Source organism: Anolis carolinensis, chromosome 5 (assembly GCF_035594765.1).
Source record: "Anolis carolinensis isolate JA03-04 chromosome 5, rAnoCar3.1.pri, whole genome shotgun sequence".
Lineage (NCBI taxonomy): Eukaryota > Metazoa > Chordata > Lepidosauria > Squamata > Dactyloidae > Anolis > Anolis carolinensis.
The window spans coordinates 52244075-52532432 of record NC_085845.1 but is presented as its reverse complement, the minus strand read 5'-3'; the positions used below and the strand labels follow the sequence as shown (position 1 = coordinate 52532432).

The 288358-nt window shown below is 39.1% G+C and overlaps 3 protein-coding genes and 1 long non-coding RNA gene across 9 annotated transcripts in view; 1 reads left to right on the top strand and 3 right to left on the bottom strand.

Moving 5' to 3' along the window:
• gria2 (glutamate ionotropic receptor AMPA type subunit 2) overlaps window positions 1–2198 on the bottom strand; it is a 106448-nt gene extending 104250 nt beyond the window's left edge. Inside the window, exon 1 of one of the 6 annotated variants that reach the window (XR_010006340.1) lies at window positions 1369–2190. Coding sequence is in view for 5 of the 6 variants with exons in the window: in XM_008111928.2 (XP_008110135.1) it covers window positions 1369–1462 (94 nt within the window). In the remaining variant the exon portion in view is untranslated. Of the gene's footprint in view, window positions 1–1368 lie in introns of all 6 variants that reach the window. The other 5 variants (XM_008111928.2, XM_008111925.2, XM_062981208.1 and 2 more) reach the window with 5 other exon arrangements.
• Window positions 2199–25514: 23316 nt separating this feature from the next.
• glrb (glycine receptor beta) lies at window positions 25515–70023 on the bottom strand. The gene is made up of 10 exons (XM_003221731.4): window positions 69847–70023; window positions 65387–65541; window positions 54516–54622; window positions 50871–50938; window positions 47118–47347; window positions 42279–42361; window positions 41235–41375; window positions 34889–35041; window positions 31885–32177; window positions 25515–26391 (listed from the first exon to the last, which is right to left on the bottom strand). The coding sequence occupies exons 2-10, from the start codon at window positions 65506–65508 to the stop codon at window positions 26095–26097; spliced, it is 1494 nt and encodes a 497-aa protein (XP_003221779.1). The 5' UTR covers window positions 65509–65541; window positions 69847–70023; the 3' UTR covers window positions 25515–26094.
• Window positions 70024–109492: 39469 nt separating this feature from the next.
• pdgfc (platelet derived growth factor C) lies at window positions 109493–238084 on the top strand. The gene is made up of 6 exons (XM_003221732.4): window positions 109493–110598; window positions 176802–176997; window positions 199844–200024; window positions 228734–228941; window positions 233549–233766; window positions 236169–238084. Exons 1-6 carry the CDS (start codon window positions 110496–110498, stop codon window positions 236283–236285), a joined length of 1023 nt encoding a protein of 340 aa, XP_003221780.1. The 5' UTR covers window positions 109493–110495; the 3' UTR covers window positions 236286–238084.
• LOC134299181 (uncharacterized) lies at window positions 214105–215937 on the bottom strand. Its single transcript, XR_010006339.1, has 2 exons — window positions 215306–215937; window positions 214105–215154 (listed from the first exon to the last, which is right to left on the bottom strand). It is a non-coding gene; the product is annotated as an uncharacterized LOC134299181 (long non-coding RNA).
• Window positions 238085–288358: the final 50274 nt, after the last annotated feature.

The following is a 288358-nucleotide window of genomic DNA, read 5'->3' as shown; positions in this document are numbered from 1 at the left end:
AGTCAGCCATAGCAGGGCACTTGATGAACCAACCTGGACACCGCATCTTATTTGAGAACATAGAAATGCTGGACCACTCCAACAACCACCATGTCAAACCACACAGAGAAGCCACTGAAATCCACAAACATGTGGACAATTTCAACAGAAAGGAGGAAACCATGAAAATGAACAAAATCTGGCTATCAGTATTTTAAAAAAAACCCTCTAAAATTAAGACAGTCAATAAAGAACAATATTTTGAAAATAGGGGAATTTCAAACAGGAAACCATTAGCCAGCTAACACCTCCCAAAAAAAGGATTCCCCAGGCAGGAATCAGCCAGGCCTTGAAGCTGCAAGGCTTTTCAATGCTAATCACAATATTTACACCTGCCTCCAACAGACAAGAGTTATTTCTCCCACCCTGGACCTTCCACAGATATATAAACCTCCCTTGCCTGGTTTCCAATATACCTCACAACCTCTGAGGATGTCTACCATAGTTGTGGGTGAAACATCAGGAGAGAATGTTTCTGGAACGTGGCCATACAGCCTGGAAAACTCACAGCAACCCAGAAACTCTTCATCCATCTACTTGCCTTCAGGCTGATTGATCTTAAAAGTGTTCTTACCATTTCAAATATTACAGGCTAGTTCTACACTGTCATATAATCCAGATTATCAAAGCAGGTTATCCGCATTGTCTACTTTGAACTGGATTATATGAGTCTACACTGCCGTATAACCCAGTTCAAAGCAAATAAAATGGACTTTATAGAGCAGTGTAGATCCAGCCTATCTGCTTTGAACTGGATTATACGGGTCTACACTGCCATATGATCCAGTTCAAAGCAGATAGGCTGGATTGTATAAGGCAGTGTAGACCCAGCCTAACTCAGATTAGATTCTGTGGAGGGAGGGGGAAAGGCAGGAAGCAGGAATGGCTGGATCCCACACATGAATGGCATACATGAAGAGTGCCAACCTCTCTCCTTCCGTATCCCAAATTCCTTGGCAAAGGATGGGTCAATTATCCCTACAGGGTTGATGCTGAAGCCATGGAGATGTTGGTTGGCAAGGAGGAAAGGGAAGAGAGGAGATGTGTGGTGGTGGTGGTGGTGGGAGGGGGGGGCAGATCAGTCACTGGGAGGAAGCCAAGGAGTCGATCTCCAGCCAAGGTACTTTCACATCCTCTCATTCCAGCTCCCAAGGCTTGATCCAAGGCAGCGTGCCATGAATCCGCCTGTAAGAGTGGAATGAGAGAAACCCAGAACTGAACCAAAGGGGGGAAAGCAGTAAGAAATGAATTCATGCGGCGGCAGAGATACGGGAAGAAGAGGAAGGAGATAGAGCCATCTCTCTCGAAAAAAGGGGGGACATGTCTTACCTATTTGCACGCCGTTGGCGTAGACCCCCCAGATGAGTCCCCAAACCAAAGGAGCCAGGGAGAGAGCAATCTGCCGGATCTTTTGCATTGCCATGAAAAGGCGAGCATCCACCAACGCCACGAAATCGCCGCCCGCCGCCGCTTCCCCCTCGCCTGGCTCTTCTTCGTCGTCTTCCTCCGCTTCTTCCTTGCCCGTTGTCTCGCTCAGCACGTTAGATCCTCCGCATCTTGGGCAGGCGGCTGAAGGAGCCGCGATGGAGGAATGGAGCCCTCAGGAGCAAAGGGAGGGGAGGAGGAGGAGGAGGAGGAGGAGGAGGAGGCGGAGGAAGGAGAGGCGCGCTTTGGCCCGCGGTTGCTGCAGTGCCGTCCTGGGGCTGGGGACAGAGGCGCCTTGGCTTGTGTGTTGGGGTCTCCTTCCCTCGGCTTCGCCTCCGCGCTGTTCTCGGCTTCCCGGGCGTCGCTTGGGGACATCCAGCTCCTTCGCCGCCGAGCGCACGCATCCACCAGCCCTCTCTCGGTCTCCCTCCACACACACACACACACACAATGAGAGAGAGAGAGAGAGAGAGAGAGAGAGAGAGAAAGGATGGAGATGGAGGAGGAGGAGGAGAAGGAGCCGACGTGCGCGTTCCCGCTAAAAGCGCGCCCCCGCTCCCTGCTTTCCCTGCCTGCCTCCTTGGCGCGCCTTCCACAAGGCCTCGAGTTGGAGGAGGAGGAGGAAGAAGAGGAAGAAGAGGAGGTGGAGGAAGGCCGTGCGGGTCCTCTGCGGCTCGTCCTTTTCAGCACCGCGGACAGCGCCTGTTGGAGGAAAGGGCGAAGGCAGAAGAGGAGGCCTTGGTGCCAAGCCAACGCAGCCCGCCGCCCCCTCCTGCTGCAGAGAAGCCTCCTTTCTCTCTCTCTCTCTCTCTCTCTCTCTCTCTCTCTCTCTCTCTCTCTCTCTCTCTCTCTCTCTCTCTCTCCCTCACACACCTTTTGGCTCCTACTACCCCCTCCCCATTTATTCTACTAAGTATACACTTCTGACAGGAGGAAGAATGGTGGGGGTTGCACCAAACGCAACTCAGAAATTGCCTGTGTGTTTTCCAGAATCTCTCTCTCTCTCTCTCTCTTTCTCTCTCTCTCCCCCCTTTCCCCCACCATCTTTCTTCCCTCCCCCGCCTTACATGCTAATCGCTTTCAGAAGCAATCCTCTGCGTTGGCGGGATGGAGGAAGCGGGTTTTTCAACAGGGCTGGCAACCAAGGTTCTGCCTTCCTCACCAACTCAACCATTGAGGCTTTCAAGTTCTTGCTTTTGAGGAGGAAGACGCACAGCCCCCACTGCAAGCATTGCAAGGGGCCAAAAACAAAAAGCCAGGAACAAGTGGAACCCCAAGAGATACTGCCAAGTCATAGACTCATAGAAGCACAGAGTTGGAAGAGACCTCATGGGCCATCCAGTCCAACCAGTCCAGGAAATCATAGAATCATAGAACCATAGAGTTGGAAGACACTTCATGGGCCATCCAGTCCAACCCCCTGCCAGGAAGCAGGAAATCATAGAACCATAGAGTTGGAAGACACTTCATGGGCCATCCAGTCCAACCCCCTGCCAGGAAACCAGAAATCATAAACCATAGAATCATAGAGTTGGAAGTGACCTCATGGGCCATCCAGTCCAACACCCTGCCAGGAAGCAGGAAATCATAGAATCATAGAGTTGGAAGAGACTTCATAGGCAATCCATTCCAACCCCCTGCCAGGAAGCCGGAAATCATAGAATCATAGAACCATAGAGTTGGAAGAGATCTCATGGGGCATCCAGTCTAACCCCCTGCCAGGAAGCAGGAAATCATAGAATCATATAGTTGGAATAGACTTCATGGGCCATCCTGTCTAACCCCATGCCAGGAAGCCGGAAATCGCATTCAAAGCACACCTGACAGATAGCCATTCAGCTTCTGTTTAAAAAGCCTCCAAAGAAGGAGCCTCCATCACACTCCGTAGCAGAGAGTTCTAGTGCCAAACCACTCTCACAGTGAGGAAGTTCTTTCTAATGTTCAGGTGGAATCTCCTTTCCTGTCGTTTAAAGCCATTGTTCCATGTCCTAGGGCAGCAGAAAACAAGCTTGCTCCCTCCTCCCTATGACTTGCCCCCACATATTTATACATGGCTATAAAGATGCACAGTCCGGCACTGCAAGCATCGCCAGGAGCCCAAAACAAAAACCCACTAGCAAGGTGGAGCCCCAGGAGATCCTGCCAAATTCAGTCCCTAGAACAGTGGTTCTCAATCTTTCTAATGCCGTGACCCCTTAATACAGTTCCTCATGTTGTGGTGACCCACCTAACCATAAAATTATTTTTGTTGCTACTTCATAACTGTAATTTTATGAATCGTAATGTAAATATCTGATATGCAGGACATATTTTCATTTACTGGACCAAATTTGGCACACATACCTGATATGCTCAAATTTGAATGCTGGTGGGGTTGTAGGGGGAATTGTCATTTGGGAGTTGTAGTTGCTGGGATTTATAGTTAATCTACAATCAAAAAGCATTCGGAACTCCAGCAATGATGAAATTGAACCAAACTTGGCACACCGAACTCCCATGACCAACAGATGGACTGAAAGGGTTTGGTGGGCATTGACCTTGAATTTTGGAGTTGTAGTTCATTGGCATCCAGAGAGCACTGTGGACTCAAACAATGACAGATCTGGACCAAACTTGGCTTGAGTGCTCAATATGCCCAAATGTGAACACCAAGAGGCTGGCCAATCGCAGCAGGAGGAGGGCTTTTGATGGGAGGATTTGCTGTCTGTTTCCAAAAGGGAAGAGAAGGACGGGTATAGAAATCTTCAGCCTTCTCTGCCGAAGGGGTTTCTAAGACCAATAGAAATATGTGGTTTCTGATGCTCTTTGGTGAGCCCTCTGACACTCCTCTTGCAACTCCCCCATGGGCCCCGACCCCCAGAAGATCAAATAGCTGGAGTTTAATTCTCTTCCTAGGAATGCTGAAGAAAATATTGGCCAGCTTTATCATATATACCCTGTATACTCGTGGAGAAGTCTAGAAATTTGAATAAAAAAATCAACACATACAATCTGGGTTGACTTATCCATGGGTGAATGTGAGTGCTGTATTTTGACTCTTATCCAAAAAGAAAAGACCCATCCCCTTTTCTGAGTAGTGTCGCAAAAGTCCATCATGGAAGAAGCTTACTGTCTCCCATGTGGCACCACTTTTTATGTATCTGAATGCCCATGTGGAGAAATGACAGTGGTGAGCAGGAGTGGCTGTGCCCCTGAGGGGACACTGGTACACTTCTCTCTTTACAGAATGACCTCAACATATCAAAAGCCATAATTTTGGCCCCCAAAACTTGCCCTCAACTTAAACATTAGGTCAACTTATATCTGAGTATGTGTAGAGTTATATATTCCCATTACTTACATGCATTCCTGTACACTCATTGACAAGTCTAGAAATTTGAGTTAAAAAATCAACCCATGCAATCTGGGTCAATGTGAGTGCTGTACCTTATCCAGAAAAAGGACCCACTGTTCTGAATAGAGTGATGAAAGTCCATCATGGAAGAACCCTAATCCTCTATTGTCTCTCCATGTGGCAACACTTCTTACATGTTTGAATGGCTAGGTGGAGAATTGACAGAGGTGTCCAGGAGTGAGGCGCTGTGCCCCTGAGGGAGCACTGGTGCCCTCCCCTCTCTATAGAATGACCTCAACATACAAAAATCCATAATTTTGGCCTCCAAAATCTGCCCTAAACTTAAACATGAGGTAAACGTATATCTGAGTATGTATAGGGTTCCATATTTCCATTACTTACATGCATTCCTCTAGGTCAGTGGTTCTCAATCTGTGGGTCCCCAGATGTTTTGGCTTACAACTCCCAGAAACCCCAGCCAGTTTACCAGCTGTTAGGATTTCTGGGAGTCGAAGGCCAACACATCTGGGGACCCACAGGTTGAGAACCACTGTTCTAGATGTATACAAGGGTATTAGCATAAGGTCCATACCAAGGCTGCATTACAGATCAACAGATACAGTCAACAATTTGGGAGGCACAAGAGGATCTGATAGCTCAAGTACTCTAAAGGCACCCAATCCCACCCATCTTGGAAGCTAAGCAGGGTCAATCCTGGGAGATCAACATGTGCAAAGTGTTGTAGGCTACATTATCAGAGGAAAGAACTGGCAGAATCACCTCTTGAGTATTCCTTGCCTAAGAAAATCCTATGAAATTCATGGGGTCACCATAAGTCAGCATGAAGCTTGAAGGAACATACATGCATGCAATCCCTGAATTGCATGCATGTAGGTCCGAAACTTTAAACAGAAGGCCACGATCCCTCAGTCTGTTGAGGGGCTGGACTAAAGTTGAAAAACAATGAACACATTCCTATGCACACTGCAAATATCTTATTTGTAGTGCAAAAACATGAAAGAACAATATAATATTCAAAATGAAGAACAATTTTAACCAACAGAAACTTACCAGCATTTTAATAGGAAGTGTGGGCCTGCTTTTGGCGGATGAGATAGTCAAGTCCATTAGGATTCCTGCTGTTGTGTGACTTCAAGTTGTTTTAGACTTAGGGCAATCCTAAGTCTAAAGTTTGTCAAATGCTTCCTCATTTGACAAAACAATATTCTGGTTGCTGTTTTCATATATCAAGGAAGTAATCCATATTACTGTTCTTTATGCATAAAACAGAGCCCCGGTGGCGAAGTGTGTTAAAGCGCTGAGCTGCTGAACTTGCAGACCGAAAGGTCCCAGGTTCAAATCCCGGGAGCGGCTTGAGCACCCGCTGTTAGCTCCAGCTCCTGCCAACCTAGCAGTTCGAAAACATGCAAATGTGAGTAGTTCAATAGGTACCGCTCCGGCAGGAAGGTAACGGCGCTTCATGCAGTCATGCCGGCTACATGACCTTAGAGGTGTCTACGGACAATGCCGGCTCTTCGGCTTAGAAATGGAGATGAGCACCAACCCCCAGAGTCAGACATGACTGGACTTAACATCAGGGGAAACCTTTACCTTTACTTATGCATGAAACACAACAAAAACCTTTCTGGTAACAATATAAAATCTACCTTAAAATAGTTTTGATTCACCTACAAATCCTATGCTAGAAGCTTTTCACCTTATTCCAATTCACCTTATGCTAGAAGCTTTTCACCATATATGAACAAAGGGATGTTCTTTGTCTTAACATTAGAAGTATTGGTTTGGAGTAATCTGGGACACTTTTGACAGTTTATTTGAGGTTTGATGCCGTCTACATTTTCTTACACAGATTTTCTTTTAAATTGCTGCACTTTTCACCCCCAGAGAGCCTTTATTGAATCCTTCATTAGGTTTTGTGTCACTGAGGATTTTTAAAGTTGCTGAGCTAGTCCATGAAATCTGCATGTATTCTAAAGGATAAGCCAATTATAATTTTTTGGAAAGTTTGAAACTTGTTTATGGAATTTTTTTGCTGTAAGAAGTGTGAAAGTGTCATAATATGTGATTATGGTTATTAATCATTTTAGTAAGATTGTTCTTTGGATATGTAATGGTATTTTTACTATTGTTTCTATAACACAATTCTTCCCTTCTGTTTCTATTACCTGATTCTTGTTGATACTAAAACCCATGCCTTTGCACTACATTCAGTTGTGGAACTGACTGTCTTTTCAAATCAAACATAGGAGGAAAGCAAATGAGAAGAGGACCATCAATAGGCTGCTATATGCTTCCATAGAAAGCTCTGTCTTCCTTCAGCCATTGGGCAACTATGGTTCCCCAATTATGTTTTCCCTACAAGTCACATCAACCCTATCCAACATAATTGCTGGTCAAATATTATGAGAGTATTACGGAAAACACCTTGAAGTTCATGGTTGCTCACGCCTACCTTCCTATGATCCTTGAAGTGAGCTCTCTTTTTTCTCAATGCTGCTCTTAGAAAACTGTGAGGAAACAGCTCTGAAGTAATCTTGATCTACTTGCACATGCCTCATAGGAGATAAATGAAGTTAAATCTTAAAGGGTGGGGGCATGGAGTTGAGCTTCAGATTATCAGTGTTTCTGGATTTCTCTTTCTCTCTGCCATCTCTGAGACAGACATTTCTGAACATCTGAGGTTTGGAAGCCCCACATTGTAAATGCTTATACTTAACTATAATTTCAGTGGGGTTTCCTCTCTCTTAAGTGATAGAGGGGGTAATATTGCCTTGAGCAGAGTAATGTGCACTTTTTTCTAAGGGAGAGATTAATGTCCTTCTTTGCATTGTCTTGCTTTCTGTTGGCCTTTTTTTCTCATCACCACTATTTCCATATTCTCGAAATATATTACATTTACTGGTAATGAAATATAAGCATTCTGCTTTTCTATAGACACTATATTTCAATGACTGAGCCATGCAATATACATGTATTTTGCTTCTTAAATCTTGTAAAGTCCTGACTTACAGTAAAACTTAAACACAGTATGTCTATAAGCAGAATTGAGTAGAAGTTAGTTTTTGGTCTTTCCAAAATAGAGTTCTCAGAGCATACTTATTTAGGACTAAATCATTATTAAAATTTGTAAAATTCTTAGAATAGGATCATAGTAATTCAGAGTCATACTTATCGTATATGATTAATAGCTGTTACAAGCTATTAATAACAAAAAGTCATAAGTAAATTTGCATACCACCTGCACAGTTGACTTTGACAGCCTCCAGAGTGACAGAATATGTCCTGCTGACTTAGCAAACAAAAGTGTTCAAAAGGTAATGAAAGGATCACACTTTGACAATGACTATTAAATCACCTTTTACCCTTCACATATGCCCAGATCTATCCCAGGAAAAAAAAATTTCATGGAGTTCTAGTATTGAAGGCAATGCAATAAATAACAAAAGATAACATCTCTCTCCTCAAGTAAAGCATGAAAATGAAGTCTAACAGAGACAAATGCAAGATACTCCACTTAGGCAGAAAAAAATGAAATGCAAAGATACAGAATGGGGAATGCCTGGCTTGACAGCAGTACGTGTGACAAAGATCTTGGAGTCCTTGTGGACAACAAGTTAAACATGAGCCAACAATGTAATGTGGCAGCTTAAAAAGCCAATGAGATTTTGGCCTGCATAAATAAGAGTCTAGTGTCTAGATCCAGGGAAGTCATGCTCCCCCTCTATTCTGCCTTAGTACGACCACACCTGGAATATTGTGTCCAATTCTGGGCACCGCAATTGAAAGAAGATGTTGACAAGCTGGAAGGAGTCCAGAGGAGGGTGACTAAAATGATCAAGGGTCTGGAGAACAAGCCCTATGAGGAGTGGCTTAAAGAGCTGTACATGTTTAATGTGCAGAAGAGAAGGCTGAGAGAAGACATAATGAGGGCCATGTATAAATATGTGAAAGGGCATCATAAGGAAGAAGCTTGTTTTCTGCTGCCCTGGAGACTAGGACGTGGAATAATGGCTTCAAACTACAGGAAAGGAGATTCTACCCGAACATTAGGAAGAACTTCCTCACTGTGAGAGCTGTTCAGCAGTGGAACTCTTTCCCCCGGACTGTGGTGGAGGCTCCTTCTTTGGAGGCTTTTAAACAGAGGCTGAATGACCATCTATCGGGAGTGCTTTGAATGCAATTTTCCTGCTGCTTGGTTGGACTGGATGGCCCATGAGATCTCTTTGAACTCTATGATTCTATGATTCTTGAAGCTTGCCTATATTCTCTGTCTAAAAAGACTATAGGCAAACGGGGTAATTTTCTAAATTCAATTTTCAATGAGACAAAGAAAGAATTTGGTCTTTCCCACAGTATGTTTTGAAACAGATAGTACCTGGAAAGAAGGATGAAAATCTGATAAACTGTAAGTCTGATCTATTATTCAGCTCATACATCCAATTATTCCCTTTCATTTTTTTCCAGGAAAGATGTTAGAAAGTAATTTTCGAAGCTAGTAGCTCTTGACAAATTTGGCCCAATCACCTCTTTTCATTAGTTCTCTTGGGTGAAGATCAGGGAAGGCAATCCCAAGGTATATCTAATATAATAAAAGAGGGCAGTTTTTCTGAGAGCTGGTTCTATTGCTAAGCTTGTTCCTGGAGCTTGTTCCTGGAGCCTGTGGAAACTGCCAATGTAGACCCTAAAAAAATGCTCACGTATTGTCATGCCTTAACGTTTAAAGTTTAAATCATAATTGTATTTTGGATATGAACAGGAGGTTTCCCAAGAAAATTTTTCAGCCAGACCTGAAAGTATTTGGAGTTAAAGTCCAAAAACTAACTGTCCCAAACCCCATTTTTATCACTAGAATGACCAAGTTCTCTCCCTTGGACAAAAGTAATGTAATGTATTGCTATATTGTCTTCAGTATGGTTTTCATGATTTGAAGTTGTGTCTTCTAAGAAACTGTCTCATATAGGAACATATGTGGAAATCCGAAAGAAAAAGCTGATCTCCCTTACAAGCTTGATATGTCCAAACCATAATCTTTGCTTTGGCATAGCTCATTCTAAGCTGTTCCACATCACAAAAATCATGCTACTTATTTAAATCTCTCCCTGGCTTAGTCTTGCTAAGGAAGAACATTATTTGCTACACTCATATAAGAATTTCACTATTCCTATTGCAGGAAGAAAATGTTCAGATTCATTAATATTATGAATAATGAGAGCACTGAACAAGGGAAAGCTTACAAACATTCTTGTTTAATGTCTTTGGTCATACAAATTTTCCATCTTTATTAACACTTATTCTAAGAGACGAAAGCATGTGTACAATTCCTGAATTGGTAACAATGATCTCTTAGAATTATTTTAATAGTTTTCTTCTTGAGCCCGACATGTCTTAATGTAGTAGTAACATTAGAAGTTCTAACAAGTTAATACTGAATTGCTTTATTATTTTAGTATGATTTTATTTATTTATATCTTATGCAACCAGCTTTGAAATCCTTCCTTGATTAAATAATAATAATAATATAACCCCATAAGCTGCACAGAAATTATATTTTAAACATAAGACACAAATCATGCATAGCCTCCAGTAATATTTTCAACTGTCACTTAAGACCATGTAGCAGACCTTATTCTAATAGCCTCCATTTCTGTCCATATTCCAGCCTGAGGAAAGGGTTTGTTGTCTCAAATCTTCCATCCAGACTATGAATTTTCACACTTTTAAAGGTATCACTTCAGTAGTTGTGTATTTACAAAATAACAGATATAATACAAAAGGGAAGAGAATGAAGAAGAATGGTGAAAAGTATTGGAGCAACTCTACAGATAGGTGAGTGGGTTACTTAACATGTAAAAGACTCTTAATGCCAACCCACTAGAAAATAAAAAGAACAGAGAACCAGGTTCAGTTTCCAAGGAACCACTTTATTAACTACTTGTATGTAATTCTCAGCTTTAATTTCACTGATATTCAGAGTAGAGGAATCTAAAATGAATTCCAGCTGAGACATGGGGTCCCAGCCTTCTTTTCCCCACAACCCCTGCCCACTGAACCTCAATTTCATGAAATAATGGGGAAAAGTTAGGCCCCGTGGAATTCTAACTTGCTTGCAGGTCTTATGGGTGCCTCACTCTACCAAGAGTGGGGTTCATGTAAGCCTTCAGATATTTGTTGGATTTATTTGTTGTTGTTGTTGTTGTTGTTGTTGTTGTTGTTGTTGTTGTTGTTGTTGTATTGCAGCTCCCAGCAATCTTCATTTCTGGCTGAGCTGGCTATGGCTGCTGCTCTGTGCAGTCTAACAAGATCCAGAGGGCCATGTAATTTTTATCTCCAGACTAAATACTTGCTAGGTCCTGTAGCTCCAACACAACAATTGTAATGGGCAACAATTAAGAAACTAGTCTTTGCACAAGGAAAATAAGGATAGCTTTTTTCTGTTTGCTGTTTCCTTTCAAAGGTTGATTTTAAAAATGTTTTCCTATTTTTCAACAATTTAATAATAATAATAATAATAATAATAATAATAATAATAATAATAATAATAATAATTTTATTTCTAACCCGCCCTTTCTCCATGAGGGGTCTCACGGCAGCTTCCAAAATAAGGCAGACATTCAATGTCCCGCACAATATAAAATGACATCTAAATTAATATTTAAATAAAATTAAAAAACAGATAAAAACAATCCTCTACACGCAAATGGACTAAGGCATCATCAAATGCATTGAGCAGTTAAGTTCCATTTAAAAATAAGAGCATGAAATCTAAGAATATAAAATGACTAGTGGCACTACAAATAGATGGATGCTAGCAGGGTGATCAGTCAGATCGGGGCCATGAAATATCACTCAGCTTCCTCTCCATAAGCTAATGTACACAGGTATGTTTTCAATAGCTTTTTAAAGGAGAGGAGTGAAGGGGCAGTTCTAACCTCCTTAGGAAGGGCATTCCAGAGAGAAGGAGCAACCATGGAGAAGGCCCTCACTCTCGTTCCCACTAGCCACACTTGGGGCAGGGGTGGGACCAAGAGGACAGCCCTCTCCAAAGATCGCAATGGCCGTGTAGGTTTATAAGCAGAGATGCGGTTCCTCAAATAATCTGGGCGTGAACCATTTAGGACTTTGTAGGTAATGACAAGCACTTTGTATTTAGCCCGGATGCAGACCGGCAGCCAGTGGAGCTGCCGCAACAATGGAGTAGTACGCTCCCTGTGTGGTGCTCCGGTTAGTAACTTGGCTGCCGATCTTTGAACCAGTTGAAGCTTCCAAACTATCTTCAAAGGCAACCTCACCTTAACTTTTATTTGCTGTGATTTTTTAGCTATGTTTTGTTTTACCTGTTCTAAGCTGCCTTGAGTTTTAAACTTAGGAAAACATTTGATATGCTAAACATAACTATACAAATTTCACTAATATCTGTGCTCTCGGATTTTGTTTCACATTTATATTCATAATAGTAAGCAGACTATAATTATTTGGAATGTTTATTCTAAAATATGAATAAAATACTCAACGTCCAACTTCTTGGATGTGAGAGGAACTATTTCTAGACCCACTAAGTAGAGCTCATTAAAAAGGGAGATGATTGCTGTAGCACTAACCCACAAAAATAATTGCTTAGGGAATCAAGAGCCCAGCTAACATTTAGGACAGTAATTGGTGAATGTGTCTCATTTCTAAGGCAGGAGGAGAACTGGGTTTCAAGATTAGGAATGACTTTTAGTATCCTATTTTTAAAAATAAGTTGAAAAGTAGAAACATTATGGTCATTCAGGGTTGGCCTAGACAAGATACTTGAGGCAGAAGATTTCACTCAACCATCTTCCAGTTTGTGTACTGTGGAATAGTAGACAGACCAGTGAATCTTATTTCAAGCTTTCTTTACTGTTCCTGGCCATGAGACAGTTCCTCCATCATCCTAAGAACACTAGGCTAATGTGTTGTCGAAGGCTTTCACTGACAGAATCACTGGGTTGCTATGAATTTTCTGGGCTGTATGGCCATGTTCCAGAAGCATTCTCTCCTGATGTTTCATCCACATCTATGGCAGGCATCCTCAGAGGTTGTGAGGTCTGTTGGAAACTAGGCAAGTGGGGGTTTATATATCTGTGGAACGTCCTGGGTGGGAGAAAGAACTCTTGTCTGTTTGAGGCAAATGTGAATGTGGCAATTGGCCACCTTGATTAGCATTGAATAGCCTTGCAGCTTCAAAGCCTGGCTACTTTAAGCAGCAGGCTACTTGAAGCAATGCAGGATAAACTATGAGGCATACAGTGGCAAATGGCCAAGAGACTCAGGAGAAATAGCTGAGAGGTCACTTTGCCTAACAATAGGTCCACTCCTGTATATTTACATATATGGCCCTCTTCCATAAACCACAGTCCTTTGCAAGATAGAATTTTATCTGTTTGATGTAGATAAATAAAACTGCCATTATCTGCTAAAATATGAGAGGAAATATCTATGCACCCCAGCCCCCAACAAAACAGGGATGTGACTAGGAGAAGCTTAATTCTTTCAATAAATTTCTTTTATATATATGATTAACAGGGGGGTCTGCTTTTTGAAGATATTCTTTAATGCAAATGAGAGCAAAATAGCTTAGTGTTCTATATAGATTTAGTATCAGAGAAATTATGGCATCTTATTGCACTAGTCAATTTAAAAAAGCAATAGAGGAAAATATCATGCCCATGTGCCTTCGGACTGTGATGAGTATTTTGTGTTCCAGTTCATAATCTCATAAGATTTCTTTGTGGAATTCTGTGGAATAATACAGGATTAGATGGTTTATTGGGATTAGATCATCATAATGGTGCTGAACACTGTGCCTGCCTTACTATAAACTGCAATGTTTGAGGGCACTGGTTCAGAACACCACCATTTGTTTATAATAAAGTTTTTCGCAGAGCTCTTGCCATGGGCAGAACCATTACATTGCAAGTGCAATGGAGCTGCTCCTTCAAAGGCGTGTAGGTTTCTAGATTGTCTGCATTCAGACTAATAGACAAAGGAATGTGCATGGGTATAAAATGGGAATGGTATGCTGAAGGGTACAGTGCAATGGTGAGTGTCAAAACCGGAGCTATCGGTGAGACTGATGTCAAAAGGCAGAATGTCTGTAGGTTGATTTAAAAGAAAGCTGAGGAAATGTTAAAACTTGGATCCTGCAGAGACAGAAGTGAAACACTCTACCCTGACCTGACATGGCTGAAAATATATATTCCTTTTTTGGCCTTTCTTTTGCTTTTCCTGGATGTTATATTACTAGGAATAGCCTTCTGATTTACAGGAGGCAATACATATATATCTCAACCCATAATGTACTATATATATTGTATATGTGCTGTTTAAGGGGTGTGAGGGATTGTGGCAATGAAAGGTCTTTAAAATGTTACGTGTGTGAATGCATTTTTATTATCCCACATGGTTGTTTATATGTCATTGCCCAAAGAAATATCCGTAGGTATTGACATAAATAGAAAGGATGGCAGTGTTTGTTCCTAGAATTCATTATAACTGAATGTATCTTAAAGCACAAGCAGCTGAAGTGTAACACAGAACACAACTGTTTGACATTCTCATGTTTTATTGAAATTGTGTATAACTGTTTAGTTATTGTTTTTATTTTATCTATGATTTTACTTTGAAGGATCATTTGTATTTGTGTCTATGGGCATTGTCCTATATGTAAACGCCCCAAGTCCCATTTGGGAGATGGTGGTGGGGTATAAGAATAAAGCTACAAAGTTATTATAACCAAAGCTAGGTGGCATATTGGGCCAGTTCTACAATACTGGTAAATCTAAAGGCAGTTGGTTGCAAGCAAGGCAGGGCTAGTTCTACAAATGAGCAATCACTCTGGGTGTCAGAAGAAAGTAGCAGTAGAAATTCTCAGCTGTACCTTCTGGTATCCCTGAGGTCCTTTCAAAGTTGAATGGTTATAACACTATTATTCCACTTAAACACCTATGAAAACATCTTGTGGGATCCTGTGATGGACATTTAAGGGAAGAATATTTAGAGTTCTCAGTCAGAGGACTCTAAGGCCCCAACAGGATTCCTCAGGACCCAGCCATGGCAAGTAAAGTGGAATCATGATACCATGACAGTTTGAAATGATCCTTGGCCATTTATCTGTCTTGGAGGATCCTACGTCCTCCAAAACTAGCTTGTTGTCCTCAGATGTGGTAGAGCCCATCAGATGATGCAGGGCTACTTCCAGTGAGACTGCAGAGATACGGAGCCCTGGGGAGTTGGGTGTACATATGATTCTTCATAGAAGAAGCTGGGACAGATAGGGGATGAAGCCGGGGGCAGCAGAGAAATGTTGTGGGAAGGGATCTCATGACCAACCATGGTAAGGAGATGACTCTATATGCTGCCCCACAGTTTCCCCCGCTGCCCCCTTCTCAGCCTCCATGTGACAAGGTCCTAAGCACTGCTTTTACTTAAGTATTGTGGCTCCATCTTGTAGTAACTGGAGATTTGTAGTAGTGTAGTTGATGGTTCCATAGACAGGATATTCTTGATAGCAAACCTCTCTCAAGGTTTACACATTGCCCCTACACCACAAGTATTTTAACTGTTTTTAAGACTTTTGTAAAGTGTGTATGTGTATATCTCGTAAATTTTCCAAGACCTTGGTCACAGGTCATTGTTGCTGTTCTTCTTTATGGCATTTTTCGTCTGGTGGTAGTTTTCTGTTTGGAGAACTTGGCTGCCTCTGTTTGATGCTATTCTGTTTTATTGTTGTATAAATGGTATCATGCCAAAAGCCTGTGGACAAAAACCTTAGAAAGACTAAGACACAAAGCAGATTAAAGGATGATTTTTATCCTACTGCTGTTGAAGATAAGTACCAGCTTATTTCCATTCTGAAGATATCTGTAAAATATGAGAAAGTTGAAACTGAGGAAAAGTGTTAAATATTGCAGCCGGTAGATTTAAAAATATCGCACACCATTTATTTTGGTCTAGATTCGAAGATGGAGCAATGTAGAGAATCTGGTGACTTCAAGATGTTTTCAACTGCAGTTTCCATGAGCCACAGTCAGCATAGCCAAAGGTAATGGAAATTGTAGCTCAAAACAATTGGAGGGAAATAGGATACCTATCTCACTGTTAGGATAAGAAGCAATCTGAAAATGTGTACTGCTAGTTTTAAATTTTGGCATGCATATATTCTATAGCATTTTCCATTGGAATGAATGTGCAAGTCAATGTCTGTGGCTTACATATCTATATAGTGGCAACTTGCAAATTCTGGACTGGGGTATGAGACTGTTGCAATGCTTGCAGCCCTGAAAAAATTAAGCACAATTGTCATGTACTGCAGTCTACTTTAGGCCCATCGTTATTCCATACAAGTCACAATACAATACACAGTTTTCATGATTTCCTCTTGTGTGACTTTGGTAGAAAATAGTAATTATTATATTATTGATTCAATACTTTGTGGTCATCAAGAGGGCACAAGAAGAAAGAATAGGAAGTTATTTTTGAAAAAAAATTATACTCAATACTGAAAAACTGTAATGATGAAATGTAGATGTTAATTACAGGAAATCCATTTTGTAACATTACTAACAAGGAAAATGAACTTCAAAGTAGTTTCCCAGACAAGCTAATTATTTTCCTTCTAAAATCTGCAAGGTGCTAAAGATAAAGGGGAGGAATAAATACAAATGTATATGCCTTTGATGATGAATATACTATATATCATACTATATATATATATAGTATGATACTATATTGTTTGTCTTACTTTTCCTGACCTTGATCCAGATATAGTCTCACATAAGGAAGTGTTGTGCATGTTTCAAAGTGTAGAAAAGCATTTGCATTGGAAGAGAGCCATCCAATGTATTCCTCATTCACCTGGAAATACAGAGAGGAATTGGATCCATCTTTTCCAAAATTCTTGGGACCAGAAACATGAATTATTTTGGATTCTTTCCCCAGATTTTGGAATATTTATATGCATAATGAGCGATGTTGGAAATGGGACCCAAGTCTAAACACAAAATTAATGTATGCTTCATGTACACCGTAGGCACAAAGACTGAAGGCAATTTTAAAAGCAATATTTTTAATAATTTGCACATGAAACGAAGTGTGTGTACACTGGAGCATCAAAAACCAATGTGTCACTATCTCAGCCAGCCATGTGGACAATTTTGGAGTATTTTGGATTTCTGAGCGCGCTTCCAAACAGGTCCTATATCCCAGGATCTGATCCCAGATTTTTTGTTTATCCCAGATTATTTGGTAATGTGGACTCATATAATCCATTTTTAAATCAGAAAACCTGGGATCAGATCCAGGGATATAGGGCCTGTCTGGAAGGCTCTGAATTCCAGATAAGGGATACACAACCTATATTACTTAATACCTTACTTTAGGCTATGCAGCTGTATTGTCCTTCAAGCTGGGACAGATGAGGGAGGAAGCTGGGGGCAGCGGAGAAACATTGTGAAAAGGGATCTCATGACCAATCATGGTAAGGGGATGAAGCGATATGCTGCCCCACAGTTTCCCCCGCTGCCCCCTTCTCAGCCTCCATGTGACAAGGTCCTAAGCACTGCTTTTACTTAAGTATTGTGGCTCCATCTTGTAGTAACTGGAGATTTGTAGTAGTGTAGTTGATGGTTCCATACAGAGGTTATTCTTGATAGCAAATCTCTCTCAAGATTTACATATTGCCCCTACACCACAAGTATTTTCACTGTTTTTAAGATTTTGTAAAGTGCGTGTGTATGTGTTTTGTTGTTGTTGTTTTCCTTCAAGTCATTTCCAACTTATGGAGACCCAAAGGAAAACCTATCACAAAATTTTCTTAATTTTAAATTCCTGTAAGGCAATTATTCCCTCTAATTCTCTAGGTGTTTTAGATTCCAACTCCCAGAAGTTCCAACTCCAGGATTCCTAGAAGATCAAAGTTTGGAAAACACTTCTGTTCCACCAGTATCTTCATAGTCTAATTTTGAATATGGAGAAACAAGGTAGTGTCCTGTTTATGTATGAAATATGAGCTGACAATGATGTGTAATTCAGTTTACATGATGGTGGCTCTATCCTTGTGGCATGCTATTCTAACAGTTCATCATGCAATTTATCATTTCATCCCTACCCTTGATAATGGATGACAATGGCTTTAAATGCATCAGGAGCTTTCTCACCTTAAAAATCAGCTGTACCATTGTACCATAGCCCTTATGTTGATGTCAGAATGTTTTAAATTGGCAATGTGGAATGTGTCCAGAGGAGGGCAAATAAAATGATCAAGGGTCTGGTGAACAAGCCCTATGAGGAGTGGATCAAAGAGTTGGGCATGTTTAGCCTGCAGAAGAGAAGGTTGAGAGGAGACATGATGAGGGCCATGCATAAATATGTGAGGGGAAGTTATAGGGAGGAGGGAGCAAACTTGTTTTCTGTTGCCCTGGAGACTAGGACACGGAGCAATGGCTTCAAACTACAGGAAAGGAGATTCCACCTGAACATTAGGAAGAACTTCCTCACTGTAGGGCTGTTCAGCAGTGGAACTCTCTGCTCCAGAGTGTGGTGGAGTCTCCTTCTTTGGAGATCTTTAAACAGAGACTGCATGGACATCTGTCAGGGGCGTTTTGAATGCGATTTTTCTGCTTCTTGGCAGGGGGTTGGACTGGGTGGCCCACGAGGTCTCTTCCAACTTTCTAATTCTATGATTCTATGACTAGAACAGTGAGTCCAGTCAGTGTTTAGTAACAAGCCTTGGTTCTTTTCCACAAATCTTAATTATCATGGTGTTCCCTCAGAAATATATTGCTGTGAATATGGGGCATAAGGGAGATATTGTGTTTCAGATGATAGAATTTCAGATTATACAGGGGATGCAGAGAAAAGACCATCAATTTACTTTAACAGACATTTAAAAATTAATATATTTTACATGCATCCTGATGCAGGATATATGTACACAAAATTGATATTGCAAACTAATTAATATTGTAACTTCCCTCCTGTTATAGTCTCTGTTGTGTATGTATCCTTTCTTTCTTTTATCTTTTAAAACCCCAGAAGAAGGTCATTAAATATTACTAGGGTTAATTATTTTTTTCAACACCTTAAGACTCCCTTCTGTTGGGAGTTACGGATCCTCTTTGCTTTTTATCACCATATAGAGACATTAAAATTGCACATAATACACTGATATTTTTTTTTCATGTCAGCAGCAACATGAGAAACTGCAACTCAGTTTTGGAGTGAGAGAATTGGCCGTCTGCAGGATGTTGCCCAGCAGACACCCAGATGTTTTGATGTTTTTTTTACCATCCTTGTGGGAGGCTTCTCTCATGTCCATGCATGGAGTTGAAGCTGATAGAGGGAGCTCATCCATGCTCTCCCTGAGTTGGGTTTGAATCAGCAACTTTCAAGTCAGCAGTCCTGCTGGCACAAGGGTTTAACCCACTGCACCATCAGGGCTGTTCGACAGTGGAACTCTCTCCCCGGGGCTGTGGTGGAGGCTCCTTCCTTGGAGGCTTTTAAGCAGAGGCTGGATGGCCATCTGTCGGGGGTGCTTTGAATGCGATTTCCTGCTTCTTAGCAGGGGGTTGGACTAGATGGCCCATGTGGTCTCTTCCAACTCTACTATTCTATGATTCTATGATTCTATGAATAGTGATCAGTACTTCATGGAGACATATGCTGTTGTGACCCCCGGTTACACTATTGCACCTACTTTTCATGTGCACCCAATGCTTCTTGCCCTGGGTGCAGAAGAGCAGCCAGGGGTTCCTCATTGCATTTATGCTCTTTGACCACTGATTCAATGTGGGGTGCATTAGAGCTGTCCTCGTTCATCTATGAAAGAAGCTTTATGCTGTGTCACAGGCTGTTCCATGTTCTTTGGGTGAGCAAGAGCAGTGGAGCGGGGGCCACAGACCAGGAGATGCAGCTACAAACAGAAAGCACCAGCAACAATTGTACAATTAGGGAAAGGCTGAGAATGAAGTTACAGCATCTTATCCCTCCACCATCACAATAGTTATGTATGTTCACTTCTTCTCCAAAAGTGTATTTTTTTAGATTGAAACCAATCAGAATTGATCCAAACTTTTTGAGTTGAGACACAAGATGGCATCTGATCTCCATGCTATGTACAGAAACTGGTTAGAGTGGCACCTCAAAATACCAAAGGGCTTACCATAGTTTGTGGATGTGGCAGAGAGGGAAAACATGGATTGCCGAAGGAAGCAATTGGGAGGCTGCTACGGCTCCATCCAAATCTGGTATCTGAATGATTGCCACCTATCTAATTGTAGAACCAGCCTTGGATGTTATAAAGGCACAATCCTATGATGTACCTTACAGATCACTGCAACATTTTCTAGTTAAGACATACTTTGCATTGAGACTCCATATCCAACATTAAACTCCAGGAGAGTAGCCACTTTGAGTCCAATTTTGTGGGGGTAAGGTCAGGTATAAATAAAGATGTGGATGCTGATGACAGTGGTAGTGATGATGCTGATGATCTAAGAAACAAATGCAAGAACAGAAGGGAGAATACTTGCTGCAAAGTACAATTGCTGTGATTGCTGTGATTGCAATCTTCTTTGCCTTTCAGTATGTGAATACTGTATCAGTTGGTGTTTGGTTCCAGGACACTTCCTGCCCCGATAGCAAAATGGATGAATACTCAAGTCTCATTATATACAATGGTATCGTAATATGTGGTTCCTTTATTTAAAAAGGAAAAATAAAAGTTTTCTTCCATGGAATCCATGGATGCAGAATCTGTGGATGCAGAGGGCCAACTGTACACTGCTTTTCTGAACTGCATTGCCGTAGTTCATTTCCTTCAAATAGCAGCAGGGGGCAATGTTTCCTACCCAGAATAACGCTCATACTCATATGAAGACGAAGCATTGTCAAACAAGGCACTCCACTTGGACCATTGCTATTGCTGGTCAAACATTTAAGAACACTTTTTGCCTTTCAGAATCATGGCTCAGATGCATGGAGGAGACGGTGTCATGTACCCCTAAAAGGTTACACTGGAACCCACCAAATGGAAAAACAGAAATACTTAAGTCAGTGTACTTTCCTTTTTGGAGTGGAGTGCATGCGTGGGTAAGCTGAAGTATTGGCTAAGCATTCAGGTGCCTGTATCTCCTCTGGTTTCCCACGGCCTCCTGTGTACTCAAGCAGATGCCTGTTGCTCCTTAGACACTTTGGGTCTCAATTATGAGAGAAAGGCAAAGTACCAATAAATATAAAAGTATAATTTTCTTTCTGCATGGCCGTGCATATCCCTTTCTTCCAAAAGTAGAGAATCCACCCCATATTGTGACATTTGTAGACCAGGAGAAGAAACACTCTATGTCCAGAAACTAAATGGCAGATGCTCTTAGCTGTCCTCATCTGCATGGAGTAATGTATTGAGGTTAGAACACAGATGATTAATGTGGAAGGAGTGAATTTACAGAACAAAACATGTGGCATAGACCATACCATTCATGAGATATGGATGTTTATGGTCAACCCTTGGGAACTGAAGCTGTGCCTCTGACTCCCAAGAAGTTATCATTCTCCTGGCTTATACATTCTTCAACAGGCTGGCTCCTCCCAGCTTTGTTTATTTTTTTGGAAGGAAGAGGTTCAAAGTCTCTGAAGTCTTATTGTACTGTGGGAGCTGGTGCATCACCAGCTGAGATGTGAGTGTAAGCACTGTGTGTAAAATTTCACACAAATGTTCTTTCCTTCTTGGTAATGCTAGAATCTGCTTTTGACTACATCAGGTTCAAAGATTAATGCAAGCCATTACTCTACTTATGGCAAGCAGGCTCCTATAGCTTTCTAAACTCCATGACAAAGTTACGTAATAACTGTAAATATTCCTAACAGGTCTATAAAGGACACTATGCCTGCTACCTAGCAATCTCTGAAACTACTATCCAGGTGCCACTAGGAAAATTAGTGAGATATTCCACACATACACCTTTCTTCATTCAGGATCAGGGTTTACCTCTCCTAAATAGAATTCTCCTGACTTATTTCCTTGTTGTCCCGAATGGAATGAGTGGGCTCCCTTTCCTCCTATTCTAGTATAATCTAACCCCAGTTTGCTTTAGAATGGAACTTACAGAAGTGGAAACATTTCTGTAATGTAACCTGCATGGTAAAATGCGGGACTGAAACTGATGCCTTTGTAACTAGGTTAAAAAAAGAGTGAGGGGACAACATTTAGCCAAAGTGCAGCAGAAGCAAGTTAACAGCTAAAAAGTACATGCTAAAAAGGTGTACTTAAATCCTGATTCTGCCTGGAAAATGTGCATCTTCGCATGACTGTATATCCCTGCTGTCATGCCAAACACATGCTTTCCTTCCCTTCCTCCTGTGAGGACTGCTCCACCACACGTACTCTTTTTAAAAACCCGAAACAGCTAATCAGCTGATTGGGCTGTCAAAACATGGACCACAGATACATAGGTGGCTCAAGGAAAGCACAAATGGAAAGCAATTAGAACTCCCTGAAACTGTTTCTTTCAAACTTTATAATATTAAACAGAGCTTAAATTAACAATTGGGTGAAGAGAAATAAGAAATCTTCTTGAGTTTACATTAAGATATTCACATGTGCGTATATGAGGTCCAGTACATAACTGTGATTAAAAAAAAACCCCAAAATACAAAAACTTCCACCTGTGATGCCTCATGGGCCTTGTAGTCCTGTTCCTAGTACTATTGTGACAGATGAAGACGAAAACATGGGGTTTTCGCCGGTTCAACAAGAGCTGGAGTCTTTTCACCTGCCGGATGTTGATGTTTGCCCTCAAGAATTCAGTAAAACAGGCCTTGGGCAGAACTCCCCTCCGTTTCCCAGGAAGGAATCTTATTCTAGGGACAGGGGAGTTAGAGAGGCCCAACGGAGGAGTTTACGGATAGCTGCCAAACAACAGACTGATTAGGTCTGCTTCCCTTGGGAAATTCTAAGGAGTCTTGCATCTGGACAGAGTTGGGTTTCGCTTCTTGTTCTCTAGGGAAAGAGACTTGTTGGCGGGAAAACGAGACCCAATATAGGTGTTTGGCGCGGGAGATTCTTTGCGGAGTCAATTGATCACCTTCAGGAGAGAGATCGTGTGTGGACTTCGTAACCCCAGTTCCTTGCTTCCTGGATCAAGCTTCAAGCCTTGCCTTGCCTTGCGGTTTAACCACGGACCCTGCTCCATGCTTCATGTTTTGCCTTGTTTCCAGTCACGGACCTAGCCAAGAATCAAGTTTATTTCCAGCCTTGTTGTCAAGCTTCATTGGACTCTAAGACTCTGGCGTTTCCCCACACTATTGCTTGGCAAAAGTGTGTGTTTCGGTCAAGTGGATTAAAACTTTGAACTCTAATATCATTTATTGGACAATACATTTTTGGACTATATTCGACCTCATTTGAAAGGTCTGCTTCTGAACTATATTCTTCACTTGTTTTTATTGCTTTTATATATTCCCTTAATAAAGATATTAGATAGAGATTGGCCTCTGTGTACGGTTATTGGTGCCAAGCAGCCAGGGACCTGACACCACCGGATGTCCTCTGTCCACTCTCCACCTTTATTTGCTTCAAAGGAAGATGTGAGGATGGCGGGGGAGCATATCCAGGGACTAACAAGTCTGTGTGTGGACTTGCTGTCAGGTCCTGGGATTTTTAGCATTTTGGCATGGCCTGGAAGCACTTATAGTAAGAGAGATAGATGAGGAAGTAATATTTAGGCTGAAAAAACTATTCTAGTATGTTGAAATGCTAACTATCAGGATAAATCAGTTACCTGCATTGCCAGACTGACCACGTACATCAATAGTTTGCTGCCCCATGTCATTTTATTGTTACAAGCAGCAATGCCCATGGATTGATTTAGATGGAGCTTAGTTTGTGAGGTCTACTCCAGCTTTCCTAATATGGAGCTACACCGTGGATTTGGATGTGGTGTGTCTGTATGAGCCTCCAAGTCAGCAGTCGGCTTATGGTGATCTCCTAGATTACATGTAGTTTGCTTAGACAAGGAATAAGCAGAGATGGTCTTGCCATTTCCTTCCTTTGATATATAGCTTACAGCACCTGGTATTCATTGGTGATCTCCCATCCAAATACTAACCAGAGATGACCCCACACAGCTTTCTAGATCAGATGGAATCTGGCATCTTTGGGGTATTTTGGATGATTCTAAGACTACTATTGCATTATGGGTACAAATCTACAGAGCTCTGTTTCACTCCCTTTGCCATTGAATAGCATTATTTGACAATGGAACGTGAAGGGGATATTTTCCATTCCAGGCTGGGCTTGCTGTCTTTAGCTTGGAGCATCTGCCCTATGCAGTTGAAATACAATTTCTGGCTCTCCTTGTTGTGTACTCTGGTCCCTCACCCAGCTTCTTGGCTAAAGACTCTTCCTCTGCTGGCAAGTGTAGAACGGAGCTTGGAATCTAGCACTGATATAAATTAATTAGCACTGAATTGTTAAAAAATAAATTGGTGAACATTAAAAAATGTTATGATAAATTATACAATTAAGTTCTTATAGGCATTGTTATTACAGTAATGTAATTATTGCATTATTTTAAAAGAATTAACATTACTAGAAATCTTCTCAAATGGCTAAACTTCAGAATTACCCCCAAAAGTAACCAAATAAAACAGGAGCCTCTGGTGGCCTAGGGGATAAAAGCCTTGTGACTTGAAGGTTGGGTTGCTGACCTGAAGGCTGCCAGGTTCAAATCCCACCCGGGGAGAGTGCGGATGAGCTCCCTCTATCACCTCCAGCTCCATGCGGGGACATAAGAGAAGCCTCCCACAAGGATGGTAAAACATCAAAACATCCGGGCGTCCCCTGGGCAACGTCCTTGCAGACGGCCAATTCTCTCACTCCAGAAGCAACTTCGGTTGCTCTTGACACGAAAAAAAAAACCAGAATAAAATTAACATAAAATGTTAACCATAATTCAAAAATGTTTCGTTGATGGGGTTGATTGTTTAAAATAATGCTTCAATTAAAATAATTGTTGATGATTTTAATAAATTAAGTGCAACAAATAACATTTTAACAAATTATTTCTAAGCTTTGATTGAATCCATATTTGACCAGGTTTCCCCATGCTCTCTGGAAATATCCTGCCCAGAGATCATTGCATCGGCCTTATTGTTTCTTTTCATATTTCTCTCTGTCTGTTTTGATACTGTGTTTATAAAATTTTAGTTCCAAGGACCAGAAAGTGAGTTCATTGCTTGCCTTGAGGGATATCTGGGGAGTGGAAGCAGTGGGAGTACTGCCCTCTGTCCCTCTGTAGCTGATAGTATGAGGACACGCCTGTTATATATGTGATGACGCAAGCATGTCACTGCTGTTCAGAATACATTGGGTTTTTCTAGATATGGTTCCATCTATGATTGCCTGACTGGATATAGCAGTGTTTCCTGGGATACCATCTGTCTTTTTGACACCCTTGTTTTGTACTTTCTTATTGCATGTTTTTATTCTCTGCTTCCAAACTGAGCATACAAAAGAGTATGGTGGCAGCTTATCTCTAGTCTTAAAATTGTGCAATAAATGACTTTGCAGATTGCCTAAAAATCTTCAGTCTCAGTCCAATGCATATGACAAGCACCTTTGATCACATCTTTTCCCACAGCAATTCAAATGTTAATAAATGACATGCTTTTGCAAAACTACTAATTCTCTGATCTTTATTTTTCACATAAACAAGATCAGCTTAATATAGACTTTGCCCACTTACAAACTCTACATAATTTGAATTACAACATCAGCTTGTTCTTCCACAGTGCCATTTAACTTTATACAAGAACAAGATGGGTTTTGGCTTAGAAAGTCATAAGGAGAACTTTTAAATACTACATACACTAGAATATTGATCTTACTGATACTCGGCGTGCACATCAGTTTCGTTATCAGAAACACTTTGACTCTTGGTTATGTTCATAGGGAGTGTTGTCCAGCTTCAGTAATGTAGTATGCGTTATCCTTCATATATTCCTAAAGCAGGATGTACGCTGTACACTTATATACAACAGTTGGTTCAAGCACAGACATTGCAGTGTCATGCTTTCATTCAAAATCATGATGCCATTTCCCCCCCACCCCCGATTACAATCGCTTATGGCATCTAAAATGCAGTATATTGCTTTGCAAATGCAAGTAATTGTTGCAGACTGGTCTTCATGATGGAATGGTATGGCATATATTGCACACTTTTTCTTCTTTTTTTCTCTTTTTTTAAAAAAAAGATTTATCATAAATATACAGACCAGTATATGACATTGAAGAACAGGAAGCAAAATGGAAACAGTGCCCTTGCATAAAGATCAATCCGCTTTGCTGCTGATGGGATAACAGGTTTTGGTGGAGGAGGCTTCTTATTGTTCTTTGCCTGAGATTTCCCAAGCCCATTGTTGACTTCAATGGGCTTTCCATAACAGTCATAGTTTGACAGTTCAAAATCTCTTGGCAAGCTTCCAACAATGCTGAAATCATTGGATCTCAAGTCAGATTTCGACGTACACACTTTTTTACATCGAGTCTCTCCAACCTAGGGGGGTTTTTTTACAAAAAGAAGAAGATATTTTAGAAGTCACAAGTAAATGAAGTTTTAATATAATGCACTGGTCTTTTTTTGAGTAACAAGAAAACATAACATACAGTAATTTGAGTGGCTAGGACTGTATTATAGACTGATGACATAGGCCAGCAGAATCCTGGTTATCCCAACTTTTGTTTTGCTCTATTCTTTGAGTAGAAAGCAAACTATACCAATCTGTCAATATTTTGTCAATATTATAATCCAGATTTAAATGTGTTATTGATTTATTGGTGTTAAATAATTTTACATCTTATTTTATTTTAAATTAGCATTATAAATCACTATGGGATGGACATGATGAAAGGCAATATATAAGTACTTTAACTAAAGAAATAAATCCACCCAACTCGATAGAGATTTCATTCATCATGGCCTTCATGCTGAATACAGCAAGCTCCTTTGTCCTAACTCATTATTATTGGACAGCCAGAGTTCTAAAAGTGTGAAGGTAATTAAAAGGATATGCTAATGAAGTCACAAGCTCTCTGCTCAGCTGCCAATTACAGTTAACTATATCAACGGATGTAGGGCAGAAGTCAAATATATGAATTGCAGACTATAGCAAAAACAGTAAAGAAACAATCATATGTATGCATAGCAATGACAAACCATGTAAATATTTAACCCCTTTCTAATCAATATTAGAAACAAAAACCATTTTTTGAAAATATGAATATTTTTCTTTAAAGACTGGTTGTATACAAAGGAGTAATCGTTTTCAGATGGCAATTTATCATCTGCCAAAGCCATTATTATTTCAGCAAACACAGTTCAGTCATCAACAAATAATCAGATGAGATGGATGGGACAGTGACCTTAAATGCTGTGTGTTTTGCTAAAGTTAGCAGTATAATCTGCCCATAATTATCTGTTGGTTAGCAGCATATTTCCTCCTTTTAATTTATTGTGCAACATTACTCTTAGCGGGGGTTTTGCACAGAAATATTACTAAAATATTTTAATATGCCATAATTGTTATTTAGACACTTTAATAGACACCAGAAAACCACAAAATCCCAGCCTGGTAAATTACAGAATTGGTTCTCTAGGACTGAGTAGATAGTTGTGGGGACTTCATTTGTTTTTTGAAAAAAAATGTGACCTTTTTCTTCAAAAGCGTCCAAAGAACCATCCTTGTATTCAAATAAACAAACAAAAAGCCTTAAAACTATTACAACACCCAGAACCCAAAGAACCAAATGGAAGTGACAGCCGAGACTGTTTTCTTGCAATTATGAACCCTGAAAGACCATCAGTGACCACTTGGAGAGAAGGAAGCATACCGTGGTTATTTATGTTTTGGTAAACTCACAGCAATGTTCTGCATAATGTGGGCATGGGACTGTATCTGAAAATTGTTTACCAACTTCTACTGATGAAATATATAACTGTTGCCTTGGCTGAGTAACCTACCACCAGTTATTAATATGTAACCGTGACACGACCGATAAGGGGAGAGAACTCTCACAAACTCTGTGACTTACAGTTCATGCCTGAATACGCTATCACTGACTCTGTGTCACCTTTAATTTTATATGTTTGTTACAGGATTCAATTTTTAAATGTTTGTATATATCTCTTTGCTGTGTAACTTAAATCCTGGAATCAATATGTAACTTCCAACTTCTCCTCATCAATATAATCTCCGGCCGACTTTCAGAAATGCAACTTCAGTCCTGTAACTTGACATGAGACTTTAATATATAAGTTGAAAATAAAGAAATGTTTATTTATGAAATCTTTTGCACATAAGCGTATCTGTTACAAAGTACTTCATTTCAGTTCCTCTTGGTATTATTGCTATTGTCTTTCACTATACATAAAACTGTTATTATATAACTTCCAAAACAGTTTAACTTATTTCAATTTGCAACTTTCTTCTCTTTCTAATGTATATTTCTCCTCAGCCATCCAGCTGGATAACTTATATCTTATAATCACTCTTTTCCATTGATAGTTTAAATGAAAACCTAGTCCCATAGGACACTCTTTCTCTCAGCTTCACCTGGCTGAAGACTTAGACTCAAATTAGTCTCTTTTTCCTTCAGTACTACAACTGAAGCCTCAATCTTAAAAAAAGATCCTCTTCACTCTAGCTCCCTGGCTAGAGACTGAATAACTTTCAAATTCCCTTTTTCCTCCCAGCTAGCTCTGCCCTTTTTCTTGCTAGCCACTCTAAAATGGATACATTTCTACTGCAAGGCTGCGTAACCATGGCGATGCATTGACCAATCAGATGTAGCCAACTCCTGCCCGCTCTTGCCATAATATCAACATAATAAACCTAGACAGAATCCACATTATAATTAGTTTTTCCATTACACCTACCTACCTATTCCCAGAATTTTTTAAAGGTTTTGATTAACAGACTGACAAACAGAAAGACAGGCTTAGGACTTTATCCCACATTTTTTTACTCATATTTGCATGTTTTCAAACTGCTAGGTTGGCAGAAGCTGGGGCTAACAGTGGGAGCTTACCCAGCTCCCCAGATTCTAACCGGCAACCTTTTGGTCAGCAAGTTCAGCAGCTCAGCAGTTTAACCCGCTGTGCCACCAGGGGGGTTATTTCTGATCATATAAGGAGAGAGAAGAGGGAGAATTTGCATATGGCATATATATAGTGTGGAGAATGTACCTCATGTTGTTGAACTACATAGTCAATAGTGATGAATGATAAAAATTGCAGTTCAGAACATTCTGCAAAGCCACACATTCTCCATCCTCTGAAAAGATTTATTAGCAACACATGCTAAAGAAATGAGAAATTGTCAACACTGAGATATTATCCTCACGTTGACAAGTAAAAGTAATTATAGGAAGAAATACTAATACAGAATTCATATAATAGTAAAAGCATTTTGGGTACACCTGCAGTATTCATCAGGCCATTGCAACTGATTTGTGGAAGGTATAGAATTCACTGCGAAAAAGATGATGATGGGCACCAGCCTTGATATTTTTTATCAATAACAAAAGGAGACCTTCAGATATAGTGCAGTTGTGTGTGCATGTGTTCTTGCTGTGTTAGAACAGAATACAACATGGCCATAGGCTCTAGGCATCCCAGAAGGAATCCATAATTTACTCTGAAGTTGTGGGATCAAAGGAAGGGCATGGCTATCTTTGTTAGAAGTTATGACATCCCTAGTCCCTGTCATTTCTTGAGTGGAAGAAAGGTCTATAAGTCATTACAGCAAGGGATTTGTGGCCAATCACATTTGAAAATGAGTAAGAAGATTTATTTCATTATTATGGAGATCTACAACTGAAATCATCTTCTTTTGTAGCTCCAGCTTGTATGGAATCTACTATTTCCATATTTGCAAAGACCTCTTCTTTACACAGGTTGTCACTGAACAAATGAGCATCTAGGGAAGCCATATACAATATGTGTAAAATTAGGGGGAGATTTATTATTTGGCCTCAACCCTCAGTTGTATGTTAAGGTAAAATTTGTTCTCCCAGAAGTCCCTTATTTTGCATCAAAAAATCTATAAAATAGATCAATATGTGTGTATAGTAATTCTCACATTAATGTATCTTCAAAAAGAGTTGAAATTCCAAATTCCAAATATTTAAGAGAAATGGAAAAAAAGTCTTCATTGAAAGCAATGTTATGACTGCTTTCACATGTGCTAGACATACAAACTAGAAAAGAACGTTTTCACCAGTGGGAATAAAATCATGTACTTGTTAGAGAGAGCTGTAGGGATGAACTGGAGAAGAGCAAGCGTTTACTACATTTTTAACAACAGAGTAGTTTTCAGCAGTTGTCACAGTTATGAGACATATTTAATTTTTAATTCAAGTTGAACAGTTAAACATATAGTGCTTTGCTCCATTTAGAAACATATCCTGTGCCCATGCTTTTCGAGATCACAAATATTTGTAGGAGATGCTGATGATGCCACAAAGAATCACTAGAGCGTGCAAGACTGTAATTTGTTTCTCGGTAGGATTCTAGAATATAGCAAGCTAAAGTGGCACTGAGAAGACAACCAGATAATATGAAAGGTCAGAAGTGTAGATACTTGGAGATGCCTAAGAAGCTGTATGGATAAGATCATAATCTGGCTACTGAACTGTCTAGACTTAGAAATATTGATAGTCAAATGAGGCAATGGACTGTTTGGTGGGTTGAGCTCTGCTCATAGCATGAGAGATTTGATTTATATTTCACCTTATCCAATGTGAATAATATATAGCTGGTTCAGCCATCTCATTGCAAGTTGAAGTAGTAAGTGAAAATGAAACCAGAACATGAAATAGTTTCATTCCAAGCCTCCACAAGACCATCTTTCCAGCTACCACACTTCAGCTACTAGTAGTTTCCACAGAAGTTTGCAGCATACCACTGGATTGCAGGTGTATGGCAATACAAAAAGATATATATTTGCACTGAAAGCAATTCAGAAGCAGCTACCTCCGTTGAGAAAATTGAAGGATTCTGAGAGTGTCATTCTTTTCTAAATAAGGAACACTCTAAGAATCTTATTTTAGAAAGTAAAACCACTTCGGGGAATCTGGAAGTCAATTTGCCAGTGCGTCACAGAATTTTAATGAATGTGTGGCGGAAGCATCACCGGTATATATGGGTGTGACAGGATCCAAGGGCAAAGAATTATCCCCTGCACCCATCTGCATTGTCCACCCTTGCCTAACCCTACATTATATGTAGTATTGATACTGCTGTTGATTTTGGGATAAGAAGACTATTTTAAATGGTGGTACTTTAAGAGCTTTTGCAAAGGCACATTTTCCTTTCCACTCTGGCATTTGCATGTGTTTTGGAGGGGCTTTCAGCAAATGGCTTCAACTTGCAGCTGTTTGTTTGGAAATAATTCACTGCAGGATCACAACAAAATATTTATGTATTTTGTACCATCTGTGTCCAAGTACTATGCCTATGTATACTCTGTGTCAGACTTCCTCAAGTTCCAGATATTTGGGATTTTTATCACCATTACCACCAGACAGTATGGCCATTGGCAACTGAAATGTAGTACATCTGAAGAGTCTGGATAAGGATGGTTTCTGGAAAACTCTTCATGTAACATATATTTAACAATACCTCCATACCAGGCCCGTAGCCAGGTTTCGGGAGGGGCTGGGAATTTGGTTCGGGGGGGGGGGGGGTGAGTCTGAGCAGGAGAGGGTCAACCCTAGCAAACCTTTCGTATTGTTATCTCAATACCGCCATGCATATGGGATATATTGAGCATGGTGATCAGATCATGATAGGAATAAACATAACAGTTTAAATAATAAATTTAAGGCTTTTTCGCGGACCACCCTGAGAATTTCGGGGGGGGGGGGGCTGAAGCCCCTCAAGCCCCCCCCCCCCAGCTACATGCCTGCTCCATACTTTACATGAAATGATTGAAAACAGAGTAACTCAGCATCATCATCATAACAACAACAACACAAGAAAGGTGCATACCTGTAAAGTACTGATGTGCACTGGGGTACCTGTGCCATTCACTGTATTCTTTTTAGTCGCATTTCCACCTTTCCCCTCTGCTTGCTCTGCCTTAGCAATCTTTGCCTTTTCTAATTCAATTTGCTTTGGATTGTTCAGCATGACTTGAACCACGGCATACTCAACCAGCGAAGCAAACCCAAAGAGAAGGCACGCAATCAGCCATACGTCTAAGGCCTTCACATAAGACACTTTGGGGAGTTCAGCTGCAAGGGTAGTACATTCTGATGCCAAGCTGAGCACAGAAAAGATACCTACAAGAAAAGGGAAGAGGAGAAATCAAGGGGAAGGGGGATCTTTCGGCACTGCTAATTTTTTTGTACCTTGCTACCCCCAAAGCATTTCTGCAGCCAAACTCTAAATGGCAGTATTTCTTCAAAGGGAACAGGATATGATGGTATACCATATATATGTTCCAGGATATGAATATGGATGTACAAGATGAAATATGGACCTGGTTACTTCCACTGATAATAATATTTCTGAGCATACACACAGCAATGATAGCTACAAATGGTTGTATTGTTGCTGATTCAGTATTATTATCCTTTTGCTGATTACTCTTAGTTTTTACCATGATTTTAAAATCTTCAGTGGAGTTTTATGTATCACAGAAAGAGCCTAAGGCAATGGAGTGCCAGATGGGTGGATCACTCTGTGATAGTGAGTATAGAGATCAAAGCATTCTGAATGTGCTCTACTAATTCTATACATCACAAAAGAGTTTGAAGGGTCTAGCAGTGTAAGTTAAACCATAATTCTATTTTTTCCATTTTTAAAAAAATAAGAATATATGTGATTCTAATATTTATCCCTTTTGTCTGCATTTCATGATCATTGCCTTTATATATGTTCAACTTTGTAGTTATTCAAGCTTGAAAGCTAACTCTGAAGATCTAAAATCCTCTGACTGAAAAGAGTGCTGCTTGGCTTTCAGAGCTTTGTTTGATAGGGCAATGAAGGTCACTCAACCTATTGCTAGCTTCTATTTATCTTGAGCATAGGCCAAAAGGTTCAGCTTCAGAGTGATAGAAAATAACCAATATTTCAAAGGAAATGCATAATCAGACTGAAGGTTATGGGAAACAAGTTTCATAAAGAAGCTCAAGAATGAATAGCATGATGGCATCAGAAAAAGCTTATATGCTACTGAGCATATGCTACTGGAATTAAAGACATGGTGGAAGGGTGATATGTAATTGATTACCCTAAAATTACCAAATCCTTTCTGATCCTGAAAGATAATTAAGGTCAGGTCTGATTAGCACTTGAATGTCAGACTGCCAAAAAATAACAGGCATTGTAGACTATATTTCCCAGGAAGGTACTGACATATTATTTTTCTAAGAAAATCTTATGAAATTCATGGAATTGTCAATGGTCAATAGGTGATACACACCTGGCTCCTTTGGTTGCAGCCATGTAAAAGATCAGGACCTGCCTTGCTGCTCACTGCAGATAGAAGTGGTCTTCCCATTAGGCAAAGAAATCAGTCACCTCAGGCAGCAGACATTTGAAAACAATGTAATGGAAAGGAGAATTGTGGCTGCTTCCACACAGGACAAAATGTGGCACAACCCGTCATTAAAAATGCAAGCTTGTGCCACACAAGAGCAAAACCCCACCTCATTCGACAGAGTTTGGAGAGTGAAGCCCTTTTCTCCTCTCCAAGTTCCATTACATCATCACTTCTCATTAAGAGGATGAAACAGGAGGCAGGGAGGGAAGGGTAGCACTACCATCCCACCTCCCTGGGCTTCCTAAGCCGGGGGAATGTGGGAGGGCTATGGAGATGCCACCTGGGATTGTGGACCACATACCTGAAAGATTCAAAAAAATATCCGGATCTCTGCAGGTATTGCACTGATTCTTCATCATAGGACAGATTTTAAATATTTCATAATGCAAAATACAGTAGAATCTCACTTATCCAACATTTGCTTATCCAACGTTCTGGATTATCCAACACAGTCTGCCTCCTGCCCGGAACCATAGCTGTTTCTTTATGCAGCAAGGACTGAACTTTTTATGCATTTAATTTCCAACAATGTTGTTATTATAATTTCATTTTATGCAATTCTATATTTATTTGTAGTATATTTGTTAGTAGTCAATGTTTTTGTAGTCAGTGTTTTTAATACATTGCGATGTTTTGGTGCTAAATTCGTAAATACAGTAATTACTACATAACGTTACCAGTATTGAACTACTTTTTCTGTTGATTTATTGTAAAACATAATGTTTTGGTGCTTAATTTGTAAAATCATAATGTAATTTGATGTTTAATAGGCTTTTCTTTCATCCCTCCTTATTATCCAACATTTTCACTTATCCAACGTTCTGCCGGTCCGTTTATGTTGGATAAGTGAGACTCTATTGTAATAGGCAAGTAGGTTACTGTTAGCTTCTGACAGATACTGTGCAAATACAGAGATTAAATGTGAAGGCTTCCTAGCTGCTCCACCATATTTCATAACCAGACTTTGTATCACTACATGATACTTTTGGCGAGCTGCCATTGTCTTGGTAGAGTCTAGGAAGTGTCTTACTTGTAGTCCCAAAATGGACTGCATAACACAGCATTTCATTACTCCAGCATTCCATACCATCAAGTGTTGGAGACTTATTTTTTTTTCTTTCCATGGTTAATGCTTTAAATATCAAAGTTCTGTAATCTACTCACCACCCCAGATTTTATATCTCTTCTAGATTTCTACTTACAGTTTTACTCACACAAGTCAGTGATGATTTGGGAAACAGATACAGGAACAAGGCTACAGCTCTTGTCTTTTAAAAGGTAGAGACATGTATGGGACTGAAAAAGAGAAGACTGGGATGAGAATGGAGAGCATGCCATGAGAGTGTAGTTGCCTTCAGTAACCAATGAAATGTCTTGCTACTGAAGTAATTCCAAAAGGACAAGTGGCATTCAGTGGTTCTGACAGCATGTGGAAATATAGGTTACCAAGTGGCACTCTTGCAGCACTTGCATCAGGATTGATCCAAAATGACAACCATGAAAGCACGACAATTAGCAGTGTGGGAGCATAGACCCCCATCATGTAAAAGCCAACTTGTCTTCTTAAAGTGAAGATCACTTCTACACACGTGTAATAACCTTTGGAGAAATAAACATGTTTAAGTACTTAAGTTTTAACAAGTTGCCACATCTCAGATATAAAAGATTAGGCCTAATTTTATACAAACTTTCCCAGAAATAAGTCCAACTGAAGAGAGTGGGTTTATTTCTGAACACATTCCTTTGAATTGGAATTGTAAGAACCCCATGAAACCTGCTCTGCTTTAAGAGGTTTTTCCAGTTGATATCAGAAGGAGCCTGTCCTAACCAAAGGTCAAATTAAGTTTGTGAAGAGAAAAAACAAGGAGAATCCACTAAAACTATTACCACCAGACAAAGGCTTATAGTCCACTATTAACTAGACTTGTGCATTTGTATAAAATTACTTACTATTTCTATTTGTTCCATTCATATGGCCCCGTTTCCGTTTCCGTCCACTGCTTATTGAAACAGGCACTTATACAAATGTACTTTTCTGTCCAAGGTCCAAAAAACCCAAAGATTTTTAAAGCCTTGGGCTGTAAAGCACCAGGCCCTGTGAGCTGGGCTTACAATTGAGTGCTCAATGCTTGTAGGCCCTGCCTGCTGGGCCTACAGTTGAGTACTCAATTGTAGGCCTGGCAGGCAGGGCCTATGAGCATTGAGTGCTCAATAGCTCGAAGGTCAGGCTCGCAAGGCCTACAATCAAGCATTGAGCACAAAATGCTTGTAGGCCCTTGAGTGCTTGACACTCGACTGTAGGTAGGCCCTGCAAGCCAGACCCACGAGCCATCGAGCACCTGGCGCTTGGCTGTAGGCCCTGCTAGCAGATGAAACAGATGAAACAGGATTCAGGCCCTACTCTACTATTAACCTGAAGGGCACCTAAAAATTACCAAAACCAGCAGTGAAAAGCTACTGGGTTTTAGCAAGAGAAACTCTGTACTACAATAACGCTTGAGAATAGATCTATTTCCATATATGGATACCTCTCATTAGATCTTGAATAGTATGCATGTAAGACAAATATTGATACTTGGAACTTGAAAAAGTTACTTCTGCATAGATTGGAGATTCTGAGAGTTGTAGTCCAAAAAGTAAATTTTCTCAGCTGTGATGTACTATAGCCAACATAACATACTGGCTCTTTTGCAATTTTGTGTAATTGAAATCTATGAAATGATTTCTAAATTGTGTTTTGAGAGAAAGATTAGGGATGTATACATCTCAATTTTTTAAAATAAAAATGGTTCATATGAAACTATAACTACTGTGTTTTCCACAATACACCTGCAAGATTTTGACTCACATAACAGTGCAATTGCTTAAGATGTAAAATTTATTATGTCACTGCTTATGAGCATATGAGTAATCTTTAACGAGCCTCCCCACACAACACAGTATGTAAGTCATAAAAGTAGAATAAAATATGAATAAATTTGATGGCTTATGATTTTAAATGAAAGAATTACTTTAAAGACCCAGTGTAAAATGCAACCCAATAAAAGGCAAGGAATTATGCAATTAATTTACTAAAGACATTCACATTCTGGTTATTTGATTCTCCTCTTTTTATGATCTTTAGCAAGTGGAACACTTTCTATGCCATTTATAAATGGATTCCACAGATTGTAAAATTCTTATTTCATTTTCCATTCTATATATGACTTTTATGTGTTCAGCTGTTTGTGTTAGGTCAGAAATTCACTCCTGCTCTTGCTAAAGGTCTTCAGATTATCTTCCAAATAGAAAGCATAGCATTCCTAGTCACCAAGATAAAGAATGTAAATTTTACATTAAGGGAGGCCAGCTGGCTGTTTCATTATAACTATGTCCCTCCCTCCACCCTCATTTTCATTTTCCCCTCTTTCCCTGTTAAACACAAAACTAGCAGAAAAAAACACAATACAACATGTCCCTATCATGCACACTACACTCTATCCAGGTTTGCTCTCATACAGAGGAACGCTTTCAGTGGTATTAAATGCTATCTGGGTAATAATGCTGTTAAATTTAATAATAATAATAATAATAATAATAATAATAATAATAATAACAACAACAACAACAACAACAACAACTTTATTTTTGTACCCTGCCTCCATTTCCCTGAAGGTACTTAGAGTGGCTTACATGGGGCCATGCCCGGGTAATTACAATGAACAGAATAAAACACATCAAAATAAAAGTACAAAATTATACACATGAACATAGTTAAAATTAAAATGGCAACCATAGTATAGTTAAACATAGTTTAGACACCAGAGTAACAATCATAAAAACGAGCTGGGCCAAAGATCAGAAGTAGGGAAAAGATGAATACTTATATTTACAACTGCCAATGTATTCATTATATTCCAGATTTTCATGTTTGCTATCTGATTCATAATCCAACCAAGATGAAAGGTGTCACTGTCAAAAGCAGCATCATGCAACAGAGAACACTAGCTCAATTGAATTAACATTGCAATTGGAATAGTGTATATATATAAAACTGAATTTTGTACTAAGTATACACCCCAAATTTAAGTAATTTTGTAAAATGACATTAACTAAACTGAGGGATCACAGTTAAATCAGAAGAGAAATTGGGCTCCAATATTTGAAGAATGGAAAGCTTGGCTTCCAATTAAATTAATATATATACTTTCCAAAAAAATCAGTAAAATGAGAATGCAAGAGTTGTAGATGGAACATGTTGTTACTATTAGTGTTGTATTTATATGTTTGTGCTTAGTACCCACCCAAAATTCAAAAAATTTTGTGAAACAACATTAACTAATAATTAAGATGGGCTATAAAAATGGATTGGTTATATGAAATTATGTGGATTTGATGTAATATAAAAGGAGAGAAAGCATGTCAATGATAAAATAACATAAATACTAACCTACTAACAATTTAAATGAAAAGTATAGAATTTTCTTAGTATAAGAAGAGATTTAATGTGAAACAATCTGTTATGAAAAAAAATAAGATCAACCTTCACTTAAGAAGAACTGGAAAAGAATATATGAAGACCAGGAGACAACGTAAGACACAAGAAGACACAATCAATGGACTTAAAATTAAAATTGTTAGAATCCTCAATATTATACAAAATGTTTGTTAAAGAAATAGATATGAATACTCAGTTATAACAATGATAATTTCATAAAAGAATTTCCCATATAGCAACAATCCTCACCTTTTTTGTCTTCTCCTTGTGATATATTAGATTTTTGGTAAAGATGTAACTAATCAATAACAAAACTACTATCCCCATTTTAATCTTTTTTCTCCTTCCCTTTCCCCCCTGCTCCCCACTCTCCTAGTTCAATAAAATTATGTATTTTTAAAAACAGAACATTGCAATTCGGATAATTAAATGAATTAAATCATACCTTTGATCCCTGAGTGCACAGAACCAGAGATAGCTAAATAAAATAACTTAATTCCATTTATCATTTTACATATATTCAAATAAATAAATAATCATTCTATTTATTACTCCATGTATATTCAGGATACTCCTGTGATATTCTGGATTCTGTTAGCTGAGCAAGTCAGTTGTACAGAGACCATTAACTGATGATGAATCTTTGCAATTAACTAATGTGTAAACTAATGACGTGTTCCAGTGAGCATGAGTCATAAACTGTATCTTCCAGATGCTGTGACGAGACTCTCATTATTTCGCCCCTCTCTCATATCTGGTCATGATCCCTCCATGACGACTGTGACGTCCACCTATATGGTTCATTAAACTAATGCTGTAATAATGGTGAACGTCAGAAATATCTATAGCTCTCTAGTAATTGTCTAGATACAAGAAATCAGTTATGATGAAAGCTTTTTTGCAGGAATTTCAATGGAGAAAATGAATCTATTCATTTTGTTTTCTTCATAGGTTTTGCCTGTTATCATTAATAAGCCGAATACATAATGAAATATCAAGCAATATAAATCATTTGTCTGTGGACCCGTTCAGGTTCACTCAGCTGATATGGATCACAGAACTCACAGCTGATATGGATCACAGAAACCAGTCTGTATAAATCTATGACTGGGAAGTGAACCGTGGGATGAGCTGTGCCATGTTTATTTGAATGTGGTATTTGGTATTTTCTTGGCATGTAATTTTAAGTACAGCACACTATCGGGTACAGGATGGATGGTGAAAGAAAGTGTGATCAAATAAATGTGGTACAACCCACGTTTATTTGCAATTTTCTCTCTAAGAAGCGCATTCAGTGTTGGCACATATATCAGGTTCTTTTCTTTCAATAATAATAATATGTGTGTGTGCGTGAGTGTGTGTGTGTGTTTCTAGTGGACAGAAATATGGTATGTGTGTGTATGGTATGTGTGTGTGTATGGACCATTTTTGTCCATGCCAAATACAATTCCTTACATGTACAAATAACAATACATAAAAGGCTAAATTCAGTACTAAAACTAAGGAATAATCAGGACTTACACAGGTTTTGACTTAACATATTCTGTTCATTCAGTGAGTCTACTCCAGTTGGGTCAAACAGAGTATCTACAAACCAATTAGGGTAAAGGTAAAGGTTTTCCCCTGACGTTAAGTCCAGTCATGTCTGACTCTGGGGGTTGGTGCTCATCTCCATTTCTAAGCCGAAGAGCCAGCGTTGTCCGTAGACACCTCCAAGGTCATGTGGCCAGCATGACTGCATGGAGCGCCGTTACCTTCCTGCCGGAGTGGTACCTATTGATCTACTCACATTGGCATGTTTTCGAACTGCTAGGTTGGCAGAAGCTGGAGCTAACAGCAGCTGCTCACGCCGCTCTCGGGGTTTGAACCTGGGACCTTTCGGTCTGCAAGTTCAGCAGCTCAGTGCTTTTTAACACACTTCGCCACCGGGGCTCTAATTAGAACTACACAAAATATATAATTGAGAGAAAAAAAATCACAGCCGTACTAAAATTAGCCTGCAGTATCATTATTAGCACAATCCCTTTAACTAGAGACTGATCTTGAGTGTTGGCAAAGCTATATGAAGGATGCAACACAAAGCTGGTCTCACTATCCCAACTGTCCCTTTTCTTTCAGATCTTTGCTTCATTTCACTTGGTATATGCTGGTTTTTAATTGCCCTTTACGTGAACAGCCATTTAACTTTATTTGGATACAGTCAGTACACACCACTTTTGTTGACTTTATGATGCCAAGAAAAATGGAAAAAATGCAAATAGAAAATATGGATTCTTTTAACTTGAGATAACACCTCTCTAGGGACCTCATCACATGGAGGTCCCTGATGCAGGTGACAGCGGGGGGGGGGGGGGATTCAGCAGGCAGCATGGTGAATCTGTGGATCAGAAGGTAAAAAGGTTGCACCATGCCCTGCATCGCCCACATTGCTGCTTTCCCCATCACACAGGGGAAAGCATTGGCACCCGACTCTCCCCCCATGCTGGCCCTATTCTAACTAATGAGAACATGAGAAGCCTCCCGTGCTCTTTGCACTCAGTTCTAGGATGCTTCCAGGATCAACCCTGCTGTGTAATGGGCTCTGTCGGGCTCTGACCTGGAAGTGTCCTAGGATGGATCCCAAGGGTAATGTCATCCTAAGAATGTTTAAGTCCTCCCATGCATATTTGTGGTCAACATCCACTGGATCACATCCATAAACAATCAAATCCACAAAATTTAAACTCACAACTATAGTTGCAGTATTTTATGAAAGGTGGCCTAAGTCCTTCTTTATTCCTATAAGATGTTAGAATAAATTCTCAAAATCAAACTCAATGGTATACTATACACAATAGCAAAGATAATCCCAATTCCAGTCAAAACATAAAATAACCTAGTCACAAACAATCTGAGACATAAATAAGCATTACAATATAAGTATAAGGATTGCCTATAGAAATACCATGTTTTAAATCCAGTTGATAGTTTTAACTAGGTTACGACCACTGTATTGTGTATTCATCATTTAAGTAAGTCTCATTGATTCACTGGATCTACTCTAGTAGAGACCAAAAACTGGTGTAGCCTCAAAAATATTTCAAATATGAAACATGATTTCAAAAACATAAAAACCAAACTTTTTTCCCTCCAAAGTGATCTCATTATGGTGTGTTCATCTTTTCCACCACTCTGCCATTACCCTAAAAATTATGATTGAAAAATCAGTGTGAAGCAGAATCTTTTTAAAGTCTAAAAAACTAGAACGCGAATAATGATGATCACACAGTTTGACCATGTAACCAAATTCATGAAAAAATGAATGAAACTACATACCAGTTCCTTGGTAGTATTTTGTACAGTTGCCATATTCAATATCTTCTTTCTTGATGTCAAACTGGGGCAAAGCAATTTTCTCTAGCTGAACAGGATCACCAGATTGCCAGATAAATCGTAAATCATCAGTAGTGTAACCAACTATGTGTGGGAGGTAGAAGGGTGAGAGACAGAAACAAAAATGCAGTAACCAAACATAGTGTTTCCCTTTTTACTGTTTATCTGAGAACTTGGTGTCTCACTTCTTGGGTGCTTACTAGTGTCCCTGTCATATCTCACTGATGTAGAAATGTCTTCACAGACCTACAATTTGTTTCAGGGCACAGGATCTGAATGGCAGCTCAAGTGCCACCTTTTTTCATATCCCTGTTCCTTAAGGCTACCCCCTGAAGTGTTGCTCCACAGAGCTCCTCGAGAGCAAAGGCAACCCACTACACCTGGGTAAGCATAAGAGGATCACACTCTGAGGATCAAAACACTTCTTATAATAGATATGTAGTGTACAACTGCCCTTCTTTTCATTATGGGTAAATAAGTTATGACTGAAATGAATTGTGACTCTTCCATACAGGGAAATGTTGTTCACTCCCCCCCCCCCCCCACTTCCTCCGCCTACCCCAATTTCTTCTCCTCCAAAACCCATCCCCTTTGCTGCATTGGGATTAACAGAGTTTTCATTGTTTCTTTTTAAAAACCTCAAATTGTGTTCTGGTGACAATTTTTGAAGAAGAATAATTGTGCGTACAACAGAGAGGGGATTGAAGTTTTCCCCATTAAGTGTAGTGGTTTCATTCTCGACTGACACACTGGAAATTTACTTGCAAGTTAATAAAAAGATGGAAGTTGCACACTACAAATGGGAAACCATGGCATGAGAATGTTGGAGGGGGAGGTATTAACACGGAAAAATATAAAAGAGAGACCAATGAAAGTGATTTTATGAAGAAGTGTTAGAATTCCATAGCAGGGTGTACTGCATTCTCTTGATCTATTTCTAGCCACAACAAATAGTAACTATTTTTATGCACGTTCTGATTTACATACAACTCTCCAACTGCATCTTGCAGCGTTGTGTATCCATAGGAAACAAGGTCAGGTCCAATGGGCATGACAGAGTAATGGACAATCTGGAAATATAAACCAAAAGCATGTAAAGCCATTAATTTAGTATAATCCATATCTGTATAAAGTTCTGATTCACAATAAGGGTCAAGTAGATTTTGATTTCAGCATTGTAAGATATAGAAATCTAGATGATTATAATGGTGATGATAATTCTTTACCTGCTTCTTCCTATGGATCGAGGCAGTGAACAACAACAGATTAAAGAACAAGACACTGAGCACATAACAGCAGTTAAAATAAATAATATGAAATGCAGAAACAGGTCTATTTCTCCTCATTCCTCATTTTAAAGTTTATACTCCCTTCATCTGGTTTTTTGTTAGTCTGGGAATTTTAATGTTAAAAACCAGTATAAAAGTACATATACAGTTCTTTTCCCCCCTTTTTATTATAGTAGGTAAACCGATAGCAAATTTTAACAGAGTATATTATGTGTTGTCGAAGCATTTCATGGCCAGAATCACTGGGTTGCTGTGAGTTTTCTGAGCTGTATGCTTCTGGAACATGGCCATACAGCCCAGAAAAGGCACAGCAACTCAGGGTATATTATTTTCAAAATCATATATGAACTGATTTTATAATGATCCATTACTGTTCCAATTATGTATAAATAGGACAATGTTAAATGATGGGTTTGTTTACTTTCTTCGGCTCTAATGAAATTAATTTTTACCATATAAGCCATGTTCCATAACTTGTACATGGAGAATAATATTTACCAGTTATTGAAAATACACATTTGAAGAAATGTTATTTTTTACATTTTCTGGTCCCACTATCCATTGTCCAAAGCAAAATTATATTATTAAGGAACTAATAGCAAAAAATAACATCGTATTTTCAATTTTTTCCAAGTTCTTCCAACTTTCAGGACAAAGCCCATATTTTCTTGTCAACAAACATGACCAAAATGCATGACAAATATCTGTATGCTGCCACACCTTTTTAGCAATTATCAATAACTTATGAATATTTTATTCAACTTTGCGTGAAATAGATATCTTTTGCACTGTTATTTATAAAAATGTTATCTTAAATTTTGGCACAATGTTACGAAGGTACAGTACATGTTTCCAAATCCATTTCCAGCTAACTAAAAATTGATCTTTCTGAAACTCCATTTTGCACTGTCTCATAATTATTGAAAGTTAGTCCCAATTCTCCTGATAATATGTGCAAGTTTTTCAGTATTCACATTTGAACACTGAACTAAAATTATTTTTTCTAATTTGTACAAAGACTCAAAGAACCACATTTTCTAAACAAATGACTAATAAAATGATGAACAAGAGATATTTATCCATCCATCATCAATTAGATACTGAATATATTTCCATCCCTCCATTTTTCCCAGGGCATAATATTGTCTAATTGTCCCTAATATTTGTTTACATTGTAATCTATTGCTTTGAAGGAGGGAAACTTAGACTGAGTTTATTATATATTTTTACATTAAAAATATTTTATTATTACTGCAAGGGCTTTTCATAATCAGCTGCAATTTTTTTCATTACTATACCAAGGAGTATTTTTTATTTTTGTGGTGAGATCTTCTTCCTCCGAGTAAGCCCAAGTCTCTTCTTTGGAACAGGGTCACATCTACACATGTCACTTGATCTGTGTTTGAAATGGAGCAACAATGCTCCTGGTTGCCCCATGGCAACTACACACCAATCTCCATCCCATAATACAGCAAGGAAAGTCCAGAAGATCAAATGGGGGCAAAACTGGTTTAGCCCTGCTGGACTTTTCACTTTACATTGAATGTTTCCACTGATGTTTCCACGCCATTATTGAAATCTGCTGATCCCTCCTTTTCCCTGGTGACACAGGAACCTTTGCTGACGTCAGCAGAGGCATCTGGTGACAATCAGAAGTTCTCTGGAACTCTGTGGCCATCTACCACATTGGGGGGAGGGTGACATGAGCCTGATCTATCCCCTTCCCCCTGCACTACTGAGGAAAGGTGAAATGTAGATCCAACAGCTAAATTATGGTACCTGTCTGAATTCAAGACACTACGGAAGATCTATGTCTCTTCTGGTAGAAACCTACCCAAACAATTTTAAACTAAAAGTGCCAGCCTTTTAATAGTATTATATTTTATCTGTCTGTTTTAACCATGTTGTACTCCACATTAAGCTGTGAGGAGATGCTGGTATCAAAGAAATGTGTTGTTGTTGTTGTTGTTAGCACCAGACCATGTGTACAATGGACCAGTTTGGTCATTTGGACATCCAGGAGCAACCTCTGGTCCAATTAGTAGTTTGGAGTCAATGTGGTTAAACTCCCGGTCTGTATATCAGGGGCAGGAATAATGCTCAAGAAGTTGTTGATGTTCACCTTACATCTTTTCTAGCTCATCCTCAATGGTGAGGACGGTAGGGGCTGCCCCAGGGGAGGCAATGTGCTTTCTAATGCTGCTTTGAGTGATGATACTGTTTCCCCAAAAATAAGACATCCCCTGAAAATAAGACCTAGTAGAGGTTTTACTGAATTGCGAAATATAAGGTCTCCCCCAAAAGTAAGACCTAATGAAGTTTTTGTTTGGAAGCATGCCCACTGAACAGAACACCAGAGCATGCAGGATTGGTAAATGTACGTGTCATAGATTGTTGTACATAGAAATATTGGTAGTAACAAGAAATTCTTGATAGGATTCACAGTTTGTCTGGTTATGCTGCACAGTTTATAATAAATGTTCATTTTTTGTTCAACATTAACTGTAAATTCTTCTTCATGGAAAAATAAGATATCCCTGAAAATAAGACCTAGCGCATCTTTGGAGCAAAATAAGACACTGTCTTATTTTCAGGGAAACATGGTAGATTGACACTTATACTATTTTTGTATATATGGACATACCTGTAATGTTCGTGGTCAGAACACTGAATCACAATTTATTTATTTCCCACAGAAAAGCCGTATTAGCTGCCTTTTCAGAATTACTTCGTAATTAATAATTTCTGTTTTGATTTTACAACATTGGTTTTATAATCAAAATTGTAATGAATTCTGAAATCATCTAAATTATCTTTTCAGATTTTTCAGAATAAAAAAGTATTAGGTGCATAAACATTTTAAGAGAATTTTTAAAAAATGTATTGTACCTTTAGATCCTTAAAGAGAACTTCTTCAAAAGATTCCATTGCAAAAGTATGGCAAGCCAGAATGTTTCTATTGTACTATAATTAACATGCAATTTATGCACATGTCTCCTATTTTAATGCAATGCCATTTAATATTATGCAAAAAACTGTTCCTGGTATAATGTATTTTTTACAAATATATGATTGTTTTGTATGTACTTTCCCCATTTTAATACATTTGATTGGAAAAGCTGTGTTGCCAGTGTGGTATGCTGGCTTGAGTGTTGGACTAGGACTGAGATAATAGAGTTCAAATCCCCACTTTGCCATAGAAACCCACATGAAGTGAAATTCTGAGGGTCACAACTCATGTTCTATCAATTAACACATGGGCCTAAATCCAATGTAAGTAGAGTGAAAATCTACACTAATGCAGATGCACTAGCCTATATCTGTTCAACTGCATATGCAAAGCAATTGGCTAAGTTATTGAACAACCAGTTTTTTGCAATGAGTTTTGTACAATTGCAATCCTTGTACAAACTCTGAAATTGTGCAGCCATTCGCATAATAATATTATTGGATACAAGCCATAGAATGTGTCCAAAGATCACTTTAAAATAAACTAAGAATATACAGACCTAATCCAGACTGTGATCAATGAATGCATATGCGAAAAATTCAAAGCTTGTTGCCTATTTCTAGTTAAAAATTGGGATAGGGAAAATTGTGTAGAGATTTTAAAAACAGGACTGAACAAAATCATCTGGTGCAACTGAGTTTTCTTTTTATTTTTTTTTAAAAATTCAATCTATTACACTTACATATCGTGGTCACAGTCTGGATTGACAATTCTTTTGAATAAGGACATTTTTAGTTTCATATTAGGTCCAGAACATATGCTGTAGTTTTATCATTAATTTGCTTTACTGTTACTGTGTTTTTTAAAAACCTACTGATACACTGAATTGTTTACATGAATTAAAAAGAAAATCTGGACTCACCCTGAATCCAGCGCTGGCTGTCTCCAAGATTCCCGGCGACTTCCGGTGAATATCATAGGTATCCTGCCCTTAACCTGACTTTGACCTGTTTTAGGCAAAGTCGGGGAATACTCCAGAGTTTGCAGGAAACTCTGGAGTATCCTGGGACTTCACGGCCATCACCCTTTCACTGTGCTGACCAGTGCAGGGGAAGGGGATGGTTTGTTCCCGTATCGCAACGGCTGCTCATTGCTGGTCATGAAGTTCGCTTTGAGCACCTTACCATCATGGTCTCATTTGCTGGTATCAGAATGGGGTGCCTGGATGACAAGCAAGGAAGGGGCTCACTCTATTCCCTCCTTGCTGATTGTGCAGGTGTCACATTCTGACATCACCAAGCTCAAAAGGTGATGGTCACTGGCCAAGCCCTCGCAGGGAGCTACATGGCTGGCAGGAAGTGGCGGCAGCGACACGGGGACAAGAGGAGGGGCCAGCTCAGGGGCGGATTAGACTGTCTGGACACTGGGCCCAGATTCAGCAGATATATGCTGGATCTTGGACAGGTCTGGGTCAGAAAAATCCCTGAGGAAACTGCACCATATAGACGCAGCCTTAGTTAATTAAACTGTGACTTTTATCTATTCTAAATTGGTACTTAATAGTTTGCAGTGGGAAGTAAAAAGTACCTCATGCTGACAAGAACATCTCCATCACGGAATATAAATAAAAGAATATTTTCTTGAGTCACATCATGGAAGTTAGCATTCTTTTCATTGGCAAAGAATAGATCAGGCTTCCACAGACATTTAAACATGGTGGGATCCACTGTTAATGATTCAGATCCTTTCCAGTCAGTGGGGAGTTTAAGTCGAGGATCATTCCATTTTTGTCTTAAGAAGATGTTTACTCGATAATCCTGTTTGAAATATATTATTAATGCACATTAGACTAACATGAACAAAACTTAAGTCTAGAAGCATTTTGAGATCATTTCTATCTGATTTATATTCACAAAATGATTTTAATAAACAAACATTACTGAGGACTTTATCGCACGGCTGTTATTTCATGGCAGTCACACATTTACCAATAGTAGTTACATACCAGCATGAGCACCCTCATTATTGCACCTCTCTCCATTTGCGCATCAGCACCGATTCGACGATCCATGGTTCTGTGGTTGTATTTCCGCGAACCCTTCTAACCCCACTTTCCCATACTTCTGCTGCTGCGTAATTTTTTTAATAATTATTTCAAAGCAATTTTGCAGCTCCAGCAATGGATATTTTAAAAAACAAAAATATTGCTGTATATTAAAAAAAATAAACAGCTTGGGAATAGCGAGGGAGGGGGAGAGGTGCCCCCTAATGGCATTTCAGTGCCAGCATGCCAGGACAAAAGCAGAACGGCCCCATTGCACAAGGTAGGTAATGGGAACGTGGCAGATTGGCAGCTATTGAATGGGATTTTCCTGTCAGTAGCAGGGGACAGGTTAATCGCAGGGAGGAGGCAGACCAGCAGTGGAATGGACACAGCATTGTGTCCTAGGGACTGTCCTCAAAGGTGATGGTCTTCATTCAATGCCATTTTGCCCTCCTCATGCAATAAAGTCCTGAGTATGAAAGAATCCATAAAGCAAGATAAAGCTATTCCTGAATTTTCTTTTTATAATGATGCACACAGATTAATAAAATGCTGGTGTCATATCGACTCAAGTTGCAAAGGCTTTGCAAAATATGTACAATTACATATATGATGATTAGTTGGCATATTAGCAGGTACATCCTTATATAAAACATGCACACATGGGGGGGGGGATATTGTGAGTAGCACAATGGAAAAAGAAAGCTGATCAGTATATTAATGAAGAAAGCTAATGTGACAGGGAACAATTATGATAATACAGCAGAGAGATAACTGGCAGGAGAAAAACAAAAAAGAAGTTATAGGTAGGAACAAAAGTAGATTGAACCAGGTAACTTGATAGTTTTGAGATAAATAGTAGAATTTATAAACACTATTTTGTGTGTGTGTGTTGTCACTCTGTGTGTAAATCAAATCTGGCTTGTGGTTTTCGAACTCAAAAGGAATGTTAAAGAAACTTGATGGAAGTGGTGCTCCTGACCAGATTGTAAAAGTGTGGTAGTAAGGATTGGAAGTAAGGATTTAGACAGAAATATAACAGTATATTTGTCATATACGTAAATGTAATCAGACACATTATAGAAATTAATTTTTAGTCATATTTAAACCTACAGAGTTACAGAACAAAGAGTAAACGAAGAATTTGTAATATATTCTGAGGGGAATACATTTTTCCAGAACGGGAAGAAGTTGCACATAGTGACATAGCTGGTGATAGAGTTTTTTAAAAAAAGAAGAGGAAAATTCTAAGGATGCTTGAATGTTTCAAGCTTTTAAGTGTTCATAGTGACTCAAAAATGCTTTTCAGCGACTGGTGAAGATTCTATGATATCAGCATTACTGAGAAAGGTTTAGACATGAATAACTGGGGGGCGGGGGGGGGGGTCCTTTAACAATCATAATATTGAAGGATGTGGCCATGAGAGAGGCATTTCTGTTTCTCTTTTATTCACTCATCTAATATATTCCTATGGGCTGTTCAGTGTCATGTGCTGCATTTGAAAAGTTCAGTGCTTTTCTTGAATGTGCCCTTAAGCTTAGGTTTGCGTAAAAGGGGGTTATTCATTCTTTGGATGCTTTGTTGTTGTTGTTCATTGGACAAACAGAACAGGGTTGATGAGAGAATTTTATTTTCTTGACATCAAAGTTATATGAAGTCGTAGCCCATAAAAAACAAAAGGGACCAGTCAATGTTTGGTTTTCATAGATTTATACTGTGGAACAATATAGATTATCTGAAGAGAAGCATAGTGATTTGGGGGACTGAGTTTCTGAGTTTGTGGAGTAGTAAGGCAAGCTACACTTTGGGAATTTCAGGAAATAATTGACCATTTAAAATTTGCATGCATGGTTGTGGCACCTGATAAGGGTTTTTAAAGGATTAGGATTACTCAAGGGATCACATAGGATTTGTGGGTCTGGCAGGAATATCTTGCTCACATTAATAGGATTTCTTTATGGAGAGATAAACTGAGGATCTGGGATGCCTTAAAGATATCTTTGAATGCAGCAAGTTGCATTGGTTTTTGGATGTATTTTTGTGGATCTAGGTGTACCTTAGTGTAGCTCAATGAGAGGATTGATGCAGGTTTGTCAGATTTAACATTCCTGGAATTTTTTCAAAATATTCAGATTTGGGTTGAAGAGTTGGCTAATTTCTCTGTAAAATTCTGGTGTAATAATATTGCCACAGTATAGGCTATTAATTTGTTGTCCTCCAGTTACATACATGTCATGCATTTGGCCAAGACCTTTACAGTGCAATGTCCCCATTATGATATTCTAGTCATAGTGCTCCATGTGACTGGAGTGGACAACATGATTGCTGATACTCTATCTTACTAGCAGAAGGAGTGCTTCAAACAAATGGCTCCAGATACAAAGACCCATCTCATTCCAATGCCAGCAGAGTGGAGGCTTGGAGGGGTAAGGTTGTTAGGATTATATAGCCTCTCCTTAGCGCCTAGTACTGTGGGAATTTTAAGGAGGTATTAATGGAATAGATCTAGGAAGGGACTTCAAGCTCTTTGGCTAGACCTGTTTCACAATTTTGAAGTTCTGTCTCCATCTGAATGGTAGAGGTTGAACACCACAGTCATTCGTGTTAGGTTGGCAGTACTGGCCTTTGCTTACAAGGCTCAGGGGTATCAGGACAATAAAGTGACTTCTGAATTTGCAAGACGCTGGAGGTAGCAGGGCAGAGTGTCTGACAGGTGCAAACCATTATCTCTTGATGTTCTTAAGAGATTGAAGGCACTCAAATTATAAAGCTATCTTAGTTACTAGGGCACAAATGTAATTGTTAGTACCAGCTAGAGTGAAGATACTGAAAAAAACCAGTACTTAACACAACTTTGAATATATCTTGTATCTTGGTTCTTGTTTATTCTAGCTCTAGTGTGGAGATAACAATTCAGTTTAAGCCTAAAACAAACATTGTCTTTATCGATGTGTGTGTGTGTGTGTGTGTGTGTATATATATATATATATATATATATTACAGACTCAAACCAAGGGAAGTGAATCAAGAAACATACCTATAAGGCCAATACTCACTGTGAGACAGCCCCTCTGTAATTGGCAGAGCCTCACCTCAGAAAGATATATGCATGTTCTACAACAGCAGGCCTGCCTATGGGTCTCAGTGTTTCATTCTAGTGTGGCCAACAATAATAGCTGGGTAACCTTGTCTGAAGATGTTGATATGTGAAGTTAAGGACTATTCCAATCCATACAAAAACAGGTACTTTAATCACTCATAGATAAATGAAATCACCAAGAAAAATAAGTCTTACCATAGTGGTCTCTTGTATTGATCCAAAACTGTTAATGAAAATATTGACTGCTACATCAACTGGGATCCCTAAAATATACACATAAGAGAATATCAATCTCAGAGTTATCAGTTAACCCTATGCGCATTTTCTTCCTGTATTCTAAAATCTTTATTGTATTTTCTAGATCTGTGGTTCAGAAGGCAAGGCTGAAGAGACAGGAATAATTTTTTGGAGTAACTTTCTGAGTTATGACCGAAAAGGGCAATTGTTACTGGTGAAATGAGCTCATTTTAAAATGCAAGTATTTGTGTGTGGGGGGGGGGGAACCAACCCCTCTATTAGTTTTTCCTCAACGTGCCTGGCATATTAATTTAGATGAACTCAAAGCTAATGTGAATATTAAGGGAAAGAAAATGTTAAATCATTTCCATGATATATTGACTCAAAGCAACTGCAAAGAACTTAAATTTTGACTGGGATAGTAGTGATGGCATAAAGCCAGGCTAAATTTCTCCCAATAGGTCATACTGCTATTAGTCCTGCTGGGGAAAGTATACAGTCACAATACAAATGCATGTCTTTTTTATCAAAGGGTCTAATAGTAGCTTCAGGGGAGAAGCCTTTAATTTGGGAAAATAACACAATTCCCTTTGCCCAATATCACCACTCTTTTCAAAACTGGTGTCCTCTGACAATCACTACTTTTACTTTGAGTTCCTTTGAAAAACAGGATATCTCACACCATGTTTGATTTGGTACTAAAATGAGATTATTTGGAGGATGTACAGTGATTAAAAATTAGATGTAGAAAACACTGAAGCAAGGGTGAAAGCCCTCTTTCAGCCTGAGAATCAAATTCAGGGTCAGGTACATTCTCAAGGAAGACATTCATGTGATATTTGGGGCCAAAGCAAAATGGTGTGATCCTAAATGTCAACATATTTTAGTTTAAAGTTCTCCCTGCCATTAACTAAGCCTTATGGGAGTCATTTTAGTCTTTTACAAACCACGAAATGATGGGATCATAGCGAAGAGGACATCAACCTTTTAGAAATCTCTGAATTTCTGAGTCTAAATAGAAACCCCAAGAAGTCCTGATTCAATGCCAGGCTTAAGGTTCTCCACTCCTTTTCTAAAATAAGGCTGCTTGACCTATCTTTTCCCCTTCTGTCAGCTTCTTCATATGACTCTAGCTTCTATAATGTTCTCATATGGATGAGGTAATCTAACCTTATTGAATCCTTTAGGGCTGGGCAAAGGTTTGACAGAATGGCTGTGGGCCCGGTAGTTAGTGTGGATCTAATGTTGCTTCCATGTTCTAGGAAGTTCTCCACACATGCTTTATATGACTCAACCAGGTAAGCAGAAACCAACCACATGGTTCCTTACTATAGAGCAGTGGTTCTCAACCTGGGGTCCCCCAGGTGTTTTTAGCCTACAGCTCCCAGAAACCCCAGCCAGTTTACCAGATGTTAAGATTTCTGGGAGTTGAAGGTCAAAACATCTGCGGACCCACAGGCTGAGAACCACTGCTATAAAGAAAGTGGTCAGCTAGGATGACCTGTGTACCAATACCACAAAAATGAAATGAAAATGCAATGTGATTGGGTCATGGTTATAGAATTGAAGCAGTTAAATTATTTTTATACCAAAATAATTATTTTATACAGAACTTTTTAATGCAAAATTGCTTTTTAATAGCTTCAGCAATCTTAACCCACTTCAATTCCCGCCTTTTTCTGTAGTAGGAGGTAGTTTCCTGTGTTGGACATTCATGCACCATGACGACACTTCTGTTTTATCTCAGTAGCAGAATTATGTGCTCTGTACCTTTACCAGTTTTCAACTTTCTCCTCACACACTGTATTCATATATCTTGTTCATATCATTTATTTAATTATTTTTATCACAGAAATCCCCCACAATGACCTATGGTGCCTTGCAAAAGTATTCAAATGCAGTCCTTGATGTTCCACATTTTATTGTTTTGCAACAAGGAACTGAAACTGATTTAAATAGAATGTTTATCATTTGATATGGACAAGATACTAAGCATTGTGAAGGCGCTAAGTATTTATTTAATTATGGTACAAAAGTGAAGTCAACAAACTTAAACTGGCACAAATTTGGGTTCATAAGTTCCACCTTCTGTATCAATACTTATCTGTGGCTGTCCCTGGGATTTAGAACTATCCTCTCAGCGAGAGTATAATTATCTCACTTGTCTTTTTATTGACCCTTTCATTCTGATATGATTTTAAAACAGAAGATTTTTAAAGAATAGTTTTTAAGAAGGTTCCATATTGTTTTACGCTGAATTACTTTTAATTGCTTTTTAACTTTTTTGAGTGTATTTTTTTTAAAAAATCAGAAAAAGACACAGACAGCAAACTGGTTTTACCTGCAGAAACCTGGAAATCCAGGTTCAGAGCCAAGTACCTTCAGACCATGAACTTACGATTTCTAGAGAAGTGTTTCCCAATCCTGCAGAGGCTGAATTCCTTTCCTGATCTGCCTTTCAAATGACCAGGAGCACCTCTGTCATCACTGGATTAAGATGCAATTTTTTCACCATCATTAAATCAGTTACTGACAGCAGACCCAGGTTTAATACTAAAATAGCATCAGTAGAATTAAATGGAAAGGGGGAAAGAAGTTGGGTGTTTTCAACATACTGGTTAACTAGTGGATATAGAATAAATACACTATTACTGACCATAAACTTTTAAACTGAGTATGTGAATATGTGGCCATTTAATGAGTATGTGATTATTTGACTATTGAATGTTGAAAATGTAGCTCTATGATTTCAGCCTAAAGTGTTAAAAACACTCAATTACTCACTCACTAACATGTGGTTTGTACAGTGGGCCCTTGGTATTTGCTGGGGTTTGGCTCCTTTGTGGAAATCAAAATCCATATTCCACTATATACAATGGCATAGCAAATACCATCCTTTATATAAAATGACAAAGTCAAGTTTCAGTTTTGAAAAAATTTTGAAGGAGGAGGGGGAATAATCAGCCATAGATATTTGACTTTGTGGAGGCAGGCCATCTATAATTGTATCTAATTATTATTAGCTGTTATTGCTGATATTAGTGATTATGATGATGTCATTGTGATTCTTATTACGCCTCTGACTTCTTAAAACCCTATCCTAAGATTTTCTTGGCCAGATTTATTTAGCGGTTATTTGCTTTTGCTTTCATTTTAGGTTGAGAAAATGTGACTTTTCCAAGGCCACCAAGTGGGCTTCAATGGGTCAGCGGGCATTCAACCTTGGCCTCCCAGAGTCCTACTTCAACACTCAAATATTACATTGTGTTGGCTCTCCAAATCTGTCTACAACAAAATAAAATTTATTTTAATGTGTTGTCGAAGGCTTTCATGGCCGGGATCACAGGGTTGTTGTATGTTTTCTGGGCTGTATGGCCATGTTCCAGAAGTATTCTCTCCTGATGTTTCGCCCACATCTATGGCAGACATCCTCACAACCTCTGAGGATGCCTGCCATAGATGTGGGTGAAATATCAAGAGAGAATACTTCTGGAACATGGCCATACAGCCCGGAAAACATACAACAACCCAAAATTAATTTTATTGTTGATGCAATCATGCAGTATCTGAAAAATGAACTGAATTTATTATAAATCAACTAACCTTTGAAATTTGGTCTTATCCTGGGATCATAACTAACAAGAAGTCTATTCAAGATGTTGCTAGTGGAATTAACAGGTACCCTTGCAAGGTCTTCAGGCGACTGCTGCCTGTTAAAAATGAATAACACTGGTTATTTTTATTATACCCATCTACTATATTTTATTCATGCATTTAAAATTAAAACAGATTTTCAAGAATTTCTTATTTTTTACACAAAAGAATAACATTTTTTCTCAAAATACTGAAGGTAGCATGGAAAGTGAAAAATATTTATCATATATCCATATTTATCATATATCCATATATCCATTTATTATACATAAATATAAAACTTACATATATCGATCTTTCTTAAGCTGGTTTTGAACTGGCTTCACTTAGGCCAAACAGAGCAGTTGTAATTTCTGCCTTCAGACTAACCCCTCTCTTTTATGTATTTAAAAGCAATCTATTTAGATATAATAATGGATGTTTTCACTATGGATGCCACATATACCCTATTTCCTTCCTGTTCCTCCCCTCTCTTACCAGTAGAATGGTAGCTATTTAAATGTTTTGTTTTTTGGTACATGATTTTCACCTGGGCACCTCTTGCAATATCCTGGGACCCCTTGTGGGCCATATGGTTGGGAAATTCTGCAGAAAGGGGCATTCCTATGACAGGAAGAATAATCTCATGCAATATAATTTGGTATAGGATTGTTCAGATATGATTGCTGTCCCATATTATATTGACTCTAATGAGAGGGGAAATCTGATGGTCTTAAATTTATTAATAAACCTTGCAGCAACAGCAAGTGGCTGTTAGGGATATTGGCCCCTTCCACACAGTGATATAACCCAGGATATCAAGGTAACAAATCCCACAATATCTGCTTTGAACTGGGTTATCTGAGTCCACATTGCCATATATTTCAGTTTAAAGCAGATAATGTGGAATGTTATTCAGCTATGTGGAAGGGGCCATGGTGAATCTCTCTGAGTTTTATTCCAGATTTTAAAAGGGCTGTCCAAGGTACTGAACTCCCTAAACTGATTGAACGTATTCAAAGCATCTTTAAATCTGCAATAAGTCTCAGAGTAGACATACTGTGTCCCTAACATAGGGCCCTTCCACACAGTCATATAACCCAGAATATTGAGGCAGAAAACCTCACAATATCTGCTTTGAACTGGGTTATCTGAGTCCACATTACCATATATTCCAGTTTAAAGAGATAATGTGGGATTGTATTCAGCTGTGTGGAAGGGGCCACATAAGCCAATAACCGCAGCTGATTCTTTGGGTATCTAAAAATGTCATTGATATTTTAGAACATCTTGATAAAAGTATACTCTAAAGGCACCAGATCCCATCTCAACTTGAAAACTAAGAAGGTTCAACTATAGTTAGTATTTAGATGGAATACCACCAATGAATACAAGTACTGTAGGTAATATTTCAGAGAAAGGAACTGGCAAAAGCACCTCTGAGTAATTGTTGCCTAAGAAAACCTTAGAAAACCTAAGAAATTCATGAGGTTGCCATATGTTGACAGGTAACTTGAAAGTACACATACACACAGAATGTTCATATCCAAACATCCTGCCTTAGGAAGCCATAAATGCTTATCCTACCACCCTCTGATAATTCAGGCTCTATTGACTACAGTTTTCTTATCTTCCAGCTGCCTAATTCTGGGCTTCTTCTCTTACTCTATTCACCTTGACATCTTTCACCTTCACACAACTTTCTTCCCCCTAAAGCTTTTGCCCTTACTCCTTCTATTCTGAGAATCCCTTTTGGGCCTTGCTACTCAGTACAGTTATCAGGTTTGTCATGCTTTCATTCCAGGCATGGAAACTCAGCACCAATCTGAACCAGTGCCAGGTCCTGTCTGACCAATCATAGTTGAAAAAGTAGCAGAGTATTGTTTGCTAACAGGATGTCTTCTGAAGGCAACCCCTGCTGGCACAAAACATAGGTGTCAACAAAAGGAGGCAAGCTCCTTTAATCAGTCAGTCCTGACTGAGTCATGTCATGCAAACTGGTAATCTGGTTCTGTGCTTAAATGATAGGTAAAGGAAAAGGTTTCCCCTGACGTTAAGTCCAGTCATGTCTGACTCTGGGGTGTGGTGCTCATCTCCATTTCTAAGCTGAAGAGCTGGCATTGTCCATAGACACCTCTAAGGTCATGTGGCCGGCATGACTGCATGGAGTGCCGTTACCTTCCCACCGGAGCGGTACCTATTGATCTACTCACATTGGCATGTTTTCGAACTGCTAGGTTGGCAGGAGCTGGAGCTAACAGCAGCCACTCACGCCGCTCCTAGAGCTTGAACCTGGGACCTTTCGGTCTGCAGCTCAGTGCCACTGGGGCAAAGTGCGTTAAAGAACAATAAAATGCGTCTTGCAGCTCCTTTGTGTTTTGATAGCTGTTACATTGTTTATAGCTAGTACATGATGATTTGTTGTTTGCTGTCTTCAAGTCTTCAAGTCAACCATCATCTTATGTGACCTTATGAATGAGAGACCTCCACACTAGCCTCAAGAGTCCTGCTCAGGGCTTGCAGACTCAGGACTGTAGCTTTCTTGACTGAGTCGATCCATCTGGAAGGTACTATTTCTCTTTTCCTATTGCACTCCTCCATACCAAGTATCATCATTTTTTTCTAGCGAGTCATATCTTCTGATGATATTTTCAAAGTATGATAATCTCAGTTTAGTCATCTTGGCTTCTAGGGAAAATTCAAGGCTGATTTATTCTAGGGCCCATTTATTAGACATTTTTTAGCAGTCTATGGTATCCTGTAGTATCCTCAGTTGTCTTCTCCAGCACCATATCACAAAGGAGTTGATCTTTTTTATGCATCACACAATGATGCAGGACCTATAACTCAGAGGTTGCAGACGCCATAAGGCCTGAAGATTTCAAACAAAGAGTTTGAATATCTTCAGTAAAAGGACTGCTAAACATCTTATGTGGCAGTAACTTTGTGCCTCTTTTGTTTATTCATTAAGATTCAAATAAAAGCCTAGAGAGGAAAGAAGGTTAGTAGAGAGGTAATCACATTGCTGCAAACACATATACATAGAAAAGGATGTTTAGCGGTAATTAAATAACAAGCTACAGTTGCACATAGACAAGCATAAGAACCAGCATCTTCACAGTCTTTTATCACTGATTCTGTTGAGATCAGATTTATGGCATAACTTAGTGCAATACTGTCTAATGTGTGTATTTGCCCTCAAGTTGCTTGTCAACTTATGATGACCTTGTGAAATTCATACAGTTTAGTAGAATAGCTACAAAAATTCAAAATTTCAATGATAGGTTAGATTCTACTAGAGAAAATCATACCAGCATAATGAAAATTAAATCAGAATGCTGTAATTAAAAAAACCACTACTTGAAAACATCATCAAATATACATAAGCAATGGCAATTCAGCTTGTAAATGCTAAAAATCCCATAGAGCTACATGACTTCGATAAAGTACATGTATGTATTAATGAATCTACCAAATGCTGTGATCTTTTAAAAAAAATGCCAGAGAAAATAAGTACCCATTCTTGCTATCTACCAGACCACCAGGAGGGGTAAGGGCGAAGTAACCTATGTTATCATGAAGATCTTTTGCTTAAATGTTCTTCCAATGCAGAAAACTTCATATCCTTAGGGAAGCTGCCATCCCATATTAAGAGATTATTTTCACTGCAATAGCATTCCCTGGCATAAATCCAAGGGAATCACTTATTTCTGCTCAAAAAGTGCAATTTTAATAGGGTAGACTACGCTCCCCTTCCCTCCAGCCCACACACAAAGACCAAGAGGAAAGGAAGATTAAATTTGACACTAGGATGACATAGTTTCCCCCACTCCAATTTGGATTCCACTGATGTTCAAAGACATGACCAAAGAGAACACCAGCAAAAAGGAAACTTATTTTTCTAATATTCCTGTTTCTTCTCCTGGTCTCAATTACTGGTTGGTCTTCCTGTTCTATTCAGCGCTAGACCCTGGACTATGCTCTCTGCATGTAACACAAGGTGTGAAGATTGCATTTTATTCATAAACAAGGGACTTAAGAAATATACATTTATTTTATATGAAAAATCACTTTGAGGGCCTATATCACTGCAGAAACAGAGGGCCCAATGAGTTTAAGAGATACAGTATTTCCCCCAAATCCTGGGAGTTCCCTACCTTTGGACTACAAGGAGAAAACGAGTTAGAGTTTCAGCTTTGGGATCATGAAATGCTAGTATATTTCTGCTTAATCAGCTCAGCTCATGTTTTTAATCTGCAACCAAAACATTAACCCAAACATAATGATTAATCCTGTAATACCCTAAGGCTTAGTAATGAAGATTTCATCTTCACTTCTACAGCTTGGATATCAAGAAAAATATAGTCTTTACGCTCTCTGTCTCTCTCTCTCTCTCTTTATGAATTCATCTGTTTATAAACAGTTATATTCCTATAAATGTTTCAGGGGTTTTTTGGGGGGGGATTTCTTTTTTACTTAATACAAGCTTCCCTGCTACTACCACCTAGACTTAATATATGTTCAACAAATTTTTTGCCTATATACAAAGTCAATGTTTTGAAGTGTCTGGAGTGTTGGATTCAGACTGGGAACTCAAATTCAAATCTCATCTTAGTCAATAAATCTCACTACGTGATGTTGGGCTAGTCTCATTCTCTCTTATCATAATGTTCACAGGGTTGTTATGAGGACAAATATGTATAGAACTGTCAAGTATTAAGGAAGGGCCAGGAAATAATAATAATAATAATAATAATAATAATAATAATAATAATAATAATAATCAGCTGATGACCCAAAATGCAGACTGTGCAAGGAAAACGACGAAACCATTGATCATATCCTCAGCTGCTGTAAGAAAATCACAGACAAACAGACTACAAACAGAGGCACAACTATGTGGCCCAAATGATTCATTGGAACTTATGCCTCAAGTATCACCCCCCAGCAGTAAAGAACTGGTGGGATCACAAACCTGTAAAAGTATTGGAAAATGAGCACACAAAGATACTGTGGGACTTCCGAATCCAGACTGACAAAGTTCTGGAACACAACACACCAGACCTCACAGTTGTGGCAAAGAAAAAGATTGGATCATTGATGTTGCCATCCCAGGTGACAGTCGCATTGACGAAAAACAACAGGAAAAACTCAGCCACTATCAGGACCTCAAGATTGAACTTCAAAGACTCTGGCAGAAACCAGTACAGGTGGTCCCGGTGGTGATGAGCACACTGGGTGCTGTGCCAAAAGATCTCAGCCGGCATTTGGAAACAATAGACATTGACAAAATTACAATCTGCCAACTGCAAAAGATCACCCTACTGGGATCTGCATGTATCATCCGAAAATACATCACACAGTCCTAGACACTTGGGAAGTGTTCGACTTGTGATTTTGTGAAACGAAATCCAGCATATCTATCTTGTTTGCTGTGTCATACTTATAACAATAATAATAATAATAATCTATTTATAACCCACCTCCATCTCCCCAAGGGGATTTGGAGCAGTTCACATGGGGACCAAGCCTAAAAATCAACAATAAAAGCAGAACACAATAACAACATATACAATTAAAACAATTAACAATAAAAAGTATCATAAAATACATCAGCGGGTATCAGAACAATAGGTGGAACTATTAAAAATTGCAAGGGAAGGAAAATATGTGCAAAAAACACAAGGTAATAAAGTTAGGAAGAGGAATAAAGTGCTGGAGATTAGGGTAGTAAAAATTTAACACTGGATGGTAATAAAACTGACCTTTTATTCAAAAGCCCATTGGAACATGTAAGTCAAATCAATCAATCCATGTCGACTGTTCAAAACTGATGTTTAATTTATGATGTCAATTTCATAACCCTGTTTTGCTCTTTAAGAATTAAGTCTATGTATGGCAAAAATCATTACACAACCTGGAAAATACATGTAAAACAATCACAGTGGACAAACTGGCAGAATGTAATGTGTCTTTGAGGAGGGCGGGAGGTAATAAAAGACAAGGGACTAACAAGGAACCCTTTGTGCCACATCCAAGACCTCCTCCCTCAATTGTCAAACCCTAAGAGGAGATGCCACTGCAGATTGCTAGTGAGGAAGATGGAAAAAAATATTCAAAAATTGAGAAATTATTTCAGAAGAGGGAACAAAATGAATAACAGTAAACACTTCTATCCCTTCTAGAGTTTGATAGTCGCAAGTGGGGGAGCTTTTAATGTTGAACAAACGGCTATAGAACAGCATCTAGTACTTCACCAAAAAAGAAGATATTCATACACATAAGCCACATGAATATGCTCATAAGATTCCAAACCATATGCCAAACTTATTTTCTCAGTGGAGCCCATGGTGGCGCAATGGGTTAAACCTTGTGTCAGCAGGATTGCTGACCAAAAGGTTGTTGGTTCAGTCCGGGGAGTGGGGTGAGCTCCAGTCTGTCAGCTCTAGCTCCCCATGCGGGGACATGAGAGACGCCTCCCACAGGATGGTAAAACAGCAAACATCCAGGCATCCCCTGGATAATGTCCTTGCAGACGGCCAATTCCCTCACACCAGAAGCGACTTGCAGTTTCTCAAGTCACTCCTGACATTAAAAATTATTCTCTGTATTGATCCTTACACAATTAAAAATTAGCAGTACGCAAACACAAGAGTAGAAGTACTGGCTTAAAGCCTTGCAGTGGCTCAAAAACATTGATTAGACTTTAATGGGGGTGGGTGGCAAAACAGCCCAGAAGTGAATGAGTACCCAGGAACTTCAAGCACTTAAGTATGTTTGGCACAGACTGTGCTGGTTAAGAACAGTACAGAATGTCCACAGAAAGACAAGTCATGAACAAAAGCACATTTATATTTTGTGGTAGCTTTCAATTGTTATTTATAAGGCAACAGTCCTTGTTAATTACATGTTTGTTTGATTTTTAATCCCATCAATCATTAATTCCAGATGTATCAACGGCCAATTTCTAGAAAAGATTATATATGCCTAACACAAATAAGCATGGTCAGTTCTGGTTAGTATTGACTGCCAAAAAATCAGAGGAAAAATCTGGGTACTACTGGGTATTACTTGCCTAAGCAGACAACTTGAAGTCACCTGCATACACATTACATAAATCAAAGAAATTATGAGAAGAATCAAGAATAGGAAAGTTTGTGGAGAAATGCTTATCAAAAAGCATCTCCACAGTTACAAGGGTGAGGCTCAGCATGACACACAGTTGCTATGTATTTCTATCAACCTTTAGACCATTTAGTGAAGAAGATGCAAAGCATCCTCATTCTATGATTTTAAAGAGTTTCAGATATATTGAGGATTCCTCAATATATCTGAAACTCTTTAAAATCATAGAATTGGAAGAGACCTCGTGGACCATGGGGTCAACCCCCTGCCAAGAAGCAGGAAAATTGCATTCAAAGCACCCTGACAGATAGCCATCCAGCCTCTATTTAAAAGCCTCCAAAGAAGGAGCCTCCACCACACTCTGGGGAAGAAAGTTCCACTGCTGAACAGTTCTCACAGTTAGGAAGTTTTTTTTTAATGTTCAGGTGGAATCTCCTTTCCTGTAATTTGAAACCATTATTCCGCGTCCTTGTCTCCAAGGCAGCAGAAAAGTGCCTCAGATCTCTTCATTATTATAATTTATGTGACTGATTTTAATCTTTCAATTTATTGTTCCCTTTTCACCCATTCCAACAAGTTCAACAAACAACAACAGCCAGTCTTCCTGCCTTCATATTTTTCCCCCCAGCAACACTTGGAAGGAGAAGTCATGCTGTCCTATGGGAACATATATGTGCTGTCTCTAAAGCAGAACATACTGCATAAGATATATATGCAAGCCCCTTTTTCAAAATGTTGCTGGAGAAACATAAGAAGAAGTAGTACAGCTCAATCATGCTTCTTGTGTCAGTACATAGAAAAGCCCTCATGAACTGACCTCATTCCTAGAGTGTTAAAGACTGAAATATTGTCCAAGATATCATCAAACAACACACTTTGCTTCCATTATGAAATGATGGCATAATTATCCATGCAACTCTGAACATCATATATTCAGAATTAGCATATCAGATACTAGGTTCAAGCCATGTTTCACCTGGACGTAGCCGAAGCATGAGACAACCAGAAGTATACAGAGGTAAGCAAGGCAACAACTATGAACTCTTGTACAACAAAATTTGTCATAACATTATATAAGTATCTGTGCCAGCAGATAAATGTCTGGGGTTGATAGATTTGACAACTGCTGAGCTAACACCATGTCATAATTCATTCTGCTATTCCAGAAGAGCTACGCTGCATCAGACCAACAGCTGCCTACCTAATCTAGTGTTCTGCTCATCCACAAATAAACTAGTTTATGGTCCCAATTAAAGTAGCACTACTGATTCAATTGTTGAATGTTCAGTCAACAATTTATAAATCCCATTGATTTGAAAAATCTATACTACTTGGGACTAGCACTCAGTTTTCAATTACAGTGACCAATCAGTTGCCCATGGCAATCACATTGCCTTAAGGAAAATTTGTATCTTTTGTGGTTTTGGTCCACTCCAGGGGTACCATGGGCTAATCCTAAAATGTATACAGTAGAATCCTGGTATCTGTTTGAGTTTTGTTCCAGGACCCCCACATGAGTGCAAAAATCTGTGGATGCTTCACATGCAGTGGCATAGTAAAATGATGTCCCTTATATAAAATGGCAAAAAAAATCAATATTCATTTTGGAAAATATTTTCAAGCCATGAATGGTTGAATCCATGGATATAGAATTTGTGAATACAGATGGCCAATTGTATCATGAAACTTTATATTGTTACTACTCAACTCAACACTGGAATTTGATATATGGTACACAACTTACCCTGAAGGAACAATTTCAAAATACAGAATGTTACCTAAAAGATATTGGGAAGCCTACCAGATCAAAAATATTTAATCAACGATACATATATTGAGTTTCAGAACTGTCCACTATAATTTAAACCTTAGCTAGATATAATATTTTGTGGATTGTTAAATTATATGTTTGTGTTGATAAAATATAATCTGAGCAGTAATTTCTACATTGCACAGAAATATAAAATGATAACCAATTCTATGATTAAATTTCAAAAAAATCAAGTAATTGAGATAATGTTTTATTAGGTAAAAAGGTATAGGTTTCCCCCTGACATTAAGTTCAGTTGTGTCCAACTCTGGGGGTTGGTGCTCATCTCCATTTCTAAGCCAAAGAGCCGGCATTGTCCGTAGACACCTCCAAGGTCAAGTGGCCGGCATGACTGCATGGAATGCCGTTACCTTCCCACTGGAGCGGTACCTATTGATCTACTTACATTTGCATGTTTTCGAACTGCTAGGTTGGCAGAAGCTGGGGCTAACAGCAGGTGCTCACTTCGCTCACCGGATTCAAACCTGCGACCTTTCGGTCCGCAAGTTCAGCAGCTCAGCACTTTAACATGCTGTGCCACCGGGGGCTTGTTATTTAAAAAGTGGAAGAAAATATTTCTGTATGTTCTGATGCAGAATATTTTCTCAATGTTTTCTCAATCCTCTGCAAAATCATTTTAAAAGCTGAAGATAAGCAAAATTAGTGTCAAGTTTATGCAGGTATGGTTGATATAGACAAGTGTTTACCAAAAGGCAACTTCTGATGGTATGCACATTGGGTGGTGTTTGAATCTTATTTATCTTCTGTTTTTTCTTCATTTTCGATTATATTCACCAGAGAGTTAGCATGATTATCATCAATGCTTTCAAATGACCTGCTCTCAAGGTGGTTACATAAAGTTCAGGTCACTGGTGAATAGCAATATGGGGAGATTTCCCCTTTTTGTGCACCACAACTTATCCCATTGAACAGCTTTCCAGCCTTTTATATCTCATGGGGAGAATGCTTATTTGGAAAGAAGAGAACAGAAAAGTCCACGCTTCCAGTCTAGAGGCACATTGTAAATATGGATTCAGTTCAATATAACAGAACAACAACCATTCATGTTTACAAGCCCCTATTTCAGAGCACTAATGTTAATAATTCCTACTGTCCCCAGATGTATTTTCATGGACAAAAACAGGTCAATTTGTGCAGAGATTACTCAAAAATAAAATATATGCATTCTCCATACAAAAATATGTTATTGTTGTGAGTCTTCAAGTTGTTATCAATTCATGGAGAGTATAAGGAAATCCTATCACTGGGTTTTCTTGGCAAGATTTGATCATAAAGGGCTTGCCTTCCCTCTTTTTTGAAGCTGATAGTGTGTGTCAGGAAAATATAATCATGAATACATATAATAACAAGAGCTTAAACCAGGTACAAAGGTACAAACAAGACCAAAAAAATTTAAAAGGAAGCATGACTTTGATCACACATTCACACCTGACTATTATCTTATCATCCAAACATGATGTCCTATTTAACTATTGATCAGATACAACAGAACGTATGTTTTACATTAAAACAGTAGAGATTCAATCTCTCGTGCTTGCTGTTAAGATTAGAAAATCCTGAAGAACTGCTCCTGGATCATGATGTATATACACAAACCAGTATTTTAAATCAGTATGAAGCAGATGGACATGTTTCTGTATTTAAGTTCATTAGCATAACTGGGCTTACTCCATTTGAATGTTTATGTCCCAGGATAACATGTTATACTAGAACAGATTGTGATTAATCCTCAAGCAAGTGAATACATTATTATGAACAAATACTGCCTATTTTGATATTGTTTTCCTTTACTGGAGAAATACAATATCCGCTTATTTGCATTCTGTAAAATACAGCACAAACAACATTTTCCTCAACAGGTATATTTTAAAAGAAAGTAACTTACGAAGGGCAGAGATATTGCTTCTTTTTCCCTTTTCCTTTCTTTGATGATTTCTCTTTGGAGCAGACTTCTTCAACATATAAGGAGAAAAAAACAAACACAAGAATTGCCAGTAAAAACTTCATTGTGGGGAGTTGAATTCCAGAAGGAAGGTTGACCTGTGATAGACAAGAGAGAGAGAGAGAGAGAGAGAGAGAGAGAGAGAGAGAGAGAGAGAGAGAGAGAGAGAGAGAGAGAGGAGTTTTATGAGTGCGGGAAATGGTTTTTAAGTCATCACTTGGAAAAATTACTACTGGTAAATTTCAAAAATAAAAATAAAAGATACTAATAAAATTACATGAATTGAGGTTAAATGTTTTTGAATATTTACATAAAACTGTAATTTAAGATAAGACTGTCCAGCTCTGATTACCATATATACTCTAGTATAAGCCAACTCAAATATAAGCCGACCAGGACCCTCACTCAAGTATAAGACGAGGGGTGCTTTTTCAGCCCTTAAAAAGAGCTGAAAACTCAGCTTATTCTTGAGTATATATGGTATGTATCTTTTAATGAACTAGACATCATTACTTTTTCCAATTTTATTAGCCAGTTACAAAGGGAACCTAAAAATATGTTACTATCACGCAGTAGTTGCATGGCACTTGCTTAATAGATGTTTTGTATCAGTGGATTTCCATCTAAACATTCATGTTCTTTACTAAAAGCTGCTTGCCTGCTTCTAGCTGCATTGACTGCGAAGGAGGAAAAAACCTGCATTTTATGACCCTAGCACCATATGCAGTTATTTTTCCAGCCTTCGCTCTCTACAGCAAGGTGATTGAATCTTACAGCACCAGCTGCATGTCTCAGCTTCTCTATCCTTCCTTCTCACCTCTATCCCAAATGCAGAGGCTGGCTACATTTTTCTTAAAAGGAGAAAGATATTTATATCCTTTCAGTCGCAGTAACAGAAGACATTCTTGTCTTCCTTCCAAGAGCAACAGAAGAAGCATCGTCTTATGCCCAGAGCAACAGCAGCCGGGGCTCCCAGCCAAATGAGTAGACATGGGGCTCTCTGTTTTCTCCTTTTCTCTCAGATATGTTGTGATCGCAAGGGTGTTTTCCTCTCTTGCTGCAGCAGTGAGGTTGGTGAGGATTTCTTTCTTTTGTCCCTCTGGCAATGTAGCAAGAAGGCCTCCCTTGCTGATCACTCTTACATGCACTGACAAGGAACTTTTGCGACCTTTCCAAGTATATGAAACTCTCAGTTGATATTTTAAAGAGGCAATAAAAATCCCAAAGAGCATAGTGCCCTCATACACAGGCTGCAAAATGAAAATGAAAACAAACACATAGCCACAGACTTTTTTTATTGAAAGAGAGATGAAATCTATGCTGCAAAAGCAGTTGGCTGCTGTTTTATAAAGGACCTTGGCAACAGGTGTTCCTTTCCTCTTCTTCATGCACCAAGCTCTCAAAGGATAGGGCCCATGCCTACCATCCTCATACCCTCCTCTAAGTGACAAGGCCCTTGGGAACTACAACACACTTCTTGCCAAAGTCTTTTCACTTCTGACCCAGCCTTCCAAAGGGTCGGTAAAGAAAAAGACACAGCGAATGAACATTGAATGTGTGAGAGATTTTTCCGAAATCATTACATTTCTGCCAAGCAGCCTGCCTCCATTCTTTTAAAACACAGGGTTTGGGTTAAAGCTCCTTTCCCATTCCTTCACAAAAATAAAAACAAAACAGTTTAAGCATTCTTATCCAGAATTCCAGAATCTGAAATGCTCTCAAATTCCAAGCTGTTCACATGGGTTGCTACTAGATTGATTTCTGATGGTTCAATGCACACAAACTTGGTTGCATGAACAAAATTATTTGAAAACATTGTGTATAAAATTACCTTCTTGCTATGTGTACAAGGCATCTATGGAACTGAAATCAATGTTGTGTTTCACTTTGAGTCCCATCTTCAAGATACATTATTATGTGTGTATAGGGAGACACAGGTATAGTGGGTCCTTAGTATCTACTGAGGTTTACTTCCAGGATGTCCCACAGAAACCAAAATCTGTAGATGCTCAAGTTCCATGATATACAGTGTCATAGTAAAATGGGTCCCCATGACCAAATCAAAGTTGGCTCTTATGAAATATATATAAAAAATATTCCCATGGCATGGATGGTAAAATCCATGAATAAAGAATCCGTGGATATGGCCTTTTGGAAATTCTTGGGGAGTATTTTTATGTTATGGGTTGTTAAATCCATAAATACAGAAGTGCCGACATGACTTTTTGAATTTTAAAAAATATTTTAACCCCATAGATGGCTACATCGAGAGATATAGAATCCACAGAAATGGCTTTTTGGATTTTTTTAAAAAAATACTTTCACATCATAGATGGTGAAATCCATGATTACAAATAATAGCAGTATCCAGAGCCCTTGCCTTCCCTTCTCCCATATCCTTGGGGCCAATCCAGACAGGCCCTATATCCCAAGATCCGATCCAAGGTTATCCCAGATTACCTGGCAGTGTGACTCATATAATTCAGTTTAAAGCAGAAAACCTGGGATCAGAACCTGGAATATAGGGCCTGTCTGGAAGTTAGCCAAGGAAGAACTTATTTAGATTTGGGTTGCTGTGAGTTTTCCAGGCTGTCTGGTCATGTTCCAGAAGCATTCTCTCCTGACATTTTGCCCGCATCTATTGCAGGCATCCTCAGAGGTTGTGAAGTCTGTTGGAAATTAGGCAAGTGCGGGTTTACGTATCTGTGGAATGTCCAGGGTGGGAGAAAGAATTCTTGTCTACTTGAGGCAAGTGTGAATGTTGTAATTGATCACCTTGATTAGCATTGAAAAACCTTGTAGCTTCAAAGCCTGGCTGCTTCCTGCCTGGGAAAATCCTTTGTTCGGAGATGTTAGCTGGCCCTGATTGATTAATGTCTGGAATTCACCAATTTTATCAGTGTTGTTTTTTATTTACTGTTCTGATTCTAGAGTTTTTTAAATATTTGTAGCCAGATTTTGTTCATTTTCATGGTTCCCTCCTTTCTGTTGAAATTGTCCGCATGCTTGTGGATTTCAATAGCTTCTCTGTGTAGTGTGACATGGTGTTTGTTAGAGTGATCCAGCATTTCTGTGTTTTCAAATAATATTCTGTGTCCAGGTTGGTTCATCAAGTGTTCTGCTATGGCTGACTTCTCTGGCTACCAGTATTAAGAAACTCTAAAATCAGGACAGACTACACAGAGAAGCCATGGAAATCCACAAACATGTGGACAATTTCAACAGAAAGGAGAAAACCATGAAAATGGACAAAATCTGGGCAGTAGTATTTTAAAAAACTCTAAAATCAGGATAGTGGCACAGAGTGTTAAAGCGCTGAGCTGCTGAACTTGCGGATCGAAAGGTCACAGATTTGAATCTGGGAGTGGAGTGAGCACCTGCTGTTAGCCCCAGCTTCTGCCAAACTAGCAGATCAAAAACATGCAAATGTGAATAGATCAATAGGCACCACTCTAGCAGGAAGGTAACGGCACTCCATGCAGTCATGCCAGTCACAAGACCTTGGAGGTATCTATGGACAACGCCAGCTCTTCGGCTTAGAAATGGAGATGACCACCAACCCCCAGAGTCGGACACGACTGGACTTAATGTCAGGGGAAAACTTTTACCTTTACCTTAAATAAAGAACAACACTCAGAAAGCAGGGGAATTCCGGACAGGAAACAATCAGGGCTAGCTAACACCTTCCAAAAAAGGATTCCCCCAGGCAGGAAGCAGCCAGGCTTTGAAACCACAAAGCTTTTCAATGCTAATCCTGGTGAACAATTGCAACTTTCACACTTGCCTCAAACAGGGAAGAGTTCTTTCTCCCACCCTGGACATTCCACATATATAACTCCCACTTGCCTAGTTTCCTGGAAACTTACCTCACAACCTCTGAGGATTCCTGTCTTAGATGTGGGCGAAACGTCAGGAGAGAATGCTTCTGGAACATGGCCATATAGCCCAGAAAACTCGCAGCAAGCCAGTGATTCCGGCCATAAGAGTCTCTGACCACACATTATTTAGATCTATTTGCCAATGGGAGGGTGATGGAGTCTCCTCCTCTGGAGGTTGGGTGGCCATCTGTCAAGGGCGCTTTCATGGTGCCTTCCTGCCTGGACTGGAAGGCCCTTGTGGTATCTCTTCCAACTCTATGATGTTATGGTTCTGGGAGAAAGGGCCATCCATCCCGCCAAGGAGAGCTGCAGAGCGCTGTCCGAGGTGCTGAAAGGAGGCGCTGGGTCTGCGGCGGGAGGGAAGGCAGGCAGGCGGGAAGAGCGCCCTTCTCCGCCGCAGTCGGGCTCCCAAGCGTCGCCTTGGCAACCCTCACAGACCCCAAAGAGCTTCCCCCACCGCGCTGAGGCCCCCAACTCCTCGCTCCCAGAGAAGCCCTCCTTCCCTTCCCTCTCTCTCCCTCTTACCTCAAGACGAGAGACCACCTCGGGTGCCTCGGGCCCTCCTTACCGCCGGAGCCTTCCGCGGGCCATGGCCAAAGCCAAGGGAAGGGGAGGGAGGGGGGAGACCAGCAGCGGCTCGCTCGGCAGCGATCAAAATGAGCCCCGCATCAGAGAAGCGTCCATTTTGCTACTGCGCATGTGCGGCGCAGTTGTCCGAGCGGGCAGCCAGCGAGCATGCGCGAACCCTCCGCACATGGGACGTGGAGCTGCGGAGGAGAAGCCTGTGCCCTTCCTGGCGCCTGCCCGCACTTTGGATGAGACACAGAGCGATGGGGAGGGGCCTTTCCTTTCCCCGTTCAGCCCCCTTGAATTCCTCCAGAGTAGCCACATAGCATTTAACCACTGCCAGGCAAAAAGAAAGGCGCCCTTCCTTGACCTGAAGCCCTCCAGTTTGTGTCAGGACATACCCTTTGGCACCATCATTCATGTAAACAGCCCTTGTGTTGTCGAAGACTTTCATGGCCGGAATCACTGGGCTGCTGTGAGTTTTCCCAGCTGTACGGCCATGTTCCAGAAGCATTCTCTCCTGACGTTTCGCCTGCATCTATGGGCCCTTCCACACACAGCCCTATATCGCAGAATATCAAGGCAGGAAATCCCACAATATCTGCTTTGAACTGGTTTATCTGAGTCTATGGTCAGCTAATGTGGGATTTTCTGCCCTGATATTCTGGGATATAGGGCTGTGTGGAAGGGCCCTATAACAGGCATCCTCAGAGGTTGTGAGGACTGTTGGAAACTGGAAGTGGGGTTTATATATCTGTGGAAAGTCCATGGTGGGAGAAAGAACTCTTGTCTGTTGGGAGGCAGGTGTGAATGTTGCAACTGGCCACCTAGGGTATTTATTTATTTATTTATTTATTTATTACATCACTTCTACCCCTCCCTTCTCACCCATCAGGGAACTCAGGGTGGCTTACAATATAAACATATACAGTAGAGTCTCACTTATCCAAGCTAAACGGGCCGGCAGAAGCTTGGATAAGCGAATATCTTGGATAATAAGGAGGGTTTAAGGAAAAGCCTATTAAATATCAAATTAGGTTATGATTTTACAAATTAAGCATCAAAACTTCATGTTATAAAACAAATTTGGCAGAAAAAGTAGTTCAATACACAGTAATGTTATATTGTAATTACTGTACTTACAAATTTAGCACCAAAATATCATGATATACAAAAATGGCTTGGATTATCCAGAGGCTTGGATACACGAGACTCTACTGTACATCAAAAAACAGTTTACATCAAATTTAAAAATCCATCGAGATTAAAAATAACAATAAAATTAAGAGTATACGTTAAAAAACATACATAATTATACATTTAAATATACATTTAAGGTTAGGATTGAATAGACTTTCAGCTTCAAAGTCTGGCTGCTTACTGCCTGGGAAAATCCTTTGTTGGAAGGTGTTAGCCGCCCCCGATTGATTTGGGGCACTGCAGACTATTTCAACCAGAGAAGTCAGCCATAGCAGAGCACTTAATGAACCAACCTGGGCACAGCATGTTTTTTGAGAATACAGAAATTCTGGACCATTCTAACAATTACCATGTCAGACTACACAGAGAAGCCATAGAAATCCACAAGCATGTGGACAATTTCAACAGAAAGGAGGAAAACATGAAAATGAACAAAATCTGGCTATCAGTATTTTTAAAAACTCTAAAATCAGGACAGGACAGTAAATAAAGAACAACATTCGGAAAATAGGAAATCCAGACAAGAAACAATCAGGGCCAGCTAACACCTCCCAACAAAGGTTTCCCCAGGCAGGAAGGCTTTGAAGCAGCCAGGCTTTGAAGCAACCAGGTTTTGAAGCTGAATGGCTATTCAATGCTAATCAATGTGATCAGTTACAACATTCACACTTGCCTCAAACAGACAAGAGTTCTTTCTTCCACCCTGGACCGTCCACAGATATATAAGCCTCCCTTGCGTAATTTCCAACAGCCCTCACAACCTCTGAGGATGCCTTCCATAGATGTAGGCAAAATGTCAGGAAAGAATGCTTCTGGAACATGGCCATACAGCCCGGAAAACTTATAGCAACCCAGCCAGTAGGCTGTTAGGTATTGTGGGAGTTGAAGTCCAAAACACCTGGAGGGCTGAGGTTTGCCCACATCTGCTGTAGATGCACTTCCAATGATGTGGAATCCTGGGAGTTACAGTTTGACAAGCTCCTTAGGTCCCTTTCACACAGCTGTATAAAATTCACATTGAACTGGATTATCTGGCAGTTTGGACTCAGATAATTCAGTTCAAAGCAAATATTGTGGATATTCTGAGTTATATGGCTGTGTGGAAGGACTTTTAACTTTCTACACCCAAGAGTGCTGGTGTCTCATTAAACTACAATGCCCAGGATTCCATAGACTTGAGCATGGCAGTTAAAGTAGTGTCAAGCTGAATTAATTCTACAGATGCGTTTCTTCCATAGACAGTTTTAATGACTAATTTAAGGGCCCTTCCACACAGTCATGTAACCCAGAATATCAAGGCAGAAAATCCCACAATATTTGCTTTGAACTGGAGGCCCTTCCAGACAAATCCTATATCCAAGGATCTCATCCCTGTGCTGTTTATTGGTTCAGTCGCTTCCGACTCTTTGTGACCTTATGGACCAGCCCATGCCAGAGTTCCCTGTCTGCTGTCGCCATCTCCTTCAAGGTCAAGCCAGTCACTTCAAGGATAACATCTTATTTTCTGTTGTTACATTCCATTGGCAGGTTTTTCTGCCCTTTTACTTTGCATAGTTATACTCCTTTCCAAATACCCAGCTGAAATTCAAAGTTACTGTGGTATTGTTCCATTATATGTGCAGAGGCCACTAGGGGGCACAAGAGAGAGAAAGATAGTCAATTTTATTGGGGGGGGGGGGTGATGTCCCCTGAACCCTTGGGCCGTGATCCTGCCTCCATTGTGGACCAAAGTGACGAGGAAATGGGGTTTGTGCTGATTCAGCAAGATTCTGCCCCTTTCCAGATGTTCCCTATTGACAATTCTAGTCCACAGCTCATTAAAAAGGCCCTTGAAATGGAGCCTTCTCCCACCAGTTCCCCTCCCTTTGATAGACGGATGTTTTGGGAAATGAGTAGGTCTGAGAAAGCTGGCAGAAGAAGGAGCGCGATTAGCAGCTAGAGAATCTGCTGATTAACCTGTTTTCCCCTGCGAGTTCTCAGGGAGGATCGCATCTGGTTAAAGATGTTGTTTTAGCTCTTTTCCCTTGGGAAAAGAGCATTTGGACACCTGCTCTGTGGAAAGATTTGAAGTTCCTTAAAAGTTCTGTGCGCTGGCTAGCCAGCGCGGAGTCAATGTGTCAGTTGAAGGAATAACTTCGCGTCCAGCCAAGTGTGGACCGCGTTTGGATCCACTACCTTCCAGCCTAGCCTAGCCGTGTTTCCTTGCCTTGCCGTGATTCCAGCCTTGCCTTGTCATGCCGTGAATCCAGCCTTGTCTTCAATTCCTTGCCTTGGACTTGCTTTTGAACTCTAGTAAAAGACTTGGACGTTTCCCCACTCAAACTGCTTGGAAGTTTGAGTGCGTTTCGGTTTTTTGGATTACAAACTTTAAACTCTAATATTAGACATTGGACAATATATTATTGGACTATATTCGACCTTTCCTAAAAGGTCTATTGATGAACTTTATCTTCTGCTTGTTTTTGTTTTATTTCTTCAATTCTTTAATAAAGATATTAGATTGTTTATTGGCCTCGGTGTATTGGTTTCCAGTGCTCTCGCAGTCAGGGGTGTCACGGGGGGTGGGGGGTTGAAGGAGGAAAACCATTTCCTCCTGTTTTACTGTAATTACCCCCACCGTGTCCCTGTCATGGAAACAATCCTCGTTTATAATATGGGAAGTGGGGAGGAGCAATAACCAGCAAAAACAGGGGAAATAGTTTTCCTCCTTCATCTCCCCCCCCCCTCACCATAAAATGGATTATCTTTCTCTCTATAGCATCCCCTAGTGGTCTCCGCCTGGATAATGGAACAGAACCGTTACTGCATTGATAGAAATTTGAGAATGGAGGCAAAAAATCAATGTGATGGCAGAACTGATATTTGGGGTAAATAACCACTTTTGTCCCTCGCCTAAGCTTAACTTTCTCCTCTTTAGGCTAAACATACTGAGCTTCTAAGCAGCTTCTTATAGGGATTGTATTTTCAGACTATTAATTATTTTGGCCACCTTTCTCTGGACACATTTCCGATTGCCAATACCCTTCTTGAATTTTGATGTCCAGAATTGGATGCTGTATTCCAGGCGAGGTCTGACCAAAGTAAAATATAATGGAACTATTATTTCTCTCAATCAAGACACTATACTCCAATTGATGCAGCCTAGAATCACATTAGCTTTTTTAGCTACCGCATCACATGTTGACTCATGTTCACCTGGTAGTATATTAAATAGACTCCTAAATCCCTTTCACATGTACTGTTTTCAAGCCAGGCATCACCCATCCTATGTCTGTTGTTGTTTATTCATTCAGTCACTTCTGACTCTTCGTGACCTCATGGACCAGCCCATGCCAGAGCTCCCTGTCAGCCGTTGCCACCCCCCTGAAGTGACTGAAGCCAATCACTTCAAGGATACCATCTATCCATCTTGCCCTTAGTCAGCCTCTCTTCCCTTTTCCTTCCATTTTCCCCAGCATCATTCTCTTCTTCAAGCTTTCCTGTCTTCTCATTATACCTTTGCCTCTAATATCCTTCCCTCCAGTGAGCAGTCAAGCATTATTTCCTGGAGTATGGACTGGTTTATCTTCTCGGTTCAAGGCACTCTCAGAATTTTCCTCCAACATCACAGTTCAAAAATATCTATCTTCCTTCGCTCAGCCTTCCTTATAATCCAGCTCTCGTATCCATGGCTATTGACTATGGGAAATATCATTGCTTTAACTATGCGGACCTTCATTGCCAGTGAGATGTCTCTACACTTCACTATTTTATCGACATTGGTCATTGCTCTCCTCCCAAGAAGTAAACGTCTTCTGATAGCTGCAGTCTGCATCTGCAGTAATCGTCACACCTAGAAATACAAAGTCTGTCACTGCCTCCACGTTTCCTCCCTCTAATTTCCAGTTATCAACCAGTCTGGTTGCCATCATCTTGTTTTTTTTAATGTTTAACTGCAACCCAGCTTTTCACTTTCTTCTTTCATTTATATGCCTAAATGTAGTAATATACATTTTTCCTTGTTCTCACCTCTTCTATTTACCTTCTTTAAAGTGACAGTCACTACACCAGCTGTCTAGTGCTGCTTTAAAACAAAAGTAATGCAGACAGGTGGCAAAATGTGGTGGGAAATCAAGCAATTGTGTGGGAGACAGGGATAGCAATAGAGGGATGTGTCATGTATCATGTTCCACAGTTGATGGTGGTTGGTGGTGTCAGGTCTAGCAACTGGTGATGGAAGGCGTAAGTCTTAGTTCTAAAGGGCTGAGTAATCTGTAAGTAAGAGTTACAGGTGAAAGCAATTAAGGGTGGAGACATGCAAGAGATAGGTTGCAGCTGGGTTTTACTAGTTATAAGGAGCTAGCCTGGAGACTAATCTTCTGTGAAAAGTATTTGTTTTACTTTGGCTGTGCATGCTGCTTGTTTTTTCCCCAGGTTTGTGGAGTTTAGATACCCTGACCTTTCTCCTGAACTCTTGGAATACTGGAACCTTAAATCTCTGGACTGGCTATTGACTATGGTATAGAAGCTTGATCCCTGGATGTTAATCATTGAACTCTTGGCGTTTGACTACAGGACTGGACCTTTTTTGACTATGGTGTTCTTCTGAACCTGTATTGGCATCAGGGGCGGTTCACCCATAATGCAAACCAGGCAGTTGCCTGTGGTGCCATTCTCTTGAGGACGCAGTTGAGCTCCCGCATGCGCGCACCCCCCTCGTGCACATGCATGCACCCCCGCCTCCTCCTCCCAGGTTCACTCGCGAACCTCCCAGCACCAGGAAATCAAAGGCGGAGGAGGAAGAAGCACGCAGCTGGGCCATGGCTCTGGCTCTGGCTATGGCGGCAGCAGCAGGCAAGAAGAGTAAGGAGAAGAGATGAAGGCAGCCACCTTCAGGCACAGCGGGTCAATTGGGCTGCCTGCTGGGGCTTTTCTTCTCCCTCCATGGACAGCATTGGGAGGTGGCCCCAGGGGTTTCCATGGCAGTCCGGGGAGAGGGAGGGCTGGCTGGATGCAGGCTGGGCCTTTGTGCGCTTCCAATCGGAAGCCTCTTTGTGTGCTTCCAATCACAAGCCTTAAGCCTCCGGCTTCGATTGGAAGCCCAATACTTCACTAATATGGCATATGAAAAAGTGCAGTGGGCAAAAAGTGACAATTGGGGGTAAGAATACCTCTATTTCTCTTGCGATAGGCCTTTTCTCATTGTCACCAACCCCCCCCCCCATAGACATCTAACATTACCCCATCTTCCTCTCTCCTTTGTGATGGGGCTGGCAATGCCTACACTGCCTGACTCTTTGCTGGCTTGCCTTCCATAGAAAGTCTCAGTTGTTTTTTTACAATCACCACTTTTTTTTTTTAGGCGAAGGGTAAAGGGAGATAAAGGGAAGAGCAGTGGGTTCAACCTTTGTGCCGCAGACTGCTGACTTGAAGGTTGGGTTGCTGACCTGAAGGTTGCTATTCAAATCCAACCTGGGGAGATGAGTTCCCTCTGTCAGCTCCAGCTCCATGCAGGGACTGAGAGAAGCCTCCCAGAAGGATGGTAAAACATCAAACATCCAGGCATCCCCTGGGCAATGTCCTTGCAGACGGCCAATTCTCTCACACCAGAAGCGACTTGCAGTTTTTCAAGTCGCTCCTGACACAAAAAAATAGGTGAAGGGAGCAGCAGAAGATGATGCAGAAAGGTGTAGAGGCAAGGCACAGGGCTATGTTATATAGACCAACAGCACAAGATGAGGCAGGGGAGGGGGAAGAAGAATTGAGGTAAAAAAGGGAGGGAGGTGAGGCAGCTGCAGAGACTCTGCAGGAGCAGAGAGCAGCAGCTGCCTCATTGTGCTTAATGGACCAACTGTGCTTGCCAATCAAGGTTATGAACGGGGGGAAAGCTAACAAATACAACATTTCGATGACCTAGGCTGCAATTCTCTACCCATTGTCACCGAACTCACTGGAATTTAATTTGGAATGGATATCTATAAGATTTCAATCCTGAGAGTTTGTGAAGAATTTACATAATATCAGGCTCAAGTCTCTTAAAAATCACTTTTCCATGCTTCCAGGATGACTTGGATCATCCGATTCTTGGCTCACATTGCCCTGAGCTGCTGCTGGTTACTTTTATGTTGCTACTTTTTAACACGTAAAGGGGCTCTACATTTCTCTGCACTGACCTTGCTAATTTGTTTCCCACAAAGATTACATCAACATATTTTCAGCTCATCAGTGTCGTCCTTGCAATCATTCGAAAACTATGTTGATAAGGTCTCACTGTTCACAGAAAAATGTTTGGAACACAATTCATTTTACAGAAAATCAGCTCAGAGTTCTTTACTTATTTTAGAAATAGTTTAAGACAGAAACGGAATCTGGCAACTTTCTGTAAGGATGGAGATCCCATTGTAGCAGGATTGAAAACCACAGCCACCTCTTCATTTATAGCACTTTAAGACCCGTTTTTTTTTTCTCTGCCCAGCTTTAACCTAAAATATTTTATGGATTTTCCACCATAGCCCATTACACTGGGCTATTACTACAACGTTGCCTTAAAACATGGCTAGGAATTGTTGTTAGATTCCAGCTCCCACAAGGCCTAGTCAGTGCTGAGGAATTCTTTGAGTTATAGTTCAATGACATCTGAAAGACAATATAATTCACATTTCTGACAAGAATCTTAACCTTGGGTTTTATCACAGAAATGTGGCAAACTGGCATTGAAATAGGACCCTATTGCATGACACTATGTACCATCCATTGCCAGTCTGCTGTCTTCCCATGATAAGCCTGTCCCTTGGAATTGATGGGTGAAACCTATCAATAAACCCAGATTAGGTCACAGTCTCACCATGTACCTCATGTGATGAGTCCAACCTGCTTCTGTATTGGCACTGAAGTGTTGTTGGGGGTGAGATTGTCCTCTGCTTCCCCTGTTTGTTTGTTTGTTTGTTTGGGGGGGGGGGGGGGTAACTTTTGCTGGAATGGTGAGGTTGCTTTTATTAAAATTGTTTCAAAAATATTCTGGATCAGCTAAACTGTGGGCGGGCACAGTTACACTGCTAATTGTAAGTATGGCTGTAGAACCATAGATTTTCGAGTATGTTGCAGTTGTGTAACAAATGTAGACATTATCTCCACCATCCTAAGCTCATCAACATGGTAACTTGCAGCTATCTCTGATTATGTGAATTAGATGAAATAGCGACTTTGGGCAATAAAGTCTCTTGAAAAATGAATGTTAATGGTCCAGGATTTTTAGGTTTGTCATTCTTACTTTTGCCCAGTCAATGGCTAGGAAATGCCTGTAAACATGAAGCATGCCTTTCTTCCACAGACTTCTAGCTATGGATAAAGCCATTTGTATCACTTGACATGAAGACAAACAAGATAAACTGCAGTTTGAATCTGAGTTTTAATAGACAGAAAGAGATGTGCTTTGGAACATGTAAAATAAAGTACTTTTGGGTGCTGGCTGCCTCCTTCTGGAGATATGATGAGGTGTAGTTACTTTTATTGTCTGCCACGTGTTTAGTCATGACTCCACCCATCCTGTACAGTGGTCTATAAATCCAAATGCTACTAAATGTCATGAGCCTTGAAGGCATCTTTCTAAAGGAAACCAAACCCGGGAGAGTATTGTGCCCTTGGAACATTTACAGCTCACAAGTCGGGTAGCAATATGAAGCTGCCTAGTGCTTTGGGTAGTCACAGCCCAACCCAAAACAAGTTGGTCCAATCCACACTTGCACATGAGATTCCCTAATTAGAATTATCAGTTTTATTATCAGGAAGTTTGTTCATCCTTAAAAAAAAGTACATGGAAACCCAATCACCTCTGAATCCATGAACTAAACAGTCGAAGTAACACACACCACTCAGAAATGGATACTAGGGGAGGGAAAGTCAATTTTGCCAGTTTGAAATCTGTGGCAGCCAACCTCACGCTTCTCTATTGTCACAAAATATACATGAAATATTGTGCTATGTAGATGAATATCATTTGATACCATCCTTTCTCCTTTTTCTAAAGTAAGTTTGTTTGCTTTCTGCTTCACAAGCTAAGCATATGACATCCAGAGATGCCAATTGCCAGATGAAATGCATTATTTGGGCACATTTTTTATTTTCAGCAGTAATCATACAGCTCTCACTGACTCATGAAGAAATTACAGGACTGCATATGTGGGCAAAAGCAAGGCCAATGAAGTGGAAGCTGAAAGTTTCCACTTACTGACCACAATGCATGTCTACTCTCTTATTAGGTGACTGATGCTGTTTGACTGAGCTTTGTTCTTAACTGCTTCTTGATTTAGACACAGTCCACATAACCATCAACTACCTGTTAAACGTCAGCTGACCAAGGTCAACAGAATGACACCTCTCAAAAAATCTCAGGATGCTCAGTTCTTTATGTTGGCATCCTTTCTGGGTAGTTACATTCTGGTTTAGTGAAAATAACAACCATCGATACCCAACAGGGATTTCTTTTTCATATTATTATTACATTATCTTTAGAAAGAGAGTTCATTGCCCTGGTATATGCTCATACACATTTGAAATGAAGGCATAAAGTTCCAATCTGGTTATCTTTGTGTAACAAGCAAACAACAGATAGTAGTCAGGGTGGCAATGTTATGGTATCACAAATACCCGGTACGCCAGGGAGGGGTGCTTGTCACTTAGGCCTCTTCCACACGGCTGAATAAAATCCCATATCTGCTTTGAACTGGAATATATGACAGTGTGGACTCAGATAACCCAGTTCAAAGTAAAGATTGTGGGATTTTCTGCCTTGATATTTTGGGTTATATTCTGTGTGGAAGGGCCCTCGGTTTGTTCTGTCATGAAGGGGACCACCCTGGACCCAGAGGTATGTGAGAACTAAAACACCATAGCAAATATCCCCTTGAGGCAAAATGCTTGAGTGTGTGATGGCTAGTGAGCTTTGAATGTTCCTAGACAAGACTGGCCCACTTCAGTCTGATTTCAGGCCAGAGTTTGGTGCCAGAACAGCCTTGGTTGCTCTTATCAATGGAAATGGGCCAGATATTTCAATGAGAGACAGAAGACTGCTGGCCTGCAAATCCTGAATCTCTTAGTAGTCTATTCCATTGACTATGGCATATTATTCTGTACTCAGAATAATATATGTAGGAGACAGTGTGACACACATCTCTTCTCTGGCCTATAGGATCTATTATCCAAAAAAAGGCAGATATCCTACTATTTTTTTCACTTCTGTTAGACATGTAGAATATTTTTTATAATGACTGTGACACTATAGGATATATACTTTGTAGGCAATTATTTCGAAGTATAAGTATCACATATTTTCATTGTGCTGAACTCAATGAAAAGCACACCTGACAAAAATATATGATTATGTTCCTGTGGAAAAGAAACAGGAAGAATAGGCAGATTCTGTAAGCATTATCAGCATAAATAATATGTTACACATTTACAAGTCTCTAATACTGTTGTTTTTAGGTACATTTTCATTTTATTTTTCCCTCTTTAAAGAGAGAGGGGAATGATTGTGTAGAAAAGGGAGGGTTTTTGCCCATTTTGTCTTTAGCTGAGAAAGGCTTCTGTCAAGAATGTTGAAAGCTGAAAATCTGGATTTGTAAAGACATTTGTCCCAGGAAGGAGAAATGTCTTGAAATTAAAGGACAAGCATTACTTCTAAATCTGTATCTGAAATAGATGTGGCATGTTCGTGGCATAGGATTTGTCCTTAGATTGCTTTCATCTGAGAACTTTATTAGAACTTTATTAGACTGTAACTTCCAGTATTTAATAATTGGGTATGTTGTTAGGATTTCAGTAACATGTGCCATGGGGCTGGACACTAGGCTTGTCCGATCGATGGAAAAAATGTTTCAATTCTCGTTTCTAAAGTAGGGGGTGCCGGCTCTTCGATGTAGAAATTATTTCTAAATGTTTCACCCAAAATTTTTGGATATTTCCGAAAATTCGTAATGTTTCTAAAATGTTTCTAAAATGGCGGACGCGCATGCGCAATCGCCAAAAAACAGGAAACCGGGGGGGGACTTTTCTGGGGGTCTCCTGCCCTCATTTCTTGAGCTATTCTCATCAAATTTGGTACAGTGGGAGAACACATTCCACACTCTTTGCTCAACAAATTGCAGAATGTTTCCTGTCTCCTATGATTTTTGGCGAATTTTCATAACTTTTTATAATACACTATTTTTCAATATTTGAAGAAACCTGTTCCTGGTTTGAAAGTCTTATTTCCTGTTCAATTGGGTTCTTATCACTGTAAAAGTCCCTCTTCTACTTGTGTAGACTTTGGATTAGAAATGCAGCACATGCCAAGCAATGCCTTGACAGGATTGGCAACGTCCTTTGGAAACTATAAATTGCCTTTGAACCTTTTGATCAATGGTGCCACTGGCTGACCTTGTGATTGCAAAAATGAAACTCTGGCTGAGGACTTTGGATTAGAAATGCAGCACACGCCAAGCAATGCCTTGACAGGATTTGCAACGTCCTTTGGAAACTATAAATTGCTGTGGACCCTCTATTGAATCAAATCAATGTCTGACTTTGTGATTGCAGAAATAAAACTCAGCCCAAGGCTTGGGAATAGAAATGGAGCGTGAGGGAAGCAATGTCTTGGCAGGAATGCCCATGTCCTTTGGAAACTATAAATTGCTGTGGACCCTCTATTGAATCAAATCAATGTCTGACTTTGTGATTGCAGAAATAAAACTCAGCCCAAAGCTTGGGAATAGAAATGGAGCATGAGGGAAGCAATGCTAATATATAATAATATATAATTTTCAAGCTCCCTCCTTTTAAGGCTTGGAAAGAAAGGCTTATGGGGTGATTGCTTTATTCCAAAAAAGGAAAAATAGAAAGGCAAAAGGTCTACCTCAGGAGAAGGAACCAACCCAAAGCTCAGCACTAGCAGGGAGGGACGCAGACTCCTTTGGAAAAAAAATTCCCAACATCCACAGCAAGGACTCTGCCCCAAGCCCCAAGCCAATTTCCCCCCAACACAATATCTAAGCACTGCAACAACCCTCTACCCCCAGTCACTTTGCCCTCTCAGCTTCAAGGCACGCGCAAACCACCCTCTCTCCTTGGTATCCCAACCCAGAATGGCTTGGCTCCATGCGGAGGCGATTTTTATAGCGATTCTAAATGTGGACGCGGAGGACGCTAGCCCCCACCTTTTTTAGCTATCGTGGAAGACTCTGATTGGCTGGGAGCGGGAGCCATGTTAGGCTGCGCTAGGCTCCCATTCATGTTAGGTTGCAGAAACAATAATAATAATAATAATAATAATAATAATAATATTTTAAAAATATTAAAAAATGTTTTTGGAGGAAAAAAATTAACGAAAATTTTAAGACACAATTACAGAATGGGCCAACGATGGATCGTATTACATTGCCAGTAGCGCCCAGGGAAAACGTTTCAATACTCGTGTCAAAAAACGGGAACAATATGAAATAATTACGGTAGGGGAATTTTTACGACAATATGGACAATCCTACTGGACACATTACTCATACCATTATGGTAGATAACCAACTTTGATCCCTTGCTGTGTCACAAGTTCTTGAAATAGACTGCCAGCCATTCATACAACCAAATAGTTAACACCATCTCTAACTTGGCTATATGTTGTAGCCCTGGTATAAAAGGGGCCGGGCTGTGGCACAGGCTGTTGAGCAGCTGCAATAAATCACTCTGACCATGAGGCCATGAGTTTGAGGCCAGCCCGTGGCGGGGTGAGCCCCCGTCAATTAAAAATAAAAAATAGCCCCTGCTCGTTGCTGACCTAGCAACCTGAAAGATAGTTGCATCTATCAAGTAGGAAATAAGGTACCACTTATAAAAAAAGTGGGGAGGCAAGTTTAACTAATTTACGACCTGGAATGAGGAAGTGCCATCAGAGTGGATGGTGAAGCAGCTGCTCCCCCCTGTGGCCAGAATCGAACATCCCCTCAGGAGAAGGTTAAATTGCCTCTGTGTCTGTCTGTCTCGGTCTCTGTTTGATGTGTTTATGGGCATTGAATGTTTGCCCTATGTGTGTATAATGTGATCCGCCCTGAGTCCCGTTTGGGGTGAGAAGGGCGGAATATAAATACTGTAAATAAATAAATAAACAAACAAACATAAATGAGCCCCTCTTGTTGAATAAGGGGAGTTTACATATTGAATATAAAAATATACATTTCTCATCTTCTCATTACTTAGACGATGCTTTGTCTGAGTACAGTGGCCTTCCAAATGTAGTGTCTTGGCAGTGAATATGAAGGTGATGGTAGAGCCCTATTCTTGACCCACATGTTCTTCCACAGTGAGGACATTGGTTTCTAGGTGGAAGGCGGTCCCAATCAGGGTTGGCTTGATGCACCTTCCACTTGGCACGTTTCTCCCTTTCGCTCTCCATTTGTGCCTCTTCAAATTCCATGCACTGTTTGTCACAGCCAACCTCCAGTTAGAGTGCTCAAGGCCCAAGTCTTCCCAGTTGTCAGTGTCTATGCCATAATTTTTGAGGTTAGCTTTAAGCTCATCTTTAAATCTCTTTTCCTGTCCACCAACATTCCATTTGCCATTCCTGAGTTGGAAGTAGGAAACTGTCCTTTCCTGGGACAAATGTCTTTACAAATCCAGATTTTGGGAAATGGTGATCAGGTATTTGGGCAACATGGCCAGTCCAGTGGAGTTGATGGCATAGGAGCATCGCTTCAATGCTGGTGGTCTTTGCTTCTTCCAGCACACTGACATTTGTCCGCCTTTGACTATATGTTGTAGCCCTGGTTTAAACAGCACTGAGCTCCTCTTGTTGAATAAGGGGAGTTTAGGTATGGAATATAAGAATATACATTTCTCATCTTCTAATTAAAAGGAGGGAATGAGTGGGTACCTTCCCACATCTATCTTCATCCTTGGCTGGCATGAGCCTGTTAGAGCTTGAATGTCTTCTGACTCAGCTACCATAGGATTGTGCTGTGAAGCAGGATTACAGAAGTAGTAGATGTACTTACCCAAAAGGGAAAAAAGAATAACAGAAAATAGAGGCTGAAAGAAAGAAAGCAGTAGTAAGGGCAACAGAGAAGAGCATGCTACTGCCTTCCATCTAGTGCTTTAGGTAAGGCTAAATACAGGTTTAGTCCCTACCCGTCCAAAATACTTGTGACTAAAAATGGTTCAGATTTCAATTTTCGCCCTGAATTTGGAATATCTATATCTATATATAAGAAATCAGGGCTGTGGGGAAGGGGATTAGTCACATGACTAGTGCCAAGTGAGTGTTTCCTCAAGTAGCTCTTCCTCTATCCCTGTCTGTCCATGATTATGGACAATGGAAATTGTGAGGTGGGGGTTTGTAGAATAGTTTGTTGTTTCTGTGTGCCTTCAAGTCATTTCCGATCTATGGGAACCCTAGGGCAAACATGTCACAGGTTTTTTGACAAGATTTTTTTTTTGTAATAGTAGCATACTATAATTTTAAATAGCAAGTTGACATTAGTTGAATTATAAAAAATATTGTATTTCAGGTTAAGCTTTTTAAAAGGATTTTAGTAAAACAACAACAACAGTGTATTAGTAATTTTTCCCTAACTTTCCTATCTCTTGTCAAGATTCTTTAGATCATATTATTATTGCTTAAGCAGCAGCAGTGTAGGCTGAAGACAGAATAGGAATACTGTGGGCAGAAACAAATTACCTGTCAAGAATTAAAGGGAAAAGTAAATACAATATTCAACTCATTAGTGCAAAGATAATATGGGAAGTATAAGTATACATGTAAGTAAATACTACATATGCACAGCATTAGTTTGTTGTTGATGTTGGCCTTCAAGTTGTTTTTGAGCTATGGTAATCTTAAGACAGGAACTAGTGCATATGTGTGTATGTATATTTGTTCCATGCTGTCCTGTAGTTCTTAATATATCTTTATAGTACAATGTACTACTGGGATACTTTGATGTCAGCGAATCTTTTAAAGGAGGATCATAAGAGCAAATCTGACTGCTATACAAGTGAGCATTTAAGTTAGAACCTATGTGAAATAAATGTGCACAGCTTTTCTTTGTTAATGTGAAAGGCATGGCAACAATACCAGTTCATTTTGATTGTTTGCCAGTCATTATCTTGGCCTGTAACGTTAGTTTGGAAATGAATGTCTCTGCCAGTTGCTAAGCTGCATGGGAATATTTTGAGAAGAATTTTGCACACTGAATTAAAAATGCCCTCTTTTGCATGCATGCATGTGTGTGTGTGTTCCTGTATCACAGTGTAAGTCCATACATCTCTTTATTTTGCAGAAAGGAACTACAACGAAGTAGTAAACTGGATGTGAGTGAGCAAAGTGGGTCCTAAAAGGGGTTCATAAGTTAAAGCAGTAAGATCATTGTCAATATCTTAAAAACAATGTAAGTCTATGAAAGAATTAGAGAAAACAGAAGCCAAAGTTGCAGTTTTATGGATACTTGCATCATATTGAACTTCATGAGAGTCATTTCTCATTGAATATTGACAAAGCAGAAAAGTGTTGTGTGTCATCAATGATTTGCCAGTGTGACTTGTTCAATGCCATCCTGTGGATATATGTGGCTTAGCAGGGATTTGAACCCTAGTCTCTGGGAGTCCCTGAGGTTATCATTCAGTGAATTATTGTGTTCATAACTACAGCTAAGAATAGATAGATCATGCATGGCCTTGAAACTCCACTGGAAATTCCCTGACTGGAAATCACTCCCTCCCCTATTTGCGGGCAATTTTTAAAATCAGAAAACCGCACAAAATGCAACCGTTTGCAGACCATTGTTCAAATTCCTGCTCAGTCATGGAAACCCACTGGTGACCTTAGGCAACTCAGCTCCATGCATTGGCCAACCGCTTCTGAACAAATCTTGCCAAGTAAACTGTTTCATAGATTTGTCTTATGGTTAATTGCCTTCAAATTGACATCAGCATATGAATGAGAGACCTCCAAGTACTCAGTCACCAACCACCCTGGTCAAGTATTCGAGACTCTGGGCTCTGCCTTTCTTGACTGAGTCTATTCACCTGGAATGCGATCTTCATTTTTCCTGCTGCTTTCTACCTTATCATGCACTGTTGTCTTTTATAGCAAGTTATGTCTGTTCATGATATGTCCAAAGTACAACAGTCAGTTGGAATAGAAAGTTAAAATTGACTTATGCAAATGACCTCAAAGAAAATTGGTTTAAAATGATGTACCGGTGGTACATCACACCCCCAAAATTAGGAAAATATTACAAAGAAATGCAGACAAAATGTTGGAAATGTGAATTACAAGAAGGCACATTCTACCATATATGGTGGTTATGCAAAAAAGCAAAAGAGTATTGGAAAGGAATACATGAAGAAATTAAAAAAAATTTAAATATAAAATTCAAAATGTTACGAGAAATTTATCTACTAGGAATAATGAATAAAAACTTAGAGAAAAACAAAGAAATAATATTAAGCTATTTAGCAACAGCGGTAAGAATTGTGTATGCGAGGAATTGGAGAATAAAAGAAATACCAACAATACAACAGTGGGAAGTTAAGATACTGGATATAAGAAATATGGACTGATACAGAAGAAGAAAAAATGATGATTTAGACAGCAATCAAGATAAGAAATACCATCTGAAGATTAGAAGAAAAAAAAGGAGAAGCAAATTTGGAATAAATAAGACAAAAACTGAAAGAAGAAATATAGACACGATGAAGAAGATCGGAAGTTACATTTCAGGATTCTTAGTAAACCCCCACCTCTTTTCCTTACTATCCCTCCCTTCTTTTCTCATGTTTTCATTTCAACTTTATCCTATCCCTTTTTTCCTTTTTTTTATTCCTCCACTTTTCCATACCCTCTAGAGTTACTTCAAATTTTATCTCATGTACAAAGGAAAATTCAATAAATACAAAGTACAACAGTCAGTTTAGGATCTCTAGGATCCATTTATCTATCATTTTTGTAGTTTATGGTAGCACGGTCCCAAAATAGTGGGAGAATAAACTTGAGCTATGGGTTTTCCTTGAGATCTTATTGATATGATTCTGTCAAACATCATCATATTCTTTGACTGTTTTTGCTTCATCCTTTCTCACTGTTAGTGCCACCCCATTTCCTCTTAGATTTTCATTTCCTGAGTAAAACACTGTGTGATTACCTGACTCAAAATGTCTCATAGCAAAAGACAGTCAAAAGGGGTTCTTCGACCACATAATACTAACAAGAGTATTTTAAAGCTCCTCTGCTGTTGTCTCTAAGAGATCTTGCACGTGTGTCACACACTCACACATATAAACACACACAGTATTGCTGCTGCCCAGTAACTGTTGGCACATTTAGTTTGGCTTCTCAGCCAAAGCCTATATGACATGAAAACATGCTATCAGCAGCAATGCTATAAGGAACATAGCCTTTTGCTTCACAGAAGCACAAAATCACACTATTCAAGAAAGGTAGTGCAATTGGTAGGGTCGCCATAATGTGGACATGACTGGAAGGTATAAAAGAACAAGAGGAAAATATGTCCACTAAATCAACAGAGAAATGGTAAAGGAACAATACAGATATGTTTTATCGATTTGGTGAGTCTGTTGTAGTTGATACTTGCTATTGAATTTAGACTTTTGCCATATTTTATCTTGATTTCACAATCCAAAATGTGACGAAGAACATGCTGACAACCTAATCTATGCTAATATATTTTTGTATGCTTGACAATGTTTTTGCCTTTCTCTAGACAAGTTGTGGTGACCTTGGTGACAAAGTAGTGACATTGACAAGATCTAATTATTACAAGACACAGATTCTGGAAGAAGATGAATAAAGAAGAAAGCTTTAATCAAAATGCATAATCAAGGATTTATGAATATGTATAAACAATCTAAAACATACAGCACCAAAGTTTCTAAGAACAGAACCTGGATAAAGAATATTGCTGGCACATGGATTCCTCCTTTTTTTAAAAAAAAAAAAAGGCAAAGATAGTTAAAGCATTTTTCATACTGAGTTCTTTCTAGTTCTTTCCAACAGGTGAAACAGATTTATCAAAGCAAAGTAGTTTATCACCTCATTTTAAAATTTCCCTGTTTAGTGAAATCTGTGAGATAAAAGAAAACAGGAATCAATTCCATTTCTCAAGAAATACAGAAATTGCTCCATAAAGCCATTACCAGCAACAGCCTGTGGTTGAAAACTATTAGATTAAGACATTTTATCACCCTATTGAAAAGATACCCATCAGACATCGAACAGGAAATTTAAAGTTGCTTGTGAGACTGGATTTTTTTCAGCTTGTTCCTGAATACCACTTTACATAAAATCATTCTTGACTGGATATTGCTAGTGCAAGGGGAAAAAAATTGTAACCTGGTCAAGGCTGTGTTACAAACTGATGAAGCTCTCCAGTTTATAACAGCTTTCCATCAGTAACAGTATTTTTCAATCTCATTTTCACATAGTGCTTACAATATTTTTCAGTAATAATTCCTTTTTTGATCCCCCCCCCCCCCCCGGTAGTAATTTCTAAATATTTCTTTTGACTCTCTGTGGCCAGATTAGATTCTCTAGATCAATGTTTCTGAGGCCCCTTCCATACAGCTGAATAAAATCCCACATTATCTGCTTTGAACTGGAATATATGGCTGTGTGGACTCATCCCAGTTTAAAGCAGATATTGTGGGATTTTCTACCTTGATATTCTGGGTTATATGGCTGGATGGAAGGGCCCTCAAACTCTGCTCCTCCAGGTGTTTTGATCTTCAGCGTCCAGAAATCCCAGCCAGTTTGCCAGCTGTTAGGAACTGTAGGAGCTGAAGTCCAAAATATCTGGAAGAGCACAATTTGAGAAACTCAGCTCTAAATATACATGGAGGTACAGGTGATGCACAAGCTTGGACTGTGCAATGTACTCCTGGCCACCACAGAAACCTGAATATCTGTGTTAAGGTCTGAATCCCAGAATATATTCAAATGGTAAACTTGTGTATGTGTTTGTTTTGGCGAAGTTATAATTTCATTCAGGATAGGCTGAATACCTATTGCTTGGCTTGCCTTTCAACTGACTGGGAACACGTCTGTCTTGATGGTTTAAGCTCTCACCCTAGACTTTCCACAGATATATATTAACCTCTTTGCTTAGTTTTCTCCATACCTCACAACCTCTGAGGATGCCTGCCATAGATGTGGGCAAAACGTCAGGTGAGAATGCTTCTGGAACATAGCCACACAGCCCGAAAGACATACAACAACCCTGTGATCCCGGCCATGAAAGCCTTCGACAACACGTTTAAGCTTCTGTTTGTTTATGCCTGTCCAGTCCATTGCTAACAGCACACACTAGATTAGAACAAAACAGCTTCTCTGTAATGGAAAGGAGAAATGGAGTGAAACACCTTCAGCTTATTAAACAAAAACAAGGTTTTTATTTAAAATGTTTTGTAGACCTTCTTTTGAAAAATTTGATATAGCTTATATTGTCCAAGACTTCAGATATGTTTGGTTGGTTGATTCTTCAACTGAATATATTGTGACCAAATCATATATTATACTATACTAGGCCTATTATTATATTTGTTTTTCTGCTAAAACTGAAAAGTCTGATTCCTTACAGCTCACAGGATTGGCTCAAGATTTATGCATGTATTATTTATGTGCCATCCTAGTACAGAATAGTTCTCATAATATAAAACAAATTAATAACAAAAAAGGCCTTGAGGATTCAAACCGGCAATAATAAAGATGTGAAATCTAATATGTTTCAAAGATGAGAAAAATTTTCTATTGTCATCAAAAAAATATAATGATCTGAGAGTTAGGAAAGTGTTTATAAAAGGAACTCATCATGAATTTTTGACTGAAACAGGTCATATCATGGGGAGGGAGAACCAATTGAAGATTTTCAGAGAAAAATGAAAAGAAGGGCTTTTTAGCCATGTTTTCCAGTTTGCAAAAAAAAATGTTTTTGTAAAAGAATTGCTCCCTGACCTTTGTGCCATTAAGCACAGATACACCATACTCTAACTCAGCAGTTCCCAAACTTAAGTTGTCCAGGCATTTCAGACCTAACCTCCCAGAAACCCCAGCCAACTAAGGAGATGAAGAACAAAATACCAGGAAGATTTTATATAGAAACCATTGCTTTAACTGTTCTAGTCTGACAGTGACTGATTAATCTTCTGTCATCCTACTTTTTCAGCAGCTTTTAAGGTGTCCCAGTTTGCCTTTCTTTCATTAATTTTCTCCATGCAGCATACCTGACTTATTTGAAGCATAAAAATAGTTTTCATTCAATTATCTTAGTGGGAGAGTGAGGAGAAAAGGAGCAATTTTGCCCTTGCTAGTAGGTTCAGAGAAGCCCCAGGTGGCACAGTGGGTTAAACCGCTGAGCTGCTGAACTTGCTGACCGAAAGGTTGGCGGTTCGACTCTGGGGAGCAAGGTGAGCTCATGCTGTTAGCCCCAGCATCTGCCAACCTAGCAGTTTGAAAACAATGTGAGTAGATTAATAAGTACTGTTCCAATGGGAAGGTAATGGCGCTCCATGCATGCCAGCTCATGCCAGCCACGTGACCTTGAAGGCATCTAAGGACAACACCGGCTCTTCGGCTTAGAAATGGAGATGAGCACCAACCCCCAGAGGCAGATATGACTAGACTTAATGTCAGGGGAAAATCTTTACCTTTACCTAGTAGGTTCAGGCCAAAGGAAACTGCTGGAGCCTCTCCTAGCTTGTAGCTCTTCCTCATTAATATCTTTTATCCTCTTCACCACACTCTCCTGTCGCTTGGGTGCATGTAACCCAGTTTTATCAGTGACATTTTGGAAGGTATGAAAATAATAATAATTTTATTTCTTATGCGCCTCTCCCTGCAGCTTGACGTGTATTAAACACAATTAAAAAACATGAACATTTCAAAAGTTCAACAAATACATGTATTTCTATAGAAGATCCACATTAAAATTGCATTTCTATAAAATGCATATTGAAATACAGAAAACTGACATCAAACAAAGGGCTTGTGTTTAAGATTCATAGTTAAAAACTAGGTAGGCCTGTTGGAAGAGATGGTTTTTAGATGGTTTTCATATGCAGCAAACACATTAGGACAAGATCACAAACAACCCATCCAGTTTTTGCCACCAATTTTACTAATTTCTGTATCCAGGCAGCAGTTTAGTTGTGTGCCTTCAAGTCATTCATCCTTAACTTAAGTTATAACTTTGGTTATAACTTTGTTTTGTGGTGGCATCTAGGGTTAGCATCACTTAAATATCAGTGGCTCTTTTCTAACAAATTCAGTTTTTATCAGCATATTTATAGTTTTTCCTCCTTATTGTTATGATTGCTATGGATACATTAGCGGAAGTACTGAATAGAAAGAAAATGCAGGTTTTGTGCTTAGTTGTCTTTTTGTCCTGAAGCATCAATTCAGTGATGAGTTTTGATAACCTAAGGTAAATTTCTAGGTAAATTTCCTACTTACCTGTCACAGATATCTGATGACTGCTTTTCTACACATTTAAAACATAATGAAATTCCTGCCTTCAATGACTGACAATATGATGGCAGTGAAACAGAGGAAGAAAACAAGCTATTGTTGAGGGCTGAAGTGTCTGCAGCCAAGAATAACAAAGATCCCTTTGGTGCCATTTCTTTCATCGACATTTTTATGCCTTTCTATTGCTTGTCAGTGTTCTGGGAATGCATTACAAACTCAAGGCAATTAAATAACAGAATACAAACTTCAAAATGTTGGGCTATGCTTTCTGACTAGACACTGCAAAGAAAGAAGATTAAAAGAGGACAACAATACGGATGTAGTGATTGCTTATTATTATTATTATTATTATTATTATTATTATTATTATTGCCATCAGTTCTACAAATACTGTTACAACTCCCAGAGGCTGAAATGTGTAGCAATCCTAAAAGATTTAATCTGCCTGCCTTTATGCAAACATAATATTACATTTCAAACTTCATCGAGTGCAAGCTTCCACCAGAAGCCTCTTTCTCAGGGAGATATTAGCTTAGCAATGACCTTCCAACACATAAGAAACTAAAGACCTTGTGAGAGCTTGTTTGATCTTCACCCAGACAGTCTGAGACAGAGAAAATTCCCATCCATTCTTAATAGAAACAAGAGCAGTCTTTCATTTCAGATGTATTTTAAAGCACAAAGCAGAACTGATGGGGTCTTTCCACAGTTTCTCTAGTACTTGTTGTAATTTAATAATAGCTATCCATATGCGTTCTTTAAAATTGGACATTTTAAGCATTCAATTTCATCTTATCTTGCTGACTAATATACTTATGAACCTTGCAAGTTGACATCACTGTCATCTCCACTGAATTGAGGAGTGACACTTGTACAGGTGAGGAAGCTCTATGATTTCACAGAAACATTTGTGAAGAAAGGTTGAATTGCAGCAATTGTGACTGAAAACGTCTTGGTATCTTATGTCAAAGCAATTTTTTGCACAAGCACCTATTAATCTATTGTTTCTCTATTTACCTATATTTTTTTACCCAACCTTATACCATGGGACCTCAGAGAGGCATACAATAAAATCAATTTCACCACTTTAAAACAATGTAAAATGCTTTAATGTAAACAGAATAAAGAAAAACTGAACAATGTGACAAGTTGAAACAAGATTATTTTAACCCAGCTAAAACAAATAAAAAGCATGCACATGTGAAGTCAGGAAGGAATCAGATCCAAACACTTTCATTTTTACTTGGCATCAAAATGAGACCCAACATGAAGTAGAGGGTTGAACATTGAACTATGCCTCTGGAGAGAAAGAGTCTATCCCCACTGAGCTATGGAAACACACAGGATGACACACAGGGACACCCATGGGGACTATAGGTAAAGGTAACCATTTGCTCTGACGCTAAGTCTCATTGTGTCCGACTCTGGGGGTTGGTGCTCATCTCCATTTCTAAGCCAAAGAGCCGGTATTGTCCGTAGACACCTCCAAGGTCATGTGGGTGGCATGACTACATGGTGCGCCGTTACCTTATCACCAGAGCAATAACTATTGATCTACTCACATTTGCATGTTTTCGAACTGCTAGGTTGGCAGAAGCTGGAGCTAACAGAGGGAGTTCACCCCGCACCCCGGATTCGAACCGCCAACCTTTCAGTCAGCAAGTTCAGCAGCTCAGCAGTTTAATCCACTGCACCAGCAGGGGACTAGTAGATCTAAATAATGTGGTTTCTGGTTGCTTGAGAAATACTATTAAAATAGCCTAAGTAATACTATATCCCATACTACACCATACCGTAAACTCTGCACTGATTTGGTATTAATATTGAAATAAGTAATTAACAACAAATACAAACTTACGTTAATGTCACATTTCTGCCAAAAATGATTTTACTTTAATTTTTATTTAAAGTATTATTTCTTCAAGTTTTTTTTTTTGCTGGCTTCGTGAGAATTCCAGTAGCTTGAGTTCCAGTTAACTGAGAGTCTACTGTACAACACTTCTTTTTTCAGACCCAAATCACAGCATCTAACATATTTACAAACAAAAGAAAAATTAAAAGGTATGCATTTTTCTTCTAGAAATGTACAATAAACGCCACATCCACAAAGCTAGGGCCAGGAGAGGGCACTACATCTGTGCGCTCGGACCTTTACAACATCATTATTAGCTCATAATAGTAGAGAAAAGACATTATGGGGCATGCACGGTGGCTGATTTTTAAACATTACTCATATTGCCATTTTAAATTGTTTTCATTCATGCCAGGTCCAGCCTGAAGCAATTTTTTATGATGTTGGTTATAAACTCCTGGAAAACTAGATTTATATTGGAAGTCCTAACAATCCAGACAAATATTAGACACATCTGTTGCTCCCTCCAGACCTGCCAGTTATCCAGGTTTCACAGAGAAATGAGTTGTAATAGCAAGGCAGCCACAAGAATTTTAGAGACAGATGGTGGCTATTTATTTGCCTGGGTGGTTATTAAGTGCTAGAGCTACTATAAAACGGTACCTACTTCTGTTCAGACATAGGCTTAATTCTGAATTCACATCAGAGCAGTCTTCACACAACCTTGGGGCTTCTTGACTTGATTAAAGGAAAAAATGCCCTGTAAAGTGTTAGCCATGCCATATCTCTGCATGAAATGGGGGCTATACTTAAATTACTTAAAACAAAACTTCAAAAATGCTCACAAAGTGGTGCAGACTACTGGAACATAAAACTTATCACCAGAGATCACGTCACAGGCTTAATGCCATCACATTTTATTCAGCATTCGCAGCTGGAATAGTTGGACTAACCAGATGGAAATCTGAAACTAGGGAAATGTGAAATTCTTGAAGCAGAAGACATTTCTTTAGAAATTATATCTCGCTCCTTTACTATGATAACGAGCCAATTGCCGCAATGGGTAAACCCTTGTGCTGACTGGTCTGCTGACCTGAAGGTTGCCGGTTCAAATCCGTGAGACAGGGTGAGTTCCTGTCTGTCAGCTCTACCTTGCAGGGACATGAGAGAAGCCTCTCAACAGGATGGTAACACATCCGGGCATCCCCTGGGCAACGTCCCTGTAGATGGCCAATTCTCTCACACCAGAAGCAACTTGCAGTATGTTCTTAAGTCGCTTCTAACATGATAAAAAACCTATAGCAATGATAATGATATTCCTTCATCAAATGATCTGCGCTTATAATAATAATATAATAATAAAACTTTATTCATATACCACCCTATCTCCCATGAAGACTTAGGGCGGTTTCCAACAGTGGAGCTGCTTTAGTAGGGGAATTATATGCTCCCTATAGCTTAAAAGGCTTCTGGTATTTAAAACTCCTACTGGGATCTCTACAGGTATCTCTGGACTTTTGGATGTTCAGTTGATGATGGATTTTGACTCCTAGAAGCCCTGCATAGCATGGCCAAGAGTAAAGAATTGGGTGAGTTGTACCCCAAAGGTCATGTACTGCTGCCACAAAGGAGAGTATTTAACCTATGGACTTGAACCAGAAAGAGACCAGATCACGTTTTTTCCCTCAAGGACACCCTTCAAAATCTGTGAGGTTCACCAGCATACACTACACAGTGAATGCTGGTTGTGATTACCCATTTAGACTATTGGGTGATCAATCATAGATTAATGTATCCAGAATAGTTGGACTGTAAGTATTTAAAATGCTGAAAGATCTCTTAAACCAGTTAACCTAATGTGTTTCCCCACTCCCAGATATTTTAGACTGCAAGTCCCATCAGCTCCAATAAGCTTGGCTAATGGTCAGGACTGGAGGTGAATGAAATATAAAATATCTGGAGGGCTCTAATTTGAAGAAAGCTAGTGTGCCCAGTCACTAAAATTAGAGCCATCTGGACCTGATCTAACACACCAAACATATATCTTCTTATTCACATTCTTATTAATCCCACATGCCTACAGCTAGTGTTTTCTGCATTCTTTCACAATGATGTTTAATTTCAGCTGAGAGGTTTCTACCTTTGCAGCTTCTGTGAGACATAAAAGTCCTCTCAAACTCTGAATGACACCAGCACTACTTCCCTACTCACTGGGATTATGATTTTGGGACAGACACATGAACATCTGGGAGTGAATAGATCCTACATAGCTTCCCCCACCCCCCACATACCTTATGTCTTTGTGGCCTTTCCAGAAGAACTTATTTTTATTTAGCTTTCGTGTTATGGCAAAACTTATTTTCCCCACTGCATAATCTTGGAGTGATGCAACCAGTTACACTAGAATTTATGGAATTAAGTCTGTTTAGGCAGACATTAATAAAATTAAAATTGTTTACATTTAAATATTCCAATTTGATTTTCCAGTTGTCCATTATGGGCTCTCATTCATTAAAACGTCATTAAAACCTTTAGAAATAAACAATGTGTGGGCTTAAAGAAGTATTTTTCAGAAATAATCAATATTAAAACACATTATGAAAATCACAAAATCCTAGATCATAGTTTAAACACCATTCCAGTTGTTATTTCACATTTTCCATCATCACTTATTGCACTGCACTACTGACCAAAAGCTTGGATGCAGAGCCATGTTTTTACTTGCTTTCTAAAGGGCAGGAGGGAGGGAGATGATCTGATTTCGCTGGGGAGGGAGTTCCATAGCTGAGGGGCCACCACTGAGAAGGCCCTGTCTTTCTTCCCTACCAACTGCATTGGCGAAGGAGGTGAAATCGAGAGCAGGGTCTCCCCAGAATTTTAATCTTTGAGGTGATTTGTAGAGGGAGATAAGTTCAGCCAGGTAAGCTGGGGCATAACCGTTTAGGGTGTTATAGGCTAAAGCCAGCACTTTGAATGGTGCTTGGTAGCAGATTGGCAGTAGTTGCAACTACCGTATTTTTCGCTTTATAAGACGCACCTGATGATAAGACGCACCTAGTTTTCAGAGGAGGAAAGTCATTCTTGCAGTAGAGCTTCCCTTCGCGGGAGAAGCACTTCTCGGTGAGGTTGCACTTGCACTCGCAGCACTGGACGCACTTGATGTGCCAGGCCCGGTTGAGGACATTGAGGAGGAAGCGGTCGAGGATGGGCCGCTCGCAGCCGGCGCAGTGCACCATCATCTTGGCCGCGCGGAGGGCGCCCGCCTCTTCCTCCTCCTCCTCCTCGCCGCCACCGCCTGGGAGAGCAGGCTCCGGGCGGGCCCGACGGCAGGCACGGCGCCTCCTCCTCCTCCTCCTCCTCCTCCTCCTCGGGCTCCTCTGGCCCTCCTGCCTCGTCCTTCTCCTCCTCCGGGCCGCTCTTTCAGGCCGCCCGGCGCGCCTTTCATGCTGGACCCATCGCCCCAGCTTTTGTGTCGCGGGCAGCTCCGCGGGCAGAGGGCCGTGACGTAGGGGCCTCTGAAAGGGACGTACAGACAGCGGCGTCTAAAGGGTTATCACTGCCGGCAGCTACTACAGGGGCCTGGCCGTGTATGACAGCCGGGCTCCTGTAGTGTTCGTGAGGCGCGGCGGCATTGCGGACCTGCTGTTCTGTTCTGCGGGGAGAAGTTGGCGTGTGGTGACAGTGGTGGCCGGGGAGCAGGATCGCGCTGCTGCTACTGCTGCTACTGCTGCTGCTCTTCAACACTGTCATTGGCAGCAGCGAGATCGCGCTCCCCAGGTCACCCAGGTAACCACACAACCCCTCTAGCTCCGCCCACGTGAGGTCATATTGCGTTTATAAGACGCACTGACTTTTCCCCTCTATTTTGGGGGGGGGGGAAGTGCATCTTATAAAGCGAAAAATACGGTACTTACTGGTTTACTGTGCTAAGAATTTATCAGAATCACATATCTTTATGTTTCTTCGCCTTAAAAATGTCTTTTTACCCTTTATTTGCAAATAAAAGATACAAAACCAAATATTTTTGTATCTTTATGCAAATGTCCATGAGCAGACCTATGGGCTGAAATCCTGTTGGCAAACAATGCCAACTTAACTGTATCAGCCTGGGTAGTAGAAGCAGAAAGGAACAGGCTACAGTAGGAGTGACTATGAAGAAAATAATGCACTGCAAAAATAGGCTGAATGGAGCTGGCAGGCTTTGTCTTCCTTCCCTTTCCATCACTGTGTGGCACTTGAAAAACCACAACTGCTAACATACTGCACCAATAACATTCCTAGAGTGATGTCCATAGTCATTTCCTGCAAATGACCCAGATGTTACTAATGTTCACAATCTCAAAAACACAGTCTGCCTTATTTGTCGTATGTTATTTCCTTTCTTCTTATGTTGAAGAGTTTAAAAAGGGAAGGAAGGTGATGCTTGTGGTTGAGAAAGCAAAAAGAATACTTCTATGTTATGAAATTTAGACTTCCAAATTACGTCCCATTGTCCTTAAAATAAGAAAGTATTTCTTCTAATAAACTCATACATAGATGATAACACATCCAGGTGTCCCCTGGACAATATCTCTGTAGACGGCTGATTCTCTCACACCAGAAGCGACTTGCAGTATATTCTCAATTTGTTTCTGACACGATAAAAAAAATACATAGAAGGTCATAGTCAGACACATGTAGGTTGCAATATTTCAATGAGATTGTCACTATTGTGGTTATTCTTAGCACAAGGATTACTTACTTAAATTCTTAGAAATAAAAAACAATATAGTAAATAATGATGCCGTGGGTGCCTAGTTGAAAAGTTCATGGCCTGACATCTTGTTTGCTATAACTTCTGAAAGAAACCATTAACTGTCTAATCGTGCAAGTTTTCTAGTAATGTTCGCATTCATCTTTGCTATTTTGGCACATCTACTTACCAATTAAATATATTTTACCATTTTTGACTGGCTAGATCTGCAGTATATGGTCAGTTCGAATCTGCATTGTATGGTCAGTGTCAACCTATACAATGCAGTTTAAATGCATTGAACTGCATTTTATGGATCTTCACCTACCATATAATGCAGATTCAAATAGCATTATATGGCAGTTTAGCCTGGCCTGGTTTTATGATAGAGTCCAAGGTTGTTTCATATTCCTAATATTGGGGACTCGTCTCACTCTTAATCCTTCTCCAGAACCCACTAGTAGGTTGTCTTAAAGAAAATAAAGTGGTTACAGGTATAGTCGGCCCTCCACATCCATGGATTCTGCATCCATGGATTAAACTATCCCTAGTTTGAAAATATTTTTCAACAATTCAAAAAGCAAACCTACATTTTAAATTTTACTATACTATTGAATATGATGGGACTTGAGCATCCATAGATTTTGGTATTTATGGGGTCCTAGACCCAAACTCCAGCAGATGCCAAGGTACAACTATATATTGACAGTTATGTCACTTGGTGATAATTGCTATATGATCAAGACCCAGCAACTCCCCTAACAAAATCAGTTCAGACTGCTGTTCAACATGAAAAACAAAGTTGTTTTAAGACACAGAACACTACCAGACTACCTTTCATTTCTAGTTAACTTAGTTGTACTTCCATCCTTTGCTGAGCTTTCCCCAAACTCACATTACAAACACTCTCTCACTTCTGTCTTCTCAGCTGGCCAAGTTCCTTCTTAACTATTGCTATCCTCTTCCCTGAAAGCAAGTTGTTGCTGCTGGTATCACTATTATCATCTTGTCATTTCCCCAGATCTTGCATTTGAGGCAACATACAAAGATTGAAACAGATATAGGTAATAGAGATGGACAAAAATATGCTCAACTATTTGGTTCCCTATTCAATAATAGATTGTCTATCAGCTGGGAAATCTCGGCAGAAAGAATAACAGAGCAGCGAGACAATGGTACAGCTTACTTCCAATATTTGAATATCCCAAAGTGTTCTGGGAGAATTATTCAGCATAGAAAAACATGTGTGTGTGTTTTTCCAAAAAGGTGCTTCCTATATAAGAAGCACTTTTTCTGCACAGAAAGCACAGTGTGTATTTCTTTTCAGAATAACCTCCCTGGGACCCTTTAGGATGTTTAAATACGGGGAGAACACTGTACACAAATATTTGCTTTCTCCTGCAGGAAGCAAAAAGGTATGGTAATTTTCCTTTCTTACATCCAAGGTAAAATTAGTGGAGGATTTACATCTCTAATGAGTAAAAATGCAAATAGATTTGAAACCACCCAAAAGGCTATGCTAAAGTGTAATTAAACTATCTATAGAGTTTGAAAACATTTAAAACACATCCATTAACATCTGAAGGGGAGAAGTCGTGAGTTAATGAAAGCCCTTTCTTTCTATGGCACTCACTTCCCAAGATTCTGTCAAAATGAAAAGATCTACAGCTTCAAATGAAGGGAGAACAAGGAAAGAGCTAGTCTCTCTTCACTTGGGAAGAAGTTTCAGAACTTGGGAGCAGCCATCAAGAAGGTTGTCTCCTGTGTTCCAATCGTGCCTGTGAATGTTGTGGAACTGAAAGTCCTCCCTCCAAAATCTCAAAACTCAAGTAAGATCATAAGAGAATAAAATCCTTCAGACAACTTTGAATCAAGCTGGACAAGACATTATAGGTTATAGCCACCACTTACAATCATGCCCAGGAGCAGACAGCTAGCTAGTATAACTGTTCTAGCTTTCTGTTAACTTACTTAAAAGCCCCTTTTACTGTCCAAAATTTTTTTCCTTGTTCCTCCCCTTTCAGTTTTACTCCATTCTACAAGATTTCATGACCTCTGATTAGTAGAGTTTTTCATGCCTTCCAAAGGCTGTCTTGAGTTGACCCAGAAGAGTGTAGTTACTCAAGTTCTGTCTGTTAAACAGTTTTCTTAGAATATCCTCATGCAAATTTTGGAAAGTCTCTATCCAAATAAGATTGCTTATTCTAGAAGGGAATTGTCAATCTAACACTGCTCATTTTAATGAACATTAACATTATGCTCATAACTGAAAATGAGCCAGACATGGGAGGCATATTAGTCAGTGAACATCTAACAAGTTTTTTTTTAATAAATGCATTTTGTACTATAAAATATATGGGTTATTTACTGCATATGTTCCAATTAAGAGGAGGCGGTGCACTTGGCCATGACTGGATTCCAAGTGTGATTCAGATGAAATAACGATGTACTCTCAAACATATGCATGCAAGTTAATCTAATTAAATTTAGTGGGACTTTTCAATTAATGTTCATTGAACTGTATGGTTAATAAAGTAGCATACTCCTTAATGCACCATTCCATGTGCATAAGCAGTCATTTAAAAATAACATTATGTTAAAATCAGTATTCTGTTGAAATAATTTTTCACATCATGAAAAAGGAACATCTCATAACTGTTTTGAAATACCTTAAAAATTGAGAAATGAGAGAGATAGTACTAGATTGTTAAGGAAGAATAATCAATTGGTAAGACAGAAGCTGTACAACAATGTGTCCATTCATCACCTTCCCACAGGTTTAGCAAATAAAAGAAACAGTTCAGTATTCCTTGTAAAACTTACCAAAAGTAATTTAACTTATAAATACTTTGATTATTTGTTTGAGCCAGTGTGGTATAGAGAGGCATCAGAGATATACAGTTAATGCAGTTTGACACTACTTTAACCAGTTCACTACTATGGGATCATGGGCACAAGTACTCTTTGACAGGGAATGCTAAAGACTTTGTAAAACTACAGCTTCCATGATTTTGGAAGCTGTAGTTTTACAAAGTCTTTAGCATGGTTTAAATCCTTCTTAATGTCTTACTTAGATTTATTCACTCCCAAATATGAATATAATTCATAGGAGTTGCATAGCAATTATGTCTTCCATTAGATGTGACTTGGTATGATTTTTGAAGCAAAACAACAAATGTATAATACGGCCTATGTGTTTATCACAATTCTTTAAATGCAAGGTATCAACATGAATTCATTTTGTAAGATAATCTGTGGTCCAGATGGCGGCAAAGCTCAAAATATTTTCTCTCTCCCACTCTCTTCTTTTATTCCTGTAAGAAAAAGACACTGTGATTTGATTCCAGTGTATAATCAATAAAGGAAAATGTTGGCAATATTTTTAAATACATTTTCATGGAAACACTGACTTTCTAGTGATTAATAATAAGAGACCTTTGATGCTTTGAAGAGTTACTGTGTGGAAAATATCTCCCGCTCAACACTTTATACCATATTTCCATTAAAACAACCTGCCAATGACATAAAGTTAGACAGGTTTGATTTGTAGATTCTTATTATCCATACCCTGCCCTCAGTATATATTTGGAGTACCCAAAGTATATGAGAGGGGTAAGTATAAGAATGTGTCATGATAGTCAGCTATAGAATTAAGATATAGTTCATGATCCAGTGCACTTTTAGCATATTGTAAATATATAGCAACATAATTACACAAGTGCACAAGCTATGGGTTGCAAGGCCTTGAGCTCACTGCCCAATTAGTCAAAAGTAAGAGATTTGTGTGTTCTTCCAAAATGATTGGCTGAAATATGCATAACATTTATGAAATCTTTGTTAAAGGATCACTACTTGTGCATCTATTTTTACACTACCGTTGTTTGGGGAATTGGGAGATGTAACACTAGGATCTCTTCCTGATGGTAATAGCTGTTCAGCAGTGGAATATGCTGCCTTGAAGTGCAGTAGAGTCACCTTCTCTGGAGGTTTTTAAGCATCTGTTGGTGATGCTTTGCTTGTGTGTTTCTGCATGGCAAGGGATTGGACTGGATGGCCCTTGTGATCTCTTCCAAATCTATGATGAAGTGCAACGTCCACTTATTTTGGTGGGTTGTGTGCTCCTAAGATCTGCCCGGACAGAATTTTCAATTCAACTGCAGCAGTAGCAACTAAAATAGTGCACAATACCACATGATCATGGACCTCATCACACTAAAGCAGTGGTTCCCAACCTGTGGGTCTCCAGGTGTTTTGGCCTACAACTCCCAGAAATCCCAGACAGATTACCAGCTGTTAGGATTTCTGAGAGTTGAAGGCCAAAACACCTGAAGATCCACAGGTTGGGAACCACTGCACTAAAGCATGGCCCCACTATAAAAACAGTTTCTGCCTCCTGCAGAATTATGGGGCTTGTAGTTTAGGGGAGGGGCCTTTAAACTGCTCAACCTGGCAGGTCCAGGGCCTCAATAAACTACAAACCCGAGACTTCTGCAGGAGGCAGAAACTGAATTTAAAATGGATCCGTGCTGTGTGATGTGGCATCATTTTTATAACTGTGCTAAAGTTGTTTCCAAGCTTGAGGTCCTACCCCCCACAAACACCAGTGCACACAGCTTGATATAGCTCTCTGCAAAATGTGGATGATACAAAGGTGTGGAACTCACATAAAACAATGAGTAAAAGCATTGTTGTTGTTGCAACCAAGCCTTGCTGAGACTTGGGTCCCGCTCCATGAGTAAGGTGGTATTTAAATGAAAAAAATAATAACCCTGTCCAGAGGCATTTTAAGCCTTTGATGATATTGGTACAGGTAAAGCAGAAGGTCCATCAACATGTCACATTCATCTGATAGCTTACTACAATAGCAAGTTAATGATTAAAATAATTCCTAAGAGTGTAGTAACAGTTACAACAATCTTATATCAGCATTACAAGACTGTTGCCTGATTCAACAGATATATATGTTTATTTATGTGTCTTTTTTTGGTTATAGGAAAATCCAGAGCAAGGGCCAGTCATTTCTAGATTGGAAAGGCTAGGTTTTGTCCTATTCTTGAGCAGAGAGGTACTAAAAAGATTTCTTCTTTCCAGGCCTAAGACTGCATTCTAAATAGCCACAGTTTTGGCTCTGTTTTTATAAAATCGGACAATCAGCTAGTCCAGAGTTCACCCAAGGACCTTTTGCATGGAATGGATAACAGACTAGGCAAGTTCAGGCTTGTCCTGGTGGTAATGCACATTCACTGTACGGCGTTTCCAACAAACATCTGGAGATGTTTTGATACTGTCTGGAGTTATGAGAAACAAAAGACCAGAAGTAAGGAGTAGTACATGCAGTCTGAATTATTAGGAACTAAGGCAACGTTGGTAAATGAAAGTACAAATTTAAAGAGGATTATACGAAACATAATATACTATATACCTAACTCTACATGATAGGCACCCTCCTTGCATATTACAAACAGCCATCCTTGTCACTGAATGGGTTAACTTTAACTGAGTTTTTTTAATCCATAAAAATCCCTGCATACGGGTTTAATCTGAAATACATATTAAAACAGCAACTTTAGGTAAAACAGCTTATTTCAGACCCCCCAGCCCTGGATGTATTAAAACAATCTTGGGGGGGGGGGGGGTTGCTTATTTCCAGAGATTCTTAGATGGATGTTTTCTTTCAAAGACAGAATAGAATGACTTTACCTCAGAGCACCGTAAACTGTAAGTGATCTCATTTAAAATTATATATACGAAAGGCTTTTTCAGGCAGACAAAAGAAAGCTTTTTCAGGCAGACAAAAGAAAGAGACTTCAAATCTACACGTTCTTTGTAGATGGTAATCCAGATGGTTCAAATTATAATATTATAATAGTGTATATTGGTATTCATCCCTTAGTGGGATTGCTTTATAACAAGCTACACATACTAAAATACAACTAGTTGTCTGGATGAGGATTATTGATTTTTATGCAATATACCGTATACTTATTGAAACCATACTGTCCCAAAATAGTCTGGTGGCTGACATTTGTTTACAGGTATACTTTTGTGTCACCTGTTAATTTATGGCAACCCCATGAATGTCATGCTTTTTCTTAGACAAGGAATACTCAGAGATGGCTTTGGCTATTCCTTGGCGGCTTTTCATTCAAATATTAACCAGGACTGAGCTGCTTAACTTCCAAGCTCAGACAGGATCTGTTACTGGAACATTTATATTTTTACTTCAGAAGCTTGAATTATTATTATTTATTTAGGACTCTAAAACTGACAGCTGCTACTTCCTGCATAATACCTAAGAACAGACAACTCAACCATATAAATTATTCAAAAGTATTAGTAGGAAATGAATTCTTGGAAAGCACTTTGCAAAAACGTATGATTAAATTTTATTGCCTTTGCTAAAAAGACCCTTATAGCTAGTCCACAGACTCCTTGGACCACATTCAACTTTGCTACATTCATTATAGAATGGATATTTGAACTTTGGAATCTTTTTAAACCACTCCCAATGTATAAATATGTAATACCATCCATATATAAATATATAAATAGTCTGCACATTTGCTTTAGCTATTAGCGTTTCACAGAGGGAGTTTTATGCATGTCAACTCTAGAAATAAACTTCACAGATATCAATAAGATTCAACCCTGGCTATGGCTATTGCTCAAAGGTATTGTAATATATCTGCACAACTGTTGAGTCGAATATTAATCTCATTCTGACCAACTAATGAAATGTTTACTGGTATGAAAGAGATAGAGAGGTGGAGTTGAAGGGATCAAAACCTGGTGATATCAATTTTTTAAAAAAATTGATAGCTGTTTGCAGATTTCTAAAGAACAGATAGGATATACCGTAAATGTTTTCAGTAAATCTGAAAAAAAGAAAGCATTTAGATACACAGAGAACTCCTTTTCTGAACTTAGCCTGGCCTTTATAATTACAACTGGAATTACAATTAGTGAGGCTAAATCATGGGGATAACCAGGTCAGGCTGTTTGCTTCAGTGGCATTTGTAGCAATGCTGTGGCTGAAAAAGGATAAGATCAGACTCTGCCCACAGCAAAAGTGCCTTTCTACTTGATAATGTATCTTCTCTGGACAGTTGGATGGAGTTTCTGAAAGCTGACTAAATGAAAGGCCTGGCATTGCAACATAAGATGTACAGATTCTATACATATTAATCCAAATTGGACTCTGCACTGCAGTGCTAAGACATCATGTACTAGGAATACTTAAATGTGTGTTGTAAACATCTGTATCAAGGGGCCTGTCAACATAGGGTCATACAGTGGTACCAAACTAAGTTCAGGTCTAGGTCATCAGGACCCTGCTCCTCCCACTGCCACAGTTTGGGAGCAAGATAGTGTAAACGCCATGGCCAAATCTGGGGCTAATCTGAAGCAGAAATGCTTTGCAGCACTCTGGTTTTGTGGTCCATGTAGATAGGCCCCAGGATATTCCTGAGTTATCTGATCTACAAGTTTTTCATCCAAACACACCTTTAACAGGTCTGACACTTATAATTTGGTTTAGTACTCGTTTCAGATTGATCCAGCTTATATCACACTCTGGGAAAGCCATCCTGGTTTCCACTATTCGCTGTTCCTTTTCCACACTGGCAGATGACTTCATTAGAGCCTAGAAAAATTGAGGAAATTATAACCTGAGCCCAATGTTTGTTCCAGAGGGCAAAATTATAGTTTAGCAAAGCAGGATTATTAGATATGGAAAAAGCCAGACTCTCATTTCAACATCTAATGAAGTAGACCTAACCTATATACTTCTGTATAAGTCTAGAAATTTTAGTCAAAAAATCAAGCCCAAAAACTTGGGTTGGCCAATCCAAAGGGAAGTGTGTTGTTATACTTTCATCCTTATCAAAAAAGAAAAAAAGAAAAAAAATGAGGCTAACTCTGTGAGATGGCATTGGTCCTCTCACCCCTCTGCAGAATTACCATAGGTCAAATCAAAATCCATAATTTGGGTTGAAATCTCAGATGCCTCTTCTTATCCACAGGAAATACATATCCTGGCAATGGAGCCTGTGGACTTTGCACTAATTGAGCTTTCATTTGCTCATCAGAAACAGTCTTGTTCATATAAAGTGCAAGTTCTATCAAGAGAAGCGGCTTGCCTTTGCTCCTATAGCCTTTCTTTGGAAGGGCTTGGATTAGATGAACCAGAGGTAGACATCACAGTTTCCACCTGCAATTCAGGTCAACTCCCCCCTGCCCGTGCCTTTGGCTTTGCCTGCCAGCTGCGGGTAAGCCAATTTTGTCGCTTTCATTATTTTCACTATTGCTGCTATTGCAATGTAAATTGGTAGAAAGGTAGGTGCTGATAGTGTGAATAATCAAAATGTGTTTGGGATAGTACTTGCAGTTCTGGATGGACTCTAATTTTTGCTTCTCAGTGGCGGGGGGGGGGGAGGGCGGGGTAAAGGTACTCATCAGAAGCTTGGTGCATTGGTTGCTACATCATTTGTGTGATGGAAAGATGCAAGAGAAGTCTTCAGTAGACACCAAAAAACAGAGTACCATCAGAACAACTTGTGCTTGGCTGAAAATTTCTTGCTAATTCACAGTGGAAAACATCTTGATGTAACCCGTCATCATAATAAGGGAAATAAGAAGAAAGCAGAAGAAAACAGAAAGAAACTCCTGCCAATTGTGGAAACGATTATCTTTTGTGGCCAACAAGAATTGACTTATAGAGGGAGCAATGATTCAGGACCTATTACCTGTGAAGAACCTTTGCACAATGGTGGTTATTTCAGGGCCTTGTTGTGATCAGGATGCAATCCATCAAGAGGGACCTCAGCAGACTGAAAGCCAAAACCGAGGTCACAACATCTGTTATAGAACTCCAATATGCCGATGATAATGTTTTCTGTGCACATTCAGAAGAAGCCATTCTAAACACCTTTGCAGAAGCTCGGCCTCTCATTAAGCATTGGGAAAACCAAAGTGCTCTTCCATCAGTCACCAGCCAATCTTCTTGCAATGCCAGAAATACAGTTTAAAGTGGTGTGACATTAGGAAATGTTGACCATTTCCATTACCTTGGTAGCCACCTCTCCACAAAAGTTAACATTGACATTGAAATAAAACACCGCTTGAGCTCTGCGAGTGCAGCATTCTTTTGAATGAAGCAGAGAGTTATTGAGGATCAGAACATCCGTAGGGATACCAAGGTGCTTGCTTATAAAGCCGTTGTCCTCCCAGCTCTGTTATATGCCTGCAAAACATCATACTCAAATCCTAGAACGTTTCCAGCAGAGTTGCCTCTGAAATATCCTACAAATTATTGAGAAGACAGGCGGACAAATGTCAGTGGCCTGGAAGAAGCAAAGATCATAGCATTGAAGCGATGCTCCTATGCCATCAACTCCACTGTACTGGCCATGTTGTCCGAATCCTGACCACCGTCTCCCAAGCAGTTACTATTCTCCCAACTCAAGAATGGAAAATGGAATGTTGGTGGACAGGAAAAGAAATTCAAAGACGGGCTTAAAGCTAACCTCAAAAACTGTGGCATGGACACTGAGAACTGGGAAGTCTTGGCCCTTGAGCACTCTAATTGGAGGTCAGCTGTGACCAGCAGTGCTGTGGAATTTGAAGAGGTACAAATGGAGAGCAAAAGAGAGAAAAGTGCCAAGAGGAAGGAGCATCAAGCCAACCCTAACCAGGACCGCCTTCCATCTGGAAAGAGATGCCTGGCTTGACACCAGTACGTGTGAAAAAGATCTTGGAGTCCTCATGGACAACAAGTTAAACATGAGCCTAAAGTGTGATGTGGCAGCAAAAAAAAGCCAATGTGATTTTGGCCTGCATAAATAGTATAGTGTCTAGATCCAGGAAAGTCATGCTACCCCTCTATTCTGCCTTGGTCAGACCACACCTGGAATACTGTGTCCAATTCTGGGCACCGCAATTGAAGGGAGATGTTGACAAGCTGGAAAGTGCCTAGAGGAGGGAGACTAAAATGATCAAGGGTTTGGAGAACAAGCCCTATGAGGAGCGGCTTAAAGAGCTGGGCATGCTTATCCTTCAGAAGAGAAGGCTGAAAGGAGACATGATAGCCATGTCTAACTGTGAGAGCTGTTCGGCAGTGGAACTCTCTGCCCCAGAGTGTGGTGTGAGACGGAATCTACCCTAGCAAACCTCTTGTATGGGATATATTGCATATGGGATATATTGAGAATGGTGATCAGATCATGATATGAATAAACATAACAGTTTAAATAATAAATGTAAGGCCTTCTCATGGAGCACCCTGAGAATTTTTTTGGGGGGGGGGACTGAAGCCCCTCAAGCCCCCTCCCCCGCTTGAAGGGCCATCATCGGACAAAGAGGGATCGCCTAATGAATGAGATCAGGAGACACGGACTTCAAAAGACTTACAGGGAGCGCACCACCCCCTTGTTAAGCCAGCTCCACTGGCTGCCGATATGCTACCCAAGCCCAATTCAAAGTGCTGGTTTTGACCTATAAAGCCCTAAACGGTTCTGGCCCAATCTACTTGTCTGAACGTATCTCCTCCTATGAGTTAGCAAGATCCCTGAGATCATCTGGAGAGGCCCTGCTCTCGGTCCCACCTGCCTCGGAGGCTTGGCTGGTGGGAACGAGGGACAGGGCCTTCTCGGTGGTGGCTCCCCGGCTGTGGAACGCCCTCCCAAGAGAGATGCGTCAAATTCCAACCATGTTGGGCTTCAGAAAAGCCCTAAAAACATGGCCCAGGCTTTTAATCAAGAAATGGTGAAGATGGCATGGACTGAACTATGGACAAAGCATGAGGAAGAATGGATCTGATTTTATGTTTGAAATGTATATTTTTAATTCATAATGTATTTTAATAGTTTTAACTGTTTTATGTGCTGTTTTATATTGGTTTGTATGGGCATCTAATTGTTGCCACTGTTGTAAGCCGCCCTGAGTCCCTTCGGGTGGGAAGGGCGGGATATAAATGTGAGAAATAAATAAATAAATAATTTTTCGCTTATCCAACGTTCTGCCGACCCGTTTCTGTTGGATAAGCGAGACTCTGCTGTATATCCCAATGTGCTAAGGGCCCTGGGGCCGCCCCTTCCTTCCAAGGCTGCCCTGAGAGGCGCCTCTCCTCCAGCGGCTCGTTTTCGGGGCACCTGCGCGCCTGTGGCCTTTGACACCTGAGGAGCCCGAGAAGGCGGGCGCCCCGTGGTTGGCGTGAACTTTGCACGGCTTTGTCTCCGCCCGAGTGGCCATTCCTTGCTTCCTGCCCGCTTCTCTTCCTCTTCTTCCTCCAGTCCTGGCCCGGAAGGGAGGGAGCGACTCTTCCCACCTTTTCCCGCCAGACCTGGAGTCAAAACACTGAGGGAAGCTGGGTCTCGGGCACAGAGAGCCGGGAAACAAAGTTGCGCTCAGTCCTTAGAAGGCTCTGACGGGGAGGGAGGGGGAGACTTTGGGGTGGAGCAGAACACCCTTCGGAGTAAAAGGGAGGCCCCCACTCTTTCCTACTCTGAGGTGGGAAGCTTGCTTGCTTGCTTGGCACGCCCTCCTCCTCCTCCTCCTCCTTTCTTCTCTCGCCAAGCTCCAACTTGGGCGCAAAACTGAACCCAGGTGCTGTGGGAGCCCCGTTTCCTTCCCCTTCCTCGCTGGGTTTATTTCCCTCCCTTCCCTCCTTCTTCTCCTTTCCCTCCCTCCCACTTTCTGCCTCTTCCCACCCACTTCGGCGGCTCAGTCAGGAGGCGATGCGGGGGAATGGCAGAAACACGTGAAGGAGAAGCCGAGAGGGACAAGGAGGCTCTTTGCAGCGCCTCCAACCGAGCCTGGGGCTGAACGAGGCCGCGGGGCGACGTCGAAGCCCCCCCAAGAAGGAGAGGAGGCAGGCGTCGTGGTGCTTTCCCTTCCCGGAGGGGCTCCTCCTTCAGCCCTTGCTTTGGGTCCTCCTTCGAGCTGACAGGTGCTCCTTCGAGGCCCCCCTTTTTTCCCCTTCACCACTTTGGTCAGCCTTGCTCCGGATTATGCTCTAAACCCCAAGGGAACAGAGTCGGAGGAGAAAACCCTGGAGACGCCGGAGCGAGAGATCAAAATAAAAAAGGGAGGGAGAGTGAGACACGGGGGAAAAAAACTTTTGGATGGGATTATGTGGAAACTACTCTCGGAGTGCTGCCGCCGCCGCGTCCTCCTCTCCAGCGGGGCAGCCTTTGTGGGCTGGTGGCGGGGCTGAGAAGAAGGAGAAGGGGAGGACTCCTTGAGCGAACTCGAGAAGGGAAGGGAAGGGGAAAAAAGGCTCTCCGTGTGCTGCGTGGCTCGTGAGAACGCTCCGACTCTCGCCCTCCCCACCCCGTCTTGCCCAAATGCTCCTCTTCGGGCTCTTCTGGCTGACATCTGCCCTGGCGGCGCAAGCCGAGCTGAACCTCAGCAGCAAGTTCCAGTTCTCCAGCGCCAAGGAGCAGAACGGTAAGGAGGCGTGCGGATGCGGGACAGGGCCTGGACACGTGTGTTTTGGACTTCAACTCCCACAATTCCCAACAGCAACCAAATTTGCCCACGTCTGATCTACACTGACCAAACTATATTCTATGGCAGTGTAGATCTAGCCTATAACTCTCACAACTCCATAACATTGAGCCATAGTGGTTAAAGTTGTGACAGGCTAGCTGGATTCTACAGTGTAGACGTATCCATTGAAAGTCTGCAGTTACAACATGCTTCATAGGCTCCCACAATTCCTAACAGCTGCCAAGTTTGCCCATGTCTGACCAAACTGTATTTTATGGCAGTGTAGATCCAGTTTACAACTCCCAGGATTGCATAGCATTGAGTCATAGCGGTTACAGTTGTGTCAAGTTAACTGGATTCTACAGTGTATGTGTACCCATTGAAAGTCTGCAGTTGCAACATGTCCCATAGGCTCATGGAGATGAAGAATCCCTGGTTGGGCCCAAGGCTGGATTTGCTTTTTGCTTTTGCCAAGTTTCAAAAGCTGTCCTGGAAATCCTGGGTGATAACTTCTTTTTTAAAGGGCCACTGTGCGCTCATTCTAGAAAGGACAAGTTTGACCCTTTCCTGATTGCAAAGATTGGGCATCTTGGGAGGTGGCTGGTGGGCAAAGGACCATCTCCCTTGGCCTGAGTGAACCTTTGGGAGATTGAAGCCAAAATGAATGAGAGTTGGCAGCTCTGACTTCACCATGTGTTTGGTCACCCCGGGGAACTTGTTGACCTCATTAACTGAAGCAGGATAGGTAAAAGGGCCTCAGTTAAGAGGCTGAAAGAGAGAGGATAGGTTAATTGTGTCTCCTGAAAGCTTTTGGGGGAAGGAGGGCCTGATATGGCACTTATGATCACCCTCCCCTTCTGTCCCTCCCAGGTTGGCCTCTGGTGTGGCTTTATGGCAAAGGAACTCTTATTTTTACATAGAGGCTGGAAACTAGTTCATCTGCATAGGAAACAGTAATAATTTTCAGGCTTTCAAGTGTACTGAAATGTTTAGAAAACTCTCAAAGGCAAGTTCCCCTGGGTTCGGGTTGAGCAGACTTGGGAGAAAGGCTCCTTTCATACAGAGGGCAGCTTTGGGGTGTGTAATTTGCTTAGCCTCCGAACTCCATATGATACACATTATTCAGATTTTTAAGGCCTTCCTGGCTCCCTTGATCTTCTATTACAAAGTCATTTAAAGGAATACTTAGCAAACAGAAAGGCTAGATGCCACATGAAACCGCACGTTGAATGGGGCTGCCTAAATTTAGGCTATTAAACACCCTGCTTTCCAGTGGTGAATGCTAATGCAAGGGGAAAATGTTTTAGTAGTTTCCTTGTTAACCAGAAGGACATGATTTCATCTAGACGCAAACAAGCCAAACAGGCATAAAGACAAGGGGGGGGGGGGGTTGGGAGAGGAAAACCCAAACACCGTATAAAATAACATCACTTTGAACACATTATCTCAAAGCAATAACCCCTGTATGCTTACTAGGGGGAAAAAATAATCCCTTTCAGTTGTATGAGCTGGTAAACTGTGCCTTGTGCAGAGAATTCATATTGTTGCTGGTTCTTAATGTGTTGACATATGGCACCTGCAGAGTGCTAGGACTGCAGATCAAAGAGCAGCCTAGGGATCAGTCTCCAACAAGAATGGATGCAGAAGGCCTGAGGAAAGTGATCAAAAGGCTCAGAAAACTCAGCACTGCATTCAAAGGAAACTGATCACACTAACCTTTGTCCTTGAGCCAAGGAAGGCATCTCTGCTTTGCATGAGAATAGTAGTATTTCTTACCTTCTCTATCATCTGGATCATCTGTGGGATGGAACCCTTACAGTGCAGTTCTACTAATCTTTAAGGTTCTTGATTTTTGTGGGAGAGTTACTAGTGTAGGTGATGTGGTTTGTGGATTGCGCTATCTGGATTAGAAAGGTTAGAATTTGCCTTGCTCCCTTCTTTCAGGCAAAATAATAGGCCCTATTTAGTGGTGTACTTTGTAACCTGTTATTCTCCAAGAAGTCTGAAGCAACAATATGAGGAATACCTGTTCGCTTTAGTTTTTATTTTGTAGTGTGTCAATTTAAATATAGTCAGCCCTTCACATTTACCAGGGCCAGGGACACAGGGCATCTGTGAAAGCAAAGAACTGCAAGTGAAGAAATTGCTATTTTTTTACCCAAGAGAACATCTTTCCAGTAATTTCTAGGTTTTTCAGCATGAAACTATCTATAGTCAACTTCCATTGGAAGCTGACTACAGAATTGCATTTGAGGATGCAGAAATCTCTAGATCAGTGATTCTCAACCTGTGGGTTTCCAGATGTTTTGGCCTTCAACTCCCAGAAATCCTAAGAGCTGGTAAACTGGCTGGGATTTCTGGAAGTTGTAGGCCAAAACATCTGGGGACCCACAGGTTGAGAACCACTGCTCTAGATCCTCCAGCACGACTGATCATAGAGGCACTCCAGAGAACCCAGAGATTCCTAGAAATAATGGTTTTAATAAAATCATTGAATAAGCAACTCTGCAAAAGTCAAAATCGCAGATATGGAACGATGATTAGCAGTTCTTTATGTGTGCAAAACTGTTTTGGCCATGTCCAAAACAGTTCGCATATTTCTTATCAATAGGATCATGGTAATATGTTCTATAGCTGAGCTTTGATTTTGCTTAGCTGATTATTTAGTACCCATTTATAATAGACCATTGGTATGGGCCCTACTACTAATGGTATTAGATGGTGTTTATTTAATTAAAAATAAAAACTTTTCAAGAGAAGACAAACTCTTCCTAATGGCTACTATTATGAATCAGTTCTTAATTTGATTTGTATGTCTTCAATGAAACTTGCTTTTGATTTATATATTCTCTTTTACTGTAGCACAGCTTCTAATATAAGGTAAAGCAAAACCACCACATAATTTTCTTAAAACTTCAGTTATTTAGGGAATCTCAATAATGCTTGTTGAACTAGTTTTAACTTGCATAAAATGGGTCATTTTGCACTTTTCCGCAACTTAAATATATGTGTCTGTAAGATAGGAGCTGGTTAAAGGGTTGTGCAGAGGTCAAAACAATAATATTGTCAAGCTTCCCCACACCTTTCCCTTTTGTTGAATGATAAACATATTTGCTAGAAAATATGCCAACAGCAAACTTCCCCTGAACAAATATTGTCAAGAAAACACAGGATAGGTCACCATAAGTCAGAAACAACAATGTTTGTGTTGAGTGACATTATTTCCCAAAGAAGCATGCATATGAGTCAATCTTCACACTCTAATATTATTTATGGGATTTATAAATAAACACTTTATAAAATCTAGATAGTTATAGAACGGTGGTTGGTAACTTATGGGTGGTGATAGGTAAGGACTTGTATATCAATAGGGTGCTAAATCCGCCCTAGGGTTTAGTCTGAACTTTAAAGGAGCTGTCCAAAGTATTAAAGCTGTGGAGTTCAGTACCATAGATAGTACCACTATAGTTTGGTCTAAAATTCAGACTTGTTTAACCATGCCACTGATGTGAAAGATCACAGCCACCATTACTTTAGTCCCTTTGGATGTTGTTGGTCTGTAGCTCCCATTAGTCCTAGCCGGCATACTCACTGGTGGGGAATCATGAGAGTTGCCATTCAATAGTAACATTAAGTTGCCCATCAAAATACAAAATGGAGAAATCTTTTATACTAACTTTGTCCATCGCACCCAATATTTTCTACTTCAGCAGAGCTTCTGAGAGCTTTCAGATGTCTTTTACATTCACTGTGGAGCTGTTCCCTCTCCAGCTATTTCAGTCTCTGACTAATGATATTGAAAACTGATACTTTTACGCATTTTACAATAGTTAAAGAGCTTCACATCCATTGTGATGTTATCTTTAGATACATTTTCTTAAAAGGTTATCTGTATACAGGCAGTCCTCAAGCTACAAACACCTGACTTGCAAATGACTCATAGGGGTGAGACAAGAGGAAGAGAGAAATGCACCCCTAGGAAGGGAAATTCACTCCTGAAAGAGTGAACATGGGGGAAAGGTGTTTCAAATGAAGCTTTATTATAATCCTTCTTTCCACAACAAGCCAAAAATTTCAAAATCAAATTATCATGGGGGCAGAAAGTGAGATGTAATCTTCTGAACAGGGGCATAAATAGTAAAACAAGCCCCACAGTGTGTGCTATCCAAAGCTAAGAAATATATATTTTGGCTGGAGTAACGCTTAAAAATGTACCTGTTCAGATTTACATACAAAATCAGCTTAAGAACAAACATACAGAACCTATTTTGCCCATAACTTGAGGTTTACCTGTATATGGAAAGCATGGAGGCTGAAGCTGTGAGACAGCATGCTTAAGGTCACTGAGTATGTTTATGAAAAAGCTAACATTTTGAAGTATTTTCCAGTTTGTAGTCCAATTTCTGAACAAGTACTCAGGACCACCTATTACTGTCCATTATTTCTTTAACCAATTTAAATAGTTATAGTCACTGTTGTTGAAATTTTAGAATTCGTAGTTAAATTGCAAACTGTCCAAATGCAGATAAAATAAAGTTATAAGCAAACTTTCTCATGACTTAATATCAACTATTACCTCATACATTCTATATTAGGCTGATACATACTGAGGACAAGGCTTTTTATATAATGATTCTACAGTTATGAAATGGCGGGGTCACTATTTGGGAAATATGAGAGAAGCATTCTTGGAACCTTTCAAGAATCAATGTAAAACAGATTGAGTTCAGCCTTTGCATAAATTGTTGTTTTTACCAATTGCTGTTGATATTTTAACTGCTACTTTTAAGTAAGTGTAATATGGTTTGAATCAGATGAGCATTTTATTATGTTTTATGAGTGTTGTATTGCATTTTATGAAATCTTGTGTGATGTCTTGAAGGGTAAAACACAATATATAAATCAAGTAACAAGCAGTGTATTTGGCTAGAAGACAGTTAAATTAAGTTAAATGGGATTTACACTTGGGTTAGAAGACAGTTTACTCTTTCAGAGAGTTGTGTATAAGGTTGTAGCCTTCAGTGTTACTGCAATGTGAATTTTCTAGCCTTGCATTACATACCAGAAATATTTTTGTAACAACTTCCAAGTCTAGATTTTTTTGTATAATTAGCAGGGCATGAAGAATGTTTTTGCCACTGTCTGCCAGGAATTCAGATTGATAAGCGTGGTCAAGCCAGTGTTATTGTTGTGGTATATCTTCAGATTATTTCCAAACTATGGCTACTGAAAGCTTTGCAAGATTTCTACACAGGGATGTTGCCTTTGCCTCTTTTAGACGCTGAGAAAGTGTCTCTTTCCAAGGGTCATCCAGTGGATTTCCATGGCTGACTTGGGATTTGAACCCTGGCCCTTGGCGTCAACATATTTTTTTACTGAAAAGCAATTTGAAATCTTCCTTCTTAAATCTCCTTGCATCTAACCAGTTGATATTTTATCATAAAGCCTTTTTTGGGGTAAGAATTCGTTTATAAAAAGACTGGCCTTGTATTTTATTTTTTGGCTCTGACAATTGCAATGTGCTCATTTGAAAGCACAGAGAAGACCTGGCTTCAGAAACATTTTTATGTGGAATTCTACTCTTCATCACTTCCAGCACAAAGTTACAGTTTCTACTTTAAAATATTAAATTATGGTAGGAATTGTATATATATCTGAAGTAATCTGTTCAAAAATAACTTGAAAATATGGTTTGCTTTACTAATGATTTAAAACCATTCTGCTCTTTCCATTGTTTGTTGAAACTGTATTTGTGGCAGATTCAGATATAAGACCTAGTTTCACATACAATTAGCTTGCTTAAATCCCATTGAAACCTATGACATTTAGTCAGACTTCATGTAAGAGTTGAAGCCAAAGCCATAATACTGAGGTGGCAAAATAACAGACCTAAGGTAATGCAAAAGTATATTTTTATTTTGGACCTGGATATTTTAATTAGAACATGTCTAGGACTTGGAAGGGAAGCTTAAAAAAAACTAGATTAATCTTCATTTGTAAAGATATATAATTGAATACTAATGTCAAAATAGTCCGTGCCATAATATTTCTAGTTTATGTGATTGTAAAACTTGAAGAGTGAAGAAAGCTGGTATTAAGAGATCAGTTCTTTGAAATGTGGTGCTGGAGGAGTTTTGCAGTACTGTAGACTGCCAAAAAGACAAATACAGGGGTCCAAGTGAAAACAAAGCCTGAATTGTCCTTAGAGGCCAAGATGACTAAACTGTGTCTCTTGTGTTTTGGACATAGCATAAGAGACATGAAGAGTAGCATGACTCACTAGTGAAGACAATAATGATGGTTGGAAAAAAAAATGACTTCAACATAAACACTAGGAGACCAAGGTTTAAATCCCTCATCAGCTATTGGTTGATCTTGAACAAGGCTCTGTTAGTCTCTGAAAAAAGCAATGGCTAACCCTTTCTGTAAAATCTTGACAAGAATATCTTGGGATAGGTTGCCATAAATAGGAAATGAGACAAAGTAATAGAAAAAGATGAATACTACATTGCAGGTCGATACATCTCTGAATTTGCAGAATCTGAGCAGGGCTGTTGATGACAGTGTGACGTGGATGTTCTTCATTCAACAAATGATAAGATGTATTCCACATTTAGAGATATTTATATGATGAAAAAGTGCATCTTCAAATTAAAAAATACAGTTCTATAGCTGAGATTCAGCGCACATAAGTCTGATTTATTTCAGTAAAATTATATTGGGAATATTTGCTTACATGCTTAATTGTTTATTAAAAGTCTTAAGTGCTGGACCTAGAATGGATCATATCCTCTTTCATTAGGGTATTCCTATAGGTTTGGATATGTGATTGAATAGTACCACAAAACAGACTGGAGATGGTGCCATAATTGTGAAGAATATGTCCTTCTAAAATTCAAGTGCAGGCTACAGCGGGCTCTCCAGATCCATGGGTTCTGGATCTGCAAACTCAACCAACTGTGGATCATCACACCCCATATAATTAAATGATGGTGACATGAAGTGTGTACATTAACGTTGCTGCCATTAATAATATGAGGCATGATCTTATCCATGCAGTGTCCCGAAACCAAAACCTCAGGGATATGGTCTGCCCACTGTAGTTTGTGTTTAAGGAATTATTCGTATTGGTAATTAAATGACTGGGGGGTGGGAGGCCATTAATGTGGACAAAAATTGGGATATGACAAATTAAAGAAATGAAAACAAATGCATAATATTGTTGCAAGACAGACTTACGTATGCCACGTAAAGCTAGTCCAAGGATAGCACATTTTAGCAAAACAAGGAACTAAGAGACTGTTTCATATGGTTCCTTAGAAGGCAAAGATGATGAGATCAGAGCTTTTCCAAAAAATGATGTTTTGTAACAATTAGCAGTAAATATGGTGACTATGAGTAGTTTCCTCTAATAAAAATAGGGAAGTTGTGGGATGAACAGCCTGATTTTATAGTATGACTTCCAGGTTTGGAGAAGAAGGAAGGAGAAGATCACACTTGGAGTTCGATAAGGCAGGAAGGGTTTAAAGAAGATAATTTGTCCGTATTTTTTCTCGGGACCCGAGTAGAATAGTTCCAAGAAGTACAAGTGGATACCTCTTGGGTTCTTTGATACTCAAGCAAGCAACATGTTCTACTGGTGAAACTGGGGAGAACCCTTAGTTTCTGTTTAACTGGAAAGTGAAACAAGATTTGTGAGTTTCAAAAATAATATTATGTATTACAACTTTCAGGCTCTCCCAATCATCATAGCAGTTGAATTCTGGGAGTTGTAAAAAAATAAAAAAGCAGTCCTATAGATAAATCCATTGATTTGATGGTTTTACTGTAGTCAAGGTGTAGGATTTGATTATTCTTGGATTTCATTAATACATTAGCTCTAGGATTATCTAGGTCCTCAAGTATCACATCTTGTAGAGAGATTCCTAAAAGATTTTGGCTCAGGGTTTTCTAATTCATGGTTTTTCATTTTCTTGAAGGTTCTGAACCCCTAACCTCTGCAAAAATAGAGAGCCAACTGTGGCTCTATCTACACTGTCAAAGGGTCCTTCCAGACAGGCACAAAACACGTAGTGGGTTCCAGATTTTCCTGAGGTGTCCAAATGGTACCTCTTGCTAATCCAGATTAATCCAGAATAAACTTAGATTTCCAAGTTTACTTTGGATAAAAAACAAGGTTTGTATATTTTTAGGTATTGGACCTGTGGGGACTGACTCTCAGGATCACCTACGATCCTGAGAGCCAATCCCCATTGCCAGCCCAGATCTTTGGGCTCTAAGAGCCCGAAGAACCAAAATGGCATTGCCACCCTCTCCTCCCAGCCCCCCATTTTCCACTTAAACGGAGAGACCTGCCTCTATCCTCAAGTTTCTCTGACAAAGCTGATTCTGTGACACTTCTTCCAACCAATGGCAACATTTGAGCTTCTTCTCCTCATGCTTCCCCTTTGAATTTGACAGAACAAACCTGGAAGGACTAGGCAAACTTGGTATCATTACTCAGAGAGCAACAGATTGTATCAAAAGGCAGAGGCTTGCTTTGGTGAGGTTCACACAGGGTTTGAACATGCAGGGTTTGAAGGTGAGAAGATATTGAGCAGATAGAGACAAGATTTGAGAAAGGAGAAATGTCTGATTTTGGGGAACTGAAAGAATAAAATATTAAAGGTTAATATATTGCTCCACTGTGTTTAATAAATGTATTCTTGCAGTTTTAAAACTGTCTGGTTTTCTGACAAGTCTGAATGAAGTAAGGCCACATGTACCAAAACTAAATGACCCATACAATAATACAGCCACAAGTTTCACCCTGAGGTTCAGTAACTCAATCTAGCAATGTAATAAGGGCAGGATGAGTGTCAGGATTCTAGTGGTTGGAGTTTGGGGGCCAGTCAGGGTAAAGAAATCAGCCACAAAATCACTTCTAGGAATACCAAGACTGCAATTGCCCCCCCCCCCCCACACACACACAATCCCCATTCCCTTGCCTAGGCAGGGAAAAGACAACTAGTAATTTATTAAATTTTGCAACAATCCAAGATATTCATTCATTTATTCATTTATTTCTGGATAACTGTCATAGATTCAAAATTATGGAAATTGGGCAATGCTATTTATGATTTACTTGTATCACCATTATAAACTATAAATATAACATAGCCAAATCTTATTATCACTACTGACCTGATAACATAACTGCTATGATAGCAATATCACAGCTGCTTGGGGAATTTAGCCAATACTAGGGGTTGCTTCTTTCTTGTAACTTGCCAAAAGGATGGTCAAATGTGTTTGTTTTTGTCTGGGGGTGATATGGATATCAAAGGATCTTTAACTAATTTATTTAAGTTAATATATGTACATGGTTCAGAGTTCACTATGACTGTTCCTTTTGGATGAAATAAGAATGTGATTGGAAACAGCCATGAATGAACAGAAAGAAAATGAATATAGATATCTCTGTTTAACAATAACTGTTGTATTTTCAGCAAAGGGAGCATGAATTTGGTTGGAGGATTCTAACTGATTCAAGCGTAGTGTTGGTGGTATGAATTAAACTTCAAAGCAAAAAAAGAAAAAAGCTATATAGGCTTTCTTTGTGTATCATACCCATGCAAATTTCAGGAAACGTAATGCAGTAAAAATGTAAGGAATGTAGGCTGTTGAAAGTTCAATGTCAATTAAGAACATTTTAAGCACTGTAAATCTATATCTTGCCAACAAATGCAGTAACTCAGTGGGTGGCAGACTTCTTTCTTTGTTCATGAAGATAAGTATACTACTTGGAAATATGTCATATGAAAAAGGAGAGTTAATGCTTTTAAATATAGTTTCCTAATTCTAGGTTTTCTTCTCTGTCCAGTTCAACATATTTTTAAAACATTTATAAGTCTTTCTTTTTGCAAGAAGGCTGCCATTGCATTAGCAGAAGCTACATGAAAAACTTACGGATAAATATGTGATAGTAATTTAGTGATAAACTCCTAACTAACTTGGAAGTCCTTTTGATCAGACATAGTTCAATTTGAAAAAAGGGAAACTGCACATGAAATAGGTACATGCCTTCATCTGTGCTATATGTAAATGCAGTCCACAGAAGGAGAAAGCAACATCAAGCAAGCTATCTTAGAGTTTTCATTTTTTCTTACAAAAAGATCTTGATCTAGTACATAGGAAGTGGCCTTAAGCCAAATCAAACCATTAGCGCATTTATACTGAAAGCCACTTTGGGTCTCACATTGAGAGACAGGATTTTGATTATACATGTAAAATAAAATCAATAAAATAGCTGTTTTTTTTATCTGTACTGATTGACAGTGACACTAGAATCTGGTACAGGGAAGTTTATGAGACTTACCTAACTAGAATCCTTTTCATGTGAAGCATGAAACATAGCTATGGCTCAGTTTTAGTTTAGAGTGCTGTTTTAAGAAAGGTTGAATGAGTCATAGTCTAGTAATCTTTTTCAAAAGTAGATGAATATGTGTGTCTCAAATGTAGAGATTTTAATGGCTGTGCTACAGAAACACAGTTTTGTATTTTATGTCATTCTTTAAGCCATTTTTTTCTTGTCAGGAGTGACTTGAGAAACTATGTTCATTGTTAAAAAATTTTGTGTCAGGAGCAACTTGAAAAACTAAGCTATGTTCATGATGGATACTATAGGCTTTTCTGCAGAGAGAAAAAAACAAATATCTGCTCAACATTTTTATCACCAGGTGCATACTTATCATCAATTGCATGGTGTAGCAATATAGGATGTTTTGCCTATTGTGAAGATGTTGCATTTCTGACACAAAGTGTTCATTCTTTAGAAAATTTAACCAGAGAGTTGAAAGTAGTTAAAGTTAGAGTCTTGCTTATCAACATAAATGGGCCGGCAGAACATTAGATAAGAAAAAATATTGGATAATAAGGAGGGATTAAAGAAAAGCCAATTAAACATCATTATGTTATGATTTTACAAATTAAGCACCAAAACATCATGTTTTACAACAAATCAACAGAAAAAAGGAATTCAGTACACAGTAATGTTATATAATAATTACTGTATTTACGGATTTAGCACCAAAACATCACAATGTATTGAAAACATGGACTACAAAAACACTGACTACTAAAAGGCAGACTGCGTTTGATAATACAGAATGTTGGATGAGCGAAGGTTGGATAAGTGAGACTCTACTATATGTCCAGAGTTGCAAAGGCATTATATGCAAAAGCCAATTTTAGTCCCAACTGAAGAAGCTCTGTTGAAATCTATGGAATTTATGTTAGTGGTAACTAAACCTATTTCTTTCATTGAGTTTGCTCTAGGTAAAGGCTTTCCCCTGACATTAAGTCTAGTCATGTCCAACTCTGAGGGTTGGTGCTCATCTCCATTTCTAAGCCGAAGAGCCGGTGTTGTCCATAGACCCCTCCAAGGTCATGTGGCCAGCATGGAGTGCTGTTACCTTCCTGCTGGAGTGTTACCTATCGATCTGCTCAGATTTGCATGCTTTTGAACTGCTAGGTTGGCAGAAGCTGGGGCTAAAAACAGGAGCTCCCCTGCTCCCCCTGATTCGAACCACCGACCTTTCAGTCAGGAAGTTCAGCAGCTCAACGGTTTAACCTGCTGTGCCACTAGGGGCTCTAGTTTGAACTAAAAATTGATTTAGTACAGACTAAATTTTCCCTAGAACTGTATTCTGCCAGCTAATAGTTTGCAAGTATAGTGAATCCCCTGAATCCATTGATTCCAGATCTGTGATTGTCAAACCCTGTATTTAAATTGGCAAACATAAACATCTGCACGTGTGCCACAGCCATTTAATAATATGGGACATGGTGAACTGATTTTTTTGGCAACCCTAGGGCAAGGGGAGGGGGAGGTCTCCCAGAAATTTGACTCCTGTGCATCATAAGGACCCACTGCAATCTAGGTCCATGCTTAATGTGCATAGATGTGTGTTAGTGAGGAGTTTCAAGAGAAAGTGATTGATGGATCAAATATTTAAAAAACCTTTAACTCTTCTTCTTCTCTGCTGCAAATCTGATAATTAATTACAAGTGGATGTAGAAAATGATGTATCATTAAGTAATAGTGTGGTACACTTCACAGATCAGCTCTAAAGGAATTTTGCCTTCCTCTTCTATGGGTGACATTTGTGCCAAGGCTTTCTCCAGAGGATGACTGAAAGTATACTCACCTCTATACTTTAATTCTTCTGAGAAATGTCTGGTGGGTTATGTTGGACTACTCCTTGAGTTGGAGCTGTGTTTGAAGGCCTGTTCAGGCCATGAAAACCCTTTGTGAATGGCAGGAATCCTTTTCTCCCTCTCAGTTCAAACTAGGATAATGTGCATGGCTAGACGTATGACAACGGCTAATTACCAAAGGTTCTTCAGAAATATAAAAATTGAAAGAATTTTAAATTTATTTAGGAAAGCAGAATGGGAACTTTTATAAGAAGTGATTTTTTAAAAATATATATATGTAAAAATGGAGTTAAATAACATTTTTAAAATCAAATTTGGGCTTTATCAGTTTATGTGCATGGCATAATCATATATGTGTCGGTGCATAAATTTGTAGTATTTGAAATATGTATGAAGTTAGAAAGTATGTAAGTTACTGTTTTTCTGACGCCTTAATAAATCTCTGAAATATTACATATATAGCAGCATGCTGAGGCATCTAAATATATCATAATTACTGACAGGAAAACTTGAAAACAAAGTTAAAATCAGAAACTGTTGGCATTATAATAAACAAAGAGAGAGTTTTGTTGTCTTCACATAAAACAGCATGTACAGTAGAGTCTCACTTATCCAACATAATCGGGCCAGCAGAACGTTGGATAAGTGAATATGTTGGATAATAAGGAGGGATTAAGGAAAAGCCTATTAAACATCAAATTAGGTTATGATTTTACAAATTAAGCACCGAAACATCATGTTATACAACAAATTTGACAGAAAAGTAATTCAGTGTGCAGTAATGCTATGTAGTAATTACTGTATTTACGAATTTAGCACCAAAATATCACTATGTATTGAAAACATTGACTACAAAAATGCGTTGGATAATCCAGAACGTTAGATAAGCGAGTGTTGGATAAGTGAGACTCTACTATACCTCTAAAATTATCAAAAAGAAATAAAAACTTCTTATTTCTAATGATCTTGAAAGAGAAATGTTCCTGTAAGGTGGTAATATTTCATTCAGTTATATTTGGCTATGAAAGTTACGTTTAATTAGCACATTGCTTCACACTGAAGTGGGGTAAGCACCCATTTGACAACCCTTTGATCCTCATTCTCCATGGCTTTGTTCTTCCACATTTAGGGCTCATCTACACAAGCCACAAAATGCAAGATCAGTCGGGAGCATTTCTATTTTGTACTGGTCCTGAATTCTGAGGGCATATTCAGACAGCTCGCAAAAAGCACGAGCTCCCAAGCTCCTCAAGTAAAAGCAAATTAATTTGTCACAAAGAAGGAAAACCCTGCTTTGTGCTGAATTAATTAGGTACTGGATTAGACCTGGGTCTTCTTGAAAGACCTGGGTATATTCCAGTATGGCTGCTGTCTGGACTTAGTTCTGGGACTTCTGAGGGGGCAATCTGCACAGCCCTCTCTCATTTTTCAGGCTCCATGGGTCCAGAAAACCCAAAGGGCTGTAATCCTCTCCCCCAACCCCCCTAGAAAAACCTTAAAACTGAAAACATTACTTAGCTGGCCACTGTTACCCTGCTGCTGGCCCTCTCTTGGCATGCAGAAATGGCGTGCCAGGAGAAGGGGGGCCAGGAGAGAGTTTCCTCCTGCCCCCCTTCTCCTGGCATGTCATTTCTGCATGCCAGGAGTGGTCCAGCAGCAGGGTAATGGTCGGGTAAGTAATTTTTAGTTTTTAAGGCTTTTCTGGGGGATTTTTGTTGCTGTCTGGGTGCCCTGCCAGAAGGTATGGCAGGCATCTTGACACCCACACCCCACATAAAAGTGCTGTGTTTTCTGCCTATGTGGGGACAGGAGTCCAACCTGACCGGACCTTTCCCCTGTGTGGAACATGCTTGAGAAGTTGTTTACACTCTCCGCCGCTGAGTCACGGGAGCAGAATCAAGATCCCCCTCCTTTTCCCAGGTCATGTGGGCATATTTGCTTAGGTCATGAGCTCCCTGAACCTCTATGGCTGGATAACGCAGTGATAAAGAACACTTCAGGTAAGATGCATCCCCTTTTCAATGGGCCGAGCAGTGCAGGGGAAAGGGGTGGCATTACTGGCCCATGTGTACAAGGAACCAGTTCAAATCCACCTATCCAGACCAACTTTAAAGCATATGCTGCCCAGAGTTTAAGAGCCTTCTACACATACATTATAACCCAGGTTATATTGGGTTAAAGGGGGGGGGGCAAGTGACATTTAGCCAAAAAGTGGCAGGAATCAGGAAAAATCAGACTAATTGTTGGAAAACACATGTTAAAAAGGTGCCCTTTAAACACGATTCTTCCTGAAAAAAAGTACACCTTTCTATTAGGCATAAGCGAACCATGAAAAAAATGGTTCAATACTCGTCTCTAAAGTAGGGGGCGCCAGCGCTTCATTTTTGAAACTATTTCTGATTTTTCCCCTCAAAAATTTCAGATATTTCTGAAAATTCAGAATCCTTGAAATTGGTTTGTTGATGGCGGACACGCATGCGCAATCGCGAAAAAACTAGTGTGTGTGGGGGGAGGGGCTTTAAGGGGCTCTACCGCCCTCATTTTTGAAGCAATCCTGATCAAATTTTGCACAGTGGTAGAACACATTCATCCCTGGTAAATCACCACATTTCACAAGGTTTCTCTTCTCCTGAAAGCCGCTTCTTCCTTGCTTCTCAGTTTCTCTTCTTTCAGCTTCCCACTGCTAGCCAGATAGAGCAAATACAACAGCCCACAGACAGCGACCAGCATCCACCCACCCTCGTGCGCTCCCACCAAACCGCAAATGCCACAAGGTGGCCCAAACCGGGTTTTTTTATATAGAAGACTAATGTGTGGGCACGCAGAGGATGTTAGCCCCCTCCTTTGCATCCATCGTGCACTCCTGTGATTGGTCGGGGAGCTGAGGCCATGTTTGGCTGTGCTGTGCTCCCAAACAAGTTCGGTTGCATTAACAAATAATTTTTTTAAAATAATTTTTAAAATATTTTTAAAAATTATTTTGGGGGAAAAATTATGATCAAATTTAAGAGACATAACGAGAGTAGGGCTACAAGCTTGATGGGCCATGATAGCCCGCATCGGATACTGGATCAGAAAGTGGGATATATCCAATTTTAATCCGATTTAAGATTTTTTACGATTTTTTGATCATGCCTACTTTCTATACCTGTATATCTCTGCAGGAATGGAAAACACATACTTCCCTTCCCTCTCCCTTTCTGGACCCCTCCTGAACACGTGCGTGTCTATCAAGCCCAAAACAGCTGATCAGTTGTTAAATGCAGACTCATGTGGTTCATAGAAGCAAAATGGAAAAGGAAATACAAATTCTGTCTTTTGCACTTTGTAATCTTAAAGAGAGCTTGACTTAAGAATTGGGGGAAGATTTATGTGAGGAAAGTTTTTTTTTAAAAAAATCTCTCTGTTATACGCTGGATTGCATATGTGCATCTCCACAGTGAATAATAATAATAATAATAATAATAATAATAATAATAATAATAATAATAATAATAACAACTTCTTTTGGAGTATGTCCCCATCCACCCTCCATCTTTATCCAGATCAAAAAACAGTTGTGAGGATGGCTGGGGATGATGTACTGGGATTCAGCTCTCCCTGTCTGGACTGCCTCTCAGGTACCGCGTTTTAAAACTCAATTCATTGTACCACATTTTAGGGCTGTTCGGAAGCCTTCTTAGTGAAACTCTGAAATATTCCCCAACTTTTGCAAAACCAAAGTAAAACTGTGTAAAAAGGATTCATGTTGTGTTATAGACTTGAGGTCCCTGGACATCGTGTGGATGTCCAGGAGTGACTTTTGCTCCAATTTGGGATTTCTGGACAGTGTGGACAGGCCCTGTAATACTGGGGTAGTGCTCCTTCCCACTGTTGAAGATGAGGAAAGCATTGTGTGCAGAGTATGATGCAAGGTATCACCTCTCAATATACTTGTAAGTCACTTGTTTAGATGTTTTCGACCTTGGCACTAAGTAAATCAAGTGGATGAACTCAGGTATATCAAGAACAGAGGAAGTGAAACATTAAAAGTGTTTTTAAGGAGGTAACAAAGAGCATCCTGGAGGAATAATATTGCTGCAGCACAGAAAAAAATATTCCTGATTTTCTGCAATACTTTATAAATACTTAGATGTCGCTGTTCAGATGTCTTCTAAAATAGTTTTGCTAGAATGTCTTCTCAAAAACAAACAAGAAAAAACATATGCATAATACAAAATCAGTTATCGGGCTTGCTTTCTAAAAATCCCTCTGTTAAGGAATGGAGCCAGTTAATTTCATGGTTTACAAAGAGGGACAGCTCTGTGGTGATTCACTGATCACTTACTCTGATGTAATCTCATTGAAGATGGAAGAAAGAAGTGTATAACATTAGGGTATTGTTTCCTAAATTGGTGTGGATTGCATTCTCAATGGCTTGGCTCCAGAGAAGTCTGGGACGTGTGCCTAACTTCTGGGGGAAGGAGGGGGGTACCATTTTTCCTCTTCCTGGCAGCCTATTGGGCAAAATGGAATGCTGCTCTAGAGGGTTCCCTGACCTTTGGGTGGCTTTGATGGGGGCTGCCATTAAAATGAGATGCTAGAAAGGTCCCCTCCCCACATGTGCCTTTGAACCCCAACCACAGTATTTATAGTGTTTAAACAGAAAGCAACACATCCTCTTCCAGTAGATATGGTAGGTTCCCTGAATAATACAAGGCACAGGAAATTCTTTTTGTGAGGGTCTTTGTAGTATTTTAAATCTACAAATATTGTTCCAAATATTTCACCAGTGGTGGTGAATTTTATATGAGGCCACTTACATCAGAAAATGCTTGTTCAACTTGCTTGTGGTTATGGACCTCATTCAAATACTCTGAAACAAAATAAAAGGGATAGATGTAATAGCATCTTTATGGGGAAAACTGTAAAACGTTGTAGGGTTGTGTAAACAAATTGGTTCATTTACTAGATGTTTTAAGTGTTGGATATGAAATCCATACTCAAGAGTGTGGGTTATTTTATAGCAGGAATGGGAATTGTATGGCACTGCAGATGTTGTTGGACTGCAACTCCCATAAGCCCTCACTAACATAGTTGGCAGCATAATTGCAGCCTATCAACCTCTTAGAGGTCATGGATTACCCAACCCTGTATTATACACATTTTGATCTTATTTCAACTGTATTTCACTCTACGGAATCCTCCCTTTTTGGGAAAAAATTATATGAACAAACACATTTTACACTATGAAATGTAATTAATGTTTTATTTCTGTCTTGCTGTGTTTTGCTATTGTGGCAGATTATGGTAGTCTGCAAATGTGTAATCAAAACAAAAAATAACCCACCACTCACAGAATGACCCAGTATAGACCCCTTTACTTCCAGAAACAAGTCAGTATTTTAAAATTATTTTTATGTTCTGTCATTCCATCAAAAGTGTTCAAAGCTGCATTAAAACAAAACAAAAATGACTTTAAAAACCTATTTATAGAAAAATGCAGTCACTCATATGATTGTTGAGAAATGGAACTGTTGGTTCCTTTGGCATTTTTCTACTTCCTTCTGAAAGTTGGGTGGAAGAATTGTTAATAGAAAACAAGATTTAAATATAACTTGTATTTAGTAGTTGATGTCAACTTGGAAATAGAAAGTAGCAACAAAGAAAAGAGGTCGCAGCCTTATGTGAAAAATAGGATTGATATAAAGTTAAATATCTATGAACAAAACACAGCTGTGTAAAGGTAAAGGAGTACAAAACTTTAAATTGCCCCAGAGCAATCTAAAGTGATCTGGGACCATGTTTGATGGGACATTTTTAATATAGTAATTAACTGTTGCTGTTTTCTGATAAAGTTTATATTGGAGGATTTGGGATTCAAAAAATAAACAAACTTCAGCCTTCTTTGGAATAGTCCAGCTGTGGACTACACTGCAGGCCTATCAAAAAACTGTGCTAATATGTGTGCATGTATGTATTCAAATTTCCTCTCAATTTATGGTGACATCATCAATTTCATAGGCAAAGAGATCTCACAGGTAATTTTGTCAGTTCCTTCCTCTGAAACACACCACAATAAATCATGTTTTATTATGACAGGAGTAAACCACAGGAAATTCATACAGTCCCCTTCCTCCTCATGGGCAGCAACAAGAAGTTCAAATGTATTTATTCCCAGTTTCCATTAACCACAGATTGCCATGCAGTCTGAATTAAATAGGATATAGTAAATTTAGCCTATTTAATTCAGACTGTATGGCAGTCTGTGATTAATGAAATTACAGATCCACCTAACCATAGTTTTGCCTAGCCCACATTTGGGATGACCTTCTGGCAAACAAACTAGTCAAATATGGGCTAGGGAGGCATGCAGCTGGGGGGGGGGGCTTGAGGGGCTTCAGCCCCCCCCCCCCCGAAATTCTCAGGGTGGTCTGCAAGAAGGCCTTACATTTATTATTTAAAGTGTTATGTTTATTCATATCATGATCTGATCACCATGCTCAGTATATCCCATATGCATGGGAGTATTGGGATAATAATACAAAAGGTTTGCTAGGGCAGATCCTCTCTCACTCAGACTCACCCCCCCCCCTCCGAACCAAAATCCCAGCCCATCCCGAACCAAAATCCTGACTACGGGCCTGGGGCTTGCCAAAAGTATGGTTAGGTGGATCTGTAATTGGCTAAGTGAGTGAACCCAAAGGGTGTTCCTTTTCATCCTGGAAAGAAGTGACGAGTGAAGTGCCGCGGAGTTCCATCCTGGGTCCAGTTCTGTTCAACATCTTTATTAATGATTTAAGGGTTAGGAGGCATGATCATCAAGTTTGCAGATGACACCAAACTGGGAGGAATAGCCAATACTCCAGAAGACAGGAACAGAATCCAAAACTATCTTAACAGATTAGAGACATGGGCTGAAACTAACAAAATGAACTTCAACAGGGACAAATGCAAGATACTCTACTTAGGCTAGTGGGTCTCAACCTGGGGTCCCCATATGTTTTTGTCATACAACTCCCAGAAATCCCAGTCAGTTTACCAGCTGTTAGGATTTCTGGGAGTTGAAGGCCAAAAACATCTGGGGACCCCAGGTTGAAAACCACTGACTTAGGCAGAAAGAATTAAATGCAAAGATACAGAAAAAGGGGGGGGGGGTGCCTGGCTTGAGAGCAGTACATGTGAAAAAGATATTGGAATCCTTGTGGATTCAAGTTAGTATGAGCCAACGATACGATGTAGCAGCAAAAAAACCAATGGGATTTTGTCCTGCATAAATAGTATAGTGTCTAGATCCAGGGAAGTTGTGCTACGCCTCTATTCTGCTTTGGTCAGACTATATCTTAAATACTGTGTCCAATTCTGGGCACCACAATCGAAGGAAAATGTTGATAAGATGCAATGTGTCCAGAGGAAGGCAACTAAAATGATTAAGGGTCTGGAGAACAAGCCCTATAAGGAGCAGCTTAAAGAGCTGGGCATGTTTAGCCTGCAGGAGAAGGCTGAGAGGGGACATGATGAGAACCATATATAAATATGTGAGGGGAAGTCATAGGGAGGAGGGAGCAAGCTTTTTTTTCTGCTGTCTTGGAGACTAGGACATGAAACAAAGGCTTCAAACTACAGGAAAGGAGGTTCCACCTGAACATCAGGAAGAACTTCCTCACTGTGAGAGCTGTTCAGCAGTGGAACTCTCTGCCCCAGACTGTGGTGGAGGCTCCTTCTTTGGAGGCTTTTAAGCAGAGGCTGGATGGCCATCTGGTGAGGGTGCTTTGAATGTGATTTGCCTGCTTCTTGGCAAGGGGTTCAACTGGATGGCCCATGTGGTCTCTTCAACTCTGTGATTCTATGAATTTTAACAATACAGGTATTCTCGAAGTTATGAACAAGATAGGTTCTGTAGGTTTATTCTTAAGCTGAATTTGTATGTAAATCGAAACAAGTACTTTTTAAAATGTCTAACTCCAGTCCCATATATATATGGAAACCTCAGAGGTAGTTTTTTCAGTTCCTTCCTCTGAAATATACCACAATAAATCATGTTTTATTATAACAGCAGTAAACCACAGGAGATTCATACAGTCCCCTTCCTTCTCATGTGCAGCAATGCGTGTGTGTGTGTGCGTGCATGCATTTTGTATAGCACAGGGAAGTGATAACACCCCTGTGGTACATTTCTTTTGCTGTCTGTGCCCTTATTCAGAAGATTTCACCTTACTTTCTGCCCCTGGGATAATTGGAGGTTGAAAAATTTAGCTTATTGTGAAAACAAGGATTGGTGACAAAATTTCAATTGAGATACCTTTTCTCCATGATAACTCTTCAGGAGTAAATTTCTCTTCCTAGGTGTAGATTTCTCTTACTTCCTGTTGTCTCACCCCCATTCTTAGCTATGAGTCCTTTGTAAGTTGGATGTTTGTAATTCAGGAACTGCCTGTAGTTTGTTTGAAATTGTGCCATTTGAAGCCATGGGCTATGGTTGAAGTGGGTTTATTTTTAGCAAGAAATGATGATGATTAACCACAGTTTAGAGTTCAGATATAACAATAAACGGCAGTTACAAAAAATGCTGGGTAAGCTTCCTGTCTTTTGGCCAAGCTAAAAAACTGAATTTGGTTTATGACTTACTTTTGGTTTGTGAATACAGCCAGTGTTTGTTATACTGAAGGTTAGAGTTGAAACTGAGGCTGATTTATTATGTGGATCATTTCACAGCAATGAGACTACACATGGTAGCGGTTGAATTCATAAACTCTTAAGGTCACAGTTAAGTGAGAGAAAGCGCCTAATGCCCACAAGACAGTAAAAGAGCAGAGCAGCACTGTTTCTGAACTGAAGTGAACAAAACATGAAATAATGGCAGAGAATACACACATCAATTCGTGTGTGTTGGAGGGTATATTTTCATATTCTTTGAATTGCCTGTTTTATATCAAAAGAGGTGTTAGGGAGGGAGTGACAAAATGATTGTTGTGGTTCCATCTTAACTTTAAGGTTCTATAATTCTGAAAGAAGGGCTTTTCCTGAGAATCTCCAGGGACAGGGCATGGTCGAATGTGGAGACAGAACTTGTGAAATATAACTTTAGAAACTCTTTATATGACAGCGCCTTTGTAATACCTTTCCTTAACTTTATAACATATTTATTCTACTTTCTGGACATTTACTTTAGCATCATTATCACCATGATATTATTAGGATCCATAAGTGTTTGTCTGGTGATTTAGTTAAAGTGAGGCAATATGTTTACCTTTTGAACACTGGCACAAGAAGTCATTAAAAGTGTCTGAAAACATCTCCTCTTGACACACCAAGAGTAAATAAGGATATTAGTTGATGGAAAAATAAACTACAAACAAATTGAAGGCCTCTCTGGGAAGCCTTAAAGGGTGAATATTAGAAAAGAAGTTGGAGAGTTCTGTAAAACGTAACAGATTTGTGACCAAAACTGAGGCACTGGATACTCCATAAATTGTAGTATATTGTTGTATGCCCCAAAACAAGTATTCAAGGATAAGAATAATGTAGTGAGAAATAATTCTGTTTTGAATTCAGTTTTAAGTTTTTGATTTGATATATCAGCTTGTCAGGAAAAAAATAATAATCAGGAGTCACTCACAACACATTTTTTTCAATTGATTAAAGAACAAGTGAGAAATTCCTTGAGGAAAAACAGTTTGACCAATGGCTAAGTGACTTCAGTGAGATGACATGGATAATTTTCATAAGAATAAAATTTCTGAGAAAGGAAAAATTTAAAATTTTGGGAAATAATTTTTGTAATATGTTTATTTCCCCTAAAGGGAGTAAAAGTCTATGTGTGTGCACACATGAATAGGAAGTTTATGACATTGGAATGCTAGCACAGTAGTATTCAATATTGGGGCAAAATGGTGACAGTTTTGTGTATAATTAGGGATGAAAGGTTTTCACAAGTAGAGCTATAAACTGACTTGAGCTCTGGGTTTTAGTGATTGTTCTTTGATCTTTCAGCAAGGTATTATGAGGTAACTGGGCCTATTAGGATGATTTCTACTCTAGATATTTGGGCTGTTTTTAGGTAGTTGCACGCAAAGGCCATACAACTGTCTATATTACATGACATTACACTATTGTACCCACTACCATGGATATAATACTTTGGCTTTGTTGTTGAAGCCTGTTAGTTCTTCTGGAATAGTCCAAGGCAGTTTTCTTTATCCTGATGTTACAGGAGAGTAGTAGGTTTGAAATTCTGCAAGATGGTATGCATGTTGTTTGTCTGTCATGTATATGTTTGTCATTTTCCCTCTCTGTAGTAGACATACTATGGAAGACCTTCCAGACCAGAGAAATCTATTTCTGTGATCTGAAAACATGCTATGGAAAGCCTTCCTTAGCATGTTTTCAGAGCTAGAGAAAGATATATAGAGGGAAGAGGCAAAAACCCTGATACCACCAGAAGGGTCACACTGGATTTATATTACAGGATGTATCAACACACAACGCATATCCTTCACACACTTTCCAATGTTCTACCTATGGTGCCCTGAAGAAATGTGCCTTCCTCCATACTTTGTTGTGTTATAAGCAGGATTTAATTGACATTGTTACAATTTTAGGTACAGAAGATACTCCATACTGTGAAGGTGCAAAATATTTATTGTATTACAGAACTGAAGTAAACAATTGTAAATTGACACTTGTTGGTTTCTTGAGCATTAGAATTATAAAAACTGTAACAGGGTTGTGAAATTATTGTGTGATAGCCTTATGGATATTGCTCTGTCTATAATGCTGCCCTCTTCCATCTACATGATCATGATGTCATAAAGTCCTAACATTTTGACATGGAGAGTTTCAAGTAGAATGGTGCCTTACTAGCGTGATGTAATCCTTCTTATTTAAAACAAAAGCTTCCTTTGCATGATTAACTTCATTGGCGCTTTTGTTGCTTGATAATATTTCTTAATGAGGCCCAAATCTAAGTGATATGAGGTGGGTTCAAAAATAGCATATGTTCACAGTGCAGTAAAACACATACTACCCTAAAATTACTGCCATCAGGACACTGTTTATTGTTATCTTTATTGCTGTAGGGAAAAAAGTAGTGGCAATGTAGTAATTGTGTTTGAATGGTTATGGATTTCTTTGGATATGTAAATGCACACCTGATTAGGGAATTTAAATGCAGAAACATCTGTATACTAACAGATACAGTTTCCATTGCATTTGAATTATGCCAATCCCATTAATTTCTTATGCAAGGAATCCACAGGTAGTTTCCCAGTTTGTGCCACAGAAAGGCAGCGAATGGCACCTGGTGTTTATTGTTGGTTTCCTATCCAAGTTGTAACCAGGTTTACCTCTGCTTAGCTTTCATGATCAAACAGGATCTGATGCTTTAGGGCATTTCCAGACTTACATTAAATTCACTTCAGAGAGGGTTTAAGAAACCTGCTCCTTAGTGCGTTTAAGTTCACACATCCTGGGGGCAAAATGGGCATTCCTGTGGATTGTCCCCACTGCAGCACGGTAACCAGCACGTTGCAATGGGGCCAACCCAAATTCACCTCTAAAAACATTAAAAATACAGGGAAACTTACCGGGTTGCCATTAGCCCTCTCTGCAGGTTCCTAAAATGTACCCATGATGCACCAATAAAGGGGGGGCGGAGTATTCCTCCCCCCCCCCACTTCCTGGTGCATCATTGGTACATTCCGGTTGTGAGGGCAGCCTCACATCCGGCAACAATTTGATGCCCGACATACAATTCCAAAAATAACAATTACAATTAAAACCAAACATTACACATAGATTAATTAAAACAACAATTAAAATCATGCAAGTTCCATATTGTAGTTCTGTATAGGTCCATTAGTCCGTCACCTTAAAAGTTCTCAATTATTGCCCTGCTGCTTAAATGCTTATCACATATTGTATACCATACCTGATAGGAAAATACAGGACAATACGGATCTATGCAAATACATTTTAATAATAATGATGATGATGATGATATACTAGTATTATTAATTAACTGCTCTTACTTGATTCTTGCTTTTTTTTCTGCTTTACTTTCAAAAGGGTACATTAGCATAAAAAGATGGCATATATTTATTTAATTGTAAATTTTCACTTTCCATTCAAGAAACGTTCAAACTTACCTTTTATGGTCAGTTACAACTGTTTTCTTCTACATATGTGGAAGTTATAGAAACCACTTCAAGTATATTGTTCGGTTTACTGGGTAATTCTGCATGATGTAATCTTAAAGTGAAAAAGACCACAAAAAGTTTAAAACCTCTTGTTATAAGAACAAATAGACTTTGCTTTTATAATAAATGAACTTATTCTAAAAATAGGCCTTTCATTCCTCCTTCTTGCTTATTGGAGTTGAATCATTGTTTCTATTTCCAAAAATAGCATCTACGCAGAACTTGACTATATTTCTTCTTGGTTACTTTTTGGAACATTCAACTTTCCTGGTCTATAGAACATGCATTTTTAATATCCTTCTGTTCCTAATTTTTGATCCTGTTTGCAGATGCACAAAATGCATGTAGATCAAGAGTGCTGCTAATGTATTTTGAAGGATTCTTAATTTTACATGCTACAGAATAAGGGCTATTAAAAACAGCACTGTGCCAGACTCTATATATGGCTATTTCAGAGCTGAAAGTCTGGTGGGGTCAGGCAAACAGTCATGAAAAATGCTGAGATAAGAAGTTAGACTGAGAATGCTTTTGGTTACTAAATGTGCAATTGTTCCTCCGAAATTGCTAAGAGATATTCTGGTTCAAAAGACGACAGTGAATGTCTGTTTTATGCCACTCGACCCTGGCTAAACTGGAGTCCGCAAAATTATCCCACTAACAACTACATTACTATTGTTGGTACAGTAAAAATGTGTCAGTCGCTATCTTTTCTGATAAGCTATTGCATTGGCCCATTTCTGTAGTACCTGTCTAAACTTTTTGGCACTTCAACGGAACTGTACCAAGTACTTTACAAGTAGTTATTTCTATAAACAAAAGGGGGCTTTATGGTTCTGTACTATTTTTGATCTATTTTAAAGTAATATTTTACTTGGTTTTAATAATTTAAATCTTAATTTGTATGTTTTTAAATCCAGAGAGTGGGGTGAGCTCCTGCTGTTAGCCCCAGCCTTTACAAACCTAGCAGTTTGAAAACATGCAAATGTAAGTAGATCAATAGGTACCACTCTGGTGAGAGTGACTCTATATAGTCATACCGGCCTCTTGACCTTGGAGGCATGTACGGATAATGCCAGCTCTTCGGCTTAGAAATGGAGAGGAGCACCACCTCCTAGAGTCGGACACAACTAGACTTAATGTCAAGGGGAAACCTTTACCTTTACTTTTTATACCTTTTGTAAGGTGCCTGGGGAAAAAACAAGATATAAGTGGTGTAGAGATGGAATCATAGAATTGAAAAGAACTCCATTTCTTCAACATTGTCAGTTTAGGATATTTTGGCAATCTTCATACGTGTGCCATAATACTTTTGAGACTCCCCTTTTTTACCTTTTAAAGCTTTACCCCGAGACTAAAGATAGAAAAAACTTAAAGCTTCACTTTTTCCCGCCTTTACATTTGTAATCCCCAAGTCCTTTCTGTTCTGATGAAAAGCCTCTCAGAGAAATTATACTGCAACCTAATTTTGCAATAACAAGACTATGTGTGTATTTGGATCATCACATAACCTATTGCTTTAAGTTAAAACCATGAAATTCACAATGTTTTCTAAAGAAACGGATACCCAGAGGTAGTTTATCATTTCCTTCATCTGAAATATAGCCTACATCGTGCATGGCCTATCTTTGGTCCTCCAGGTGTTTTGGATTTCTACTCCCACAGTTCCTAACAGCCAGTAAACTGGTTGGGATTTCTAGAAGTTGAAGTCCAAAACACCTGGAAGGCCAAAGCTTGCCCATGCTTGGCCTACAGCATTCCATGGTAGTCTTTGTAAAGTTCAAGCCCTAATTCCAGTTCATTAGGGAAAGTAGTAGAGGCAATTTGAGAGCTCATCAGGGAAATTGTAGAGGCAATTTGAAAACCAGTTTGAGAGATCTGCCTTGAAGGAACTTACTGAAGAATAGGCACTATGTCCTCTCCCAGACCAGGAGAATACCAGCTATCAAAAATAAAACATATGGAAGGTTATTTGCTACTCTGAGATATGTTCACCTATAAAGAACTCCTTTGGAATATGGGAATAAAGACTTTCTTGTGTATAGAAATGTAGAAAAGGATTACTAACAAAATATTCATAACAGAGCCTTGGATTGGGTCATCTTTGTAAACTTGAACAAAATAGGTTACTGTAACGGTTCCTTCCACCAGTTGCAGCTTTTACTGGCCCTTCCATTGACTTTCTGCTTTGTTCTCCAGTAAGACCTTCTGCATACTTTAATTTGGACTGTTTTTAACTTTGATTTTTTTATTGCTTTTACTGGATGTTTCCTGTTTTGTGGGATTTTTCATACTTCAACTTTTACTCCAACCCTTGGCTCCCGTCTCTCAGTGTTTTCCTTGGGAAAATTTGTTTCTCTTTCCTCCAAAGCAGAGCAGGTAGATAGATGTCAGGGTGTTTTATGTGTGGTGCCTGATCTATAAAATTTTGTCCATAGAAAGGTATGTTCTCTGTACTGCTCATGTTTCAGGAGCAGCAGTTTGGCTTTTTCAAATCCTTTTTTTTCCCTTGGGGTAATTAATTTGTTATTCCTATTTGTTTGGTTGTCTAGTTTTGTTTGTATTTTAATATCTTTTATTATTATGTGAATGGTTTAGTTTTGATATTATTAGTGTTAAACATCCAAATGTTGATCCAATGGAAAAATGAAATACTAACATTTTAATACAGAAAAGAATATGCTGTGTTATGAATACTTTCTTTTGATTCGATGCCACTTCTAAGTAATTTTTGAAACAAATTGTCATTTGATACACAGTAGGCATCTATCAATACAGATATATTACATATATTTTTATATGATGGGGATGCTAAGAACATTCCAGGGATAAAGTTAATTTTTTTGATGGTAGAAGAGAAACTCATTTGGGAGAAATGGAATCTTTTGTGCTGTAGCTTGAGGCAATTCTTAACAGCCTCTTGTCATTCAGGACATTATAATCTGTTCATGAAGTGTGAATTTGATACTCTAAAAGGTTTTAACAACAAGAAATACAAGCTATTTCATACATTGTAAAAAGTAGTTCTAAAACAGTATGTGTCATACATTTAGTTCACGTTCTTAAAGGTCAGAATTTGTCCTTCAGCTTCACATTTTAAAGATGAGTTCTTTGGCATTTTCTAGTGTAGTAAAAACAAAGCAATGTCAAAAGAAGTTTTGAAAATATAATTTTCTGAGTCTAAGCTAAGAAATTAGTTACCTGAAGCATATAATGTGACATATTAGAATGAGTTTAAAGGTTTATGTGGAATTCTAAAATTGCTTTTGCAGTGGAAACAGGCTGCCTTCAGTATATATAAAAATATTGTCGAGATTCATGCTCTCCCTACTCTGATTTCCTTACATACTTTTGACTATCTCTGGCAGTCTTTTGAAGTAACGTAACCATCTGCTGTGAAGGGGAGACACAATTATAAAGACAGCACCTGTTCCAGGCATATAACTGTGAATGTATTGATGTCCTCCATTTCATATCTTTTTTTGTTCACAATTCTTTACTTTACTGCTTGATATTTTTCAGACAATCTCTGCATATTATTGGTACAGTGTCTGTGGGTTGTTGAGCTTTACCTCTATGCTATTACTGTTGGCTCAGTCTGGATTGCATTGCAAAAATGTGCTTTGAAAGATCCTCCTTTAGCAATTCAAATCATAGGATGAACCTACACTGTCCTGTATCACAGGATCGGATCCCAGATCATTTATTTTGAATTGGATTATATGATTCTACATTGCCATATATCTGGGATAAGCAGATGATTTGGGATATAGGGCAGTGTAGATCCCGTCTTAGGCCCCTTCTGCACTGCCCTATATCCTAGGATCTGATCCCAGATTATCTTCTTATCCTAGATTATGTGGCAGCGTAGATTTATATAATCTAGTTCCAAGCAGTTAATCTGGGATCAGATCTCGCGATATAGAGCAGTGTAGATCCAGCCCTAGGTACCAGAAGATGATTTACCCCAGGACAAAAATTGGTCGCATATTTGGATCCTGCCCCTTTTTTCAGTAAGCTATTATTTTAAAGCATTGTATAGGTTAACATGTACCATGTTTAAAGTAACATATAGGAACATGACTGAAGAGATAGAGGAAAGTGTGCAAGTTTGATCTTACAGGATTTACAAAAGGAAGAGCAATGGTTTGTAAGTGCATCTTATGTGAAAAGAAAGAGTACAAAAATGTACAGATGTAAAGGTAGCACGTAATAACATTTTAATGCACTTCTGATTTCATTGTTTATATATAATCAAAGAGGGGAATCAAGGCAGCTAACATAACTATTGTTTGTTTCTCTTTACAGTTGTTATGTCTGTATACGAAATAAAGAAATGAGGTCAAATCTAATAAAGACAGCTTGAAAAGCCAAAGTATTGTGAAACAGAAAAAAGAAAGTGCATTGAAGTGTTGAATTAAAGAACAGTTTTGAAATTCAGTTTGAAAACTAAGTGATCAAGAATGACAACCTTCAATAATATGTTTGCAAATTATGTGCAAATTGTAGGGCTGTTGTGTAGTTTCCAGGCTGTATGGCTGTATTCTAGCAATGTTTTCTCCTGACGATTTGACTACATCTGTGGCTGGCATCATCAGAGGATCTGATGGTAGTAAAGCAAGTGGAGTATATTATATCTGTAGAATGTTCAAGGTGGGAGAAAAGAACCATTGTCTATTAAACAAGTGTAAAGGGTGCAGTTAGCCAGCTTGATTTGCAAGTGTTTGGCCCTTCTACACATGCTATGAAACCTGGAAGTTACTAAGTTAAAAGGGGTGTGTGGCTAAACAACGTTTAGCCAAAGTGTGGGCGGGATCTGGTTAAAAGGTAAAAAGCATGTGTTAAGAAGGTGCTCTTAAACTGTATTTCACCTGAAAAAAGCGCACCTTTGCTTCCCTCCCCCTATATAGACTGCTCCAGTGCAAGTGCACTTTCAAAAAGCTCGAAACAGTACACCAGCTGATCAGGCTGTCAAACGGACACACAGGTGGTTCTAAGGAAGCAGAAATGGAAAGCAATTAGAACTCTCTGAAACTCTTTATTTTACACTTTATAGTCTTAAATGGAGGTTGAAATAAGAATTGGGTGAAGAGAGAGATCCGGTGGAAGTTTAAAAAGAAATATTCCTTCCATTATGCGCTGTACCTCATACCTATACATGGAAATCTGCTTGTGTTTATATTAACGTATTCTACTGTGCACATATACGGTCCAGCGCATAATAGTGATTTTTTTTTTTAAAAAAAAACTTCCACCAAATGTCCCCCATCCGCCATCCATTTTGATTTGCTATAGAGGAATGCTGTCAGGATGGTGAGGGACCATATCCTGAGAATGACAGGTCTGTATGTGGACCTACTGTGAGATCCCAGGATTTTTTGTCTTAGATTTAAAATATGGATTTTGGCACTGTCAGGAAGTGTCCTAAGAAGATCACATAGTCAACAGTGAGGGCTTCTGTCTAGAAATCACCTGGCCTTCGTTCCCTTTTAATTGTTTGCTGCTTAGAGTAGAGGTTTTCAAATTGTGCTCTGTGGAGCCCTTGGGACTCCACGAAGCATACTGAGGGGCTCTGCAGTTTCTTTCTCCCCCTCCCTCCAAGCTTTACTTCCCTCACCTATCTTACTTCCAAAACCCTATTTGCCACCCCTCAGGGGTTGCTTTGATTGTGCTTTTCCTGCATGGCAGAAGGGGGTTGGACTAGATGGCCCCTGGGGTCTTCCAATGAAACACTATTAAGTTTATGTTGGTTAAAATTGTCCTTTATCTAAACTATTGTATTGTTCTTTCCTCCTTTTATTGCATTACAAAAGAAATATGTGCAATGTGCATAGAAATTTTTTTCCCAATTAGTTCACACAAACACTTTCCATCAACTTGCCACTGGCCTGGCCCATCTGACAAATTTTAAAACACAATGTGACAAAAGGTTTGCCCATGCCTGATATAATATAATATAATATAATATAATATAATATAATATAATATAATATAATATAATATAATAACATTCCTTGGGGCTTCACAAGAACGTTTTGCTTCAAAAAGGGCTCTGCAGCTGAAAAAGTTTGAAAACGCTTGGCCTAGAGACATCCTTTGTCTGGGTGGTGTTCATTAGTCCTTGATTGCTTGCTGCTTGGAGGCCTCCTGTTTTTGGGGCCCTTCTACACTGCCAAATAAAATCCAGGTTATCTGCTTTGAACTGGATTATGTGGCTGAGTAGATTTATATAATCCAGTTCAAAGCAGATAATGTAGATTATCTGATTTGATAAGAATGTAGAAGAGTCCCGGGTGGTGTTTATTAGTTAGTGCCCTGATTCTGTTGTTTTTCTATGTGCTTCAAAACATGATTCAAAACATTGGCTGTGATCAATATGTTGATTATCCATTATATTTTGCATTTGGATTCAGTTTTTCCAAGTATTTCTGAGTATCAGAAAAGTACAGATTTATTCTGTGGTGGACTTGACAGTATAATGACTTAAATGAGAATATACCAATGTAAATCTAATATTACATACCTAATTTTTTAGAGGGACAAAAATGTGTAAATCTCAACATAAAGTTAATCATATCTGCTTTTAGTTTCTAAGTGGGTTTATTCAAGCCACATTTCATCTGAGTGTTTCACAGAACTGATAGAAGAAACCACCCACATTTTTCAGATAAGGGAATGGGATAATTTGTTGCTGGAGAGAGAAATGAGCCTTTAGCCTTGAAACTGTTATAATTTGTTGGAGCAGTGGAAAGGAAAGGCCTCTGGAAACAGAATGTTTAGTCTTTGTAGTGTGAGGCATAACATTTTCATTTGTATTTAATTCTAGTTTAGTATATTTGAGTTGCTAGAGAAATTGCTCACAATTTCTAATAGCAGTTTTTGAGGTCAGTGGAAAAGTCCTTCCCTTTTTAGAGATGTCACTGTCGGACCAGGGACTTTTCCCTTATTTCCCTCATAATTAGATCACCTTACTCAGGAATGTCTTTTTAAAGCATCCTTTTAAAAAAATGTTTGAAGAAAATATGTGTGTTTGAAAGAGCTTACCCATGATTTAGTAAGATTATTCTCATACTATTGTTGTGGCTGGTATTTCTTCTCAACTTGCATTGTTGGCTTTACTTTTGCGTTATTGCTGTATGGTGCTTTGTGTTTCAAATAGATTTTAATTCAGAATTCTGATAATCCCTATCCTACTCTGACATAAAATATGAGTCTGAGACTTTTTAAACCATTTACATTATGCTGCATTCATATGCTGTAACTGATACATAACCCTGAAAAAGCAGGAATTTCTGCAATAAGTATGGACAGTTCCCAAGCTTCAAGAATATGATCCATGCTCACACAGTACAGTTCATGCTATTTAAATAATCAGTGAATTAGTCATGCTTTAAGAAGTTTCACAGTTGCTCACCCTGGACTGGTTATTAACTAACTCTTTAAAAACAGATAAGCAAATAATTTAGTATACCATCATTCTAAGTTTTGGATTCTGAGTATAATGGATTGTAGCAACAAAAATGTTTAGGATTTTTTTGCTATTGTTTTGGCATCAATGAATGCTTGTTACATAGTTCTAGAATCCTCTTTCAATTGATATGACTGGACTATCCAGAAATTGATTAGAAATGCCATTTGTTTTCTTATATCCAATTGCAAATGTTTTAACTTGATTGTAAAGTACTTTTACTTTTATTTAGCTTATCTCCCCTCTAGAAAATTTGTGTGAAAATAAAGTTGAGCAGGTGGCAAAACCCAAAGTAGGAATGTTGGATTTCAAAGTTACAGGAGGAATTATTGATCATAGCAGTGGAAGTTTTCTCCTACTTTAATGGAGGGCCTTTCCAGACAGGGCCCATATCCCAGGCTCTGTCAGATTTTTACCTGAGGCATCGAAATGATGCCTCAAGTAAAGGCAAAGTTATTTGAGACAAAACAGGCAAACCCTGCTTTGTCCCGAATTATTCTTGCCACCTGGACTTCCTGGTGGCAAGAATAGTTTGCCATTGGCTGGACTGCCTTGAAGAGTGGTGGGATCTCCATTGGAAGTCTTTAAACAGAATTTGGAAGGACATCTTCAGAGTGCTTTTGCTGTGCATTCCTGCTTGGCAGAGGTGGGACTAGAATAGATTATCCTTGAGACATCGAATCTATGATTCGATAATACTAAGGGAATATTTTTGTATATTATATAACTGTTTCGGTGTGCAGTTTGTCTTTTGATGTGGAGTTGTAAAAAGATTTAAAGGTCCCTGCAGCAACATGACAATCTCTGTCATAGTAGATATTCTGTTCTAATCAATTTACTAGTCTGAACTAGACTAGACTAATTACACCAAGGGGATTTACTTAAGTGTTGACTTAACATTCAGCGACTAATTTAGTGAGGTATACTGTAGTTGGAACTAGCAATTGGATTTCTGCTTATAATTCCAGCTTGACATCTTGAGACATGCCCTAAGGGCCATGCTATCCAATCAAGTCTGTATGTGGAAGCAAAAGTTTATTAGTTTAAATTAGCCTAAGAGATCATCATAACCTTATTTTTATGGTTCCTATACCACAGAGTTAAATTAATTTATGAATAAAACTTCCAAGAATAAAGAGGCTTCAGATAGTGAAATGAAAGGTTTATACTACCTGTTTGTTACTATCATTAAAATAAGAAGGCATTACTAAATAGAGTCTTTATACTACCGATCCTTAACAACATAATTTCTCTAATTATGTTTTTTTAGAAAAAAGGTTTGCAATTCTTATAATTCTGTAAATAGAAATTAATTATATGCTAAGAACCATATTGAGCAAATTGCAGAATTTTGCTGGAGCAAATTGCCTGCCATGACTTGCCAATACTTGGTCACTGTACCAGCCTATAAAATGCAATGCATGACTTTTAAAAACAAGACGTTCTTTCTGAATCTCTAACCTGCACAACTTCTGCTGGCTTACTTTTGTATAAAACTTATCCTGTTTCTTTCAATTTTTTTTCCAAATGTTTCACATGCACCCATGTGAATGAAACCCATCTGAAAGGGAATGTTAGCTTTCAAGCCTTTGCAGGCTTAGGAATTAAGCATAATTGAATATGGTATTGCTTCTTCTAGGAAATTTGCACAGGATTCCCTAGCACATCTTTAAAAACACACTCTCTCTCCCTCTCTCTCTCTCTCTCTCTCTCTCTTTCTAAAAAACCTTGTTACAGAGCAATACAGTAGTGCACAATTCTAGGATAAGCTGGTTTGTTCTTGACACATGTTTTCTGGCTGTCACATATCAAATAATTCTTCTCCCTGCTCCATGACACATACATCCACCACCCACCTGAGACCCACCACATTGAGCTCAGTTTCTGGCCTCCCTTGGAGCAACAGTGACTGAATGTTCCTTAAGTGACTTATTTAATCTCTACAATAAATCAGAAATTCTCTAGATAAACATTTACTGCTGAGTGCAGTTGGTATACTAAGTGTAACTAGATTGTATTCTCTTTTACCCACTCAATTAATTTATTCTTATCTGATGAACTTCTTATATGGTGCTCCTTTTCCCAGTACAGTTGGAAACTGTTACAATCCTTGGGGATGGTGTAGTGCTACTGAACACAAATAAATCCATAATAACTGAATTGGGAGTTAAAAAATAATATTATTTATTTACTTCATTTTACCCTGCCTTTCTCAACCTTGGAAGAGACTCAAGGTGGCTTATACATTCTAAAAAGAAATTGATTAGTTCATGCAAAGTAAAGAGTCTGATCTACCAAACAGAAAGATGGGTGAATAAACAACAGATCAATAGATGGTTTGCTCAATATGGGAAATGTAACTCAAAAGAGTTTGATTAGTGCGAGAGAGTTGTGAGCTTTCTGGAAAAAAAGTTTCAAATCCAGGAATTCGAATCTGGATTCGAATCCGGTTCGAATCCGCGGAGTGGAGTGAGCTCCTGCTGTTAGCCCGAGCATCTGCCAACCTAGCAGTTCAAAAACATGCAAATGTGAGTAGATCAATAGCTACCACTCTGCTGAGAAGATAATGGTGCTCCATGCAGTTACATGACCTTGGAGGCGTCTACAGACAATGCCGGCTCTTCAGCTTAAAAGTGGAGATGAGCACCAACCCCCAGAGTCGGACATACTAGACATAATGTCAGGGGAAGACTTTTACCTTTACTTTTCTTAAGCAAGGAATATGCAAGAAATGGTTGTGCTTTCTGTGAAATGTAACTTGCAGCACCTAATATCCATTGATGTTCTCACATTAAAGTATTAACTAGGCTGACTTTGCTTAGATTTTAAGTTCGAGGGGATCTGGTGCCTTTAGGGTATTTCTGAGAAAGAAGCAAAGCAGCATGACAATGGAGTTTTGCGTGACACAGGGCCCATATACACAGAGCACTACAGGTCTGGTACCCATAATCTCATGAAATATGTTGTCTTTAGACATTTTCTAAGTCCTCCAGTATGAATCTATAGTATAGAAATGAGGCTGGATATTCCTTATTTCAATGAAGTTCTCTATTGTGGATTTGTTTATCCACGCATATTCTGGGAATATATCCCCAGTAGATACAGGATCATACTATAATAGTAAAATCTGAATCTTCTCATTTAGTTCAAAGCAACTTGTTTTGTTACATCTGTCACCAATATAATACACTTGAGGGGAACATGAAGGGAAACGAAAATATTTCATTTCATGCTTTTTGTCTTTTGATGAGAAGCATAAGTGCATTGGGTATAGATAATGGTATGGTTTACAGAATGGCTTGTGAATGTGGTCTCTAATTTGAAAATGATTGGTTTTTTTCTTCCTTTTGTGGGTGAGGGCTTACTTTAATGAATAGTGTCCTGTTATAAATGTGTCTAGCAGTTGAAATTATGGAAGAAAATCTCTTTCTAAAATTGTAGTTCCGGGTTGCAATGATACTGCAAAATGTAAAAAAGTAGATGCTGCGGGTCTTGAATGTGAGTCATGTTAGTAGAAACAGAATCAACATCTAAAGCCTGAATGTCTTCTGTTTTCATAAAAGGGAAGAAATAGTATTTGTCATATAACATCTTAATAATTATAGATGTTATTTGTTCTCAGAGATAGCCCCCAGTTGTTTATTTTTTATCTAACTTTATCTTGTTTCCAACAAATGAATCTGTTCTCTAAATATTAAATATTTATCAAGGACAGCATGTTGAATATAGTTGCAATGTGTACTAAAAGCTATTGCAAATGATTGTTATGCACTAATTTTATAACAGAATATGAGACAAGATTACTCTTTCCTTGTCTCCTACAGATTACCATGCATTTCAAACTTCTGTTGGCTTGACATTACATTAATGTGTTTAATATGAATGATGATTATATTGAATTTCGATTACATTTGAACATTCTTTTCTTTATGTGTAAGGCATTTTATAGTTTGGGAAATAGTTTGGGAAACAAATAATGCTGAAGCTATGTTAGAATGAGATAGGCGTTCAATTACATATACCTATATTTGCATAGGAAGATAAATACTTACTCATTTTATGCAACAGTTGTATTTGTATTCAGAAAACTCCATCTTTGCCATATGCCTTGTCAAAACAGGCGTAATTTGTGAAACACGCAGTAATCCTAAATAAGTTAATAAATGCAAAACAAGTTCATAATGCAAGTTGAAATTCTAAAGTTTTAAAATGTGTAGATTGAGACAGTAATCAAATGTATACCAATGGCCATCGGAGAGAGGAGACTACTTCCATTGACTGGACAAATTCATTTGCTAGGAATGACTAGACTGTACAACAGACGGACTACCACGCAGGAGCTGCTTATATGGGCAGATGTTGTAATAATAGAAAATAATTGTTGGAAGTACCATCAGGACGTTATGTCAATTTTATTGTGTTTATGATACCTGTATAATTGAGGTATGTACAGCCAGAATGGTATAGTGGGTTGAGTGTTGGACTTGAAATCTGAAGACCAGGGGTGAGTTCCCTGCTCAGCCATGGAAACTCACTTGGTGACCTTGGGTGAGTCACACACTTTCAGCCCCAGAAAACCCCACTATAAATGTGTAAGCGGAAACAATTAGAGGGCACAAAACTACTGATATGTGGTGAAATTAAATTTAAATTGTATGTGTAATTTAAGGTTGTAAAACTGTAATTAATTTAAAGTTTGTTTATGTCAAGGTTATAAGATATTCAGTAATGATGATTAATTATTGAACATACTTGGAAAATATCAAAACATGATGGATAACCTAGCAAATCTCCTATTTACTTATGGTACCCAATGAATTTCATAATTTTCTTAGGCAAGAAATACTCAGCCCTTCTTCGCATGCCCTAAAACCTGGAAGAAACAGGGATAAAAGGGGAGGGGGTGGCTAAATGATGTTTTGTGAAAATGCACACTGAATCAGTTTAACAGCTGAAAAGCACATTTTAAAAAGTGCTCTTAAAACCCAATTCTGGACGAAAAATGTGCATACAGTAAAGTTCCCGTTATTTGACATAAACAGGCAGGCCAAATGTCGAATAACTGGAACTGATGGATAATAGGGAGGCCCTATTATCCCTCCTGGCAAGCCATTTAGGGAAGTGCCCCGTGCGCATTGCTGCCTAGCAACATGCACCGGGCACCTCCAAAGGGACGAGTGCTCTCAGGAGGGACGGGGCTCATCCCTATGGTCAGCGCTCAGCTTAGGGAAGCACCCTGTGCACGTTGTTGCCTAGCAACGTGCATGGGGCAATGCCAACGGGCCTAGCAGTCGGATAATATGGAAGGTCGGATAACCGGAAGTCGGTTAACTGGAACTCTACTGTATTTGCATGACTGTATATCCCTGCAGTCAAGGAAAAGATGTGATTTCATTTGCATATTCTAGTGTAGACTGCTCCATTGGATGTGCACATTTTACAATCTCAAAACAGCTAATCTGGGCAGTACACAAATGGAGCCACGGACACACAGCTGGCTAAATGGAACACAAATGGAAAGCAATTACAACGAGAACTCTCTGCAACAGTTCCTTTGTTCTGATGTATATGAAATTAAACAGAGCTTGATTTTACTGTAGGGTGAGGAGAGAAAATAATAAATCTGCTTGTCTGTACATTTAGATATCTGCATGAGTGCATATAAGGTCCAGCACATCTAGGAGAAAATGTTAAAAAAAAACTTTCACTGGATGTCACCTATCCATCTTGTGAATTTCTAAAATCCGCTACAAATGAAGGTGTCAAAACAGTGGGAGATCATTTACCGGGACTGACAGGTCTTTGAGGTCCTGTGATTTTTTTGCCCCACTTACTTGAATCACATTTTAACACTGTGCCTCAGAGGTAGTATCCAAGTATTAATCTGATTTAGTCATTCCTCTTAAAATTAATTGGTCAACATGCCTCATGATCATTAGTTTATAACTTAAATATTTCAGAGATATTTGCTGTAATATAGTATATGCTAGTTGAAGCTCTTCTATAGCATACTGAAGCCTCTTTATTCCATTTCGTATAAATACTTCACTGCCATGACTCCTATACATGTATTATGATACACATATTCTCTCTTTCTCTCTGTGTGTATGTGTGTTTACTAATTAGATTTCAAAAATGTAAAATGTAAGTAAGACTTTTATGAACATTTCCATACTTTCATATTTAATGGGGCATGGTTATATTTCATGTCTCAGATGGTTTGTTTTGTCTACCTTTTAGAGTGATCAGTCATTAGTTCATTACAAAGTAACCTAAGACTTTGTAATTTCATGTAGTTAGTTTTGTTTACCTTTGTAGCAGTAAATTTACTTTTGGGTACATTACAATGCTTGAGCAATAAGGCAAGCATAGAAGAAATGCTCTCTTAAAATATTGTAAATCTGTTTTCCTTGTTAGATAGTTGTATACGCTTGTCTGAAGGAGCATGTTTATTCATTCAGCGTAGGTCTGCATGTTCAATAATAAAATGTGCAAACACATTTTGCTTTTCTGATTCTCCATAGAGCCGAGATAGATATATGTGTGTATTAATCATCTGTTAACAGAGGCTTATATGAAAAATGTTTATTTTAATCTACACCAGTGACACTAAAATTAAGCAGTCACTGGAGTATCATTATTGCCTTCCCTAAAAAACCCAATTGTAAATCCAAAACAGTTAAGAGTGGTGCAAGTGTAACACTGTAGACAAATATCAGTTCATGTTGCTACTCAAGTGATACTATGATAACAGTGGAAAAGTTGACATTATCGTATTGTCTTTGATATATGCAGTCAGTGTCACAGTAGAAAACTTTGACTTTCCACTGTAACTGCTACACTAAGGAAATATTTGCACAGCCTGTCCAGTGATTGGAACATTTTAACATGGGACTCATATTCCAGCTGTCAGCATCTGATTAATGTGTTTACAGTAGTTTTTGTGATTTTGCCTTTTTTGATCACAACAGCTGCAAACTGCTTTTTTTTTTTTTTACCACTGTCGGACAGCATGCAGCATGTCTGTCACTTTCTCAGATGGTATAATTCTGTCATCAAATCTTGTTTTCCCACTCATTGTGAAAGTAGACTTAACAAGATGGATGATGGCAGAAATGTATTTAAAAGGTGGGATAGAGATCCAGTGGCTTAGCACGAGATGGAGCTGGAAAAAGGAGAAGGATTCAACTCCAAAATTTAAAGTTATGATGTGTTTTTCAAGATGAAGTAACTGTCACGACCCAGGCTACAGAGCACCAATAACCATACGCAGAGGCCAGATTCTATCTAATATCTTTATTAAAGAAATATATAAAGTTAGTAAAAGCAAATGTAAAAGTTAGTCCAGAAGCAGACCTTTCAGGAAAGGTCAAAATTAGTCCAAAGAAACAATGTCCAATATGAAATATTAAGGTCCAAAGTTGTAATCCAATAACCGAAACACTCACTTTGCCAGGCAAAGTGAGGGGAGATGACAAGGTCCTTTAGTCCATGAACTTGAGCAAGGCTAGGAAATAACTTGATACTTGAAACAAGGCTTGAAACGTGGAACAAGGTAACGAGGAACAAGAACAAGGTCCGTGGAATAACTTGGTAAAATCCGTGAAACAAGGCAAGGGTTAGTCCTGGGAAACAAGGCAAGATCCGTAGGTAAACAAAGGCTGGGAAACAGGAGCGAAGGCTGGAAACAAGGCAAGGCTTGAGCAGGAACGAGGCTTGAATCGGAGCGCGCTGTCCAGACACAACTCGCTCCGGAGGCTGACGAATTGACTCCGCGAAGTTACTACGCGGGTAAAACACCTATAAAGAGTCTAACTTTCCCGCCGAAGCAGTTCTCTGGGAACCAGAAACGAAAGCTAAACTCTGAGACCAGATGTCTGACTCCTTAAAGATTCTCACGAAAAGCAGACTTAATTGGGTACATTCTTAGCTGCTATCCTCGCACTCCTGCGCGAAGCTGCTTCCAAACCCCTCTGTTGTTTACAAAACTCATGGCGAGAGAACACGGGAGATGTAGGCTCAGGGTTTGTTTGACATACTTCTGGGACACAACTTTCTTGCAGGTGCAAGGTTCCCAGATCTGCCTGGGAAAGATCTGGCTGAGAAGATTCCAGTTCTGACTGGGAAGGTAAAAAACCCAAGTTTTCTTCTTCATCAGGCATTACAATGTCATGAGCAGGACTACAAGGCCCATGAGTCATCACACTATCCCCCTCCTCAAGGCCCCTCCCAAACTGGGACTCTCTCCCCGAGGCGCGAGGTCGTGGCTTGGCGGGATAGGTTTGATGAAAGCGACGGGTTAGATCAGGAGCATGGACTGTGGAGGCGTCTTCCCAAGAGCGTTCCTCAGGGCCAAAACCCACCCAGTCAATGAGATATTGCAGGCGGCGGCGGTGAAAGCGAGAATCTAAAATGTCCTGAACCTCGAACTCGTCCTCCCCATCCACCAAAATAGGGACGGGGGCCGGCCGGTCTACATCTGGCCGCACACCATCCGCCGGAAGGAGCAGGGAGCGGTGAAACACTGGGTGAATGCGCATTGAACGTGGAAGTTGGAGTTTGAAAGTCACGGGGTTTAATTGCGCCACCACTGGATAGGGGCCAATGAAACGGGCATCTAACTTCCGGCAAGGGCGGTGGGAGGGCAAAAAGCGAGTGGACAGAAAAACCCGATCTCCTACCTTGATTTCGGGGCCTGGCTGGCGATGTTTGTCCGCGTGACGTTTATAGTCCTCCTTGGCTTGTTCCAGTTGCTGGAGCAAAAGTTGTTGCACCGCTGTGAGTTCCTGCAGCCAATCTTCTGCTGCGGGAACTTCTGATGTTTCAATGACAGGGGGAAAGAAACGTGGATGGAAGCCGTAGTTTGCAAAGAACGGCGTTTCTTTTGTAGAAGCCTGGACTCCATTGTTGTAGGCAAATTCCGACAGTGGTAACAGAGAAGCCCAATTGTCCTGTTGGTAGTTTACATAACAGCGAAGGTACTGTTCCAAAGTGGCATTGGTGCGCTCCGTTTGCCCATCCGTTTGGGGATGATGAGCTGAAGATAAACGAGAGTCTATGCCCAATAGTTTTTGTAGTGCCTTCCAGAAACGAGAGGTGAATTGGGATCCACGGTCTGTGACCAAACTCTTGGGCAATCCATGTAGTCTGAAAACATGTTGGAGGAATAAATCTGCAGTCTCTTGGGCCGTGGGAAGACCTTCACAGGGAATGAAATGGGCTAACTTGGTGAAAAGGTCCACCACCACTAGGATCGTGGTGAATCCACAGGAAGGTGGTAAGTCAGTGATAAAATCCGCAGAAATTATTTCCCATGGGCGAGATGGGTTAGGAAGGGGGTGTAGAAGCCCTGAGGGCTTCTCCCTTCTTATCTTGGAGCGCTGGCATACTGGGCAGGTGTTAACATATTTTTCCACATCCTTGCGGATCTTGGGCCACCAGAAATCTCTTAGGATCAAATGCATGGTTTTAAATAGTCCGAAATGCCCCGCTGGTTTGCAGTCATGACACAGACGAAGTACTTTTTCCCTGCCCGGTCCGGGTGGGATATAAACATGATTTCTATAGCAAAGCAGTCCATCTTTAAGCAAAAAGGGAAAGTGCAGACCTTGACGAAGTTGGTCCTGCGCCCAGGCATCTGCTTGCTGACTAGCCCTGATTTCTTGAGCATAGATGGGCCCTGGATTAGGGGGAGTTGAATCAATGGGAGTGGATTTGGTGTTCCCCACTGTGAGCGTGGCAAAGTTCTCGGGTTGTAGTAGTTGGGATTCAAAGGTCTCCTTGCGTCCTGCAGCGTATTCCGGTTTACGTGACAGGGCGTCTGCTTGCTTGGTTTGGGCTGGGGTCACATAATGAATCTGGAAGTTGAAACGTTCAAAGAATAAAGCCCAACGTTGCTGCCTTTGATTTAGCTTGCGGGCAGTTCTTAGATGTTCTAGATTCCGATGATCAGTGTGGACTTCAATGGGAAATTTGGCCCCTTCTAGCCAATGTCTCCAAGTTTCAAAAGCTGTCTTTATGGCTAATAGTTCTTTTTCCCAAATGGTATAGTTCCTCTCTGGTGCGGTTAGTTGACGAGAATAATAAGCACAAGGATGAAGGTGATCTCCCACCGGTTGTAGGAGCACAGCCCCAATTGCCACATCAGAGGCGTCCGCTTGCACCACAAAAAGGGTTTCAGGATCTGGATGCTGAAGGATTGGCTGGGATGTGAATAATTTCTTTAGTTGCTGGAACCCTTTCTCTGCTTGATCAGTCCAGCGGAAGGGCCGTTTTCCACGGATGCAGCTAGTGATTGGGTCAGACCAGCGGGCAAAATCTGGAATGAACTTGCGGTAGTAGTTCGCGAACCCCAAGAATCGCTGCACCTCCTTCTTGTTAGTTGGCGCCCGCCATTCCAATACTGCGGAAACCTTGGCTGGATCCATGGAGAGCCCTAGAGGCGAGATACGGTATCCAAGGAAATCTACCTCTTGTAGATCAAAAGCGCATTTTTCCAGCTTGGCATAAAGTCCATGATCCCGCAATCGTTGTAACACCATTTTGACGTGGTTCTCATGTTCTGATTGTGATCTAGAAAACACCAAAAAATCGTCCAGGTAGATTATCAAGAACCTATCTAGATAGTCCTGGAAAATGTCATTGACAAAATGCTGGAACGTTGCGGGAGCTCCGCATAATCCATAATTCATAACTCGGGACTCGAATAATCCGAATTTAGTCTGGAAGGCGGTCTTCCACTCGTCCCCTTCTCTGATGCGAACTAAGTTGTAAGCTCCCCGAAGATCCAGCTTGGTGTAAACCTTGGCTCCTCGAAGTCGGTCTAGTAGATCCGAGATTAAGGGCAGGGGGTAGCTGTTCCGCTTGGTGATATTATTCAATGCTCTGTAGTCCACCACCAAGCGTAATTCCCCTGACTTCTTCTTCACAAACATCACTGGGGAGGCAGCTGGGGATTGAGAGGGTCTGATGAATCCCTTGCGAAGGTTTGTCTCTATGAATTCCCTGAGAGCTTCTTGCTCTGGTTCAGTCAGGGAGTAGAGATGCCCTCGCGGGATCGGGGCCCCCTCCACCAAGTCAATGGCACAGTCATAAGGTCTATGTGGGGGTAACCTTTCGGCTTCTTTTTCATTGAATACATCCCAATACTCGGAGTACTTCTTTGGCAAGGTGATAATGGGCTCGGTGTCTGTGGCATGGCAGACCTTGGCTACGAGGCAATGATTTTGGCAGTACTTTGAAGCAAACTGCAGTTCTCTGTTGGACCAGGAGATGCTTGGGTCGTGAAGTGTCAGCCATGGAATCCCCAAAATCACAGGGAAATGGGGAACCTCAGTAACAAAGAAGGAAATCTCTTCCATATGTTCCCTTATCCACATCCTGGTGGGTTCCGACCACTGGCTTACGGGGCCCGTCTTGAGAGGGCGACCATCAATGGCTTGCACCACACGGGCATTCTTGAAGTCATGATATTGTAATCCCAGAGAGTCGGCATACTCTCTATCAATGAAATTGTTGGTAGCTCCTGAGTCTATCATGGCGTGGATCATGACGGGTCCCTTTTTTGCTGACCATAAGGTGACCACTAGAAGGAACAGGACCCCGGTTGGCGGCTCTTGAACGGGTTTCTTGACCGGGTTGGCGAGCCTCTCTACGCCCGGTCGTTGGCTTCCCCCGCCGGCTGTGTGCCAGCCGCCTCAGACGCCTTCGTCTCCGTGGAGGACGCCGCCGCAAGACGGGCGGCGGGCTTCCCTTTGGCTGGGCACTCTCTGGCGAAGTGGCCCCCATTCCCGCAATACCAGCAGAGATTTAGGCGTTGGCGGCGGGCCTTCTCGGCGGCATCTAATCTGGGACGCACATTGCCCAACTGCATCGGCACCTCCTCGCTCCCTCTGGGGTATGGGGATGGTGGTGGGGGTCTCCACACTGGACGCGGCTGAACGCTGGCGGGAGCGGAGGGTTTTGCCCCAGCTCTACCGCTCTGGCCTCGGACCCACTGTTTTCTGTTGGCAATCATGACTTCAGCCCGTAAACATTGATCGATGAGTGCTTCCAGCGTTTGGGGAGGATCCACCTTGGAGATTTCCTCCAGCATTTCAATGTTGAGACCCTCCCGAAATTGTCCTCTGAGGGCAACATCGTTCCAGCCGGTGTTGTGGGCCAGCACTCGGAACTCGGCTATGTACTGAGACATGGGTCTGTCTCCTTGGAAGAGGCGGCGGAGTTTGTGCCCGGCGGCCTCCAAATTGTCCTCGATTCCCCAGGTCGCCTTAAGGTGGTCCAAGAAATGTTGCGCTGACCTTAGATGTGGGGAGGCTTGGTCGAACAGAGCCGTCGCCCAGTTAGCCGCTGGCCCGTCTAGGAGACTGTAAATCCACGCCACCTTGATGTCTTCCTGGGGAAACTCGGCATCACGGGCCTCTAGATAAGCTTGGCATTGGCGACGGAAAACATGAACCTTAGAAGCTTCTCCAGTAAACTTGGTTGGCAACGCCATGGCCGGAAGACGGATTCCGCGTTCCTTCAAACCCTTTATTTCCCCATCCTGTGCATTGAGCTTATCACGGATTCGGTCCACCTCATCCTTGTCGATGGTGTAGGTAATCGGCTGGCCGCTCGGCCCAGGTACGGTTCCGGTAGACATTCTGGCCGAGGTTAATTGGTGCTTAGGGTGGCGGAGTCAAACTGTCACGACCCAGGCTACAGAGCACCAATAACCATACGCAGAGGCCAGATTCTATCTAATATCTTTATTAAAGAAATATATAAAGTTAGTAAAAGCAAATGTAAAAGTTAGTCCAGAAGCAGACCTTTCAGGAAAGGTCAAAATTAGTCCAAAGAAACAATGTCCAATATGAAATATTAAGGTCCAAAGTTGTAATCCAATAACCGAAACACTCACTTTGCCAGGCAAAGTGAGGGGAGATGACAAGGTCCTTTAGTCCATGAACTTGAGCAAGGCTAGGAAATAACTTGATACTTGAAACAAGGCTTGAAACGTGGAACAAGGTAACGAGGAACAAGAACAAGGTCCGTGGAATAACTTGGTAAAATCCGTGAAACAAGGCAAGGGTTAGTCCTGGGAAACAAGGCAAGATCCGTAGGTAAACAAAGGCTGGGAAACAGGAGCGAAGGCTGGAAACAAGGCAAGGCTTGAGCAGGAACGAGGCTTGAATCGGAGCGCGCTGTCCAGACACAACTCGCTCCGGAGGCTGACGAATTGACTCCGCGAAGTTACTACGCGGGTAAAACACCTATAAAGAGTCTAACTTTCCCGCCGAAGCAGTTCTCTGGGAACCAGAAACGAAAGCTAAACTCTGAGACCAGATGTCTGACTCCTTAAAGATTCTCACGAAAAGCAGACTTAATTGGGTACATTCTTAGCTGCTATCCTCGCACTCCTGCGCGAAGCTGCTTCCAAACCCCTCTGTTGTTTACAAAACTCATGGCGAGAGAACACGGGAGATGTAGGCTCAGGGTTTGTTTGACATACTTCTGGGACACAACTTTCTTGTAGGTGCAAGGTTCCCAGATCTGCCTGGGAAAGATCTGGCTGAGAAGATTCCAGTTCTGACTGGGAAGGTAAAAAACCCAAGTTTTCTTCTTCATCAGGCATTACAATGTCATGAGCAGGACTACAAGGCCCATGAGTCATCACAGTAACCTTGATTCATTCATATCTTTACCCTGTTTTGTTTTGTAAAAACAGAAGTCAAATGCCATTAAGATGTCTCAAGATGTTTTATGTTCCTCCAGATGGGACAAATATTGCTGGAGGTTATAGTACTTGTAGCTGCAGTTCTAAATATAAAAATAAATATAAAATCACATTTTGATTGTCGTGGATGGCTAAAAAGACAAATAAATGCAGCCTATAGCAAATCAAGCACAAACTCTTTCTAGAAACCAAAATGACTAAATGGAGACTGTTCAACTTTCATCAACTTGCCTTCCAAGTGATGGTGGGTCCGTAGGTGACTGTAGAGACCAGTCTTTATCTTCATGTTCTTTTGCAGTGAGGACATCAATTTCCATATGGAAGGCAATCCCAACAAGGGTTGGCTTGACATGTTTCTCCCTTTTGCTCTCCATTCATGCCTCTTCGAATTCCATAGCACTGTTAGTAACAACTAACTTCCAGTTAGAACACTCCAGGGCCAGGACTTCCCAGTTCTCGGTGTCTATGCCACCATTTTCAGGTTAGCTTTAAGCTCATATTTATATCTATTTTGCTGTCCGCTAACATTCTGTTTTCCATTCTTGAGTTGAGAGTATAATAACTGCTTTGAGAGACAGAGATTGGTCATTCAGACAATGTGGCCAGACCATTGAAGTTGACGGCAGAGTATCATCACTTCAGTGCTGGTGGTCTTTTCTTCTTCCAGAACACTGACATTTATCTGGTTGTCTTCCCAAGAGATTTGCAAGAGTATTTGGAGGCAACACTGATGGAATCATTCCAGAAGTAGAAAGAGAGATTTGTAGACAATCCATGTTTTGCAGGCGTATAACTGGGTTGGGAGGACAGTAGCTTTATAAACAAGCATCTTGGGGGAGTTCAGTTGGTTTCATCAGACTTCTCATTCAAAACTAATAATATGCGTCTGTGAAACAAATCAACCAGATCAGGAAAACATAAGTAAAAAAAAAAAACCCACAATATTTTGAACCTTTTAGAGATTACTTGAAAAATTCTTCCAAAATGCATCCAGGGATGACATTATTTTCTTTCAATAGCCTCCATTTCCTTAAGATTTCTAATATTGATAACCAAATTTATTCATGTGTGCTTACATTTAACATGTGGCTATAGTAGAATCAGCTAAAGTAGAATCACACTCTTTCCCAGCTAAAATTTGATTGTATTGTTTACTATAGACACCCTACTTCAACTTCACACACAAAGGACTTTGTGAGACAGTCAGTATGAAATTGTTAAAACAGATGTGTTCATCAGCTCACCTTTGTTCAGAAGCTTCCTTTATGGGACAGTTTTACTTTTGGGATCAAAAATGTCATTTTCTTATTTTTCCCATGCCTTTCTTCTGTGTGCTTAATCAGGTGCTTTTTCGGGTGCTTATGTGAGTGTCAAGAAAGTAATTGCTTGTTCTGTGAACTACATTAGACAGGGGAAAAGTCAAACTGAGTTTAAGCTCTCAAAATGGATATCACAACTTCTGTACTCTGACAGATGTAGGCCACAAGCCAGTGTGCAAACTTTATATTGTACTGAACAGTTTCTCTGTGATAAAATATTGTTGGAATAGCAACAGGTTATTCTTGCAGCTTTCGCTTCCTGTTTTAAAAAGTTCCACCTTTTACTTCAAAGGCATTTAGTTCAGCATAACAAGGAGAAGATTCTAGTCTCTGCTACTCTGCATTTAAGATTAAGTAAAATGCAGTTGTGTATTTCTGGAGGTAAAAAACCTTTCCGCCTTGAAAGCTGGGCAGGGCAATTCTGCACCTAACTTGGAATGCTCTGACATTTCTTTAGCCTGCAACTCTACAATAGAGGAATACAATCTTTCTTTCTTAAGGAATTGGTAGAAACTTTCTGTGTTTTTCAAGGATCAGGGATAGCTGAGCTATAATGAATATTACATATACTTGTATTTAATTGTTACATTTACACCTCCTTTTTCCTTCAAGGAACCCAAATGGTCTCCTCAGAAAAACGATGTCAGGCATGCTGCACACCAATGCCACTGAGTGAGCCTGATAGTTTTGTGACATCTGAAATCAAGTTCTCTGCAGTTTTAGGACTTTATCACATTAAGTCCCCAATTCACTACAGATTGGGGTGAATCTCGCAGGGCTCGGCAGGGGACAGGGGGAATCTGTTCCTTGCATTGCCCACCTTCCCTCGCATCTCATCCCACAGGAAGAAGCATCGCTGATTGCCAGGGCCAGCCCAAGGTAATTTTCAAGGGTGTCATAGCATTGAGCCATGGCAATGAAATTGGAGTCAAACTGCATTAATTCCAAAGTGCAGCTGCCCTTTGGTGAGATATATGCATCCCTCTGAAGTACACCACTACAATATACAGTTCTAAAGAATTCTAAAAAGATGCTCACTACTCCACCGGATAAGGACGGGAGGAAGAAGGTCCACACAGGCGGAGGCTTTGTGGCACACTTCGCCCATTATAGTGCCTACATGGCTGCATACCAGCATTTTCTTTGGACCAAGATGACACCTTATCTAGATCTCTTACCTGCAGATCAGCAAGCCCTTCCTAGAGTGTACCAGCAAGAGGCTTTGCTTTTGGCCAGGGCACAAAAAGACATGGCCAAACACATAGCAGAGACAGCGGGAAGGTTTTTTGCGACAGCTACTGCCATTCGCAGACATGCCTGGCTGAGAACATCCACTCTCTCTGAGCCCGGAAAGGCTCTTGCAGAGGACTTACCTTGGTGTGATGACACCTTGTTTAATCCAGACACGGATACTAATCTTAAGACCAAGCAGGAAGCGCAATAGGCAGCCAATAAGAAGGGCTTTTTGTCACAAACATGGTCTCAGCCTAAACCATGTAGGCAGCCGCCTCCTGTGACTTCTCACCGTTCGTACACATCTCCGCGCTCTTTCCCTCGAGCTCAGTCTTCCTCTACTGGCAGACAGTCTCAGTCTGGGAGAGCTCGGCAGCCTGGTAAGGGCAAGTTCCAGACTAAGCCGAGGCGGCGATTTTAGTGCTTCCTCATCATCCTCATAACAAAGCTCACCTTCTACACACACGGTGTCAGGTTCTTTGGGTAATCTATCTCCTCCTGCATCTCTACCTTCCATCTCACCACAACAACCACCTCTGGTGGTCTATTTTGGAACACAGCTTGTGCCATTGTTTCCAAAGTGGCAGTCTATTACTTCAGATGTCTTGGTTTTGGATGTAGTACAAAACGGGCACTCTATTGAGTTTTAATCTTTCCCAAAGGTTGGATGCATTACTCCACCCCTATCTCCCAGGTGTTTCTGGATGAGGTCCGTACCCTACTGGAGAAGGGCACAATTGTGCCTTTGCACCCATCCCTTTTTTCTTGGGCGTATTTCTCTAGATATTTTCTCGTGTCCAAGAAAGTTGGTGGACAATGCCCAAATTTGGACCTCAGAGGCCTTAACAGGCATATTCGTTCATGCCGGTTTCGCGTGGTCACACCCTTCACCATTCTCCCCCTTCTTTCACAGGGTGCTTGGCTTGCTCCCGTAGACCTTAAAGATGCTTACTTTCATATCACCATTGCAGCAGAACACCACTGCTACTTGGCATTTATGATCGGCGACCAAGCTTTTTCCTTCAGGGTTCTTCCTTTCATGATCTCCACTGCACCATAGGTGTTCACTAAGTGCATGGTGGTCGTGGCAACACACCTTAGGCTCCTGGGAATCTCGATGTTCCCCTACATTGATGACTGGCTTTTAGTCACCCAGACTCGTGAACATCTTCTCCAAGACATAAACACCACGTTATGCCTTTTTCAGGATCTGGGCCTTGTTGTAAATCAAGCCAAGTCGCACTTGCAACCATCTTAATGCATTCAGTTCATTGGAGCCACCCTGGACTCCATGACCTCATGAGCTTACCTTCCAGAGCAGTGTTACGAGGCCCTTTGGTCACTGCTGCTTCAAATCATCAGGAAGCAACGGGTGCCGGCCAGCCGTATTCAGTCAGTTCTTGGCCATATGGCTTCCGTGACATCAGTGACTCCGCTCTCACGTCTCAGGCTGCAGCCACTCCAGTCGTGGTTTCTGCACATTTTTCATCCTCTTCATCACAGCCCCCACCGCATCCTTCACGTCCCTGCAAGTGTACATCACTCTCTTCAATGGTGGTTGCACCGCCCCAACGTCTGCAGTGGCATGCCATTTCGGCCACAGCAGCCAACAGTTCAGCTTACAACAAATGCATCGATGGAAGGCTGGGGTGCACACATGTGGACCCTCACCACCCACAGTCGTTTGTCCCAACAAGAAGCCACGAATCACATAAACCTCCTAGAGCTGTTGGCGGTCTTCAAGGCACTCAAGTCATTTGCGCCCTCTCTCCATGATCAAGTCATGCAGCTTCTGACAGACAACACGACTGTGAGTTGGTATGTCAATAAACAGGGAGGCACCCGCTCCTGTTCACTTCTTCGACTCACCTTACACATATGGGACTGGTGTGTTCTCAGGAACATACAGCTCACCGCTATCTATCTGCCAGGAGAAGAGAATACTCTGGCAGACCAACTCAGCAGATGACTGCCATCGACGCACAACTGGTCGTTGCACCCCTATGAGATTGTCACTCTCACAGGTGCGGACAACCTGCAATAGATGTTTTTGCAGCACCACACAACGCAAAGTGCTAACTTTATTGTGCAAGGATGCCTCGCAGCTCTCGCCAAGGCTGTCTGGGGGATGCTTTCCAATTCATTTGGCCTGGTCCTCTACTTTACATGTTTCCTCCCATTCCCCTTCTCACAAGGGTCATGGCAAAGATAGATGAAGATGATGCAGATTGCATTCTCATCACCCCATGGTGGCCTCACCAACCATGGTTCGCACCTCTTCTGGCCCTGTCCACCAAGGACTTCATCTGCTTGCCCAGCAGGCCGGATCTCCTCTCGTCCCACTCCATCCAGATGCTGCATCCGGATCTGCTCCACCTCTGGCTGATGGCATGGCGCATCAAGCACCAGAGCTGACCTAAGCAGTGACAGCTATTCTTAATGCAACTCATTGTGACTCTACGAAAACATCTTACGCTGCCAAGTGGAAACTATTCCCAGACTTTGTTGCTGAGTGCAATGCAGATCCTTTGTCGGCCCCTACGCCTCTACTTTTGGATTCCTTGGCATCCCTTGCAGCAGCTGAATTGGCCTTGTCATCCATAAAGTGTTATTTGTCTGCCATATCGGCTTATCATAAAAGGCCAGGTCTGCCGTCATGTTTTATGGATCCGCTGGTGAAGCTGTTTTTACAAGGCTATAAGAACATTCGGCCTCAAGTCAGGCCTCCACCTCCAGCATGGCAGCTGGATCTTGTTCTTTCAGCATTGCAGAGACCGCCTTTCGAACCACTCCATTCAGCCGACTTAGTTTACCTGACATGGAAGACAGCATTTTTAGATGCAGTCACGACAGCTGCCCTTGGGCAGACAAGCCTTATATCAGATTCCATGCAGACAAAGTTGTCCTACGGACAGATAATTGCTTTTCTCCCAAAAGTATCCACTTTGTTTCATACATCTCAGGACATCAACCTTCCTTCACTTTTTCCTAATCTGACTATGGACTTGGAGCGCTCTCTTCATTTCCTTGATGTTCGACGAGCCCTTGCTGTTCTATTTGCATAGAACAGCTTCTTTCCGTAAAACCCCGAATCTCTTTCTGCAATATTGAGATGATACTGCAGGCCTTCCTGTCTCTTCCCAGCGTATCTCAGGCTGGGTGAAGTCCACCATCTGCTTGGCTTACCAGCTGGCGGGGAAAGATCCTCCAGTGATGATTAAAGGCCACTCCACGAGGGCAGTGGCCTCTTCAGTAGTGTACCTCAGCTGTGTGCCGCTGGAAGAAGTGTGTAGAGCAGCAACATGGGCTACTCCTCTCACCTTCACTACCCACTACAAACTTGATGTCCTCTCCAAGCGACACGCATCCTTTGGAAGAGCTGTCTTGTTTTCAGCGCTGGCATGATGCCCACCTACCACGGTATATAGCTTGCCAGTCTACCATATGTGCGATTTCACAGATGACATGAAGGAGAAAGATAGGTTGCTTGCCTGTAACCATGTTTCTTCGAGTCATCATCTGTGAAATCCGCACATCCCCACCCATCCTCCCTGCTGACCGTCATGCCTTGGTGACTCTGTCTTTGCACGGCAGTGGAACTGAGGCTATATCCCCAACTGTTTCTTATATATCCTCTGTGGAGGGAGGGTGGGGCTATAGTTAAAGAGCCAGAGAGCTTGTTATAGGTTCCGAACTGCTGCGCATGCACAAGATTTTCTAACATATGTGCGGATTTCACAGATGGTGACTCAAAGAAACATGGTGACAGGCAAGCTACCTATCTTTCTCACAAAGGCAGATGTAGCCTATTTAATTGTCATCCAAAGTGATGAGAGAGACTGTCTAAATCTCTATAATGATCTCATGCCCATGTTTTTAATGGGCATTGTGTCTCCAAGCATACTGGAAGAAAGTTGGTTTGTGCTTGCCCTGCATCCAATTTGTTTTATCAAGGATATGCATCTTTAAAATCACTTTATAGTATTGCATTTTTCTTACCTTAATATTAAAATTTGTATGCTGTAAATATAAAATAATTCTAACTATTTGTATACTTTCTGATTGAGAATAGATTGAGAAGCTTGAGAAAAAATTAAACTCATAGATTAGTTAAGTAAATGTCTGCTAAAATAGTGGTGTTTTAAAAAGAGTTCAACTACAGTTCTTAAAACTTTTTGTGTGTCAATGCTTTTTAACATCAATGTAACATAGTCTAGAGAAAGCATTTCTGTGTCTGGATCTCTGTGTTAACTTGACAACTGTTGGTAGAGGTTCAAGCCTTGATGATAGTGTGTATTCAAAGTTTTATGCAAAAGTACACATCAACATCTATTCTTTGATCTTTTTTAAGATAAAAAAACATTTCTTGAATAGCAGGAAGGAACTAATGTAGATACACGCCCACATAGTTAAAATAGCTGTATAACTTAGAACGGATGTGTAGTTTAGGAACATGGCCCACTTGATTTTTTTCCCCTTTTCTGTAAACTTATAATTGTTAGCTGCCAGAAATCTTGAATTAAATATGTACTTGTAGGGGATGTATTATAGTTTGGGGAAGAGATGCCTCCACAGCCCTTATTAATCTTCCAGTGAAACCAGCAAAGATTGATTCCAGCCAAATAATGCTTGCAAAAGTAGGACTTTAAATTAACAAAGAATAACTTTTGAAACAGGTGGTGCCTTTGCATTTCATTTCATTAATTTATAGAGTTTTAATGAGCGATTTCCTATGCAGGGAACTCTTATTACAAATTTTTATTGTGCAAATTAAAACTAAGTTCAAGGTGGAGATTAAGGACCCTTCCACATAGCCTTATAATCCAAAATATCAAGGCAGATAATACACAATATCTACTTTGAACTCAGTTAACTGAGTCCATACTGCCACATAATCCAGTTCAATGTGAATTTTATACAGCTATGTGGGAGGGGTCTAAGATTGCCAAATCTTAGGGCCTGGGCTTGAGTCTACAGATTTCATGGGCCATCTCCCAGAGGGAGGTGAAGGTGCAAGTCCTCCAGTTATAGTATGCTCTGCTCCAGACAAGCAGAAAAAAAACTGTGTACCAATTTATAACCCAGGTAGTAGACTTCTTGTTGCATCTTGCAAAAACTCTCCTTCAGCCTATGCATTTACTTATTTAGCAAGCTCCCCACTCCTCCTCCCCTCCCCGGTCACCAGGACTTACTCTTAACTTTTCTCGGCATGAACTTTTGTCTAGAAGCAAGTAGGCTATGTTAAATGTTTCTTATCCCGTTTCCTAACTGAGAAGGAATAATTCCCTCAATTCACCTTGATCAGGAAGCAGCATCTTTAGTTTATTATTATTATTATTATTATTATTATTATTATTATTATTATTTTATTTATTTGTTTGACCAGTCATATGACCATTTCAAAGTGCAACATAAATAAAAACAAGGCAAAAAGGATGGGAGGATAGCAGCTGACCTTCTGTTTGCCGTCAAAATCTTATTTTCCTGATTCTTCTTTCAGGAAATGTGCTGTTTTCTTGATAGCTTTTAGGATAAAAAGGCTTATGATTATGGTGGATCTTTCTTGTCCTTGCAAGAGGACTGTCAGAAGATCATTTTTGTTGGGGGACCTAAAATTAGATAGCAATGGATGAAAATATCTGTGTCGAAGTTTAGCATATGCTGGGCAGTCAATCAAAAAATATTCAATATCTTTCACTATTTGTTCTCCCCAGACACAAAATCTCTCATTTCTTGGGATGTTACAGTAGCGACCAGTTTGCATCATAATACCGAGTTGTTCAAACCTGGCCCTGGTATATATTCCTCTTAAGGGTAACGGAACTGGAATAGTCAGATAGTGTTCTAAATGAATATTCATTTTGTGGGAGGCTAAAAATTTTGTGGCAGAAGACCTACCTATAATTGCTAGGTCCAATTGAGCATAGATATCATGAATGCGTTGCATGAGCACTTGTTTTGCCCTAGGTCCTAGATCATTCAGAAATTGTAAAGGAAGGCCAATTTTAGCCATCTCATTATTTAAGGCCACTATCTTTAGTTAAGATTTCTCAGTTTTTAAACAGGTAAATATGTTCTCTCTGTCTTTGAATGGCATGTCGTGAGCAATTGTGGTTGGCGGTTAATGCATAATACTTTGTGATATGATCTACATGCAACGTATATATTGTTTTTAACTTGATTCATTGTCAGTTTTGTACAGATTAATAATACATAGAATAAGTACATTCTCTTGCTGAGGAATATGCTTGAGATTTAGAGCAGGCACAGGCTGTTTTTTTGCATCTGTGCTTTCTATGACATCTGGAAGGCATCCACAGTACCAGCTGTAGTGTAAATGGAATAAAGGAAAACAATGGCAGATGAGAGGGATTCCAGTAAGTTGTGTCATCAAACTTGCTGGGCTAGCCTAAACATTCATGTATTGATGGGGAAATAGCTTTGTAGACTGAAACTATAATTTTGATATATTATTTATTGTTTTAACAAATATCTGCAAGGCCAGGCATATCAATGTTTCATTAAAAAAAATATTTGGGTATTATACATAGAAATTTCTGAAGAGTGAGAGATGACTTTGCCTTTTTTCATTAATTCTTCACACAAACATTATTGTCAAAACTGAACGGAGTTGGAAAAAATTCTAGAGATTCTTTCTGTGCATATTTGTTCTTGATGCAACCACAACACTTGTTGATAATGCTGGTTCTTTCATTTTTCATTTTAGCATTTTATGGTGTTTCTCTGCCCTCAAACCACCCCACAGATCAATTTAAAAATAAACAGAATAAGCACAGTTAAAGTGTAACTAAATAAGTGAGTCAGTAATAAATATTCATAAGATTATAATACGAACCACCTTTTTTAGTTCTATACAGTGGGTGAATCAATAATACAAAACTTGTTTGAAATAACATAATTTTTCCAAGATGTCTGAATACTCTGTAGGTATCTTCAAGTTCATTTTTGGAACTTCATGATTTTATTTTTTGAGCCAGAAAAATAGCGATGATGTTCATTGTAGCTGAGGCAAATTATACTGATTTCTTCTAAATATGACTGCATCATGTAAAACCGAACATCCTTAAACTTTATGAGGAAATAAATTTGATGAAAAAGATTCATCAACATAGGGTTGTTGTATATCTTTTGGGCTGTGTGGCCATGTTCCAGAAGTATTCTCTTCTGATTATCATCAACATAATTTGTTATTTAGCAGGGATACACAGATCTGGTATGTACAGTAGGGTTTCCGCTTTTGTGGGTTGAACTTTTGTGAATTTAAATATTCAGGGATTATTTTCTGCCACCTCTGCTACTGCTCTGTGGCATTTTTAATAGGGACTGCAAACCACACTAGACTGGGAGAATGCAAACATGCAACAAGGCTGCATGGATCTCTTTGTGCAGTGGTTCTCAACCTGTGGGTCCCCTGATGTTTTGGCCTTCATCTCCCAGAAATCCTAACAGCTGGTAAACTGCCTCAAATTTCTGGGAGTTGTAGGCAAAACACCTGGGGACCCACAGGTTGAGAACCACTGTCTTCGTGGAAGATGTCCGAGTGCAGCTACTCCTGTTGTATCTTAATTCAGAGCTGCACTACACTGTCCTCCACCACTATATGAAAGCAGCAGCATTTCCATGAATGAAGCAGCCAAGACCAGGTCTTGTCAGGACCCAGGCTGCAGAGCACCAATAACCATGCGCAGAGGCCAGAATCTATCTAATATCTTTATTAAAGGAATATATAAAGTCAGTAAAAACAAGTGTAGAATATAGTTCAGGAGTAGACCTTTCAGGAAAGGTCAAATATAGTCCAGGAAAACAATGTCCAATATGTAATATTAAAGTCCAAAGTTATAATCCACTTCACCGAAACACACACTATTTGGCAAGCAATAGTGTGGGGAACTGTCCATAGTCTTTGAGGCTTAAGGTAAATCCGAAGGAAACTGGGAAACAAGGCTTGAATCTGAGAAGCAAGGTCCGTGGTTTAAAACGCAAGGCAAGGCAAGAATTGAGACTTGGCAAAATCAAACTTGAAGCAAGGCAAACATGAATCAAGAACTGAGTCCATAGAAGTCCATGGTACAAGGCTGGGCTGGAAACTTGATCCGGGATCTGGGAACTGGAGTACAAAGTCTACACACGATCTCACTCCTCAAGCCGACGAATTGACTCCGCAAGGATTCCTTTGCGGCCAAACACCTATATAGGATCTTGTTTCCCCGCCAAAGAACACTTTCTCTGGGGAACAAGAAACGAAACCTATACTATGTCCAGATGCATGACTCCCTAACTTTCCCAAGGGAAACAGACTTAATCATCTAATTGTCTGGCAGCTATCCTGGCGCTCCGGCGAGTCGCCTCCCGAGCGCTTCTATCTTGATTATAATAAAGCCGGCGAGAAAATGGGGGAGATTTCTGCTCAAGGCTTGTTTGGCTGACTTCTTGTGGGCAAACATCCTGCAGCTGCAAGGGCTCCAAATCCGGCAGAAACGGTGGGAAACCCAAGTTTCCCTCTTCATCTGTCACAACAGTACTAAGAACAGGACTACATGGCCCATGAGTCATCACAGGTCTCCACATTCCACAGCTGCTCCAAAATATAGAAACCACAGTAGAATTTAATCAAGAGTGGGGGAAAAGTTACCAGGGAGAATCACAATGTCCTCTGTCCTTCCCCCAATCCCAGCAATTTGTTCAGTTTTAGAGGCCTGAGGGCATAAGAATAGTATCTTGCCAGGGGAATGAGATCAAGGAAGGAATTGTTATTGCCGTATGACCCATGTATCCATGGGGGATACTTTCCAAAAGTTTGTATCCAAATTTGCTATCTTAAGGAACAAAGAGACCAGACACAAAAGATGGAATGAAATAAAGGCAATTTGATTAATTTTTACCTATTTAATAATAGAGTGGTGAGTGTCACTGAGACCATATACTCCAGCCCCCCTGGGGTGAAATACTGTAGCCCCTAAGAGAGATCCTTGAAACTCATGGTTTCTCCCGGGATAGCTACAAACTGGAAATGGAGCCATGATGTGTGTTTGTGTGTGTATCTGTGTCTGTTTTCATAGCTAAATTCCTGAGTTTCTTAAAAGGCCTTGGATATTTGAGTTCTTTGGTCTCTAAATAAGTCACTCCATCGTCCATTGTACAACTTATTCACTTTCTTCTTCTTTTCTTCTTCTTTGTGTTTTCTTCTGCTTCTCTGGCCTGTATTCAAGAAAATTCTCTTTCTCTTTAATTTTTTTATTTCTTCAACTCCCCATTCTCTAAATTAGCCTACCTAATAGCATGGCCTTGTGAAGCATTTCCTCCAGTCCTAATGCTCTCCTGAGCAGTTTTATTGACTCTTATAAAGGAAGGGGCACCCACCCTAGCAAGTTCTGATGAATTCTAATGATCTCAAGTATATATTTCATATCAGTGTTCTTTAATAAAACTAGTGAGTTTGAGGAAATCAGTAGAAAAATGCAACAAAATAATAATTTAATCAGCTAATTTGAAGTCGTACTGACTGAAGAACCTGACCTAGATCCTTGTATCCTAGACTTACCAACCCGAATAGGGTGTGCAGCTAGGGCAAAGAAAGCAGGCAAAAGCACCAGAGTGTTGTTTGATCTAAGAGTAAGCTTTATGGAAAAATTAAACATATCTATTTGCATGCATTCAGGCATCTCCAAAGAAAGAAAAGGGGTATAGGAATTTCGGTGTGTGAGTGAAGTTTTAAACAATGATTTTATACCATTCCTTAGTTGGTGTGGTAATATTGGCCCCTGGCCCTTGGCCAATGGGAAAGCTACAATTATTTCTTTGCTTACAAACAAAGGGAAAAGGCAGGGTTGTTACTTTACACATTTGGTTCTGTATATGGGATATCATGTACTTCCTGTGCTATTATAATCACTAATTGGGAGTCAGGGAACAAAAGGTGGAGAAAGGGGGGATTAGGACGTTGAACCATCTCTATGTGCCCTTCTTTGATCCTTGGATGGCAGCTTCAAATTGCTTTCCAAGTATGCTTTCTCACCTACCACTTTACTACACTTGCAGATCTATTAATTTGATCACTTTTTAAGTTAGGGTGACTTTTCTCTGCTCATTATAACTATAACTTTAACATAAATTGCATCGTCCCCAGTGTTTAAATAATCAGTGAAAATCTGCTGTGGTGAAAAGGAAAATAGAAGCTCCTTGGAATATGTGGAATATTTTCATTTATTCACTTATCTGTTTTTTTATCCTGCCTTTTACTGATGAATGGAACTCAAAACAGTTTATTATAAAATAGGACAATTATATGGAATTAACAAAGGCATATTAAAAATCCACACTGGGAACTTTGTAATAAAGAATTCCTCTCTTTAGTTCTCGAGAGAGGTGTAAATGTCAACTGTCCCAAATAATTTTCTGTGAATGCATTTTCATGAGTTTGGTGGCTACTGTTATAAAGTGTTTGACTCCTGATTTTGAAAGGATAGGTTTTGTTTTGGTGTGATGTTGATCTTTTTATAGTTCTTTGGCTCTGTTGCTTTAAACTCCTAGCTACTTTTTATGTCTTTGTGACAGCTGTGCTTTGACGTGCAGATTAATACCTTGCTTTATTGATGTTACAATCTTTTCTACTGTAAACGGATGCTTTGGGGTTTTAGAACATTTTTCTATCCAGATTTAATTCATACACATATTCATGTGTACACACACTTACGTACATTGAATCTGACATTTTAGATATAAAATGTTTGGTTCAGATATGTATGCATTTTAGTATTTTTTTTCTTAAGATTTTTTCTTAAACGTTTTGAAAGATTTGGAATTTTCCCATACTATGGCACTAGGGATATGGCACTGTAAACAAAAATAGAGCAGAAAAGTTTATTAAATGTTTGTGTTTTGCTTCTAGGAGTGAGTCAGTCATTTCCTCCTCACCACATGCTTCCTGATAAGGTTGAAAAGATTGTTTTGTGGTCTCAAAGGTGGGGATTAATCAACAGACTAGAAAGATGCTTAACACTTCATTTCCTTCCTGTCTGATCCTGTATGCCATTCAGGATCAGCTCTGTTAGTACTTGAGTGGGGAACTGCCAATGAATACCGTGTGCGAACAGTGTATTCCAGAGGAAGGAACTGGCAAAACCAACTTTGAATGTTCCAGATCTGGACAGGGTAAAGAGCCAGGATTGCATACAGGAACTTCATTGATGTGAAAGAGAGAGGGGGTTTGAACCTACCAGATCTGATATTACCATGAAGCAGCAGTGATAAGCTGGTTGAAAAACTGGATAACACTAGAGAACCAAAATCTTCTCAACCTAGAGGCCCATGATCTCAGATATGGCTGGCACACCTAGCTATGGTATGAAGGGGAGAAGTTAAATAAAGTGTTGTAGATCAGCCATCATGGCCTGTATTCCATCAAGAGATGGAGTTGGAAACAGATGATGCTGCAGATTTTGCAGACCTTTCTGCCCTGGACCGAGGCCCCATGGCCTTGCAGCTGCCTGATATGGTTGTTTCAGAAGAACCTCTAAATGGCAAACATTCCGAAGTCTCCTCATTGTTACCCACACCAGATGGTGTTGATCTGGGTGAAGATGAGACTTTTAATTGGAAGGAATTTGTTACAAAAGATAGAAGCAGGAAAGAGGGAGTGAGACGGAGTCGAAGATTAGCTTTCAAGTCGGATGGCTAACTTTCCCATGGGAAGTTTTTGTGGGTCCTGTACTCCTTAATTTTACAGACTTGGGATTCCTTAAAGGTGCCCCTCACTGTATTCTCGTTGCGGTGTCAACTTTGCCTTTCCTCGGAAGAGGTTCCAGTTTTCAGCTCCTTGCTTTGTCTCCTGACTTCATGCCGAGTTCCCAGTTCCAGGTGAGCCGCACCATGCCGCGACTCTCGAGTAGACCTCGCCTTTGCACCAAGTTTCCTTGTTCCTGAATAGAGATTGACTCTGCCTTGTTTACCTTGCTTTCTTGCTCCTGCTACGAGACTATTCGAGTGGATTTAAAGTTGCAGATATGCAGCGCTGTGTTACTGCTAATGTTTCATGGACAAACTTTGATTTCTTGGAGTAAGATATCGAGTTTTCACTTGTGGATTACAATTTAGACATTGCTGAATTTCTGAACTGCAATTGACTATATATTAAGGACTATTTCTTACTCTGACATTCCACCTTAAATGTGCGCGCATATATATATATATATATATATATATATATATATATATATATTCTGCTTCAATAAATGGCTTGTGTGTTATATTTGCTCTGGTCTGGTTTTCGAGTGCTCTCTCTGCCTTCGGGTGCAACATGAAGATTTCAACAGACATATAATCAGAGGAAGTCTCTTAGATGTATGGAAAGGATATAAATATGGTATAGAACCCCAAAAAACCCCTATGGCTAAGGCCACTAGAGCAATACTGAGGCCAACCTCAAGGGAAGAAATCAGAAAGTACAGAGAGTATCTAACTAAGAACAAAGACCAATGGAAATTAAGAGGAAGAGACGACTTAGGCATTAATGATGGGTACCATTATCATCAGCTACATGCAGGATTTAAAATGATGTAGGGGTTGGATTTGTAATAAGAAAATCCAAATTAGAAAGTATATTGGGAAAAAGGGAGCAAAGGATCAATCTCCAGACTTTACAGATATTTACTAGGCAATAACCTAGAAGACAATGGTAAAATCAACAATGATCATTTGGGCTAGGGACCTTGAACTAGGGATCTACAAACTTAGGAACTACTCTGGAAGAAAGAATTCAAATTTACAGTAGTGGGGTCAATTAGGCAAAATTTATATAAAATGTTTTATAGAAGTTATACAACACAGGTCCAATTCACAAAAATAGATACATCTCAACAAAATAGGTGCTGGAGATGTAAAACACAAAGAGGAACTTTCTTTCATATATGATGGTCATGTGAGAATGTTCAGGGATTTTATCAATTGGGATAATAAAGAAATAGCCCAATACAGTTTTGTGGCAGCAAGAATAATAATTGCTAAGAATTAGAAAGGGGGAAAAGTGTAACTAAAAAGGATTGGAAAGATAAACTAATGGATTACATGCAAATAGTCAAGATAGCCAGTAACTTGGTGGGCAAAAACAATGAAGAATTCCTAAAGAGATGGAAATGTGCAATGGCATATCTGGAAAGAGAGTCAAAGAAGTAAATGATAAATGGGCCCATGAGGAATTTATAGGCAAACACGATAGAAGGGCAAATAAGTAATGTTATAGGCACCACAGTGACTAGGGATGGAAGTCAAGGTGCAGGGTGCACGGGTGTATGGGATAAAGGTGAACTTTGTGTAGGATGTGGGCAAGAGGGATGTCTTACATGCTGTAGTGTGGATGTTCTGTGTACTGTGGACTTTCCACAGATATATATGAACCTTCCTTGCTTAGTTTCTCCATACCTCACAACCTCTGAGGATGCCTGCCATAGATGTGGGCGAAACGTCAGGAGAGAATACTTCTAGAACATGGCCATACAACCCGGAAAACATACAACACCCCTGTGATCCCGGCCATGAAAGCCTTCGATAACACATTGTACTGTGTGTATTTATCATGTTTGTAAATTTTAATAAAATTTAATTTAAAATAAATAAAAAAAATATTTACTTAACAAATCCTATGAAATCATGGTGTTAGCATATTTTGGTAGGCAACTTGAAGTCACACACACACTGGACTCAGGTGAAAGATGGATTATGAAAAATTTACTTTGATGGACTGCAACCTCCAATCAGCATGACCAGTAATGTTTTTAAACTTCTGATTAATAAGTCAAATGTCTTTTGCTTCAGATGTGTTTAATGCTCCTTAACAGAGCAGGAGGTGGCGAGTGACAGAGAGAAGCCTGAATATAACAGAAATTAAACACTATAATGGAAAAAATGTTGAGCAGCTTGGGACCAAGATAACTTTTTGAAAAGAATTTGGTTTGGAGTCATCTTAAGGGTTTATTTTATGACAGGAATTCTCAGCATGCATGCTCTGAAATTTTGTTTTAGTTGCCCTGCTTTTCTTTGAGGGGAAGCCAGAAAATAAGGTGAGAGTGGAAGGTACACACTTTAAACTCATTTCGGTTAATTTTATTGCTTGGAATCAAATGACAAGTTATTTATTTTTCTAGTTATATGTATGATCTAAATAAAGGAATTGTCAAAAGTGAACGTCAATTGAATGCAAAAACCATTTTTAGGATAGCTTTAAAAATACTTTCCTTCCAACCATTGTCCAGAGTTTGAGTATACTACTGCTTCTAAAGCAAACGTGTCATCATCCTAGGAAGTGTACATTATCCTTTTCCTCCAGTCAGTATCACCATGGGCCCCATTCATCAGAAGCCACTCTCCCTCTGCGTAACATTTCTAAAAGAGCTTTACAGTACTTTCTAGAAAATATTCTAGTTTGTAAGAATAAAATTGAATCAGAAATAGAAACAGAAACTACCTTATACTACATCACATTTTAATCCACCACATTGAATTAATTGGTCAATTGAGCTCAGTAGAGTACATTTTAATATAGAACCGAGGCTACCGTCTGCCAATCATTTATTTATTTATTTATTTATTTATTTATTTATTAATCATCCAATCTGTTCCTACAGAATTCTGGGAAATGTAGTTTAGGGAAGCCAAGGACTTCTCTAGCAGAGAATTCCAAAGGCTCCACCCTGAACTACATTTCCCAGAATTCTGCAGGAGCAACTCGGAGATGATAGCCTCTGTTCTACAACTCTGATAGGAGGTTTTCAGCAAGAATTGCTCCCAGCCCTGTCTTGAGATGACTGGGATGTAGAACATACACAGAATCTTCTGTCAATAAGTGTGTTTTACTACCCACATATCACTTTGAGAAAGAAAAGATACTTTAAAAATATTACAACATGAATTAAAAACTGTTGGAATTTATATAAAACAAATATCAATTAAATATATGTAAACAATGTCTGCATTAATGTATTTCATAGTATTGTTACTCTCATACTCTGAATATCTCTTTGTCTTTTGTTCTCACAAAATTCGGCCTTGGCTTCATACTCAATTTGATATACATTGTGAGAGTTGTCACTAGAGTTGTTTATAGGATGATAATGAGGATTATAACATTATATAGAATGACAATGAGTGTTTATACTTCTAAAGAGTAAGGCTGTTATTTCTAAAATAAATTGTGCCTACAAGGAACAGTTCTATTTTAAGAGAGACATGACTATACTTGTTCTCGTTAAAGTTTTCAGCTTTGTGATAGCAATGTTTATCTGATTTTGGTAACTGACATAGTTTGGGTTTTGTTTGTCTGGCTGTGGGGTCAGTGTGTACTGCTTTACAAGAATGCCAATATGATTTCAATAGTGTGTATTGTTGTATCTTATTATCATGCTAGCACTATTCTATTAAATTGGCTTCCCTAAAATCTCCAGTAAATTGCTACCAGTTTGAATGCAATGTTAGTTTGGTTTTCTGTCTGCTAATAATCTTATCGTATGACTTTTATGACTCAGTCTTAATAACATTTTTGGCAGGATGGAAAAGGGACATAGTTTAGTGTGTATGGGGGGGGGGGTCTCAGGTTCAATCTCTGGCATTTCCAAGAAGAGCTGGAAATACTCCTGCCTTTATCCATTGAGAGATACTGCCAGTTGGTTTCAGCAATATTGAACTAGATTGACCAAATTTCTAACTCAGTATAAGGCTGTTTTACATGTTCTAATTGTCTAGTGTTGCTATTTCTTTCTTTCTCAGCATGCAGTTGTGTATTTTACTCAGATATTATTCAGTTGTGCCTATCCTCAGAAAAGTTGCATTAATCTCAGTAGTCTTCTTTTCCTTTGCCCTAAGTTGTGTCTGTTTGTTGTACAAACCAACCAACCTGTAGTAAAAGTTCTGAAGTGTTGAAATCAGATGCCTAATTACATTAACATTTGCATGGTTTGCCAAAATATCTGCTATAGCTTGGAGAATCATTTGTGTATAAATAAAATAGTGTGTTACTTTTGGATGTGAAAATACCATATTTTGCTTTTAAGTTAAGAAGCGTTTTCCACATAACTGTAGTAAAGGCCTGGTTTTGCCAGCATGCACACATACTTAACAGATGACCTTAAATTAAACAACTAAAATAATATTGCCTATAATGCAGCAACACCGAGTATAAAGAGAAGATTCTTAATTTAGATACCTCATTTGCTTTCTGGCTGTCAAATTTGTAAAACATTTATTCAGAAGTTATTTAAACCAATATTTCCACATTAAACATAGGAGGCATTTGCAATAACAGATTATATGAAGGTTTTGGAAAACATGTGATGAATTTGTGTTTACCTCTCCTCAGATTTTTTCCTAATGGAATTCATGATGACATGTTTAATAGTGTATGTGATAGCATCATTTGCTGCAGTCCTGAAGAAATGTATTCTGCAATATTTGCATAGAGGCCTGTGTGGGGTTTTTTTCACATATGCACATAGAGAACTGAAAAATACGTGCACTTTTTTTGGCAATCAAAGATGTCTCAATATGCCAGGATACCACATTAAAAAAGGGTCAATGCAAGAGTGTTCAACTTTGAAAGTGAAAAGGCTTTTTCGTTAAAAGCAGTAGCCAATAAACAAACAAACATTCTGTGCCTTAAAAAAACTTATCTACAAAACATGGCAGGTTTAAAATTTTATTTAAAAACTCCCCCAAATGACCAGAAAGTACATAAAAACCAACATTTATTGTGTTATTGCAGACGAAATAATCAACGATTTGCCTCTCTACATGCAAACTGTTAGAATGAATCCAGAATCTCTGCCTGTATAGGTTGACTGGATGGAGAGAGAGCTGTTGAATGGTTCTTGTGATTAGGACAGACTAATTACATTTGAAAGAACAGGCCAAACAGGGACAAAGGAAGCAAAGTAATAATATCAATAAATGTGATTGAAAGGCCCTAATTGTACATACCTCATTGTACAATGTCTGCTCAGAAGAAGTCCCTTTAAAGGCTAAGCTCTTATTCACAGGGAATGTGTTTTGATTGAAACTTAAATAATAAACATAGTCTTTGTTCATTAGGAAATGACAAAATATCAATCACAATGGCCAAAGGAAACAATATCTCATTCATTCATGATATGACTATTTGACATAATCATTGTATTTATTTATTTGTACAACCAAATTTGTACCACCAACTCTTTCAGAGGAGTAAAGACAGGAAATATATGTGGTTTGATCTCTTGCATTGTTTTCTGAATATTCTCACATCTATTCTTTATTGCTTCTACAGTAGAGTCTCACTTATCCAACATAAACTGGCCGGCAGAATGTTGGATAAGTGAATATGTTGGATAATAAGGAGGGATTAAGGAAAAGCCTATTAAACATCAAATTAGGTTATGATTTTACAAATTAAGCACCAAAACATCATGTTATACAACAAATTTGACAGAAAAAGTAGTTCAATACGTAGTAATGCTATGTAGTAATTACTGTATTTACGAATTTAGCACCAAAATATCACGATGTATTGAAAACATTGACTACAAAAATGCGTTGGATAACCCAGAAGGTTGGATAAGTGAGTGTTGGATAAGTGAGACTCTACTGTACTTTTAAAAGTAATCTTTATAAAATAAATTTGAGTAATGGTATATCACTGTCTTTTATTTAAAAATAATTTTACTTATCAGTAGTAAACCATTAAGTTTTCAGACCTTAAGTTACCAGTAATGGAACTAAGTAGGTGTCTAAAAAGGAGTCTTTACACTGTTCTTAATCTGTCAATCAGATTTTTTTTCTACTCAGCCAAGGTAGATTTCGACATGTTTCAGAAAGCAGCAGTGTTTTTTTTCTTTTGACAATGAGAATTCCATAAGCAGTTTATGATGTGGTGGAGCAATATGGCATGGTGGACTGGCCGTCAAATGAAAAAAGTCAAGATTCCACTATGAAAGCGTAAAGTCGCAATTTGGATCAGCTTGTCAATTTAATAACTGATATTTCTATTCTTGTATGTATTTCTTTTTTTGTAGGAGTGCAAGAGCCACAACATGAGAAGATTATTACAGTGTCTTCCAATGGAAGTATTCACAGCCCAAAGTTCCCATATACTTATCCCCGCAACACAGTACTGGTGTGGCGATTAGTAGCAGTGGAGGAGAATATGTTGATACAGCTCACATTTGATGAACGGTTTGGGCTTGAGGACCCAGAAGATGATATATGCAAGTAAGTTCCTATTGTTGAGTTCACTTGAACCTAATGAAAATGATGATGGACATGATGAAGGCATGCCATAGACTTTGCCCTTGCTGTTTCCAAATGTTTAATTAGACTTCCCCACGTTGCCTGTTGTATAGTTTGCACAGATTTTTGCCTGTGTAAGCTCTGGCCAGATCAGTTTTACTCTGTAGCACATACCTCTTGGAATATAGCATGGCATGAAAAAGCAGATATCCTGGGTAGTGCAACAATCTTTGCCATCTTCACTATAAATACAAACCTTTATTTCCATTTGAATTAGAGTGCAATGAGTATTCTTGCTTGAATCACCCAAAACAAATACATTTAATTTGCATCTAAATGGAAGAATGTAAAGCATAGCAATCAAAAAATGTCATGAAAATAATGGAGCCATTCAGTGCTACAGTACAGTCTTTGTTTGAAGAAGAAATATAAGGGCAATAGTAGGCCATAGAAGGCAGGTATCACTTTAGCACATATGCTGTTTTCCATCTTTGATGTTATGTCATGCAACTATAAAATTTTGCTGTAAGCAAACTTAGTTGTCCGCAGTAAAAAAATGAGCATACAGTTGAATTGTCTTTATTTTTAGTTATCTCAGTTATTGTAAACAAATATATTTTTCTTGTTGTGAATAAATCACCCAGGAAACACCTTCAGGGTACTTAAAAACCTGTGTTCTACTAATATATGATTGCCTGATATTTAAAGGAGCATGTTCTGAATGCTTCCTTACAATTTCTGACTTTGAAAATTTAACTGCATTAATTATTTTAACTACACTAGCCTTGTAAACCTGCTCAAATTATAACCTACATGAATTATTACATTAAAAATACAGTTTACAAGAGATTCAATTTAGGCCTGCTTTACTTTATGAAAAGTAACTTGAATGGAATTAGAATTCTACTGTGAACTTAGATCTGGCAGTGCTGTTTTTTGAACCTCATTTCACAGAATCTTTCAACATTTGCCATGCAAGCAGAAGCTTCTGGGAGATAAGTACAAAACCACTGGAGGATCAAAAGTTGAGAACCTTAGCTTTAAAATAATGTAGTCTGTAACTGAGCAACTAAGTATAAGTGTGTGGTGAAGATGCCCCAGTCATTCATATATATATATATATATATATATATATATATATATATATATATATATTCAATGGACAAAACGGATTGGCTTAGGTGGACATCAGTCCAGAGGAAGATTGTGTGATTTGCATTTGGATTCTGGTATTGCTTGAGAGACATGTTGGACAATTATTTTGAGAACAGACTTGTAACTGGGACACAATCTTATAAGCTTCAGCTCTTACTTTTATGCATTCATGTTTACAAAGTGACAGTATCTAAAGTGGTTCAGCAACCTATGAAATCGAAAGACGATTGCCAGCTCAGTCTTAAAAATTCAACTATGTCCTGCCTATCTGTTGAAAAATTGGAGACTAAGGGTCCTTCCAGACAGGACCTATATTCCAGGATCTGATTCCAGATTTCTGTTTATTCCATATAATCCAGTTTAAAACAGAAAACTTGGGATCAGATCCTGGGATATAGGGCCTGTCTGGAAGAGCCCTAGGAGCTATCTCCCTAAATATCCACCTTTGTCTCTGTGTCTAGTCTATGAATCAGTTCAGTACCATGGCTGTAGTCTTGTGAGTTTTTGATTTGGAGTAAATCCTGTTTAACTTTTTGAACCTTTTTGAGTAAATGTGTAGAAGGTTGTCATGTACAAGTATCCACCATTTACTCCATTAAACTGCTTCATATATCACTGAAATCTTTGAATAACATAAGAAAAACAGAGGAAGAAATATAGTAGAATGTCTTGATTCTTCCTGGCCTATTTTATCAAGAATACTACTATTTGTAAAAGAACATGAAAAGTATAGCAATACTTTGGGCAATTCTGGCAGCAGCAATTAGGCTTGTCTGAGCTTTGGTTTCTCTTTCTCTGTATGACAGCATGTATAATAATGAGTGATGCCGAAGGGCAAATTTCTTGGTATCTTTTCCAGTCTTTCCCCCAGTGGCTAGCATATATCAATAATCATTTGCTTATATCCCTTGGAGAATGTGTGCAGTCAAGGAGTTAAATATGTTGTAGGTACTTCAATTATTCTGATTTAATGATATTACACATAAATATGGTGTTATTTCAGATGTCTGTGTGCAGTTCAAACTGAGTTATTTTAAAAATAATTAAGTTAACATCTTGGAAAAATCTTTAATAGTTATCATATTATATAGGGTATTTCTGAACATTCTCTGCAATCCACCTCATGATTCAATTCTGTAAGAATAAAAAGTGAGAAAATGGAGTAACGTAAGTGTCCAGCAAAGTGTTGTTCCCCAGTCATTTGACATATGTTTAACTTAAAATGTGCTTTATTAGGAATTCTGTTTGAAAATGTGAAATGAAAAGAACTGGGGAGGAAAATGCAGTTTGCATATTATGGCACGGCTGACCCAAATAGCAGTGTATATGTGTTAACTTGAATCTAGTTTATATTCTGATTAGCTGTGTTGATAGAGGAGAAATGTACTGAAAGTAGTGATGACTTGACACTCCAAGCTAGGATGCACACAAAACAGGTGCACAGCTCTGTTTTGTTCCTGTTGAGTCAAATCCAAGGAGTCAGAGCACACATGAGAGTAAAGGAAATTCTTTCAGACTTTGAGTCTAGGAAAATTCCCTCTTTGATGCTACATCAAAGGGTGTCTTGTGGTACTTAGCCAATTTTGTAAAGACATGTAATAAAACCAAAGCTGGAAGATTGGTCCAGTGAATGACATCAAGATCCATGTTAAGATCTTTGATGTTGTTTGTGCAGAATTGATGATTCTGTTTTATTAATATTTTGCCACAGACCACCAAGGACCCTTTCTAGAAACAAATAAAATATTAATCATATTGCAGTCATCATAAGCAACACAACATTATTTTCCAGACTTCCACTTCCACCTTATAATAAACCTTTACTTCATAGAATACAGCGGAACTGCAGTTTTTACTTTGAACTTTGATTTTCTATAACTCTAGAGAGAAAGCAGAGGACAGCATTGGATGATGCTGTTGGGCTACTGAAAATTTGCTTCAAGACAAGTGTGTTTGTGTGTGTGTGTGTGTGTGTGTGTATGTATGTGTGTATATATATATATATATATATATATATATATATATATATATATAATAGTTAGGAAGAATTATTTGAAAGCAATGGGAGGCAGTAGTTAGATCACTGCTGAAGAAGCCCTCCCTGGATCCTTTGATACCATCGCCCATGGGTTTTTTTTCTCCCCCTCCTCCACCTTCCCTTTCCCCATCACATTTTCCTCTATATCTTTATCTTTGACCATAAACACAGTTTTCTTAATCTTTGTACAATATCTATACTGGTTTCCCCATCTTCTATTCATTTCATATAAATATCCCATTTCTCTTTATTTTCTTCTGTTTTATCCACCTGCATACCTTCCCGAACTACACAGGTTATAATGTCCGATTGTATTTGCTCAAATAAACAGTTATTTCAGTTTTCCAAATTCCATTTGTTCATCTATCCATCCTCAGACTATTACCACTTTTCCTACTAGAACCATTGCTTTGAATAAATCTTGATTCTTTGCACCCATGTTTTTGTTCCCTATTATTGCTATTAACAGAAATTCCGTATTTACCTGGATTGATATTTTGAATAATTTCTCCATTTTTAAAATTACCTTTTACCAAAAAGTTGTTACATGTAGACATTCCTTTCACATGTGTGCCTCACAGGTCTCCCCTATCTACCAAACTGAACATGAAACTAATGTGCCTTCTGGTGGCTCCTTGGCTGTGGAACTCCCTCCCTAGTGACATCCGGCAGGCTCCATCCCTTTTGAGTTTTAGAAAGAAAGTGAAGACCTGGCTATGCGAGCAAGCTTTCAAAGAATAAGTTTTGTTGGCTTTGACTCGGTCTGGACTAAGGTTTATGTACAAGGTTTTGTGGATGAATGGCTCAAGTATTTTGTATTGTTTTAAATCTGTATTTAACTGCTTATGTTTTATTATTTTGTATTGTTGTGTATTGACATCGAATTCTGCCAGTTTTGTAAGCCGCCCTGAGTCCCTTCGGGTGAGAAAGGCGGGATAGAAATGATATAAATAAATAAATAAATTATAGAATATGAACAATTTAAATGGGAATTCCCATTTGCACCTGATTCCTGTTTTTCATACATCTTCTGTAATCTGTCATTAAAGCTTTTATTTATTTAGATCTTAAACACTGAGGCTGGATGTATACAGCCACATAATCCAGATTATCAAATCAGATAATCCACATTGTCTGCTTTTAACTGAATTATATGTGTCTACATTGCCATATAATCCAGTTCAAAAACATAATATGGATTTTACATGGCAATGTAGATCCAGTCTAAGTCTTGAAGACCATGGCGCAGTGTTCTTGAATTTGTGCTCTGTGGTGGTTAGGTAAAGACTTTCTTTGATTATTTAAATATAAAGAATCAATAACCCCCTATCCACCTCGTGAAATGGAGCTCTGGGCATATTTTTGCAAACTATGTTCTTAAAAAGATACATAAATTTATATTTTCCACATTATCCTGGAGCCTTACACTGAAGTATGTTACACTGGTCTGTTTATCCAGAAGAGGATACCATTACAGGTAACATAACATACCATTCCAACTGGCATCAGGGCAAGCAACTCTAGTTCTCCATGTGTTTTTGGATTGCTATTCCCATAGTAGGGGCAGTTAGAACATGCTGTTCAACAGATTTAGAGGGACACGATTGTGTGCCTTTGTTATAAGCAGATCTTTGTCTCTCCAGTGGTGACAACTCCCATTATCTTGCATGTCATTGGTCATGTGTTGTTGCTGCTGTAGTCTAAAACATATGATGAATCCCTTATGTAGGAATTTATTATATGCAGGAGTGCATTGATGTTCCTTAGGAGGCAATGATATAAGGATCTTAGTACTGTTGTAGTAACATGGAGAAATAACGTAGTAGTGGAAAGGAAATATGCAACAGTCATAGTGTGTGTGTAAGTAGAAAACATTAATATAGAAGAACACAGTAGTATAAAATGGTGACATGGGAACTACCTATGTATAAAAGTAGGACAATAGTGAAATCAGCTTACTCTTGTTTCCTTCCAGTCACCAAGCAAGTATTTTGCAGAATTTTCTGGTTTAGTACTAATTCCTTCTGGGTATAAGTTTTTAAATACTTAAGCTGCTTTTTATCTTTGAAATAATGGTACAAGTATTTCAGAAATATATTTGCAACATCAAATACGTTACATTCCCTTTGAAGTGTGTACTTTTGCAATGGAAAATTATTTGCTTAGCTATTGAATTCATGAAACAAGTACTATAGAGTGGTGAGTTATGATAAACATAATAAATAGACTAAACATTTGGATAACTGAGGGTTCATTGTAGCAAAAGATTATAAAAAACATATGAGCTAATCTTTTCATGTTGAATAAATACAGCAGTGTATATCAGAGTATTTTAACAGCATCTTGAATTAGAAAGCTCTCCATCTTTCCTTTTGTGTAGATAGCATTGACTTATCTATTACAATCCCTTTCCAGAGTTTGACATCTTTACAACTTCCAGGAGCCTGCCTTGTATTGTTAATGCAATGCAAATAATTATTGGATATTTCCATTTTTCTTCTTTTGTCATGTATTTGTATAATTTTATGATTGCTTCATACTACCTCAGCCAGGGACTGGGAGGGTATCAGTTAAAAAACTAGAATTAAGCCAGAAGTAGTGATAGTCTATTGCCACCAAATAAAAGGAATCTGGAGGCATCTTGAATATTTGCAAAATTATTATGGCAGAGACTTTTGTGAACTTTAGTTCATTTGACACATTGAGCTCTAGGTGTCTATACACTCAGTTGATGTGGAGGCAGGATGAAGTCAGAGGGAAATGAAATGCAGAAAATGCAAGCACTGACATTAATAATAAATAGTGTATGTTATTAAGAATAACATTGACCATTTACCAAACAATCAAGATTTATTTTAATCATTACTTGTTCTCTAGTAATCCTTGTGTTGGGTTAGCTATGTAACATACAGAATATGATTTTTAAAGACATCCTTTGACCTAATTCTAACATGTAAGACTGAATTCAGATTATTAATATAGTTTAATTGATTGGTTCCTTGTTTTAGTGCTTTCTGGGGTGGTTTCCTCAAAACTGGGTACTTTCAGATCAATAACAAAATGCTCTGGGAAACTGAAATCTGCCTTGCCATATTTTTAATATTGTCATTGAAAAGGTCAGATTTGAGCCCATTTATTATTATTTTTTAATCTAGACTGTTTTATGTAAAATACAGAAAGGTATTGCTGGCATAACACACACTGGAAGATGAACAGGTGGATGAACCCCAGATGTTGCTTTGAAGAAATGTCTGGATAAATTATTTCTGCATTCATAGCTGCTATAACTGCTTACAAATCCAGACCTGTTTTTCTCTCTGTGTATAAATCTTTCACTCCATTCCAGATTTAAAACTTTTAGCAATGGCTTAGCTGTGGATTGCCTATGTAAGCTTATGCTAATTGATAATGGTGCTCTTTCCTAGATGTGGCAAGGACCTATTTCATTTCTCTATCTCCTGCAAGTGTGAACTGGTTTGTTCTTCTTGTATTTCAGTTCGGCCTTACTGGTAAATAAATAGAGGAAGCTTAGTGATGTCCTTTAGTTTTTCTAGTCAAGAGCAGATTTTTAGTTTTCTGGATTAAGAAGAACTATATGTGTATGCAAAGATAAAAGATATGAAAAACCTATTTTTCTAGTTTATATGTGTGCCTATAACCTTTACCTGCAGAAACCACCTGCAATTGAGAGAATGCACATATATTCATTAACAGCAAAAATGCATTTAATCTGAAATCACAAAAAGAAAAGTCTAGATCAGAGCTGCTTAAGCTTTTTCAACTGGCGGCCCCCTTTACTCAATACATGTTTTGGGCCTTCAAGTATATAAAGAACAAAGGGAGGGGAGAGAGATGAGGGGGGGGGGAGAAAGAAGGAAAAGCAAAAACAAAAGCAGAAAGAAAGACACATGCACATGCAAAAGGAAAAGGACAGTAACCCCAATATACAGTTATTGGCTCTCTTGAACAGTTAAAAGCCGAGGCATTTAATTTTACCACAAAAAAACTGGGGAATCTTATTGACTTGAGTATAAGCTGAGGGTGGGAAATACAGCAGCTAGTGATAAATTTCAAAATGAAAATAGATCCCAATGAAATTTAATTATATTGAGGCATCAGTAGGTTAAAGGTTTTTGAATATTTACCATATTTCAAAGAAAAACTAGCTCTCTAAGTGGAAAAGTAGGGTCAAAAAAACAACATGGTATTAATAACATAATAATAATAATAATAATAATAATAATAATAATAATAATAATAATAATAACTTCATTTGTACCCTGCCCTATCTCCACATTGGGACTCAGGCCAGCTTCCAACATAATAACAGGCAAACATTCAATGCCTACATAAACAATGCAGAGCTAGATATAGATCTATAATTATATATACTAATTTCACATGTGCATTTTCCCCTGAAATGTTTGCAAATCCTATGTGTGTGTGTGTGTGTGTGTGTGTGTATCTGCTGTTCCCTCCTGCAATATTTGCAAGCCCTATATATTTATGTTTATATCTATCTAGAAATCTCTTTATGTGTGGGTGTGGGTGCATTTCCCCTGCAATATTTGGAAGCCCTATATATCTATATTCATATATATATATATATATATATATATATATATATCTAGACATCTCTCTATATAGAGATAATTATATCTGCCTAGGATTTGCAAAGACTTGCAAACATGTGAAGTGAAAATTCATATATAAAATAATGTATACACATAGATACAGATATACAGGTACATGGACATCTCTAGATATCTATATGTATATAGGATTTGCAAAGACTTGCAAACTTATGAGGGGGAAATTCATATATAAAATTAATGTATATAGATAGATACAAATATTTAGGCACAAAGGGATTGCAAAGAGAAATGCCTATATATTTGTAGCAGAGATTAACAAATATTTCAGGGAAAAATGCTTTTATAAGATTAATGGGTATATATATATATATATTCTTCTTCCTGACTTGCAAGGACTTCTTTCCCTTTTCAAAACATTCTCTTGGTTAAGAGCGAGGGAGGCTTTGGATAAGTAAACACTGATAAGGGTGGGTAAGATTGCAAGTAGCGGCCTCCAGGCTCCACTGCTGGCTTGACCTTGACCCGATTATAAGCCCGGGGAGGCTTTTTTCAGCTCATAAAAAGGGCTGAAAAACTCAGCTTATCTTCGAGTATGTATGGTAATTTTAAGATAAATTTCTTCCATTGTAAGCCTCACCTCTTATTTTGGTTGTTTATTTTTTATTTTTTGCCATATAACCATATTTGAATGCTCTAGCGAAACCAAAATAAGTACAAGTAATGTGTATCTGCTGAAAGGAGTATATAGAAATGTGTTCTTTGTTTAAAAAGAGTGAGTACACAGACAGAATAGATCTGATTCATTTTATTATAGTTGTAATGTATCTCCTTTCAAGGGGGACGCCCAGTAACATCATTGCTTTGCACTTCTAGAAATGAACACAGTACTGATGAATATCCAAGAGTGCAGGAAGGACTTGAATTGTATTTTTACTTAATACAATGGTGTTGCACCATGGGCAGCATCCAGAGCCATAGATTGAGACCAACAAGAAAATTAAAAGTATATATGGGCAGTTGCTGTACCATCAGTACAGCAACTGTGATTGATTACTCATTAATCATTGACACTCTTCCCACCAACCATATACTGCCACATTTTATTGCCATTGTACATTGTGGTGTGTGGTAAGAATTATATATCCCCCAAAGTTTAAATAGTCTCAGACTGCATTGGTAAGATGTCTTGGTGTGTTAAGTTCAGTTATATGATGCTGGTTGTTGTTTTTGCTTGTAAAATTACTCAGTTAACTGCTCCAACAACAAATGGGTTTGCTTCTAGTTTACCAGGAAAAAGTCCACCACATTCGGTCAATGATTTAACCCACAATTCTTTTTCCACACCACTATCTGCCAAATCTGGTATACCAAACTTTCTATTTTGTAAAATGCCTGACTTGTGTGTTCTATGTCAAACAGCCTGTTTAAAGAAACTAAACTAGTTTCCAGTATCAAAATATTTTGGTAAACGTGCCAAATCCAAATTTATTGCTTCTAAAATTGTTTCATGTTACTGTTGTTGGCTCTATTTCTAATGGAGTTATTTTTCCTTGGAAATAAGTGCTGCACTCTTAGATCTTGTTTCTGTCTAGGAGATTCTGGGAACAATTAGTGTTGATGGAGCGTTTTCTCTGTTCATTACTCACTGAAAGATGCAAGTAAATGAGGACAATAAAGAGACATATAAAACAGAAGGTCTCTACTGCTGACCTTCTATATTTCAGTTGTACAGTGCAGACCAGAGATCTGAAGCCAAAAATCCAGAGATTTGTGTGTGGTTTCATAAACGGTGAAGTCAGTAGGTAAATGCAAGTGTAAAGCCATGAAAAACGCTATAATAAAAACATACTCTGTATGGAATTTAAATAGTTGTGTGTATACTAAAATAATATTTGAAAATATTCAAAAAAAGATTGAAATAACATGCTTCTTGAATGTTGAGAAACTCTGATGAAAAGAATCCTTGATTGATGAGAATCTATGAAGTTTGGGACTTATTCTTTGTAAAATTCATTAAATTCTTCATTGAAATGTTCTTTTCCACACAGAAAATGCAGTTTTCTGTGCAAATCAACTTTGTGCACATTTTACACAAAACGAATTCTTAACATTTTTCTGGGCAGAAATGCAAAAAATATTTTCCATAATAAAATGTGATTTCCAGTATAGGAAATGATGTTTTATGTGCAAAACAATCACATGTGATTTTCACACAGACTAAGACCTAAATTGTGTATAGTTGTGAAAACTAGATTTTCAAGAACTACTTATAGCAGGAGGAAAATTGCTGAAATTACTCATTTCTATATTTGAGAGTAAATTTACTGAAAATATGTATCTTTAGAATATATCAGGCAGTATTTTCCCATTACTGAAAGGTTGCCTATAGAGAGCAAATTCAAATTGGACAGCTCTCTTTTTTCATTATCTTTTGAAGGTTCATTTAATGTGACCTTCATACCAGCAGGAACTAGCTAAGACACTGTTATAATAACAATTGTTTCAGAATATTGCCCATGTTACAGAACTGGGTCATTAGAAGCAAAGTAACTTGTGCTTTATTATTAATGTGGTAGTTTAAATATGCCTATTTGAATGCATGTACCAAATCACATCTTGAAGCAGGAGAGAAGCTTTAAGTCAGAATTTAGCAGATTCTTATAGCTCTTATTCAATGTCAGGTACCGTATTTGGCATTTGAAAGGGCTTTGATTCTTTGGTAAAAAGTTATGGGAACATTAAAGATGTTTTTTGTCTGAGATGCTGCTGCTTCTTTTGGAAAGTACATTTATGTATTAAAATATAAAATTATTTCAATTAAAACAGCAAAAATTACTGTGATGGAAATTAAATGAATACTTTTAGTGTACATCTATTTATCAATCATCTGTCTGCCTATCCATCATCTATTCATTCATTATTTATAAATTAAGACTAATTTGTTTGGACATAATTTCATGCAGTTTGTATGCCTGTCTTATTCAGGTAATTACATTGTCACTATGTGTATGGAATGTGGTAGTCGATACAGGGAAGCTTTGTTCACAGGGCCTTGGGGTCCATCTACATAGGCCACAAGATTCAGGGCTGGTTCAGAGTGGCAATATTCTTGACTGGCTATGGGATTAGCTACATAACCCACTTCTATCTCACTGCAGCTTTGTAGTTTTGTGGGGGGGGGGGGGAAATCATATTTGCTCAAAACACTATAATAATGTATCCACCCACCTTGACATGTGCCAATGTTGGTCAGAATCTATATGAAATTCTAATTTCTCTATTATTCTTCCTGCTTGAGTTGGAATGTTGGAAAGCCAATTCATTGCTTGAGAAATAAGAGAGTAGGGGTGTAGAGGGGAGTTAGAGAGAATTTGTCTCCTTAATCATCTCATTAATAACAACAATAATATTATCTGAAAAATAATAATAACAACAGCAACAACAATAATATTTGAACTCTGCATTTGTAAATTGCCAACAAACTATGGAGCTTGTTTCTCCATCATTTTTATGGCTATCAGAATGAAACTTGCTAAATTCATAGGACACATTTACCACTGTAAGCCCCCCAAGTTTCAGAACATTTCACTCATCCACTCATTTTTGGGAATTTTTAAAAGTGTTTATGAGTAACATTTGTTTTTTTCAAAACCCATAAGAGCTACTTCCTTGAATTTCTCTACAATGACGCAACATAACCAGGGCATAGTTCCTCCAAAGTTTCAGAAAGATTCACACACTCACTGATTTTTAGGGAGTTTTAAACATTTTGGCACCCTGGCCAAGTCACTCTCTAAATCAGGGGTCCCCAAAGTTTTTAAACTGGGGGCCAGTTCACGATCCTTCGGACAGTTGGAGGGCCGGTCTATAGTTGGCCACCAAGCAATAATAATAATAATAATAATAATAATAATAATAATAATAATAATAATAAAAAAAAAAAAATAGGGTTGGAAGAGACCCTTTGGGCCATTGAGTCCAATCCCCTTCTGTCTTTGGGCACCAAAAGCACAAGCAAAGCACCCCTGACAAATTGTCAGGACCCAGGCTACAGAGCACCAATAACCATGCACAGAGGCCAGATTCTATCTAATATCTTTATTAAAGGAATATATAAGGTCAATAAAAACAAGTGAAGAATATAGTTCAGAAGTAGACCTTTCAGGAAAGGTCAAATATAGTCCAGGAAATTAATGTCCAATATGTGATATTAAAGTCCAAAGTTATAATCCAATAACCGAAACACACACTTTGCCAAGCAAAGTGTGGGGAGATGACAAGGTCTTTTATTCCATTGAAGCTTGACAACAAGGCTGGAAAACAAACTAGATTCTTGGCTAAACAAGACTTGATACGAGGCAACAAAAGGCAAGAACAAGGTCCGTGGCGAGGTCCGTGGTCAAACGTGAAACAAGGCAGGCTTGGAACTCGGTCATGGAAACAAGGAACTGGAGTAGCGTAGTCCACACACGATCTCACTCCTCAAGCTGACGAGTTGACTCCGCAAGGTTTCCTTCGCGGCAAAACACCTAAATAGGGTCTCGTTTCCCGCCAGAAGAACACTTTCCCTGGAGAACTAGAAGTGAAACCCAACTCTGTCCAGATGCATGACTCCTTAGAATTTCCCAAGGGAAGCAGACCTAATCAGCTAATTGTTTGGCTAGTAGTGAAAAGCTGTAAAAGCAAATACACTGGAGCAAATACATGCTATCCCCTCTCCCTTGAAATTGTGAGTCCATGAGCTTCACTGGTGAAAAATGCCATCTCTGCCTCCTCTTTCTTACGAAAAATTATGAACTTTTAATGAAATTTTGGGCAGCAGGAGTTTTGTTCTGTCTGAGTAAGGATTTGTGGTGATCCCTGGTTCATTAGTCGAGTCCTATGCATGAAACTTGCTGAAGTAGTAACAACTTACAAACATGCCTGAAATTTTGCACAACTCCACTGCCTTGTTTATGAGTGTTCCTATTTCATTGTTCTATTGAATTTTATACTTCTTAGATCTTACACTTCTATAGATCTTTGTGTCTATATGTCTTCAGTTCATATAGTACTGATATTTCTATTTAAAAATTCTGTTCCATTTCTTGCTTACACCATCTTTTCTTGTTCTCATAATCTTTTAGCGCGTATCATCCTTTTAATAGAGTTTTACAAAGGAAAAACATGCTCACTTGCTTTGTGCCAGCTTATTCCTCTGGACACAAATGTCACAAATGTGCAGTTTGGTGGGTGTGTTAACACCACTGATCTGAAGGAATTAATTGCCTCAGGTAAGTGGCTAACTGGAAGGCTTTTTAAACAAAGGACAAAATATTATGATGATGTGATAATATGTACTGAGGGAAATTCTCTGCTTGGCAACTCAACAGAAATAAATAATACTGCATAGATTTTTTAAAAAATATGTTATCTGAAATCACATTCTGAAGGACAGATTAATTGCATGAATGGCTGATTTACAATAGTTTCTGCTGAATTGGTTTTTGTATAATTTTAATTTCATTTATACAAAGATAGAAGAAACAAATTAGATGAACTGAGCAAATTAGATATTGAAACAAATTATCCAAAGTTGGATTGTGTGAAAGTAAATTTAATGAGGGTGAACCTTATTAATACAAACCCAATATGAAGTTGTAATTGTACAAAATGATCTTTGGTATATTTTGAAAGCTTCTGAATATTCAGTTTTCAATAAAGATATCTTACTTTAAAACATTAGTGATCTATTTGGCTGATCGTATCTCCTTTTACGAACCTGCCCGAATCCTAAAATCTTCTGGAGAAGCCCTTCTCTCAGTCCCACCTCCATCTCAAGCATGGTTGGTGGGAACGAGAGAGCGGGCCTTTTGGGTGGCCTCCCCATGACTCTGAAACTCCCTGCCAAGGGAAGCCAGAATGGCCCCTCCCTACTGTCCTTCTGGCAGCAGGCTAAAACCTTTTTATTCAGACAAGCTTTTAAAAGGTTTTTAAGGTCAATTCAGGGAATGCTGTGGCTTTTGACTTTGAATTTGTTTTTGTGGGAATTTTTGATGCTGTTTGATCCTGTTTTGATGTTCATATATTTGTATATTTTCAGTGGTTATGCTGATGCTTTCATGTTAAGCCACTTCATGTTAAGTCCAATTTGGGGAAGATAAAGCGGGGTATAAATAAATATAACACTAATACTCATAATATAGAAGACTTTAAGGAGGCCCAGTTATTCTTAGTCTGTATACAGTGTTACTAGTGAGGGGGCCCACAAAGTTAGTGTGATTTAATTGGGTCACCAGCTCATGCAGAAAATTATTAGCACAGTAATAGCGATAAACGTTTTATGAAAATTCCATACTTGTATTGATTGAGTGACTACTTTGAAAAGGAATCAAAATACATATAAATTGGGCCTTTTGTATCTGCTGTGATGTGTTTTCATGACCCATCATGAATACTGAAATCCATACATGCTTGTCCCATTATATACAGTTGTACAGTATAATGATATTCCTTATATTAAAGAGCAAAATCAGGTTTGCTTTTGGAATTTTTGAAAATTATTTTTTGCTATAGATAGTTGAATCTGTGGACACAGAATCCATGGATCCATTGTATACATTTATATATTTCTATCTCATCCTTGTACATTTAAGTCCAGTTTGACATAATGATTGATAACAGCATCCAACTAGTTAAAACAATAATAAAATATTGTAAAATAATAGTAAAGAAATTCATTAATTCATTTTGGTGACTAACAACCAATTAACCAAAATACAGTTTAAAACTTACTGCTCAGTAGCTGTTTTTTAAAAAGCCGTTAAATAAACAAATAAAATTAAAGTAGAGCAAACAGCACTGAAAGATTCAGAGAAAGTCCTCCATAAATAAAAAGATGAGAGAGCAGAGAGGAAACACAATGGACATGTTTGAGAATAATACTGCACTATAGTTTAGTGTTATATGAAGCAGTGTTGAATTTAAAGCTTCTACTCATTTGGAGCAGAATTCAATTTTTGTTATTTTTTGCAAGAGAGCAGATACTTGTGGTACCAATGTTAGTGGAGCAGAAAAGGCTCTAACGTGAACGTTATTTTGGGATAATTTCAACACAAGAAGATCTTCTTTAAAATTTGGATTGAAATTCAAAGCAAATTCACTGCCATTCTGACCCTGGTGACATTAGCCTCAATCGGCAGTGCCTTTAGAGTTATCTGTTTTTCTACCCATTTTTTGATTTCAGAAATCTTAGCCCTGTTTTATTTTCCTGCTTTGTGAATATTAGGAAGAATACTACTTTGTTTTTTAATCCCTTTTGAAAAATATTTACTTAATGAATTATGGCAAGCCTGGCATTTTTCTTGAGACCTAGCATTGCTACTTCGTTGCCAATCAAAAATACTTCTTTGTTTTGTAAATCTGGAGTTATGATATGGATGAATTGTCACCAACATTCACATATTCTCTTGTACTATTATTGTTGGTTTTCTGTGTTTTACACCCATTGGTTTAATTTAGAAATTCCTTGAGTGTAATAACCACAGGGGTGGAAGCAATGCTATGTGCGTTAAGTTAGCAAGCCAAAGTAAGCTTGGATTTAACAAATAACAATAAAATCCACATCAAAAGGAAGGAAAAATACCTGGAGGCATTAAAAACCACATGCATTAGTAAAACACTTTTACTGGCTTGTAATTTGTCTATTTGTTTTTTGGATGGGTCTTTAAAGATGGAAAAATACTGAGGGATTATTGAAAAATTCAATGACTTGAAGAACTATCTTTCTTTCTAGGGGCACTTCCAGACAGCATCAAAATGCAGGACAAATAAGTGGGACAAAAAAGGTGGTACCTGACAGCAAGTCCAAACATGAAACTGTCAATCCCAGTCAATGCTCTCCCAGCATCCTGGCACCTTCCTTTGTAGCAGATTTTAGAAATCCACAAGATGGATGGGAGTCATCCGGCAGAAGTTTCCTTTTTTATTCAAATAGACATACATTTTTAGGTGTCTGTTGCATACAGTGCAAAATTTTTCAGCTATTAGTATTCCATAATCATTTCTCAGATAGCGTATTTTCTTTAAGGTGTCACAATCTTCTATTGAAATAGTACATATAAAGGTACCATAGCCTCTAAATTAATATTTGTTTCCTCCTTGTCTATAGTCTTATAGGTTCCTTTTTTAAATTGACTCTGAGATACACTGGAAGTTTGCTTTTTTTTTAATGACTCTTCTTTCATTTCTGAGTTTTTCTAAATCAGTTTTCTAAGTTGATCTGAGTCAGCTCCCTGTAAGTTAACCATTTGTCTTGCCTTTTGCAGTATGCCTCATGTGGGAACATCTACTTCTTTTTTTAATTGATTCTCCTAGATGCGCTGAACCTCATACGCACTAATGTAGATATCTAAATGTGCACACAAGCAGATTTCTCACGCTCCTGTAAATTCGAGCTCCGTTTAATTTCATAAACATCAGAACAAAACAATGGTAGCAGAGAGTTCTATTTGTAATTGCTTTCCAATTGTGCTTCCATTTAGCCACCTGTGTGTCTGTGGCTCCATTTGTTTACAGCCATCATCAGCTAATTTCAGGGTTTTAGAACATGGACATGCGCTGGTACAGTCCACACAGGCATATAGGAACAAAGTCATGAGTATTCCTTCACTGCAGAGATATACAGTCATGTGAATATGCACATATTTTTGGCCAAAATCAGATTTTAAATACACCTTTTAAACACTTGTTTGTCAGCTGTTAATGCATGTATTTTCCTTAAATATCATTTAGCCACCCCCTTTTATTCCAGTTTCTTCCACAGTTTAGGGCCTGTGTAGAAGAGACCTAAGTGAATTGCTAATCCTGTTATAGCCCAGCCTGCACCTGAGCTGTAAGGTGAGCCTTGGGTTGGGCCTGTTCAGCCTGTGATAGTACCTGCACCTCACTTATCAGACGACTCTGGGTTGGAGCCTAGAATTCTCATGCAGCCAGATGGGTCTGCCGGTTCTGGATAGCCAGAATTAGAGGAGGTTGCTGTCCCTGAGGATTCTGGGAACAGGCACACAATGGTTTCAAGCAGGCAGCTTGAACCACATTCCTTGGGAGAATCAAGGTCAAACTTTCTCTTGCCAGATGGGCATTTCAGTTGTGATAAGACTAATGAGGTTGACAGAAAGAAAGCTATATATCAACAGAGCCAAGAAAGGAAGGTTTTGAGATGCAGCAAAAGGCTATTAATGATAAAAGGTTTTGAACAAACTTCCCAAGGAAAGAGGCCTTGATTTCAGCTATTAGGGGAACTACTTCTGAGAGAGATTTTCAGAGGTGGTAACTTTGCTCATCAAGCGTGGTTCCTGTTCATGGACTCATAGAATCCTGTTTTCATGTTTCTGTGGATTTTCATGCCAAGCTTGAGTTTTGTTCCAGTCTTTGTTTTTGCTCTTGGGGAATTTTGGATTATCCAGTCTTTGTTCCTGCAAGTTTTGCAGTTTGGATTCCTTGTTCCAGTCAAAGATCCTGTTATCTCTTCCAGTTTTGTTCCTGTTCCTTGTACTAATTTTGATACCTTGTTGAAGTTTATTCTTGTGTTTGATTTTCTTGGACCCTTGCTTCAAGTATCTTGTACCTGGTGGACTAAAACCTTGTTTCATTGTCTTTGAACTTTGATTTGCTATTGCTTACATATATTATTCAATAAACAATTTGCTTTGCTTATAGTCTGGGGCTCTAGCATGGTTTTGCGGTGTCTCTGCAGCCTAGGGGTGTAACAAATCCATTCCTAGGCAGTAGCAGCATTGTGAACTAGAAATGAACGAGTGAGATGTATTAAATCTTGTTCTTTTTTATTTTAATTGATTTCTATGAAAAAATAGTCAGCTCTGTAGAAGTTATAAATGACAATTATGTAACAAACAACAAATAATTTACCAGTTAATGTTGATTGACCATTCCTAGTATTTTGATTGCTATATTTTGGCTATATCCATTCCCAATTGTATCTACATTCTATGTTGTAATCTAACGGGCAGTATGTAGATGATGAAAATACTGCGGCATCCTAACCAATTTCACTTGCTGCATTACCTTTCATAGCATCTCAGATTTCAACATGTGTGGCACTAGGAATGTTTTGATGCACATCTGATCCCATTTGGCAGGCTATCAAATCCATGTAGGTGCAGAGAAAAATTCCAGTTCATTTTTTCTGAAGTAGCCAGTGAAATCAATCTTACATATATACTGTATTGTTTTGATAGCTTGCTAACGTTTTCAGTATGTTATCAAAAGTTAATTTTCACTTGGTATACACTTGAATTCAGTCAATAATTCAGCATGTCTACAATGTGTCCAAAAAGCATGGTTGCTGTTGGGTTTTTTGTCTGTAAAAGACAATAACTGGCAAGAAAGAGAGGGAAAACTATTTAAAATCTGTGTGCCAATGTAGGCATTGTCACTATTAGTCATAAAAAGTGGGATATGAATTAAATAAATAAATACGAATTTGAGTTTTGACATGTGCAGCTCCTCTTTGGAGATTCCACAATACAATGTAATTTAAAAATCTTGAAAAGTCATAGTTATACTTTTAAAAAAAGAGAATCACTTTTTCTAAAAGGTTGCAAATGGATGGTAATATACCACTAATTCAACTGCTACTCTCTCATGTTTTTAAGAGGTATGATTTTTATCATGAGTATTTATATTTTTAATCCGTTTTTTTAGTCTCAATAAAAATATCTAGCTATATCTTCTAAAAACTATAACTGAGAGGGAAATTTCCCTGTGCCACTGTTTTCGCAAAGTGGTTAATAGGTGTGAATTAAATATTTTATTTCATGACTTTATATTCAAAATAAGATTTGTTTATAGCACTTTACAACTCTAATACTAATTTGAAGAAAAAACATTGCACTATTATAGGAATTTAGCATCACTATACTATATCTGTAGTATAGCACTGAAGATGAAAGAGCAATAATGTGTATGAGTTCAGTAATTCCGTGTGAGGTTTAAAATGAACAAAGATGTGTTAAAACTTTGAACTGTATGGAAGCACCATTTCAGATGTCACAAGGTTTGACCCTTCCGTATAAATCCAAGTAGTTATACAACACATGCTATCTACCTACCCATTAGAGCAGTGGTTTTCAACCTCTGGATCCCCAGATGTTTTGGCCTTGCTGCCTGCCAAATTTGCCCTGCTGCTCCACGGATGACCCTGGCTTAAGGAATCTCAATGTGATGAGGTCCTAAGTATGGCTATAAACAATATTTAGTGAAGATGTATTCATCAGGGTAACAAAAGTGCAAAATATATCACTCTTTCAAAACACACAGTCTGCTTCATTAGGCAAATATGCTTTTTTAAAAAACACTGTGGCTTCTACATTTTTGATTAGCAAAAGCAAGAAAGAGAGGCAATAAAGTGTTAATTAGAAGTACAGTAGAGTCTCACTTATCCAACACTCGCTTATCCAACATTCTGGATTATCCAACACATTTTTGTGGTCAATGTTTTCAATACATCGTGATATTTTGGTGCTAAATTCATAAATACAGTAATTACTACATAGCATTACTGCGTATCGAACTACTTTTTCTGTCAAATTTGTTGTATAACATGATGTCTTAGTGCTTAATTTGTAAAATCATAACCTAATTTGATGTTTAATAGGCTTTTCCTTAATCCTTCCTTATTATCCAACATATTCGCTTATCCAACATTCTGCCGGCCCATTTATGTTGGATAAGTGAGACTCTACTGTACTGGTATGGGTGGTGAGCTCAGAAATGTTGCTTTTTAACGTGTAATTAACTATGCTGGCTGGGGCTAGAAAAAAAGCTTTTTCAAGTGTGGATATAGCAAAAGAGCAGCTATATGGTTTGATGAAAAATAGAAACTACCCAGCCCCTCCTCGAGGTGGTATATGTTTATAGTGCAATTATATCTTGAGGTATGTGATTTTCTATACAACTATACCAAATGAAGAAATTTATAAATTATGCCTTGTAGGGTTCTATTCACAAAATGTGATAAAGGTCCAGAGGTCCATTTGTGGGCAGATTCTAGTGTGAAGCATAGAGAAGGAGCTTTTGTTGAAAGCAGCTGAAAGAAGGAATGGGCAGATAGGAATAGAGTTTTTGTTATGAACCATGAATTACTAGCAGCAAAATATTCTACACCTTTGTTTTATCTTGTTTTAGTTACAAGACACATTAATTCCACATTAATTTGTGCACTTAGATTATTGAAACAGAATAATTCAACAATGTATTTTATCAGTAGATTGGATGACTTGTGGAGTTCTACATGTTTCAGGACTGCAGTTCTCCATTCTGGGTAGGGTAATGGGATTTGGTTCATTAACATCTGACAGTCACAAGTTGCCAACATCTACACTAGTGGTGAGGAAATGATAATAATGGGTTTATTGGAGTAAGAAAATAAAAGAATGAAAAAGCAGCTATTTGGGCCTCCATTCGACATACCTTCATTGTTTTCACTTGATGCATTGGAGGCATTTAGGAAGGCACGTTTGACAGAATAGATGTAATCTCCACTTAGGCTTTAAGTCAAAACCAGAACAGGCATTGTGTCTACAAAAAATAGACTTGTTTGTAAAGAGCATGAAAGGAAATAAATCTTCTGTATGTCCCAAAGGATGTCTGAGAAGAGAAGTAGTCATTATAAGCCACTTAGTTGTATATGTACTGTATCATGTTGCTGTGAGAAACCTCCATTTGATTGGCCAATAAAACAAGTTTAGTAAATCCTTTAAATACTGAGTTGGACAGTGCAATATAATACTTGTAGCTGTATTACAGGGATTACGAAGTTTCTGAAATGATCACCTGGGGACAACTGCCATTCTGGTTGTCGGTGATAGTTCATTTCACTTCATGTGTCAGGTGTTATGTCATATCACCTTTCTGTTTCCTTGAAATTTTATAGATCATGCATCTGTTTGATCTTGACATGCTCCTTTGAAAAGAAGACGTATAATGAATGAAAAATTAGTAGCCAAATTTTTAAAAAAGATTGATGCTAGTAATGTTTCATTTGACAACAACATGTTATGAAAAAATGTGAGGAGAAATTTAATACAAGAAAGCTGAAGAGGCATCATCTATAGGCCAGTTTAGCTTTTTTTATAATTGGTCTGACAATGTATTTTCTTTTTACTTATTCGTGTTTTTTATATCCTGGACTTGCTCAAACCCAAATAATATTCAGTTATTGACTACATTCCTATAGGCAATATTTTAGTGAAGCATTCATTTCAAATCTGTATGTTCATTTTCATTTCATTTTTACTGGAATTTGAAACTCACAAGTTTTGATCCTAAATCAGTCTTCTGTTCTTCTATGTAAATATATGATTTCTATCATGTCTCCTTTAATTTGCAGACCTTGCCACAAACAAATCATGTTTTAAATAATTCTTAAAGTTTCTTGAGATTTTGTAAGGATACAGGGGACTACACTCTGAAGAGAGAGTAAAACTGTATATCATGAATTTTAACTGACTCACATTCAGGAAAGTTAGGATTCAGGTCATTGTGTATTTTGTCTATGAAGATAATTACAGTATATTTGTTTTTCAAGCTTATAATAATATACATTTCAATTATTCCTAATTTCATATAAGTTTTCAGAAGTTAGTGAACTAAAATAATTTGTTGCAAATGCAAGTACACATCTAGATGCTTTCATATATTTCATAGAATCATAGAATAGTAGAGTTGGAAGAGACCACATGGGCCATCTAGTCCAACCCCCTGCTAAGAAGCAGGAAATCGCATTCAAAGCACCCCCGACAGATGGCCTTATTGGTCATCTGAACTCTAGTGGATAAATAAACCGTTATATATCAATGGCTATACATACACATTTCCAGTTGGGCTGTTCTATTTGCATTTGATTGGAGTTTGGTGGCATTCATAGCTTTAATCTGGGAATAAGCAACTCATGTCCCATTATATAATATTGGATTGCAACTCATAGCAGCCCTATGCTACCAGCATATCCATTGATAGGGAATGATAGAAGTTGCATTTAATATCAAGATGCAAGAAGCTGTGACTGAGGGTGCTTCCAGACACTGCCAAAATCCATGTTTTAAATCAAAGACAAAAAATCTTGGGACCTGACAGCAGGTTCACACATAGACTTTTCAGTCCTGGTATATGGTCCCCTGCCACCCTCACAACCTTCTTTTGCAGTGGATCACTATGAAGGGCAGACAGGGGACATCAGGCAGATTTTTTTTAAAAATCATTCTATTATGAGCTAGACCGTATATAGGCACATGTAAATATCTTAATATAAACACAAGCACATTTGCATTTGTGCATATGAGGTCCAGCGCATAACAGAGGGATTTTAAAAAAACTTGTCAGATCTCTCTCTTCCCCAAATTGTTAATTCAAGCCCTGTTTAAGATTATAAAATGTAAAAGAAAGAATTTCAGAGAGTTCAAATTGCTTTCCACTTGTGTTTCCCTTGAGACACCTATGTGTCCATTTGATAGCCCAATCAGCTGATCAGCTGTTTTTGGGCTTTTAAAAAGTGCATATGCGCTGGAGTTCTTCCTAATGTTCAGGTGGAATCTCCTTTCCTGTAGTTTGAAGCCATTGCTCCGTGTCCTAGTCTCCAGGGCAGCAGAAAACAAGCTTGCTCCCTCCTCCCTATGACTTCCCCTCACATATTTATACATGGCCCTCATCATGTCTCCTCTCAGCCTTCTCTTCTGCAGGCTAACATACCCAGCCTCATATGGCTTGTTCTCCAGACCCTTGATCGTTTTAGTCACCCTCCTCTGGACACTTTCCATCTTATCAACATCTCCCTTCAATTGCAGTGCCCAAAATTGCACACAGTATTCCATGTTGTTTAGCCACCACTACCCCTTTTAACCTGGTAACTTCCAGGTATTACAGCAAGTGTAGAAGGGCCCTTAGTTTGGAATGAACTCATTCCTTGTTACATAACTTGTTTCTCTACTAATATTTACTAGATAAATATGCTGTAAGTAAACTATTTTTTCTTTTATTGTAGATATGACTTTGTAGAAATTGAAGAGCCCAGTGACGGCAGTATTTTAGGACGGTGGTGTGGTTCTTCTGCTGTTCCAGGAAAACAGATTTCCAAAGGGAACCAGATCAGAATCAGATTTGTTTCTGATGAATATCTTCCTTCTGAACCTGGATTCTGTATCCATTATACACTTCTCACATCAGTAAGTAATATCAGTTTTTAATTCCTCATTGGCTTTCAAAGGTATAATGATAGTGGGATGAATATTAATGTAATAAATGTTTAGAAATATTGTACATTGTGTAATATTCTAAGGTCAAAACTACCAAACCATTTTCTTATCATACAGTATCACTGGAGCATTGGGCATAACTTAAGCTAAGCTTGGCTTGTGTGTAATAAAGTGAAATAAAAAAATTCAGAACGAGTCCTATTCTGTTATACTGGAGGTAACAGGGATGTATAACATCCATACAACCCAATTTTAGAAAGAAAAGAAATCTTGCATTGTTCAAGAAATATGGTCAGTCGAGACCATATTTAGAATGAATGTCCAGGATTGATGGAACAACATTTCTCAAATTGTGGGGACCTTCTTCATCTAAGATGGTGTCAAAGTAGCCATGCTTTCTTCTCTAGAATGCTTTCTCCCTTCTCATCCCCTAATTGTATGTACCTCTATAGTTGTTCAGAGGCACATTCATGATGATTAGTTGGAGACAGATAAAATAACCTATAATTCCTATTACACTAAATGTTTTTGCGTATTTCTCTATGGAGGTAAGCAGATGTTAAAAGAGAAATTGAAAGAAGGACTTAAAGTGGAAAGAATTTGAGAACTTCTACTATGGAGGTAAAGCTGTTGATTATTATTTAAAAAATACTGGAACATATCTGAATCAGTAATAGCCATGAGTAATGAAACAAACCTCATGTTCTCCAAGATGAAAGACTGAGTGGATTAGTAGAGAGAAATTGTTTGAAGAAAAATGAAGTAAAAATGAAATAGAACAGTGCAAGCTTGTGTTTGTTATTGGAGGCCACACAGAGTGAAAGGAACATTTTAGGCCTCTTTTAGAAGCTCTTTTTGTTTAATTCTGAAGTAATTTATTTAAATTTACTAAGCTATTTTAAAGAAACAATTTTTATGTTGATTAAGCATTTGAGGTACCTCAGAGTAGACACAGCCCAGACAAAAAGAAAACTGAGCAAAGCTGTTCACCAAAGTGTCAATTTGAAGTAAAATTTATTTTTACTGATATGGAAACACCATATACCAAGTAAATCTAATGTATTTGCATGCAGTAATATTGGGAAGAAATAAAAAACTGAAATAACCGGTTTCTATTTATATTTCTTGGTCTCATGCATTTCATCATTTTTGTAGTTCTGGAAATGACATTTTGAATATTGGAAAGCATTGCTTTGTATTCTGGACAGTATATTGATATACCTAACAATTTCATTTAGAAAGTCATTTTACATCTTGAACTATACACCAGTACTTTCGCATGTAAGTTCCTTAGGTATGCAAGATGGGAAGCAACTTGCCAAAAAATTACATTAAGAAAGTCTTCCCCAAATCTCCCTGATACTGATATAATTTACATAGCAACTGTATGCTATATAAACAAACCTGATAAAAGATTCCAGTTTGAGTCTGGGTAATATTCTTTCTCCTGACTTGTTTAGTTTAAATTATGTCAGTTACAAGCTTGGCATAGAACACCTAGTGTAGTAAAGTCTATTGTTACTTGGGGGGAGTGGGTGAATGGGACACTTGATGCCTGAGGTGCCATTAAGGAATGCATGACTGATTGCCAAAGGAGTTATTAATTATTCAGGGCACTGAGAACAAAGCCTCCCCAGTTGGAGCTAAAGTTGAGGGTGACTGTATCCCCACCCCGTCTATCTTGGCACCTGGGAGTATGTCATTTGTCATTCAGAATTATGCCAAAATATCTTTACAAGAAACCCACTTTACTCTCTTCCATAGAAGCTGAGATAGAAAGTGGAAATCCAAGAAGCTTTTGAATGACCACCCTCATTCGAAGTGCATTTTTGTCAGATGTTTTGAGCTTTGTATATATACTAGGCATTAAATCTGAGAGACAGTAATTTTGGAGCAGGTAGTTATTATTGGCTTAAGAAACATTTTTCATCCTGAGGCAAATTGAAGCTGGGTTTTTTTCCCAAACTCTGTCTCTCTCTCCCCCCCCCCCCCCCCAAAAAACACCCCTCTTTGAATTGGAGATTTGGTATTAAATATTTCTGATCCCATAAATTATGTGGTAGTAGCCACATTGTGTTTTATCAGGCCTATACTGAAAATAGCATAGTGGTCTGTAAATTATTGATCAATTGGGGGGAGGGGAAACATAAATGGAAATTTTTTATTTAATAAATTAAAAATACTGGCATGCTTCTTCTACTTTCCCCTCCCAAATAAATGAAACTTATACCAAAGCATACAGATTTTGGAAGTTACTTTTCAAAAGTAATTCATTACATTTCTGAGGCCCAGAAAATTATTACTAACTGTCATATCTATATTTTTTAAAACATGTTTGACCTCTCTGTTTTCCAAAAGCAAATAGATGCATGTTAGGTTTGGGTTGTTTTTTTAAAATGTCAGTGCTCTGATGCACTAACTTCAGCAACAAAACATACACTCCTCCTGTTCACATTCTCATTGCCTCAACACCTACAACATGCTGGTATTTCTCTTTTAGCATTTAATCATCAAGTTCCAAATGTTTACATCTCAGTAAATTGACAAGGAATCAATTACAGATAACCAGTTATTTATCATTAGATACTTCTAGGTTGAGTCATAGTGTGCAGTTATGGCATGCATATTTTCATATATTGAATGTGTAACATTTGGCTAGGTTTCCCAATTTAATGTTGTGTACATTTATAGTCCAATTCGTTATTAAACATATTCAGAAAATTTTAATGAGTGCCCCCTCAAACATGGAGACAGTGGCCATGATCCTAGATTTGCATGTAGTTCCACTTACTCGCACCACACAGGAGGAGTTAAACATCAGGCGAGACTCCCTACTCCTGTTGCTTATAGGTAGGAACAAGAGAAAGGCAAGAAGCAATTCAGTCCATGGAAGAGCTGTTGGTCTCAGTGGGCACATTCATGATAATTAGTTTTTTTAAACAGTGAAAGTTCCCCTGTCAGCCCATAGCAGCCAGATCTTCATTGTCTGAATCTACTCCCTGCCGTTCTTAGAAGGAAAACATATTTTGATCACTATTCTGCAAATAACACTATTGTATGTTTATGATTTGGGGTGGAAGGGGAAATCTCCCCATACCCCTGCTGGCCAAATGACATTGGTAGGGCATTCCCTTAAGGTCAATGATTTCCAAAGTCATTTTTGATCCTTCTGCCACATATAAAAAAGCCTCAAAAAGCACAAAATGCAATTATCTCCTTGGTAACTCCTCAGGCTGGGTTCAACAGATGCTTATCAAATCTAAGTGAGGCCTCATCAACACTGCCATATAATCCAGTTTCTGAATGCAGATTAACTGCAGTGTAGATTCATATAATCCAGTTCAAAGCAGCTAATCTGCATTCTGAAACTGGATTATATGATGTGTAGATCCAGCCAGAGTGCAGCTGCCAGCAAACTTCCTTCCTCTTTGCCTCTTGCAAAAGTGGAGGAGAAACAGCATTCTTTAAACTGGCACTTCCCTCAAAGAATTGTAATTTCTCCTTTTCCAAAAAAACTTGTGAGTCACCAGTAGTCTAACATATGCTCAGGGAGGGCCCTTCTACACATGACCTAAAATGCAGAAGAAACAGATAAAAGGGGTGGCTAAATGACATTTTACGAAAATATACACTGATACGGATTAACAGCTGAAAAACACATGTTAAAAGGGTGCACTTAAAACCCGATTTTGGCCAAAAAAATACACATATTCAGATGACTATATACCCCTGCAGTGAAGGAAAACACATGATGATGTGGACTGCTCCAGCACATGTACACATTTAAAAATCCTAAAATAGCTGATCTGGGTTGTAAATAAATGGAGCCACAGACACACGGGTAGCTAAATGGAAGCACAAATGGAAAGCAATTACAATGAGTACTCTCTGCAAGCATTCCTTTGTTCTGATTTTTATGAAATTGAACAGAGCTTGAATGTATAGGAGGGTGAGAAGAAATAATAAAAAATCTGCTTGTGTGTATTTTTAGATATTCGCATGAGTGCATATGAGGTCCAGCACATCTTGGAGATTCAATTTTTTTAAAAAGTAAACTTCCGCTGGATGTACCCCATCCATCTTGCTGATTTCTAAAATCCACTACAAAGAAAGGTGTCACGATGGTGGGGACCCACTTACCGAGGCTGACAGATCTGTGTTTAGACTTTGCCCCACTTATTTGTCCCACATTTTGACACTGTCTGGAAGCACCTAGAGTTAATACTTAACTCTGTTAAAAGGAAAATGTATGTTAATAATCATGAAGTCTAGTATGCAGCATTAACTGCCTGTGTAGGAATCTGTCTGAAAGAAAGCCATCTTCATTTTGTTTATTACTCAAAAAGAATCCAAACTTCGAATTTTCCAAAGGCTCATAATGCGCTGTTAGAGAATAAAAGGCAGCATCATGTATTTGTGTTTTTAGCAAAAAAAAAAAACTTCAGCTACTGATGAAAAACCATGTTAAAGAATCAGGTGACTGAGGTGGCTAATCTATAATCAGCTTCAACCACATAACAGTAATCCTAGCTCTGTTTTCCAAAACATGTTTTGGTCTAAATCCTGTTGTTGGCCTTTACCATAATAGTTGAATCAAAATTCCTATATTTTGGCTTACCATTACACAGTTGGTTGAATGGAATACTATATTTGGGATTAATCAACATGCCAGATTTTGTGTTAAGCAGTTCTATTCATTGCATTTGAAGACACTAGATCAGTGGTTCCCAATGCTTGGTCATCCACGTGTTTTGAACTTCAGGATCCACAATTCCTAAAAGCTTGTAAACTGGCTGAGATTTCTGGATGTTGAAGTCCAAAACAACTGGAGGACCAAAGGTTGGGAACCACCTGTCTAGACAATTCTCTTTAGATGTTGGAAGATGTTTTGTGCCAAAGCAATTCCGTAACTAATTCTGCAGTTGGATATGATTTTTCTATTAATTTGTTCATCATTAGTTGGCTCTTTGGGCAATTAAGAGTTACTTTTGAGCATGGCAGTCATCTGTTAAGAACAGAATTTATGATAAAATAACAAATTGTATTATCTTGGAGGTCCTTTAAGAGGAAACCAGATATATTATGGAAATGAAATAAGATCAAAGAGTGCAGCTTTATCTGATTATCAGTCAAAATGTACAAAAGCTCCTGATTTGCTAAACACATATTTGGAAATGAAAAATGCTTAGCATAGTACATCACCATAGAATAGCTCCAGGGCAAAAGTCTGGCCACAGATTGATTATCATATAGATTTTGAACTGGCAAGGGAAGTCCGCTTGTTTCTAAGGAGATTTTATAGGGGGGAAAATCCAGAGTTCCCACATGTGAGTTCTGCTGATATTCTACAAAAATGCTATTGCGAACTAAATATCACTTGCTCACTGTTCACAGATGTTCAGAAGACCTGACATAAGTTATATAAACTGTATGATCTTGCGCTTACTGAAAAACTGATTCACTGCAATAATTAAATAATTAAAACTGTACCAGTTTTCCAGTTTTATCATTCATCTCTGAATAAATCATGATCCCACTGACACTGTGTAGATCAATCCATGCCATAAGTGTTCTCTGGACTGTAAATATGAATTGTAGAATGTAGAGGATGAATCACAGTCACGTAATACAGTCACATGATACAGAAAAAGATTTTTTAAAGTTGCTTTGCTTTTTGTCTTACATGATCGGCAGGTTGGGTGCAGTGATTTATGAATGCTGTTAAACAGAACTGTTAAATGCAGTTCTACCAGATCATATGGTTAAATCAAATGGGACCAATATTGTTTCAAGGCTAAATGCATTCGCTTCTATTTTTACCATCTTTTCAGTGTATTAGAAATCTTGTTAGTTTCATTTCGTATCCCCTTACTGTTGGAAATGTAGGGAAGAAAAAAATATTTAATGAAATACTTTGTTTTTCATTAAAGAATGTGATTTTCATGGTACTAGTTTTCTAGATTATTGCAACTAGGTCAAGGCTTTATTAATTATGAATCTCCTTATTAATAGCATTTCCAAAAAATCCTGCATATGTTTATGGAGCTTGGAAGTTACATAAAATCTTCAAAAATATTCTTAAAGAGCTTTTACTAGTCTCTGTGCTAATGTGCCTTTAAGTCATTCATCAACTTACGGTGACCCCATGACTTTAAAATACTTAAAAGTACAGTAGAGTCTCACTTATCCAAGCCTCGCTTATCCAAGCCTCTGGATTATCCAAGCCATTTTTGTAGTCAATGTTTTCAATATATCGTGATATTTTGGTGCTAAATTCGTAAATACAGTAATTACAACATAACATTACTGCGTATTGATATTTTTTCTGTCAAATTTGTTGTATAACATGATGTTTTGATGCTTAATTTGTAAAACCATAACCTAATTTGATGTTTAATAGGCTTTTCCTTAATCCTTCCTTATTATCCAAGATATTCGCTTATCCAAGCTTCTGCTGGCCTGTTTAGCTTGGATAAGTGAGACTCTACTGTAATTAAAAATCTGTTGTTCATTCCACTAGTGGAATGACTTTATTCACACTCATTTAATTATCTTTTTTTGCTATACGCTTGTTACCAAACCTTCAGAATTCATAACTCACTGTGATATCGAGCGCGATTTTGTATGGATTTATCCCGTGAAGAGAATCCGATCCGTATTTCAGCTGAGGGAATGAACCTTGGCGAGCCAGCTGAGAGAGAATATATCCCGAAATATAATTTACCTGAGTCCGAAAGAAAGGAGGCTCTGCCAAGTTGAAGGAAAACCGTCAAAGTGTTTATTAAAACAATTCAATTGAAAAGGACATCCGCCGCGATAGATCGACATGCGAGATGTAATTTTACATTGAGAAATAAAGCCATTTTATACATTTTCAAGTTTGAAGTCTGTTTGAACTTCCCGCCCAGTCCCTCCGCTCATCTGGCTGCTGATTGGGCAAGGACGCCGCACTAGGCGGGAGTTGGGCTTCCCGCTCTGTGTTCGAGCCAATGAGGAGCAACCCTCGCCTCTGCCAGGGCCAATCAGATTGGGGGAGGTGGGAGTCAGCTAGACAATGGGTTCTGGTGAATGAATCATTGGAGTTATCTTATGCAAAGTGATCACCTGAGGCTAGCGCCTTCCAGGATAATCTTAAGATTATTGCTGTTTTTGAGTAGGGTCATTTGGGATGTCCGGGGTCCTTTACGCACGTACACAGTTCATGAATACCGTGAGGTATGGCGGAGATTGTCAGTTTATATTGACACTATGAGATTACAGAAACCGGACCAGTGGGGAGTCTTCCTTTGGCTCCCCAGGGGTCCAGGATGGGATTGTGGTCAACATATGAGATACAATCACCCGTGGGGCTGCTCCGATCTAAGGTGACAATCTCTAGCTATGGGTCATGCTGATGCAAATAGATAAAGTTTTATGGTGACAGTTTTACCCTTCTTTGTGTGTGGAGCTCAAGGTTCAAGAAGAGGAAGGGAGGAATTTCCGGGTTCAGCTAGAGTTCAGACTGTGCCTTCATTGATTAAAACATACAAGGGGATATAGAGAATCATATTATAGCCATTTTACCCCAAAACTACCAGAAAAAGTATTAAATATTAACACTTATAGCTCATTTTCCCTCCCTGCGTTAATAGCGCTGATCGGGGAGGCTATTTACGCAAAGAGAGCGATTTGACAGTCAGCTGTTGAGCCGAGGAAAAATGGTCCAAAGTGGTTTCTGCTGGTTGTATTTTTAAGACTAGACAATTATAGGCATAAATATGAAAAAGGGTAATTTTTGGTGTGAAATTGAGTGAGTTCTGAGTAGAAATATAGGCTGGGGGGGGGGGTAAACAATCTGGGGACCGGGAGGAAATTCAGATCCTCTCCGGCTTTAAAGCGGAGAGTAAACCGGGTTTCCTTTTTTTGTAATATAATATATAAAAAAGGGAAATATATGAATTTGGGAATCTTCCAGGGAACCTACAGACCAAGTGACATTTGGCTAGACAGTAAATAAAGAATTGATTCCAATATTTCATAAACATATAAGCATACAATTCATGAAAAGTTCATAAACAGCTCAGGCAATTGGAAGTTCATAAAAATAATAAAGTGAAAGAATTCCTGTCGATCTCTGTTCTTGGTAGCCCGGCGATTCATAGAGCTGAAGACAAGTATATGAATGAGAAGTCCGGTCATTCATAAAAATGAAGATGAATGAATAGAAGAAATTCATCCAGGAGCCCTTTCCGCAGTAGAGATCACAGCTGGTCCTTGAGGAAACTACATTTCCCTTCCAGGGGAGATGGCAGTCCACTACCAGCAGCCCTGGGAGAAGCTTGTGTCCCTGCAGAGGCAATCTGCTCGCTGCGGGAGCCGGGAAGCAGCTGTGGCTGTAAAGGAGCGATCGGAGCCGGCTTTTTGACAGTCAGCTGATCCGAAGTTTTAAACTGGACCGATTCTGGCGCTGTTGGTGGTCCCGGAACCAGGGGCTTCCAAAAGTGTTAGATATAAAAGATGGGCATGCTTGGAGTATTTTTGGTAAAGTTATGGGTCAATTTGTTCCGTTCGCCATGTTGCGCAATGGCAGGGAGAGCTCAGGAGGCTTCCCGCCAGAGTTTGAACGGCGGCTGGGTTAGTGGAAGATAGCAAAAGGTTTTGCATGCAGAGAGGCCAGAAAAAGGGATACAAAATAACCAATGGAGAGCGTTTCGAGTTAAAAGAAAGGATACTTTTATTGGGGGATTAGTTACAATGTTAGGACTGGGGGGAAAGTGATAAAAGGAATTAATAATAATTCGTTGTGGTCCGTGCACTCTCCCGCTCCGCTGGTGATCCGGATCTGTGGAACTCCCCGCAGCAGGTCAGATGAATTTAAAAGCGGGGGTCTCGGTCATCAACTGCAGGGTACATGACATATAATTCATTGCATTCTGATTGGGCCACAAGATATGTTAATGCCTTACATTGTGGGCCAGTTACCATATATACTCATATATATGTGTAGGAATATGAAGGGAGGGGAAAGAAACCGAAAGAATGTGTGTTGACTTATCTATTGGTTAGTGTGGGTACTTTACCTTAACTTATAAACAATGGAGCCACCCACTTGTCTGAGTAGACAGATGAAAAGCAAGAGCACCAAACTCTTCTCTTTTCTCTGCCATGGTGCCATTTCTGGTATTTATGAATGCATGGGTCGGGAAGTGCTGGCAACCGAGAGGAGCAGCTGGCCCCCAGAGATGGCATTGGTGTTTTGTGATCTGTGTGGAATGATCCACTCCCAAAAGTTGCCTTTGACTTATATATACATAATCAGAGTTCCAAACCAAGGATACAAGAACAGATACTCACAGACTGAAGTTTGTTAAGGCCAGCACATAATTCAAGACCAGATGAAGCAGTGGTTCTCAACATGTGGGTCCCCAGGTGTTTTAGCCTACAACTCCTAGAAATCCCAGTCAATTTATCAGTTGTTAGGATTTCTGGGAGTTGAAGGCCAAAACATCTGGGAACCCACAGGTTGAGTACCACTGAGATGAAGTTATGGTGAATAATGTGGAGACTAGGGGATTTTTGTCATCCAGTCCCATACTATGAATGACCTTAAAGATAATAATGACCACTTCAGAGTTTAAAACAAGCCAAACCTATGCTGCTGATATCAGAAACAATCTATAAACCAATCTAGTTAAAGCTGCTATTCCCATATGTTCCAGCAAAGGAATTTTTGGAAAGCATCTTTTCATGGCGCACATAACACAAAATGATAATGGAAGAGTTAGTGCCCAATGTGTCTCCTCAAAGACTGCAGTGTAAAAATTATTTTCACAGCACCCATCTGGGGCATTGATGTTAAGTCTGGAAATATTCCCACACTATTAATTCCCATACTAATTTCCCTCTGTGCTGATGAGCTATTTTAGGATTTATTTAATTAGGTTTTTTCAGTTTGTACAAGAGTTTGAGTACTATCCATGAAAATCTAGATTAGAAATTCCTTTAATAAAAACACACACATTTTTAGCAATAACTTCAGTACAACTCCCATGGAAATATTACATGAAAATAAAGGTAGTTTACAGAAAACATGTTGAGGTAACTAGACTCTGCAGTCAAAAAGGCATTGATGAGGAGGGTAGCATATCTTGAAGTATTTACGGAAGAGAAAGTTTTATGGGGCAACTCATTCTTTTGTAAAGTGGTGCACATTACTGAACATGAAAGGACATGAATGAAGGGAAATGACACCAGCATAAAGCCTTAAACTCTCTTAGATTACATGCCTCCAAGGTCATTAGGATTGAATGTGTGGGTATAAATATTTCTGTTCTTAGAAAAAATATTTTCACTTGAAAGTTTAAATATAAGGAGAGCTAGAACTTTAGCAGAATAGTTAATTTTTTTAAGCAAGAGAGATTTGTTAATTTTAGCACTAGTTGTATTGTTTTCTCTTTTTAGTCACAATAATTATGTGTGTGTTTTTAAGAGTTGCTAATCTGTCGTTGTTCCAGACCCAACATCTTTTTTGCTAAAAGTAAGACCAAGGAATAATACGATGCTGTGACTTCAGTCAATATTTTTTCATTAAATCAATTAGACCTAAAACCATTGCTCAGTGAAAAAGGATGTGTTTCGCAAAATAACTCAGGTTTGGTTCCTGGTTTTTCCACATAAGGGTAAGAAAGCATCCTGCCTGAAAATCCAGGGAGCTTTTGAAAATGTGAGATATTAGATAGATCAATGGCCTGAAATTTGCTGGTGACAGCTGCAGGAAGTTTGCAACTGAAACCAAGGATTCTATTGTGACAGTTTATAATCCCACATGAAATGTTAAATTCATCAGGGCATCATACAAAAAAGTCTTGAAACCTACTGGCTTGTTAGTTTATTTCAATAATTTATATCCTCTAATATGGGAGTATGTGCAATGTGAGTAAATTAAAATAGCGGTAAAAAAGCCTGTGATACTAATCTAGGAATAGAAACAATATTTGAAATTTTTCAGAAATTAATTTTAAAAACTATTTTTTGAGCGTTTGGAAACCCTTATGGAAAGAAGGGTGAGATTATTTGGGGTTCAAGATTTATACTGATTAAAATTAACATAGTTTTTTGGGGGGAGGGTTGCATTGAAATTGAAATTTTCTTTTCAGATAATGTTTTCCACACCTGAATTGCACATTATACACAAAAATGAATATTTTATAACAAATTGTTTCTGCATAGATTTCCCTCTTCCCTTTTCATAGATTTGCATCCCAGATGACAGTTATCCAAAGCAGCATAGCTTATGATGATTTTATCAAACTAGGTAGGTAGAAAAATGATAAAAGTATTTGTTAGAATGAAATAGAAGAATATTTCCATTGCTGGATTATATGCGAATTATTTTTTTTTTAAATGATAACTCCAAAGCTTTCTGCCAGTCCCAGATCATTGACCATATTTTCAACCAGTGTTTACAAGATATGAGTGGGAAAACTGAAGCATAGTATTTGGTAATGGTTGAGAGGTCTATGTAAACTTCAGTAAGTTTCTTCCTGAAGGTAGCAATGAACAATTGCAGCAATTTTCTTCCTGCTATGAAAAAAATATATTTGGGGGAAAAAACTTCAAAAAAGTTTTTGAAGGCTATTTGAGATTAATTGTGCATAAAGTTCACCCAGAAAAGACATACTTTTTGCCTGGGAAATAATATTTTAATGCCGAAAAATTAATTCTGGCTAGAACACATTTTGATGACCAACCATGGAACAAAGAGACTAGACACATAAAGATTGGTTAAGTAAGGGTCACTTTGATCTAGAACCTATGCAATTTGTGTCGAAATTAGAAAGGAGCAAGAGGTAAAAACAACCCCATGCAGGTCCAGCTGACGTCAGATATCAAACCATGAGAACCTCCTCAGCCTTCCCTACTTAAACCCCAAGAGCAATGCAACAATGGAATGGCTCCCTGGCTGGTCATTTCATGGAAAGTAAACCCAGCCATTCCCACCTGAATATCAGCCAATACTAAAAGACAAGGGAGTCAAGAATGGATGGGAGTTTTTCAAAAGTGAAATACTCAAGGCACAAATACAAACAGTGCCAACAAAGAATAAAAACAAGACAAGGTCAAGACAAGCCAGAATGGATGTCCAAAGAACTTCTAACTGGTCTAAGACTAAAAAAAGACATGCACAAGAAGTGGGAAAAGGGAGAAATCACCAAAGAAGAATTCAAATGAATAGCCAACTTCTGTAGGGAAAAGGTTCGCAAGGCCGAAGCCAAAACAAGCTCAGGCTTGCCAGAGACATTAAAAACAATAAAAAGGGCTTCTTTGCTTACGTCGGTAGGAAAAGGAAGAACAAGGAAACGATAGGGCATCTGCAAGGAGAAGATGGTTAAATTCTGACAGGGGATAGGGAAAAGACATAACTATTTAATGCCTTATTTGCCTATTTCTCACAAAATTTGCTTATTTCTCACAAAAAGAAAGCCAGCCTCAACCTCAGCAACATGGAGTGGATGAAAGATTGGGGGAAATCCAACCCCAAATAGGGAAATAGGTCATCCAGGAATACCTGGCTCCTCTAAATGAATTTAAGTCTTCAGGGCCGGATCAACTACACCCAAGAGTATTGAAGGAACTAGCAGAAATTATTTCGGAACCACTGGCAATCATTTTTTAGAGTTCTTGGAGAACGGGAGAAGTCCCAGCAGATTGGAGGAGGGCGAATGTGATCCCTATCTTCAAGAAGGGAAAAAAGGACGACCCAAACAATTACCATCTGGTTAGCCTCACGTCGTTACCAGGCAAGATTCTGGAAAAAATCATTAAGGAAGTGGTCTGCAAACACATAGAAACAAATGCAGTAATTGCTAATAGTCAACAGGGATTTACCAAAAACAAATCATGCCAGACTAATCTGATCTCTTTTTTCGATAGAGTTACAAGCTGAATAGATGCAGGGAATGCCGTGGATGTAGCGTACCAGTATTTCAGTAAGGCCTTTGACACGGTCCCCCATGACCTTCTGACAAACAAGCTGGTCAAATGTGGGCTAGGCAAAACTACAGTTAGGTGGATCTGTAATTGATTAAGCAAACAAACCCAAAGGGTGCTGCTCACCAATGCATCTTTTTTCATCTTGGAAAGAAGTCATGAGTGAAGTGCCACAGGGTTCTGTCCTGGGCCTGGTTCTGTTCAACATCTTTATTAATGAAGATTAATAAGGGTTAGAAGGCACGATCATCAAGTTTGCAGATGACACCAAACTGGGAGGGATAGATAACACTCCAGAAGACAGGAGTAGAATTCAAAAAGATCTTGACAGATTAGAGAGATGGGCCGAAACTAACAAAATGAAATTCAACAGGGACAAATGCAAGATACTTCACTTCGGCAGAAAAAATTAAATGCAAAGATACAGAATGGGGGACGATGCCTGGCTCGACAGCAGTATGTGTGAAAAAGACCTTGGAGTCCTTGTGGACAACAAGTTAAACATGATAAACAGAATAATTTTAGTATTTTTTCTGCTGGATGCAAACCACAAAGAAACAGATGCAAACTGTGGAGAGGACTACAGTTGCAATGGTAATCTTTCCTGGTTTATTCAGGATGTTCTTTTGAGTCATTACCCAGTCATGGATGAAAAAGACATTGTTTAATGCCTTTAGGCACAGATCTGCAGAAACATAATATTTTTCCAACTTGCTCTCAAAATGAGGAAAAATGAGGTGTGAATTCAAGTATCTGTATGACCAGTGGCTTCAATTCATTGAAAAAAATCCCCAGTTGACACAAGGCAATATTTTCAGAAATTTTAAATGTTTAAAACTCAAAGTAGGATCAGGGGAATGGGCACAGTGATATGCTGTTAGTGAAAAGGGGTGTATCAGAGAAGGCAAAAGGAAGAGACATTTCAGAGTTAACCAAGCATTGGACTGTGGGTGTAAGAGAATGTTCTATATGTATAAGAGCAATATGTAAAAGACATATGTGAGTAATGCATAAAAATAAATATAGTACACATATATAAGAAGGAATGTGTGTGAGAGATTAATTTACACATTCATATGTATATAGATCCATGATAAGTTTATGCTTTTAAAAATGAATCAAAAATGAATTCAAGGTGACAAACAGACTCAAGTTAGGAAAAAGTTACAGAGCAGCATGCAGTATTGCATAGAAGGAGGCTAGAAATCATATAGTAAATCATTAGGACTATAATAAGAATTATTGCCAAACCACTGGAAACTTTGTTTTTATAGCCCATTACCAAAGAGAAAAAGTATTCTATAAAGGATGATAGTTTCTCCATGAAAAATATATCATGAATCTGACCCTTCTTGCTTAAGACTCCACAAATCATTTCCCCCTCCTATTTAGGAAGGCAAACACAGTGGCATACAAATTAATCTTGTAAGCAAAACTCTTTCATATGTTTCCTTTCAGCCTTTTGCAACAGTCCTGAGATAGCATTTTAATATGTTATTCTCTAGTACTGTGAGGATCACTGTAAAAAATCCTAGACAATCTGGCCTTCGTTTCTTGTTCCTCTGTGTTCTGCTTCTATAGAAAGAATAGCTAGACTGAATTTCCTTGGTTTTCATGGAACTTCCTGAACATTAGAGTTTGTGCACATACCTATACTCATGTATTTTGGTATGTCTTATACTGACCATACAGGTTTGCTCTTGCTCATAGATTTATGCACAGATGTCTATTATATACAGCAAAAAGGAAAAGTATGGTATATATTGTACTTTAAAGTAAGTTATAGTTCTATATTTCCTCAAGTGATATAATCACATATATTATGACTAATATCAATTTATATATTCCAACTGTACAGATAAGTACATATTTCAATGTCCAATTTTAACAAATATAATCTTGATAGTGTTCTCAAGGTTTGTAGTACTCTTCTTCAAATTCGATCATTCAAAGTAAATCAAAGTTCCATGTCAATAGTAAATCAAAGTTCCATATCAATAGCAACAAAGTTCCATGTCAGTAGTAACGACTGGTCTCCCGGGTATGCATCCAGTTTCGGTGACCTTCTTCAGGTAGACCTTCTTCAGGTAATCCTTGAGTTCCCTCTGTTTGCTGCTCTGCTGTCTTATTTCTTTTCATAGAGTTAAATGTAAATTGAGTCAAAATAATACAAACCATACTAGAAATAATACAAACCATACTAAAAATAGACATGTATAATACACCCCAATAATATCTAATATAGTATATAAATATCAGGATTCACAGCAAAAAGAACTTACATGTCCTTGGAGGATCCTTACATGTAGTATTCTGCCTCAAGTTGCGAGCATTCAGTAGTAGTTCTGTAAAGACTTAAGTATTTTTTTATCCCATTATAAGAAGCAGGTGAGATCTAGCCTATCGTTTAGGCCTTGTGGGGTTAAGGTCTTCAGTTTGTGGATCCAAAAAGCCTCCCTGCAGAGGAGTAACTTCTTGATGTCAGTGTTAATTGGAGTCTGTAGTTTTTCTAAGGCAAGGTACTTAAGGTCGTTACAGGAATGAGTGTTGTCTTTAAAGTGTAAGTATAGTGTGGATTCTGTGTTTCCTTTTCTAATTCGTGATCTGTGTTCCTGTATTCTAATCCTTATGGCTTTGGTTGTCATGCCAACATATAATTTATTACAAGGACATGAGAGTACATAGATCACATTCTCAGATGAACAGATGGTATAGTTTTTTAATTTAATTTTCATATTTAATGTGGGATGTATGAATTCTTTGACATTGTTTGTAAACTTACAGCAATCACAATGACCACATTTAAAGTTACCGGTGGTTGGGTTTCGTGGAACTATACTGGATTTTCTAATATCTGAGTGGATCAAAATATCCCTGAAATTTCTAGATCTTTTATGTGCTATGATTGGTTTAGATTGACAAACAGGGATGTCCTGTAGTAAATGCCAGTGTTTAAAGATTGAAATATGTACTTATCTGTACAGTTGGAATATATAAATTGATATTACAGTCATAATATATGTGATTATATCACTTGAGGAAATATAGAACTATAACTTACTTTAAAGTACAATATATACCATACTTTTCCTTTTTTCCTTTTTTCTGCTTGCTCATAGATTAGCAGAAGAAAATAATTAATTACTGTTTTAATAACATGCAAATGAATACCGTTAACTTCCAACAGATCTGTACTAAGACAGGTGCTACTTTAATAGAGTTATATTTGCACTTTAGGTTGGATTTTCAGAAGACAGCAGATTACTCAGGAAGTAAAATCAATATTGCAGCGCGCGCACACCACATTAAAAGGCCCCTCTGTATAATTAGTTAATAGCCAAATGTATGGTTAAGATAAAAAGTTAGAACGAGAGCATAAAAGGAAGCAGCCTAGCCTTTTGTAGCCCTGACTTTATTTTTTTTTAATTATGTGCCGTCGCGCCTGGGGCTGTACTCTTAGTGAAAGAGGCATGGACGTGACATCTTTCCCCAGGGGATTGCTTCTTGCCCTCCTTTAGGGAAACTGGAACTCCCAAGGACCAAAACACTGTAGATAACTCAAAAACTGGGTTTATTGTTCACAAAGGGGGTAAAAGAAAATATACATTACAGTCTTTGATTGTTTAAGTCCGTGGAGCTTTTCCAGACCCCTCTTTCTCTGGCTGTGAATGCCGGAGCAAACTCAGCCTCAGTCCAATGACCTACATCTGAAGACAGAGTCTTCCTCTGTTGCCAAAGGACTGATGTGAAGGCGCTTGAGACTCCTCAACGTTGTTCAGGTTGGCCCTGAACATGAAGTGTGAGTCCCAAGGGTAAGAACCTCAGAATTGGTGCTGAGAGGTAACTTTTCAAGGGCTTTCCGAGCCAAGTCTCTCTCTCACGTCCATCTGGTAGAGAGCTTGCTGGTGGAATGAAAAGGAGGAAACACTGTCCTACTCCAGGAAGAGGTGGAGCCAAACAATTTAGCTGAGTGAGCAATATAACAGGTACAAACAACATTGATTGACAGATATAAATAACCAATCTAACTACATTTACAGGGTAAGGGCAAAATCAGGCATGATACAATTCAAATCTTGCAACTTATAGTTCAACATATAGATGGCGCCACTCGCGCCGTCACAAATTATGTGAATCCAGACTAGACCAACTTTGGGTCCCCAGATGTTGTTAGGCTGTTGTTTCGATCTGTCTATTTTAGCAATGCTGATAAGAGATGGTAGGAGTTGTAAGGACTGAGGACTCAAGTTTGGAAAAGACTGCTTCAAAGTTATCTAATAGGGACCAAAAACTTAAATTACTTCATTCTTGTAAGCACAAACACAAATATCAGAAGTTTTCTCTCCACTGCATGAGATTAAGAGAATTTCTTTATTACTGCTATCAAGGTAGACAGATCAGAGATGAAATTACAGTATAAAATCTGTATTTTCAAAATAGTTTTTGTATATTTTGATGCCTGTTTGTAATTTAGAACTTTTTAAATTAGAATTTCTCCATTTTTTTTTACAAAAGGTCCTAGATTTTGACAGCATTATATTATTTTAACTTTACACAAAATAGATATGTATCTTGTTCTATATACAAAAAGTAAAGGAAATGAAAGAAACCACTGATATTTTCACTTTCAAAGAATATTTCATGGCAACTTATTTTTAGCAGTGTGTCGCTCTAAATGTCAAGACACCCCCATGGTCTCTCTTGGGGATAAGAAATTTGGTGAATTTATTTAGGTCCACACTAGTTATCGATTCCTAGATGTAGGCTGAAATACAAGAAAGGTTGGTTTGGTGTAGAAAGTTCTAAACATACATTTAATTTAATCTAGTATGAGGGTTCTAATCCCCACTGGTTCTAAACCTGACTATAACTCATAGGGTTGTTCGGAGAACAACACAGAAAAGCCATTAAGGGTACTTATCACTAATTGCAGGCAAGATGGGATAAAACTAATAACACTGGCCAACACTATCTGCTTTCCTTTTCGAGAGACAGAACATCTGTCATCTACTAGTTGCTATTTGCTTGCACATAGACAATCATGATAACCATCTAAGAAATTAGAGTTGATGCTGTGTGTCCAATGCAATTTTCTGGATCAGTGCCCTAAATAATTCCAGAAACAAGCCTAAAAACCAAGACGCCAAGATTTGGGGGGGGGGGGGGGCTATGTAATAGTTGGTAAATTATTGATTCCAAAGTAGATAAGTGAAATATTTAAAACAGTTGTCTCGTGTAGTAGATCTTGCAGCTCTATTCACACATGATGGCTCTTTTAAAGACATGTGTCAAATATACCTATTTTTCAATTCTTATCCTAAGATGGATATTCTTTCAGTACTGAGATGAATGTTTTATCATATTCCTGTGGCATATGATAGACTTAGCACTCTCTCTTACTGACTGCAAAAATAATCATTTCACAAGTAGCTCACTATGTGAAATCTGAGAAAGACAAATTCAGAATCCAAGTACACTGCCTCCTACTTTGGTTTAGCTTTGATAAAGTTTCCTGTATTTGATTCATGTCAGTAATTTTACGATAGAACTTGAAATGAAGGCATCCTTTAATTGTGGCTGACCACATCCCCAGTCATATAAGCATGCATTGACTTTGTTACTGGGCACAGTTCATTATATCCTTCTATGATAATAAGGTGGTTTCTTGGATTGTTTATTCTTATGTTTTTAGATTTTTCTACAAAATAATTCTTAACTTTAGAACTTACCTTCTTTAGCATTCTCTTTTTAAATGATATGTGCTAGTTAAAGCTTGATGCTAAGGAACTGTTGTCACAAATGAACCAAAGTACTACAGAAAGCTCTACACACTTTTAAAAGCAAATGCTCATTCTTCCTCCTCTCAACCTTTTATTTCAAAGCCTTTGGGCCAAATACAAAATAGATTATTTCAATTTGGCTAATTCTCTGTGTGATGTGTGTGTGCTGGGATAGTGATTTCTTCCAAAACACTTGGCAAAGTACTCAAGGAATGTGATGTCTTACTTGGTTTTCTTATTTCCTGGTTTGCTGCTCTTGGGTAGAATGTTCCATTGGCTCTTGTTTTGGGGTGGAGCTTGGGACTCCCCTGTAGATTTGGGTAAGATGGTTCAGCCCTGCAGCTGAGAGCTAATCTCTAGAGGCTTTTCCCCCTCCTTTTCATTCCAGAGCAAAACCTCTTAGAGTTAGGTCATACAAGTGTCTGGGTTCTTTGGCCTGGCAAATCAAACAGGAAACCTATATCACGTACTTACCTTATAGTTTACCTCATAGCTCGTACTTACCACATAGATCATAGCTTTATGTACTTACCGTATAGCATACCTCATAGCTTGTACTTACCTACAGCATAGATAGTATAGCATAGCTTGTACTTAATACTATAGTTTGTATTTACCTTGTGCTTACCTCATAGATTATAGCTCAGTATTTACCATCAAAACCTAAAGCACACACCACAGCTTGTGCTTACCTTATAGCTTATAGTTACCATCATAGCCTAAAGCATATACCACCACTGCTTGTGCTTACATTATAGAAAGCTTTCACCTCACAGCTGGTACTTACCTCACCTCATAGCCTAGTACAGTAGAGTCTCACTTATCCAACACTCGTTTATCCAACGTTCTGGATTATCCAACGCATTTTTGTAGTCAATGTTTTCAATACATCGTGATATTTTGGTGCTAAATTCGTAAATACAGTAATTACTACATAGCATTACTGCATATTGAACTACTTTTTCTGTCAAATTTGTTGTATAACATGATGTTTTGGTGCTTAATTTGTAAAATCATAACCTAATTTGATGTTTAAGAGGCTTTTCCTTCATCCCTCCTTATTATCCAATATATTCGCTTATCCAACATTCTGCCGGCCTGTTTGTGTTGGATAAGTGAGACACTACTGTACCTACCTTACATTATAGTTTTCTCATAGCTTGTGTGCTTACCTCACCTAATCTTTATACCCTTCATTCTCAATCAATATAGTTTTGTTTCTTTATAACTTCAGTGATTTTACCTCATATTATTTCTAATACAGTAAAAGGACTATTTTCTGTGTAATTAAACTCAATCTGCAATCTTTGTTTTCTGTTATATGTTGTTCTGAATCATTATTCAAGAATCCTGCCTAAAATTATTATTTCCTGTGTTTCAATAAACATATTTTTGGTTATCTGTAACCATCTTCAAGAGTGTTTACTTTAAAGGTTTGAGGTATAATAAAGGGTAAACCGATCACCATTTGGGTAACCAGACGCATAGCCTTCCTTTTTTCCCAGCGTGCCGTCATAAGGAGCGTGATTGGTTGGCTGCTAAAGGTAGCTGATTGGTTGACTGTTAAAGGGGAAAAACCCCATCTGGGGCAGGTTTGCAGGAATGGCATGTGAAGGATAAGGGCAGTTTGATTAAGAGAAGTATTTCCTTTATCATTCTTCTCATTCTATTCATTTGTTGATAAATGAATGGATGGTGAAAAGGGAGGAAATGTTTGTTCTTTAATTTTGTCATTACATTGTATTTTTAAATGATATCTCTGCTCCTAGTGCCGAAAATCAAAACTGATGTCTGAGGTGACATCTGATGAGTCATGACAGAGAGGTGTAGAGATTGATGAAATTTACTGTGATAGGAAAATGACAGCGAGAAGACATTCTGTTCTCTGAAAGGAAAATAAAGGCCGAAGGAACAATTAGATCAGCGGTTCTCAGTCTGTGGGTCCCAGATGTTTTGGCCTTCAACTCCCAGAAATCCTAACAGCTGGTAAACTGGCTGGGATTTCTGGGAATTGTAGGCCAAAACACCTGGGCACCACAAGTTGAGAACCACTGAATTAGATGGTTTATGTAGAGAAGACTGTGCATATTTAGTTTCAAATTGGTAGCAACAAAGGAGGCTTAAGATCTCCAGTTGTGTTGTGTGCATATAAATGGAAAACAGGTTGGCTTAGCATTTTGTGAGTCCTAGGTTTTCACTGCACATTTGCATGGAGATATGTTCAATGGAGATATGTGCTCACTGGTAAAGGGAGAGCGCCCTGCATTTGCTGTCAAAGGAGCTATCATTATTGGTTTTTGCACTATGATAGATGCATTGACTAAGCTTGGACTAAGCACATATTATTCAGGTAAAGTATTCCTTGCTCGTTCTCTGAACTCTTTGGGCCAAATACAAAATACAGTAGAGTCTCACTTATCCAAGCTAAATGGGCCGGCAGAAGCTTGGATAAGCGAATATGTTGGATAATAAGGAGGGATGAAGGAAAACCCTATTAAACATCAAATTAGGTTATGATTTTACAAATTAAGCACTAAAACATCATGTTATAACAACAAATTTGACAGAAAAAGTAGTTCAATACTCAGTAATGTTACGTTGTAATTACTGTATTTATGAATTTAGCACCAAAATATCATGATATATTGAAAACCAAATTTAGTATGCCAAAGTAGCCAAAGCAACATTTGATCCCCCGCTATTTAAGCATAAAAAAGAATACATTCTGTAATACCAGGAAATACCCAAGCACTCATAAAAAGGATGGGAATAGTTTGGTATTCCAAAACAGACTGACTATATCTGTCTCTACTAGTGTTCTTTTGTATGGAATTGTATGTTCGTTTTGTGTAGTTTCATTCATTCATTGTGTAGATTCTCTAGTACATTGATACAGCTTCATCCCTCTTTCACTGTTATGCCATGGCTCAATCTTCTGGAATCCTTGTTTTTTTTTAAAAAAAATGTTGTGTTAATTAATATTATTTATTGGAGAGTTTTAGTAGTTAGGCGTGTGTATTATATAGGTATAGGAGATACGCACTCAGATCTTTGTTATTTTTTAAAATTATGTTGGTTATAAAAATATTCATTTTAAGGAAATAGTACTTTACTGTACTTCATTTAAAACTCTACTGTTACTGAAGCTTCCTAATTCCTAATATTTTGATCTGTTAACTTTATTATCAACAATTGGAAACAAGATTTTCCATCATGAATGTGAGCTGCTATCTTTCTCAGTTTGTCTCTGAGGATAGGCAGCTGTTGTTTTCTGCATACCTCAGTCCAGAATTCCAGTTTGTTGTCTGTTTATGAGTTTGAGGCCACCTTCTTAATAAGATGTAGTTTACTCAGCTGGAATAACCTATTTTTCTTTTTCTTAAGAAAGTTTATATCTAGACTATGTGGCTCAAATTACTTTTTTATTCATTCATGAGTAGGGGCCCTTCTACACATGCATTATAACCCAGGTTAGATCGGTTTAAGGGGGGGGGGCTAGACAACATTTAACCAAAATGCGAGAGGAATCAGGAAGAATCGAGTTAAAGGCTAGAAAACACATGTTAAAAATCTGCCCTTTAAACCTGGTTCCTCCTGAGAAACACGCACCTTTCCATGCATGTGTAAACCTGCAGGGATGGAAAATACATGTTTTCCTTAACTCTCTCTCTGTCTGGACTCCCTCCTGCCCCCCCCCCCCCCCCCCCAATTTCCTTCTCAAATTACCAGAGGAAGCTTTCCATGCAGGCCTGCAGCCTTTGCCTCTCTTCTTCATCCCTGGAAGATCCAACAGGGGGTCTTGGAAGAGAAATCCCCCCTTTCCTACCCGAAGCCCTCCTTTGACTCTTCCAATGGAGGAGGGTGGGAGGAAGGTTTTACGCCTTTTTGGAGTCTCCTGGTAAGTGCAGGTGAAATGGGGTGGAAGGAGGAGGCTGGCAGTGCCAATGCCCACCCCTGCTGATCCCTCAGTGCTGAGTATCTGGACACCACACCTGCAAAAGCATGGGGTTTAAGGCCAGCTGTCTGACCTCCATCCCAAGAGGAAGTGGGATTTGAAATCCCAATTCCTCTTGGATTTTTGGCCTGTCTGGAAGTGCCCTTAGATACATACATAGTTCATGATATCTAACAAAAAGAGGTTATCTGACTTAGTTAGAGGCTTGATATCACCCTTAAAGTTCCTTCAGCATATAATAATTTGAAGTTGATAGTGTCAAGTGCTGGTTAATATATATTTTATTGACCACAAATCCCTATTGTGCTGAGTTGTCATTTCTACTTGTCACTTAGATTACATTGATAATTTCCTTATAGATAGAGTGATATTGACTCTATAATGCAGCTTGGAACTGGTTTGGGAGAAATCAGTTTAACTGTGCAGATCAACAGGTCTAAAACCAGTTTGAGACCATTAACCACAAAAGCCTGGCCTCAAACTGCTTTATGTTTTCCCCTGCCATTTCTAGGAGAAATGCATACCAGTATTCCAGAGATATAGGAGGTGGTAAAAAATGGAAAGTTAACCCCCTGCTAGCTAGCTGTGCCCTTGGGGCATATTCTGGCAGGCCCCTCTCACTCCCTCATTCCGAATCCTATAAAGTGATTCAGCAAGAACAGATCTCAACAATGCACTCTGTATGCCACTGAGATGATTTTGCCCTGCAATCTGGGATATATTGGGATCTGCTGCAATGCATTCAAAGGCTTAATTTGGACTTTCCTGTGGCTTTATTTAATATGCTGTATACACGTTATTCTGTGCTGAAGCGCATGTTGGCAGCATGCTTTTTGTCACCACTGCAGTTTTGAGTCAGCATGGAGCCATATTAAATGGTTAGCGAATAGACTCCAGGTTCCATGATAACTGCCATTATATATTTTGGGGAAACAGTGGTGTTTTTTTTCTTGATGAAAAGGAAGAAATAAAAAATAATGCATATTTCAGATAAAATATTTAAGCAATGGGGCAGGGGAAGCATGAGATGAATAGTATTAAATCAGTTTTCCAGAGTATGGTTATGCTTCAGCATGGCCTCTGCTGTTTCTTGTGGCACACATTTTGGTACCACATTTTAAATTCTTTAAAATATAGATTCATGCATAAAGTTTCAACATTACTGAATAAACTAAATATTCTTTGCATTAAGATGAACTTGAAAGAATCTGCTCCATTCATATTTAATTTCTTATTGTACAGAAGGTACACTAAGGGAAGTATTCCTAATTAACCTTGCTGTGTGAAGTGAAAAGGGCATCTTATCAGTTTTAAACTCGCTGTATATATTTGGCTTAGGAAAGCTGAGACATAAATCTTTTTGACATTCAGAGACCAAAATATTTTGTACTTGTTGCTAGGATGCAAAAGGTAAACTTGCATTCTTTGGGAAGTATGTGTGTGTGTAGGGGTGGGAAGGAACAACTCATTGTACATGAAATGTTTTACAAATTATATTGGTTTTAAAATGAGATAACAAAGTACTATCTACTTGTTAGAAAATAAACAATGGTCATGAAAGTTATAGTAATTATATTCTGGAAAGGAGAGAGAGTTTACCCCTTTTCTCTTCTCCAGTAGAGCTTCATGAAAGAGAGTGGAAGCTTTTGCTTCAGTGCTTCATTAGCTGTCATTTATAATTTTGTAATAGTTTAGACACTTGTTTTTAGTTTATACAATTTTTATATTATGGTTTGTTGAACAAACTATCTTCATAAACCACAGTGGGTTCAGATCAGCTAACTGTAGTTAAGACTAGCCACTTTTTGATCAGGTTTCAACTTTCAAGTATGATTAGCTGTTTGGAAACAGAAGCAAAAGCTTCTAAACATCTTTATACACATATGAATCCACAGTGGAGGAAAGGGAAGTGGGAGTGCCAAAGACAATATTTGTTGATGTAAGCCTAAACTGTATCTGAAAATTGGAAATGAGTAATTCAAATCGGTTAACTGTTATTGGTATTTCCCTCTCTTTCTCCCAGGTTGCATGGGCAGCTTTGCTGAAGCCAGCAAAGGTGTTCGGTGATGGCCAGATGCTTTCTGGAGCATACAATAAAAATTGTATGAACTAAAAATTTTATGAACTATTTGCTGTGGTAATGGGAGGTCAACATTGTCCCTTTTTGTTGTACTGCTAAGATGAAGAAAAAAGGAATACCAGCATCAGCCTGTTATGAATAGTGAAGCAGTTCATATTAGAGCAGCTGTTCACACTCGCCTTGAAGTGTGGGACTGTTCGGTGTCATTAAAGTCACATTGAGGTCCATATGGCGGAAGACAGCGGGTCATCCATGGGACATCAGGGAGAATCATTGGACAGTGCCCTGTTTCTCCCTCTTACCATCTCACGCTGAAATCCGTCAGGCCTCGGATCCCATGCTGTCCCCAGCCTTTGCTGACTACCCATGTTCTCAGGACTGCTGCTTAGCACGCTTCTGAGACACAGCCAGGACAGAAACAAGACAAAAGTCTCTCTGGAAGTAGCCCTGCATCATGTGATGGGCTCCAGTGGATTCTGTCCTGGCTACGTCTCGGCAGCATCTGAAGACAGGGCTGAAAGCCCATGTTTTGAGGTCTTCGAACTCTGGAGCATTCTCAGACTAAAGCCCTTTCTACACTGCCATATAATCCAGATTATCAAATCAGATAATCCATATTATATGAGTCTACATGGCCATATAATCCACTTCAAAGCAGATAATCTGGATTTTGTATGGCACTGTCATAATGTGTAGTAAAACTGGGTTAACCCAATTTACCCTCTATTACAAGATATTGTCTGGTCATCCAGAAGCAACTTCTGATCTAATGTAGGGTTTGGAGTTGGTATATGAAAATCCCTTCTCTCTTTTTCTCCTTCCCTCCCTCCCCCTTCCTCTCTCAACACTCCAGTATTTTATTCCAAACTCAGTCCTCACTGGGTTTTAGAGCTTGTATATCAAAAATAGATGCATTTGCCTACTCTAACAATATTACAGCTTCGATACAGCCATTGGTAAAATAACATTTTTGCATAAACCAGGAAAGATCCATCCCAATGGTTACATTGTTCAGGAAGACTTGAATTGGAAATCCATGGCATGATGCAACTGCGTTTCCCATGGCGTTGTATTAAATATGACTGAGGGATTGGTGAATGATGTCCTTGTCTTCGGCTTTAGACTGGTTGATTAAATGCTGTTAACATCAGAGGTTTTAAGGGGTTTTTCTTTATTTAAATATTTGTGTTCTGCTTAGGCTTTGAGGGCATAGTTTTTATTGCTCTCAGTGAAAGCACAAGTGTCCTGCAGGAAAAGGTTTGCTCCACACTGAAATCATATTTTGATAGCTTCAAATGTATGCAGGAAAATACCATATAAATAGCAGAACAGGAAATTCCACTTGATCCAACACTTATTGTCATTTTTGGCTCCACTATAAGGCAACGGCAAGCCTAGAGTGTTTATACATGGTTTGGTTTGCTATCCCATTCACATACAATACTATGGCTGAGATAAAATATTTGGGTGTCAAGTATTTAAACATGCTTTCACATATTAAAATAAATGTTAATGGTATTCGGGATATAAGAAAGAGAAACATGCAAACATAGTTGTTGGTTGTTTAAAAACTATACATGACATGCAAAGTTCAGAGGCTATTTCTAGTGCTATTTTTGTTTCGTTCTGTCTCATTTCCAACTGACAAAAATTGGATGCCATATAGACTATTTTATTTTCACCACTTTTTCATGTTGCTATACAGTAATTGATTTTTTGCTTTTATTGACTTTGCAGTCTGACTGCATTCAGTCATTTAGCATTATTATTATTATTATTATTATTAAACTTTATTTGTACCCCGCTAGCATCTCCCGAAGGACTCGATGCGGCTTACAAAGGCCAAGGCCTCAACACACAATATAACAATACAAAACAAAAGGCAAATTAAAACAATTAAAACAGTATAAACAACAAGCAGTAAACAATATGCTAAAACACAATAAAACTGGGCCGGGCCAGAGTAATGGGTACAAGATTAAAAGTGCTGATGTGACAGGTGAAATATAAGGCTTATAGGGCAAGTGCAGGGTGCGATATGCAATCTAAGTTCTAATAAAGTGCTTATAGGACTTGGTATTGGAGATTTCCTATTAATCTGGGAAGGCACATTGGAACAGCCAGGTCTTCAAGTTCTTTCTGAAGACTGCCAATGTAGGGGCCTGTCTGAGATCCTTGGGGAGGGTGTTCCAGAGTCGGGGGGCCACCACAGAGAAGGCCCTGTCTCGTGTCCCCACCAACCACGCTTGCGACGCAGGCGGGATCACGAGCAGGGCCTCTCCAGATGACCGAAGTGAACGCGTGGGTTCATAGATGGAGATGCGGTCACGGAGGTAGGATGGTCCCAAACCGTTCAGGGCTTTGTAGGTAAGCACCTGCACCTTAAATTGGGCTCGGAAAATAAATGGCAGCCAGTGGAGCTCCTTGAACAGGAGGGTTGACCTCTCTTTGTAAGGGGCCCCAGTTAACATCCTGGCTGCCGCTCATTGGACTAGTTGGAACTTCCGAGCCGTTTTCAAGGGCAGCCCCACGTAGAGCGCATTACAGTAGTCCAGTCTGGAGGTGACCAAGGCATGGACCACCCCGGCCAGATCAGCCTTCGCAGTTGGCGCACGAGTCTCAATTGTGCAAAGGCCCTCCCAGACACCGCCGACGCCTGAGCCTCGAGCATAAGCGATGAATCCAAGAGGACTCCCAGACTGCGGACCTGTGGCTTCAGGGGGAGTGTAACCCCGTCCAGCACAGGTTGCCACCCTATACCCCGGTCAGGATTACGATCGACCAGGAGGACCTCTGTCTTGTCGGGATTGATCTTCAGCTTGTTCCTCCTCATCCAGATAGACACAGCGGCCAGGCACTCGTCCAGCACCCGAGAGGCCTCCTTGGAATTAGGTGGAAAGGAGTAATAGAGTTGTGCGTCATCTGCATAGAGGTGACACCCAACTCCAAAACTCCGGATGACCTCTCCCAGCGGTTTCATGTAGATGTTAAAGAGCATGGGAGACAGAGTAGAGCCTTGCGGGACCCCACAGCTCAAAGACCAGGGGTCCGAGCAGGCATCTCCCAGCTTCACCACCTGGGATTTAGCATTCCACTGTCATCCCACTATCTCTTTCCTCTTAACATGCACATGTATTTCCACACATCACCCCTCAAAAATAAATAGCTAAATTTTATCTGTACAATTTCTTGAAATTCTATCATGCTAAATAATTTATAGTACCCATAAATATAGTTACCTTGCTCTTTGTTCACCCTGACCCCCAGTTTTGTTAACTGCCATCAAGTTGACTTCATTGTTAATGACCATCAAGTTGATTTTGACATGAGTGGGTGGGATTTGGGGGGGGGGGTATGTTTAGTTTTTAAATGCTTTAAATGTAACTTTACTTGTATTTTTATTGTATTTTAACTTTTGTAACAATGACACAAATATTTAATCATGTGTGTGTGTGGATGTGTGTGTTTGCATTGTTTTTAAATTCTATTGAGTTGAGTTGTTAGCTGCCTTGAGTCCCTATAGGGAAAAAGACAGGATAAAAATAAAGCAAGCAAATAAGTAAAAAAAATAAAATAATGAGATGCCTTCAAGTCTCTATGTATGAAATTATCATTACATACATTTGAAATTTAACCGGTTGCTTCATAATATTCAAGGACACTTCTGTGTCACTGGGCTAACGAAAAAGGATATATGGCCTATGGGACATATTTTGCCCACACTTGATTTACGATATACTTTTGTAGGTTACTACCCTTGATATTGCTCAGCAAGTGAGCTAACTGGGTTCTGATCTTCTTTTATAGACTTTTTATTTCCAGTTTATGGAACTCAACAGATGTCATGAATACTATTATTCTATACTCACTTAATACATTCTTTGTCTCATTGCAGCATCATACAGAGTCTGCCAATCCAACTGTGCTACCACCATCAGCTCTGCCATTAGAACTGTTAAACAACGCTGTTGCTGGATTTAGTACAGTGGAGGAACTTATCAGATACCTTGAACCAGACAGATGGCAACTGGATTTGGAGGATCTATACAGACCAACATGGCAACTTCTTGGAAAGGCATACATTCATGGGAGAAAATCTAAAGGTAACTAGCTTTCTCATTTCTCTTACCTTTTTGCCCCATCTCCATGCTATATTAACTCCTTATAAGAATTTTGTTATCAAGGTGTTTCTTTGACACCTGTGTGCTTATTATATCTTCATGGTTATAATTCCTGAGGTATTTACTTCTTTCACAATATAACTTGTTAACAGTCTTTTGAAACAGGATAGATTCTCTGGTGCTACATTTCTGCTCATATGACTCCTCATCATTCATTAACATTTATCACTGCAAACAATATAGAAAACTATTATATCCTCAGGTCACATCTGATATGGAAAATTACAAATATGCTTTTGTAGCATTAAAACTGGCAATAATTGTTTTTACTATATACCTTTGCATTGGCAAAAGGTGTTTTTTAATGCAATTTGGAAAGTGAGTATTGAATATTGTTTGTACAAACTCTCAGCTATTTCCAACTTGGCCGCCTTTGATTTAAATGTCATTTTTGAATGTGCATGCATACCTTAGTTTGAAATCCTGTACTCATTCACTTGAGTATAAGACCAATTGAACCTGGTAGATTTAAACTTCTAAATAGAAATATAGATAAATGATTTATAGATGGCCCGACACACACTTAAATATAATCAAAATAAATCAATGTCTATTGACTAGTCAAAACTTATTTTGGGGGGTGGATAAGAAGACAAGGGCGACTCACAGCTGTATTAAGTCTGGGAATAGGTTGTTCCACTGGTTCTTTTCCAACACAATAATCATGTCATTCATGTTGAGAGGCAAGACAGTGATTTTCAACCTGTGTTTTGGTGTTTTGGCCTATAACTTCAGTTTACCAGCTGTTAGGATTTCTGGGAGTTGAAAGCCAAAACATCTGGGGACCCACAGGTTGAAAACTACTGGGCAAGTCCATTGTTTAATCAATAGGGTTTGAATTCCTTGTTAAAACTTGTTTCCTTACTTGTATAGATTAATGGGAAAGGGATTTGCGTTTAGATGATGTAAAAGTTGGCTATCTCTTACCTATGCTTGGGAACAGAAGTGCTTCATATTTATGAATTTGGAGGATCTTAGAATGCCTCTATTTGCATGTACATAATGATATGTCTAATCAAATACCATTGAGGTGGTAGCTGCAGCTCTCCTGCATGTTTGTTTCTCAGATACTCAATCTCACTCCAGCATTATGAATGGAGAGAGACTAAAGATCTAGGAGATGAATAAGTAGAAGTGCCACTGTTGCCTCTAAGGCAGATAGCAGATATTATAAAGGATTCCAGATTAAGGGGAGTGAGTGGGGGTTCAACCTTTCAGTGCATTTCTAGAAATGTCCGCTCAGAAGTAAGTCTCATTCTCTTCAATGCAGCTTACTTCCAGGGGAGTTTGCATAAGATTATAACTAATGCTAGTGATGTGGACAATATTTAGTCCCTTTACCCGTCTCCTAGGTTGATCACTGAGAACATGTAAGTAACACTATAACAAAGTGGACAGGATTGTATCAAAATTAAATTTCATATCCTGGTAAACTACTGAAACATTTTGCTATGGAATAGAAACTAGGCAAAAAATGTTTCCAGTTTTAGTTTTGGATGTCTACCCTGAATATAGTATAAATTTCTGGCTTCTTATCTACGTGTTTGCTTTTATATGAACTCTTGTTTTCAGGCATTGAATTTTTGCCTATTTATTGTAAGCCGCCTTGAATCCCCTTGGGTGAGAAAGGCGGGGTAAAAATGCTGTAAATAAATAAATAAATATTAATATGTTTACATGGACTCCAATGTCCTATGGATTTCAAGTGCGGACAGTATTTTAAATATATGTAAATAACTCTTTTCTAATTAGAATATTGCTCTTTTGCCAGTGTGTATTGTAATGCGGCGCAAAGACTTTGGTTAAAATCTATTCAAAACCAATTCCACAAAAGCAAAAGTTTTCTCAACCACACGCAACCAACAGAAAACTTTATGTAGAGGGATAACTGTTTTTAAAAGAATTCTAATTAGATGCTAAAATAGAATTGCCAGTGAATAAACATATCAAACTATTGCCACGTCCTTTTCTTTAAAAAAGACCACCCTTAGACTGCATTACTGAGTTTGTAATATAATAACCTAATGTAGAAAGAGTGTTACCTTGAGAGAACATGACATATAGAATTGTTCCAGAAATGTAATGTTTAGTTTTCAATACAATGTGGGAGCTTTATAGAACATCTTATGTAATGGAGTGGGGTGTGGGACCAGAGAGTGTTGAGTTTTTAAGAGAAAGTATATGGCTGAAAGTGTAATTTTTATTTTAATTTGCATGTATCTTTATAGCAATCATTGTTGGTAGCGGTGTAAAGAAACATAAATGAGTAATTCTGATATATGTACAGCTGGCATTTCTGTGTTACTGTTCTATAAATGGGTTAACTGTCTGGCGAAACTGTTAAAAATCCAGTTCCATAGCTATTTGAATGTAGATAAATATTAAGATCAGAATTGTGACACTGATGTTTATTTCCCCCCTTTTTTTGGAGGGGGGGGGGTTGAGGAGAAATCCTTTCACTTTCTTTTTTATGCATGTTTTGTATAATACAGAAATAGACAATTGCTGCAGGAACCAATTTTTGCTGCAGTCCAACATTCCCCTTAGTATAGCATAAAATATCCACATGTAGAGATAGGCTACATCAGCACTAGGCAAATCCCATGCCAAATAAAACTGTGCAATTCACATCAATGGGTGAACCATGTTGTGCAGCTGCAATGCACAATACTTCTGTGTATGCATCTCCCCTTTCACCACTGTAAGCAGAATATAGCAATTTCTCTGTGAATAATAATTAGCACTGCATGTATAGTTTAGCTCTCATATGTATATGGTACTAATAGGATGCCAGCCCTGTAGACCTATGGCAGATTGAAGCACCTTACATTTGACTGGAAAGCAACCAGAAATCTGACTTCTGGCTACTTTTGGTGCCCATGTCTGGTTTTTCAGTGCTGGCCCTACAATTGAGATCCTTTTGGATGGATGTGGGGACTTTGGGGGGGGGGGGGGCTTCCACCCCAAAAGATATAGCCAGTCTGCAACATGCACTTTTCCCATCCTTGGTATAGTGCACAAGCCAGCTGTAATCTATAGAATTTAAAAGATATATTCCTCATCTTCACTTCAGTTTTTAAAAATGTTTTCCATGCAAGATCTCCTGCGATGGCAGTTTCTTTTCCTAAACAAAATGATTCCCATTTTTAATTCCCTAAGGGTCAAAACTTGAGAATTAATCAATCACTTGGTTTCTCTGCTACTAATGGGGAAAAACCACACAATTTTGATTGGCAAGAGAAATTTTGTGCTTGAGAAGAAAGCAGAATCTTATAAAGATGAATTCCTTGATTTAACTTAAAATTGTTGTGCATGGATGATCAACAAATGGAAATTAAAAAAAACAAATATGCAACTTTTTATATTCCACTTTTTAAAATCTGGTATGCCCCACTCTAATGTACTGAATGACCATGCTCATCTTCCCATCTCCACTGATTTTAGCTATCTGAGAGGCTACCTGGCAATGATGGGTACTATACTCCACCACATCTAAGGACACCAGGAATGGATAATAGACAGCATGTGGTAGAAGCTAGACTATTGCAAGGTAGCAGGAATTCCACCATAATCTCAGAAGCTCCTCACAGAAACCATTGGGTGAACTGCCATTACTAAATGCCTGTTTTATAATTAAAACATCTGGTTTAATTCTCATTGAAGGTTTTATATATTCCACTTGCAGATTTTGTTTTTAATAATCAGTGCTTCAAAAACATTTTTATTTGAAGGCACACAGTATGAGCATTTCCCTGTTTGAGTTGGATTGGGTTCTCAGGTAAAAGCTCTGATTCATGCAGTTACATTGCCACTGCAAACAACCCTGTGTTCTTTCTGAGGTTGCTCTAAAAAGTTCTTTGACTACTGTGTCAAAGATGATGGATGAAAGGGAGCCTAGTTCAAAGGGTGTTTAAATACTCACTTTATAATAGGTTTTGTAGCTGAATCCACTTTGTAATTCCAAATAACCTTTTCTTCTGGTTACGTAAATATTTTAAGGGAATATGTGTGTGTGTTTTCTCATCTTGCATTTTACCCTACAATGTGTGAAACGATACTATAGGCAAGGCAAGGCAGATATGGAAGGGTCAAGAAGGATTTTTTAGTTCAAAATTTCAACTGAAAAAGCCTTATATGAAGCTGCTAATAATCTATTCAAGTAAAACATAATATTTTGAAAAGGTGATGAAACTTAATTTTCCAACTCCAAATAATTTTAGGTAGAATCTGTATATTGGTTTATAGTCTGAGTTTACTGCAATTTAGGAACAACTCCTTGCCTCCAAATTCTATCTTAAGAATCACAAGGAAATAAATTAAATATTGTGGCTATTATTGTTTGTGTTATTGTGCATTCCTTCCCCCCCCCCCCAAAAAAAAATCACTTATTGTATACGAAAAGTGAATATGAAAAAATCAGGAAACATCTTAAACATCATAACTTCTAAATACCATGTTAGGAACTATTTATTCTGAAGCAATATAATGAATATATTATACTAAATCTTTCCTTTTTTTGAATTCTTCAGTTGTAGATTTGAATCTTCTTAGAGAGGAAGTACGAATGTACAGCTGCACACCACGCAACTTCTCTGTGTCACTGCGTGAGGAGCTAAAGCGAACAGACACCATCTTCTGGCCGCTTTGTCTGCTGGTTAAACGTTGTGGTGGAAACTGTGCCTGCTGCCAGCATTCTTGTACTGAGTGCCAATGTGTCCCCACAAAGGTTACCAAAAAATACCATGAGGTATAATGTTTTATTTAAGCTTTCCTTTTTGTTGTGGCCACAGACAACTATTTATGAAACAATTTTCAGAGTGGTAATTATCTTAGTTTGTGCAACACAATCAACAAACGCTCCCATAGCATCTTAAGGTTATGACCTTAAGGTTATGACCAGCCGCTTTAAGTCTCCTTTGTGGAGAGAAAAAGCAAGGTATAAATACACATAACAACAACAACAACAACAACAACAACAACAACAACAACAACAACAATTTATTTGGTTGAAAGTGAAGTGATTGATGCATGTGATGATTTGAGCTGCAGTCTATGAAAGCTCATACCAAAAAAGGCTTGTTAATTTTTAAATTGTCACAAGACTTTAAACAAGCTCAGTGGAGGCAACACCATCAAGGCCATAAACACCTGGGCCATACCTGTCATAAGATATACTGCTCACATCATAAATTGGATGCAGATGGAACTGAACAATTTGGACAGAAAAACAAGAAAACTCATGACCATTTATCATTCACTTCATCCTCGCAGGGATGTTGAAGGACTATATTTGCCTAGAAGATCTGGTGGCAGAGGACTCTTAAAGGTAAAACAAGCAGTCAAAGAAGAAGAACATGCCTTAGCAGAATATGCAAAGGAAAGTGGAGAACCTGCTTTGATTGAAGTCAAAAGTCAGAAACTCCTCAAAGCACAGCAGACAAAGAATCAGTACAAGAAGACTGCACTACAAATTAGAGCTGACAGCTGGCACAACAAAGCATTGCATGGACAGTTCCTTGACAAAATTGAAGGAAAAGCTGATAAGGAGAAGACCTGGATATGGCTCATGAATGGGACACTGAAGAAGGATACAGCCCAGGAACAAGCCATCAGAATAAATGCAATTAAGGCCAAGATCGAAAAATCAGCTAGTGACCCAAAACGTAGACTGTGCAAGGAAGCTGATGAAACCATTGATCACATCCTCAGCTGCTGCAAGAAAATTGTACAGACAGACTACAAACAGAGGCACAAATATGTGGCCCAAATGATTCATTGGAACTTATGTCACAAGTACCACCTGCCAGCAGTAAGGAACTGGTGGAATCACAAACCTTCAAAGATAGTGGAAAATGAACATGCAAAGATACTGTGGGACTTTCGAATCCAGACTGACAAAGTTTTGTAACACAACACACCAGACCTCATGGTTGTGAAAAAGAAAAAAAGTTTGGATTATTGATGTCGCCATACCAGGTAACAGTCGGATTGACAAAAAACAACAGGACCTCAAAATTGAACGGTAAAGGCTCTGGCATAAACCAGTACAGGTGGCCCCGGTGGTTATCAGCACACTAGGTGCCATGCCAAAAGATCTCAGCCAGCATTTGGAAACAATAAAGACTGACAAAATTGCGATCTGACAACTGCAAAAGGCCACCTTACTGGGATTTGCACGCATCATCCGAAAATACATCACACAGTCCTAAACACTTGGGAAGTGTTCGACTTGTGATTTTGTGATATGAAATCCAGTATATAGATCTCGTTTACTGTGTCATACTATATCTTTGTGTCAATAATAATATTTTATTTGGTTGAAAGTGAAGTGATTGATGCGCGTGATGATTTGAGCTGCAGTCCATGAAAACTCATACCAAAAAAAGGCTTGGTAGTTTTTAAAGTACCATAAGACTCTTTGTTATTAACAAAGGCTAACAGAATCCTTTTGTTAGGGCCAAACAGCATTCAGTTTGCAGCACCAGAGATTTCAAGGTATCTTCTCCAGATCGGGGAAAATTGCCTGTTGCAATGTACAACATTATGATAGTAAACCAGGGTTGACTTCAGGTTTGGGGGCCCTCAGTGGGGTGCCTTCAATTGGCTTTTATCCTTCAACCAAAGTATTTAATAAAGAGGTGACAAAAACTCCTGTTATCCATCCTTGCTGTTCCTTTGCTCATCCCTTCTGAACTCAAGGGTGGACAAAGAAACAGGCAGAAACAGCAAAGATCATGCTGCCCATGGTTTGCTCAGCAAAGGAGCTTCTGCTGATAGATGATCAGTCATGATGACCTTCAATAACAGCATAAGAGAATAAATGTAATTCTCAAGATAAAAGAACATTGGAACAACATCATTATGAATCCTGTGGGAACTGTGACTTACTCTTTCTTGGATCAAGAAACCATCTCATTGTTATAAGTTTCCTAATTAACAACAGGTCACCACTAACACTCCCCCCCCCCATTGTTGTACAAATGGAATGGTGAACCCATGAGAAATTTGTTATAGAGCTATAGCACAAATATGTACTAGCCTGAAAGATGCTTTAGTGTATAGTTCATAGCTGGTTTCTATCATAGTGGTGGGAATGGGTTTTACATAATGACTGAGTGGAAATCTAATGACAAGACTGTCTCTTTGTAGGTCCTGCAATTGAAGCCAAGGAACGGTGTTAGAGGACTGCATAAATCTCTGACTGATGTACCTTTGGACCACCATGAGGAGTGTGACTGTGTGTGTAAAGGGCATTCGGAAGGATAAAAGGAACTACATGTGCTTCTCCTTCTTTGCAGTACATACAAAGAGTGGCTGATGTTGTTCTGGGGTTGTGCATTAATTTCCTTCTGTAATCTCAGTTGTTTGCTTTGAGAATCTTCGGTCTTCAAGATCTGACACTACTGGGGCACACAGAGAGAAGAAACCAAGCTGGGATTATATATGCAATGTAACAGGAAGGTTGCTTGAAGGCCCCCTATCAGGATGAAGAGAAGAAGGCATCAATGTGGGATTGTTTTCCCCCTCAATATATATATATATATATAAATATAATATCATCTCCCTCGAACATCTTATATTTTAAAAGATTGAAGTTTAGAAGTGTAGGGAAAAACAATAGTCAAAGAAAACTTGGACTGCTTATTCTTGCAAAGTTTTGTTTGCAGGTTTTATTTTGTTCTTCTTGGTCTGTTACTTCTGGTTTATATTAAGAATATCTGGAATTACTCTTAACTCAACTCACCAACACCTGTATATTTAAAATCAAAAGTGTTTTTAATTGTCTTACAGACAGTCTTATTCTGATTTAAATTTAAATTTTGTCACTGATGCAAGTAGAAAATGATAGACTTTCTAGTAAGGTTCCTGTTGTTTACTAAACATTCAGTGGTCAGTATATGTGAATAAGGAAGAAAAAAATGACATTCAAGGTGTGGCTCTTTTCTTGTTCTTATGCCCTGCAAGTATTTTTGTTTGTTTATAATTTTATTGTGTACATTTTTATACTCTCTTTGACAGCATAACTATTTGCTTTTCTAATCTTGTTAAATATATCTATTTTTTACCAAAGGTATTTAATATTCTTTTTTATTACAACGTAGATAAAATACTGTTTAGTTTTGTAAGACTTTGGAGTCAGAGTTATAGAATAGAGGAAGAATTACTGTTTCTAAAAGGCAAGGATCTAAATCGTGCATCTGCACATTAAAAAAGGTAAACAAGGGATGTGAAAATATTACTCTGAATTTCATAGTTTTTTTTATAACTAGCTTCATAATACTGGTGGATGAAAAAAGAACATAATAGCGGTCAAACCTCCTCTTCAAAAAATAGTGCCTCAGTCCAGATGAGGTCTGTGCACAGAAGCAGGCTTCAGCACATTTAAATAAGTTAATATATATTGGTTGTCACATGAAGAAACATTGGCATAAATTGAATAATATCACAATACAAATGATAGGGCAGGTATCCACCTGTGTGCTATTGTTCTCAGTGGGTTTCATTGTCATAATTTTTTTATGTGTATTCCCATCAACATTCTGGTGCAATTACTTATAAATATTTTGATATGTGACTAGTGTACGGTCAGGAGGCAGTTGTCTTCAAAAAAATCATGAACCCAAAACAGAGAGGCCTGTTCTATCTCATAGAACTCATCTGAGCAAATTTCTACTGCGTATAGTGGAACTTTCTTTCTAGTAAATATGATGAAGATATAGTCTTATTTCATTGTTAAATTAAGAAGTGAAAGAAAGATTGAGAAGAGCATAACTAGCATACATAAAGTGCCTCCAGAATACATAACGTGCTCATGAAAAAGACACATATATTTATTGCTACAGGTGTAAGGTTTTTATTTTTAATATTTTATTATTTTTATTATTATTATTGATTGTTATTTCCTCATAAGAACAGTGGGCTTCCAGTATTCTAGTGATGTATAATATAGTTTCGTGAAATGCAGTTTTGTTTATGTACAGTCTATATGTAAGCCAGCACATTTATCCCACCCTTTGCAAGCTCTGGAAAAAGCAGTAAAATATTTTGCTTGTAAAATGCTTCAACACTGCGTCGTGTGTTTTTCTATTTTCCTGTTTACTGTTTGCATTTCTATATTTTAAGACTAATTGTAATTGCACTTGTAGGGGAAGAAACTGGGTGCCATCAACATTCATACATGGTACATAGTTCAAATTTAGTAAAAATTCCAGGCATACAATCTTTTGCTGCATATCTATATCTAGCAGTACAGTCTGTTAGTAATAGTAGAATGTGTTGCCTGCAACACATGGTGAACTCGTACATTTCATAGGCTCTTCTTTGAGAAGGAATACTCAAGAAATGGTTTCTCTGAATATAACCTACAGTATCTGTTATTACCAACACCACGTTTCTCCATCCACAGATATTTCTGATTTATACCACTGCTATCTATGTCAGCAGATGCAGAGACTATGTATGTAAAAAAGCAGTAAGTTTGGCATTACACAAGCAGGTTCTTATATAGTTATCAGTTGGAAAATAATACATCAACTCACGGACAAAATCACATATCCTTTCCTGAATATTATTTTCTAATGAGAATGAATTTGCATTCTGTTACCATAAAATATCTTCAGTTTTACAAGTCATGGTTTAGGATTGGAAATTTATTTGTTGTGCTTTTTTGTGGGGTCGAGTGTTCAGCTGACTTGCAATGTTTGTGATCTGATAGCTGCTAAAGAGATTTCTTCAGTTTTGCTTGCAGTATCCCTCCAGTGTTTACATCTGCTTTGTTAATCATTACTTTAGAGTTAAGACTGAAAAGATAAGAATGTGAGATTACAGTGTGCCACAGGGTAGCAAAGAACCTGAACCTAGAAAAGTAATCCTGTGTGAAATCACACCTTTATTTTTCAACCTGGCTCAGGTTTCTAGAAAGAAAGACTTTGAACTATAGCCAGATATCTTCCACATGAAATTCGGCTTCCGATGGAAAATAAGAATACAAAGAACAAGAAACTGCTTGCAGGGCAGGGAATGAGAATTTTCCATTTTCTTTAAAGGAGTATGGATTGCACTCTTGCTCCTTTGTTTTATCCAGAAGCCCAGAGTTAAGTATCTTCAAAGAGAAATGAAGTGATAGATTGCAGAAGCTGCTCATACCTTGGAAAATGCTATTCTACCAGCCATTCCTAGCTCCTTAGACACATAATAATTTGAATAATATTTATTTTTCTTCTATTGTTTTGTTGTTGTTGTAGCCTAGTTCATAGTCCCACCCATGGGATAAAATGATGATGATGATGATGATGATGATGATGATGATAATAGGTATGGGGTTACAAACCATTACATTCTTTTGCAAAAGACCCACAATATTGCAGCAATGTAGCAAAACAAAAGGTGCTAACATGGGAGCAGTGCCATCTAATAAATATTCTGCAATCCTCCCCTTTGAGATATTGGAATGATGTTTTGATGTATGATAAGTTAAAGGTAAAGAGTTTCCCGACATTAAGTCTAGTCGTGGCGGACTCTGGGGGGGGGGGGTTGGTGCTCATCTGCATTTCTAATCTGAAGAGCCAGTGTCTTTTGGCACCTCCAAGGTCATGTGGCTGGCATGACTGCAGGGAGCACCATTAACCATCCCGCTGGAGCAGTACCTATTGATCTACTCACATTTACATATTTTCAAACTCGGTTGGCAGAAGCTGAGGCTAACAGTGGGAGCTCACCCCATTCCCCGGATTAAACAGTGATTTGGTGAGCAAGTTCAGGGGCTCCATTGATGTATGATAGAATGATCAATTTCTACATAGGCCTCTGTGAGTACAAACTATGGCTTATTAATATCAACTGCAAAATTGCACATGTTTACCACTTAAGATTCATCTACAACCGGCAGTTTATTATAGTGTAACTATGCCCCAGAGCAGTCCCGGATCTGCCATGTTCATGCCAAATCCAGATTTGAACAGCTGGATACAATGGTCAAACATGGAAGGTTTAATTAAGTTCCATATAATGAATGATATTGTATCTGTGGAGCGGCAGAGGTAGAAGAAACATGTGCTGTTTAGTTGTAACTTGTATAAGAAAGAGAGAAACCAATACCTCGGGCCATACATTACACAAAAAAATCATACTGGGATCCTTATATTAAAACTACATTTTATTGGCTGGCCAGAATGCTAAAATGACATGAAAAATGGCCCTTTTTCTATTTAATGCAACTCACCTGAGAACTGCATATTTGGTGTTTATTGGTGTAAATTGTAGGGGTGATGCCGATACTTGAGCTGGTTCAGGATCTTGACTCCTTGTTAACAGCTTGGTTGTTTTAACTGGTTGTAATGTGGGTTGTATGTTGTATGTGTTAAATTTGTTTGTCAAATGTTTTGATATGGCCGATAGGCTAATCAATAAAATATATTTGCCAAATCCAGGACTTGTTCAGATGGCCTGGGCATGCATTTGTTGTGATGGCATGATGTCTTCTATGTTGCCACTGCTGCTGTTCCTTAGCGGGCCATGCAACCAGCAAGGAGGCAACAGTGATTTGGTAATTCCGAATACATGAAGAGGATTCGACAATCTGAGTATAAGAATGTGCAAAGAGGGCAGTTGGTTAATTCATTGATGGGAGAAACCCGTTAAATAGCAATTTTAGAAACTTTCTCTCTTTTGGGGGAGGGGGCAAATTTGTTTAGACTACAGCTCTTGTGTACCATTAAAAACAGCATTCAGGTTAAAAAACAGAAATTGATAAAATTTGCTTTTTCTGCAAAGCAGAGCTATCCAAAAACTTTCTTTGTTTGGACTATAACTCTTTTAACTTGTTACAAAGGTGTTAAAAACAAGTGCTTGGAAAACTTTATACTCAACCAGTGACACATGTTCTCATTTGGTAAACTTTGTGCTTTTAATTTGAAAAATATGTTCTGAACAACTGTGGTTAATGTTAAATGTATTGGGCTTATTGACATCACCAGTGTAAATCCCTAGGTCTCAGGTTTGGGCAATTAAATCTCAAGGCCTGGGATGTTCCGGAGTTGGCAATTCTAATGAGGAATTCTCAGCTGTTCCGTATTTTGGTACATGAGGGAGGTTTCAGTCCCAGGTTTTTGATGGCAGAACCAGGAGGAGTGATTCCTTTTCCTGTTGCTGCCTTTCATGTAATCCATTGGAAGACTGAAAAACCATCTGGAGTGAGTTTCTGGCTGGTGCAGAAGACTGCAGAGAAAAAAAATGTCCACTATGATAAGCAGTGGACTATTGCATTGAGCCCATTGTGTTTACTTATTGCCACAATTTTCTATTTATTACCGATTAATCAATTAATTCATTTTTTACAAATCCATATAACTATCCACTCAATTAAGTCAAAATTCTGAGTTTGACTAATTCACAGGAGTAAATTTGTGGGTAAATAAAATAAACACAAAAAGCAAAATGCTTTTTTATTATGTATATTATCAGACCAAGATTGTTTTTTTAAATAAAAATGTAAATGTATGTGAATAATGTGGGTTGGGAGTGCTGCAAATGAACAGAAAGAGCCAAAAGTTGCAGCAAATTGTACATGCTCCAATTACAGAATCCATTCATTAATTTTAAGAAAATCTAGTTAAATATAAATTCTGGAAGGTGGAATGCAGGGACAGTCAATCCATGGAACACTAAAAGAACAGAAGAAAATTGCTCCTGTAGCATATGTGTAAACATTTCTGTTGGCATTTATATCACATACACTGTAATTTAATTTTGCAAACTTTTATACACCTTAAAAGTTGCTGGAAACAAAACAGAAAAAGAAGACACTGATGTTTCAGATTTTCCTTTTTAATTACCTCTTCGAAATGTGCTGTGTGGTATGCTAAATTACTGGTTCAATGACTTTCCTAAAAATGTCTACTGCATGTCAGTTCTTGCTTGCTGTGTGTATTTTTTTTAAAGCAAAGATAACATTTCCATTTTCTTACAAGTACATTCAGCAGGTCAACAAGTTTAACTACCTGAAGACATGTCAGTGTATAAAGTAATGGTATGCTAACATATTTTGGGGAAACAGGAACTAATACTGTGGGCCCATTCCACTAAGAGGTTTTTCTGCACAAAATTCCCTACAAAAGAATTGGCACTGCAACAATAATAATAATAATAATAAAACTTTATTTATAACCCGCCACCATCTCCCCAATGGGGACTCGGGGCGGCTTACATGGGGCCATGCCCAGACACCATACAATATAACAAAATAAAACAATATATCATAACACAATATAATAGTACAAAAATAATCATATACATTACAACACAGATCAGAGCAGACAGGGCGGGCCACATGAACATTTAATTAAAAACTCGGGAGAGAGAGGCATATAAATAAAGAGAACAGGGGTATAAGATGGAACAGTCCAGACAGTCCAAAGAATAAAATCCAAGGGGAGTAATCAAAGGTATATAACATTTACTCCCCGAAGGCACATCGAAAAAGCCATGTTTTTAGATCTTTCTTAAAAGCCAATAAGGTGGGGGCTTGCCTGATCTCAGAGGGCAATGAATTCCACAGTCGGGGGGCCACAGCAGAAAAGGCCCTCTCTCTCGTTCCCACTAGACGGGCCTGGGATAAAGGCAGTGGCGAAAGAAGGGCCTCCCCGGATGAGCGGAGGGATCGAACAGGTTTATAATAGGAGATACGGTCACGAAGGTAGGTGGGTCCCAAACCGTTTAGGGCCTTATAAATGATGGTATTCACCTTGAATTGGGACCGGAAGGTGAACGGCAGCCAGTGGAGCTCCTTGAACAGGGGAGTAGATCTCTCCCTGTAGCTCGCCCCTGTAATTAATCTGGCCGCCGAGCGCTGAACCAGTTGTAGTTTCCGGGCCGTCTTCAAGGGAAGCCCCACGTAGAGCGCATTACAGTAGTCCAGTCTAGAGGTAACTAAGGCATGCACCACCGTGGTCAAGTCAGACTTCACGAGGTATGGTCGCAGTTGGCGCACAAGTTTGAGTTGTGCGAAGGCCCTCCCGGCCACCGCCGACACCTGAGCCTCAAGCGTCAGCGCTGAGTCCAGAAGGACCCCCAAACTGCGGACCTGTGATTTCAGGGGGAGTGCAACCCCGTCCAGCACAGGTTGCCACCCAATACCCCGATCCGACGCGCGACTGACCAGGAGGGCCTCTGTCTTGTCAGGATTGATCCTCAGCTTGTTCCTCCTCATCCAGTCCGCCACAGCGGCCAGGCACTGGTTCAGCATCCGAGGGGCTTCCTTGGATTCAGATGGAAAGGAGTAGTGGATTTGCGTGTCATCTGCGTAGAGATGGCAACGCCCTCCAAAACTCCGGATGACCTCTCCCAGCGGTTTCATGTAGATGTTGAATAGCATGGGGGATAGAATAGACCCCTGCGGGACCCCACAGGTCAATGGCCAGGGGTCCGAGCAGGAGTCCCCCAACTTCACCATCTGGGAACGACCCCCCAGGAAGGACCGGAGCCACTGCAGCACAGTGCCACCAAGCCCCATCCCAGAGAGCCTCCCCAGAAGGATACCATGGTCGATGGTATCGAAAGCCGCTGAGATGTCCAAGAGAACCAGCAGGGTCACACTCCCCCTGTCCAGCTCTCTGCGGAGGTCATCCACCAAGGCGACCAAAGCTGTCTCGGTACTGTGCCCAGGCCTGAAGCCAGACTGCGAGCAGTCCAGAAAATCAGTGTCATCGAGAAACTCCTGGAGCTGCTTGGCAACCACCCGCTCCAGCACCTTGCCCAAAAATGGGAGGTTGGAAATTGGTCTGTAGTTGTTACAAATAGATGGATCAAGCGAGGGCTTTTTTAATAGTGGTTTTACTACCGCCTGCTTAAAGCAGGATGGAACTGACCCCTGAACCAAAGAGGCATTTATTATGGTCACAAACCAATCCAACAACCCATCTTTGGCCAGCTTGACCAACCAGGAGGGGCAAGGATCCAGAGCGCAGGTGGTCGCCCTCACAGACCCAAGAATCCCCTCCACGTCATCAGGAAGAACAAGCCGGAAAGAATCCCATAAGATCGAACAGACAGGTACCTCGGTTACCTCCTCTGGAACTACAATTAAACTGGAGTCTAGCTCAAGGCGTATCTGAGCAACTTTGCCTGCAAAATGGTGAGCGAAATCGCTGCACCTAGTTGCCGAGTCATCGGGAAGCCCCTGTGCCTCAGGAGGCCGCAGGAGCTCCCCAACAACTCGGAACAACTCCGATGGCCTATTGGCCGCAGACGCTATGCGGGCAGTCGTGAAAGCTTTCCTGGCTGCTCGCAAAGCCACGGAGTAAGCCCTAATAGCGGCTTTAGCCCGTGCTTGGTCAGACACATCCCGAGATTTCCTCCAGATGCACTCTAGTCCCCTCCGCGCACGCTTCATCACGGCCAGCTCCTCAGTGAACCAAGGAGTCGACGTGGCTCTACGTAGCGAGAGAGGACGTTCGGGAGCGATCGTGTCCAGTGCCCTTGCCAACTCCCTGTTATAGCGATCAGCCAGGGCATCGACAAGATCGCCAGTCTCCAAGACAGGAAGATCCCCAAGAGACCTCAGAAGTCCATCCGGATCCATCAGTCTCCTGGGGCGGACCATCTTAATGGGTCCACCACCCCTGCGGAGGTTAGAAGACACGGCGATACTTAAACAGATCAGATGATGGTCAGACCATGACAATGGAAGAATGTTTTGCTCTTCCACTCTGACTGTCCCACCGTCCACAATAAAAACAAGGTCCAAGGTGTGTCCTGCCTGATGTGTGGGCCCAGATATAACTTGAGACAGCCCCATGGTTGTCATGGCAACCATGAAATCCTGAGCTGCTCCTGTCAATGTGGTCTCAGCATGAATGTTAAAGTCTCCCAACACTATCAGTTGTTGGGAGACAAGGGCCGCATTGGAGACCACTTCTGCTAGCTCAGACAGAGAGACTGCTGGGTCGCGGGGTGGACGGTACACCAGCAGAATCCCCAAGCTGTCTCGGGCTCCCACCTTCAGGAAAACACACTCGAACCTCGGAGATTGCGGAACGGCGCATCTGATCAGGGCGATGGACTGCCTAAAGATCACCGCGACTCCTCCTCCCCGCCCCCCAACCCTGGCCTGTTGATGCACCCCGAAACCTGGAGGACACAGCTGGGTGAGATTCACACCTCCCAGCTCATCCAGCCACGTCTCGGTGATGCATGCCAGATCCGCCCCCTCATCCAGGATCAAATCCTGGATGATAGCTGTTTTACCGTTGACGGATCTGGCGTTCAAAAGCAGGACCTTGAGGTTGGGGGGTCTGTCTTGAAGACTACCGCACCTAGACCTCTCCAGGGTCGCAAAAACTCTGTTGCGCTTCTCCCCGGGTCGATAGTGACCGTACTTTCTCCTCCCCCATATCACCTCAATGGGGCCACCTCCATGAAAGCCTTCTTCCCCCTGATGGATAAACTGGGTGGAGTTGCCAGTTGCCGGGACTAGTCAGCTGTCCTGGCAAGGAGAGCCTCCAAGGGTACTTGAGAGCCTCCAATAGGACATTCTTGTTTGTTTGTTTGCCTTGTACATGTTGCTGGTTCATACCCTGCCAAGACAGAGATTTCAGAAGATTTCCCTGTCAAAGCAGCAAGCCATTCTCATGTGATATTATTTCTAGCTGAGGAATATAGGCCAGAATGGCCACTATACCAGTGGTTCTCAACCTGTGGGTCCCCAGATGTTTTGGCCTTCAACTCCCAGAAATCCTAACAGCTCGTAAAGTGGCTGTGAATTTTGGGAGTTGTAGGCAAAACACATAGGGACGCATAAGTTGAGAACCACTGGTATAGTGGTTTGAGCATTGGACTCAGACAAGGATTTAAATCCCGACTCTGCCAAGTCACACTGGCTCAAGTCACAGAAGAAATCAAGGGCAAATCGGCTTAGAAAAATGATGCCAAGAAAACCCCATGATAGTTTTACTTTCGGGCCACTGTAAGTCAGAAATGACTTGAATTTAATTTATTTCAGACATTTATATCCCATCCTTCTCACCCCCAAAGGAGGACTCAGGGCAGCCTCACAATCAGCAATCATTAGATGCTAGAAAACATCATATTTTAAAACAATTACAATTAAAAACAATTAAACATTCATTACAAACATCCATATAAACAACCAATTAAAAAGCGCAATTCAAGTCATGAATTGAAGGCACACAAAACAACTCTTCAGTGTGCATCTACATTGTAGAATTAAATGCAATTTGACATATTTGTTGTTGTTTATTTGTTCAGTCATTTCCGACTCTTCATGACCTCATGGACCAGCCCATACCAGAGTTTCTTGTCGGCCGTTGCCACCCCCAGCTCCTTCAAGGTCAAGCCAGTCACTTCAAGGATACCATCCATCATCTTGCTCTTGGTCGGTCCCTCTTCCTTTTTCCTTCCATTTTCCCCAGCATCATTGTTTTCTCCAGGCTTTCCTGTCTTCTCATTATGTGGCCAAAGTACTTCATCTTTCCCTCTAACATCCTTCCCTCCAGTGAGCAGTCGAGCATTATTTCCTGGAGTATAGACAGGTTTGCGATCCAAGACACTCTCAGAATTTTCCTCCAACGCCACAGTTCAAAAGCATCTATCTTCCTTGGCTCAGCCTTCCTTATGGTCCAGCTCTCACATCCATAGGTTACTATGGGAAATACCATTGCTTTAACTATGCAGACCTTGGTTGCCAGTGTAATGTCTCTGCTCTTCACTATCTTATTGAGGTTGGTCATTGCTCTCCTCCCATGAAGTAAATGTCTTCTGATTTCCTGGCTGAGTCTGCGTCTGCAGTAATCCTTGTGCCTAAAAATACAAAGTCTGTCACTGCTCTTCCTCCATTTGCCAGTTATTAATCAGTCTGGCTGCCATAATCTTGGTTTTCTTGATGTTTAACTGCAACCCAGTTTTTGCACTTTCATCTTTCACCTTGGATAAGGATCCTCAGCTCCTCCTCACTTTAAGCCATCAGAGTAGTATAATCTGCATATCTAAGGTTGTTAATCTTTCTTCCAGAAATTTTAACTCCAGCCTTGGATTCATCAAGCCCCGCATGTCACATGATGTGTTCTGCATACCAGTTGAATAGGTAAGGTGAAAGTGTACAGCCTTGCCATATTCTTTTCCCAATTTTTAACCAGTATCTTGTTCCATGGTCAGTTCTTACTGTTGCTACTTGGTCGTTGTACAGACATCACATTAACTGCCAATATTATGAAATCCAGAGAAGGGCAAAGACCTTTTAAAACTACAACTCCCAGGATTCCATACCATTCAGTCAGTGGTGTCGGTATAAATGCACTCTTAAGTCCTTATTGTAAGGAGGTGTGTCAGTGTAGATGCATCTTAAATCCATATTATAATCTATTTTGGATCCCATGTTGGGAGAAAGATGAGATAGCACACCATTCCTTTATACACTGACATGTCCTCAGGTTGTTAATTTTTTTGACCTCTTGAAAGTACTTAAAAGCCTACAATAGGGCTGTTTCTTGGCATCTGCATAGCAATGTTCTTGATGTGCCAAAAATAATAGTTTAAAGTCATTTCGCATATCCAGTGTTAGTTCATAAAGCTCATCGCAGCAAGAGGGAAAGGGTGCACATTGCATCTCCTTTTGCAATTTTACACATCAATTATAAATCAACAGCTACTTCAAGCTTAGAATGTTGCTCCTGGGCAAGATTTAGCTATTCAAGAAACCGGAATGATTGGAATGTAGTTCCTGCTTTTAACTAAAGTAAAATTACTGGCAACCAAACCCAGCTTTTGAAATAGCATTGAGGGTGCAATTTTATTGCAATAAATTCAAACCCTGTTGACCCAGGAAAATGTTGACCTCTTCTGCCAGTGATGCCAAACTTTTAGGAAACTGAAATAGACAGAGAAAGCTGTGTGGAATGTATGTTCTTGCATTCTTGAAAACTTTCATTTCAGATTGACAATGCTAAGTGCTACCACATACAAATATGTTATGCAAGCGCTAAAATGAAAGATTCTGAAGTGAAACAGACAGGTTCCTTTTTAGGCAGCAAGAGAAACAAGTCCTGCCAGAGATTTTTGGAAGTTTTTTATGATTTAATGGTGGAGAAGTTGGGAGAAGGAAGAAAGCATTTAGGTTATCATTTTTCAAAAAATACTTTGGTTGCCCAATAGTGCATTACTCACACTATAAGATGAAGGCAAGCAAAACTAGCATGGCGAAGGGTGGGAATGTAAAAGCAATTGGCTCTCCATATATTTGATTACAAGTCAAGATCAGGGGTTGTTATGTCACTCTATCTTCAAAAGAAACTCTGCCCTTGATATAGTAGTAAACTCAGTCCAACAAAATCAAATCTGGCTGGTCTGCAACTAATTACTGTGCAAGTGTAAATCTCACCCAAAGCACTCTGAAAAAAGTGTGCACAAGTTGGAATTGCAACCCAGTGTTAAATCTTACACCATCCTTGTCATTGTTCCAGGATACTCTTTTCTATTGCCAACTGTTATTTTTCCATTATGTTTCTGCTGAACAGTCAGCATTCCATCACCTTTGAATGTTCCCAGTCCTCAGTCTGGTTCTTGATATACTGGGGAAGAATCAGTCTTAGAATGTAAATTTAGAGTCTTTAAAAAGGAAAGGAAGGAAGGAAGGATACTGCTATAAAACTAGTAGTTCCAACAAAAAAGGGGACCAAAAAATTGAATCGAACTTCCAATCCCTCATAATTTGAAATTCTTTAAAGAAGACTTAAAAATTAGGTTCCCCCCAAAACCCCAGAATGGTACTGATACAAAGTAGAAAGGTTCATGACAAATTCCACCAAATAATAGGAGTATTGATGTGTAATTCACACAATGCTCTTATTGATACAAGATATACATTCTTAATTACTACGGTGGAATATAATTACTTATTTATTTATTTATTTATACCCCACCACCATCTCCCATAAGGACTTGGGGCGGCTTACAAAATAGCACACAAAGATGCCATACATAAAATACATAATACATAAATAAAATGCATCAACATGAAAACAATACAAACATTACATAAACCAGATATATAAACTGGATAAAACAACCTCTATTAAAATAGAATCAGTTAAAAGATCCACAAAATCAATATTACTGCCCAGCTAAATGCACAGAATGTAGATATAAAGTGCTAAGGGATTGGCAATAAGTTATGGTTACTGTTTAAACGTTATCAAATGCCTGCTGGAAAAACCAAGTTTTTAATTCTTCTAAAGTGCTGTAGTGTAGGGGCTTGCCTAAGTTCCCTGGGGAGGGCGTTCCAGAGCCGGGGAGCCACCACCGAGAAAGCCCTCTCCCTCATCTCTACCAACCACACTTGAGATGGAGGAGGGACCAAAAGGAGGGCCTCCCTGGCAGATCTTAGAGCCCATGCTGGTTCATAGGGGAGATGCGGTCACGAAGATAGGCTGGACCTACCCGTGTAGGGCTTTATAGGTGATAACCTGCACTTTGAATTGGGATCAGAAACTTATTGGCAGCCAGTGGAGCTGCTTTAATAGGGGCATGGTATGCTCCTTATAACAATCCTTGTACTAATTGAAATTTCTGAGTTGTCTACAGCTCTGAGTCCCCTCAGGGAGAAGGGCGGGGTATAAATGCATGTAATAAATAAATAATACAAAGGCAACCCCACGTAGAGTGCATTACAGTAATCCATTCTAGATGTAACTAAGGCATGGAGCACAGTAGCCAAGTCAGGAATATGATCTGTCTAACATGATGGACCTGGTTTCTCATACAGAGTTAGTCCAAAGAGTCATTTATATGATTTGGAAATCCTTTATCTCATTTTTATTGCCACATTTCTATGGGGTGTTATTTATGCACAACTTGCCAGTTTTTAGTTCCCCGATATTTCTTTTCTTCATAGCTTATGGGCATATACAATACAAATAAAACAATGCATATTATAATTATAGACCTCATCTTTCTAAGGCATAGTGTGGATAAAGTGGCATGGGTCCATTTATCATCATCATCGTCTTCATCATCATTACTGAAGTATGGAATCTTAAGATGATGGACAATATAAGACAGCAGACCTAGGGGCCTGACAACTTATTAGTCAGACAATTTTCTGACCAACAGAATTTTCTTGCCAATGCACTCAGAGGCAGCCCTAGGTAATTTTGCCGTGTAGACGAACCTAGTGGCCACCCATTCCCCCCAAAATTGTGCCCCCCCCAAGGCCCTGCACATACCTTTGTCGGCGGTGGCGGCGGGGACCATTGGCTTCCTCCTCGCCGAATGCGGAAGGCCTCAACTGAGGCCTAGCTCTTGTCCCCGCCGCCACCACTGTGGGGGTGCCTCGACGGCGCCCCCAGGGGCAATGTGCCACAAGCAGGCACTTACATTGGCCTCTATGTTGGGCTGGCTCTGAATACACTGACTCATTATCCTGGGGCTGATGAAATGTGGGTCAGCACCAGGATGATTCCCACAACTACCCTACCTCTTTGAAGGCATGGTGTCACCGAACATGGTTCAGCACCTTTGGAAGGCCACTCTTACACTCTCCTTTCATCTTTCCTGTTGAAGCACTCTCCAGCCATGACATGAGTCCTACAATCAAACATCAGTTGTAGTCATGGTAGCCAAGGAAATGAGGGGATGAGGAAGAGGTGAGAAGGAGAGGTGGAATTGCCCCCTCTTTTTCTCTTCTCTTCTCTGATTGCCGTCACCTTGACTGATGTTACTGCAGGCAACAGCCAACTAGTAGGACCTACATCATGGCTAAAGACCACCACGACATGGAGGTGTCACTGGACCATCCCACATTACCTCATATCAACTCTGTTTGGCATTTGGCCACTACAGAGCTCAGCTGGGCAGTTCCACAGAAAGTGTGCCCCATGAACAACCTTAATATTAATTCAATAGTGGTGAATTTCCTTTTGTATGATACCTGTAGCATGGGAGCAGCTCTATAGTCCCTCCTTCAAACTGTGTTGCGGTAATAGGCACACATTGAGATTATAAGAGAGGAACAGATAAAAAGTTAACCTCTTACACCAGTATTGTTACTAGTTTTGGACCACCCTATAAAAATTATTCAACAATATACTATTCTTATTAAACTTTAGTTAAGATGGCTTCTTGGGGAAATGATTTTTAGATGTCAAAACTATTAAGAATATGAATTTCAATTCAGTTACTTCAGATTTCTTTTATGACATTCCTTCAAAGATTTTTTGAAAAGATATTCAGTTAAAATAAGACAAAGCGGACATGTTTAAGGCAGATTTCAGCTTAGAAACACATTCTTTTCTGCACAGCCAAAGTTGGTAGAAGCACTATGTAAACAAACAGTTTCATATCAAAGGAACCATGCTGTATAATATGCCCATGTAGAACAAAAAGCTATAACTAGAAAGCTGATAATAAATGGGTGCTTGAAGTTCACTGGAAAAAAAAATGCAAAGTCTAGACTTGAGAACTATGTCTGTATTCAAGCAGGTTATTAAAGGCCACAGTGCCTCAGGATGAAAGTTGGCACTTGCTCTGAAAGCATTCTATAAATACCACTATCCTTAGCTTTTTATTTTATTATTATGAAGACACATAGCCACTTACCATAATTAATTCCAAACCAAACTTCTCTCTTCTTGTTAACCTCATCATTTTTTAAAAGAGAACTGAATAAATGCTGCTTTATTAGAGCTGCCTCATGCGTAACAATTCGCTAAACAGCATTCAAGCATTTGCTTTTTCATGGTGGGGTGAATTCTAATTGGGAGTGATGAAATAAACCATCCTTCTCCAATCCTTAAGGTATATAGTTAGAACTGGACTTGACCAGAGACAGCAACTTAAAAAGATCCCTTCCTGGGGACAAAACTGTGATCTGCTCACTTGGTGTTTTCTAGCAATAAGAGCAGAAGAAATACACAGAGCATGTCCTAGGGAGAAGGATTCTCCAGCAGGGTTTATAAACGAGGGATCTATGGACTGGGTACAAAAAGGGTTTTTTGCCATTATATTCCTGTTACTTTGGATTTGCTTATCAGTGTAAATTTCAAGGTAAAAATGTGGCTTTTTCAAGCATGATTATTTTTGTTTTATTTTTTTTCCAGATTCTCCCATTGAATCAAATTCCACTACAGTAAAGCAAAATAAAATTATATGAACATTGTGTTTATGTGTGTGTGTTTCCTGGAAGGGGATTTGTTGCTTTCTTCAGATGCCAAAGGGTTCTCTCACCTCCACTCCAAAAAGAAGAAGAAGAAGTTAAGAACCATTGATCTAAGGAAGAGGCCAAACCCAAATCATATAGGAGAAATAGGAAGCATGGTTGAGTGTGACATTGTTTCATGTAGTTAAGTGATTCTTAACTCAGAGTAGTGAGCAGAAAGGTAAAGGTAAGGTAAAGGTTTCCCCTGAAACCTTAAGTCCAGTCATGTCTGACTCTGGGGGTTGGTGCTCATCTCCATTTCTAAGCCAAAGCGCCGGCGTTGTCAGTAGACACCTCCAAGGTCATGTGGCCGGCATGACTGCATGGAGCGCCGTTACCTTCCCGCCAGAGCTGTACCTATTGATCTACTCACATTGGCATGTTTTCGAGCTGCTAGGTTGGCAGGAGCTGAAGCTAACAGCAGCCCCTCATGCCACTCCCGGGGTTTGAACCTGGGACCTTTCAGTCTCCAGCTCAGTGCTTTAACGCACTTTGCCACCAGCGAAGCTATTCGAAAATCACTATAATGAATGGGTAGAACATGTAAGAGAAAAGATGCTCATATTTCCTATGACTTAGAGTGGATTCTGATGACTCTACTGACACACAAATTGTCCAATTTTGATGGATGATGTTCACTTTACTCAAGCTGATGATGCCACTTGGCTTAGTCACTTGTTTATTACATCCATGTCCACACTATTCTGATAAGTACTGAAAAGGGATCCATGACATGCGAGAGAGTTTGTTGAGGCTCATCACACCTCCTGACCAGAACCTAGCAAATGCTGTAAATACTTCCCTAAAAGACAGCCATATCCAGTTCCTGTAAACAAAGCAACTTTGAGACCACTGAATCAGACCAACCAAGATAATTCCTGGACAGTTTCTAATCTTCTTGTCACAATAAGGTCTTAGAAGCTAATTGTTTTGATCCATTCCAGTTTGGATCCAAAATTGCTTGTATTTTATTTTATTTATTTCCCTCCCGCCCTTCTCACCTGAAGGGACTCAGGGTGGTTTCTAAGATCAGAAACAGATTTGATAAACTGATGGATAACTTATACCAAAACCCAGATATGACTACATATCACTTTTGATTTTCTCAGATATGTTGGTGATATTTGATCATATTCATCATACTATCCAATCTGGTCCTGTTCAACTGATGTTTTCACCTGACTGGTATTGCTGGTTGACTATTGCTTTGTTTGTGGCTGTTAGCATATCAAGTTCCTTAGGCCATCGAATTGTCACTCATGTTATGTACGTGTGTGTGTGTGTGTGTGTGTGTAGGTGTATGTATATGTATGTGTGTGTGTGTGTGTGTGTGTGTAAATATATCTTCTGAAGGATGTCATCTAGAGTTCTGAAATGCAGTCTCATTATGATATTGAGTTCACATGGAGTGAGTGAATGACATTGCTCTTACCATTTCTGCCTACTTTATCTAAAGCAGTTGTTCCCAACCTTTGGTCCTCTAAGATTGTCTCTCAGATTGTCTTTCATCATTTAAGTGGATCTCTTCACCTGTACAAATATTTGCCACAATTATGCATCAGCTAATTAGTTAAGTATACATAACTAAGTGATCTTACAGTCGAAGGCTTTCACAGCCAGAATCATTAGAGTACTGTGTGGTTTCCGAGCTGTATGGCCGTGTTTTAGTAGCATTTTCTCCTGGTGTTTCACCTGCATCTGTGGCTGGCATCTTCAGAGGATCATTGAAGATCTTACAATATTTTTTCTCTCTATTTCTGAGCTATGACCTCCAACAGGAAGATTTGACCAGAAAACAATCTGTGTCCCCTTGTCCTTCAGCTTTTGAGCCAGAAACTCACAGTATACTGAAAATAATTTCTGGCAGTATAATTAGTCCCCATATGGATGATAAAGAAAGGTTATGGTCAGTGAGCTTGATTAGTCTTGGCAACCTCTCTGTCATATTATGGATCCTTGCACCAAGAGGACATTATTTCTCTGGATAGCCTGTCAGCTTCACACACCATTGCTTTTGTCTTCCTTAGTAGGGATGAATTGACAGCCACCACATTTTTTCTTCTACTAGAAAGTTGTAGAAATCTTTCTACCCACTGAACTCTTGAAGACTATTGCAACTGTTATCCCTGCTCCTATGCTCAGCAATGCGAGCCTGGAAATAACTATGCAGTTTCAGACACAACACAGTTCCAGATAATTCTGTCTCTTTGGGGCTGGATTTACACTGTCAAATAATGCAATGTAGATCCATACTGGGTTGCAATCTTCCAAAAGTTCAGTTGTGGGTTTAGTTGCATGCATTTCTGGTTCACATGATCCATCACTTTAGTTATGGTTTACATAGGCTGTTTATCTCAATGGCAGCTTTGATTACGATTCCCACAGTACCTGTGTGAGCTTCCGTTAGTTGGTCTCCAAATGAATTGAGCTTTTCTAGTGTTCTAGTTGAATGCTCAAACTTCAAGGGTGTTCTTTTTTCCCCTGTTTAATATAAAGGCTTGAAAGTCTCAGTTACTGCTTTCCCACAATGCCTGCCTTCAGCCAATTCTTTCTGTCTTCCTCGACTGCAAAAAATCTTTATAGGGTGCAAGTAAATGTGGTAGCAGGTAGACAAGCATTTTCTTTGATACATGAGAATAACCAAGAAAGGACATTTTACAGAGTCTCTGTAGTATCCAAAAATATGCAGATATTTACCAAAAAGCAACAATGAAAATTGGGGGCATAGTCACACTACAGATTTTGTAATGGTGTACTTTAACGGCTATGGTTCTGTCCAACTGAATCCTAGGATTAGAAGGTTAGGAAGAGGCATCTAGAATCCTCAGCTATAGTAATCCAGGGCCACACCAAACCACAAAGTTCATGATTTCATGAGATGGAACCATGCAACTTAATTGAAATATGACCTCGTCACATGGCTGGTGGCGGCCAGCAGAGGCACTCCTCTTAAGGCTGAGACATGGAGCCCTTGACTCATTTTGTCTCACCGACCAGCAGGCCAATCCCATGGAAGGAAGCAAGGAGCATGCATAAAGTGTACTACTTCCCCCTATGGAGCTGGTATGGATCTGACAACATGGGAAGCCTCTCGTATTCCCAGCTTCATGGAGGGAAACCACATGCATCACACACGATGATGATGATGATGATAACAACAACAACAACAACAACAACAACAACAACAACAACTTTACTTTTGTACCCCGCTTCCATCTCCCCAGAGGGACTTGGGGCAGCTTACATGGGGACGAGCCCAATCAAGATAGTTAAAATATAACACACTGAAATACATAAGCAATATCATAAAACAGAATAAAACAACAACATTATAACAGAATATAAGGGCAACCATTGAACCAACAACCAATGAACCTGAAATAACAATCCGTTTTTGGGCATGGGTGGGCAGACTGGTGCAAATCAATTTTGAGGATAGGGCTGATTGATAGAGTGCATAAGTCAGACGGCAAAATTAGGGATGGAGGGCAATGTAAAATGGGGCATAATATCTTTGGGTAGAGAACAGTAGTAAAGTGCAAGGAGATTTTATGTCCTAGTTGGGTCCAAGTTATCTGGGGGATTGTTTAGTCCTTGCTTTCCTCCATGTGACTTCCCTGACGGCCGGCAAGGCAAGGCCGGCTCCATGCCTTGCTCCTAAGAGGAGCGCTGCCGCCGGCCATGTGATAAAGTCCTAATAAGAGTGATATAATTGCACAGTGCCATTGGGTTGTTGGAGACTAACATGGAAGGCAACCTCATTTCAAATAAGGGTTGATCAAACATAAATCAGACACAGTCTATTTGAACAGAAAGGTTTACATTTTGAGTGCCAGGTTTGAAGTCTCACCATCGTTCCAACCTTACCCATCTGCCATATACACACATACACATGCACAGTTGTAATTGTGGGGGTGAAAAAAAAACCCCTAATACACATTTTAAAGAAAGCAGACTTTTTCCTGTAGATTAATTAAAACACATTTTGAATTTCATGCATTTTAGTTGTATAGACTTTACAAATACGTGCATGGGTCTGTGCACACATTTTCTTTTCTCCTGGAATGCATCACAAGTGTTAGAATGCATAGATTTGTTTGGCAAAATGAAGTCCATTCTGAAGGAAGTCTCAGAAAGGGAAAAATGAGTATTTCCACATCAAAATGAGAATCTAATTTACACACTTGCCACCACCACTATTTAGCAGCTAAGTGTTTTTCAATAGTTTTTAGAAGTGTTAAAAGTTGTTTTCATTTTTCTATCACCAATGAAAAAGGCATCTAAACCCATTCATTTACTAGATTATCTTCAGACTTCACAGACTTGAAAGCAAGCTTTATGGGAAATACAGTACAGTCCTCTGACTTCAGCCAGCAAAATAAATGGGAAATTCAATACCTCAATAGTATTAACTTTTGTATTTACAGCTGCTGCTGCTGCTGCCGCCCCCATGAAGAAATCTTTCCCAAGGGCAGGGATCAAAGGTACTGCCACAATGTGACATGGCACGGGACTACACTATAACAATTTTACAGATTGTTCTGAATGGAAATGTGTGCAATATAAGCTGCAGGTGCTCCTAAAAGGGGCCTCAAGATCAAAACAGTTGAGGGATGCTGGATTAGATTTCAAATTAGCCACCTCACATAAGGAACAGTTTCATTTTGCACCTTTTTGTGCTATGTAAGTAAATTTGTTTTCTGGAATCCAGGCCCTTTTTTCCCCAGAGATGTGACTGCATCCATAGATACTTTTATCAAAAAGGTATATTTTCAGTGTTAGATTGTTGTGATTTTTTAAATTCCTTTTTATTAAGCATTAATAAAAGACAAAACAAGCTTTAAATAAAAACAAAATATATCCTAGTGTTTGGTTCCTTTTACAATTACAGTGGGCGAACATTTCTTTTAAGGAATAGTAGGAATGAAAAAGTAGTGTTGAAAGATAGAAGAACAAGAAGAGCGAGAAAAAAAAGAAAAAGAAAAAAAAGGAAAAAAACAGTTTTAATTTTTCATATTACTTCCAGATCACTCAAAGTGGCTTTCCTTATTTCTTTATACATCATCCGTTACCATTATATATGTGTACATATGTCTCAATTGGCCCTATTGGACTTCTTTACTCAACTTTTATATACATTTTTATTTTTTATTTTTCTAAAAAGTCTTTAAGTTTGTTCCAGTCTGTTCTATTAGTTATTGATCTATTCTGTGCAAGTTTTTGCGTCAAAAGGTCCATATTCATAATGTCTAGTGCTTTCACAATCCATTTGTCAGTAGTTGTTGCTTCTTTTGCTGTTTTGTGTTAGATTGTTGTGATTTTATTTTATTTAGTTTTATTATTATTTTAATATCATGTATTTTCTTGGCAGGGGCCCAAAGATGGTTGACTACAAGAAATAAACAAGGTGTAACTAAAATCTAGTTGTGGTAATGGGGTCAAAATTGTAGCTAAGCAGTTGTGAATACAAAAGAGTAATGGATGACTAATGTTGATAACTCTTCCATGTTAGTGATGATCACTACTTAGTTAGAATTTTGACACTTAAGCAGTTTTACCTCAACTAGAATGTGAAAAAGTTATTTTAAAGACTATAGCCTCTACAGTTCCCTGATTGAAGATTCTAGAAGTTGCAATGAAAAAGTAACTTTTCCACTGGTGACATTTCTGTTTGCATTCATGCTGATCCTTGTTCCATAAATGAACACACTGCAAAAGGCACATTGAAGCAAATTAGACCAACTATACTTGTGAGACGATACTCCAGGGAAAGAAAAAGGAAATAAAAAAGCTTTGCAGTTTTTCATTTAATAAAAATCCCCTCCTGAACTCCCTGAATAATGTGAATGGCGTGCTCAATATTTAACTCTCCTAATTTCAAAAGGAACAATAATTTCAAATCAATTCCCGTCTATTCTAGTCAGTTAACACAGGGTTAAAAGTTGTGCCACACAAAGGAGACAAGAACCAGGCACCATTCTGAATGATAAATGTTTGGAATTCCTTGACTGCTTAAATGCAAAGGCATGCATTGAGTTCGACTGAAAGAAATGGTCACTGAAAAGAAAGGCATGACTATAGTAAGCCAGAGTCCAGGGCACTGAGCTAAATATTTTTCATCCTCATCTGAGAAATGTCAGGAGCCAAAGCCCCACAACTATGCTGGATGTATTAACCTTAAGATCCCAAATGGAGTAAGAGAGCCCAACCCTCCCACAACTGAGCAAAAGGAATGTTCAATTTAAGCACAAGAAAAGCTGCAACTTGATGTGTCTGAGAAAGAAGGGAACAAGAGAAACTCACAATTTGTCACCAATTCAATTCTTTTCATGGACTGAGAAAGGGGGTATTTAGGCAATGCACATTTTCAATCATGGAGGAAAGAGACAATTCATGGTCTCAATCGGCTTGCACACAGGACATTTTGTTTGGAGTTTAAAGATAAAAATACATGGAGGGCATATTGATAGATTGGACCTTTTATTGTATTACAACTCCCAAAATCTAGTGCTCATGATGGCTGTTGGATTTTGAAGCTTGTAATCCACTAAATTAATGTTTCAAGATTCAATATTCTGCTATTGCAAACTCCTTATATTGATTGAAGATGTCTTAATAAAGGCTGTAGTTCCTCCTCCATGTCATCAGGGTACAATGAACAATACACTAACCATTTGGCTGATTACACAATCTCACTTAGAGGCATGGGGAGGAATTTCATTTCCTTCACACTTTGTAAAGAACTTGCTCAATCCAAAATCATTTTCAAAACTAGAATGCACCAAAATATCATATGAAGTATTTTATGCATTTTGGTTGGCCAGTCAATATATTGCATTTTTGTAGATTTTGTTTTATTTCTCACATCTTTCTGTGCAACAAGCAGAAAGAGAATCCTTGTTGCAATCCTCCCATCACTCACATGAGGCGGGGAAGGGGACATCAATTAGTTGTTTGCCAAATAACAGGGGAACAGATCAGAATTGATTGCAGCTGCTGCTGCCTAGCAAGTGAGAACTATGGGATATTTACATTCCCTATATATCCCCTAAACTAGGTAATATTGTGAATATGAACCAGTCATAAATGGATAACTCTAGGTTACTGTCTTAGGCCCTCTTCACTTGTACTGCCAGGGGTGTGGAGAACCCAGAGTCTCACACTCCACAACCCCCGACTCACCAACATCCACATCTTACAGGTGGAAGCATCTGCTGCCCAGCTTCCCCCCACTGATCTAAGGCAACACTGGAAGTTTCCAATGTTGCTGCAGCAGTGGCATGCACTCATTTGCCTTCTCCTTTACAATAGAGCCCTACCGGAAGTTGCAGTGCATCACGGGATGAGAGCTGGCAGGCTCTGTCATAAAGAGGAGAGGAATTAGCACATGCCGCCAATTTCACCCTCATCAGATTAGTGTTATTCTGGCCTCTGTTTTTAACCAGATTATAAACAATGGCATGAAAACCACTTCATGTGATTAAATACTAACTTGTTCTTATTTTTCTAGTGTACAAAAGAAATGGCCAGACTCATCCTCTTGCAAATGGTCAGTTCCACCATTAGGCAGAGTGAGACAATCATCCCAGATGGCTGCTGCTTGGGAACAGCAGTGGCACTTTCTCCCAGATATTTCTCCTAAACCTTCTTACCATTTGTGTGGGCAGGGGCAACTAACCCTCCTCCTGCTCTCCCCTCACAAATAGATGAACACTCAATGTTAGGATAACCAAAGGCCACAATTTGTTTATTGGTTACAATGCAAACAGGGTTGGCAACTATGCATTGGTTCCAGATCAGGAATCAGACAGCCCGCTACTGTCAGATCCCACCAAACAATGGTATATGTCGCAGGCAGTTTTCCGATCAATTCCGTCATGGGATGACGGTTATGCTGGTTATGACAACTACAATGTAATGTTCATTTTTTTGTTCAACAAATGTGATTTCTTCTTCATGGAAAAATAAGACATCCCTTGAAAATAAGACCTAGCGCATTTTTGGGAGCAAAAATTAATATAAGACACTGTTTTATTTTTGAGGAAACACAGTAATAAGCCACTTGGACACTCCCCCCTTCCAATAACCGGGGGGGGGGGGGAGTTACACAAACTGGATCCAGGATACATGCTAAATGCCCCTGAGTTTTGATGAAAGAACATGACTGTGAAATAAGAATAACACCAAAACACAGGATAAATAACTATAGAGTTGGGAGGGAGGGTGCAGCTTGAAGGTCCTGGTCCAAGGGCCGGCGCACCTCTCCTGACTCTGCCAAGGCAGATTGAGGCAGGTGTGAGCATAGCCAATCAGGGCACAGGGCGGGGTCTGACCCTGATTGTCTGTGTGCCCAAGGGGTATGTGGGAGTCGGGCAGGGCATTTTTCTTTCTTGCAGAGAAGATCTGTTTGTGGTACTTGGTTTATCTTCATGCCATAAATCACCATGTTCCTTTCAAGTGGTGTGGTATGCATTGAATGGCAGGCCATTCTTTAGTTGTGATGCTGTTAATTCAACAGCTACCCCAGTTGTTCTTTGCCACAGGTAGCAAGTTATCTTGGATCTTCTCTGCCATCACATATATTTCATAATTTTCCCCCTGCATCAGAGTATACTGCTTTCTGGAATTGCTTTAAAAGAAGTTGTATGAAGAAACACGAAAGGGGAGATTGGGTTTCCTCTTTTGCAAAATATGCCAGAATGTGGTTCAGTTTGAACATCTCCTTTAGGGACCAGAAGTCACTTCAGGTAATGCATTCTTTCCATTTGTGCAACCTATACTTTTAGAATTCCAGATAAAAATTGTTACTTTTAGGCTGAAAGCATTAAATTGCACTTCAATGTTTTACTCACCACACCCCTAAAACACTCTTGAGGTTTGGTTTTCTGCTGTGTACATCATTCACCAATGCAGCTGCTAGGCCGTTTCCTTTGAAAACCGCAACATAAATGTTTAGGAGCTTTGGAGTCTACTTAAAATGTCTCACTGTCATCCTGATGAGTCAAAACAGTGGCTAGCTGTGTAGCTCCATCTGTAATGGGAAATACAGATCATGCTGTTGCCTGAGATTTCAAGACACAACAGAGCAGAGTAGGAAAACACAACAAACATACCTCACAACTTCTGGTTGAGGAATTTGCTGAAAGGTGATCTTTGATATTTACAGCTTCATTTATACAACCAAACATCAATTACTGATACTTGTATTTTATTCTCTTTATGGTGTTCACCAGATCCATTAATTAATTCATAACAGTTTTTGAGTTTAAAATGAGTCATGTTAACCAGTTTCAGTGAAGTCTGGTTTCCATAAGCTTCCACACAAGAGGTAAAAGTTGAAATAGTTGCCCATCTTTTCATGTTTCTCATATTACTGAGAAATCATCATGACAATCATCAAACTAGTACAGTTTGTTCTGCCTAATAGATTTTTAGTATGATCAGCTTGAAATGTGCCAATCTCATCTGCCCAGTTCTAACACTGGACAAGTATTTTTCTGTTTTGCACAATTCATGCTCTTGGGGATGTTTGTTTGTGATTTAAGTTCTGTTAACATGGTTAATGAAACAAATAAAACATTTTTGATTGGTGATGAATAGACATAGTACTTTTGAGAGGATCCTTTGTGATACTTGCCAAAAGGGAGATGGATCCAGAATACATGGGATAAGCCAGCACTCGGAACCAAAGAATAAGCAATGACTGAAGGATACACCAGAAGGCAAGATCAAGGAACGAGTCATAAGTCAGGATGAAAAGAAAAGCAAGAATGCAGCAAAGCTCAAGTAAAACAGGATGAAACAAAATGTATAACTTTCTGTCAAGTAGAACCCAATGTCCAGTCTTACTTATTTAGGCAATCGCCCATTCTCTGAGTATGATGGCCTTCCAAGTGTAGTGTCTTGGCAGTGGGTACATAGGTGACTGTGGAGCCGTATTCTTGATCTGCATGTTCTTCCACAGTGAAAGCATTGGTTTCCAGGTGGAAGGCAGTCTCAGTCAGGGTTGGCTTGATGCACCTTCCTTTTGCCATGTTTCTTCCTTTCACCCTCCATTCGTGCCTCTTCAAATTTATTTATTTATTTAGTTACAGCATTTATACCCCGCCCTTCTCACCCGAAGGGACTCAGGGCGGCTCACAGAAATTGGCAAAATTTAATGCACAATACATAATTATAAAATCAGCACAATACATATAAATCAATTAATAATACTATTTAAAATGCAATACAAAACTTTAAACAAAAATATAATTAAATCCATTCATCCAGAACCCCGTACAAAAACCTTAATTCGGACCATGTCAACTTGAATGCTTGGGCTCACAGCCATGTCTTTACAGCTTTTCTAAAGCCCAGCAAGGTCGGGGCTTGTCAGATGTTGATAGGGAGGGTGTTCCACAGCCAGGAAGCCACCACTGAAAAGGCCCTGTCCCTCGTTCCCACCAAATTCCACAGCACTGCTGGTCACAGCTGACCTTCAGCTAGAGTGCTCAAGGGCCAGGGCTTCCCAGTTCTCAGTGTCTATGCCACAGTTTTTAAGGTTAGCCATAAGTTCATCTTTAAATCTCCTTTCCTGTCCACCAACATTCTGTTTTCTGTTCTTGGGTTGGGAGTATAGTAACTGTTTTGGGAGATGGTGATCAGACATTTGGACAACGTGGCCACTCCAGCGGACTTGATGACGTAGGAGCACCACTTCAATGCTGGTGGTCTTTGTTTCTTCCAGCATGCTGACATTTGTCTTCCCAAGAGATTTGCAGGATTTTTCAAAGGCAACGCTGATGGAATTGTTTCAGGAGTTGAGTGTGACGTCTGTAGACAGTCCATGTTTTGCAGGCACCTGGGTATCCTTACAGATGTCCCAATCCTCAAACACTCTTTGCTTCATTTGGAAAAATGTTGTACTTGCGGAGCTCAAGCAGTGTTTTCAATGTTGACTTTTGTGGAGAGGTGGCTGCCAAGGTAGCAGAAATGGTTAACATTTTCTAATGTTACACCATTAAGCTGTATTTCTGTCATTGCAAAGGGAATGGCTTGTGACTGCTGGAACAGCACTTTGGTTTTCTTGATGTTCAATGATAGGCCGAGCTTCTCGTATGTTTTTGCAAAGGTGTTTAGAGTGGCTTGTAGGTCTTCTTCTGAATGGGGACACACTATGTTATCATCAGCATATTTTATAACAGATGTTGTGATTTTGGTTCTGGATTTCAGTCTGCTGAAGTTAAATAGCTTGCCATCTGTCTGATAGATGATTTCCACTCCAGTGGGAAGATTCCCATCAACAAGATGAAGTATCATGTGATGAAGATTGGGGCAATAACACATCCCTGTTTGACACCTGATTCCACCCTAAATGGGTCACTTTGGGAGCCATTGCTGTCCAAAACTATTGTCATCATTCTATCATGGAGGAGCCGCTGGATGTTCACAAATTTGTCATGGCATCTGATCTCTTTTTTTTTTTTTTTTGACAGAATGTATAACTTTCTATCTAGTGGAACCCAATTTCCAGTCTAGGAATTAGTCTGGAAGGTTCTTCATTGAGTTCAGTGAGTTACAACAGAGGAAAGATGCTTGTAATTCGTGACACTACATCTTTATCTTAACTTGAATGCAAAGTAAGATTTTTTTTGTGCTGTTTTGTTGGCTGCACCGAAAACCAATGTGCCTTTAGCATCAATCCTAGACCATTTACCTGGAAATAAGCACCAATGAAGACAGCAACATTTGCTGACACATGAAGAGGACTGTCCCATTAAACACACTGCTGCCATCCCCACTCACTGGGTTCTGACATTAGGAAAAATCTACCAGAAACTACTTGCATTGATGTCCTGAATGCTCATGCAGCAATTTTTGTGTATTCTGGTAACTGTTTATCCCATGAGTTTTAACATTTCCCTTCACATTTTAGTTTCTCATAAGAACATAATACCAACCACAACCAGATTATGATATTTTTCAAGGATTTTCAATAAAAACTGGCATCAGGTGAAGGAAACACTTGTTACCTGACAGCAGTACTGAGTACCTGACAATGTCCACATCCCAGCAGATACCCATTACCAGTCTTTATAACCTCTGATCCTTCTGCTGTTTCTCCTCACCATCTCACCTAGTTCACTGGGAATTCTGGTTCAACAATAAGTATAATGAGATAGAGAAATATCCTTGCTTTGGTTTGTATACTCCTATTCAGATGAATTGATTGAGGCTGAAGTAAAAGAGGAATAAACAGGCAAATGGGGAAAGGAATACAAAGATGGGCCAGGGAGCATCTCCCCCTTCCATTGTTGGAACTAGTTCTGCTTTCAGCATTTGGCCAAGCCCTGATAAATTAAACTTCTTTATTGTCGAATTGGGGAAAACAGCCTAGTGTGCAAATCCGATTATCAAAATGATGCATGAAGTATATTCCCTGCATAAGCAGTGTGAAGTGAAAATATAGGCTTTTATTTCCCAACCCATACGAAAAGAAGCCAGAAAATCAGCTGGAAATCTCACTTTCTTTTAATGCCAGCATTTCATTTTCTGCAAAATTCTTTCCAGCTAATAAAGTAAATGAAAAATAATTTGGCTTTCTCTTATAGGAAAATCTGGGAATCATGGAAAAGGATATAGTTGAGAGAGGCAGCACCAATGAAAAACTGCTTTTGTGAGGGGTGTAGCAGCAGTTCAAATCACCTTGTAGTTTTTCCTGCTACCAGGCTACACATCATACAGAACTGACTTTCCATGAGAACTTGTCCCAGATGTGGATTTCTGAGATGAGAGACTGATAATCAGCAGCTGTGGATGACAACACAGTAGGATGGCTGTTATTACCTCCGACTTTCAAATATTGACACCTGTTATATTTTTCCTTTGGCTTTGGTTCCACAAACTAAAGTACAAGGTGTTTGAAAAAGAACTCCCTAGGTTTAAGTATAAATACATTAAAACTAGGGAATTCTTTTTCAAACACCCTGTATATCTGTCTATTTTAATGGAGTTTCCTAGAGTTCTATGTCGCTACCTGTGAAGATAAAAATTGTAGATGCAAGAATTTAGCAGTAGCATTCTTTCATTTGATGCAATGGGAATCATTGGGCAGATCACTTCTGACCAACCAGAGCAGTGAGGGGACCAATAGTCTACTCTGTGAAATGAGAAAAAAGCTTACATGCAAAAGCACGGAATTGTTTTTGACTGATGTGTTGTAATTTGCTGCCCCAGTAGCTTAATGGATTGGAATGGGAGGTGCCAAAAAGACTGTACATGCACACAATTATATTGGTATAAAAATGCCACAACCTCATTGGCAATGCCTGTTCTGGGTATTGGAGTGGGATATAAGACAGATCCTGCCACTGCCTACCAATGAAGAATCCACACCCTAAATTTCCTGTTGGAAGGCCCATGGAAAGGCAATGGCATCTGTTGGAAGGTCCATTGAATAGCGTATGGGGATTCACTTAGGTGAAGGTCATTGTATGACTACCTATAAGTGAACCAGTCTCCCTGGTCTTCAAGCTAAAGTGTCTCCTGTCCAGGTTCACCTCAAGATCCCTAAAGGATATCCAACCCAAGGGCATGTAGACCTCATTTCTTCCCAACAGGATACCTATTGCCTAACTATTATTAGAGGTGGAAAAAAATTAGACCCCTTTACTTCCTGCCAAACTTCTTACAGCTAAGATTGACATTTAGTTTATAAGTTATTGTCTGGGGTCACATGTCCTGTACCCAATTCGATAAAAACACACCTTTGGGGTGGAATAGCATTTATACTTTAGATTACATGTCTGGAAATTGCATAACCTGATCACTCTTAGCTGACATTAGCCCTGGTAACCTGCCTTGAAATGTCCACCTTATCCATAGGGCAAGCTTGACACCAAGAAGGTCTCTCTAGCGGGTTTGACCATATGTTCCACACTCTCAGCATATGGAAAAACCAAACAGAAATCTGCACACCCCTAATGTTTCATGCTGTTCTGCTGTTAGTTAAGTTCCTACCCCATATAAAATATTGTGACCACAGGTCGGGACAGACTTTTGACACCTGAGTGCAACTAGAAACAAGGGGGTTAGGTCATATTCAGCAAATACATAAGTTGTAGGCAGAAAACGACGACTTCCAAATGACAGGAAGGTGTGATTCCCCAAAATCCACCTCTACTGCTCATGTAGTAAGTCCATTTCAAAACCATTGAGATGAACACATTCATGAGTGGAAATTAAGCCTCATCACATGCCCCCTCCACTGAATCCTGAATATATTAAAGTTGGGACCAGAACAACAGGGTAGGCAGCCAAGAAACATTTAATTGCTTGCACTACGCAGCAATGAATTCCTGGGGCTGCTCAGAAGCAGATCCAAGCCATTTGCCCCTCTGGTCTTTATTAGATTTATGTATAATTACCTGCACTGAAGTATCTGCCAATAATACATCTCCAAGCATGAGATTTATCAGTGCAATGCCATTTATTCTCAGTGCTCTAAAGAATGTAAAAAGAAGAGATCATTGAATTTTTGGCCTTCTGAGCAGACCAGCATATTTTATTGAACTTTTAAATCAGCTATTTCAAGAAATGTCTTGCTTTTAGCTTCCAATTGTAATGATATAGTTTTGTGGGCAGATCCCTCTTTCTAAGGAAGGCTGGGTAATGGGGGACCATGGGTTGCATTGTAGGCCACCTATAACTCCTTCCACCTTTACTTGCTGAAAATTTCAGGAAAATTGTGATAGTGACCAGTTAAGATAACAGTGCAGATAGTGCAATGTGGATGAGTGTTCTCTGGATTATGGTTGGTTTGCATGTTTGCAGAGAAGGACCAAAATGGTTGTTTGCTTTGAGGTCATGACCTGGAACACTGGCTCCAAAAATCAAGACAAGGATGTTGCCAGCGTTAACCTGTGGCTCTTGCTAACCTGGGCTTGTCACTAAAGACCTCATCACATGGAAGTCCAGAAGCCTGGGGACAGCACAAGACAGTGTGGAAAACTATGGGGCAGTACCCAGCTTCATTCACTTACCATGGTTGGTAGTGAGCTGCCATCCCATGATGTTTCCCCACTGTCCTCGGCTTCCTCCCATACTGTCCCCAGCTTCTTTAGTAAGGATACAGGTAATCACCCATATCCTTAGGGCTCCCTCTTAGCTTACTGCCCGCACGTTGCCATGAAGGGGCCCAATGGAGTCATGCTGGATGTAGCCCTGTGTCATATGATGGGATCTGGCAGACTCTGTCCCGGCAGCATGCTAGCAGCATGCTAGGATGGGAAAAATCTTCCATCTGATGAGGTTGTAGAAAACAATACAACAGCATGTAAGGGGAGGCTAACCTATCCTTCATTACCCACTCTAAAAAAGTATAGAAGACCTCTAACTTCACATGATATTGAGCAACTTACTGGCACTGTCTGTTTACAATGCTCTACTAAAGTTAATGTCCAGAAGGCATAAATTTAAGATACAAATAAGTAGAACTCGAAAGTTGGCTGCCAAGCACACATCAAAAAAATAAAAAGACAGACAGTTCTGCCAATCTGGTTTTTAAAGAGTAAATTTAAATTTATGTTTTTAAAAATAGAAATAAAATCCCAAAAGTTGCCTTGTTGCTGTGTGTCCAGCTATAGGAACATAGCTGGACATTCTGTGCTGCTCCTCCACTCTCCATTAGACAGTAAACTGGCATGAGGAGACTGCGATGGCTAAAAGACGGGTTTGTGGGGTAAGCAGAGAAATGTGTCATAGTTCTTCCTGTGCAGAATATTATGATACAGCTCCCGAGTTAGAATCTTTGCCAATGTTAACTTTTTTTTTTAAAAAGAAGCTTGTCTGTAAATTGATGATTTCAAAGGAAAACGGCTATCTGGAGCAATATTAAAATGTCTTTGGCACATTGTGCTTTTGAGTTAAAATGTTTTCTGATTGCATAATGTCAGATACAACATTTTCTTCAGCTCTTTTTATTTATGAATTTGTGCCTCTTACTTGAAATCTGAATGAATACAATAGAGTTAGCCCTCAAAGCAAAGTATACACTTGATTTACTTCTTTGTGGATAAGCAAGACCATGTTTTCCCCTTGCAATAATACAGAGATAAATCATTTTTGCTGAATAAACAGTTTCCATGGTATATACAGTATCGTAAGGAGTGACTGTTTAAAACAAAAAACACAATTGCAAAAATTTAATGGTTTAATAATGCAAGTTACCTTTAATATCTCTAAATTAGGTGCCACATAACATCTCTATGAGTGAACTGTACAAAAAAAAAATCAATTGCTTGTAGTATAGAATAATACATCAAAGACAGAGTTTAAGGAATGGGTTTATCATGGTTTATCAATACATTACAACCCCAATATCTGTGGGGGATATATTCCTAGACTTCATGTGAATATGTAAAACTGTGGATAATAGTGAATCCTATTGAACTTCTGGCCCAAGAATACCATAAATCACACTGGAGGACCTAGAAATGTCTAGGGAGGATATATTTTGTTTTCAAATTTCTTGCATTGCAGAGTGGAAAATACTGACGGAATTGCATTCCCTTCTTACCTTTGCCTCCCACTTTTTTCGAATCCCTTAACTATAATTTTAAGGCTTAGTTGAAGATTTAAATTACTGTAATGTTACAGATATAGGAAATGGAAGAAAAATTTAATGGTGAAAGAATACTTAGTGGGGCAATGCTCTTATTTTGTAGATTTACAATATCTAAGATAGACACCAAACACCATGTACAAGGTCAGCATTTGAGGTGTAGACAGAAGGTTTGTTAAACATTTCAGGCTCTGATATGACTAGAAAGTAGGGAATGCATGTAAAACCAGTTCATGCTGCTGAAAGCAAGCATTACAATGTCAAGATTTTTGCAATGTGATAGTAACTAACCGGGGGGGGGGGGGGGGGGCTTATTGAACCTAATGCGACTGAGGTTGTATTTATTACGCAGTGTGGGAATTGCATTAGCCTGGTGCATCCAAACAATGCACACAGGAAGGGCCCTGGGTCAAAACTGACCCTATAATGCAGTTCCAAGTTGCCTTATATAGCAGTATAGATCCAGTCTTATTTCTCAGGAGACATGTATAGGATTATATTGTTTATAGAGTGCAAGACATCTTCCTTTGGAAAAGCAACCATGGGTACTGGTTCTGCAGATACGAGTGTTGTAGTGTATATAAAACTTTATTATAATTGGTTTATATTATATATTATCTCAGTGGCTGCCTCTCAACCCTGGAACTCCCTGCACAGGGAAGCCAGAATGGCCCCTTCCTTGCTGTCCTTCTGATGACAGGCTAAAACCTTATTCAGACAGGCTTTAAAAAAAAAAGAAGTCAGGGGGTGCTGTGGTTTTTAGCTTTGAATATTTTTAATGAATCTTAACTGTGGATTTTAATACTGTTATGTTTAATTCTGTTTTAATGCTTGCATATTTGCATATTTTAAATTGTGTGGTCATACTTTTAATGTAAGCCGGCATGAGTCTCCTTTGGGAGAGACAAAGCAGGGTATTAATAAACATAAACATTAACATAATAATAATATATTAGTTTAGATTGATTACAATTATAAACTATATGTGTTAGAAACAATTTGTTCCATTTCTGGTTTGTTATTCTTTCAGTGCCAAAGGAAAGCCTTTGTCAAAAGATCTTTGGCTCTTTACTATTTACAATATACCACAATGTGCTATTTTGTTCCTCTTATTTTCTAAGCATTTTCTCTCTCTGCATAATGACAGATAACTTGGGATGGCAGCAAAGACAGTTATTGCCTGCAGTTCTACCTTTCATGCAAACATTTTTATGAAACTATATTCAACCCAAATTACTTGTTTATTCCACAAGTCAGTATTTTTGGGATTGTCTGGTCCACTTTCTTACAGGTGTGTCCAAACTCTGAGTCATGATTTACCTTTTCTTCCCTTGTGTTTTTTTATTCAGTTTTTTTTTACTCAATTCCAGATTTGTTTTCTTGGATCCAGTCAAACAGAGTTGCTTACCTAGATAGATTTCTAGATAGAAGTGGTGATATGAACATAAACAGATTGGCAATTTGGCTAATGACAGATTTGGGGATTTTTTTCCACTCCCAAAGTTTTGTGGTTTTTCTCCCTTCCTGATAACCCGAGGGAGGTTTCTGTGGGAGCTCTTCCAGGGGTTTAGGCAGCTGGCAAAGTATGCCTGGTTTTCTATATAATTTTTCATGCCCATGTTTTCAGCCTTGCAGCACTTCCTGCTTAATGCCAGTTCCCTTCTTCTGATGTGGGTAGACAATTTCACAGCTTCTGTCAATCAGGTTCTTAGCTCAGGGCCACATGCCCCATCCTTTATAAACAAAAGACTCATTATATCAGAAAATTCTGAAACTCATCCTCAAATCCCATAACATTCCTGAGATGAATCTCTGGCATCTCCGATAAAGAACTTTATCCATGACTTCAAAAGAATCTTCCATAATATTTGATGCTGTTACTACACACTGCAGGTGTGGATTGAAAAGCCCATGCCATCCAGATCAGGAATGCCCCAAGCCAGTCATTGCAAAGGGTTCTTCTTACCAGTTGGTGCACCTTGTTCCCAATTCATCAGCAATATGATTGCAAACAGATGTCATCCCCAGGGCATTTTTATCCAAAGCACATTTTCCTATAGGATTTTCTTTGATATGCCTGCTGTTACAATGACTGTGGATCAAATGAGAATAAGGGTAAAATTTATATAGATTGCTGCATCACAATCGTATGTAAAAACAGAGCAATACTAAATGCCAACCCTTTTCTTACCATTAGTAAAGATTACACAACTTTTTGAGGGGCACATTTTCCAGGTATTTCTTTTGGGATTTTACATACTGTTCCTCAGGTTTTGAACAAGATAAGTTCTGTAGGTTTGTTCTTGAGCTGAATTTGTATATAAGTCAGAACAGATACATTTTTAAGTGTAACTCCAGCCATACACACACACACACACTGTAGAGTCTCACTTATCCAACATAAATGGGCCGGCAGAATGTTGGATAAGTGAATATGTTGGATAATGAGGGATTAAGGAAAAGCCTATTAAACATCAAATTAGGTTAGGATTTTACAAATTAAGCACCAAAACATCATGTTATACAAAAAATTTGACAGAAAAAGTAGTTCAATACGCAGTAATGCTATGTAGTAATTACTGTATTTATGAATTTAGCACCAAAATATCATGATGTTTTGAAAACATTGACTACAAAAATGCGTTGGATAATCCAGAACGTTGCATAAGTGAGTGTTGGATAAATGAGACTCTACTGTATATGCACATATGAATGTATTTGAGTGTGTGTGTGTGTGTGTGTGTGTGTGTGTGTATATATATATATATATATATATATATATATATATATATATATATATAATTTATTTATACCCCGCTTTATCTCCCCCAAAAGGAAACTCAAAGTGGCTTAACATAAAAGCATCAGCATAGCCATTTAAAATTTACAAACACACGACACACGAACAATAAAACTGGATCTAATATAACAGTATTTAAAATTCTCAATTTTAGTTTTGGAAAGCATAGGGAAGGATTAATACTCAGGTGACAATTGTTTTGCAGTCTGTCCCACTGTTCAGAAGATTTCACCTCACTTTCTGTCCTTGTGATGATTGGATTTTGAAAAATTTGGCTTGTTGTGGAAACAAGGACTGGTAATAAAGCTTTTTGCTATGATAACTCTTTCAGGAGTGAATTTCCCTTCCTAGGAGTAGATTTCTCTCAATTCCTTTTGCCTCACTTTCATCCCTAACTATGAGTCATATGTGTGTCAAATATTTGTAACTCAGGGATTGCAAATATCCGTGAAAAAGAAATCACCTTTGAGAACTACAGCTCCTGGAATTTTGGATGTGCAGACAGGTGGATTGGGCTGGATTGATCCAATCCAACACCCATACATCAACGGACTCATCACAAGTTAGCCCCTGCCAAAGGCCTGTTGGTGATTGGTGAGGTAACACCAGGGTGCCCCACATGAGATGTCACCAGCAAGCCTCTGGTTGGGAACTGCTTATGACCAGCAATGCAGTGGGGGAAGTGGTGGCCCCAATGCGTCCTTGGCCCAGTTGCCCACCTGGATGACCAAAAGACTCCAGGGATGATCCCAGGCTGCATTACAGTTTACCCTGGATTAACCAGGGAAGTGTAGACATGGCCTTATGAATCTAACACACACAAAAATAATAATTAGGTATAAGATTTCCTATATCTTTGAGATCAAAGTGATGACATATTTCATAAAGTCAGTGAATTTTGGTTTAGTCCATGCTAGCCTGGCATCTCAAAAAGGATTACATCATATTTTTAACCAGTGGATTCTGAAGAACAATACAGTCATTTAGATAGTTCCCCACCCTGAAAGCAGAAGGTTTTTTCCCTCTTTCTTAGATTCTTTACTTCTCTGTAAAGCAGGATGAAATCAATTCTTTCAGCATCATAAAGCAAGAGCTTGTATCCCAGACTCCAATCACAAAGCAGGCACACTTTAATACCCAGAACGACCATCTGGAGCATGTTGACTCCCCTCTGCTTCACCATGGCAAAATGGGAAAATGAAACTTAATTCTTGACTGCTGATGTCATGGGGATTCCTTCTGTTGGGCAACAGCTGGAATCCCCAATCCCAGAACATTTATAATTTTTAGAAAATGTTACAGATGTTTCATGTAAAGAATCACTCTAACATGCATTAAAGTTGCTGCACTTTTTGGAAAATTAAAGAGCAATTATGAAACACAGGCCAGTCCACAACCCAGTTAGGTCAAAACTCTTAGAGTTATATTAATTCACATCTATTAACCTTCAGCAGGATTAAACTGGCTGATATCTAAGTATTTCTGGTTGGTTGTGATGTGGATCTGATTGACTGTGTAATCCAATATGTTATGTCCATTGAGTATAACAAATACTGGCTATCAAAGAAAAGTGAAGTAGAGAATGTCCCAAGTAGAATCCGTTTACATTTTACTTTGGTCTACTTCTAGTTGTATGCTCATAAATGCTAGGTTAGCAGATAAAATGATATTCAGAATTATAAATTATTTTCAGAATTTTAAAGTGATAGAGGTTACTATTACAAAATACAGTAAAGACTCACTTATCAAACCTTCGTTCATCCAACGTTTCGTATTATGTGACACAGCTGTTTTTCTATACAGCAACATGCAGCAAGCCTCTTTGTGCTGGGAGCCTATTGGGAGGGGCAAGATGTGGCCGGCACAGACTTTTCCCATCAGGCACAGTGTCTGGTCTGCACCAGCTGCGTCATGCTCCTCTCGATGGGCATCCGGCATGTGGAGAGGCCTACTGCGCGTTGCTGCCTAGAAAAAAAACCCAGTGGATTTTTGACTAGAAAAACAGCAACATGCCCAACGACACAAGTGCAGCCACACTCCCAACCAAGTGGCAGACCCCTCCTGCCACCGATCTATGCATGCCCTTTCTTCTGCGAGAGTATGGCAACTAAAAGAAAGAAGGTCTTACTGTAAGTTCATTTTATGCAATTCTATCTTGATTTGTGGTCAATTTTTTAGTAGTCAATGTTTTCAATACATTGCGATTTTTTGGTGCTAAACTCGTAAATACAGTAATTACTACATAATGTTACTGTGTATTGAACTGCTTTTTCTGTTGATTTGTTGTAAAACATGATGTTTTGGTGCTTAATTTGTAAAATCATGACGTAATTTGACATTTAATAGGTGTTTCCTTAATCCCTCCATATTATCCAACATTTTCGCTTATCCAACGTTCTGCCAGCCCATTAATGTTGGATAAGCAAGACTCTATTGTACACTGAGTTCAACTGTAACACAGTTTGAGAAGGCTGGCAAGGAACTTTCTATAATCATGTCACTTGATTAACATTCAGAATTGACTACAGGATGTGAAAAATCAAATCCGGATTCCAAGTATGTACTCTTTATTCCTCTATTGGACTTAAAGTGGATTGATGAAGGACAACTAGAAGCCATGGTAACTCCAACCCAGATAGCCTCCTTTCCCTTATTCCCCAGGATGGCATTCCTTGGTCCTTGATGCTCCACTTATATCATTATAGCTGTGGGTTTAAATGGCATTAGGCATAGATCTGTAAAATAAGGATGGAGAACCCATGGCCCTCAACTGTTGATTAACCACTACGCCTACCATCTAAAACTATAGATTAAAAGTTGGTGGTTTAAAATTTTAAGAGACTGAATTTCAGATATGCTAAAAACCAAAATAGATTTATTTGCCAGATAGATTCTCTAGGGATTAACAACATGAATAAAAAGTAAGATGTGTTCAGAAAGAGTTAGACTATTATGAAACCACAAAGAGATACAGAAGCTTCTGATGAAAACTCATTCAAAATACAATTTGCTTCAGAGGTTTTTGAACCATCTGTTGTAAACAGCCCTTCATATAGAGCTGTGACTAAGATATTCAGCATAGAAATTAAATCAATGGTAGCAAATCTTTTTAATGTGCAAATATATCCCAGAAAATGAAAGCACATATTTCTAGCGGTGATGGAAATTGATCTTGATTTGCTAACACCTATGATGCCAGGAGTATTCAAATATTTCTTTTTCTCATCCCAATCATTTGTGCAAAATAACAAAGTATCCTATGCAAATATAGTCATTAATTTGTTTGGCTAAGCTTGTTCATTTAAAAAATTCATATTGGATTCACAAAGAGAAAAAAACATCATTTCCTAGGTTCCATGTTTTAAAGTGAGGTTAAAGCACTCTACAATGGTACGGGTGCAAGTCTGAAAAATAGTTATTACACATTCAAACAAAAAAAATCTTCTTGTCTGGTTTTAAGCCTGTTTTTGGAATAATTTGGAATGCTGAAAATTGCATTGGAAAGACCACATCAGCTCTAGTTTCTTACATAGCTATCATGGTTTTCTACAGGCAAGCATATGATGACTTGCAGGTGGCATATATTCTGTATCTCTAAAACTAGAGCTGATAGGGGAAAAGTGGTGCCATTTTTGGAATCAGCAGTCAAATATACTCAGAGACAGGTCTAATATTTGAGGTATCAAAATGTGTGTTGGCCCATGTTATTGATAGTCAGGGTGAGTTTTTCAGTACAAGCCTGTTTCAAAGTTTCAAAGTTGGCCTGAGCAAAAATTCTGGAAATTTAGAAACAAATCAACAGGTGATATTGTAACTTTGTGTGCTAATACAATATAGTGTTAATAGCAAGTTCTTAGTATATTTTCTTGAAAACCTGTTCCACGCTGTACCCAAACTGATGCCTTTGGAAAGACCATAAGCAGGATAGAAGTATAAAAGTTTTATTTTGCTGATTTTCCCTAGCAACTGGTATTCAAATGAATGCTGCTTCTGAAACATGGGTATGGTATATTACCATTGCAACTGGAAGGGAACAATTTATTGCTTCAACTTCCACAGGTTTGTGTGATCCCTCTTTAAAACCATTTAACATAATGACTATCGAATCATCCAATGGCAAATTCCATTGGTTCATTTATGCAATTGTGAAAAAGTTCTTTTTTATGTGACTCTTTTGCCAATCAGCTTTATTAGAGGATTCTAGGTTCTAATACTGTGGGGGGGGGGGGAGAGGAAAATGCAGTATACAATATTTTATTAACCATAACCATGGTCCTATCCCCTCACTAAGGCTGCAGATATTGACTGGAACTCTTTTTGTGTCTTACAATAGCAAAAGACCAACTTTATAAGTCATACCCTTTTTAAAATCATTGCTTAGGATAGAATTCCCAATCAACCTTATACAAAACCAAAATCATCTAGCTCCATGGGAGCCCTCTCCACAGTCATGTAGAAAACACTGCTCACTAAATGTCCATGAGAGACTTGTGAAAAGGTGGGTTGAGGGGTGAGAGGAAAGTTATAGTATACTTGTGCAGGTGGAATGCAGGATTATGGCCATTGTATCTTTTCAACATAGAAAAGTTGTTTCATTCTCCAGGTTAAAATGTTTAAAAGCAATGCAATGCTTTTGGGTTGGAAAGATCAACCGTTTACAGGAAACGTTGCCCAGGGGACGCCCGACTGGATTTACTCAGTCTTCGAGGAGGCTCTTTCCGTGTCCCCCTATCACCTTCCTCCCACCAGACTCAAATCAAGGAAGGGCTTCATGAGAACCACCACTCCTCTTGATGTCCCCCCAGCAACAGCAAGGGTGTCCTTCTGGGCAGCTAAATCAGGCAATTCCAGCTGGATGGCCCCTCATGAGGGTCTTCCTCCAGGGGCAAACCAAGAATGGGCAACTTGGAAGTCCCTGAATAGACTGAGAAGCGGTGTGGGCAGGTCAAAAGACAACCTGGCAAGGTGGCAGTACCTGGAGGAATCCTCCACCTTGTGTGACTGTGGAGCTGAACAAACAATTCCTCATATGTATGCTTGCCCACAATGCCCTGCCTCATGCACAGAGGAGTTGTTTAAAGCTACAGACAATGCGGTTGCTGTTGCCCGCTTTTGGTCCAAAACTATTTAGCTGTTTGTGTTTCCTTTATTTTTTCACTTTTAAACTTATTTATTATGCAATGCTTTTGACACAAAATAAAAATAAATTCTCCAGGTTTAGTACAGATTCACCTAACTCTTTGTAGCACCTTTTCCAGCCCCACAGCTATATTTTTTTGAGAAAATTAGTAACAACTGCATTCTGTCACACCATGGCTTTGACACATGCCTTACCATTCTTAAATTTTGAGTTTGAGTTTGCTTTTCATGAGGTGGAAGAGTAGTTTGGAAAGCAGCTCATAGCTGCTACTGATCAATATTCCTTGTCCTCAATAACTACTAATCAAGGGACCTCCTCAGACTGAGTCTCCCCTCCTGTTTTGTTTCATTTCACTGGCAAAACGGCAATCCACACACCTTCCCTCCTTCTGCTATCACATGGCAGAATTGTGGCAAGGTGTGTTACCATGTTGCCACATCCTCCATCGGATAGGGGAAAGTGTCAAAACACACACACACACACACACACACACACACACACACACACACACACACACACACACACATATATATATATATATATATATATATATATATATATATATATATCACATTTTAGCTCGTCGGAGCTAGCCAAAAGATGGGAGGCTTACTGTGATGGCGAAGAAGCCTCTTTGCAACACTTCTTGCTGATTCACCAAATGATGGGGCAAGGCCAAGGCCTGCATCATCTGATGGGATACATCTGGAGTTGTGGCCAAAGAGGAGCCCCAGCATGATAAGGGGCAAAGAAAAAACCCTGTGTGATGAAGTCCAAGGTGACTTTTTACAAGTATTGTTCCTGATATAATGCATGTTAATGTTGTCTTCACTAACATACAATTAAACTCTTCCCTAATTCTTAGCATTTTTGTTTAGATAATTATGTTTTCCAAAGTCCAGCTAAATTCTGGTTCATGCATAGGTACAGAAGTGTGTTAATTTATTCCCTATTCCAAATATAAATCAATCAATCAATGCAAAAGGGTTCTAAAATGCACTTTTACGCTAGTGTTATACAAATTGAACTCATCTCAAGAATTCGAACTGGCAAGTTTCAGGTCTTCGGGTCAGCAATTCAGCTGGCACAAGGGTTTAACCCATTGTGCCACCTGTTCTCTGATGGGTGATCTTAATGTAAAAATAGAGTGGACAATTATAAAATAAAATAAAAAGAAGTCCACCCATATGGGATGTATTTTTCTAGTGTGTTTCTTTTCACCTTTTTCCTTTAAAACCAAGTTGCATTTTAAATTCACTGAGCAAGTCAGTTAATGATTAAACCTCCTAACAACCTTCAGCACCTTAAGCAAAGTGTCTGTTGAGCTTCCTGTAAGTTTGGGGAACAGGTTTTCATACTTCAAGTTCATTTTCCTTCTTTTTCTTTTTCTTTTTTTTAAAAATCAAACACAATAAGCCTCAAACCCTGGAGCAGTCTGGGAATCATTATGTACTTAATGCTTTCATCAAGCCCATAAACAATGAAGAGATTCTATAGTAAATCAACTTGATTCCCAGAAGGTTTCAGAAAAACCCATTTTCACTTGTTCAAGGCACAGGGAATAAATCTTGAGTACATTTGAAAAGGGATCTGTGTTTAGACATTCAGACTCTGTAAAAGGATTGGGGCAGGGATGGGGGAGGGGAGGGATGAGAAAGACCTTGCCAAAGTCACTAAATTTTGGGAATAGGTTGTGGTTCACTAAGGCTTCTGCATATGAAAATTATTCTAACTAAGGATCCCTTAGCTTACAACCTACTGTTTGGACAAAAATGATGGAATGGGGATAGGCGGAGGAAGGAAGAGAATTCTGAACATGTGCAAAATGTGGGAGGGAGAGGAGACAAAAGGAGAGCGAGAAAAAGACTTCTTAATTGGAGCCCCAGTGGCGCAATGGGTTAAATCCTTGTGCCAGCAGGACTGCTGACCTGAAGGTTGGGTTTTTGACCTGAAGTTCAAATCCAATCTAGGGAGACCCGGATGAGCTCCTTCTATCAGCTTCAGCTCCATGTGGGGACATGAGAGAAGCCTCTCACAAGGATGATAAAAACATCAAACATCTGGGCATCCACTGGGCAACAACCTTGCAGACGGCCAATTCTCGCACATCAGAAGAGACTTGCAGTTTCTCAAGCCGCTCCTGACACAAAAACAAAATGGAAAGATTAGGAGCTCTATTTGCATTCGTTCTGAATCAATACAGAAATTTTTAAAAAGAACTCTAGGCAAGCATAAATTACTTTAAATAATTGAGTAATATCTTCATTCTTCTAAACATTGTAAATAGTTTTAAGATAATTAGAGACATCGTACAACTTTAACTGTGGATCTCTTAATAATTTCTTCCATAACCTACACTTACATTTGCAAGATATAAAATATATCCTCCACAGCAAGGTCGTTTTGTTGCTATGAACATAAAATTTGCAGCAGCATCTAAAGCATGCTTCCTTTCTCCACTTGCTTGCTTGACAGAATGCCAGTTCTAGCTTTTGTAGATGACCTTGCACTATATAAAAACACTACAGTCATCCCTCCACATTTTCAGTTTTGACTTTTGCAGATTTGATTAAAATGTTTTCTCTAGGAATCTTTAGGCCCTCTACTGTCTAATCATCCAGTCATGCTTGAGGACCCAGAGATTTCTGGAGAAAACATTTACCTAGGAATCCCTAACCCTTCCAATGTGATTCTATGTGCAGCTTCCAGTCAAAGTTGACTATAGAGCCATGCTTGAAGATATAGAAATTCCCAAAAAGGTGTTCTCTCTGGTGAAAAAATACCAATTGCTGACTGAAAGGTCAGTGGTTCGAATCCGGGGAGCGGGGTGAGTTCCTACTGTTAGGCCCAGCTTCTGCCAACCTAGCAGTTTGAAAACATGCAACTGTGAGTAGATCAATAGGCAGGAACGTAACAGTGCTCCAGGCAGTCATGCCAGCCACATGACCTTGGAGGTATCTATGGAGAACTCCAGCTCTTTGGCTTAGAATTGGAGATGAGCACCAATGCCTGGAGTTGGACACAACTAGACTTAATGTCAGGGGGAAACCATTACCTTTACCTTTTATTCTGAGAGTGATGTTTGGGAAATGACAACCTTCTTGTAGATACGTAGCATTCATTAATAGTATAAATTCTACAATGCCAATTTGAGAGAATGTTCAATAAAAGACCATTTCTGCTGCTACCCTTAACAATGATATGACAATAAACTTCATTGAATCCAGTGAAACTTATTTCTAAGTAAACATGCATTAGGCTTGAATTTTTGCCATCTGAGAAACTGGATGTAACTCCAAGTTTTTGGATTGCAAAGTTCTCAGAAATTGCTATTCACAACTATGCATTGTAAATATTGGCGAAAATGGTTTCGGGAAGGAGAAAGAACTCTCTAATTTGAGAGACTTAATTGGTTGGAGTTAAAGACAAAACCAAAGAAAGGAATGTTTCCATTGCTTCTTATATAGAGCATGCTAATTATAAACATGGTGAGTTTTCTTTTCCTGGCATTCTAGAAGACACTCAGGATTTGTCTATTTTTATCATAAGGTATATAACTAGGGAACAGTTGTTGATATCCATATTCTTTTTTCAAGCCCCATTCTTCAAACCCAAAGACTTTTGCCATGTGTCATTATGTCATGAATACTTTTAAAACAAAAGTTAAAATATCCTACTCAGACTGAACAGAATATCCCATTTCTGACACCAAAAATGTTGTGAATAACTTTTCAATAACTTTAAAGCATAGGTTCTTTTTATTGCAATTTCAGTCTGAGAGGTATAGCAGACCTTTTTCAGAACAACAAAGAATTACATACATTAGACATACAGACATACAGATTCTATGCAGGTCTCATTAGCAACTTTTAATTACAATTCAGCAAGCAGGTAGTTAATGATTGCAGTCCTTAACATTAGAATGGTGTCTTCAAAATTATTAGTCCTCATTCATTCATCTTCCATTCATACCCACACATAATAAATCCACATTTATCAAATCTGCACATTAAATTTTTGTGGCACAATTAACCAATGTCATAGAAAAATAGACACTGCCTTAAAATGAAAGTTTGGAAAACTGGTAACACTGAAGCTCAAACTGACCTACATTGGTAAATACATTTGATCTTGTGAGGATTGTAGGTTTCAAGGAGTAAATGAAGTAATCTATGGGTTCAAAAATAAATGAATGTGTTGAGCTTAAAAATTCAGCATGTACACCTTTCAAGTTTTAGAGATTTCCAAGGCCAGCTCTACTATTAGGAAAAATGATAAAATTACTTCAGTTTCATAAAAAAACAGAAAATTGATATTTTATTATATTACTTTATTTTTATTGGTAGAGAAGGTAAGAGATTACTATGAGATTCCCATCTCAGGAGCCAAAAATGATTTGATGACAAACCTTAGGTTCTATGTATTTTGACTGAACAGCTAGAGAGTATTCTTATTCTTTATTCTTATTGACCTTTTTGTAAGGCCCCTTCTACACAGCTGAATAAAATCCCACAATATTTGCTTTGAACTGGAACATATGGCAGTGTGGACTCAGATAGCCCAGTTTGAAGTAGATATTGTGGGGTGTTCTACCTTGATATTCTGGGTTATATGGCTGTGTGGAAGGGTCCTAAGTCTGAGACTCAAAGTCTCTAACAAAGGTTAAAAAATAAAGCTAAAAATCTTGAGCTAAGAGGTATAATTAAGATAACACTAGAACTAAAAACAGTGAAATTATAATCATTAAAAAGAAAATAAGAAATAAGTAATACATCAGATTCTGAATGTCTTTTTCCTCTGATCCATTCTTCTTCAAAATACTGCAAAACAGAAAGCTCTTTACCTGCCTACAGAAGAATTGGAAAACAGACACCAGTCTAAGCTATCTAGGAAGAGAGTTCCTAGGAGAAATCATCAAGGGCCCTTCCACACAGCCATATAACCCAGAATATCAAGGCAGATAATCCACAATACCTGCTTTGAACTGGGTTATCTGAGTCCACACTGCTATATAACCCAGTTCAAAGCAGATACTGTGGGATTTTATACAGGTATGTGGATGGGGCCCAAGAAGACCTTCGATTTCACCACAAGACTCACTTGTGAGGGTGCTGGGATAGAGAGAAGGGTCTTCACTGAATATCTTAAAACAATTGAAGGATAATGTGAGAGAAGATAACCTGTATCAGATCTGTATTGGCTGTTCTTTTTCAGGCAGCAAGTTGTTTTCAGCAAGTCCTTAGAATCTGCCAGAAAATAATGTTAGAAAATAGAGGCATAAGAAAGAACTCGTTTCACTTCGTAGATAAAAACAAAAACAAATAAATTTGTTTCAATTTATAAACCCAAATTGATAGTTCCAGCATGTTTTTTTCCCATTTCAGGAGGGACTTGAGAAACTGCAAGTTGCTTCTGGTGTGAGAGAATTGGCCATCTGCAAGGATGTTGCCCAGGGGCACCCGGATGTTTGATGTTTTACCATCCTTGTAGGGGGCTTCTCTTATGTCCCTGAATGGGGAGCTGGAGCTGACAGAGATAGCTCACCTGCTCTCCCTGGATTCGAACCGCTGACCTGTTAGTCAGCAGTCCTGCTGGCACAAGGGTTTAACCCATTGTGCCACTGGGGGCTCCTTCAGCATGCTAAAGTAGAGAGCTAAGGAAGTTTATTGACTAGGCTGTGATGTGGAAGATTGATGTTCAAGATGCCACTGGGTCCTGATATTCACTAAGTGATCCTTGGGCCAGTGGCTTTACAGTGTAACCATTTTCAAAGGAAGATGTAAGAATAAAACATGGTGGAAGAGAGCCATGTGCATTGTCCTGACTTTGCTGAAGAAAACATGTACCTTCACCATTTTCTCACCATTCATGAAGAGCCTACCAGTTTCTGTTTGTTGTCAAGAAGAGGTACACATGGTGGCTTTTTCATTAAAATAGTTCTTTGTCTCTAAGGTTTTGTTGCTAGCAGTAAGAACTTTGAGTTAAATATACTGTTACTTTTGATCACATTTTTGCCTTTGGCCTTGTGTATCACAGGAATATGTACCCAGAGAACTTCAATGAAATGGAATTTAACTACTAGCTGAAAAACGTTTCCATGTTGATCTAAATTTCCATCCTGAAAGATCTAATAGGACTTTAAGAGAGTGGACTTTGTCAAAGTAAATGTTACCATTCTGATTAATGTTTCCTTTATTTAAAAAATTAAAAATTAATTAAAATTAAACCAAATCAAGAGGAATTCTGGGCACAAGGACAACAATTGGGGTACAATGAGGCAGAAGCTTGGGGTACAAATGTGACAAATAAAACTATGGGAGTTAAATGCATGTAGTGTTCAATTGTAATCCTCTAGATCGGGGCATCTCAAACTTTTAAAGCTGCGGAGCCCTTTTTGAAGGAAAAGTTTCTTGTGGAGCCGCAAGAAACTTTTGGACACAGGGGTTGTATTGCATTTTAAAATTTGACAGATTTGACAGATGGATAGAGAATGTTTGTGTGAACTAATTGAAATAAACATGAACACATTCCTATGCACACTGCACATATCTAATTTGTAGTGCAAAAAGGAAGGAAGGAAGGAAGGAAGGAAGGAAGGAAGGAAGGAAGGAAGGAAGGAAGGAAGGACAATACAATATTTAAAATGAAGATCAATTTAACAGGAACATAACAGTATTTCAGTGGAAGACCCCAGCGGCCATACACCTTTTGCAACAACAGCAGCAGCAGCAGCAGCAACAACAATAATACCATTGCTCAGATGAGCCATTGGAACTTGTGCCACAAATACCATCTGCCTGTAACAAAGAACTGGTGGGATCACAAGCCTGAAAAGGTTAAAGAAAATGAACATGTCAAATTACTCTGGGACTTCCGAATTCAGACTGACAAAGTTTTAGAGCACAATAATCCTGACCTCATGATTGTGGGGGGAAAGTATGGATTGTCAATGTTGCTATCCCAGGCAACAGCAGAATTGATGAGAAGCAACTGAAAAAGCTGACACGATAAGAGGATTTAAAGATCGAACTGCAAAGACTCTGGCAAAAGTCAGTAAAGGTGGTTCCAGTGGTGATCGGCACACTGGGTGCAGTGCCTAAAGACCTTGGCCATCACTTAAAATCAATTGGCGCTGACAAAATTGGCGCTGACAAAATTACCATTTGTCAGCTGCCAAAGGCCACCCTACTCGAAACTGCATGAATTATTCGCCGATACATCACATAATCTTAGACACTTGGGAAATGTCTGAGGTGTGATCCAATACAACAGCCAGCATAGTGATATTATTTGCTGTGTACTAATCTTGTTGTGTATCAAATAATAATAATAATAATAATAATAATAATAATAATAATAATAACAACCTGCTTTGACTGAAGTCAAAAATCAGAAACTCCTAAAAGCACAGCAGACAAAAAACCAGTACAAGAAAACCACACTACAAACTAGAGCTGACACCTGGCACAACAAAACATTGCATGGAAAGTTCCTTGACAAAATTGAAGGAAAAGCTGATGAGGAGAAAACCTGGCTATGGCTCACGAATGGGGCACTGAAGAAGAAGGCCTGATCCTTGCAGCCCAGCCATCAGAACAAATGCAATTAAGGCCAAGATCGAAAAATCAGATGATGACCCAAAATGCAGACTGTGCAAGGAAACCGAGGACACCATTGATCATATCCTCAGCAGCTGTAAGAAAATCGCCCAGACAGACTACAAACAGAGGCACAACTATGTGGCCCAAATGATTCATTGGAACTTATGCTTCAAGTACCACTTCCCAGCAGTAAAGAACTGGTGGGATCACAAACTTGCGAAAGTATTGGAAAATTAGCATGCAAAGATACTGTGGGACTTCCAAATCCAGACTGACAAAGTTCTGGAACACAACACACCAGACATCACAGTTGTGGAAAAGAAAAAGGTTTGGATCATTGATGTTGCCATCCCATGTGTCAGTAGCATTGACAAAAACAACAGGAAAAACTCAGCCGCTATCAGGACCTCAAGATTGAACTTCAAAGACTCTGGCAAAAACCAGTGCCGGTGGTCCTGGTGGTGATCGGCACATTGGGTGCCGTGCCAAAAGATCTCAGCCGGCATTTGGAAACAATAGACATTGACAAAATTACGATCTGCCAACTGCAAAAGGCCACCCTGCTGGGATCTGCACGCATCATCCGAAAATACATCACACAGTCCTAGACACTTGGGAAGTATTCAACTTGTGATTTTGTGAAACGAAATCCAGCATATCTATCTTGTTTGCTGTGTCATACAATATAATAATAATAATAATAATAATAATAATAATAATAATAATAATAATAATAATAATAGCAGCAGCAGCAGCAACAGGGCCATCCAGTCCAACCCCTTTTGCCATAAAAGAAAAGCACAAAGAACCCCAGCAGATTACTATCTGGCCTTTTGAAATAATAATATTATTAATAATAAAAGGAGCAACCCAAGGGGCCACACAGTTCAACCTCCTTCTGCCTTGCAGGATAAGCACAGTCAAAGCACCCCCAACAGATGGCCTTTGCAATAACAATAACAATAATAGTAGCAGAAGCAACCCATGGGCCATCCAGTCTAAGCTCCTTCTGCCATGCAGAAAAAGCACAGTCAAAGCAGTGACAGGGAGGCTCTGCAAGCCATGGCGGTGGGGTGGCCCCATAGTCCATGGCGACAGTGGGGCTCCACAGGCTGCATGTGTCCTAGGCAGGGAGGAGAGGGGGCAGTGGCTGTGAATGCCCCACTGAGCCCTAAGCGCTCTGCTCAGCACAGTTTGAGAACCGCTGCTCTAGATTATCTGCCTTCAAACGTTTGTAGCATATAACGTGTGAATTTGATTAGGTATTGCTCTTCATGTGAAAGGTGATGATTGAAAAACATTCAATAAGAAGAAAATGCATGGACTGAATACTGGATCCTAAAGCAAACCATCTTTTTTTGGGGTCAAACATAGCACAAATCAGAACAAACCACTGGAGAACAGATTACTTATGGTTGATAATGTACTTGCATATGGGAAAGAGAACAAAGGTTGACAGACAGTGAAAACAAATGAGTCAGCCAACATGCCAAGACTATGCCAGATTTATATAAAAAGTAACAAGTAACCGGGGGAAAACACAGCACTGTCTTAATGCTAGGTAGTAGGGGTGTGCAAAAATATTGTTACTCCTCATAAATTGTAACAAATTTGTTAAATTTGTGCATAGAAATCGATATTAGAAACATCCAGGAAAGGGTGAGATTTAAGAATAGAAACACTCACCAATAATTTTCATTAAGATTCTATAATATTGAGATGCCTCCCAAAGTCAGTTTAATTTTCAGTATAAACATTAAACAACCTTGGCCAAAGGGCCATTGCTAGTATTTAAATTAAGACCCTTTTGTTGATCACCATAAGGAAGGGCAGCTGGGGACGGGACTAGCAGAGTTGGGCATGAGACTGAGAACAAAGCATTCTGGGAAATGTAGTTTGGGAAGGTGAGGTCCCCTGTGGCAGAGAATTCAAAAGACCCCACCCTGAACTACATTTCCCAGAATGCAGTAATCAGCATCAGAAAGCTCCAATGAGGGCTGCAGCAGCCACCAATTTAGAGTGAGTCTAATATTAATAAATAAAATTATTGAATCTGCAAAGAGGACTAAAGTAAGAAAGTAATACTATAAATCTGTTAAGTTGAAGTCGTGTTTAATTGTGTATCATACAGACACAGACAGACATTCAAGGGGATTGTAGTTGTGTCTTTTTGAGGGGGATAAATGCTTTTGTCTAAACCTTTTAAAATCTCTCCAAATCTGTAGATGTGTGAATCTTTCTGAAACTTCTGGGGATTGATGCCCTGGTTAGCCTGTGCTTCTATATATATAAAAGAGTGATGGCATCACGGCAATTCACAAAACAACAAAAGTACAGGCCCCCCAACCTCAAAATTTGACAACACAACCCATCATCCACGCCTCAAGGTTGATACAACAAAAAGAAAAGAAAAAATAAAGTCCTAATTACAGGGAGAGCAATAAATTTTTTATCCAATTGCTGCCAGTTTAGAGGGCTAATCTCTGCCCACTTGGTTGCCTAGCAACCAAGGGACAGCCAGGCTTCAGTTAGGGGACAGGCAAATTTAGGCCTCATTTTATACAGCTGTAAAGAAGGAGCCTCATATAATCCAGTTCTAAGCAGATAATATAAGATTAGAAATATACAGTAGAGTCTCACTTATCCAACGTAAACAGGCCGGTAGGATAAGTGAATATGTTGGATAATAAGAAGGGATTCAGGAAAAGCCAATTAAACATCAAATTAGGTAATCGTTATACAAATTAAGCACCAAAACATCATATTATACAACAAATTTGACAGAAAAAGTAGTTCCATGCGCAGTAATGCTATGTAGTATTTACAGTAGAGTCTCGCTTATCCAACGTTCTGGACTATCCAACACATTTTTGTAGTCAATGCTTTCAATATATCGTGATATTTTGGTGCTAAATTCATAAATACAGTAATTACTATATAGCATTACTGTGTACTGAACTACTTTTTCTGACAAATTTGTTGTCTAACATGATGTTTTAGTGCTTAATTTGTAAAATCATAACTTAATTTGATGTTTAATAGGGTTATCCTTAATTCCTCATTATCCAACATATTCACTTATCCAACGTTCTGCCGGCCCGTTTATGTTGGATAAGTGAGACTCTACTGTACTGTATTTACAAATTTACCACTAAAATATCACAATGAATTTAAAACACTGACTACAAAAACATTGATTATGAAAAGGCAGACTGCGTTGGATAATCCAGAACATTGTATAAGCGAATGTCGGATAAGTGAGATTCTTCTTTAATATGAAATAATTACTGGGATAGAATAATGCAGAACAATATAATCTCTAAAACCAGGACAGTAAATAAACAGGGGAATTCCACACAGGAAACAATCGGGGCCAGCTAACACCTCCCAACAAAGTATTCCCATCATCAAAGTCTGGAAAATCCTCTGTTTTCTCAGGGCCACAGACAGTAGAAGCACATAAAATATCGCAAACAACACCACTCTGAAAACAAGGGAATTCCAGACAGGAAACAATCAGGGCCAGCTAACACCTCCCAACAAAAAATTCACTCAGGGAGGAAACAGCCAGGCTTTAAAGCTGCAAGGCCATTACATCCTAATCATTTTTCCTAATTGCAGCATTCATACTTGCCTCCAACAAACAAAAAAAACCAATCAGAAATATTGTATATTCACAACCTTTAGGAAATAATATCCCCTGATGGCGCAGCGTGTTAAAGCGCTGAGCTGCTGAACTTCTGGACCGAAAGGCCACAGGTTTGAATTGGGGGAGCGGAGAGAGCCCCCAATGTTAGCCCCAGCTTCTGCCAACCCAGAAGTTCGAAAACATGCAAATGTGAGTGCATCAATAGGTACTGCTCCGGCGGGAAGGTAACGCCGCTCCATGTAGTCATCCCACATGACCTTGGAGGAGTCTACGGACAACGCCGGCTCTTGGGCTTAGAAATGGAGATGAGCACCAACCTCCAGAGTAAGACACGACTGGACTT

Excerpts from the sequence above, each read along its gene's own strand:
- pdgfc (XM_003221732.4), top strand. The coding sequence starts at position 110,496 with ATGCTCCTCTTCGGGCTCTTCTGGCTGACATCTGCCCTGGCGGCGCAA. Across the intron at positions 176,998-199,843 it reads CCAGAAGATGATATATGCAA|ATATGACTTTGTAGAAATTG; the intron begins GTAAGTTCCTAT and ends CTTTTATTGTAG. Across the intron at positions 200,025-228,733 it reads ATTATACACTTCTCACATCA|CATCATACAGAGTCTGCCAA; the intron begins GTAAGTAATATC and ends GTCTCATTGCAG.
- glrb (XM_003221731.4), bottom strand. The coding sequence starts at position 65,508 with ATGAAGTTTTTACTGGCAATTCTTGTGTTTGTTTTTTTCTCCTTATAT. Across the intron at positions 47,348-50,870 it reads CAATACAAGAGACCACTATG|GATTATCGAGTAAACATCTT; the intron begins GTAAGACTTATT and ends TATTTCAAACAG. Across the intron at positions 35,042-41,234 it reads AAAATACTACCAAGGAACTG|GTTATTACACGTGTGTAGAA; the intron begins GTATGTAGTTTC and ends ATTTCTCCAAAG.